Source organism: Muntiacus reevesi, chromosome 3, assembly GCF_963930625.1.
Source record: "Muntiacus reevesi chromosome 3, mMunRee1.1, whole genome shotgun sequence".
NCBI classification, from domain to species: domain Eukaryota; kingdom Metazoa; phylum Chordata; class Mammalia; order Artiodactyla; family Cervidae; genus Muntiacus; species Muntiacus reevesi.
In genome coordinates this window covers 94,860,864-95,149,221 of record NC_089251.1, presented here as the reverse complement: position 1 = coordinate 95,149,221, position 288,358 = coordinate 94,860,864, and the positions used below count along the sequence as shown (strand labels likewise).

Below are 288,358 nucleotides of genomic sequence, written 5' to 3'. Positions count from 1 at the left end.
ATGTGGCTTGGATGAGCCATCTCCAGCTCATGCCCGTCCTCTGGTAAAACATCCTAGGAAGAGCTGGAGCAGCGGGCTGGCTTTGATGATGTCCAGGGGAGCTGTGTTTCTTCTTCCCAGAGAATCCAGCTCTTGCCAGTGCTGGCACTTCTGTGGCAGACTCAACTTGTCACATCTTAGGACCAACATCAGAGCATCTATAAAACAAAGCCTCCCAGCTTTGAAAGGAAGAATGGACCTTAGGGGAACAATGCCACAGAAAATCCAGCAAGAGGCCTTTTAGTGCTCAGAGGGGCAGGAACATACCTGGCGGAGAGCCCCGAGAGCCAGTCCTCAGAACGGGCCAGCCTCCCTTGATGAGGATGGATATGAATGACAGAGGACCGTCTTCACTCCAAGGATCAGTCAGCTTAGCTACCAAAGAAAGCTGGTATTTCTTAAATGACAAAATCTGAGGTAATCTACTCTTGACTGTCTGAGCGTTTATCTAATGACAGATTATCTATATCAACCATGTGCTTGTATTCTGAAAACAGCCATAATTATCTATTCTCCTACTAATCTTTTCGTATTTTTATTGAGGTAAAATTTACATAACATACAATTAACCATGTTAAAGTGTACAGTTCAGTGGTATTTAGGATATTCCCAAAGTTGCACAACCATCAGCTCTGGCTGGTGTCAAGTTTTTCTAATTATCCCATTAAAGCACCCCATGCCCATTAAGGAGTCACCTCCCACCTCACCCTCTCCTCAAAGCCTCATTGTTGCTCAGTTGCTAAGTTTTTGTGTCTTACTCTTTGTGACACTATGAACTGCAGCACGCCAGACTCCCCCCTGTCCTTCACTATCTCCTGGAGTTTGCTCAGACTCAAGTCCATGGAGTCGGTGAGGCCACCTAACCATCTCATCCTCTGTCACCCCCTTCTTCTCCTGCCTTCAATCTTTCCCAGCATCAGGGTCTTTTCCCATGAGTCAGCTCTTTGCATCAGGTGGCCAAATCCTGATAATAAATTCAATTTCTTTGTTTGTTGGAAGCAACTGAGATTGGTTGTTGCTTCTGACCAAATATTCCTTCCTAGGCCCTCTTGGACTAATCACTTGTCTTCACAATGTTTTCATTTCTTCACCTACAAAGCAAGGAAATTTGCCCAGATACCACTGGACCTCTGATTTGCATCTCCCTGGAACCTGACTCCAAGGTGAAGCTGGGGTTTTGCTTACCCTTGGAGGCCACCGAGATCTTCTACTGTGTAAGTCAGCACTCTACAAGTTACACAAAGGCAGAATCTCACTTCCCCCAGGGGATGCCAGCCAGAGGGACTTTTCATTTTTACGTATATCTGTTAGGATTAGAATCACCAAGAGATAAAATATCTAGGTCGGCAGAAGTCTTTGCAAACAGAATATGGTTAGAATATTTTTTTCCAGATGGGAATTTGGGGTTTGACCCCATAAACATGGAAACATTCTGGTCTCTCTATCCATTCTCTGTGTTCAGTCAGTCCCATGAATTACCCATTCCATCCTGAGTTATATACTTTCTGATATTGTCAGGTATGGTTCTGTGATCATAAATCACATCTTCCTAATGAGATTAAATATTCTTTCAGTGTGTGTGCATGCTAAGTTGCTTGAGTGTTCATCTGCCAGGCTCCTCTGTCCACGGGGTTCTCCAGGCAAAAATATCTTAGTGGGTTGCCATGCCCTCCTGCAGGGGTTCTTCCTGACCCAGGGATCGAACCCATGTCTCTTATATCTCCTGCATTGGCAGGCTGGGTTTTTTTTACCCCTAGCACCACCTGGGAAGCCCATTCTTCTTGAGTAAAGTTCGGAAATGTATACTGCCTGTTCTGAACCTTTACTGTATCCATCCCATTTTGGGATGTGGTAGTTATTCTTGAAAAGCCCAGTGTTAAACTCATTCACCATCCAATCAGAGCAATGCTGTTCTTACTTCATCAGATGTTCTTACTTCATCAAGATGATTAAGGGACATGTATGCCATTTCGAGACTGAAGGGTCAATGGACTGAATAAATGAATGATGCCGATAAGGATCCACGGAATTCATGCTGAGCATCAGAAAAAGTGCATCCCCCACCCCACCCTGTGTACCCGCAGCTCAGCTCTCCACAAGCCAGGAGCAAGGAAACGGGTGGGCGACTCTTCTGTTCCCATTGGCAGAGGTTTGTCAAATGTGTCGCAGAAGGATACTTTGCACCTAGTAGATGCTGCTTTAATCCAGGTCATTGGAGAAATAGATGGAATTAAATGTGCAAGAATATATTGGGGGATGGGGAATGCCTGTGTGAGAGAACATAGACAAGAAGCTGAGGAAGGCTGGAGACTGATTCCAGTTTGACTCTGAGTGACGTAGAGTGGGAGGAAAAGTTGGGTGAGGGTCTCCTGGGTTGCCGTGCTGTGAGGCTGCTCCCAAGAAGCCAGAGGAGTCCTGTGGCTCCCAGGCACAGATCTACCTTCATACTGTGTGCAGCCCAAGCCCTGGTGGAGAGCAGCCCATGGGACGCACGGTCCCGATGCAAACACACAGGACGGATTTCAGTGGAGCAGCTGGGGTCCTTGATCATCACACCCCCATAGTCGGCAATCTGTAAGGCATGGCCATCACAGATGCTCGTATTTTTGCTTCATTGAATTGATGATTTTACCTGGAAGAGTCACATCCCTCTTCTTTTCTTACCATGTGCATCCTTTCCGTGACAGAAGATGCTACAGTTCTCGGAGTGTAAGTGGCCTCAGCCATTTACACGCTGGGCAAAAAAAGTCCCATGAGGAAGTTTACGGGATCCATGCTTTCTTCTTTTATTTTTTATTGAAATACAATTGAAGTACAATGTTTCAGATGTACAGCAAAGTGATTCAGTCCTATATATATATATATATATATATATATATGCACACACATATATATGTATACACTCTTTTTCAGGGTCTTTTCCATTATTGTTGTTTAGTTGCTAAGTTATGTCAAACCCTTTGCCCCCAAGGACTGTAGCCCGACAGGCTCCTCTGTCCGTGGAATTTTCCAGGCAAGAATACTGGAGTGGATTGCCATTTCCTTCTCCAGGGATCTTCCCGACTCAGGGATTGAGACTGGGTATTCTGTGCCTCCTGCATTGGCAAGCAGAATCTTTACCACTGAGCCGCCTGGGAAGCCCCATTATCAGTTATTATGATCTATTGAATCTAGTTTAGTTCCCTGGGCTATGCAGTAGGTCTTTGCTTTTTATCTAGTTTGTGTGTAGTAATGTGCATCTGCTGGCACACTTTTTTCAATTGCAGACAGTTCAGATCACCTGATAAACATCTTATTTCTCTGAAATAGCACAAGATGTGGTCTCCAAAAAATAAAGGGTGCAACAGGAGTGTACGTATGCGACAGACAGGCAGACAACACGTTTGTGACAGACAGACAGACGATAGACATTTGTCCTATTCAGAATTTGCTCCAACTAAGCTATGACTCAGAATGTTTCAGTGCTTACCCTCTTCTGACTAAAATGAAAAAGCAGAGATAATGCAGCCAGATCCACTTAATATCAAGTCATTAATTAAAAAATCTGTTTCATAGATCTTTTTCTTTTCAGATTCCAAGCAATTTGGCAAAATTGCAAACCAACTAGCCAAGTACTCACTGACATAAAAACACCCTCAAGGTTAGCATTACAAAGAAAAACATTGCTTTCTGGTACTACTAAAAATTACTTGCCATCAACCAAAGCAAAAAATCAATAATTATAATAGATTGGAACTTGCTATTTTTTTTCCCCTCCTCTATGGGTGTGTTGGTTACACACAACAGAACCACTTGAGCGGACCATAATAATGTCAGTTCTGTAGAATTAAAAGGCTAAGACCTTGCCCCTGCTTTGATGATGTCATTTTCTTCCAGTTTTATTTTTAGAAAACCCTGTTTACTTAACTCTGAAAAAAGAAATCACATTAAAATCATGGTTTCTAGTAGTTCTTAGCAGATTAAACCAGACTTTCAGAGGGTCTAGAAATAAAAGTTTAATGATATTTGCAAAAGACCAAAATTTGACTGGAAAGTTAGACTCATATTGTGTTCATGTATCATTGTCCTACATAGCCAGGGCAAGAAGAAGACATTTTGTTCATGGAAAAGCCATTTGGCTATTTTCCTTGGACCCTCATGCTCAAGTCTAATTTCATCAAAACCAAAGGCAACAGGCCCTGGAGAAGGGAATGGCAACCCACTCCAGTGTTCTTGCCTGGAGAATCCCGTGAACAGGGGAGCTTGGTGGGCTGCAGTCCGTGAGGTCGCAAAGAGTCGGACATGACTGAGCGACTAACACACGCAAAGGCAACCAGAGGGCTTCCCAGGTGACTCAGTGGTAAAGAGTCCACCTGTCAATGCATGAGGCGCGGGACCCTCGGGCTCAATCCTTGGGTCTGGAAGATCCCCTGGAGGAGGGCACGGCAACCCCCTCCCCAGAAGTATTCTTGCCTAGAGAACCCGCAAGGTCAGAGGAGCCTGGTGGGCTACAGTATTGGAGTTGCAAAGGGTCAGACAAGACAGCGACTAAGCAAGAAAAGGCAACAGGAAGCCAAAGGTAAATTTATGCAGATGGCTTGGATCGGTTTTAAAAATGACCTTTTGTTCAGACATCTCATTGAAAATGGGAATACCTCCTCTCAAGTTGTATGATGTACTTTGTTCTTGAACATTCTTTTCTTTTTAAAAATTTTTGATTTATCTATTTGGCTGCCCTAGGTCTTAAGTGCAGCATACAAACTTTTGGTTGCAGAATGTGGGATCTTGTTCCCAGACCAGGGATAGAACTCAGGACCCCTGCATTGGTAGCGAGGAGTCAAAACCACTGGATCACCAGGGAAGTTCTGTTCTTGAATACTCTTTCATTCAGCTATTCCTTCCAACATTTGTTGGCTAGCCTGTGCCTATCATTCTATTTGGGTCTAACAGAAGGATGTAAGGTATATGGAATGCATCTATACTATCAGAAAGTTTTTCAATTTAGTTGGAGAAAGAAGACATGTACATAAATTCCTACAACACATGACCACAGGCAATTAGTGAAGGAAATTTAAAGCTGAGAGTAGGAATTTTGACCCAATTCTTGGGTAATATTTGAAGTACAGATTTGGAAAGATGTGTCTGAGATTAAAGAAGACAAAGAACATAGCAGACAATGAGAAAACTATGGAGAAAGAAGAGAAAACATAAAGCACAGTCAGTTTTGTTGACGGTGAGGCCCATCTAGGGGAGCAGTGAGTCACTGAACTGGAAAGGCAGGCAGGGCCTGACTGTGGGGTGTTTTCAATTCCAGCTAAAGAGTTTAGCAATTAGTTGGAAGGCAACAGAGAACTCTTAATGGCTCTTAATTTTTTTAATTTTTATCTTTTATAGATATTTGAATCTATGAACCTTGTTGTTTTTAAGTTTTTATTTACTTATTTTTGGCTGTGCTGGGTCTTCGTTGCTGCATGCAGATTTTCTCGAGTTGCAGGGAGTGGGTCTACTCTTCTTGGCAGCGTGGGGGCTTCTCGTTTCAGTGGCTTCCCTTGTTGCAGATGGTGGGCTCTGGGGAGCGCAGGCTTCAGTAGTTGTGCCACATGGGCTTAGTTGCCCTGTGGCGTGTGGGATCTTCCTGGATCAGGGATTAAAGCCACGTCCCCTGCATTGGCAGATGGATTCTTAACCACTGGACCACCAGGGAAGTCCCACTAATGGCTTTTAAAAGAGGAGTGACATAAAGAAATGTTTAGAAAGATGTTAATCCAGGGGTGACATGCAGATTCCTGGAAGAGGCAAAAATAAGAGGCTGGGGACCAGGAGGTAACCCAAGAATCAGAGTGTGAAGAAGGGGGGTCGATTAAGATTGTGGTGATGGGGATGGAAAAGTAGGGTCAGAAGGAAGAGCCACTAGAGGAGGACAGACAGGGCACGGCCCCTCAAAAGGGATGAAGAGGCAAGAGAGGTGAACTCAAAGGTGACCCCAGTCTAAGCCTGGGTGATGGAAAATGGCTGTGCAGCCAACAAAGATAAAAACAGTGAAGACAGGGACATGCTGGTATGGACAGAAAGGACATATGAATGTGCTTCAATATGATTTCATTGCATCCCAGTAAACTCATCTTAAGTTGAAAGAATCGTTAAGTCAAAATTTATTTAATTCACCAACCTACCGGACATCATAGCTTAGCCTAGCCTACCTTAAACATTCTCAGAAGACATATTAGCCTAGATATAGGCGTAATCTTCTAACACAAAGCCTATTTATAATGAAGTGTTGAATAACTCATGCATTGATAACTGATTAACTACTATACCAAAAAATTAAAAGACGCTTACTCCTTGGAAGGAAAGTTATGACCATCCTAGACAGCATATTAAAAGCAGAAACATTACTTTGTCAACAAAAGTCTATCTAGTCAAGGCTATAGTTTTTCCAGTGCATGTATGGATGTGAGAGTTGGACTATAAAGAAAACTGAGTGTCAAAGAATTGATGCTTTTGAACTGTGGTGTTGTAGAAGACTCTTGAGAGTCCCTTGGACTGCAAGGAGATCCAACCAGTCCATCCTAAAGGAAATCAGCCTGAATATTCATTGGAAGGACTGATGCTGAAGCTGAAACTCCAACACTTTGGCCACCTGATGTGAAGAGCTGACTCATTGGAAAAGACCCTGATGCTGGGAGGGATTGAGGGCAGGAGGAGAAGGGGATGACAGAGGATGAGATGGTTGAATGGCATCACCGACTCAATGGACATGGGTTTGTGTGGATTCCAGGAGTTGGTGGTGGACAGGGAAGCCTGGCATGCTGCAGTTCATGGGGTCGCAAGAGTCGGACATGACTGAGCAACTGAGCTAACTAATACCAAAAATGAAAAATAGAATGGTTGTTTGGTAACTTCATGGCTGTAAGTGAATCAGTTATGTATCCTCATGATTGCATGTCTGAGTTGAAACTGCAGCCCACTGCCCAGCATCATGAGAAGGCACTTTTCTGCCTATCACTGGCCTAGGAAGAAGTCAAAATTCAAAGCATGGTTACTACTGAATGCATATAGCTTCTACACCATGGTAAAGTCAAAAACTTGTAAGTCTTAAGGCAGGGCCATCTATAGAGGAAAAGTGAAGATGTGAAGCTGAACCTTGATCACATGGAGTTTGAGGGGTGAACAGTAGTCCCTCGGTAGGAAATATGGGACTAAAATCCAGGAGAGAAGTTCCAGGCTTGTGATAGAAACTTAGGAGTGCAAAGAAGGAGGAAGAGGTTGAATCCATAGGTGTACGTCAGCCCATGGATGTAGGCAATGTGGGGAAGAGAGGACAGGTGTGCTGGAGAGTCGGGGTGGTGAGCGAGAACAGAAAAGAGAGTTCAGGGGAGAGCTCTGTGAAGTCTGGGCCCCCACGGCCGTGAAGGTGTAGCTTCCTCTGATATATGTAGGGACGAGCCTGTGTGCGGTGTGGCTGACCCTCCATCGTCCTGTGCTCCTCTGAGCCCCTCTCGGCACGCCTTGGGCTGCTCACACTGCTCCTCCTCACTTGCCCTCTGGCTCCTATTCTCCCTAAAAGAGGAACCTGGGTGGGGTGGGCTCCGTGCTAATATATCAGTGTGTCTCCTCCCTGGGCCGCCCCTTATTTATCCATAAACCTCTCAAGTAAGGCTCGGGGGCATGCTGAAAGCTTACTTAAACCTTTGGGAAATGGAACTCCCCTGGTGATCCAGTGGTGAAGACTTCGCCTTCCAATGTCGGGGGTGCAGGTTCGATCCAAGGTCGAGAAGCTAAGATCCCATGTGCCGTGGGGCCAAAAAATGAAACAGAGCAATTTTTTAACAATTCAATAAAGTCTTTAAAAATGATTCCCATCCAAAAACATCTTTAAAAAAAAAAAGCTTTGGGAATAACTACAGGAAGTGACAGTGTAGGAAAGAAGAAAAGGCAAGTTTGTGTGCTAAATAGACGACTGTAGCCCCAAATCCCAGAGAAAAGAAGTCACCCCTTTCCCAGGGCCCACTCACTTCCTAGTCTTGCTTTCATGACTTTAACCCCTCTGTCTCTCTCCTTAAAGAGAAGTCCATCTTGAGACTTCCCTGGAGGACCAGGGGTTGTCTCAGGTGAAGCTAATGGTAAAGAACCTGCTTGCCAATGCAGGAGACCCAAGATATGCAGGTTCGATCCCTGGGTCAGGAAGATCCCCTGGAGGTGGAAATGGTAACCCACTCCAGTATTCTTGCCTGAAAATCCCACAGATAGAGAAGCCTGGAGGGCTACAGTCCATGGGGTCGCTCAAAACTCGGTTAAAACTAAGTAACTGAAGACACACACACACCAGTAGTTGGGACTCCAAGCTTCCAATGCAGGGAGTGGAGATTCAGCCCTTGGTCGGGGAACTGGGGTCCTGCATGGCACGTGGTGTGATCAAGAAAAAGAAAAGCCCCCCATTTTCCTTGCAAATCTTCACTTCTCTACTCTGGGCCCAGTGGACTATCTAACCCTGCTCCGCACTGACACGCAGTCCAGGGCACAGAAAGCTTCCGGGACATCCGTCAGAAGGTGAGCTAATCAAGCTGGCAGGACAATGCAGGGGCTTCAGGAGACCAGTCCACAAAGGGCTTTCCTCCTCCAAGTTCAGTTTCTGTTCAGACATTTGAGGAGGAGGTGAGGAGCCCTCTGAATTGTTCTACAGATGATATGAAAACACAATCTCACACCCTCTTTTCAAGGACAAACAATAACTCCCAGAGACCTTGTAGTCTAAACACACATTAAGGAAGAGAAACATTTTCCTAAAGGTAGTATAACCCGTAAAAATTTCCCCAGTCTATCACTGAAATGGCCTTTGAAGCTGTTAGGCAGAATGATTTTTTCTCCTTTTTTCATTCTCCTGCTCTAGGATGTGCCTGGGGCCCACCTGTGAGACGCTTGACTTTCCAACAACAGAACCATTCATCTGCTCCAAAGGCCTTGCAGAAACTCTTAAATTGTGGTTGTCTCATAAGGAATGTGAGAAAGGCAGCCGGCTGCAGTGGCAGAGACATAATGGTGAGAAAGGTAAAATGATAAGGGAAATAGAATTGCACTTTAGGTCAAGGGAAAAAGAAATTTAAGGAAAAGTAGGCCACAGTTTCATGTGCTCCAAAGAAATCAACACAAAAGAAAATGATAAAAGTCATTTCCAAGCTAGATGTCATTGGTGACCGTCTATAAAGGAGTTTCCATAGAATGGGGTGAAGGTGGAATGGAAACCAGATATCTTCAGGAAAAAATATCCATGTCAAGAAAGGAAAAGAGGAGCCGACAGCCTGAGATGGTAGGAGATTTGGGGTGAGGTTTTATTTAGGTTGGAGTCCCTGGAGATGGCAACCCACTCCAGTATTCTTGCCTGGAGAATCCTACAGACAGAGGAATCTGGCAGACTACAGTCCATGGGGTCACAATTGGGCACGACTCAGTGCCTAAGACTTTTACTTTCACTTTTCACTGGGAGACGGCTAGTAGTAGATGGACAGGAGAGGTTGAAGACAGACTGTCCCCAGTTGATGAAGCTAAGGTGAGATGGGGTTGGAGGAAAAAGGCTAGAGAAAGATGAAGCCATACTAATAATAGTCAGGCCGTTTTATTTATCTTAAAGTATTTATGTATTTATTTGGCTGCGCTGGGTCTTAGTTGCAGCACAGAGGGTCTTTATAGTTGCAGCGTGAGACCTCTTAGTTGCCACATGTAGGATCTAGTTCTCTGGTAAGGGGTGGAACCTGGGCCCTGAGCACTGGGAGCTCGGAGTCTTAGCCATTGGACCACAAGGGAAGTCCCTCCAATCATCTTATTTTGAGAAAGGGAGAAAGGAGGCAATAACATCAGAAGATACAAAAACAAATAGAACAACCAAACAGTTATTTAAAAACCAACCTCTGAGGCAGAGAAAAGGGCGTTGAGATAGATATGCCTCCTCCAGGGGGCAAAAAGCTAGTGTTGAGACAGAAGAACAGACATTGTCTTGGAAGCTTGGAAGTTGTGATGAAGGACACAGTGGCTCCTGTGTGCAACCTGAGAGGCAGCAACAAAAACCGTAGAATTTAAAAATCCACTAGAGGAACTTCCCTGCCGGTCCACTTCTTAGTTCCTCACCTACCAATGTGGCAAGGGTCGAGGGGAGTGTGGGTTCAATTCCTGGTCGAGGCTCACATGCCATGAGGTCAAAAAAACAAAACATAAAACAGAAGTGATATTGTAACAAATTCAATAAAGACTTTAAAAATGGTCCACATCAAAAAAATCTTTAATTAAAAAACAAAAACCACTGGAATGTATGTATGTGTAACTGAGTCAGTTTGCTATACAGCAGAAATTAACACGACATTGTCAATCAACTATACTCCAATAAAGTGTAAAAACAAACAAATCTTGCAATGCATACAAACTAGAAAAACAAACAAAACAGAAGAAGTAACTATTGGGAGGGGGTAAAGATCTGTAAGAATTACTCAGCTAGATTCAGCAGATCTGGACAAGTAAGTCTGGCATTTAGTGTCCTTCCCCCTCAAGGGTGCTTGTTAATTCTTGCAGAGGCATCTTGAGCCACGTCTTGGACCTCACGGGGTTATAAGGCAACATGAACTTAATTAGTCAGATGCCCTGGGAGGGTGAAGACTGAAGGACCAAGGACCGCAGTGAGGGAAGCAGAGGGGGTGTGGTTCACGGATGGGAGAGTCTGCAAGAAGTCAGGGGTGTCACATGCCGGGAAGAGCACCAGTGCACACTCCAATACAGTGCAGTCTAGTTGGTTTTTGTTTTTGAAGTATTGGTGACTTACAATATTATGCCAATCTCTGCTGTACGGCAAAGTGACTCACTTTTACACATATATACATTCTTTTTTAAAAAATGTTATTCTCCATTATAGTTTGTCCCAGGGGTTGAGTATAGTTCCCTGTGCTATGCAGTAAGACCTCGTTGTTCATCCAATCTAAATAATAGTTTGCATCTACCGACCTCAAGCCCCCAGTCCATCTGTCTCCCTCCCACCCTCCCCACAAATCTGTTCTCTGTGTCCGTGACTCTGTTCCTGTTGCGCGGATAGGTTCATTCATGCCATCTCTTAGGTTCTGCCTGTAAGTGATATCATATGGTATTAAATGCAGTGTGCTGATAACACCATGTGCATGGAACAAGCACCGTTTAGCCTAGTGTTCACTCATTCATTCAGCAAGTGTTTACTGAGCATCAGGAATGGTTTCAGGTGCAGTACAGAGTACAAGAAAATGTAAGATAATTGTTCTCTTTCATTTTAGCCAAGATAAAACATGGCTTCCCAGCTAGTGGTAAAGAACCCGCCTGCCAATGAAGGAGATGGAAGAGATGCAGGCTTGATCCCTGGATGGGAAAGATCCCCTAGAGTACGAAATGGCAACCCACTCCAGTATTCTTACCTGGAGAATCCCGTGGACAGAGGAGCCTGGCGGGTTACAGTCCATGGGGTCGCAAAGAGTCAGACATAACTGAACGATTGAGCACATGACATATCTCACATTGAGAGGTAGGTACTCTTATCCCCTTCATGGTCTGAGTGATGTAACAGGCCCAGAGAGGCTAAGTAACTTGTTCATAGTCACACAGCTTGTAGGTGCTGGAGCCAGGGTTCCAGTCTGGCTCCAGTGGACACGCTGTTAACAACCGCGGCCATCTTTCTCTTCAAACCCTTTCTTCTTGCTGTGGCTTTGGATTGCTTCCTGCTGGCTTCTTCTCCGTGGAGACAAATCTATTCATCTCCCCAAACCCAGCTTGCAGGCCGCCTTCCTGCGGAGCCTTCCATGGCCTCCTCCTCAGGGCCAGTCTTGCCCTTGATGTTTCCTGGCTTTTGCTAACCCTAACAAGTCCCTGGAAGTCCCTGGAGGCAGAAACGTTGACTCATTTGTCTGTCTGTCTTCTCCAGGATCGGTCACACCTGAGATCATTAGGAACAGTGAACTGGATCCACAGAAGAAGGTAAATCCTGAAGAAATGTTGTCAATATTGACATTAAAGTTAGAAAGTTAGAGTCATGACATTAAAGTCATTAAAGTCAGAAAAAAGGGAGGCTTTGTAGTCTAAGTAGCTAGGGGGAGGTTTCTGAACCTTCAGGGATGAGCAAAAACATGCATGGCTGAGGATGATGGAGGGTGGCCAAGGTGGGAAAGGTGGGTGAACAGGCCTGGAAGCTGCAATGCACATGTGTCTCTAGCCTTCAAATCCTTCCTTCAAATCTAGCCTTCAAATCTCAGTCTTCAAGTCCTCCAGATAGGAGGCTGCAGGCCACGCAGTTGAGGTTCGGGAAGCAAGCATATCCAACTCCCAGTATGAATGCCTACCTACCCCAGTGGGGACTTCCCTGGTTATGATGTCATGCTCCCCATGGGACTTTGCCTAGCGTTATGTGGCAGCCTGGATCCATCTGGGGGAGAATGGATACATATATATGTATGGCTGAGTCCCTTTGATATTCACCTGAAACTATCACAGCATTGTTTACTAATTGGACATACCCCAATACAAAAAATAAAAAGTTAAAGAAAAAAAGACTTCATGCTTCCGGTATAGGGTGCATGGGCTTCATCCCGGATTGAGGAACTAAGACCCCACATGCTGCAGGGCAGGGCCTTAAAAAAATAAAAATACCTACCCTGGAAATTCTCAAAAGGTTCTGCTCCTTAAGTGAATCCAGAAAAACTGGAATACATATAAGTACAAGAGACCTGGCAACTGGGGGGAAGACAGATTCCAGTTTAATCAGATTTAGATTTTTTTTTTCCATACTTTTTAATTGGATAGTGTGGTATACAATTCTTACATTCTTAAAGAGATGGAAATACCAGACCACCTTACTTGTTTCCTGAGAAACCTGTATGCAGGTAAGAAGCAACAGTTAGACCTGGACATGGAACAAGAGACTAGTTCCAAATCAGGAAAGGAGTACATCAAGGCTATATATTGTTACCCTGCTTGTTTAACTTATATGCAGAGTACAAGATGAGAAATGCCAGGCTGGGTGAAGCATAAGCAGAAATCAAAATTGCCAGCAGAAATATCAATAACCTCAGATATGCAGATGACACCACCCTTATGACAGAGAATGAAGAAGAACTAAAGAGCCTCTTGACGAAAGTGAGAGAGGAGAGTGAAAAAGTTGGCTTAAACTCAACATTCAAAAAACAAAGATCATGGCATCTGGTCCCATCATTTCATGGCAAATAGATGGGGAAACAATGGAAACAGTGACTGACTTTAATCTCTTGGGCTCCAAAATCACTGCAGATGGTGACTGCAGCCATGAAATTAAAAGACACTTCCTCCTTGGAAGAAAAGCTATGACCAACCTGGACAGCATATTAAAAAGCAGAGACATTACTTTGCTGGCAAAGGTCTGTCTAGTCAAAGCTATGATTTTTCCAGTGGTCATGTATGGATGTGAGAGTTAGACTATAAAGAAAGCTGAGTGCCAAGGAATTGATGCTTTTGAACTGTGGTGTCGGAGAAGACTCCTGAGAGTCCTTTGGACGGCAAAGAGATCAAACCAGTCAATCGTAAAGTTAATCCATCTTGGATATTCATTGGAAGGACTGATGCTGAAGCTGAAGCTCCAATACTTTGGTCACCTGATGCGATCAGAGCCAACCTATTTGAAAAGACCCTGATGCTGGGAAAGATCCTAATGCTGGGAAAGATTGAAGGCAAGAGGAGAAGGGGACGTCAGAGAATGAGATAACATTGCTGACTCAATGGACGTGAGTTTAAGCAAACAGAGGAGATAGTGAAGGACAGGGAAGCCTGGCATGCTGCAGTCCATGGGCTTGCAAAGACTTACATGACTTAGCAACTAAACAGCAACAAGCAAAAGCTTTATTGGTTGCTTAAGACTGCGAAGTCACTAAGTCGTGGAGTCAGGGCCCAGCCTAGGACCTGTGTCCAACTCTGTCCCCCATGAGAACAAACACATTACAGCATAGTCCCATTCCACAGAATGTATAAATTTTTGCTGTATAATTTTTATAATTCCAATTTGGAGTTTTCTTATACCTTATAAATATTTTCTCATGATTCAAAAGGTTCTATTTTTAGGTAACCACACAGAGTTTAAGTTGAGTAACAGCTGACTCATTGAGATCACATTACATTTTGCAGACTCCTAATTAAATATTTATTTCAATTTCAACTTTCTTTTTCATATTTAGGAGCTAATACATTTTTTCCAGCTTTGGAATATTGCCACGGGTCCCGGAAAGCTCACAGGGTACTCAATCGAGCGTGCCTTATGGCAGAAGGAGCCCTGCTCTGGCTTCGGCAGTACTGAGCCTCCAGCACAGGGGTGGGATGTGAGCAGAGGCTTGAAGGCTGAAAAGCAGAAAGCAGGAAAAGGTGGCCGTCACAGCCTCGGCTGGCAGGCGCAGAAAGAACAGGCTCCAGTGACAAGCTGGCCTTCTAACAGTCACGTCTCTCTCTGTGGATCTTCTCTGGGACACTCCGATGCCTCTGTTCAGGATCAGGCTGTGCCCTTATGTTAACCAGGCTATTAATCCACAGAGTGAAACCACCATCCAGAAAAATTTCAAAGATGATCAGCGGGAGAGTTTATTCTATTACATATGTTAGTAGACCTCTCCCTACAACAAACCTCACGGGATTCAGGGACCCTGGTCCAGACTGACCTTACCCCAAAACCCCCAACCCCGGAGAGCGCTAGGATTGGAGACAAACTCAGAGCAGAAGGGAGCCCCTTCTTCTGTTGCCATGGAAACACGCAGACCACCACCCCCACCACCACCACAGACCCTGAGAATTCAAAAGCTGTTTCCATTGCACCTCCCTGGGCCCCGTCCTTGCTTTATAGGCAGTACATTCCCAATAATTCTGAGTAAGCTGAGATTTTGTGAGATCCATTTTAAAAGCACAGGCCAGGGAAACCTAACTATTTAAAGGGACACTGCTTCAAATTTGTTTAGGAAAGAAAAACAGAGAAATCTTTAATTGTGTAAACTGTCAGTGACTAGATTCACTCTTTGGATGTCCATATTTTTATGTTCTGCAGAGTTTTATGAAATCAGAACACATGACCACAGCACTTGCTGCAAAACCTACTGTGTCAGGCTTTGGGATTTAGAAAGAAGACCAGGTTGTTGTTTATGCCACATTTCTTCAGTAATTGACACAAATTTGGAAAGAGAGAGAAACCTGGGGATCTGGGCGAAGTGCTGTACTCTGTTCTCTCAGTTGCCATGGAGAATAACAGCTTTAAAGGCACCTTTGGATACAGTCAACCCTGAGTGAAACCTCTTTTGTTGAGTCAGAGAGAACATGAAGCGGATTGGTGGGGAGAGAGGTGTCTTTGGGCTCCAAACAACAAATGAGCCCAGGAAGACACTCCTCAACTTTGTGCTTGTGCAGAAGAGGAGCTCGTGGGGAAGACAAGGCAAGCTCCTGGGGTGGCATACTGGTCAGAACTCAGGGCCTCCCTCTCAGCCTTGGGATCCAGGCTCTGATCCCTGGCTACAGGCTTCCTTGCGAAAAGCTGGTTCTCTCCATGTTCACCAGCCTGCATTTACCAAAACTTTTGCTTCTTCTGCCCGTGGTCCTGGGAGTCCTGAGAACGAAGTCCACCCTGTCTTATTGCTTGCCAATATTAATAACTCTCTTTGCCCATCTTATACCCTCTCCCTCTCCATCAAATTTCCCCTCTGATCCCTCATCCCTGGGGGCCTCCTTTGTTCTGTTTACCATAAAGAAGGAGGGGATTGCTAATCTAATGACAACTATAATCATAATCATATATGTCAAAGGACTTCCCTGGCGGTCCAGTGGTTAAGACTCAGTGATTCCACTGCAGGGGAGCAGGTTCAATCCCTGGTCAGGAAACTCAGATCCCACATGCCATTCAATGTGGCCAAAAATTTTAAAATAAAGTATTATCGTTAAATAATAATAATAATATACATCAATTAAGCACCTATGAAGCACCTAAAGTGCGATTTTATCCATGGATTTAAACATTTTTTCCTCACTTTATCTTCCAACAGTCTTAAGATAGATCCTAGTTTGACCCCATTTTACAGAGGAGGAAATAGTCTTAGGGAGTATGACTGCCTTGGCTACACAGTTGGCAGCGGCAGAGTTGGGATTCGGCCCACACTGTCCAGCTCTGAAGTCTCTGCTCATGTAATCTCTCCATCAAATCATTCATTCACTGATGCACCAGATACTTACTGAGACCTCACTGGGGTCTCAGCTGGTCAGGGTTTATAGTGGTGATCAAGGCAGAGGAGGTTTCCACCCTCAATAGGATTCTTTGACTCCAGTAAGGGGAATTGGACAAGAAATGAGCAAATAAATTAGGAAATTTTGGAGTGATAGGAGCCACAGAGGAAATACATCAAGGAATGGGGGACAGAGCTGTCCCATTGAACTTACATGAGCTCTCCTGGGGGGCTTTCTCTTTAGTCACTAAGTTGTGTCCAATTCTTTGTGACCCCGTGGACTGTAGCTCACCAGGCTCTTCCGTCCATAGGATTTCCCAGGCAAGAATACTGAGGTGGATTGCCGTTTCCTTCTTCAGGGGACCTTCCCCACCCAGGAATCAAACCTGCGTCTCCTACATTGGCATGCAGGTTCTTTACCACTGAATCACCTGGGAAACCAGCTGAGAAGCCCCTTGGAAGGCTTGCTAAATTGACAACTGCTAGGCTGGCCTTTCAGAGTTCCTGGTCAAGGTTGGCGGTGAGGCTTGGTGATTTGCTTGTCTAACAAGCTCTTAGCTGAGGCTGATAGCGCTGGTCTGAAATCACACTTGAGAATCACTGGAATTGTGTATACTGGAGTTGGGGCGAGGGAAACCTCTCTAGGGATGCCTGCTTCTGACCTGAGACGTGATGGATGAAAATGAGTCAGACATCCTGAGATGTGAGGAAGAAGGATTCCAAGTGGAGGGTCCAGGATATGAAGAGTCCTCATGAACTCTGACATTGAAGGGACAAAACCAAGATGTGCAGGGAGTTTAATGAGTGAAAAGAGAGAGACAGACAAGGGCCAGCTTAAACCCGACAAGCTGAGCCCTTTCTTTTCTTTCTGCTCCACTGGGCTGTGTTATTTTAACAGAAAAACCAGACCCTTTTAACTGATGAAATAGTGGTAGTTAGGTAACTCAAAATATAAAGCTCCCATATAAGAGGCAATGTACACTGGCACTGTATATCTTTGCAATGTTGTTGTTCAGTCACTAAGTTGTGTCTGACTCGTTGCGACCCCATCGATTGTAGCACGACAGGCTTCCGTGTCCTTCACTATCTCCTAGATTGTGCTCAAACTCATGTCCTTTAAGTCGGTGATGCCATCCAACCATCTCATCCTCTGTCGTCCCCTTCTCCTCCTGCCCTCAATCTTTCCCAGCATCAGGGTCTTTTCCAATGAGTCGGCTCTTCACATCAGGGGACCAAAGTATTGGAACTTAAGCTTCATCATCAGTCCTTCCAATGAATATTCAGGGTTGATTTCCTTTATATTTTAAAAATCTGGCCATTTGTCAGATCTGCCAGTTGTTGCAATAACCTGCACCTTTTCTCTCCTCATTCTTTTTTTCTTTTGGCCGTGCCACACAACATGTGGGTACTTAGTTCCCTGACCAGGGATTGAACATATGTCCCCAGCATTTGAAGCAGAGTTTTAACCACTGGACCACCAGGGAAGTCCCTCATCGTTCTTCCACTTCAGTGCTTTCCTAATGCAAGTGTGCTTAGAACTGAACTCAGCTACCAGGAAAGGGGCATTTGTGAAGGAAAAGTGATCTGGGTGAAACTTATTCTTGCCAGAAACCCTTGTCCCCACCCTCCCCCCACCTACCCTGAGGTGCAGGAATGCCAAACTGGGAAAGCATGGGGTCCAGGCTTCCGCTGGGGTCTCTGCCAAGGTGAGCCTGACTGTTGGGATCATTGTCTGCTCCCCATCTCTCAGCAAACACACCTAGAGTGACTTCTGCAGCCAGGGTTTCATTAACTTCCTTTGCTTTGATCTGTTCTGATTGAGCCATGATGTTCTGCATGATTGATAAAGCCAGCCTGTTCATCTTTCCAAGAAATCGGGGCAATCCATCAAGCATCGGGGATTTCCCAACCATGGTGCAGTGGATGGTGGGAGCATCCGGAAACTAACCATTGGTGAGTGTAACGGGCTGAATCTTGTCCTCCCCAATTCGTATGTTGAAGTCCTAGCCCCTCAGGCTATGACTGCATTCAGGGACTTTCAGGTTATAGTGGGTAGGTGAAACTAAAGATCCTGCAGGTTACACCAAAGATGGACAATCCCACGTGCCACAACCAAGACCCAGCACAATCAAATAAATAAATACATATGTTTTTTTAAGTATATGTTTATGGGGGAAAAAAAAACATACACTTTTTTAAATGAACATGAGTTTGAGCAAACTCCAGGAGGGAGTGAAGGACAGGGAAGCCTGGCATGCTGCAGTCCATGGGGTCACAAAGCGACCAAACAATGTTTATGCAAATCATTTAAAAAACACGAAAGTTAATAGGGCTTCCCTGGTGGCTCAGATGCTAAAGAATCTGCCTGCAATATGGGAGACCTAGGTTCAATACCTGGGTTGGGAAGATCTCCTGGAGCAGGGAATAGCAACCCACTCCAGTATTCTTGCCTGGAAAACACCGTGGACAGAGGAGCCTGGTGGGCTACGGTCTATGGGGTGGCAAAGAGTCGGCCCGACTGAGTGAGTAACACACACACAGAGTTAATTTAAAAATTTTGTGGAGAAAGTCAGTGCTGATATTATAGCATATATTCTTGCTGCATTTACTTTAAATCTTTATTGAATTTGTTACAATGTTGCTTCTGTTTTATGTTTTGGATTTTTGGCTGTGTGGCTTTCGGGATCTTAGCTCCCCCCAGGGATCAAACTCGAACCCCATGCGCTGGAAGGCAAAGTCCCAACTGCTGGACCACCTGGACTGGGCCACCTGGGAAATCCCTCTTGCTGCAGTTTTTTCTAGTTTTATCTAATATACATCAAGAGTGTTTTCCCAAGTGAAAGTCACTCAGTCGTGTCTGACTCTTTGCGATCCCATGGACTAGTCCGTGGAATTCTCCAGGCTAGAATTCTGGAGTGAGTATAGCCTTTCCCTTCTCCAGGGGATCTTCCCAATCCAGGGATCAAACCCAGGTCTCCTGCATGGCAGGAGGATTCTTTACCAGCTGAGCCACAGCGGAAGCCCAAGAATACTGGAGTGGGTAGTCTATCCCTTCTCCAGTGGGTCTTCCCAACCTGGGAATCAAACCAGGGTCTCCTGCATTGCAGGTGGATTCTTCACCAACTGAGCTATCAGGGACCACGTCACTAAATATTCTTCTAAATTATGATTTTTCTAAATGGTTGCGTCTATCATCAGCCCTTAATAGTTGTACCATAGTATATGTTTCCAACTCTTCATAACTATAAATGTTACCTATTTGTTACTATTAACAATAAACTTGTGCACACACTTTTAAATAAATAAATAGATGAAGTCAGTGGAGTGGACCCTCATCTGATTAGAGTGGGGTCCTTGTAAGGAGAGGAGATTAGAACACAGACACCTACAGAGCAGCTTCCCAGGTGGCTCAGTGGTAAAGCACCTGCCTGCCAAGGCAGGAGACACAGGTGTGATCCCTGGGTCGGGAAAACCCCCTGGAGGAGGGCATGGCAACCCACTCCAGTATTTTTGCCTGCAGAATCCCATGGACAGCGGAGCCTGGTGGGGTACGGCCCATGAGCTTGCAGAGTCGGGCATGACTGAGCAACTGAGCACTCCCACACGCACTCACAGAGGTGAGGCCGCGTGAAAATGCCACAAGCGGAGGTCTAGCCACAAGTCCAGGAGGGGGGCCTCAGGAAAAGCCCACCCTCCTGCCATCTTGGTCTTGCCCTTCTGACCTCCAGGACAACGAGAAAAGGCATTTCTGCTGTTTGAACCCTGTGGTCTGTGGTCTTCTGTCATGGCAGTCGGAGCAAAGTAATATAGGGAGTACTTGTGTCTTAGATTTTTATAGAAGCTTTGTCATTGTTTTCATGCCATGCTGCAATATTTTTTTGCCTTTTACAAAATAAAAATTAAGAAAACCACACGGCTCCTCTGAGCATATCTTGAAGGTTTCAGTTCAGCAGGAAGTCTGTCAGCCAGAATGAGTGTGGAACTCCTCTCTCTGAGGCAATGGTGGGTGGGTTGGGGGGAGGGTGTCTCTTCTTTCTGCTGCAGACCAACCTCAAGCTCCAGTGATGCCCAACTTGTCATTCCCACAGAAGAAAACACTGAAGCAGCGAGGAAGGTGCAGCTGAGGGCTCACAGCAGATGGCATTGGGGTTTGTAGATTTTTTTTTTATGATTTTATTTGTTTATTTTTGGCTCTGCTGGGTGTTCCTTGCTGCGAGGGTTTTCCTCTAATTGCAGTGACTTCGGCCACTCTGTAGTTGCAGAGATCCGGCTTCTCATTATGGTGGCCTCTCCCGTGGAGCACAGGCTCTAGAGCGCTCTGGCTTCGGTAGTTGCCGCTCATGGGCTCCCTAGTTGCAACTCCCAGGCTCTAGAGCGCAGGCTCAGTAGTTGTGGCACAGCGGCTTAGTTGCCCCATGGCACGTGGGATCTTCCCAGGTCAGGGATCGAGCCCTTGTCTACTGCACTAACATTCGGATTCTTTACCACTGAGCCACCAGGGAAGCCCTGGGGATATTTTTTAAGTTATCATTTGCTGAGCCTCACTGGGTACCAGGTACTGGCTACGTGCTTGCATGTCTCGCGCTCATTTCGTCCTCACAGCCAATCTTTTATAAACTTTATTCAGATATAGTTGATACACAAAATTGCACACATGTAACACATACACCTTAATGAGTTTGCTTTTTTTCTTTTTTTTTTAAGCTGGACGTCATGAGGGATAATAGTTCCCTCCACCAGGGATTGAACCTGCGCCCCTGTAGTGAAAGCGTGGAGTCTTAACCACTGGACCCCTAGGCAAGTCCCCTAAAAACCAATTGTGCAGTAAGTTTTAGTGGCCCCTATTTTATGAATGAGGAAACTGGGATACAGAGAGGTTGAGTAACTTGCCAAAAATGACACAGCTAATAGAGGAGCTCAGATCCAATTTCATTTCATTTAAGCCCAAACCCTTACCCACTTTGGCCTTGGGGCTCAGGCAGCCCTGCTTCTTTCCAGAACCTCATACACCTCCCTCCACTCACCTACTCCCTCCCACCTGCTCGGGATCAAGGTTGACAGGGTCCAGATGGAGGCAGGCAGGTCTAATGAGATGTGAAGGGTATTGCTCACAGAGAGCCAAGAGTGACTGGGAGAGCATCCCAGACTCCTGCATCCCCGCTTGAGATGTCAGGAGCACACAGTACAGCCGTACATTAAAGGTGAGCACGGCCCCGGAGCCCGCGTCGTCAGGGAACCTGTCCAGCTCCCGTCCCTCCTGCCTCTGTGGTTGGTGTGTCCAGCGAACCAGGCCCCTCAAGCAGCCCCGTCATCCTTCTGGGTTTTCAGAACAAGTGACTTAGTTTTTCAATGCTTTCACTGTTTTTCTCCCTTTAAAAAAAAAACCAAAACTTGATTTCAAATGAAGGAATGAAATTGTGCCATATGATATGTGGGTGGACCTAGAGACTCTCATAGAGAGTGAAGTAAGTCAGAAAGAGAAATCAAATATTGTATTGTTGTTGTTCAGTTGCTAATTCCTGTCTGACTTTTTGCGACCCCATGGACTGCAGCATGTCAGTCTCCCCTGTCTTCCACTATCCTCTGGAGTTTGCTCAAACTCATGTCCATTGAGTTGGTGATGCCATCCAATCATCACATCCTCTGTCATTCCCTTCTCCTCCTGCCCTCAATATTTCCCAGCATCAGGGTCTTTTCGAATGAGTCAGTTCTTCCCATCAGGTGGCCAAAGTATTGGAGCTTCCTTCCAATGAATATTCAGGACTGATTTCCTTTAAGATTGACTGGTTTGATATCCCTGCAGTCCAAGGGACTCTCAAGAGTCTTCTCCAACACTACAGTTGGAAAGCATCAATCGTTTGGTGCTTGTGGAATCTAGAAAAAGGGTGCAGATGATTCTATCGGCAAGTGAGGCCCTCCAGGAGGCCCAACTGTTGACTTTCCTCACCTTTCCTTCCCACAGCTCCTCCCCTCTGGGCCTGATGCTGATAACCAGGTTGGTCCTGGCTCTGGAAGTCTCGCTGAGGCCGGGGGGCATCTGAGCTCGTGATCTTCCTTCTTTCTTCGTCAGGAAGTTCTCATGAACAATTCAGTGGCCACCTCATCAAGTCCTTACTTCTGAAAGGCAGCCCATGATTGACAGGAGAACCTGGCAGAGGCCAAGGCCACAGGCTTTTTATGATAAATGTGACGGCTCTGTCAGGGACATGTTCTGAGGGGTTAACATCTCATTACGAAGGGACTTGCCTGTCGGTCCAGTGGTTAAGACTTAATCTTCCAATGCAGGGGGTGCCAGTTTGATCCCTGATTGGGGAGGCAGGGTCCCACATGCCTTGAAGTCAAAAAAACAAAAGAGATAAAAATATTGCAGCACATTCATTAAAGACTTGAAAAATGGTCCACATTAAAAAAAAAATCACACCAAAGAAAGAGGCGGGCAGGTCGTAACTCAGGCCCATCTGCGCATGGACAGAGGAGCCTGGCAGGCTACAGCCCGTGGGGTCACAGAAGAGTCAGACGTGACTTAGCGACTAAGCAACAATGACTAGCTCAGAGACTTGAATGCAACATGAAGCGAAGTGAGTCTGGGTTCTAAAAAGAGCGGTTTGAAATCTTCCTCCTTCAGGGAAGGCTGAAACGGTGGGTTCTGAAGAGAAAGCATCCCAGCTCTGTGCTGGGGGAAATTATGCAAGCACATTATGAGAATGTGTCAGTTAAATGTTATTACATCGATGGCTGTTTAGTTGCTCAGTTTTGTCCGGCTCTTTGAACTCCATGCCCTGTAGCCCCTGCCAGGCTCCTCTGTCCATGGGCTTCTCCAGACAAGAATCCTGGAGTGTGCTGCTGTCCTCTTCTCCAGGGGATCGCATTGACGGGAACCCTGTCTCCTGCACTGGCAAGTGGGCTCTTTACCACCGACCCACCAGGGAGCCCCCGTCACACTGATACGAGATTTTAAAATGCAATTCAAGTTTCTTGCTGGTAACAACGGCAGTGACTCATCCTATATGTCTTGAATAAGAGTTCTATTTCAGGAGAACTTCATTTTAAAACCACAGATTTGAGAATCTGACTTCCATTCAGTCACCTAAACAGTAAACGCTGCCCAGAAAGAATGAAATTGCATTGCAGAGACCTATGTGATGCGGTTAGAGCTGATGAGGGGAGTATGTGGGTTTTAATGGCGCCTTCTGATTTCTTGTTTCCTCAAAGTTGCTCCCAATAAGCTATTCCTCAGGGGACCCATAAAGGTTCTTTTCTGTTTTGGGAAAAAAAAAAAAATTAACACGTCTTATAAAGAATTATTATGGAGAACTTCACGGGTGGTCCAGTGGTTAAGCCTCTGTGCTTCTACTGCAGGGGGCCACGGCCGGGAAGCTAAGATCCCACATGCCACCAGGCCAAAAACAGAATTATTGTGGTGCCAGCAATCAAGCAAACAGAATTGATTTTCATGATTTCCTAAAGTCAGTTCAGTCAGGTAAGAAGAATAAAACTATTACCTGAAGAATAAATCTGTCAGGTAACATTCACAAGATACCTAAGGTGTGATCTCTAACTGAGTCTAACATTTTAAAGATTAAAAAAAACCACGATAATTCATAGGTTCTTTCTCCAGCGATTCCTCTGCCTTAGAAGAAATAGTTGTGTATCTTCATAGGTTAAATAGATCTGAGCTTAGAGAAGGAACTTATGGTTACCAGCTGGGAAGAATAGGGGGAAGGGATATTTAGGGAGCATGGGGTGGACATGTACATACTGCTATGTTTAAAGTGGATCACCAACAAGGACCCACTGTACTGCACAGGGCACTCTGCTCCATGTTAGGTGGCAGCCTGGGTGGGAGGGGAGTTTGGGCAAGAATGGATACATGTGTATGTATGGCGGAGTACCTTCACTGTCCGCCTGAAACCATCACAACATTGTTAATCAGCTATGCTCCAATGTAAAATAAAGGTTTAATAAATAAATAGAGCTGAGAAACAGAGGCATCAGAACACACCTGGACAAGGCCAATGAGAAAAAGGCTCATACTCTTGGTGTCCAGCTGAGTGAATCCTCGCAAACCAAATGCAGCTGTTGAATCAGCATCAGATGAAAGAAGCAGAACTAGAAGTCCTCATTCTCCCTCCCCAGAGGAACCAGCATCCTACTTCAAACACCATTGAAGAATTTCGCCTGCATTTGTGCTTTTTGTCAATAGGACGCTGCAGCATATCCTCTTTTGTGCCTGCCTTCTTGCACACACGTCACGTCCGTGACGCTCACTCATGTGTTGTTAACTGAGAGGTGGTCGACTCTCTATGCCGGCGGGTGTTCCATTGTGTGAACGCACCACCGTCTATTTCTCCCTTCTACAGCTGATGGACGTTTGGGTTGCTTCCAACGCGGGGCTGTTACAGAGAGCCAGCGGCATGGCTTCTCACACTGGTTGCAGTGTGCTGGCCAGTGCCTGGTCCCCCTCCTCAAGTGAGAGCTTCGTGAAGCCGTTTGGAAGGGGACCGGCCCCCGAGCCCCCAGACGGCATCGTCAGACGCTGGCAGATGCAGGTCTTAGAAGAGAAAGGCCGCAGCACTCCACCTGTGAAAACTGCCTCTTGTTTTCATGAAAAAAAGTTTCTTAAAAAAAAAAAAGACCAGCAACTGAGAACAGAAGTCAGCATTGTTTGCATTATCCCAGAGTCTTGAGCAGCTGGCCATGGGGAATTTGGATGGGAGATAATAAGGTAACTTATCTTATTGAAACAGGATACAGCCTAACAGTTCTTGAACAAGGACCAGGGTTTACCCAGGGAAGTGGGGGATCATATAAGCTGGAAGAGGAAATGCTGCCAAGAAAGCCTAACTGAACCATCTCATCTCAGTGGGTGAAGGGTCTGAAATGAGGGCCAAAAGCCAAGATTCTTCATGCTGAAAGTCGTGAGTGAGTCTTCCCTGACGGAGCAGGTTCACATCACCACCCTGGACCACCTAGAGGATGCTGCCCGAACTTCCCATGAAGTTCTGCTTCTCACCTGCAGAGACGCGGTGATAAGTGTGCCTTCCAGGATGTTATGGTTGAAGAGATACCGGAATGGAAGTACAGGGAACACTGAATAGAGGCCGACCAAATGCTGTGTCTCCTGCGGCCGCCATGGGTCGTAATTTAGATGGGACAGAGGTTATAAATAAATAGGCTACAAAGGGTGAATTGGGGCTTCCCAGGTGGCACTAGGGGTAAAGAACCCACCTGCCAATGCAGAGGACATAAGAAACTCGGATTCAGTCGCTGGCTCTGGAAGATCCCCTGGAGGAGGGCATGGCAACCCACTCCAGTAGTCTTGCCTGGGGAATCCCATGGACAGAGGAGCCTGGCAGGCTGTCTTCCATAGGGTCGCAAAGAGTCTGACATAACTGAAGTGACTTAGCATGCTCAAAGTGGGAATTAGTGGAAAGTCAGAAGGTTGACCGCTTGTTCCTTTCAAACTGAACGGTTGAACAGTTTCAAGTTAAACAGTTCTGTGAAGGCCTACAAGACCTTCTAAAACTAACACTCAAAAAAGTTATCCTTTTTATTATACAGGACTGGAATGCAAAAGTAGGAAGTCAAGAAACACCCGGAGTAACAGGCAAATTTGACCTTGGAGTATGGAATGAAGCAGGGCAAAGGCTAGTAGAGTTTTGCCAAGAGAATGCACTGGTCATAGCAAACACCCTCTTCCAACAACACAAAAGAAGACTCTACACATGGACATGACCAGATGGTCAACACCAAAATGAGATCAATTATATTCTTTGTAGCCAAAGATGGAGAAGCTCTATACACTCAGCAAAAACAAGACTGGGAGCTGACTGTGGCTCAGATCATGAACTCCTTATTGCCAAATTCAGACTTAAATTGAAGGAAGTAGAGAAAACCACTAGAGCCTTCAGGTATGACCTAAATCAAATCCCTAATGTTTATACAGTAGAAGTGAGAAATAGATTTAAGGAACTAGATCTGATAGACAGAGTGCCTGATAAACTATGGACGGAGGTTCGTGACACTGTACAGGAGACAGGGATCAAGATCATCCCCAAGAAAAAGAAATGCAAAAAGGCAAAATGGCAGTCTGAGGAGGCCTTACAAATAACTGTGAAAAGAAGAGAAGTGAAAAGCAAAGGAGTAAAGGAAAGATATACCCATTTGAATGCAGAGTTCCAAAGAATAGCAAGGAGAGATAAGAAAGCCTTCCTCAGTGGTCAATGCAAAGAAATTGAGGAAAACAATAGAATGGGAAAAACTAGAGATCTATTCAAGAAAATTAGAGATATCAAGGGAACATTTCATGCAAAGATGGGCTCAATAAAGGACAGAAATGGTATGGATCTAACAGAAGCAGAAGATATTAAGAAGAGGTGGCAAGAATACACAGAAGAAATATACAGAAAAGATTTTCATGACCTAGATAACCACAATGGTGTGATCACTCACCTAGAGCCTGACATCCTGGAATGTGAAGTCAAGTGGGTCCTAGGAAGCATCACTACAAACAAAGCTAGTGGAGGTGATAGAATTCCAGTTGAGCTATTTCAAATCCTAAAAGATGATGCTGTAAAAGTGCTACACTCAATATGCCAGCAAATTTGGAAAACTCAGCAGTGGCCACAGGACTGGAAAAGGTCAGTTTTCATTCCAGTCCCTAAGAAAGGCAATCCCAAGGAATGCTCAAACTACCACACAATTGCACTCATCTCACACGCTAGTAAAGTAATACTCAGAATTCTCCAAGCCAGGTTTCAATAATACATGAACCACGAACTTCCAGATGTTCAAGCTGGATTTAGAAAAGGCAGAGGAACCAGAGATCAAATTGCCAACATCCACTAGATCATCGAAAAAGCAAGCGAGCTCCAGAAAAACATCTATTTCTGCTTTATTGACTATGCCAAAGCCTTTGACTATGTGGATCACAATAAACTGTGGAAAATTCTTCAAGAGATGGGAATACCAGACCACCTGACCTGCCTCTTGAGAAATCTGTATGCAGGTCAGGAAGCAACAGTTAGAACTGGACATGGAACAACAGACTGGTTCCAAATAGGAAAAGGAGTACATCAAGGCTGTATATTGTCACCGTGCTTATTTAACTTACATACAGAGTACATCATGAGAAATGCTGGGCTGGATGAAGCACAAGTTGGAATCAAGATTGCTGGGAGAGATATCAATAACCTCAGATATTTAGATGACACCACCCTTATGGCAGAAAGTGAAGAATTTTAAAGAGCCTCTTGAAAGTGAAAGAGGAGAGTGAAAAATTTGGCTCAAAGCTCAACATTCAGAAAACTAAGATCATGGCATCCAGTTCCATCACTTCATGGCAAATAGATGGGGAAACAGTGGAAACAGTGTCAGACTTTATTTTCCTGGGCTCCAAAATCACTGCAGATGGTGACTGCAGCCATGAAATAAAAAGACACTTACTCCTTGGAAGAAAAGTTATGACCAACCTAGACAGCATATTAAAAAGCAGAGACATTATTTTGCCAACAAAGGTCCGTCTAGTCAAGGCTATGGCTTTTCCAGTGGTCATGTATGGATGTGAGAGTTGGACTCTAAAGAAAGCTAAGTGCCGAAGTATTGATGCTTTTCAACTGTGGTGTTGGAGAAAACTCTTGAGAGTCCCTTGGACTGCAAGGGGATCCAACCACTCCATCCTAAAGGAAATAAGTCCTGGGTGTTCATTGGAAGGACTAATGCTGAAGCTCCAATACTTTGGCCACCTAATGCAAAGAACTGGCTCACTGGAAAAGACCCTGATGCTGGAAAGATTGAAGGCAGGAGGAGAAGGGGACGACAGAGGCTGAGAGAGTTGGATGGCATCACTGACATGAGTTTGAGTAGACTCTGGGAGTTGGTGATGGACAGGGAGTCTGGCATGCTGTGGTCCATGGGGTCACGAAGAGTCGGACACCAATGAGCGACTGAACTGAAGATTGATTGCTTTTCCATTCAAATATGCAAAAGCAAATATGTGAAAAGACTGCATTGGTGCCAGGCCAGAGTGGAAGGGTGGGAATCTGGGTGCCCCTAAGAGAGCAAATGGTAGCCAAGAAGTAGGATGGGGGGAGGGAGAAGGCTGTGCATGGAGCTTCCTGCCTGTCTGTTCCACTTGGTTTCACTCTCTGCCTAGCCGACTCTGGGTACCAAGAGAAAAGCCTCTATCATCATTTGCATCTTTGAGTAGTCTCACCTGTCTGAACAAACCCACCTACTAAGGCACTTGACCACCTGGTTAGGTTAACAGACTAAGTCCTAAGGTCTCGGGATTTAGGGCTTCCCAGGTGGTTCAGATAGTAAAGAAGACCTGGGTTCGATACCCAGGTTGGGAAGATCCCCTGGAGAAGGGAATGGCTACCTACTCCAGTGTTCTTGCCTGAAGAATCCCATGAGTAGGGGAGCCTGGCGGGCTGCAGCCCATGGGGGCCCAAAGAATCGAACACCACTGAGTAACTAACACTTTCTCAGGATTTTGGTGGCCCCTGCCCAGAGTTTCTCTGTCCAGGCCCTGAGGCGGTGGGTCCACAACAGCCCTTCATTTTTCTGCTGCAGTTGGTAACGACAAGTTTGGATTTCGTGCAAAAGATGGTGTTGTCTTTGGAAATAAATGGCAGGCAGCAGAGTGATCTTTGAGGTCCTGCTGCCTGAAGCATCTCTCCTGCAGCTCCAGCTGGGCCTGGAGATGCCCTGCTGGGGTTTGCGGCTGGGCAGTCATCCTGGCCCATGAGAGGCTATGGCAAACACAAAAAATGAGTGCTCTGGCATCAGGCAGGAAAGTCACTCAGCTGATTTCCCCATCCTGAGTGAGCCTGACAATGGAATTCCAGCCCCAGTCATAACAATCCTTCGAATTCACTCATGGATGTGATAATGCTTCCCCGTCCTCAAAGCTACTAGTTTCATCCCAACATGAAAGAGATATGGTGCATCTCTTTACACCCATTTTACAAATGTGTGCTAAGTCGCTTCAGTTGTGTCCGACTCTTTGTGACCCCCATAGACTGTAGCCCACCAGGCTGCTCTGTCCATGGGGTTCTCCAGGCAAGAATACTGGAGTGGATCGCCATGCCCTTCTCCGGGGGATCCTCCTGACACAGGGATTGAATCCATGTCTCTTATGTCTCCTGCACTGGCAGGCAGCTTCTTTACCACTAGGGCCACAAATAAACTCAGGCAAACCCAGAGACACTAGATGATTGGCTGGTGTAGGAAGAGCCATGGGTCATAGGTCCAGGATCCCTGGATGTGCTCCCCAGACCACACCTTCCAGAAGGACAGACATGAGCCTCTGACACAGGCAGGCATGACTGCCTCTCAGTCTACATATTTCCAGACCCTGGATTTAGGGGTCAGATGGCAGTGACTGATGCCCACGTGAGGAGGATTAGCTTGTTGCTTCCTGGGATTCCCTTGTGGGTCAGATGTAAAGAATCCACCTGCAATGCAGGAGACTCCAGTTCACTTGGGAAGATCCCTTGGAGAAGGGAAAGGCTACCCACTCTAGTATTCTGTCCTAAGAATTCCATGGACTCTATTAGTCCATGGGGTCACAAAGAGTCAGACAAGACTGAGCTACTTTCTCTTCACTTCATATCTGAGAAAGTGAGGTTCACACCCACCTGTGAAGGAAAAGCACGGGCAGACATCGGCCCAGAACTCCATGTCCTTACTGTTGCCACGAGATTTATGCCACACGTGGTGTAATGTGACCGGTTTCAAGTTGACTTTTAGAAACATGTGAATTAGAAAGAGTTTAACTTCACACAGCACAGGGGGGAAATGGAGTTTAAGTTAAGAGTTTAAATTTAACTCCATTTGTTTGGAGTTAGAAGTCCCTTTTTACTAGAAGATGGTCCAAAAATTCCTGTGTACCTTTTCTTGTTTATACCTCTGCCCACTGTGTTCTACTGTCAGTCCCAGTTCAGACAAATCTGCAAGCCTGTGATACCGGTTATTTGGAATAATTCATGATCATTATCGTTTTGAAGGAAAAGAGATGGTCAGTTCTCTTCTGGCTCAGGTCAGATCATAGACTTTATATCTAATTAAGAAAAGCCGATGAAGGAATTCTCTGATTGCATTGATCATGGTAGAAGCAAAAGTCAAACCAGTCCCTCCATGATCAGTATTTCTCAAGGTGTACACAATAAACTTGTTGGACTGAAAAAAAGACAGTGAAGTGAACAGATTTGAGGGGTGCTCGGGTGGTGGAACAAACAAGAGTCAGTGACAAACTGCTGGTGGGGGGAGAGGTGGAGATGGCCCTAGGTTTGGACCTGGTTCTGCATGATCACCATGGGGTCACCCTTGATTGGAGGGGAAAACCAGCGTGGTCTCAGCAGTCACTGCTCATTTATTTCATGACTAACCTGAAGAGCTGGAAGTGTGGAGGGCTCTATCAGAGGCAGAATCACCTGGGGCTGGAGGAACTGGTGTCAGGAATCAGTTCCCCTGAGGGATAAAGGATGTGCTTAAAAGTCCTCCTGGCTGCCACATTTACATAAGACTGGGGCTCCTCCCCAAGAAACCACCGGAGGGCTGGCCTTTGCACACCTCCCTGCCTCCTCTCCCATTCTCTCTCTGACCTCCAGCCTGGGGTCACCACCAACCTGCAATCTTTCAAATCTGTGGGTTTGAGGCAGCTGTGGAATTCTCTTCACGGTTCCCAAATATCACCTCCTAAAAGAGACTTTCCCCCACCTCCTTCTCAGGTCACCCTCTAGTTTCTCTGATAGGCTTTCTTCACAGTTCTTAACATTCTGAGAAACTCCCTGATTTATTTGTCAGCATGTCTGTTAACCACTTCCCCAACCATGTTTGTTTTGGGGGGTTTTTTGGTTGTTGTTTCTTTACTGGAGTATAGTTGATTCACAGTGTCATGTTAGTTTCAGATGTGTAGCAAAGGGACTCCGTTATAAATATACATATGTGTGGGCATGTGTGCGAAGGTGCTTCAGCCACGTCTGACTCTGTGACCCTATGGACTGTAGCCCCCCACCGCCCCCCAGACTCCTCTGTCCGTGGGATTCTCCAGACAGGAATACTGATTGGGTTGCCGTGACCTCCTCCAGGAGATCTTCCCAATCCAAGGATCGAACCAGCGTCTCTTACGTCTGCTGCATTGGCAGGCAGATTCCTTACCAATGGCACCACCTGGGAAGCTCCAGGTGTAGGTACAGATCTATTCTTTTTCAAATTCTTTCCGTTTATAACTTATTGTGAAATATTGAGTCTAGTTCCCTGTGCTATACAGCAGATCCTTGTCGGTTAACTGTTTTATATAAAACAGTGCTGCCCACCACGTTCCATGTCCTGAGCAAGACCGTGGGCCTGGGGCCACCCTGGGGGAGATGGAGTGAAGTGACCAGAGTCATTGGGGTGATGCGTGGGAGGCAGAGCTGACGGTGTCTGTGGATCAGCCTTCAAGGCCTGCGTGGTTGATGCTGCTCACCACTCCCCCAGGTTTCCCCAGTCTGAGATGGGCTTGTTGCTTACTGTGTCTGTGGCATTTGAGGCATCCAAGGGGCCCCGCTGGGTGTGCAGAGGGCCCCTGGGTCTGAGCTCGGCAGAGAGCTCTGGGCTGGAGTGTAACTATGAGAGTTGCAGCGGGTATGCGCACAGAGGGTGTGGATGACGGGCCGAGTGGAGGTAGAAGCGGGAGGCAGTGGGGGATCCTGGGCTTCAAAAGGAATCAAGAAATGGAGGAAGAAAACCAGGCGCAGTGGCCAAAGACGGAAGAGTGTGCTGGGGTGTGGGCGGACCCTCGGGGCTCTAGAGTGGGACCCCTCAGGAAGGCCGCTTCCCACACTGGGGCTTTCCAAGTGACGGGTAACATGGCCTCTATGAGTGCTGACATGCCAAGGCTCCACAAGGACCCTGTCTGTTACTTTCCCCCAGGCTTCAGAGCAGGAAATCGAGGCACACGGAGGGTGAAAAGCTCCCCTCCGTCACCAGCCAGTGAGTAGGGGTCTCAGGGTTCAGCCCGGAGTCCATGGTCTTTATCACCACATGTCCTAACATCCCATCCCCACCCCTACTTTTTGCAGGCTCCCCTTTTGACCATGCTGGTCCAATATCAGACTATTTGCAATTGCCAAACATCGCCTTTAGCAATCAAAACAGCTCTGACTGTAAACACAAGATATGAGCCAATCTCCTCTGAACACTTTGGTTAAACTTGTGATGCAATCTGGGTTCTTTTTTTTTTTTTTAATTGCTTTGTCACTGTCTGGGATCATTCTCAAACCCTGGGAGGCTTTGAAGAAGCTTCTGAAGTCAGGATCCCTGCCCAGGATCCCTGGGCCTTGTGGGTCCTCCTTTCCCATCTGGCTCGAGGTGGCAGGAACCCCTGAGTCAGATCCACAGGTACATTCAGGTGAAAGCAGCTGCCCACCCAGCCTGCGCTGGCCGGCCCTGCACACGGCCGCTGGGCTCCTTGACTTGCCTCTCGGGGCTGTCTCAGTAATGGACTGAACGCGAAGGTGCTAACGCAGGCGGCACTTCAGTGTGTTTGTATGACCTTGACACTCCTCTTCTCGACAAGCTGCGCTCCAGCATCCTTCAAAGCACTGCTTTCCTCTAACACTGATGATCCTCACGATTTCAAGAGAGCCTCTTTAAAAATTTGAAAACCTGCAATGTAAATGGAAAAAAAAAAAAATCCTGATGGGCATTTAGTCTTGTCTTTCACCAGACTCAATAGGAGTTTCCCTTTGGTTTCATCAAATACCAGAACAGCCAGCCCTCATGTATATTTTAGTCCCTTGGTATTCAAATAACACTGTGTGATTCGGTGAAAAACCGCGTGTTCCTTATCATGAAGTACAAGTGTGCTGAAAACATCAAATTGCGAACGTGCAGGCTCTTCTAATAGTCTGCTGGAACCTCCTTCACTTCAGAAATGACACAGTTTGGGATAGAACTTCCCTTTTAAAAACCACATAAACTCCCCACCCGTTCCCCTTCCAACACTTCAGTCAGATTACAGTATTTTTCTTTCCCACTTCAGTTCTTTACATCAAACATTACCCAGCTATACAAAGTACACAGGAATGCAGTCACACTGGAGGAGGGTCACTTTGGTTATTATTATTATTATTTTGCTGTTAAAGGTTATGTCCATTCACTATTTCTACCATTCGGCTCATGGTAATCAGGATCTGTCTGGAAAATGTGTTATAGCCTCATGACCAGTATGCAGAGAGAAACATGTTTGCCTTTTGCATTGATGGAATAATTACATGGATTATGTCATTAGGAAAAAAAAAAAAGGAACTCGGGACTGGTGGTCCAGTGGTTAAGACTCTGTGCTTCCAATGCAGAGGGTGTAGGTTTGATCTCTGATTGGGGAACTAAGATCCCTCTTGCTAGAGGCCAAGAAAAAAAAATATATTAAAAAAAGGCAACTCAATGTTATGACTGCATCTTTTGTAGAAATCTTTCCTTTCATCAAACTGATTAATCTCACTGACCAATTACTCTGACACGGATTGCTCATTCATTCTCAGAAACAAACTGTAGGCAAAACTTGCAAAACTTCCCTGAAGACTCACCTGGACTTGGTTTGGCTTGTTTTTTAAAAAAAGTAGTTAATATTTATTTGACCACACCTTGTGTCTTGTGTGATCTGAGTTCCCCAATGTGGTATTGAACCTCTGCATCTGAAGCACAGTCTTAACCACTGGATGGCCAGGGAAGTCCCCGGTCTGGCTTCTGACCCTTTCTCTGAATTTATGTTCATGATGGTGATTCTCAACCACAAGTCTGATTGGCGGGTACTTCTCTCATGCTGTCAGTCTCAACGGCTGTGGACGCCGAGGACCTGGGCAAAACATCTTCCTATACGGTCAACCATCTAAAGCAGAAACTTCTGTGGAGGGTCTCCTTTGATCTCCACCTACAGCCAGTCAATCAATCCACCTGCAGTCCTGTCCGTTCTGCCTCCTGGACCACTCATCTCCCCTGCTTCTCTCCATGGCCCCAGCCTGGCTCGGTCCCCATCACCCATGGCCTCAGCTGGTCTCCCAAGTGGCCTCCTTGCCTCTGTGTATGGGATCAACCTATAGAAGGGCTCCTTTAAAAATGTAGCACCCACTCCGGTATTCTTGCCCGAGAATCCCATGGACAGAGGAGCCTGGCGGGCTATAGTCCATGGGGTCTCAAGAGGCATGTAGTCAGATACGACTTAGCAACTTAACCACCTGTGGAGCAGCGCTCAAGGCCATCCATCACCTGTAGGGTACAGCACAGGTCCCCTTCATCGCCCTGAAGCCCCTCTGTGACATGACCTGGCCCTTCCTGCTTCCCAGGCTTGCCTCCTCCACTCCCACCATCTCACACAGCCTGAGCCCTACCCCTACCATGAGCTGGTTCCCTTTCCTGTGTCATGACTCTGGGCATCACTTTTGCCTCTCTTCCCTGGGTTCCTGGTTACAGCCTCTAGAAACTTGCTCATCTTTGCTCTGTACCCCACCCCACCCCCACTCCGCCTCCAGGTCTCCCCGAGTGCTTGCCTCCCAGGCTCGCCGGAAACCCTACACTTGATGGAATTTCTCTCTGGGTCTACCTCTTCTTCCAGACCAGCATCCTTGTGGATGAGAGCAAGCTGTGTTTATTGTTTTCCCCCTGTATCTCCAGCCCAGGACAGAGTCTGTCACAAAGCAGGGATTCGCTAAACTCTTCTTTCTTGATGATGGGGTTGGGGTTCAAGGTGGTTCTTAGGGTACTGTGCTTCCATCTTTATCCCCTAGAAAGCACCATTTAGGTTTCCACAAATTTTGGCTCAGATTTCATGCTTAAAAGGTTGTTAAGCTATTTTTAATGTTGTAGTGTAATAGGTTCAAATTTGTTACTGACAAACACGTGACACACTGCTGATTGATTGGCAAACTAAGAAGTGTGTTGCAAAGAAAAGTTATCTTTGTAAAGACTGATTAAAGATGTCTTTGGCTGGTTCCTTAAATCCCAAGGTTATAAGGCTGGTTATTTTTAAAAAACTGTTACAGTTTACTGCCATTTGTGTGAATTAGAAATTTCTTATTACAGTGTGACCAAAGCAAATGGCGGAAATAAACTAGACCCTGAGGCTGGTATCAGATTGCAATGGTTTCCCATAACCACAATTTCTATTTTTTCCCATTTATTAAAACAGGCTATAATCCTCACTGGCTGGCTTCATGATGTGTGAGTACCATAGGTCTGAATGGAAATGTGTACCAATGAAATGTCAGCCCCTTGATATTTTAGGACTTTCCCTAAAGCATTGTTTGAAAAATGGGCTTAGCTATTTCTTTAAAAGTTTGGAAAGTACTGGCCAAGGGAATAGGGTCCTGGGCTGAGGCTGCCGAGAGATTCAGCTCTCAATTCCCACCCCTCCCCGCACCCCCCCCCCCAAAAAAAAAAACAAACAAGGCGGCTGGCTGCCTGGGACTGGGCTGGAAGGGCAATGGAAGAGCAGCAGAAACTGGGAAGAACTTGTCAGAGTTTTGCTGAGAGGATCACAGAATAGTGTGGAGCAGCTCTGCATCCCTTTTAGGGGACTTCTAACTTCCTCCAGTATCTGTGACCTCCTCCAACATCCCCGACCTCCTCCAGCGTTCCTCACCCCCTCCAGCGTCCCTGACCTCCTCCAGCACCCCTCACCCCCTCCAACATCGCTAACCTCCAAGGTCGGTAGGTCAGCTCATTGCCTGCTTCACAGTGGCGTCCGCTCTGCCGGAAGACAAGTGATGGAAGGACAGATGCTCACCGCCCACGTGCTGCCTACTGGGAGGACAGTTCCTGTCCCTCCACATCTGCAAGTGTACTTCCAAAGGAACAGAGGTGAGAGGAAGCTGGGCCTCGGGCTCTTTATGGGAACCTGGGTGAGCTAAATGGAATTCAGTGACTGCCAGCATTTGGGGGCAGCGCACAGATCCGTTCCGCCTCCCACTGTTCCTCCTAGATGTCAAGCCAAGCTGCTGCTGTGGGTCAGCTGTCCGCAGGGCGTGATGCCCTTCCCCCTGGTTCTGGGAAATTTTCTTCTTTCTCATTTAACAAGTGGAGAGTGAGTCCTATCTCTGGAGTTTCTACAGCCATGCTTGTGGGTAGCCATTCCCTTCTCCAGGGGATCTTCCCGACCCAGGGATCAAATCCAGGTCTCCTGCATTGCGGATGGATTCTTTACCATCTGAGACACCAGGGAGGCCCTCATGCTTGCCCAGGACTCCCTAAATACCACCTGGAAAAAGTCCTTCACTCAGGTTCTGGACTCCCTTCAAGCTACCGTCCTGTCTCGTCCCTGCAATTCAGACTGAAACATCTTGAAATAAGGATTCTCCACCCCTAGAGCATCGTGTCACATTCCTCACACCCTAACTGCCCTAGGTTTTCCCCTGCTGCACCAATGACATCATTCTCAAAGGTCATCAGTGACTTCCTGGTGTTGAAAGCCAGCAGCTTTCCGTAAACCCTGCATCCCCGCTGATGGTTCACATCCCCTCTCCTCCTGCGGAGTCTCTGTTCTGTGACTTGACCTCCTGCTTCCCCCTCTGCCTCCCTGACCACTTCTAGCCAGTCTTCAAGGGCTTTTCTGCCTCTTCTCAAGGGAGATGGCTGTGTTTGTTAGGGCTGCTGGAATGAGGTACCACTCAGGGATTGAACCTGGCTCTCTTGTATTGCAGGCAAATTCTTTACCGCTGAGTAACCAGGAAAACATTTGCTTTTTATTGAGATATAGTTGATTTGCAATGTTTCAGGTGTACAACAAAGTGATTCTACACCTATATATCTGCTAATCCCAAACTCCTAATGCATCCCTCCCCCACCCTCTTTCCCCTCTGGTAACCATAAATTTATTTTCTATGTCTGTGAGTCTGTCTCTGTTTTGTAAATAAGTTCATTTGTATCATTTTTTAGGTCCCACGTGTAAGTAATACAGAATTTGTCTTTCTCTGTCTGGCTTAATATGATCATCTCTAGGCCCATCCATGTTGCTGCGGCTGCTGCTGAGTAGTATTTAAACCAAGCCCAGGGCCGGTCAGAGAAGGTCATAGGCCCTGAGGCAGGCCAGCCTCCCCACTCTGTACCCCCTCCCCAAGTCCCCCTGTGCCCCACCCCCATCGATATCCTGGGTTTCCACCAGGGCCTCCTGGCACCCCACCTCCTTCCCCTGCCCCCCTGCTGCCCATCTCCCGATGATTCCCTTCCTCACCGTCCACACAAGACATCCGCTGCTCAAAGCCTTTGGCATGTCCTCACTTCCTCCCACGCTGGGCTTGGCCTCTCAGGACAGCACTTAAGGCCCTGATTTCCTGACTTGACTCCTACTCAACCGGACACCGAGCTTGGGGTGAGTGCTCCGGTCTCTCCCCTTGACTGTCCTCCGAGAGGCTCGCCCTCCAAGCCCTGTCTCTCTGAAACCCTAGCCCCTCCTGTCTGTATCAGCAGGACCTCTCCAAACGCCAGGGCCTTCCTCTTCCAAGTGTTTCCTGGCCTCTGACCCGGGTCTGATGGCTGCTTTCCGGTCAGCCCCACACATCCGGCAAGGGCTGGTGTGCGGTCAGCCTGTAAGCCTCCCACCCCCCAGGGGCAGGCTCCATCTCTTTCCCCGGGGCTTAGCTGGGCTGGCAAGTGGTAGTTGGGGGCTCCACCCCACTGGTTTGGCTCAGCTGCCGGGCCTGTCCCGGGCCTTGTGGGGCTGGCCCTCCTGCATTTTGCTTGAACCTGAACTAGACAAAGAACCCTTAGAAAGAAAAGGATCTTTTTCATCTTCGTTTTCCTCAAGGCACTTGCCTTCAGCCCATATTGTTTCTGTGATGGAGCAGGAAGTTTTGAAACATTGGGTTAGCCCAGGAAGATGCAGTGACCAAATCTATTACCTTATGTTTCCCAAAACTCAACCAATTAAGGATTCTTTGGTGTGACAACAGTCCCTTTCAAAAGCAATGTCCTTTGGGGACCGTTTAGGGAATCATGCTTGACTTAACAAATGCCTGTCTGCCTTCCAAATGAGATCCCTGGGGGTGGGGGAGGGGGTCTCTGATGGGAGGGTGGCGGTCCAGGTTCCCCCACTGTTACACTTTGATTGAGTTGTGTGTTAACCGCTGTCTCCATTTCACACTAGGCCATCAAAACTGAAGGAGAAAGCCAGATCTCTTGGTCTCTCGATAGCTTTCTTCTAACTGGCGCTGGGGGAGTCAACTTCTTCCAGGACTTCGGTGGTGCCCAGACAGGAATGGTCCTGTCTCTCCTCTTAGTCCATTTCCTGCCCTAGGGCCAGTGATGCAGTGAGAACTGAGGGGAGCGCGAGGTCAGCAGAAAGTTAGGGGATGTTCAGTTATTATATATTGTAGGGACCTCCCTGGGTCCAGTGTCTAACACTCTGTGCTCCCAATGCAGGTCTGACCCTGGAGGAAACTAGATCCCATATGCTGCAGCTAAGACCCAGTGTAGCCAAATACATAAATAAATCAATTGTAAAATAATATTTAATAATATGGAAAATGTTCATCATATATTACTGAGCAAGGGAAAAAGTGGGTTACAGAGCAGTATGTATGATAGGATCGCATTCTTATATTTTTATATTTAAATAAATACATGTAAATTATATTTTACTCACAGACATTTCAGAAAATATTTATTGTAAAAATGAAGACAAATTTTCCAAAGATATTCAGCAAAATGCTTTCAGTTTCCGGATAGTAAATTTTGGATGAAATCGTCTTCCTCTTTTAAACACATACTTTAAAATTGTCTACACTCAGAGTGTATTGACATGTGTCCCTGGTGGCTCAGCCGTAAAGAATCCTCCTGCAGTGCAAGAGATGCAAGAGATGTGGATTCAATCCCTGGGTTGGGAAGATCCCCAGGAGGAGGAAATGGCAACCTCTACAGTATTCTTGCCTGGAGAATCCCATGGACAGAGGAGACTGGCGGGCTACAGTCCATGGGGTCACAAAGAGTCAGAGTTGGACTCAGCTGAGCGCACACACACACACACACACACACAATGTATTAGTCCTTTGGGACAGGCGTGTTTTGCATGGAGTTGCAGACTTGCAAGCCGGTCTGCATCCCACACTCGGGTTTCCTCCTCTGGCACTCTCCCCTCACCTTTCACCATCTCTCCCCGAGATGCCAGCTCCAGAAAAAGGAAGTAGGTGACATCAAAAGTCCTGCTCTGAGGTCGGCAGGCATGTGATTGCCTTGAGGGGCCGGAGCTTAGTCAGGAGTGCACTACTTCCCTCTCGGCGGGAATTCCAGGGCTGAGGTGGTGATGCGGTTTGACCTGTGAGGGTGTGACTGCACGGAGGAGGAGGGAATTGAGCTGAGCTGTCCTGAGTCCCCGCGGGGCCAACGCAGTTCTTTGTTGCTGGGGTTTTTGCCACACTTGGGGCTGGGTGACAGCCCAGGGCTCCCTGGCAGTTCCCTTCCTGGAACCATGTGAGGTGAGGACAGGGCTAGATGGCTCAGAGGGGACCCTCCACCCCGCCAACCCATGCCCCTCCCGGACCCTCCTGCTCCCCTACTCCAGAGTCCATCAGCTGCCCTGCTCTCAGTCTCTCCTCTGCCCACCAGGAGCTGGCACACGGCTCCTGGGGCAGGGCGGGGGGTGGCCTTCTAGATCTGCTGGCTTCACGTGCTGCCCTCTTTCCACCGTGCCCATCACACCTCCCCTGAGACCGTGTCCGTCACTCACTTGGCTCTGACTTGGTGAGCAAGGAGGAAATGGCAACCACTACAGTATTCTTGCCTGGAGAATCCCATGGACAGAGGAGACTGGCGGGCTACAGTCCATGGGGCCACAAAGAGTCAGAGTTGGACTGTCCATGGGCTTCTCCAGGCAAGACTAGTGGAGTGGGTAGCCATTCCCTTCTCCAGGGGATCCTCCCAACCCAGGAATCAAACCCAGGTCTCTTGCATTACAGGCAGATTCTTCACCATCTGAGCCAGAGATCCCTTCCTAACTCCAGCTCTCGCCCTCCCTGCCCTGGAAATCCAGCCCGAGAAAACAGAGAAGGGAGGTCATGTTGAAGAACACCCTATCCCCCCCACCTCCACATTCCCTAGCTTCAGACAAGGTGAAAAGTTTTAATGTAAGTGAAGAAACCCATACACCAAGAAGATATAAAAATCATGAAATCATACCTATTTAATAGTATAATCTTAAAATTACAAAGCTAAAATTGATGAATTTACATGGGGAACTTGAAAAATCTACACTCATAGCAGGAGATTTTAAAGCTTATCTCTCAGAAACTGACAGATAAAGCAGACCAAAACTTTTAGGAAATTAGGGCCCTTCAAATTGGGGGAAAAAAATTAAAATAAGTTGTGCTCAGTTGCACCAGACTCTTTGTGACCCCATAGATGTAACCCACCAGGCTCCATGTCCATGGAATTCTCTAGGCAAGAATACTAGAGTGGGTTGCTGTGCCCTCCTCCAGGGGATCTTCCCAACCCAGGGATTGAACCCACATTACTTAACGTCTCCTGTATTGGCAGCCAGATTCTTTACCTCTGGTGCCAAACTGACAAGCTAACTGTAGTGGATAAGATATAGATTCCTGTACCTGTCAAATAAATGTTTTTTCTCAAGCACAAATGAAACATTTTCACAACTCAATCACACTAGGCCACAAAGGAAGTTGTAACAAATTTTAATGATTCAATATCATAAAAGCCCATGTTCTCTGAAAGCAATGTGATGTTAGTGATTATTAGAAATCACCAAAGGGACTTCCTTTATGGTCCAGTGGCTAGGACTCTGGGCTCCCAAGGCACGGGGCCAGGTTCAATCCCTGGTCAGGAAACTACATCCCACATGCTGCGATTAAGAATTTGCATGCCACAACAAAGATCAAAGAATCTTCATGCCTTAGATCAAAGATCTGAAATCCAGTGCAGCCAAATACATAAATTCATTTTTTTTAATATTAAAAAAAATCACCAATAAAAAGATATCCAAACCACTTTTCCCATGTATATTGAAACCCAATGGCACACTTCTAAGAAGTTCATAATTTAAAGACAAAATTCAATGGAAATTATAAAACATTTAAAATGAATAGTTATGAAAATTCAACTATAATTCTTTTGGACTGAAGCTAAAGAAGCAGCTAAGGGAAAATTAGAGCCTTATATATGTATATTAGAAAACAAAAAAGACTAAATTAGTGCCTGGGAGTTAAACTAACAAAGCTAAGACAAAACAAAAGTGTATTTAAAATTTGTCTTAAGAAGTGTTACATTTCAATAGGATGACATATATATCTATATATCTATCTATATTTATATATACACATATATCTTTTTAAACATCGTGCAATGAATTTCTCAGGTACTCTTTTCTATTGCTGTAGCTATTATGCTTACTTTGACTTAGCGCATATTAGATGCTCAATAAATTCATGATGAATTAATGAAAGGGTGAAAGCCCCCTAAATTTCCCATTTTCTAGCAGCCACATTAAAAAACAGAAGAGCACAAACACAAGGCCTTCCCAGGTGGCGCTAGTGGTAAAGAACCCGCCGGCCAGTGCAGGAGACGTAAGACATGTGAGTTCAATCCCTGGGTCGGGAAGAGCCCCTGGAGGAGGGCATGACAACCCACTCCAGTATTCTTGCCTTGGAGAACCCCATGGACAGGGGAGCCTGGCGGGCTGCAGTCCATGAGGTCACAAAGCGTAGATTTGTAATGGACATGACTGACACACATGCACAGCACACCCACAAGAGCACAAAACAGGTAAAATTAATCTTAATATTATATTTTATTTAATTCCCTATTTCCAACATATGATCACTTCAACATATAATCCATATAAAAAACCATGAAGACATTTTACATTCTCTTTTTCATACTAAGCCTTCGAAAGCCAGCATGTATTTCATGCTTAAACCATATCTCAGTTCAGATGCTAAATTTTCATTAGAAACACTTGATTGGTTTTCAGATTTCACAAAATTAACCCTGGAAAAGTATTTCCACATACCCAAGTTGTTTGAAACTTATTTCAAGGGTTTTCAGTAACTGACTTGTCAGGTTTTTAATTTAAATGTTAAAATTAAATAAAACATTCAGCCCTTCCATCAACATTGGGCATATTTTACATGTCTAATAGCACAGGCCCCAGAGACTACAGTACAGAACCATGCAGGTCTGGTCCATATAGACATTCACACACCAAGGAATTTCCACCTTCCCTTGTCTGTTGGCCTCTGTTAGGATCTGGGACTTTTCACTCTGACTTCAGAATGAAGCAACTTTCCTGCTTAAGCCACTATGTAGAGATCAGGTAGCCTGGGATGTCAAAGCACCCCTCCCCCAACAGCTGGTGAAAAATTCTGTGTAGCAATAGTACTGATTAGTGCTATTTTCTTTCTTTGTCAAGGGTCAGCAAATTACACTTCCAAGAAATATTTTAAAACCTTAAGTAAGGGAAGCAGAAAGCAGTGAGAATTCGCTGGGTCACCTCTTTCCTGGGTCTCTACATTGGGCACTTCTGAGAATGGTGTAGAAGGAGGTCTCCTGCCCCGAACCCACCCAGAGCCCTGCATCCGCCTCCCTCCACTAGGCTCAGTCAGAAAGGAGGCCTTATTTCAGCTGAGAAACTGAATACCCCGATCAGGTCATTCTTTACACTTTGGCATAAGTTCAAGACTTGCAGAACCCTCCTCACCTCATAGCCTCTCAAGTCTGGTCCTCCCAGCTCATGGGAAGAGAAACAGGAAACAGTTCCAAGGCTCTACTCCTGGGAGGCCACTGCCCTGCAGTGAAACCTAGGGCCAGTCTTTTTGGCTGAGATCTTAAAACAGGAATCAGAGGGAATCAGGGTTTCCCTACTTATATCATGGACTTTTTTCAGGGGGCTTTCCTGGTGGCTCAGATCGTAAAGAATCTGCCTGCAATGCAGGAGACCTGGGTTCCATCTCTGCGTCAGAAAGATCCCCTGGAGGAGGAAATGGCACCCCACTCCAGTATTCTTGCCTGGAGAATCCCATGGAGAGGGGAGCCTGGCGGGCTATGGTCCACAGGGTCACAAAGAGTCAAACACGACTGATGTGAGTTAGCACTAGCACATTGATGTTCAGTTGCTAAGTCATGTCCAACTCTTTGCGACCCCACGTCCGACTCTTTGCGACTGCAGCACGCCCATGTCCAACTCTTTGCAACTGCAGCACACCAGGCTTCCATGTCCTTCACTATCTTCTGGAGTCCCCCCAAACCCATGTCCATGGAGTCGATGATGCCATCCAACCATCTTATCCTTTCTTGCCCGCTTCTCCTCCTGCCCTTAATCTTTCCCAACATCAGCGTCCTTTCCAGTGTCTCCTCTTCTCATCAGGTGGCCATAGTATTGGAGCTTCAGCTTATATATAATTTTTATTTATTTACCTTTGGCTGTCCTGGGTCTTCGTTGCTGCCTGGGCTTTTCTCTGGTTTCTGAGAGCAGGGGCTACTCCCTAGTTGCAGAGGGGGTGCTTCTCTTTGTGCTGACTTCTGCTGTGGGGCACGGGCTCTAGGGCACGTGGCCTTCAGTAGCTGCAGCTCCCGGGTTCTAGAGCGCAGGCTCAGTAGCAGTAGCAAATGGGCTTAGTTGCTCCGCTGCACGTGGGATCTTTCTGGACCAGGGATCAAACCTGTGTCCCCTGCATTGGCAGGTGGATTCTTTACCACTGAGCCACCAGGGAAGCCCCATCATGGGCTCTTGTGAGGGTCAAAGGAGAACACATATTCCATATAAGAATTCCGGGAAAAGTGTATTGTGTGGACCCAGAGTATCATTTTAAAATCACGTTGGCTGCAAGTCTTCCAACATACACCCAGGAAACACTTAAAAAGGTAAGTCAAACAGGTTTTCTTGGTTCTGGCTGGGGATATAAACCAGAAAAAAAAACATTTTCTGAAGGAAATTTGTCAGTATCTATCAAAATGTTAAATATTCATACCCTTGGAATCAATAAATTACATGTTTGAAGGTAACCAAAGAAATACTCCCTTGTGTTGAAAAAAAATGTACATGCAGAGATTTTACTGCAGTGTAGTGCAACAAAAATTGGTGCACCTAGTGCCATTATTTGTATTTATTTATTTATCTATTTTTTATTTATCTCAATGTTTTTATTTATTTATGTGTTTTTTTGTTTTGGCTGCAGGACCTGTGGGATCTTAGTTCCCCAACCAGGGATGAAGCCCTTGGCCCCTGCACTGGAAGTGCAGCATCTTAATCACTAGACCTCCAGAGAGGTCCCCAGCATGGCTTTTAAAAGCAAAAATTAAAACCTGCTTGAATTTCCAACCATAAAAAGAGTTAATAAAGAAAGTTGTGGAATGATGGAGAAAATGGTATATTCCAAATGAGACCATAACATTTTGATGGTTTCTAAGAGCGGATCGCAGATAGACTGAGTAAATATATTATTCATATTGCGCTAAGACCATGGACAACATCAGTAAGTAGCCCCTTAGGAGATGGACCTAGTGAGATCTTTTTACTTTTCATTTCTGTATTGTTTAAGGAGCTTTTCTGGCAGTCCAGTGGTTAAGACTGTGAGCTCCCAGTGCAAAAGGCAAGGGTTTGAGCCCTGGTCGAGGAACTAAGGTCCTGCAGGATCCACCCCCCCCCCAAAAAAAGAGGGGGAGAGGGACTAGAGAGTGTTACCTTAAAAAAAAAAAAATTCTCCACTTCTGTATTGTTTAAACTTTACATTTATCATATGCTACTTTATGATAAGCAAAAGAAATAATGATGTTCCCATTGTCATAAACAATGAAAGAAAAATTAGCCTAAAAGCTGTGCTAGGTAGTGAGGATTGGAAATGATTTTAAAATATGGCCCACCTCCTTGAGGGATTCAGAGGTTAGCTGGGCATTTTTAAAGAAGAGAGACTTCCTGACTTTCCCAAATCGTTATCTCAGTTTTCCAACTCACTTTGTAAATTTTATTTTTAAATGATTACATGAGACCTTCCTTCCACTATCTTTGAAGCTTTTCATTATTGCTTTTAAACTCTCAAGATACACTTTACTTCACTTTTTCCCTTGTTCATTCAGGAAATATTTACAATGCACCTCACGGTTCAGTACAGCCAAGGCACTATATTATATGCTATGTAAAAACCAAAGGATTTCTGCTTCTGATCTTGAGGAGTTTGCAATCTGATGGGAAACACAGAGATTTACATAAAGAACAATAGTGTGTTAGACAAGGACTTCCCTGGCGGTCCAGTGGTTAGACTTCGCCTTCCAGTGCAGGGGGCACAGGTTCAATTCCAGGTCAGGGAGCTGAGATCCTACATGTCTCTGGCCCAAAAACCCAAAATCATAAAGCAGAAGCACTGTTGTCACAAATCCAACAAAGACTTTAAAAGTGGTACACATCCCAGAAAACCTTTAAAAAAAATAATAATGCGAGACAGAAATGATGATAAGTGCCCAAAGAGATGAACTGAATTAAGAATCCCAGGGCTTCAGACAGCGTGTCCTGGGGACTGTAAGAGGTGAGAGGCTGGCCAAGGCTTTGTGAAAGGGCTGCTGACCCAGGGTGGGAAGGAAAGGTTTCTCAGTTTAGAGATGAATTGAGAAATGCACAGTAGTTACAGCAAGTCCTGAAGCTTACTGCTGTTGTTTCTATTTCCAATGACTAAACCTCACCCTCTGGCACACACCCCTTCCTTTATGTTGATGAAGCCTGAGCATAGGGACTGGCTGCCACCCACGGTCTGCCAGCAGGTGCCTGACCCGGGATGGGCCCGGGAGCCCGCCATGGCCGAGTGCTGGCATGGCTCTTCAGGGTCACCACCCCTCATCCCATCAAAGCAGCCCTTGGATAGACTTTTCTGGCAGTCAGAAACCTCTCAGCAAACCCAATCCTTTGAACTAAGTCAAAAGTCACATGTGTGTGAAACCCATGATCCAACTCCTGCACGTCTGAAGGCAGCTCAGGTTCACTGGGGCCCTGACACCAACCATGTGAGTGAAAACAGGCCCTTGAGCAAACGCCCGTCTGTGAAATAGCAACTCTAACCATTTCCTCCTAAATCCTTCTTTCAACACTCTAGAATGTCCCTCGATGAAGATGTTCATTTTCTCCTTTTTTATTTTGTTCTCACCACAGTTTAAGGAAAGCCTTCATGAAGGTCACCCCTTCCTTTCCCAATAACCAAGAGGAGCTGAGTCGCGTGGTTGGTGGTTTTGGTGGAGAACATTCTAGCAAACACTCTGGGAACCACTGAGATGGTGAGCGCAGACGTTCCTGGGCACGGTCACCAGGGTGGGTCTCTGTCACCCTGTTCTGTAGACATTTATTAAGCAGTAGCATATCCCGGGCACAGGAGATACCCTAAGGACACACCTGGTCTTTAACCTCTAGCAGCTGCAGGCTGGTGACAGTGATGTGGCAAATCAGATCAACAGCTCCGATTATTTGGGATCTCCTCTAGGTCAGGGGCTGTGTCAATGTGGTTTCAATCCTTCTCTCCAAGCCTGCAAGGTAGGTTTTGTGAGCCTCTTTCCACTGATGAGGCTTCCCAGGTGACCCAGTGCTAAAGAATCCACCTGCTAACATAGGAGACTTGGATTCAATCCCTGGGTTGGGAAGATCCCCTGGAGGAGGAAGTGGCAACCCACTCCAGTATTCTTGTGTGGGAAATCCCACGGACAGAGGAACCTAGCAGGCTGCAACCCGTGGGGTTGCAAAAGAGCTGGACACAACTTAGCAATGAAACAGTAGCAGCAACAAAATTCCACTGAGGAAGCAGCAGAGGACGTGCTCAGCGCCCGGGGGCGCTCGGTGGGGCTGGGGTGGGGTCCCTCCCACCCTCCCACCCTCCCACAGACAGAGGAGATCGCCTGGGCCCCACGGTCAGCATGCAAGGGCACAGAGGCAGGGGCTCGGGGGAGACAGACAGCCCTGTACGAGGCCGGCGGGCAGACGGGTGAGCAGTTCTGAGCGCAGAGAGATCTACACAGGGTCAGAGTCCCCAGTCCAGGAGCCTGCAGACAAACGGCTGTGCTTGTGATCAGGAATCATGCGAGGGCCCTGCTTCCAGAGGGGAGGTGTCTTTTTCTTTTAAGGAACTTATATTTAATTTATTCATTCATTCATTTATTTTCGGCTGCAATGGATCTTCATTGTTGCTCACAGGATTTCTCTCGTGGCATCTCAAGGGTTTCTCTTTGTGATGGCTTCTTTCGTTGCGGAGCATGGGTTCTAGGCACACGGACATCAGTAGTTGTGATTCCTGGGCTCTAGAGCTTGTGGCCCACGAGCTTAGTTGCTCCACAACATGTGGGAACCTCCTGGACCAGGGATTGAACCCTTATTGGGAGGCAGATTCTTTACTACTGAACCACTAGGGAAGTCCTCAGAAATGTCTTGAGCTCTGCCTTCTTCCAGCCAAGAGCTTTCTTGCCTCTGGCAGCCTGCCTCCCTGGATGAGCCACCCTGAAGTTGCAGGAGGACACATACAGGAAAGACTTGGAGGAGCACGGCCAATCTCCTTTCTGGGAAGGGCGGTGCTCCCCTGCGAGTGATTTGGCAGGATCCGGGCACATCAAGTAGAGATCAGGGCACATCATGTGTCTGTCACAGACTAGGTTCCCCAGTGGGAGGGGGTGGGCCCGTGGGTGGTCGAAGGTGGCACTGGTCCCCAGAGATTTGTTTGCCTTTTCTGCCATTTCCCAAAAGCTCTGCATGTAATGGGTTAACTCGATCTGTGACACTGGGTAAGACACACTTCCTGTGGAATCTTGTTCATTTGTTTGCATAATGGTCAGTGTTGGACTTGATGATTTCCAAGGTCCCTCCCTGCTCTCAATATTCACAAGCCGTCGTCAGCATTTTGAGAAGCAAGATGCATTCTCACAGTCGTCCCTGGTGGCTCAGACGGTGAACAACCTGCCTGCAATGTGGGAGACTCGAGTTCCATCTCTGGGTCAGGAGGATCCCCTGGAGAAGGGAATGACAACCCACTCCAGTATTCTTGCCTGGAAAATCCCATGGACAGAGGAGGCTGGTGGGCTACAGTCCACGGGGTTGCAAAGAGGTGGACACAACTGAGTGACTAACACTTTCACTTTTGTGCACGCTCACACCTCTTCAACCCTGTTAGATGAGTTATTTCTCATTGCAATAATCAAACTTTACTCATGAAAAGAAGTATCCTAAGTCCTAAGCTGCTTGTTACATATGGGATGAGGGAAAGATATCCTATGCCCTCTTGTATTGACAGAATATGGAAATGTGACTTTTACAGATTTTCAAAGTAGCTGGTGTCAGAGAATGCAGGTTTTAATCAGGTACTTCCCAGATGGCTCAGTTGTGAAGAATCTACCTGCCAATGCAGGAGACCTAAGAGACATGGATTTGATCCCTGGGTCAGGAAGATCCCCTGAAGAAGGAAATGGCAACCCACTCCAGTATTCTTGCCTGGAGAATCCCATGGACAGAGAGTCTGGTGGGCTTCAGTCCATGGCATCTCAAAGAGTTGGACACGACTGAGCATCACTGATTGGCTACTGAGGTTTAGGCTCTGCCTGAACCCCAGTTTCTACTTCCGTCAGTTCCACAGTGGTGGAACCCTTTTAGCACCAGGCACTGGTTTCATGGAAGACAATTTTTCCAAAGACCATCAGGGGTTTGGGGAGAGATGGTTTCAGGATGATTCAAATGCAGTACATTTACTGTGCACTTTATTTTTGTTTTTATTACATCAGCTTCACCTCAGATCATCAGGCATTAGATCCCTGAGTCACAGGAAAGCATCTTACTGTGTAGAGTTGTTGCAAGGATCAAATAAGATGATGGATACAGAAGAGTTATAGGTAAGATGGGAAACCAGACACGTGTACATTAGGAATGGAATTTCCAGTATTAAATTCTTGATGACCAAAGATTCAGCTGACCAGGCAAAAGACAAGAGGACGTGTATTATGTGTGAACACAGGCGATCATGGATCAGGACCCAGTACTGCGGGGGAAAAGTTGCTGAAAAAATGACAATCTGAAGAAGGTGAATTTATTTCAGTTGAGGAGAAGGGTGGGAACAGTGGTGAGCCTATGGATAATTTTAGAGGAAAGATAGAAATTTGTGAAGCGAGTTCTTCTTTATGTAAAGCTATCTCCTCCCACGGGAAACCAAGCACTGAGGTCAGAGAGTGCTGCAGTTCACGGGGCTTCTCAGATTGCCTGCCTTAGGATCATCTGTCCGCCCCAACCATGGCGTTGAAGGATGAGGGAAGAGACCGGGGAAGGTGAGGTGACTTCCCTGAGGTCACAGGAGTGGGAGCAAACTCAAGGGATCCAGGAAAGGGAGCATTAAAGAGAGAGAGGGACCAGCGACACTTGAGCTGGCATCTGGGGTTAGGCAGTGGGCAGATCTCTCCTCACTCCCAAGCTTGTACAGGATCCTGCCAGGAAAGGTTTCTGACCTCAAAGGTCAGAGTAAGGAGGTGGGCTCCTGTGGCCTGAGAAGTAGGCTAGGACTCACAGGACACAGATGCAGGCTTTAAGGGGCTTCCCTGGGGGCTTGGCAGTAAAGAATCCACCCCAGTACAGGAGACATAAGACATGTGGGTTCAATCCCTGGGTTGGGAAGGTCCCTTGGAGGAGGGTATGGAAACCCACTCCAGTATTCTTACCTGGAGAATCCCATGGACAGAGGAGCCTGGTGGGCAACAGTTCTTGGGGTTGAAGAGCTGGACATGACTAAAGTGACTGAGCATGCACCCATGTATATACCTTAAGCTGAATCGAACTAGGCTCCATGACAAAAGTGTAAATTTATGTATCACCCATTGCTATGCAATATCAGTAGATTCTTCAAAACTGTGAAGTAATTTTGCAACCTGCATGGCTTCCCTGTGCACAGGTTGTGTAAATGAGCCACTACCATTGGTCTGTCGTGGTTGTGTGTGTATACTCTGTCGTTTCAGTCGTGACTGACTCTCTGTGACCCTATGGACTGTAGCCCCCAGGCTCCTCCCTCCATGGCATTCTCCAGGCAAGAATACTGGAGTGGCTTGCCATGCCCTCCTCCCGGGGATTTTTTTGACCCAGGGATCAAACCCGTGTCTACTGTGTCTTCCTGCCTTTCTTTGGGATTGGAATTCCAGTTGAGCTATTTTAAATCCTAAAAGATGATGCTGTGAAAGTGCTGTACTCAATATGCCAGCAAATTTGAAAAACTCAGCAATGGCCACAGGACTGGAAAAGCTCAATTTTCATTCCAATCCCAAAGAAAGGCAATGCCAAGTAATGTTCAAATTATCACACAGTTGCACTCATCTCACATGCTAGCAAAGTGATGCTTATATTTTTTTTAGCCAGGCTTCAACAGTACATGAACAGTGAGCTTCCAGATGTTCAAGCTGGGTTTAGAAAAGGCAGAGGAACCAGAGATCAAATTGCCAACATCTGTTGGATCATCAAAAAAGCAAGAGAGTTCCAGAAAAACATCTACTTCTGCTTTATTGACTGTGCCAAAGTCTTTGACTGTATGGATCACAACCAACTGCAGAAAATTCTTAAAGTGATGGGACTACCAGACCACCTTACCTGCCTCCTGAGAAATCTGTGTGTAGATCAAGAAGCAACAGTTAGAACTAGACATAGAATAACAGACTGATTCCAAATTGGGAAGGGAGTACACAAGTCTGTATATTGTTACCCTGCTTATTTAACTTATATGCAGAGTACATCATGTGAAATGCCAAGTTGGATGAAGCACAAGCTGCAATCAAGATTGCCGGCAGAAATATCAGTAACCTCAGATATGCAGACATCACCACCCTTATGGCAGAAAGTGAAGAAGAACTAAAGAGCCTCTTGATGAAAGCGAAAGAGGAGAGTGAAAAAACTGGCTTAAAACTCAACATTCAGAAAACTAAGATCATGGCAACTGGTCCCATCACTTTGTGGCAAATAGATGGGGAAACAATGGAAACAGTGAGAGACTTTATTTTCTTGGGCTCTAAAATCACTGCAGATGGTGACTGCAGCCATGAAATTAAAAGACACTTGCTCCTTGAGACGGAGAAGGCAATGGCACCCCACTCCAGTGTTCTTGCCTGGAAAATCCCAGGGATGGTGGAGCCTGGTGGGCTGCTGTCTATGGGGTCACATAGAGTCGGACACAACTGAAGCAACTTAGCAGCAGCAGCAGCAGCTCCTTGACAACATATTAAAAAGCAGAGACATTACTTTGCTAACAAAGCTCCTTCTAGCCAAGGCTATGGTTTTTCTAGTAGTCATGTATGGATGTGAGAGTTGGACTGTAAAGCAAGCTGAGCGCCGAAGAATTGATGCTTTTGAACTTCAGTGTCGGAAGACTCTTGAGAGTCCTTTGGACTGCAAGGAGATCCAACCAGTTCATCCTAAAGGAAATCAGTCCTGAATATTCTTTGGAAGGACTGATGCTGAAGCTGAAGCTCCAATACTTTGGCCCCTGATGTGAAGAATTGACTCATTGGGAAAGACTCTGATGCTGGGAAAGATTGAGAGCAGGAGGAGAAGGGGATGACAGAGGATGAGATGGTTGGATGGCATCACTGACTCAATGGACATGAGTTTGAGTAAGCTCCGGGAGTTGGTGATGGAAGGAAGCCTGGAGTGCTGCGGTCCATTGGGTCTCAAAGAGTTGGACACGACTGAGTGGCTGAACTGAACTGAATCACTCTACTGTGTAGAAGAAATCAACACAACATTGTAAATCAACTATATTTCAAAAAATAAAATGAAAAAAAGAATCACCATTTCCACACTGTATCTAACTACTGTTTAGTTCAGGTCACCACTTCCTAAGTTTGGTGTTGAGAGCAAGTACCATGGTAGTAAGCAGTCCATTAACGTAAAATGTGTGTGTGACAGGAAAATAATATTTATTCTCAAGTAACGTTAGCTGAGTAATTCCAAAAGCACTTTCTGAGCACCAGCAGTTACTAAATCTTGTATACACTACCTGGGAAGGAGCGGTTTCTTCATAAGACCTATAGGTGACATGTAAGAAGACAACATCTTTTTATTAATATTTGACTAATACTTATAAAGGGCACCCTTGGTGACTCAGTGGTCAAGAATCTGCCTGCAGTGCAGGAGACCTGGGTCAGGAAGATCCCCTGGAGAAAGAAATGGCTACCCGTTCCAGTATTCTTGCCTAGAGAATCCCATGGACAGAGGAGCCTGGTGGAGTCACAGTCCATGTGGTCGCAAAGAGTCAGACACGACTGAGTGCACATTTGCTCACAGTGCTTATAAATGTCTTGGGACTCTTTTTAGAGATCATCTTTATTAGCTGAATCAGTGATTTCATCCAGCTGGACCATGGTAGAGGCATGATGAAAAGAACTCCTATGTTCATAACATAATTTAACAGTCTAGAAGGGAAATAAAGAATGAAATTCAAGCGATAAGTCTGGAGATGTGAATCAGTTTCTAAATCAAGATGAAGGTAAGTGTCACAGCCCAAGACAGAGCAGTCACTACAGCATCTGGAAGCTGCCATTGTGGGGATGGCCAGAAGCACTGGCCATAGGAGGCAGCTCCCTGGACCCCTTGAATCCCCAAGGCCACTCCTGTTATCCCATCCCAAATGTCAGGGGCCTTGGAAGCGAGTGGGCAGCAAGCCAAGCTAGAAACATTCTTGTGAGGGTAGTCCTGCGTCTTAGGAGTCCCTTGGCCTTATTTCAGGACATGCGTGTGTGCGTGCTCAGTCGTGTCCGACTCTGAGACCCCATGGACTGTAGCCCGCCACACTCCTCTGTCTTTGGGATTCTCCAGTCAAGGTTGCCATTTCCTTCTCCAGGGGATCTTCCCAGCCCAGGAGTTGAACCCATGTCTCCTGTGTCTCCTCCATTGCAGGCAGATTCTTTACCACTGAGTCATTGAGGAAGCCCCTATTATTCTCTAAGGAAAGGAAAAAGTTGGACCAAAGAGAAGTGTAGTTTATTTTAGTTAATTATAGTACACCACATGGACTTCCATGGTGGCTCAGATGGTAAAGAATCTGCCCACCATATGGGAGACCTAGGTTCGATCCCTGGGTTGGGAACATCCCCTGGAGGAAGGCATGGCAACCCACACCAGTATTCTTGCTTGGAGAATCCCCGTGGACAGAGGAGCCTGGCGGGCTACAGTCCTTGGGGTCACAAAGAGCCGGACACGATAATGACTAAGCCCAGCACACACAGCACACCACGTGGTTAAGTCTTGAGTAGTATTTCCATAACTGTGGTAATATAAATGCTGTGTACTGATTTTCTACTCATATACATGCATGTGTGCTTAGTCATGTCCCACCCTTTCCACCCTATGGACAGTAGCCCGCCAGGCTCCTCTGTCCATGGGATTCTCCAGGCAAGAACGCTGGAGTGGGTTGCCATTACCTTACTTCAAGGGAACTTCCCAACCCAAGGATGGAAACTATTTCTCCTGCATCTCCTGCATTGGCAGGCAGATTCTTTATCAACTGAGCCAGCTGGGAAGCCAATTTCTATTTAATAGAATATATTTATTTATATTGGGAAGGGAGTACAATATATGAGACCTAATTCTTTTCTTCCACAGAAGGGAGACAAAGGATAATATCAAAGCAGAACAAATCAAGAAATAGCAGCATAGGCAAGTGGTTTTTCAACATATGGAGGCAAAAATAAAAAAAACAACTAAAGTAGTTGGAACTAGAAACCTCTTGATGTGGGAATCAAGGGTGGGCAGGCTGACTTGGCAACTGCTGCTTTTGTTACAAGCTCATAAAACGATTTCACTTTTTTTTTTAGCCACGTGGCATATGATGTCTTAGTACCCCAACCAGGGATCAAACCCCTTGCTGTGGGACGGTGGCGTCTTAAGGGCTGGACCACTGAGGAAGTCCTTTACTTTCTAATGTACATGCATAACTTTAAAAATTGGAATTTTCTAAAGTAAAGGGAAAAGATAAGCTTCCAGACATCTGTAGGCATCTAGAGAGACACGAGTGCATTAAATGATGCAGGATCTCAAAACCCCTGTCCTGTAGGACTCAGCTGCCCACAAGTCCCCAGGGTGACATTCCAGCTGGCTCAGACCTGCCTCTGGCTCCTCCTTGCAAGTTGTTCTTTAGGTCACTAAAGGCTGACGGAGTTGTCTTTGGAGGTTTATACCCAGTGACCAAAATGCAAGCTCTAACAATAGTACTCTTTTTTTAGCATGAGAAAGAAACGCATAGATTGCCAGCGAATGAACTAAATGTTATATTTAGCTGGGAAGATAACATATCCCTAATGTCTGGATTTATCAAAACAAATTCCAGATGGCAGGCAAGCCATAGCTTGGGGCCATCTGCTAAGTTACAGCAGGGCTCATTTTTCTAAAGGTGAAAAGTAGCAAATGTCAAAACTTTTGATGCTGAAACTGTATCTATCTGTTTCTACTACTGGAGTAGTCATCCTGAGCTGTGCCTCCTATATGTGCTAATTTAAACATCTGTCACCATATGTTCTTTCTAATAACTGAATGAGGAACTATGTTTTTTTAAAAAAGAAAAACACTTAGTGGGAGAAAAGTCATATGACAAACTTATATGTGGTATCTTTTTTTTTTTAATGTAGTATCTAAAAAGAAATGATACAAATGAACTTATTTACAAAACAGAAGCAGACTGGCAGACTTAGAGAACAAACTGATGTCTCCTGTGGGGAAGGATGGAGGGGCAGGGCTAGTTAGGGAGTTTGGGATGGACATGCACACATGCTGTATTTAAAATGAACCACCATTTCTTAAAAAACTGGAAATAGAACTGCCATATGACCCAGCAATACCACTTCTGGGCATACACACTGAGGAATCCAGATCTGAAAGAGACACGTGCACCCCAATGTTCATCACAGCACTGTTTATAATAGCCAGGACATGGAAGCAACCTAGATGCCCATCAGCAGATGAATGGATAAGGAAGCTGTGGTACATATACACCATGGAATATTACTCAGCCGTTAAAAAGAATTCATTTGAATCAGTTCTAATGAGATGGATGAAACTGGAGCCCATTATACAGAGTGAAGTAAGCCAGAAAGATAAAGAACATTACAGCATACTAACACATATATACGGAATTTAGAAAGATGGTAACGATGGCCCTATATGCAGGGCAGAAGAAGAGACGCAGAAGTACAGAACAGACTTTTGAACTCTGTGGGAGAAGGTGAGGGTGGGATGTTTCGAAAGAACAGCATGTATATTATCTGTGGTGAAACAGACCACCAGCCCAGGTGGGATGCATGAGTCAAGTGCTTGGGCCTGGTGGGCTGGGAAGACCCAGAGGAATTGGGTGGAGGGGGAGGTGGGATGGGGGACCGGGAGGGGGAATACATGTAACTCTATGGCTGATTCATATCAATGTATGACAAAACCCACTGAAAAATAAAATAAAATAAAATAAAATGAACCACCAACAAGGATCTACTGTGAAGCACAGGGAACCTGCTCAGTCTTATATGGCAGTCTGGGTGTGAGCAGGTTAGGGGGAGGATGGATATGTGTGTGTGCATGGCTGAGTCCCTTTGCCGTCCACCCGAAACTATGACATCATTGTTAATCCTCTATACCTCAACACAAAATAAAGTTGCTTTTTTTCTTAAAGTAAAAAACCTCCGAGTGGATACAGTAAGTTTCAGTGTACACCTGCTAAACATATATTGCATGGTGACAGCTGTAGGCATTAACAAAACCGTTTAACAGGCTACCATGACACAAACTGGGAGTAGAAACCACTAAAAACCGGCATCATTTTTTTTTCAAAATGATTTAGGATGTAGCTGCCATTTTTGATTTAGTGCAACAGTGGTATTTTTAGTGCATATTCTGTTTGACAGGATGTTTCTTGCACATATTTTCTGCGCTCCCCACTCCCACTGTTCCCTCTGAAACTAATCATTACATGCCTGTGTTTATTCACCCCCACCCCACCCCCAGGCCCTGCTTGCACACAACTGCCAGCTTAATCTTCTTTAAACATGGCTCTGTTTATATAACTTCCCAGCTCAAAAAACAGTCAATAACTCTCCAATGTCTAGGAGATAATGTGCAGGCTTCTATTCACAGACACCCCTGCTTTTTCACCCACCCCTCACGGGAGTCCCCCATCTGCCCAGGCTGCAGCCAGGCTCTCCTCCCCCAAACTGGATGGAGCTCTGTCTCTAACCACAAGGCATTTGGCAGGGACCCTGATTCTTTCTGATGGGCTCAGCCACCTTCTCCCTGAGAAGTCTGGTGGGTGCTCTCTCTACCGTGGACTGAATCCAGCATGCCGTGCCCACCATGAAGGCAAGAATTCCTCCAACACAGAGACTTCTGTGGCTAAGCCCACCCCCAGCTCAGCTTCCAGGGGTGATGCTATTATCTCTAGATATTGTGTGATGGGAAACATTGGTCACCCCCTCAGGTAACCTCAGAAATGACCTCCCCACAATGTCTATGTCAGGACTTCCCTGGTGTCCGGTGGCTAAGACTCCACCCTCCCATTGCAGGCGGCCCAAGTTGGATCCCTGACCATGGGACTAGATCCCATATGCCACAAATAAGAGTTCACATGTTGCTACTAAAGATCCTGCACAGGGCAACAAAGATCAAAGATGCCACCACTAAGACCCAGTGCAGGCAAATAAATAAAATAAATATATGTATTTTTTTAAGGTCTATGTCATAATTCCTGAAACCTGTGAATGTTACCTTACAGAGGAAAAGAGCCTTTGCAGGTATGATTAAATGAAGGCTCTTAGGACGCGGAGATGATCCTGGGTTATCCCAGGTGAGCCCAATGTAATCACTGTGAGTCTTTATAGGAGGGAAGTTGAGAGGATCAGAGGTAGAGGACGTGATGAGATAACAGAAGCAGAGGTCAGAGAGAAAGAGAAATTTTGAAGATGCTCAACTGTTGGCCTTGATGATAGAAGGAAGGGACCATAAACCAAGGAATGGAGACAGCCTCTAGAAGCTGGAAAAGGTGAGGAATCCACTCTCCCCTCGATCCTCCAGCATGAGCCAGTCCTGTTGACACCTTAACTTCCTGCCTAGTGAGACTGACTTGAACTTCTGACCTCCAGAACTGTAAGACAATAAATAACTCTGTGTTGGTTTAGGCCATTGAATCTGCAGTCGTTTGTTCTGGCACCAACAGGAAATTAATACAACCTCTTCTGGCTCTCCTAGGTCCAGCCCTAACAATCCTGGCTTGAGTCCAACTCTCTGTGGACCCTTAGTGAGGTCCCAGCAGGCTTAGGCTGAGATTGGTTAAAACCTGCCTGGTCCAATACATTAACCACTAGTCTCCGGTGGTGATTTATATGTAGATTTCACTTGTTTAGTCTATAGGTCGTGTCTGACCCTTTTGCGACCTCATGGACTGTGGCTGGTCAGGCTGCCCCCAGTGTCCATGAGATTTCCCAGACAAGAATCTGGGGAAATGGATAGCCGTTTCCTTCTCCAGGGGATCTTCTCCACCCAGGGATTGAACCTAGGTCTCCTGCATTGGCAGGCAGATTCTTTACCGCTGAGTCACCAGGGAAGCCTCAAATTTCACTTCATTAAAATAAAACACTTAGTTCTTCTGGTATACTAGCTACATTTTAAAGTGTTTAATAGTCCCATGTGGTTAGTGACCACTGGATGGTGAAAATACAGAATAATTCCTTCACCAAAGCAAGTTCTACAAGAAAGTGCTGGTTATAAGGGAATACTGTGTGCCACTAGTTTTTATAAGCCCCCCAGTTTTTTAACCAATCTAGTTTGACTTTCCCCCCGTTGAGCTATAAGGTAAATGGTGGAAGTTTCCTGGGGGGCGCTCTCCAGGCTGGGGAAACAGGGTTTAGACGTTGGATGAACCAAGAGTCAGTCGTACAGAGTGAAGTAAGTCAGAGAAAAACAAATGCTGTGTATTAATGCATACATGTGGGACCTAGAAAAGTGGCAAAGATGAACCCATTCATGGGGCAGGAGTGGAGACACAGATGTAGAGATGGACCAGGGGACGCGGGGTGGGGAGGAGGAGTGGAATGAACGGGGAGATTGGGGTGGACACGTGTTCACCAGCAGGTGTAAAGCAGATATCTCGGGGGTCCCTGCTGTGTAGCACAGGGAGCTCAGCCCGGTGCTCTGTGATGACCTGGAGGGATGAGAGGGGATACATGTGTACACAGGGCTGATTCACGTGCTGTACGGCAGAAACAATTATTTTGATACGTCACATTAATCAGAGGCCTGTTCACCATGGCATATGGTTATCCTATGTTCGGGCTTTTGTTTGATAAGATTTCATATGAATTACCAATAGGATGACTTAGAAAAATAGGAATTGAGGGACACTTTCTGCACTTGTTGTTTAGTCATTGAGTCGTGTCCAACTCTTTGTGACCCCATGGACTGTAGCCCACCAGGCTCCTCTGTCCACGGGATTTCCAGGCAAGAATACTGGAGTGTGTTGCCATCTCCTTCTTCAGGGGATCTTTCTGATCCAGGGATTGAACCCAAGTCTCCTATACTGGCAGGCGGATTCTTTACCACGGAGCCACCAGGGAAGCCGCTATAAAGCAATTACACCCCTAATTTTAAAAAAGGAAGTGGGTGAAGTGAGTGCACCTGGGTGAGCGCACATCTTGAAATGCTTAGAGGCACCCCCCCACCCCCGCTGCTGGGGGAAGGTGCCTCCAAGGCATCCCCAAGTGCTGGGTGTGGGCCAGGGGCCTGCCACCTGCCTCCAGGGAGCTTGTCTGGTTTTTCAAATTGCTTAGGAAGTCTGTCCCTATTGTTAGAGGATAAAAACATTCTTCACTATTTCCTTCTAACAAGCTCAGAAGCTTTTATTTTAAAACTTTCTGTAACTAATCTGAAATTTGTTTTTGTATGTGATGTGAGACAGCGATCTTTAAGTTATTTTCCCCCATGGATAGCAACAGTCTTATCGTTCTTTCCCCACAGTTGAAACGCCACTTTGGTTGTGCAATAAATTCTCATGTATAAACAGATGTTTTTCTACTTATCTACCTCTGCGTGACTATCATCCCATTTTACTTGCAATAGCTTTGCAGTTTATTTTGTCATCTAACAGAGCAATTCCCTCTCATTGTCCTTGTTCTTCAATATTTTATTTTTCTTTTCATTTTCTCCTTCTGATGCACTTCAGCATCAGTTTGCCAAGTTTCACCTAAATATTCAGTGGATTTTTTTTTTTTTAGAATTATTTTGGATTTAGGTTCATGAGTTCACTGACATTTTAAAAATATCAAGTCTCTCAATTTAAGAACAAGAATTGCTGTTCATTTATTTAGGTGTTTATTTTTGTACTTCTTGAAGGTTTTATATGTGTCTTCATTGGAAGTCAACGTACAATGCAATAATAAACAATAATAAGGCATTTGTCATTGCTAATGTGAAAGGCTTTTTCCCCCCATGGGTTTTTTAATTGCTTAATTTTAGTACATAGGAAACAGCTGATTTTTGTGTATGGCTCTCTTAACTGAACCCTTTTTCTGTTTTAACAGTTTTTCTGTTGATTCTCAGATTTTCTAGATAGATTATCATCCCATCTGCAAACCAAGGCAGTTTTTCCTCTTTTGTCCCTAGAACCTTTATCTCTCACTTCTTTTCCTTGGCTTGACTCAATGGAATATCCAGCATGCAGTTGAATACTAGTGTTAATAGCTAATATTCCTGTATCTTCCTGGGTTTTTTTCCCCCCCTGCTTTTCTTAATTGGAATATTTCTGTTATCTCACCGTTAAGTATAATGTTGACTGAAGAAAATTTTTTTTCTTTTTCTAATTTGCTCAGAAAGAGGTGTTGAAATTTAACCAAAATATTATTTTACATTTGAGATGATTATGTGCTTTATTTTCTTCTTTAAATCGTAAATGTTGAATTATAATAACAGCTCTCTTAATATTGAGCTGGCCTTATAATCCTGGAATAAACCCCATTTGGCCAATCGCATTAGAATTAGCCTTTAAATAAACTGATAAATTCCGGAGGGGTTTGTCCTGTCCAGCTTATGTTACCTTGTACCATAATTTGGGAAACTTTCCAACTTTTTCTAGCCTCTAGAACCTTTATATGTTCTAAAAGTCTGGGAGAACTTTGTGATAATTGTCTAGGACAAGTAGCTTTTTAAAGATAAAAGTTTCTCAACTTTAACTTCTTCTGTAGTGATTGGTCTATTCTGTTTCCCTACCCCCACCTCCAGTGTTCATTGCACCATTGTTCCCAGTAGCCAAAATGTGGAAACAACTGGTGTCCATCAACAAAAGAATGCTCTATACAGACAATGGGACATTATTTGCCTATAAAAATGAATACATTTGTGATACATGCTGCAACCTGGATGAACCCTGAAAAAACACTAAGTGAAGTAACCAGTTACAAAATGATGGTGTGATTCTACTTATAGGAAATGTCCTTGCTTAATAGCTCAGTTGTATCTGTTTTGGGACCCCTCCCCTGTAACCCACCAGGCTCCTCTGTCCACCGGATTCCCCAGGCAAGAACACAGGTGTGGGGTGCCATTTCCTTCTCCAGGGGTTTTTCTCAAACCAGGGATCAAACCCGCGTCTCTTACATTGGCAGGCAGATTTTTTTACCAGTGAGCCACGAGGGAAGCATAGCAAATTTGTAGAGACAGAAAGTAGAGGAGAAGTTACTAGGGGCTGGGAGGTGAGGGAAATGGGAGAGATTGCTCTCCTGTTTATAGTTTCTGTTTGGGGTGACAGAAGAGATTGGAAACACAGAACAGTGATGGTTGTACAACAGTGTGAATGTAATTAACACACTGAATTGTACACTGCAAATGATTAAAATGATTAAAATTAAAATTTATTGCCTTATGGCTGGAGAATGTATGACTTGAATTTTTTGAACTGCATTGAGGTTTTCTGTGTAGGCTAATTCAGAGTGGCTTTTACGAATGTTTTAAAATCAACTGAAAAGAATATATGGGAATATATATGTATGCATGTGTTTATAAATATAAATACATGTGTATATGTGATTCAGTGGTTGAGCTATGCACCAGGTCACTTCAGCCCTGTCTGACTCTTTGAGACCCCTTGGACTGTAACCCGCCAGGCTCCTCTGTCCATAGGATTCTCCAGTCAAGAATACTAGAGTTGGTAGCCATTCCCTTCTCTAGGGGATCTTCCTGACCTAGGGATTGAACCCGCATCTCCTGTGTCTCCTGTATTGCAGGTGATTCTTTATTGCAGAGCCACTGGGGAAGCCCTGTGATTCAGTAGTTAGTTATATTATTAAATATCCCACTTCCATTCAGAATTAACTTTTTGTCTGTTTAGTCTTTTCATCTGGGGGGAAGGCATGTTAAAATATCCACCTAAGATTTTTGATTGTCATCTTTTGTGTATTTGCATACATGTTAAAGCTATGTTGTTAAGAGGACAATACTTCATGACAATATGTTTTCTTGGCAGATAATAGCTTTTACTAATACAAAATATCTTTTGTCTTTCTATCTAGTACATTAATTATTTTGTTTAATTTATGATAAATTTTATTTATTATGATAATTTTACAAATTAAAGGTTTGTGGCAAACGTGTCAAACAAGTCTACTGGTACCATTTTTCAACAGCATTATTTTTAAATTAAGGTACATTCATTTTTTTAACACATAATGAAATTGTATACTTTGACTACATTATAGTGTTATCATAACTCTTTTAATATGTTAGTCTTAAACTTTATTTTGTCTGATATTGATATTGCCATACTTACTCTCTTTAACTTATTTTTTAATTTTCATAGTTTATTTTATATGGGTGCATGGTTTTAAAAATAATTTTACAAAATTTGTAACCAAATAAACTTCTTGCCCCAACCCTCCCACTCTGATTTTTCTTTCCCTAGAGGCAACCACTTACTATCCTTTTCATAGTTTCCTCAGATAATTGCTTCCACATTTTTAAGTAATAACCTTCCTGCTGTTACCTCTCGATTTTTCAGTTTTAGATTTTATCCATTTCCTGTTGTGGAACATTATTAGTTAGCTCCCTTACATGATTCCATTCCCAAATCCTCCCCAAATTGTTACAATGTGGAGTTAGGTAAGTATTCAATATTCATTATTATGTTTATGAAAGCATGATTCATAGCCAAGTTCTTTAGTATATGATGATTATATATCTTTTTAGGTATAACTTTCTGTTTTCCCTGGAGTCATTATATTCCTCCCTTCGCTTCGTTGTTTAAGTATCACCATTTCATCCCCAGTTTTCCACCAGAAGTTAGACCTGTGTCCACGTGATACAGTCTTCTCTCTGCCCTCTGGTGACACTGGTGGATCTCAAGGCCTGTTGCACTGTTGCACTGCTGGGCTTCTGACTCTCTGAATCTGGGTGTTCCCTTGATCATCCTCCTGTGTTTTTATTCCCCAAGTGGCACTAGTGGTAAAGAATCCACCTGCCAATGCAGGAGATACGGGTTCGATTATCTGGGTCTGGAAGATCCCTTGGAGAAGGGCATGGCAACCCACTGCAATATTCTTGCCTGGAGAATCCCATGGACAGAGTAAGACGTGAGTGCGCGTCTGAGCACTGGCCCTTGGTGGACCCTATGCAAAGCTTCTCAGGACAGGGGACAGGAGGGTGAACAGTCTGAAACTGTCTTTATCTACTCTTACATTGGGTTGAACAACGTTTGGGGGTCAAGTCTAGGAACTCTAAGTTGCAAATCATTTTCCCTTGGGATTTAGAAGGCATTGCTGGTTTCTAGTCTTGCTGTTGACTTGTGTTGCCAAGCTGCTTCCTGCTCCTTTGTGGCCTGTTTTGCTTCCTGGGAGCTGTTAGGACTCTCCTACGTCCTGGGTTTGCTCTGAAATTTCACAAGGAGCTGCCTTGGTCTGGATCTCTGTTCATCCACAGTGCTGGGCACTAGTCAGTGCTTTTCTTCTAGAAACGTGGGTCTTCTATTTCTGAGATTTCTCTTGAGTTGATGATTTGACCACTTCTCATTGATTTTCTCTCTGTAACTCCAGTTTCTCAGGATAATGATCCTATTAGATAGATGCCCTGATTTTCTATAATTTCTCATCCATTTACACTCTTTTTCTTATGATCTTAATTTATTACTTTTGGGAAGACTTTCTCAAATTTAACTTTTTATCCTTTCATTGATGTTGTCATGCATACTATTGTTTTTAATTTCCAAGACAACTTTTGAATATTTCTTTGCAATCTACTGGTCTCTTTTTTCATGGATATAAGTTTCTACAAATTCCATTTCTCTGAAAATATTGCTTTGTTTGGCTTTCTAAACTTTTGCATTGTTTCTGTCTCCCTCAAATTTAATTTTTCTCTTTTGTTGGACTTTTGTTTTCTGCTTTTGTGGGGAAGCTTTCCTCAATTAACTGGTGATCCTTAGATGATCTTTCAACGTCAGAAGGAGTCACTTAAAAGGTTTTTGGAGGAATTTCCCTGGTGATACAGTGGCTAAGACTCCATCTCCCAATGCAGGGGGCCCAAGTTCGATCCCTGGTCAGGAAACTAGATCCCACATCCCACAATTAAGAGTTCACATGTCATGACTAAGACCTGGCACAGTCAAATAAATAAAAATAATTTTTTAAAAAATAAAAGCTTATTGGAAACTCTGAGTGGATGCAGCTTGTCTCCTAGTGGGCCTACCGTAAGGACATCTGACTGGGCAGTATAGCTAGAGAACCCCAACCAATAACATTTGAAGGTCTTTTCACTTAGGTGAAGTGAAGAACTGAACTTTTTACTTAAGTGAAGAAGAACTAAAGAGTCTCTTGATGAAAGTGAATGAGGAGAGTGAAAAAGTTGTCTTAAAGCTCAACATTCAGAAAACTAAGATCATGGCATCCAGTCCCATCACTTCATTGCAAGTAGATGGGGAAACAGTGGAAACAGTGGCTGACTTAATTTTTCTGGGCTCCAAAATCACTGCAGATGGTGACTGCAGCCATGAAATTAAAAGATGCTTACTTCTTGGAAAGTTATGACCAACCTAGACAACATATTAAAAAGCAGAGACATTGCTTTGCCAACAAAGGTCCATCTAGTCAAGGCTATGGTTTTTCCATTGGTCATGTATGGATGTGAGAGTTGGACTGTGAAGAAAGCTGAGCGCCGAAAAATTGATGCTTTTGAACTGTGGTGTTGGAGAAGACTCTTGAGAGTCCCTTGGACTGCAAGGAGATCCAACTAGTCCATCCTAAAGGAGATCAGTCCTGGGTGTTTATTGGAAGGACTGATGTTGAAGCTTAAACTCCAATACTTTGGCCACCTGATGTGAAGAGTTGACTCCTTTGAAAACACCCTGATGCTAGGAAAGATTGAAGGTAGGAGGAGAAGGGGACAACAGAGGATGAGATGGTTGGATGGCATCACCAACTCAATGGACATGGGTTTGGGTGGACTCCAGGAGTTGGTGATGGACAGGGAGGCCTGGTGTGCTGCAGTCCATGGGGTCACGAAGAGTTGGTCACGACTGAGCGACTGAACTGAACTCACTTAGGTGAATCAGGTTCCTGGGAGACAGCATCTCTAACGCCTGGGAGTAGAAGAGCAGACTAGCAGCATGCCTGAAGCCAAGTGGAGGCGGGAGACCAGGCGTTTTACGCTTATCCTGTGTGATGTTTCCTTCAACACTGTGGTGTGTTTAACACAGTGTGTTCCTCTCTCCTTCCTCACCTAAGTCCAGGGTCACTCTGGTTCATTATCTTTCCAGGGATCTGTGGAGGTGGGGAGGACAGTTGGAGCTCTAACTACATCACACGTGGACTTGAATCAATAGTCCCATCTTTAGCCTCACATATACCACCATGTTCATACTCACGCTATTGCCTCCTTATGAGACTTTCTGTTGGTTTGTGGCCCAAAACTGCCTACTTCTGGGTTTCCCAACTGCCAAATGAGCATAAGCTCTTTTTGTTTTTTCAACCATTTACCAATTAGATGTCTAACCACTTTCCTTTTTCCAAGACATCATTGTATCTGTTATGGGTCTATCCCTATATAAGAACATTCATCTCATGGCATCTTCAGATGGAAGTGGAAGCACCTTCAACCCATCATACTTAACTCAATGCTCCCTGTTTATTTTCATTAGTATTAGCTTGCTCTATCTTTGCTTGTTGCTATATTTTCAAACTTTAAACCCGTCATTCTGTTTCAGCTGTCTCCTATAGTAACAAGAGCTGATATTTCTTGACACTATCTGCTAGGCACTTTACATATACTGTACCTGTACATGCATGGTCTAATTTATGACTCATGATGACACTCTGAAGTAAGAACTGCATACTATTCTTATGCTCATGTTACATGTATCTAGTAAGCAGTGATGTACCCGAGATGAAAACCCACAGCCTGCACCATGGTACTAATCACTATAGTACCAGTAATGGCACCTGGATTTTTTTTTAACACACTAGAGTCCTTGTCCTTTAATAGGGGAATTTCAACTCATCGTGTTTATTGGGCTAATGTATGTATGAATGTATTCTTACTATCTGTGGTGAATTATGTCATTACTAGAAAATATTCTCTCTCTTCTCCAACTGAGGGATGGTTACAGTTCAGTGCTCATCAGATGTTGAGTGTAGATATGTCTTTGTTTTAGACTGCTGAATGTAGGTGGCTTCTCTTCTTTCCCCTCTGGCATAAACAGGCATATCTCAGATAAGGGTACTCCTTCATGGCAAGTCCCAGAGTGAGAAAACAAAGGAAAAGGCCCACAGCCTGAAGGAGAGCCATAGCAACCCATGGCCATCATACAATGTGAGCTGAAAATAAATGTTTACTGTCATAAGATACTAAACTTTTTGTATTGTTTGATATGGCAGCTCTTTTAGCTTCCTTTAAAAACTTGTTTTCTCTTGCTGAAGTATACTCTTAAATACTATCTAAAGGGCTGATGGGATATAAAGTTTCTTAATCTTTGAATGTCTAAAAATGTCTTTATTTTGCCCTTCCACTTGAATGTTAATTTGACTGGGTATAAAATTGGACATAAATCTCTCTTGGAATTTTGAAATTATTTTTTTCTTTCCCCCCCTTTTGTGTCTATTGTTTCAAATGCCAACCTGAGTATCATTCCTTTCTGGATAACCTGTTTTACTCTTCTGGAAGTTTTAGGAATTTCTCTTTATCTTTGGAGATTTAAAATTTTAAGATGACACTTCTGGATTTATTTTTTCCTTTTTGTCTCGCTCTGCACACAGTGAACTCTTAAATATGAACATTTATATCTTCCACCAGTTCTGGGAAATTTTCTCCAATTATTTATCTAATATTTTTTCCCTTCTTTTGTCTCATACTTTCAAATTCCTGTAGGGAAAAATGTTCAGTTCTCTCTCTCCCATGTCTTGTATTTTCTATCTCCTAATTGAAAATTATCATTATTTTATACTTTAACACTATATTAAGGGAGAATTTCTTGGGTTGATTGTACACTTTCAGTTGAATCCATGCTTCTATTTAGCCCAATTATATTTTTATTTCATGAATCTTTTAAGTGTTGGAGCCAGGATGCAAATCTAAGTCTGTGCTATTAGTTACTACATGACTAGTAAATGGTATAATGACTTTTTTATTTAGCTCAAAGAGAGTCTTTTTCCTATAAGAAAGAAATTTTAACCCACCAACATTTATTGAACAATTGATATATAATTGAATGTACATTAACAATCTTGATTTAAGAACATGAAATTTAACATGATTTAAGAAATGAAAACATTTCTCTGAGTATATAATTTATAAAGATTTTTTTCCCCTTCCTCTATTGAGGCTGTTTACTCAGGGTTTGTTTTTTTCAGTGGGATGACTTTGATGTATTTATTTCCTCGGGGTTGCTTTTTCACAAGTATTAGAGTGTTGATACTTGATTCCCTCTTCACCTGTCATTGAATGTCTTGATTAGGATAGCCTGCCGCCTTCTGATCATGAAGAAGGATTGGAATTTAGAATTCAGTGTGTGTGAGGGGCTGGTTTCTGGATCTCTGTCCCTTCTGTATTTTGCTAATTTTCTGACTCCTTAGCCCTATTACCTATGTTGTGGGTCTCTGGTGTCAGATTTCCACTTAGGAGAAGTACTTTTATACTCCGGAAACAAATACTGAATCAGAACCTTTCACATATTTCCTCCAATGTCCCTACAAGGCTCCGGAGGTGCGACCGAGTTCACCTGTATTGTCCTTTAATTCAGCCCAATATAATAAATATTTCTGTTTTGAAAACAGGTCTAAGGGTTTTAACCTGGGAACCCACGCTGCTGTCACCACTGGCTACGCACAGTGAAGGAAAGGTACGAGAAAGGACTTTTCCGATTAAATTTACGTAACTAATTGTCCTGCCAATTGATGGAGAGTCCAGGTCTGTTCATTGTAATCATTTACGCTGAGTGTGGAGACATTTTAGAATTACTTTTGTGGCCCTGAATTTTAAATAGGATTTTCCTGTTCTTGTTTTACCATCGTGCAGTCTTTAGTCACTCTTTGTCTTCTAGGAATTCCTAAAATTTCTGGACTGTGGACATTTCTTTTGTGTTTCTTGTGCTGTTGTTGTTCTGTTTTAGCTGTTTCTTTAATGGAGAGAGGGATAAAACAAGTCTTCCATTTTTCCATTAGTCACCTTGACTCAGTACTCTACTTCATTTGGAAAATGTTTTTTGTCTCTGAAACAAAGTAAGTAGGGGAAGCGAAAAGGGTATATTTGTGGGTAAACTGCCTCCTCACAGCCACTGCTGAGGGCTCATCTGAGGGCCCTTTCTCATCAGTCTCATAGCCCACACCCAGGGGAGCCTCTGATGCTTGGTCAAACCAGTTAACTAGCTTTTTGATCTCTTAGAGCACTCTCCCTTCTGCTTAGAACTTTTCACTCATCCTTCTCCCTCCACCGCCTCTCACTTCACTTGAATGGTCAGAGTTGTCAAATAGCCTACTTTCTCCTGTAGAGCAAATCATCCAAGACACTAACTTGTATTAAAATGTTAGGAATTTAATATATTTTCCCTATCAGTCATATGCATACTTTGAAAATGATGAAAGAAAGCAAGGTTCACAATAAGGGATTGCTGTGGGCTGAATGCTTGTGTCCCTGTGAAATTCACACGTTGAAATCCTAATTCCGACTTCCCTAGTAGTCTAGTGGTTAAGAATCTGCCTGCCAATGCAGAGGACACAGGTTCAACCCCTGATCTGGGGAGCGACTAAGGTCATGTGCAACAACTACTGAAACCCGTGCTCCCTAGGGCCTGTGCTCCACCAAGAGGAGCCAGTGCAGTGAGAAGCCCGCTCACCACAACCAGAGAGCAGCCCCACTGCTACTAAACCAGCATGCAGTAACCAAGACCCAGCACATCAAAAAACAAACTCCTGATGCTAATGTGACGCTATTAGGAGGTTGGGACCTTTGGAAGGCGACTAGGTAACAAGGACGGAGCCTCGGGGATGAGATTAGGGCTTCCCTGGTGGCTCAGATGGTAAAGAATACGCCTGCAATGCGGGAGACCCAGGTTTAGTCCCCGGGTTGGGAAGATCCCCTGGAGGAGGGCATGGCAGCCCACTCCAGTATTCTTGCCTGGAGAATTCCTATGGACAGAGGAGCTGGGCGGGCTACAGTCCATGAGATTGCAAAAAGTCGGACAGGACTGAGCGGCTAAGCACAGCACAGAAATGATACGAAAGCCCCTGCTTTCGCTCTCTGTGCTCTTTCTGCCTTGAGGACACACTCAGTCAGCAGTGTGCAACCTGGGAAGAGGCGCACATCAGAACCTTGATCTGCGTTCCAGCCTCCAACTCTGTAAGAAATGAATACCTGCTGGTTATAAGCTACCTGATCCATGGTATGTGGTTATAGCAGCCAAGCTGAGACAGGAGTAAATAGGTATTAGCAACAGTGGCACTTCAGGTATTTTGGAGGGAGAGCTCATCAGTACATAATTTTCAGGCCACTGTCACTTTTCCTGCCCTTAAAGGTAGCCCTGGGACTTCCCTGGTGGTCCAGTGGTTAAGACTCTGCACTTCAGTGCAAGGGCATAAGTTCTATCCCTAGTCGGGGAACTAAGATCCTGTATTCTGTACAGGTGCAACCAAAAAAATTAAAAAATAAAGGTAGCCCTGACTCCTACCTTCTAACGGAAGTCTGCAGGGTGGATTAAACTGCTGATGGTCATTTATTTTCTCTCTTTAGTTTTTTGGAGTTGAGGATAATCATGCTTAACTATTAACATTTTGGCAAAAAGTCAGGGGAGACCCCTGAATACTTGTTGGGGTGACCTGTCGGGTAGTTATAAATGGGCAACTTTGGGCAGGTGGAAGGCATGGTGGGTATGCTAGCGGAGGTTGGGGCGGGGTGTGGAATCTTTTTATTTCCATTTCTTTTGATTTTTCTCCAGAAGTGAAACAAAAGCCCCACTCTCTGCTTTGTGGTTTCTCATTGTAGGAATTTTCCTGTAAGGAGGTGATTCCACTCTGTACCCCTGTGGTTGGGAGGAGGAATTCATACTGAAGTGGTCCGTCTATCAGGTGCATCACCTCACTGGGCTATGCACATGAAACATGTTAGTTATTCCTGATAATTCTCCCTGGTTTTTGGATCCCCTCTGGGCTTCCCATGTGGCACTAGTGGTAAAGAACCTGCCTGCCAACGCAGGAGACATAAGAAACAGAGGTTCGATCCCTGGGTCAGGAAGATCTTCTGGAGGAGGACGTGGCAACTCACTCCAGTGTCCTTACCTGGAGAATCCCATGGACAGAGGAGCCTGGCAGGCTTCATGGGGTCACAAAGAGTTGGATACAACTTGAGGACTAAACAACAACAAAATACAACATAAACGGTTACAGCCTCTGTGTTAGCCATACTTTTTACTCGTGTCCCTCCCCTGCCCCCCAACAAAGTCAGCATCAGTGGTCAACACAGTCTTTTCCCCTCTTGGGTGCCACCTCAGTTATATCAGAGGCACCAAAACCCAGGCGTCAGCCAAGCGCCTGCAGAGCTGCAGTTAGAACTCATTTCTTTTATCAATTGTCTCTTGCACTTTAATACCCTATAAGTGAAGAAGGTGTTCAGTAAAGTTTAGATTGTGTGTGTGTGTTTCTGCGTGTGTGTGACATATCAAATACATCTGAAATGAGCAGGCAAATCGGGGAATACTTTCCAGGGTTATCTTTTTCTTCGTCTTTAATGAATTTAAGTGTGCATCATATAAACTGATCCCTGACATTCCAAAATGGTGCACAGAGTCACACTTAGGGTCCAGTCTGTTGGCCTTTGTTCAGATCAACAAACTGGGCATTGTCTTTGCATAGTCAGTCAGAGCTCTAAAGAGCTGTCAAGAATGTGTAACTAGACATGTAATCACCCAAAGTGCCCCCTGTTCAGATGGCCACGGTAACGGAGTGCATTCCCCTCGTTTCTCATGTTTGCCAGCCTGGCTGGCTTCTTAAGATTGAGAGCCCAGAGGACAAGAACAATCTGTATCTAGAACAGCATCTATTATGTGGCTGGAATTCAGCAAATGTTGAAAAATAATGATAATTACATGTAGAGCAGGTTCAAGAATTCCTTAATATAATGCCAAGTATTTCACTTGTCAGGCAACAGAATCTCTGACATCGAGGCTTTCTTCTTGATGAGAGGCAGTCGATGAGAGGCCAGAGCGTGACAAACCAGATGTGGTCCAGGCTCCTTTGCAGAGAGAGGTGTGCGCTGCTTCTCTAATTTTTATTTTTAATTAAAGTATAGTTGATTTGGGGCTTCCAAAGTGGCACCATCTGCCAATGCAGGAGAACCCACCTGCCAATGCAGGAAACATAAGAGACCCGGCTTCGATCCCTAAGTGGAGAAGATCCCTTGGAGAAGGGAATGACAACGCACTCCAGTATTCTTGCCTGGAGAATCCCACGGACAGAGGAGCCTGATGGGCTACAGTCCACGGGGTCGCAAACAGTTAGACACAACTAAAGCATCTTAGCACACACACAACCTGGTTAAAATGCATCACTTTCCCAAAGCTTACTGATCAGAAGCATGGGTTGTTCACATGAATCTGGGTTTTAGTCCTGGATTTGCTACTTTCTGAAGGCGCCATCGTGGCCATGTGACTTCATGTCTCCAGGTCTTGGTTTTCTCTTGTCTGTGAAGCTGTGAGAACGGGAGGGCTGGCTGGCTGCACAAGCTTGTGTGAGGCTTACGTGAAACGATCAGGAAGAGAGCCAGGCACAGGCAAGCTCCCAGCCAAGGGGAGCGGCCCGAGGGAGAATGGTGGTGCTCGGACAGCCAGCCTTGCCGGGGCAGCTCGTCAGCTTATCTGTGGCCCTTCTTACAGAGCCGAGAGGAGGGGCTAGGAGCTAAGAGTCTGAGGACTCAGGAAATCCCACGTCCTGGGCACAGAGTGGGGAGAAATGATAGCCTTTGTATCTCAGCAGACTTCGCTGCCCCGTGTGAACTGTTCTGACGCATCACGTTCAGGGCAGCCGGACACCGGCCGCTGGGAGAGCAAGTCCTAATTTCCTGGCATGCGTGGTGAAGCGGCCTTCTACTGGCCTGGCTTTGTGTTTAATTTCCTTAGCTTTCTGACACAAAGCATTGTCTGCAAGAAAATGGAACTAAAAAGGAATAACTGCACAGTGGGAGAAACGTGCTGATCTGAAGATGTCACCAAGAGTCTCAAAAATACTCATTGTGTAAATGTGTGCATGTAACAAATGAATATTTTTGCTTCTGAAGGTACACAGCAGCAATGGAATCGTCTTTAGAAAATATAGTCATGCTTGCTTTATCTGTGCCATGCTATACTCCCTTATTTATATTTTTATATCAAGCAGTTTCTGACAAACTTAGCAAAAGATAGCATTCTTTCAAAAAATTAAATAAACATGCTGAAATTTCAATTAAAAAAATGAAAATATCTTCTGCCATGCTAGGGGTAGAAGTCCCCCAAAATAGTTCAAAGCCAATAAGACACTATTTTAAAACATTTAGCTAATTCCTAAATATCCAAACCAAACCCCAAATTACTCAATGCTGAAGAAATATTTTTCTATCTTTACAACAAGCAAGATTGATTTCTACTTGGACCTATTTCTACTTTAGTTTTCTTCCTTCTTTTTTCTCTATCATCTGTTTTATATTTGAAAGAAGGTCTAAGAAATTTTGTTACAATCTAACTTAAAGGTAATTCTTTAGAGTGATTTGTAGACTGAAGTCATTGATTATAAAGTCAGTCTGTTTAAAAATTACTGTGTAGATGAAAGCAACTTGTTAGAGTTTCCTGTGATTTTCAATTTTGATAGATCTACACAGTGCTCTGAACTGAATATGAGCTTAAAAAATACATGTCAGAAACTGAGAGGGGGTGGCAAGAGAGAAGGTGAGGAAGTCTTAGCAAAACCTATCAAAGTGACCCTTCCTAAACTTCAGTTCAGTTCAGTCGCTCAGTCATGTCTGACTCTGTGACCCCATGAATTGCAGCACGCCAGGCTTCCCCGTCCATCACCAACTCCCGGAGTTTACTGAAACTCACCCATGTGCTAAAATGTGGAAACCACTACGTCACAATAAGAATGAATAATGGTCTTCAACTTCTATAAAAACATCAAAATTTTTAACATGGTTTGAAAGGATACATGCATCCCAGTGTTCATTGAAGCACTATTTACAATAGCCAAGACATGGAAGCAATCTAAATGTCCACTGACAGATAAATGGCTAAAGAAGATGTGGTACGTATATACAATGGAATGTTACTCGGCCATAAAAAAGAATGAGATAATGCTATTTGTAGCAATACAGATGAACTTAGAGACTGTCATACTGAGAAGAGTAAGTCAGACAGAGTCAGACCTAGAAAGAGAACTATCATATGTTACTGCTTATAGGCAGAACCCAAATGACACAAATGAGCTTACTTAGAGAATGAAGCAGACTCACAGACTTGGACAAGGAACTTATTGTTACCAGGGGAGGATGGGGGAAGGGATAGTTAGGGAGTTTGGGATGAACATGCACCCCTGTTATATTTAAAGTGGGTAACCAACAAGGACCCACCATATGGCACAGGGAACTCTGTTCAATGTCCTGTGGCAGCCTGCACGGGAGGGAGTTTGGGGGAGAATGGATACATGTATACATATGGCTGAGTCCCTTTGCTGTGCCCCTGAAACTATCACAAGGTTATTAATCAGCTGTACGCCAATATAAAATAAGAAGTTTTAAAAAGCAAAATTATTAAATCATTGTTATAGATTGGATTGTGTCCCCCCCCCCCCCCCCGCCACAAAAGGTATATTGAGTTCCTAACCCCCACTGTCTCAGAATCTGTCCTCATTTGGAAATGAAGTCTTTGCAGGTGTAATTACTGTAGTTAGGTATAGCCATCATATAATCCACTACGACTGGGTCCTCATGAGAAGATGGCCTGGTGAAGACTGACACCCAAGAAGGCCCTGGGCCTGGAACTAAGGCGCTGTCAGCTAGGTGTACTGAAGATGGGCAGCCACCCCTAATTAGCCAGAAGAGGCAAGGAAGGCTCAAGTCCCCTGCAGGTTTGGGAAGGATGTAGCCTGCCAACACCTGCTTTCAGACCTCTCACCACCAGAACCACGAGACAGTACATTTCTGTTGTCTTAAGCTACCCACACTGTGGTACTTTGTTCGGTCCATCCTAAGGAAACGAATGCAATTAGTTTTATTTATTGAAACAATAGTTTCTTTTATTTATTTAAATTATTTTATTAAAGAACATTGTGTGTGGGATGTCCCTGGTGGTGCAGCGGCTAAGACTCCATGCTCTTAACACAGGAGGCCTGGGTTCCATCCCTGGTCAGGGAACTGGATCCCACATGCTGCAGCTAAGACTCAGTTCAGCCAAATAAATATTTTCAAAACAGAGAAAAGTTTAACACAAAATTTAAAAAAAAATGTTTATATTCTTTATTTCACAAAATAAGACATGGTAATAGAAGAAATCTGTAGAATTATATGTCCTGAAAGAAGGAGAAAAAAAAATCACAATTTCCATCAGTCAAAAACTACTATAATTTGATATATTTCTTCTTTGCTTTCCTACACATAGTTTTAAATTTTCTGCAGCTATAACTATAACCTCATAACAGTTTTGTAAAATGATGTTTCCAATTAACATGACAATATACATCTCTACATTACTACAAACATTTTGTAAATACCCCTTCTTAAGTTTTTCAGTATAAACAATGCCCAGATTATTGTTGGATAACTCTGCTATTTTCATCTTTTCAGTCAGTCTTTTGGCGCTAAGGAATTAAAAATATTTTTTATTATCTCATCAATTCTCTGTAAAGTGTGTTGTGAGAGACAGGAGTTAGGTGATTTGGTAAAAAAAAAAACAAAAATAAAAACAAAAAGTAGGCCCTCGAATAGACCCTAGGTTTCAAGTGTATAGGAAAGTGATTCAGTTATATATGTACATATATATGCAAATATTCTTTTCCAGATTCTTTTCCCTTTAAATTATTACAGAACATTGAACAGAGTTTCCTGTGCTATAGAGTAGGTCCTTATTAGTTATTTGTTTTATATCTGGTATGTGGGCATGCATGCTCAGTTGCTCAGTTGTGTCTGACTCTTCAAGACCCTATGGACCATAGCCTGCCAGGTTCCTCTGTCCATGGGATTCTCCAGGCAAGAATGCTGGAGTGGGTTGCCATTTCCTCCTCCAAGGGATCTCCCTTACCCAGAGATTGAGCCCACCAGCGTCCTATGTCTCCTGTACTGGCAGGTGGGTTCTTTGCCACTGAGCCACCCTGGAAACCCCATAATAGGCTGTGGTCACACTCAAATAGTCGAGACACAGCTGATCCTCACATCTGTGTGTGAGACTTCATATGAGACTGAAGCTCATGCTAATGACTGAAACAGCAGTTAGTGAATATTTGGTCCCATGACACGAGGCTGCCCCCTGACAGCACAGAGGTAGTGGCACCAAATCCAGGGCCTGGGTTCCCAATTCCTCCTCCTGGATCTTCCTCCATCTCTGCTCAGGTCATAGCAACGATTTGAAAAGTGCCTCCAGTGCTTAGTTTTGAACTCAGCAGAAAGAGAGCTCATAGATGCGTGCCATGGGATCATGGAAATCTTGGTTCCAAGGGTACTTTAGCTTGTGATTTGCAAACTTTTCTTAGCGGTGGAAATCTTGTCTCAATAAACTATTACTCATATCCCAGAGGTATAAAAGCATCTGAAAGCAGAAACTTTGGTGGTGGAAGGAGGAAGGACCAGGCGGCCAGCTCAGCGGTTCCCTCACTAAGTCCCTCTGACCCTCCTTGGGAAACCCAGGGAGACCCTGGGAACCCAGTTTGTAGAACAGAGCACACACTCCAGGTCTGTATCCACTTTGCACAAATGGCCCCACAGAAAGGAACTTCCTTAAGGCCCAATGTGTGTAAGGAATTTTCAATTTTTCCGAGGCCCTGGTTCTCTCTTCTGAGTGACTGCCATGTTCCCATTTCCTGGAAATTTCAAGATGGGAGTTAACACATACACGTGGGTGTCTGTTGAGTCCATATTCACATGGCTCCCTTTTCAATTCCTCTTGCCAACTACTGACATCCCACCACCTCTGCATTTCTCCTCTGCTCAAGAGCTAAGCTGTGATTCTAAAGGCCATTATTGTGTAGCACTTCTCTACAAGTACTATTTTAACTCTGAATACATTTTTTACAAGCAAGGCAGCTAATAAAAATTATACATTCTAAAGCCATAAAAGATGCAATTTTGTGAGGATAAGTGGTCTTCCCTTTTTGTGACTCCGAGGTGCATTTACAGAAGTCAAGACCCTCCACTGATCCAGACACACTTTCTTGTCCAACTCTTCCTCTCTTCCCCTCTCCCACTCCTCAACATCCAACAACCTCAAGGACCATCTGTAGCCAAGAATTAGGGCAAGTCTGGGTGATCCAAAGTCAATTGGTCATGGTCAGCCTCTTGACCAGGCCCTAACTATATTTTTTAAACTAGCTGGCTATCGAATATGGGATACAGACAGGGAAAAGAAGATGAAGATGATAATTACGTTTATTTAAGAGAATGGGACAGGCATTACAATTTTGTAATTCATCAATGACATGTATGGTTCAGAGTTTATCATTGGTGTATCGCCACTTAATCTTTTATCATAGGGTATAGTTTAGGAGATTTTGAGACTGGAGTCAGTGTAATTAATTTAGAACTACAAATCAATAGGCCTGGCCAGCTTGCAGGATCACTAATGGAGCCTGTGGTTCATTCATTTTTAAAGGGGTAAACTTGATTATGACTGACTCCTCTGCAATGGCAGTGATGATGCAGGCTGATGTGTGTCAGATGCCAGAATCTGATACATCCTATTCAAACTCCAGATCCTTTCCTGGTTGTGACATACTCAATGACTGAGCATCAGAGAGGCCTACTGCTCAGGTCACTTTCTGAGATTTAGCTGCAGAGGCTTAGGACACAAATATGGACTCAAGGATGTAGAAGCCTATTGTCTCTTCAGCTACCAGGCCTGACTTACTTTTCCCTCGTCAAAGCTCCTGGTTCCTGTTGCCCAACCAACTTTTGAAACTCGAAATACGTGACAACTATTTAAGGTCCCCATCCAGCTTCTCCCAACCACTTCCAAAGGATCCTATCTTGATTGCTAAAGCTGTAAGTCTACCTTTGGGCTTCCTAGGTGGCTCAGTGGTGAAGAATGTCTGCCAATGCAGGAGTTTGATCTCTGAGTTGGGAAAATCCCCTGGAGAAGGAAATGGCAACCTACTCCAGTATTCTTGCCTGGAAATCCCATGGACAGAGGAGCCTGGTGGGCTACAGTCCACGGGGTGGCCAAGAGTTGGATGTGACTGAGCGACTGAGCACACATACATACACAAGACTGCCTGTGACCTTATTTTTGAGACCCCTGGGGGATTTTTGCAGGTTATGGCTGAACTTGATTTAAACTATCCTTACATATAAAATAGAAACTTGCAAAAAAAGATTGAGACTTCCCCAGTAGTCCAGGAGTTGATTCCATGCTTCCACTGTAGGGGGTACAGATTCCATCTCTGGTGGGGGAACTAAGATCCTGCATGCTGCATGGTGCAGCCAGAAAGAAAAAAAAGAGAAAAAATAAAAGGATAAATTAAGGGAAGTACTTCTCTTTACAGAAAATTTCAAATAGGTCTCAAAATAAGTTCTTCTGCATGCAAAGAGCCAACTCATTGGAAAAGGCCCTGATGCTGGGACAGATTGAAGGCAAAAGAAGAAGGGGGCAACAGAGGATAAGATTGTTGGATAGTATCACTGACTCAATGGACATGAGTCTGAGCAAACTCCAGGAGACAGAGGAGCCTGGCGTGCTGCAGTCTGTGGGGTTGCAAAGAGTCAGATATGACTTAGCAATTGAACCACAACAATGGTATTTAAAATACCATTTAATGTTTACAAAACCCTTTTCTGTGATCACGGGTACACATAAAGTAAGGTCAGTCGGCATTTTCTCATTTCCTGACCAGCTCAATGCATTCAGCCCAGCTGCCCAGTGATAACCTGTCTGTGAACACTCTCCTTGTTGATGCATCTCCATCCCAGGTTTCTCTTTCCCTTTTCATTCACTTATGTTTCCAGGCATTACCTCTGAAATAAACCACAAGCACCCAAAGTGTTGTCTCAGGATCTGCTTTTGGGAGACATCTGAGCTCACACCACTTCCTCATCATGGGAGTGGCAACTGTAGGGCCCTGGTAGTTGGGGTACGATGTCTGTCTCGCCTCTGGCCTGCTTCTTCTTTTGTTGCCCTTTGATCTGCTTCTGTACCCCACGCCTTCCATCCTGTTGTGCGCTAGAGGAGATGCTTCCTTTTAAATCAACTGATCAACTGGTTTAAAAAGATTCTCTGCCAATGCTCAAAGATAGCCTTTAAGGGTTGAGCTTGGCTGCTAAATCTACAGCATGCCATGGGTTCTAGAAACTTCCATTGGTCCCATCAACCCTCTTCTACTCAGATAGGAGGGGTGAACAGTTCCAGGGCTGACGCCAGGGTTCTAGAAATCCGAGTCTCTAAGTTCCCTAGAGGACCTTTCAATCATTTCCACACAATTCCATGTGACAGAAAACCGAGGGAGGTGGGAGGGAGGTTTAAGAGGGAGGGGATGTATTTTAGCTGATTCACATTGTTGTGCTGGAGAAGGCAATGGCATCCCACTCCAGTACTCTTGCCTGGAAAATCCCATGGACAGAGGAACCTAGTAGGCTGCAGTCCATGGGGTCACTAAGAGTCAGATGCGACTGAGCAACTTCACTTTCATGCATTGGAGAAGGAAATGGCAACCCACTCCAGTGTTCTTGCCTGGAGAATCCCAGGGACGGGGGAGCCTGGTGGGCTGCCATCTATGGGGTTGCACAGAGTCAGACAAAACTGAAGTGACTTAGCAGCAGCAGCAGCATTGTTGTGCAGCAGAAGCCAACACAATATTGTAAAGCAATTGTCCTCCAATTAAAAAAAAACAAAACTGAGCAGCAGGGAGGGTGAACATTTGCAACATTTTGTCCATCAGAGAGTCATAACTCAGATCTCTGACCCCCTACACCTCTGCTTTTCCTTTTCTGAGCTTCTGAACACATTCCACCATCATCTCCTTGTTCTATTCGTTCCCCTCACTGATCAATACTTCCAGGATTTATTTCCGGTTGCTTTAAGGCTTCAAAGACCCTGAACCCTTGAATTACATTTATGCAGTTCAGTTTCATGGCTCTGCAGCCCTCCCTTTCCCTGCCCCATTCTGAGGTTGAAAATCAATTGCTACCAATATTTTTGCAACTAAGAAAAACTAGGAAATAAGTGGATGTCCAAAGGACTGTCTGTAGACTGCTTCCATAATTAAGCTCCCCTTGGAATTTCTGTGACTGGAGGCAGATTATTGCTAGTCTGGTCCACTGTACCCTGAGAAGACACAAATGTGCATCCTGCTGAACTCAAGAGCATCTCACCTGCCACCTGAACTCCTCAAAGCCAATGCTCAGCTGTTTTTCCCTTGACTTGACTGATAATCTCAGGTTAGGCAAGGCCTTGGTTTTGTCCCCTGTTCCCACCTGGCTTTCTCAGAACTGAGTCCCCCTAGCTCAGAGTAGCCAGTTTCCTCATTCTTTCAACTTCTCATTCTTTGTCCAAGCAAGCTGTTTTTTCCTCCAACCTAAAATGCCAAATTAGTATTTATTTTCCACATTCTTATCTTGATCGTTTTTTGGGTGGGTTTATTTGTGTTCTCAAACAGATGCTGGAGGACAAAGCCCTGACTTTGATCTGCTTTCTGGCATCACATGTAGCTTGTTAGGGACCAAATATGTGTTCCCCACCCCCTTCCCATGCTGAAACCCTAGTTCCAGTGTAGCTGTATTAGGTGATGGGGCCTTCACAGAACTAATGAAGGGTAAATTCATAAGGTCATAAGGGTGAGGCCCTGATCTGATAGGATGGGTGTCTTTATAAGAAGAGGCACCAGAGAGCTTGTTTCTGTGACGGTAGCGCCAAGGAAAGCCCGTTTCCAGACAGAGAGAGAAGGCAGCCATCTACAGGCTAGGAAAAGAGCCCTCTCCCGGAATCAAATCAGCTGGAACCTTGATTGTGGACTTCCAGCCTCCAGAACTATAAGAAAAGAAATCCCTTTTACTTAAGACACCCAATGTATGGTATTCCATTATGGCGGTCTGAACTAATTAAAACACAACTGTTGATAGAGAATGTGGTCCCCAGCCTCAGAGCTGCTTCTGCATGAAAAACTAGCTAACTTAGTAGAGTCCCAAACCAAACCTTCCTCTGCTACCATCATTCAGGAACTCCCATCCTTGCCTCGCTGTATGTGACAGCCTCTTCCCAAGTGTGAACAAGGATCTGTGCTGTGCTCAGTTGCTTCAGCTTTTACAACCCTGTGGAAAGTAGCCCAACTGGTTCCTCTGTCCAAGGGATTCTCCAGGCAAGAATGCTGCAGTTGGGTTGCCATTTCCTCCTCCAGGGGATCTTCTCGACCCAGGAATCGAATCTGTCTCTCTTATGTCTCCCACATTGGCAGGTGGGTTCTTTACCACTAGCACCACTGGGAAGCCCTTCCCAAGTGTGAACCAGGTTCTGAACCACAAGCAAATCTTTTACCTCTTTGTTTACGTTGCCTCTGGTATTCCATTAGATGTCCAGTCTTCAGAATGTCTGGCCCGACACCTCTTGTATCTTCTTTTCCCAGGCCTTATTACCCTGCCCTGTGCTCTTGAGATGTCCTCTTAACAGTCCTCAATGCCATCATTATCTAGCATACAGAAGAGGAAATGGCAGAGGCTCAGAAGTAACACATGCCAGCTTGCATAACTGATAAATAATAGGACTAGGTTCAAACCCAGTTCAGTTTTGCCCCCAGTCCAGTATACTTGCTGCTAACTTGTTTAGCGCTCTTTCTATATCACTAGACTTTTTAATGTTCTGCCTTTAACTGGAGTGATTTATGAAACTGTCCTACACCCGTTAGCAGATGGTAAGCTCTTGGAAGGTAGCTTGTCTTGATCACCCTTATACCCTGGGTGCTGGCTAAGCCCTTGCCCTGGGGAGGGACTTAAGAAAAGGTAATGAATTGAAACTAAGAGACAGTCATCACAATGCTGATACAGGGAAGAGTAGCTTAGGAGATTTAGAAGAAGCTGGTAGAAAGAGGTTTCTGGATGGAACTGGAGATGATGAAGATAATTTGGCTGGGCAAAGAAGGGGGTGCTCTGGGGCCTCGGTGTCATGAAGTTGTAGCTGAGGCAGACGGTGAACTTGTGGGCTTGCCTGGTGGCTCAGGTGGTACAGAATCTGCCTGCCAATTCAGGAGACACAGGTTCCATCCCTGGGTCGGGAAGATCCCCCGGAGAAGGAAATGGCTACTCACTCTAGTACTCTGCCTGGAGAGTCCCATGGACAGAGGGGCCTGGCGGGCTGCAGTCCCTGGGGTCACAGAGTCGGACACAACTGAGTGGCCAACACACTAACAGTGAATCTGTGAAAGGAGGCTGACTTGGTGGACCCTGGAGTTTCTGCATTGGGTTCAGCTGTGGACACCTGTGAACACCGAGCAGGTCAATTAATTTCTTTAGATGTTGGTTTCCTAATGCAGGGATCCCCAACCTCCAGGATCTGATGTTGATGATCTGATGTGGAGCTGATGTAGTAATAATAGAAATAAAGTGCACAAGAAATGTAATGCATTTGAATTATCTCCCAATCATCTCCCCCATCCCCCGTCCATAAAAAAATTGCCTTCCACGAAGTCGGGTCCTGGTTCCCAAAAGGTTTGAGGCCGCTCTTCTAATGTGTAAAGTAAGAAAAGTAAGAGTACCTACCATTTTGGGTTAATGTGAAGAATAAGGAGGAGGATAGCATGTGTAAAGGATTTAGTACATTGTTTGGACCCAAAACATGTTATTTTTATTAATAATAAATAGTACTAAAATACTATTACGAATACTACAATCTGAAAGTTCACACTGACACCAGTCTAACTCTCTGAGTAAATTATTTACTTTATACTCATAGATAAGTCCACTGCTGTTGGTAGATTAAAAAACAAAATTATTTAAAAGCACTAAGAATTCCCTGGCAGTCCAGTGGTTAGGACAAGGTGCTTTCACTGGCATGGCCTGGGTTCAGTCTCTGGTTGGGGAACTAAGATCCCACAGGTCGTGCAGTGCAGTGCCATGCCCCCCTCCCTCCTTCAAAAAAGGCACCATTAAATTCATAGAAACATTTGCTTAGTATGATTTTCCTGATCAATGGATTCCAGGAGTCCCTGAATATATTTTAGCCTTATGAGAGACTCTCAGAGTTGGGAATCTAGGAGTTTTGGGAGACGGAGGAGTGGGAAACATTCATCTGGTACAAGACTAACTTGACTGAGGCACTTGGTTTGGGAACAGGCTGGTGGGAGTCCCTGCTCCACTTATGGGCTATGCCTTTAAAGACTTTAGGAAAATCCCTTCTCTTCAACACTTTGGCCACTGGATGTGGACAGCTGACTCTGATGATCTGCAGACCCTCATGCTGGGAAAGACTGAAGGCGGGAGGAGAAGGGGTGACAGAGGATGGGATGGTTGGATGACATCCCTACTCAATGGACATGAGCTTGAGCAAACTCCGGGAGACAATGAAGGAGAGGGAAGCCTGGAACGATGCAGTTCATGGGGTCACAAAGGGTCTCTCGGACCTGACTGAGAGGCTGACCATCAGCTTCGCTCTCAGCTGCCTCAGCCCTAAAATGAGCTTAACATCACCCTAGGGCCATAGGAGGGGTTCAGTAGACACTGTGCAAACTAAGAATTGGTAGATAAAGATGCCCGTGCAGCCCAAACTCAAACGGCCTTGGAGTTTCATCCTGTGAGGCCCCAGTTCTCAAACTTCCCATCACAGCACCTCAGCATCGCCGCCTGTGCAGAGAATGAGGCTTCTCAGGCCTACCCCACACCCCAGATCAAACTTTGCAGGAGGGGTCGGCAATCAGCGCTTTTGCAATCCCTCTCGGTGATCCTTGGACCTTCACGTTTGAGACACTCTGAGGGAATACGGAGCCATTAGGGTGTTTGGCCAGTGGACTGACAGTGATACAACGACTGTTTGCAGACCATTTATTCACGTTCAACAGGATGAAACTGTCTAACTGCGGACTGGCTTCCAAAGTCCCGGAAGTCCTGTCCATGGCTCCTCAGCGATATCTAGGCACAGAACTTGGGTCAAGACTCCTGGTCCACGCCTCGTCCAGAGTGAGGAACTCCGCACAGGCAGTGAAAGGAGCGGGTCGGGGTCAGTTTCCGCCCAAAGTCTCGGGACCCGTCGGCCCAGTGATGCTCGGCGAATCCCCAACTACAACCAGGTCACCGGTTCAGCCTGGAAAAGAAGAGAAAGGACCAGAGAAGCCGGCAGGGAAACCGGAAACGAGGGTCTCCAGGGGCCAGACACGGCGGTGGGGGATGCGATGGGAGGAGAGGGGGGCGCGGGCGCCGGGAGGACCCTCCCGCTCGGGGATCCCGGCGGGGCGGGGCGGGGCTCCGCGGGGGCGGGGGTCGGCCCGCCCCTCCGCCCGAGGCAGGGAGGTGGGGGTCCGGGCCGGCTTCCCTTTGTCCCGGGTGCGCCCCCCCCCGGCCCCGCGCGCGGTCGCCGCCCGGGCCCCACCCCGCTGGAGATTCGCGCGGCTGCCCGCGCCCCCCGCCCTGCCGCCTCCGGGCGCGAGCGCGCTTCCGCCCGCTTTTCCTGCCAGAGGAGGAAAGGGGGAGCTGTTCGCTCTCCTCCGAGTACGATTTCGGTGTCCCGTGTCTCCTCCTCCCGCGCCGCCGCCGCCCCCGCCCCCCGCTCATCTTTGTCTGGCGGCCTCGCGCTCCGGGCTCCACACTCGGCGGCGCCGCGGCCCCTGCTCCGGGCCGCTAGTGCAGGCGCGCGCGGGGCGCGGGGCCGGGGCCTGAGGCGCGGGCGACGCCCGGGGGCCTGCCGGCCGCCCCGGCCATGGAGTGAGCGCCGCCGCCGCCCGCCAGCGCTCGCCCCGCCCGCCGCCCCCGGCCTCGCCCGCGGGCCCGCGCCGCCCGCCGGGCCTCCGACGCCCAGAAACACGCCGGAGACCTACTGATCGTGGCCGATCCGCGGAGGCAGAAAGGGAAGATGGCGAACGACTCCCCTGCCAAAAGTCTGGTGGACATCGACCTGTCCTCCCTGCGGGTGAGTGGCGGCCCGGGAACACCCCGGCGCGGGGCGCGGGGCGCGCGGGGACCCGGGGCCGCGCCCTGGCCGCCCGGGCGCTCGGGCGCCGCCGCGGGAAGAACCGCGGGCACGGCGGCCCCTTTGTCTGCCCGCGTCGACGGGTGCGGGGGCCCCGGGGGCGCGACCCTTAGCCGGCGCCGCCGTCGCCCGGGACCCCCGGTCCTCGGATGGCGGCCCTCGGGCTCCGGCGACCCCACCGCGCGAAGCCCACCGCTGGGGTCGCCGCCCTTTCTCTCCGGCTGCCCTGCTTCTTTCTTCATTGTTGTGCAGCTTTCCGACGCTCACCCCTCCCCTCTTTCTCCTCCAGGATCCGGCGGGGATTTTCGAGCTGGTGGAAGTGGTGGGAAATGGCACCTACGGACAAGTCTATAAGGTCGGTACGGGCGCCTCCTTTGTTTCCTGGGGACGGGTTGAAACTTCTGGTCCGGGGGCGCCGGGGGATGGACACGCCGCCGCCCGGAGGCCACGCCGCGCGGCTGAAGTTGGGAGAAGGGGCTCTCCTCGCCGTCCCGCTGTTTTTTAGCAGAGTTTATATTCACACTGGCCTGAAAAGACCTCATTTCCTGGCTCTCAGATAAGGAAATAACGCTCCACTCTCGGGCATGCACTTCCATAAAATGGGAAAGCGTTTTTTTTTTTTGCATCAGACACCCTACATATGTCCCCCCCGCCGCGTTTTTCCCAGGTCTGGCCTTCGGAGTTGGTGTGTTCATTAAAATTCAGAATAGGCAGGCCTCGCCTGTGATTATCCCAAAGCACGGCCTTGGCCTCCTTGAGAATTGTCTTCGTGTTGCCTCGTTTGAATGCTCGCCTGGAGTCCAGGGAGCGGAGTTTGCTGATACCTGGTTTTGCATTATCACCCGCATACGTTGTACCGATGGGCGCATATTTGGGGGTTCAGGGGAGGGCTGTGTGTTTGGGTAGCAGGAGCAGGAAGAATTACAGGGTGAGGATTATACAGTCTGAATTCCAGGAATAACCTGTTTGACAGGTGTGTAATTGAACCAGAAATGAGACAGAGCCCAGGAGTGGCGAGGGTGCCCAGATTTCACACCTACCCCAGGTCTTTTTCTCTTTCTTTTAACACGTCCCCCCCCCCCCCCCCCCCTTGAAACTAACAAATTCGGAGATTCTGAGTCGGCCCGAGTAACAGACACCTGATGAGACTGAGCATGTTGCTGGTCTGATTCGGTGCAAATTGTATCGACTACAGAGAACTCTGGCTAATGGAGGCACTGGGCCTTGAATGTTTGCAACAGAATGTGAAATTCTCCGTGTTCTGATTTGTTTCTTATTACTGAAGGCTCTCTCCAAGTTATCTGCATCACATCAGGGGTGTTCATAGCTGTTCCCTGTTTTCTAGTTGGATTGGGATAGAAGAAGAAAAAAAATCTTATGAAGCAGGGCTTTGTGGTTCGCTGTGAAGAATTGTCATTGTCTGGTGAGAAGTGGAGGAGGGGGGGTTGGAAGCTGACTGTAGACATTTTCTTCGGCCAGATTAAGTGTGGATCCCATTGTCCCTTTCTCTGCTCTGTGAATAGGGTTTATCTATACACAGCTCCAACTTTTCCCTGATCCCAGCCGTGTACTGGCCTGTGGTCTGAACTGGATGGAGTCCGTCTTTTTAGGTGATCTCAAGTGAATCAGCATGTGTTCTGTTGGCTAACAGTTGGGGCCAGGGCCAGGTTTTTGAATTTGAAAGAGAGCCCTGTTAAGCTCGGCCTGCCGGGCTCAACTGAATTTGGAAGCTTTTGGAAAATTTTGGAAACGGTCATGTTGCAACTCCCTGAGTGGTCTGCTAACTGGTTCCAAGACCATTCTCCCCAGCCTCAGTGTTTGTTTAAGCACTGGTTGGTTTTTCCTAACCGAGTTTTTCTGGCCAGATCCGAGTGGTGACCATCCTCGTCCAAGTGAGTTAGCCAGGGCTTTTTTTGACGTGGTTACAGAGAAGTTGGATTGTTTGGGTCTTCAAGGGTCAGCATGAATGTGAAGGCTGGTGGAAGTAGACCAGAAGCTGTCGTTTTTGTTTTTAAACTGTAAGAGAAAAAGAGAGTGAACCCTGAATGTGTCTTCATGGGTTTAGGAGCCTGGGGGCTCTTAGTGGGAGCAGCTGGGGCAGGTTCACTCCCAAGGTTTCCCCTGCTCCTTCCCTCTGGTTCCATACTCTCTTCCCGAAAGCTTTTGGGATCGATTTGCTAAGCACCAGGTTTGGAAAGCCACTGGGATCGGGGCAGTAACAGGCTCTCTGGCTCTCTCCTTACAAAGTCAGTACAATTGAGAAGGAATTCTCAAATTATGCAAAGCCGAGGAAACTATAGGAAATCTGTGCAACAATGACCTGCAGTCTGAAGCAGAACAGGGGAGCTTTTGCTTGCCTGCAGTTGTTTTATTATTACGGAGAATTTGAAACAGACACTGGCGAGGGAGAGGAAGAGGACAGCACCGGCTTCACGGTGACCAGCACATGACTAATCTGGTTTTTTCTGCTGTCCTTCTCCCACCTCCATTATCTTCACATAAAACTCAGATGCCATTTCCCCATAAATACTTCAGTTGGTGTCTTTTATTTTTTTAGGTAGTCTCCATGCTGTTCTCACACCAAAAAAACTGAATTCCTTCCTAGCAAATGTTCAGTTTTTCTTTTTTAAATTGAAGTCTAGTTGATTCGCAGTGTTATGTTAATTTCAGGTGTACAGAAAAATGATTCCATTATATGTGTATGTATGTAAGTATTCTTTTCCAGATTCTTTTCCCTCGTAGATTATTACAGACTATTGAGTTACCTGTGCTATGTAGTAGGTCCTCATTAGCTGTCTGTTTTATGTATAGTAGTGAGTATATGTTATCCCCAAACTCCTAATTTATCCCCCGTCCCTGGTTTTGTAACCATAAGTTTGTTTCAGATGTTCCGTGCTAAATTTTCCTGATCGTCTTATTTATGTTTTCTTACTCTCCTGATAAAGTCTTTCGTATTTTTGAACTGACCCTGGGAAGTTGAGTCTCTGGTGAAAGAGCAGAAACCGCTAACATCTCCATTTTCCCCCTCCCTTTGTTGTTGTTTCTAGAAACATTTTCTTTCTTTTTTTTTTCCTAGAACCATTTTCATCATGCCTAGAAGTGTGTTTAGGGTTTCTGTTGGCATGATTTGCATACACTGGTTTTGTGATTAGATTATTGACACTCTAGCATTTGTTTGCTCTTCCTGAACATCCATCAGTGTGACTAGTGTCAGAGTTTGGAAATTAAAAGAACAGGTGTAGGGGAAACACCTGTAAGCTGAGCAACCTGTAGTCCTAGTTTATTTCATTGTTAGATTTTCTGTTTTTTATTTTTTTCTGTGAACTTCTTTAGTGATTAGTGGTTGCTTAGTTTTAGAAGAATGTGTTTACATGAAGTGAATGAGTTGAGAGAGGGAGTTTGCTGAGTTTTGATATGTTCTATGAAAATGGCTTTCTTGGGGAGAGTTTAGAATTTTCTCCATTCCTGACTAAAACGGTATAGTTGAACAGTACATAACTATTTTTAATAAAAGGATGTGAGACGTAGGCTGTATTCTATTTAGAGAAACTTAGTTTTTGCTTTAGGTTTTTGAGTGATCATAGGGAAGGATACTCATAAATTAAAAAGTGAAAAACATTGTGAATTTCTGTTTGCAGGGTTTTATTTGGAGTACCATACATTGATAAAAGAAGTGTCTGTAAAATGTTCCTGTGTGTGTCAAGTAGTGCATGTAGTAGGTGTAGTGAATTTTAATTATTGTCATCAAAAGGGGGCAATGATAACAGGAAGAATCCAAACCAGGACTGATAGATCGAAGTTCATTTTTGTATCATTGGAGTTTGTTATTTTTAAATTTGGCCGGTTTTGTTTCTTTTCTTGGGGTAGCTACTCTTATTTTGCTTTTTGTGAGCATTCAGTGGCCAGTGGTCCAAAATGTCTTGGATAAAGACAGGAAAATCCTGCACTGGATAGGCCTGGGAGTTGGGGGTGGGGTGAGGGGGTGGTTAGGGAGCTGAGAATCCAGCAGCCCCCTTTCCTGGAGTCAGGGCTTCCTCACTGGAGGGATGATGAGCATCTTGACTTTGACTCTGTCCTTCTGGGCTGGAGGCCTTGAAGGTTGAGGAGGAGGCAGTTCCTCCAGGCCTGAAGGTGATGAGTAGAGTTAACCTGAGAGTTGGCCACCTGTTAGGCGCTGTGCAAATGCCGTCCCCCTCTTTTTTTGAAAGTGGGGGTATGTGTGGCTGAAGGTGACCCTCTGGGAGTGGCAGGAGGGCTCGGGGGTGGTGGGCATCTGGAGGAGGGTTTATTCCTGTTGGTGTTGAGGATTCCCCTAGTTCCTTGACATCAAGGATCCATTGGAAGTTTGGGGGTCTCTGAGAGTAGGAGGCTTGCTCAGGTTTGAAGGAGGAGAAGGTGAGATGGTTGGCCTGGATCAGTGGTCCAGGAGAGAGGAGGGGAAGGCCAGGCCTGGGCAGGGCAGAGCAGCAGAGAGGAGTGTTGGAATGAGTACTTGGGCTTCTTTCCTTGATCAACTCACTCCCTGTCTGCAAGCTTTGGTGTGATCCTTTACATGGGTCCACTGTTTGCCGGCTGGATAAGAAGGAGCCTTGGGATTTGTGAAAGTGCTGAAATTGCTTTCGATTGCTCAGCAGTAAAAGTACCATGTAAATCGTGTAGCTTTAAAAAATCATCAGTGTAACATTTTGGAGCAGGCACTTAAACTTTTGTGGGGGGGCTGGTTTCTGCAAATGTTACCTTGTCAGGGTAGTGACTCTTGCTCTTAATTAGAGGTAAAGACATTCACTGGGTTTCAATGAACTTTGTAGAACTGCCTGTTTTCCTTAAGAGGAGGGTTGAAAAAAAAAAAAAAAAAAAAAAAAAAGAGGAGGGTTGATCGGCCTCTGAGTGGCATGTACAGACTTGTTCAGAGACACAGAGTTCCTTCCTGCTGGAAAGATTCCGGGCCTGAGTTTAAGGGAGGTGGAGAGGACACACAGAGGCAAGTGGCTCTCTTAAAAAAAATTATCAACCCAAACTTCCAAAAACTGTTTTGAAATGAAACTAAATCAGGAATGTCAAAAGCCTTGTAGAAAAGCCAACCATCAGATAACACCCTGCTGATGGTAGTTTTTTTTTAAACTCTTTATTGCTTGAAACTTTGTAATACAGTGTTTATTTCTGTAGCTTGCAGAGGTGTATTTTGCCTCCCCGTAACCCCTAATGGATCTCAGATATGTGTCTGTGTGTATTGACATTATCCAAAAATATTATCCGGGGGCCCTTTTGGTACAGAGTGTGTGTTCATAGATTTTTGTGGACTGACCCTGGAAAAGCAAAGATGATTTTTGGAAAAATAGATCCTACTTTGGAAGTAGGATCCTACTTTGGAACCCGTGAGCAGGTGTGCTAAACCACGGAATAATGTAAAGCGTTTATCCCCAGGGAACAAAAAAATACTATAAAATGCATTTTAACCTAAATGTGGGTGCTTTGACACATGCATTTCGTATATGGTCTTTTATTTTGTTTCTTTGTTAGTAAATATATACTTTTATCTTGTTATGAATAGCAGCTTGAGCCAAGACATAAATCCAGAATTGGTTAAGAAAAGGGCAAAAAATGCAAGTTTGCAAGCCGAAGGGTTGCCTGCCCTCAGAGCTGTCGGGCGTTCTCTGTCTCAGCTGCTCTGCCTTTAGGGTGCCTGTGCTTTTCAGCCTTAGTAACACTTTCAGTTGTCTGTTCTGATGACTTACATTGGCGGACAGCAGTGCATACAAATTATCTCACAAGCACACGGCTCACAGACCCAGGTGGCCTGGGTACCAAACGGGACTGTTGCCCAGAGAGCAGCACTGGAAGCTTCACTCTCTGTCTTATAAAGGAAAACGTACAAGAGTGCGGACCAAGAATTCATGGTGTTGGAGTCAAGAACTTAATCTGCAGTGGGTTCTCAAAATCGAACACTGCCTGTTTAGAACTTTTTGTGATGATTTTAAGGGTCGAAACACAATTTTAGGTCATCACCTTACTGTTTGAAAATCAGGGTTTTAAAAACTTTGTTTCTTCCACAAGTAGCTAGATATATAGCTAGTGGATCGCGGGTCATCTTAAAAGTACTTGCAAGTAATTGCTGTAGATATTTAGTATAAACAGATTTTTTGTGAATTCAGGTTGGTTTTAGTACCGCTCTGAATTGTCAGTGTTAACATATTAAAAAGCTGTGTTGAACGTTTAATTTGGGACCTGATTTTCATCGGGACATGATTATCAGGGGGGTAGAGATTCCCAAGTACTTTTAGAAGATTCTGTTTACAGTTATTAATATTTTGGTCTCATAATATGATAATGCAAGAATTGAATCAGGATACATTTGTTGGTCACAACTGAACAACAACATTTTTTGGACTTAGGGAGGGATGGTGAGGAAGAGAATGGAAACCAGGGCAATGTTAATATCACCGGTGACCAGCATGGCAGCTGAACGGTCGCAGGTTTTTATGATACTCTGTTAGGAGGCTGGCTCAGTGATAAACGTCAGCTGGCATCGTTCACAAGCAAAGGGAGCGATGTGTTGGCACGCGCTGAGTTGCGCGGCACTGTTTTCTGTAAGAATTTCAAAAGGAAGGACTAAATGATAAGTTTTAGAACTTCTCAAGTTTTAAAAACTGGATCTTAGAAACTGACATCTGTGTAGCATCATGAGGAACTTCGAGCTGATTTCGGGAGATGAGTTAACCACGCGGGGCTGGCGTCCTGCCTCTCAGGGCGCTCACTGCCCTGCAGCCCGAGCTGGGCCCTGCCCGCGTGGTCCGTGTCCATGCCGCGGTGCAGGCAGCGTGTTTAGCCTCCCGGAGCCAGGGAAGACGGGGTGGACACCGCGTGCCAGACATGTACCATCCTGAGCCGGCTCTGTCTCCCCAGGCCCTGCACCCAGGCACGGCCCATGCACCCAACCCCAGCTTTCCAGCCTCCATGGGGCTTCTCTGGGCCGTAAAATACAGTACCAACTAGACAAGGAAAGAGACAGAAAATCAGATACAGAAAATACCACCCTGAATCTTTTTTTTTTTAATTTAGTTTATTGGAGTATAGTTCATTCTACAATGTTGTGTTAATTTCTGCTGTATAGCAGAGTGATTCAGTTTTTTTAAATATATATATAAAATACACATTCTTTTTCATATTGTATGCACATTCTTTTCCATTATGGTTTATTATAGCATCTTTCATATAGTTCCCTGTGCTATATATGGTACTACTGTATAAGGTCCTACAAAGATAAACAGTATTGAAACTTAGAGTTGTCCTATTCCAAGATGCTTTTAGTTGATCCATCTGAAATGAACTGCTGTATTTTTAAATTATATGCTTACATGGGTTTTTCTTGGTTTATTAGTTTTGTACACTTCCTGACTTCTAGAGATGGTGGTTATGGTTTTTGAACTACTGTTGTGGTCTTTTGTGAAGAATTAGCTGGTATACCTGCCCGCCTCCCTTAGATGAGTATATCATAATTTGGGGTTAAGATGATAATTGCATTATACCGCTTATCTCTGAGCCAAGTAGTCTAATAGGATTCTGTTTTCTGTTTTAAACACTTGAAAAGTTACATCAAATGCCTAGCAGAGTTCAGCTTTTATCAAGTTTTTTTTTAAACACGACAGTGACTTATTGTTTCAGATAGCTTATTTTTTGTTGTTCAGTTGTTGCGTCCGGCTCTTTGCGACCCCACGGACTGCAGCATGCCAGGCTTTCCTGTCCTTCGCTATCTCATAGAGTTTGCTCACATTCATCTCTGTTGAGTCGGTGGTGCCATCCAACCATTTCTTCCTCTGACGCCCACTTCTCCTTTGGCCCTCAAGCTTTCCCAACATCAGGGTCTTTTCCAGTGAGTCAGCTCTTCACATCAGGTAGCCAAGGTATCGGAGTTTCAGCTTCTGTCCTTCCAGTGAATATTCAGGATTGATTTCCTTTAGGACTGACTGGTTTGATCTCCTTGCAGTCCAAGGGACTCTCAAGTCTTCTCCAGCACCACAGTTCGAAAACATCCACTTTTTGGCGCTCAGCCTTCTTTATGGTCCAATTCTCACATCTGTACATGACTACTGGAAAAACCATAGCTTTGATGATATGGACCTTTGTTGGCAAAGTGATGTCTCTGCTTTTTAATACGCGTCTAGATTTGTCATAGCTTTCCTTCCAAGGAGCCTATAGATTCAGTTTTTTCTCCCTGAAGGGGAGCTGGCCAGGTATACGTGCCCCAGCCTTGGTGTGTCTTAGCTCTGGTCCTGGACCATCTATTTCCTGGATACCTCAGTCTTTTTTTTTGTTTTTTTTTTTGGTTTACTGCCTTAACTTTCCTGAAGCACATCCTCCAGGCGCAAAAATTTTGTCTTTGGATTGCTGAAAATGTTTGCATTCTACCTTCGCATGGGATTTATATATTAGCTGGTGGAAAATATTGTTGGCTGGAAATTCATTTTTCTCTTGGAGTTTTGAAGACACTGCTCTTCTGTTTGAGTGTGACCTGTTCTAATTTCTTTGGGGAAGCTTTTAGCATATTCTCTTTATTCCTGATGTTCTTAGATTTTGTGATTGTCGTGTATTGTCATTCACTGTTTCAAGAGCTTGGTTAATTCTTTTCATTAGGAGCTGCCCTTTTCTTCTGGGAAATTTTTCTTTTTTCCCCCTTCAAATTCCCAGCCTTCTCTTTCTGAAAGTCCTATTAGTCACCTCTTTGATTTATTTTCTTATCTTTTCCTCTATTGTTATGTAGTTTTCAATCTTTTTTGTCCTACTATTATGAAATGCCTTTGACTTTCCATTTCAATGTTTCTATTGAATTTTAAGCCTTGTCATATTTTTAATTTATGAGAAGCCCTTTTTCACAGTTTTTTTTTCTTTTTTTTTTGGCAAACTGCATCTATTCTTTCTTGGATTTATTCTTATCTCTCTGAGGATATTGCATGTAGATATTTTTGGTTGGTTGGTTTTCTTGAGCTCCTGTATTATTTTCCCTTTTCCTCCAGATTTCATTTTTCTTGTTTGTTTTTTTGGGTCTCTATATGTTAGTGTGTGTGTATTCTTTTTCAGATTCTTTTCCCTGATTGGTTATTATAAAGTCTGAGTGTTGTTTCTTGCGCTGTACAGTAGGTGCCGGTTGGTTTTCTGTTTTACATGCAGTGATGTGTATATGTTCATCCCAACCTTGTAGCTTATCGCCGTTGTACCACACCAGCCTCCTGGAGACAGAGAAGTTTGTTCAGCAGGTTTGTTTCTTTAATCAGCTTTATTGAGGTGTATTTTACGCACTCTGGAGCTCACCTGCCTCAAGCCTGCCTTTCAGGCATCTTTGGTAAACGCGCTGAGTGGCATGACTGTTACCACAAGTCAGCGTTCAGCACGTCCCTCGCCCTAGCCAGGCCCCCCTGCCCTGTTCACTGTGAACCCCCTGTTCCATCCCAGGGCCCCAGACAACCGCCCACCTATTTTCTGTCTATAGTTTGCCTTTTTGGAACATCATGTATAAATAACACCATGGCGCCTGTGGCCGCTGGTGTGTGATTCCTGTCACTTTGCATAAAGTTTCAAGGCTTGTCCACGTTGCTGAGCGTGGTAGTCCGTCCCTTTGTGTGGCTGGATGGCATCTGGGGTGTGGACAGGCTGGGTTTTGTCCACCCGTTTGCCAGCTGATGGACGTCGCGCTTGTTCCTAGGTTTTGGCTGTTGGGACGAGCGCCTTCTGCAGGTGTCTGAGCCTGGTATCTGAGGCGCTTCCTGAAGAGCTGCACCTGGAACCTTATGTAGACGGAGAAAAGAGACGGGGCGCTGGCCTGCCCGGGTCTCCCCCTTCGTCGTCACCATAACTCATCATCTCCTTGTTCTGATGACCCAGCCCCTTCCCTTGAAACCATTACCTTTCCCGCCCTCAGTGTTAGTCATCGCTATAAGTTTAGATCATTCCTAAACATGAAAAGTTCCTTATCACGGTGAAGACAAACTGCTCACTAGCAGTGAGGTCAGTGGTATCGGGAACTAGGCCAAACCAGTTCTTCTTCTCAATTTGTTGGGGGATTCCCTTGTCCAGTGCCAGCCGTTTGCTATGGGATGCTGAAGACTGGAGTTTTCCTTTATCTCAGACAGAAACCATTGACTCACCAGGATTTTAAAAAACACAACAAAATCTATTATCCTTGGTCAGAAGGGTGTGTACGAAGTTAAAGAAATGATTTGTTGCTTTATATGGGGGAATACAGGACTTCCCAGGGGGCTCAGTGGTAAAGAATCTGCCTGCCAATGCAGAACATGCAGGAGTTAGGGGTTCGATCCCTGGGTTGGGAAGATCCCCTGGAGGAGGAAATTGCAACCCACTCCAGTATTTCCAGTATTCTTGCCTGGAAAACCCCATGGACAGAGGAGCCTGGTGGGCTCTGGTTCATGGGGTTGTGAAGACTTGGAGATGATTAAGCACGTGCGTGCACACAGCACACACGGGCGGGGGGGAATACAGTTATTCCTTTGATTTTCCTCAACTGTACCTTGTAGGGTATATTTTCATCTTTCATTCTAAAGAACTCTTATGATATCTTTTATTAGAGACTTGAATGCATTCGGGTCAAATCTAAATTTTAATACTGGGATACTTTTGGAAAATTCTTGTGCTTAGAGCTTTCATTCTTACCTGCTTGTGATACTGACAGTCCAGAGGGTTGCAAAGAGTGAGACATGACTTAGCACATACACATATGATCTAATAGAATGCTATTAATGGGGACTTCCCTGGTGGTCCACTGGTTAAGAATCCGTGTTTCCACTGTAGAGGCGAGGATTCGATCCCTGGTCAGGGAACTAGGATCCTGCATGCCGCGTGGTGTGGCCAAAAAAAGATAAGAGAATACTGTTGGCAGTCAGAACCTGTGGCGCACCAGTAACCCTGGGCCCCTCTGTAACTATGGGGTAGTTTGCTGACTATTCAGTTGGGAGATCTCAGCTCAGAGACTGGGTGTTATCCAGGTCAGTCTGTGCATCAAGGGGCACAGGAGTTATTGGGACCCTGAGTCAGGCAGTGAGGACAGCCTGCCTGGGGTTGAGGATGTGCATTCAGGTGGCACAGGCTTTTCTGGCTGTATTCTTCCCCTGCAGGGGCCCGCCTGCTGTTTTAGGGCCTTTCCTGTTTGAACTTGGCGAGTGAGGATACCTCAGTTTTCTCTCTGTGTGTCTCCTCCTAGTTCCCTGAACAGACTTGTAGATGTTCAGCTCTTTCTTCTTTCCTGTCTTGGGGGCTTAGCATCTGTCCGGCGTGTTGCTGTTTGTGAGAGATCTGAGCCCGCTTTGCTGGCAGCAGTCCTTTCACTCGTCTCTTAGTCTGTTGCTGGCTGTGGACATGGTGTGCCAGGCTTCATGCTGGGCTCCTTCTTGGTTTTGTTCAGTCGCTCAGTTGTGTCTGACTCTTTGCGACCCCATGGACTATAGCACTGCAGGCTTTCCTGTCCTCCTTTGTCCCCTGGAGTTTGCTCAAACTCTTGTCCGTTGAGTTGGTGATGACGTCCAACCTTCTCCTCTCATGTTGCACCCTTCTCTTCCAGCCTTCAATCTTTCCCAGTATCAGGGTCTTTTCTAATGAGTTGGCTCTTCACATCAGGTGACCAAAATACAGCATCTGTCCTTCCAATGAATATTCAGGGTTGATTTCCTTTAGGATTGACTAGTTTGATCTCCTTGCAGTCCAAGGGACTCTCAAGAGTCTTCTCCAACACCACAGTTCAAGAGCATCAGTTCTTTGGCGCTCAGCCTTCTTTTTGGTCCAAGTCTATATGGACCTTCTTGGTGGCAGTGAACAAGAAAAGTGGTCAGTGCGCCATCCGGCAGCAGGTAGCCCTGAGTTTGAGGCGGATGATGTGGCTGGTGGGAAAGAGCGGGAGGGCGGGGGCGGGAGGAGGTACGTGGGAGCCTATAAGTAGGCTAGATCTGATAGAATCGACATTGTGATACACAGTGAAGCTTTATGATTTAAATTCAGTCTCTGGCTGAGGCAGAGATGGGCGTGGAGCCTTGGAGCTGATGACTCATCGTCCTGGTTAATGGAATAGAGATAAGAGGGGTGTGATCCATTGATTATGGTAATTGCCAGCCCCTTTCAGTTTTCCCAGAGCCTGTGTCTCTTGAGGCCTTGCATCCTCTGTCTGCTGCTCTTAGGGTGTCTGGACTCTACTGAGTTTGCAGCTCTCCGTGGAGCCCTCCTCAGCACCCCCATGGAGAGTAGGGTGGGGAGGGCGTGCTTGTCAGACCTTGGGGTGTCCTGTGAGCAACCTGCGGTGCTCATATTTGGGATGAGCGACATCTGTCATTTTTTTCGCCTCGCTCCTCTCAGTTATTTTCACTTTTGTTTCCCTCATTACTGCTTGACACTTCTTAGCAGTACTGGCTCCATCACCCCTGCTCTTACACTTTGACACTTGCTTGCGGACGTCCTGGACTTTAAATAAAGATACTGTACTACTGTCCTCCGTACAGTGCTGGGCAGTAACGTACACAAGAGCACCGCCACTGGTCCAGGGTGCACGCATGTGATAATTTTCACCAGATGCGTGAACTGACTTACGTGATTGGACATGTGAACACATATTGGCATCTTTGAAAGTTCGCGACTAGAAGGTCTGTATTTAGGTGACTTCAACCTAGATAGCATATTAAAAAGCAGAGACATTACTTTGCCAACAAAGGTCCGTTTGGTCAAGGCTATGGTTTTTCCAGTGGTCATGTATGGATGTGAGAGTTGGACTGTGAAGAAAGCTGAGCGCTGAAAAATTGATGCTTTTGAACTGTGGTGTTGGAGAAGACTCTTGAGAATCCCTTGGACTGCAAGGAGATCCAGCCAGTCCATCGTAAAGGAGATCAGCCCTGGGTGTTTATTGGAAGGACTGATGTTGAAGCTGAAACTCCAATACTTTGGCCACCTCATGCGAAGAGTTGACTCGTTGGAAAAGACCCTGATGCTGGGAGGCATTGGGGGCAGGAGGAGAAAGGGACGACAGGATGAGATGACTGGATGGTATCACTGACTTGATGGGCATGAATTTGAGTAAACTCCGGGAGTTTGTGATGGACAGGGATGCCTGGCATGCTGCAATTCATGGGGTTGCAAAGAGTCGGACATGATTGAGTGACTGAACTGAACTGAACTGAACTGTATTCAGAGTTATGCAGTCGTAGCTGCGTTTTGGAACATATTCATTACTCCAAAGCAGAAATCCCAGATCCCAGTCCTCCTTTCTACCTTTCTCACCTCAGCCCCAGGCTACTACTAATCTACTTTTATTGTTGTTCAGTTGCCAAGTTATATCTGACTCTTTGCTACCCCACGGACTGCAGCATGCCAGGCTCCTCTGTCCTTCACTATCTTCTGGAGTTTGCTCAAGTTCATGACCATTGAGTCAGTGATGCCATCCAACCATGTCATCCTCTGCCTTCTCTCTCTATAGATTTACCAGTTCTACACATTTCATATAAATGAAATCACACAATATGTGTTTTGTGAACACTTAGCGTATGTTTGAGGTTCATCTGTGTTGTAGTAGGACTTCCCTGGTAGCTCAGCTGGTAAAGAATCTGCCTGCAATGCATGAGGCCCCGGTTCGATTCCTGGCTCGGGAAGATTCATTGTAGAAGAGACAGGCTACCCATGCTAGTATTCTTGGGCTTCCCTGGTGGCTCAGCTTTTAAAGAATCTGCCTGCAATGTGGGAGACCTGGGTTTGATTCCTTAGGTTGGAAAGATCCCCTGGAGAAGGGAAAGGCTACCCATCCAGTATTCTGGCCTGGAGAATTCCATGAACTATTTCATGGGGTTGCAAAGAATTAGACATGGCTGAGTGACTTTCTCTTTCACTGTATTGTAGTATGTATTGGTATGTCACATCTTTTTGTTGCAGAATAACACTCCATTGAATGGATATACTAGTTTTATTTATTATTCAGTTGAGGGTCTTGTGGACTGTTTCTACGTTTGGTCAGTTAGGAATACTGCTGCTGTGAACATTTGTGTACAAGTTTTTGTATAGACTGTTTTCATTTTCTTGGTTTTCTATCTAGGAGTAGAATTGCTTTTACTGTCACATGTTAACTCTAACCTTTAGAGAAACTGCTAGTTTTCCAAAGCAACTGGACCATTCAGCATTCCCACCAGCAGTGTATGAAGGTTCCAGCTTCTGCACCTCCTCACCATACTTCTCATCATCTATTTGGTTATAGCTATCCTAGTGATATCTCATTTTAGTGGTTTAGGTTGCTTTTCTCTGATAACTAATAATGTTGAGCATCTTTTCACATGCTCGTTGGTCATTTGAATATATTAGGAGAAATGGTATTCCTATCCTTTGCACATTTTAAAATTGTGTTTTTTGTCTTTTAAAGTTTTTCAGTTCTAAGAGTTCTTTATGTATTCTGGATACAAGTCTTTTGCCAGATGTATGACTTGCAAAGATTTTCTCCCATTCTGTGAGTTGACTTTTTGCTTTCCTGATGGTGTACTTTGAAGCACAGAAGTGTTTAATTTTGATAAAGTTCAGCTTACTGTTTCTTCTGCTTTGTGTGCTTGTGGTGTCATATCTAAGAACCTACTGCCTAAGCTAAGATTATTGAAGATTTCCTCCCATGTTTTTCTTTTAAATTTTATAGCTTTGACTTATATTTAGCTGCTTGATCTACTTTGAATTAATTTTGTGTAGATTCTGAAATAGGGGGTGCAGCTTCATTTGTTTGTGTGTGAATATCCGATGGCCCAGCACCCCTTGTTGAAAGGACTATTCCTTTCCCATTCAGTTGTTTTGATACACATGTCAAAAACCAATTGACCTTAAATGTGAGCATTTCTGAACTTTTCTTCCTTATTTAAATGTCTGAACTCTGAATTCCATTCCACTATATCCCCTGATCTCTGTATTTATCCTGTACCAGTACCACACGGTTTTGATTACTGTAGCTTTGTGGGAGGTTTGGAAGTTGGGAAGACTGAGGAGTCCTCCAAGTTTCTTCTTGAAAAGGACTACTTAATTTGCTAATTTTTCACTAATGACTAACTGTGGCACATACTTTCAAGATGCTTTTCTGGCACTTGATAAAAGTTCTGTCAGTTAGAACTTACTCCTCTCATGATGGAAGATCTATTGTCTTGCAGACTAATGTGTCTATTCATATGTGTGTGTGTGTATGTGTGTTCACCTCCTCAGTTGCGCCCAACTCTTTGTGACCCCATAGAATATAGCCCTCCAGGCTCCTCTGTCTATGGAATTCTCCAGGCCAGAATACTGGCGTGGGTTGCCATTTCCTGCTCCAGGGGACCTTCCTGATCCAGGGATCGAACGCATGTCTCTTGTGTCTGTTACATTTGCAGGCAGATTCTTTACCAATCAGATCACATAGACAGTTCCCACCCCATCCCCCTGTATTTGTGAGAGAACATCTAGAGATACTCTGGGTTCCTCCTGCAAATGCGTTAAGGAATGGTTTGCTAATGTCACTGATTCTTTCAAAATCTTTATAAATGAAGTACCATACAGTACTGCAGAGGAAAAAAAAATAAAAGATGCAAGGAAATGGACCCGAGCCAGGCTGTCTAGATGTGAAATCGCTCTCCCTAGATTATTTCATCATTTTTACAAAATTTTCACTGTAGAAAATTTCACTGTAGAAAGTCTATTCCAGATATGTACAAATATATACTCAGATAACATACCTATCATTATCAGAAGCATAGAGAACTGTGTTTCTTAAGGAAAATCAAAGACTCTGGCCCTGAAACACTAAGAAATAGTTTGCCTTGAACCTCAGGGGTTGATGAATCAAAAATTTGTTACAGCAGAATCTTTGGTATGCCTAAAATATGTCATCTAAGAGGAAAAAAATGTGCATTGCTAGCGCAGTATTTCAGTTTGAATGATAAATGAAGAAGTCCCTACCTCCCATCACCAGAAGTAACAAATACCCAAGGATCTTTCCATTGCAGTTATAGTCTGGAAACTCAGCTGGCCTTGGGGTGGAGCAGGTTGTTGAAAATCTTCAGGAGCCTTACTCATGCACTTACACATGAGTGCAGATAAATCTCAAATCCAACCCAGTGCGATGCTCTAAGCAACAGTAGTGACTTCAAGGCACTTTGGAAATCTGATGGTGCTGCGTAAATGCTACAAAATGGTCTTGTCAGATTTAGTTTAACACTTACTGTTCTTATACTCTGGAAACATAGTTTTTAACTTTTTAAACTGCTTGTTTATAAATAACTAGGAAAAGAGGAACTACCCAGAACACAGATTTCATCCGCGCACACCCGTGCAACCTGCTCAGATTAAACTACAGGGAAGGGAGCTTTTGCTAAAACGCATTTCCTCTACTTGTGAAGAAACCGTTGAGAAATGAACTTTAACTCTGAGAAGATTATGCCATCTTGTACAACATGTTTTGGGCTTCCCTAGTGGCTCAGTCAGTAAAGAGTCTGCCTGCAAGGCAGGGGACCCAGGTTCAATCCCTGGAGAAGGAAATGGCAACCCATTCCAGTATTCTTGCCTGGAGAATTCCAACACAGAGGAGCCTGGTGGGCTACAACCCATGGGGTCACTAAGAGTCAGACACAACTGAATGATAACACACACACACACATTGTGTTTATACTTAATGGATGTAATTATCTTACATTTCAAATGAGCCCCTCTTCCCCCCAAAAGAGTTTAAGAAATATATTCCTCAACTGTCTTCTGTAATTAATCAAAGAAATGTGCTTTCATCAGCAAATTGTGGGAAAACTATGAAGTTCCTATGAAGTTCATCACTGATATCAATCAACCCTGAATAAGCATGGAAATTAGGTATTTATGGCATTAGTGCCCTTATAAAGAAGAGACCAGGGCATTCCTGGTGGTCCAGTGGCTGAGACTCCACACTCCCAATTCAGAGGGTCTGGGTTTGATCCCTGGTCAGGGAACTAGATCCCACATTCCACAACTAAAGATACTGCATGCTGAAACTACAATTTGGTATAGCCACATAAATAAATAAAAATTTAAAAAACTTAATTGTACAAAAAATGTCTAATCAGCGATTAATTGCAGTGTCATCAGCTGAGAGTTAGGAGTTTTCATCTGTGTGTTTGAATGGATGATAATAGGAAAAGGGTAAGTCAAGTCATGGGGCTTCCCTGGTAGCTCAGAAGGTAAAGAATCTGCCTGCAATGCAGGGGACCTGGGTTTGATCCCTAAATTGGGAAGATGCCCTGGAGAAGTCAGTTATATGTCAGCTTTGGTTTTAGGTGGTCAGATGCCTGGATTCACATATGGCAACACGAGACCTGCTTTACTTAGCTCAGCAGGAAATGAGAGTGCGGCCTGGAGGAAACCACGCGTCTCTGGCATGTGCTTTGCAAGCTTCTCATTGGTGTTGAGGAGAGTGAGTGAAGTGTATTTCCTTCCCCAAAATGCTGATGATGAAGTGGAAATAAGATCTATATACAGGTGAACTAACCAGATTGGGTCTGATGTTTACATGTCAGAAGAGGGAATTTGAAGATGAGTTCCAGTTCTCAGGAAGCATAAAACAAATGATGGGATTTGAGGGTTGTGCCAGAGGTTAAGGTTCTGCTACATGTCGCTTAGTTTCTTTATGTGGACTGCTTTTTCATGTCAGTGGGTCACACATGTGGGACAGTGTCCAGGGGGTGTCATCTGCAGCGCGTGAGAGCTGAGGGTATTCCGCACACTGATTTTGGTGGGCTTAGGGAAGAATCAGGATGTGCTGAGCCCAGCGAGGACTCCTTAGACTTTGCTCCAGAGATGTGACTGTATAAATGAATGGGAATGTGCAGACGAACACTCACAAGAGAAAACAGGCTGGACATTGGAGACTGGACGAATCTGTGGGAGTTTTGGAACCAATATGATTTATTCGAGTTAGTAAAGAGAGGGGCCATCTTGGTGGTATGTTAAAAAGATAATTGCCCTCTTCAGTACTGACTCCATGAGATCTTTTGTATATGTATATATATTTCTTAATTTTATTACTTATTTCACATACGAATAATTTGTAATGTTGAATAATTTGCCTTCAATCACATAGCTAGTAGGCAGTGGAGAAACCGGGTGTTAAGACTTTTCAGTTGACTTAAGTTTAGCACTTACCCATTTTCCAGGCTCTTTCCCAGAGAATTGGCAGTTTGATTCGATAGGCAAGGTGTGACCAGGTGGGAGGGCGTGGGGCCCTGGAATCCCAGTGGGATGAGGGTCGGATGGGAGTTGGGGTGGGGTTGACACGCAGAGGAGGCAGAGGTTGCCAGCCCTGAAGACCCACACCCCCCAGTTTTCTGTGCCTCCTTCACTGTTGTTGTTCAGTCACTGAGTCGTGTCCTGCTCTCTGTGGCCCCATGGACCGCAGCACGCCATACTTCCTGTCCTTCAGTGTCTCCCTCGGTTTGCTCAAGCTCGTGTGCATTGAGTCGGTGATGCCATCCAACCGTCTCATCTTCTGTCACCCTCTTCTCCTCCTGCCTTCAATCTTTCCCAGCATCAGGGTTTTTTCAGTGAGTCTGCTCTTTGGGTGAGGTGGTCAAAGTATTGGAGCTTCAACATCAGTCCTTCCAGTGAATATTCAGGGTTGATTCCCTTTAGGATTGACTGGTTTGATTTCCTTTGGTGCTTTTCAATCTTTTTTTAAAAAAATAATTTAAATATTTTTTTAATTCAGCTGCACTGGCATTAGTTGTGGCATGTGGAATCTAGTTCCTTGACCGGGGAGCCAGTTCCCTGACCAGGTATTGAACCTGGCCCCTCTGCATTGGAAGCACAAAGTCTTAGCTACTGGACCACCAGGGGAGTCCTGGTGCTTCTTAACCTTTAATGTGCACTTGAATCAGCTGGGGAGCTTGTTAAAATGCAGGTTGTCATCCAGCTGTCTGGGATGGGGCCTGGGGGAGGGTCTGTGTGTCTGAAACGCTTTCTGGTGATGCTACAGTAGCTTTGCATTTGGCTTACTAAGGACCTAGAAAGAGGTTCCAGGGGGAAGTCTTGGGAGGCAGCTGACTTAGACCGACTTTACATCGGAACACAGCTGTTAGGGTGGCCTGGTCGTGTGGGGATTCTGTCTGATCTGTGTGGTGTCACGTGTCTTGTGTTGTGGCTTTGTGAAGGGACCTTGGGCTTTGAGCATCACAGAATGTGGAGGTAGAGAAGGCTGCAAGAGATTCTGCCTCCTGACCCCGTGGGTGACAGGTGAGTGCAGTGAGGGATCTTGGGGCCTGGTCAGGACTAGGGTCCCCGCTCCCCTCGGTGCTTCCTTTCGGTCTGTCTGGGTTGAAGGCAGTGCGGTGGGGTGCTGCCCCACCCATCCGGTTTGGTGATTTGGTGACATGATAAAAGTCAGAATAGGAAACCGAAGATGGTTCTCACTCCATTTCAGTTTGTAGCGAGCTTCAACAGTAAGTGTTTCAGAGGGTGAATGAATAGAGGAGAGAGCCAAGTTTCTGGGTGAGGTGATCATGGAGTGGCCAGCGGCTGGGATTGTGCCAGAGCCCTGGTGCTGGTTCCCGGTGAATGTAGACCCCGCGGTGGGGGCTGCAGAGCCTGCAAGAGTCTGCCAGATGGCAGCTGGGTTCTGAATTGGGCTGGGGCAGGTGTGAATATAATCAAGTGGAGAGCTGGGGAGAGACTTGCTTTCTGGTTGTTGATCACATACTCTTGCAGAACTGGGGAGCAGGCAGCAGACGGTGTCCTCGGCCTGTCTGTTGTTGGAATAGAGGGCGGGCCGCTGGAGTTGGGTGGGCAGAGTGTGGAGATGTAAAATGCTGTGCAGAGAGAAGCAGGCGAGAAGCGGGCGGAGCGGTGTGTGGCTTGGTGGTCTTTAGGTGTGGGTCTTCTGTGAGGCCCGTGGGTGAGGCCAGTGGTTTTTATGCTGATGTCTCAGAATCGTATTCACAGGATGGTCCTGGGTGGGCCAAAAAGTTCATTTGGCTTTTTCCATGAGATGCTGCAGAAAAACCCAAATGAACTTTTGGGCCAACGCAGTAGTTCTGGGAAGAACTTGAGGCAGCCTGTAGTTTCATCTCCCTCATTTGCCCAGAAAACCCCACCGAAGGACCCAGAGAGGTGGGGGGCACAGAGGCTCACAGACGGAGAGGCGGACAAGCTGAGGGGGAGGTGGCCAGAAAGGACATTGACCTTTTTTTTGCCTAAAATGACTTGTTGCCACTCTCACTTTCTCTCATCCTTACTGGGTTAAAAAAAAAAAAAAACACACTTTTGCTGAGTGCCTGTTACATGCAGGCACTGTCATAAACATGACTCTTGCTGTCATTTTCCTTTGACTTTTGGATGGTGCTTCCAGAAAATTCAGAGATGCAGGCTCATGAATTCAGTCATCTTTTGTGACTGTTTGCTTAATACAAGAATAGTTACTAGGTTTGTCTTAGGCTTTAATTTGGAAAGCAAGTGGAATTATTGCCGAATTTCTGGTTTTGGCAGAATTAATAGCAGATTTTGCAGTCTGTTGCATCAGGCTGGTCTTTGGAGACCATTTTATTACTCAGTTTTTCTGTGCAGCACATTAATAAAAGCCATGTTTAAAATTTCGTCCTTTAAAAGCTTGGTACTCTAGGTGGATTGCCTTTAGCACTAATCGTAGGAGCTTTCTTACCATGAATTGAGCAATCTCAGCATCTAAAAAGCACAGAAGTAACACTTTGATTCTACAGTTGTGTGCTCGGCACTGAGCCGTATCCGATTCTTTGTGACCCCCGTGGCCTGGGGCCCATCAGGCTGCTCTCTCCATGGGATTTCCCAGGCAAGAGTACTGGAGTGGATTACCGTTCTCTTCTCCTGGAGATCTTCCTGACCCAGGGATTGAACCTGCCATTCTTTACCGCTGAGCTCCTGGGGCTTTTCTTATGGTTCTCTTGTTGTTACTGAAGTTCGCTTATAACAACTCACTTCAGGGGAACACAGGGCTTCCCTGGTGGTTCATATGGTAAGGCATCTGCCTACAGTGCAGGAGACCAGGGTTTGATCCCTGGGTTGGGAAGATCCCCTGCAGGAGAAAATGGCAACTCACTCCAGCATTCTTGCCTGGAGAATCCCCATGGACAGGGGAGCCTGGTGGGCTACAGTCCATGGAGCCGCAAAGGGTCGGACACAACTGAGCCACTAATACTTTCAGAGGAACACAAGTTTAGTACATTGTGGAAATCTATTGATTAGCTATTTGAGAGAAAAAAGTAAAGCAAAGTCTGCTCTTTTTTTTCACCCCTTCAACCCATTATCCACCGCCCCCCCTGCCCCCCCATCCCCTAGAAGAGAAGTTCATGAATTACTATTAATTTTCTGACTAGCTTAGTTTTCAACTGTGTTATGTTGGAGTTTCTCCCTTTGGGAGTTTGCCGTTGATTTCTGTGGTTTATGTAGACCTTTCTCCTCATAGCTGTGACTTTATATGTATTAATACCAGTGCCTTTATTTGAGGGCATTTCCAGGGGGTGCCTGTTCTGCTTCTGGGGGAAGAGCTGTGGAGGCTCTGGAATAAAAGGGTTTCAGAACCAGCCATTTCCTGCCCACATTCTCTGTGATCCATGCAATCAACGAGATGGGCTTGACCTTGCCTGCACCCGGCATTCGTATAGTGGTGGACATGGACCCATCTTATCTGAGGATATTCCCCCATGTTTTTTGTGTATAATACAAATATCTTGTATAAACTAATAAACTAGTAGTTGTAAATACCTGTAGTAGACATCAAGTTACTGAAGATGTTTAGTTGTATATAGTAAGAAAAATAGGCTCTGGATAAGCAGACAGCATGGGTTAGGCAGATTATGATCTGCTTTTTGCACAACCTCTCAAGACTCCTAGAATCACCATTTCTGTTTCGAGGGGGCGATGCCTGCAGCAGTGAGCGCCTTGTGAAGCTGGTGTGCCTTCCGTGTGGACCCCTCACCTGGAGGGTGCAGCCTGCAGGCTTCGAACGTTCATGGCATTAACTACTTATTGCTGAGTTCTCTGTTGCCAGCCCTGTTCTGTTCTCTCAGCTTAGTTGAGAGAGGTTGAGAAGGAAGCCATAAGTTGCCGTGGTGTCAGATGGCCTTAGTGGTGGAAGGGCCCTGAGCTAGCCCATGCCTCTTCCCCCTCCTTCAGAAGGCCCTCCCCAGCAGAGCATCCCGTCTGGCCCCTGGGCCTTGCTCCTGGCCGACTCAGAGTCCGGAGCTCACGGTCACTTCGTGTACATCACTCATGGTTGGAGACGCAGGCCCATGTTTCCTTCTTGGCAGCCTCTGCCCTGGTGGGTGATGACTGACTGGCCAGGTGATGGAATCCTCATTCCTGTGTCCCAGGGGCTCCTTGACGTTAGACTGGGCATCTTCAGTCCTTCCAGCGCTCTTCATGTCTCTGTGCGTCCCTTGGGGGGGGTGATGGCTCCGAATGCGTTCCAGTGGATCACAGCCTCGGTGACGCCCGTGGTGCTCAGGAGTGGACCTGTGTCCATGGAAGCCCTGGATGGTCCTGCTGGACCCCCATAGCAGGCAGAGCCCTGAGGTCAGTGCACAACGGAGCTTCAAGGTCAGGGGTTTCCTTCAGTGCTGCAGTGTGATAGGACCAATTGTGTTGAGCTGGTCACGTCCTCTCTCTGGGCCTTGGAGTCCTTTTCTACAAAAGGAAGGGGTGGGCCAGTGTGGGCCTGTTCATTTCTGAAATTTGGAGTGCTTGTACAAGGCTGCCTTTTTTGTTGTTGTTAAGCTTTTTATTTTGTATTGGAGTAAAATCAGTCAACAATGTTGTGATAGTTTCAGGTGAGCAGTGAAGGGACTCAGCCATACATATACATGTATCCATTCTCCCCCAAGCTCTCCTCCCTTCTAGGCAAGGCAGCCTCTTTTGAAACCTCTACTACAGGTTCATTAGATGGGATTGAGACTTAGGGTACCCGGTTCCACTCACAGGTGGTTGGTCTCCAGATAGTGTTTTAAGTCTAAGTTGGTTTCTTGGTTTGGTATTTTTGCCACATTTTCTGCAATCCAAAGATTCTCTTTCTGGAGGGAATGAAAGACAAATCAGCTTTAGGTCTAGAACTTAAAGGATGATTCTGTCTCAGCTGTGGGACATTGACCCTAGGAAGTTACAAAACCCTCCCCCTCTGCCCCCAGACCTGTGGATGAGATGAGGCCCAGAAGTGGGTTTTTTTTTTTCTTAAATAAGGCTCAGTAAAGGACTGAACGTGGGCTTCCCAGGGGGGCACAGTGGTAAAGATTCCACCTGCCAGTGCAGAGACATTTGTTCGATCCCTGGGTTGGGAAGGTCCCCTGGAGGAGGAAGTGGCAGCCCACTCCAGTATTCCTGCCTGGAGAACCCCGTGGACAGAGGAGCCTGGCGGGCTGCAGTTGCTAGAGCCAAACACGACTCAGTGACTGAACACACACTCGCAAAGGACTGAACAGCCAGGTTTGGAGTAGCCGAGCTTCAGATGCACTCGCTGCTTCTAACTAGTGAAGTATTTGAGTGTGAATGAGACCTGCCTGGGACTGACTTCAGAACAGCCCAGGGCGAGGAGGAGGGGGTGGCTGGGAGTAAAGAAGCCGCCACCATGGCTGCATGCTGATGGTGATTAAAGCTGGGGGTCTCCTGGGGGTGGTTCTCCTTCCTGCTCTGTGTGTTTGTGGTATGTTTGAAGTTTCTCAGACTAAAAGGTAAACAGGAAAAAGTTCTACTTTTTGAAACCATTTACTCTCGCCTGTTGTGTTGATTCTACAGTCACGAAAGGTAAACGGTAAGCTAGGCCCCGGGCTCATTTCACCCCAGACTGAACTGGAGTCAGGTCTCCTGGGTCCAGCTTTCCTTCCCTCGGCCCCTGCTCGCACGCCCGGGATGTGTTACTCACTGCCAGGGTGGGTCAGCCCATCACCCTGTTGGCTTCAGGTCTCCAAGACAATGGGAAGAGAGACGCTTTCTCCCACGGACAGCGCCAGAACCAGCGTCGCAACACTGTTGGGTGTGAAGGAAAGCAGCTGGGGGCACGTGTGGCTGATGGCTTGGGGCGGAGCCAGGACTCCTGTGGTCACGTGGCGTTTACACTCGGGCTCAACATTTTTGCAAGACTCAGCACCTCTCTCTCAAGATTGTCCGCTCCTCAGAGCCTGTTTTTTGAAAAATCAGTTAATTACTGGCTGTACTGGGTCTTGGTTGCTGCTGTTGTGACGCAGGGACTGCTCTTGAGTTGCAGCGTGCAGGCCTCTCGTTGCGGTGGCTTCTCTGGTTGCAGAGGACCGGCTCTAGCGCACCTGCTGTGGCGCAGAGACTGACCCACGTGTTCTGCGGCACGTGGGATCCTCCCGGGCCAGGGAGCGAATGTCCTGTGCATCGGCAGGCGGGTTCTCATCCACTGCACCACCACGGGGGTCCAGAGCCCCTTTCTTGGTAGCTCCTCCTGTTTCTGGTGGAAGTCTGGGTAAAAGTGAGTGTCTCTGAGTTCCCTTGCATGTCCGATGACCCGCGCGGGGCTCCCTGCCCAGCCCTTCCTCAGCTTCGCAGCCCCGTCGGGTTTGGGTGCCACTGACGTGACTGACTTGGACTCTGACTGGGGTACCAGCCCTTTTGTCTCTCACACGTTGTGGGGAGAAGCCAAGCAGATGGATTTCTATGTTAGAGAGGTGCGAACTTAAGAGTTTTGAAGCAGCTGTATTATCTACAGGTGAGGATTCAGAACTCTAAGGGGGCTTTGGGGCTGGTATGTGTTTGTGGTGGTTTCCTTGTAGGAATTGTCATGAAAATTGCCTTTGAGTTAGAGCAGGTTCATCACTTGGCTGCCACAGGCCAGTAGGTCTTTGTTAGGTCGGCAGACAAGAGAACTGCCAGTTATCAGCTAATTTATGAGCCAGTCCTCTTTCGCATTTTAGTTGGGAATTTATTGTTGACTGGAAATCCATTAGGTTTAGCTAAATAGCAGCTGATGTTAGCTGACCATCTTGGAGTTAATCGTGGGTTTTACTGGCTGTGGGTGGAGTTTTCTGTTGTTTTCTGCTTTGCAGTTAGCCTGGCTGGACTTCCATACACCATCATCAAGGCTTCCTTAGGACATAAGTAACTTTATTTTGGAATTAAAGGGCCTTGGTGGACAGGATTATAGAACATATTCCTTAAATCAGGTGGGAAGGGCAGGACGTTCCTGTGATGTGTTTGACCTGATTCACTAGATAGAGGAAGAATTCAGTGCCTCTGGTTTAATAGCCTGCAGACAATGTATAGAAACAAACAGAACACTCAGCATCAGCTCATGTAGTTGCTGTTTTCAAAAAGGAAAATTTATTTCTATAAAACTCAGTGGAGTGTACTTTAAAGGTCCTGTGAGAATTTAGGAAAAAAAATATTATTTCAACAAATACTGTTATCTTAAAATACCCAGAAGTATAAAGAACCTTGAATAAGTCTGTGAGATTTGTCTTTCGATAGTTGCTAAACTACTCAAAGATAAAGCCAGTTTTATTTATTTTATCTGAAAAAAAAACAAAACCAAAAACAGTACTTTTTGTCAAACAAAGTGTAGTGTTAGTCGCTCAGTCGTGTCCAACTCTCTGTGACCCCATGGATTGTAGCCCACCAGCCTCTGTCCGTGGGATTCTCCAGGCAAGAATACTGGAGTGGGTTGCCATTTCCTTCTCCAAGTGATCTTCCCCACCCAGGAATCAAACCCGGGTCTTCTGCACTGCAGGCAGATTCTTTACCGTCTGAGCCACCAGGGACGCCCTTGTCAAACATAGCGTATTATCAAATAACTGGTCTGTGTTTTAGACTCCATACTTTCTTTTTTGTTAAGTACAGATGAGTTAAGAACGACAGAGAACTAAGACGACTTGTTTGTTGGTTTGGCAGTTAGCACTCGTGTTAAACATGGTAAAACAGAAAAGCAGCGGTGAGACTACAGAAGTACACTTAGGACTCCACATAGGAAACGCATGGAACCGGAGGGCTAGGAGATGATTAGTTCGGTTTGCTCTCGTGAAATAACTGAAACACCCTGGGGTGTTGACTTTAAGGCTACAGCCGAGGCCGTTGCCCCGTCTGGTCGTGGCCTGCGCGGCACGCGGGGACCGTCCCCACCAGCGTCCTCCTCAGCAGGTGTGAGTTGGGTGTGACTCAGCGGGCCCACTCCGCAGGTCTGGCACAGTCGGTCAGCAGTGGGTGTAGAGTCCCGTTTCCCACAGGCTGCCGAGGAAGTGGCTGGTCTGGGCACTGCACTTGGAGGAAGTGTCTGTATGTAATCGTCCGGGGAGCGTTCCTCCCAACATTTTATTAAGAAAAAAACCAAAACTTACGTGAAAGTTAATATCTATAAAATGAACACCTGTCCCTGTCTACTTCCTAGATTTTATAACTAACGTTTTATTATATTTGCTTCCTCACAGTTATCCCACCTGTCTGTCCATCGGTCTTTTTTTTTTTTTTTTTATTAATACTTGTATTTATTTATTTGGCTGTACCACCAGGTCTTAGTCGCAGCATGCGGGATCTTTTTTCTTTTTGATTGTGGCGTGTGGGATCTAGTTCTGTAACCAAGGATCTAACCTGTGTGTGTCCCCTGCATGGGAGCTCGGAGTCCTTGCCACTGGACCACCAGGGAAGTCCCCTTTTTTGTTTTTTTAAAGACATGATTTTTCTTAGAGCAGTTTCAGGTTCACTCTAAAGTTAGACGGTCCAGAGATTTCCCATAGAGCACCTGTCGCCCTCCCCTCCCCTTCCAGCTCATCCCCCGTATCAGCATCCTCTCCGAGGTGGTACCTTTGTTTCACTTGATGAACTTCCATGGGCACATCATTGTTACTCAGAGTCCAGAGTTTACCTTAGGCTTCACTCTTGGTGTTGTGCAGTCTCTGGGTTTCGAAAAATGTATAAGCTGTGCATCTACCATTAAGGTATCTAACTTAGTGGGGTTTTTTTATTTTAATTTTTAATTTTTTTAAAAAAAATTATTTGGCCCACACCGAGTGGAATATGGTATCTTAGTTCCCTCACCAGGAGTTGAACCCTCACCGTCTGCATTGGAGGCATGGAGTTTTAACCACTGGACCGCCAGGGAATTCCTGAGATTCCTTTTAAATGAAATAAGTTTTGGTTCTTGGTGGTGGATTTTGCCTTTCTTGCACCATCCAGAAATGAGTAGGAAAATGATGAAAAGTCCCGTATCTCGTGTGGTCTCACGAGGACAGTGATTCCTCCCCTTGGTGTTGAGTTGCTCTTCAGAGTTGGGGAAGGAAAGCTGGTTCTGCAAGTTTCTGTGCTAACACGTGTAGTCAGACCAGCCTTGGAGTAGGTGTGGATTTTAGTATATATTATCATTAATTTTAAAGTCGGTAGGAGGGAATTACCTGGCAGTCCAGTGGTTGGGACTCAGCGCTTTTCACTCCTGAGGGCTCAGATTCAATACCTAGTTGGGGAACTGAGGTCCAGAAAGCTGCCTGGTGCAGCCAAAAAAACAAGAAGGAGGAGATAAATAAGCAAGCAAATAAGCAGGAGATGATATGGGCTCAGAAAGTCTGCATGGCTAGCTGATGCGTGATGCGGTTCTGTGCTGAGATTGATAGAGACCACATGAGGGAATTGATTCATTATCCATTATTCAGGATGCAGGGAATCATACTATAGTTTCTTTAGTAATAGAGAAGATTGAAGTTTTGAAATTACTTTTGTTTGAAAATCTGTATGAACTCAAACACTATAAAAATAAAATGTTGACCTTGTACATGTTGTGTTTACCTCAACTCCCTTATTTTTTTATGATTGTGTTTACTATTAAGAAAGGAGAAAAGACAGAAGACTCGCAGGCTCAGTTTGAGGCACATGTTTATCTACATGATGCCCTTGTTTCTGTTGTTCAGTCGCCAAGTAGCGTCTGACTCTTTGTGCCCCTGTAAAGTGCAGCATGCCAGGCTTCCCTGTCCTTCACCGTCTCCTGGACTTGGCTCAAATTCATGTCCATTGAGTCGGTGATGCCATCCAACCATCCCATCCTCTCTCGTCCCCTTCTCCTCCTACTCTCACTTTCCCAGCATCAGGGTCTTTCCTGGTGAGTTGGCTCTTGTGCTGAGTGATAATTTAGTACAACCATCAGGTAGTGTACTTAAAACATTATAATTAGCCATGTGACACAGTCATGCAGAATTTATACACATGCACACACTGTGGTGTGTGCATTTCCATTTCCATTCTGTGGTGTCTGTACTCATGCTCCAGTTCAGCCATCACTGATTTGCCAGGTGCATAGGGTGTGGGGAGCTTGGGGAGACCTGGGTGTTGCTCTCAGGACCGCCTGTCCTTCCCACACTCCTGTGGCCCCGCCTGCAGAGGGTCACCTGATTGATCTGTCCCCTGCTTCCCTGCTGGCCTTCCTGGGCTGGGTTAGGGAGAGAGGTTTTGGGTCTGTGCACGGGTTACACTGTTCAGGGAACAGCATGGTCACGCTGTGTTTGGCCGGAGCTGAAATGAAGCCTGGGGTAGCATCCTCAGCATCCCAGACGCTCAGAGTGTTTCTGGTGAGACAGTTGAGCATCCGTGGCCCCTCGGGGAAGGGATAGGGGTCAGAAGTGCCAGGCCCAGTCAGCTTAGGTTTGGACTTGTGTTTGTGGCTGGGGTGACGTTCAGAGAAGGCACCAGGCTGAAATGCCACCTCCCCTCTCCCAGCCCAGAACCAGAGTGTCTTTGTCCAGCACCGAAGCCCTCTGTGTTCCCTTTATATACATACAGCAAAAGGCTCATCACACAAATACGTGGGGTAGCGGCCAGGTTTCAGTTGCTGTTTAAACAAGATAAAGGAGGCTGAATGCCGAACAATTGATGTGGTGCTGGAGAATACTCTTGAGAGTCCCTTGGATAGCACGGAGATCAAACCAGTCCATCCTAAAGGAAATCAGCCCTGAATATTCATTCATTGGAAGGACTAATGCTGAAGCTGAAACTCCCAATACCTTGACCACCTGATGTGAACAGCTGACTCATCAGAAAAGATTTTGGTGCTGAGAGATTGAGGGGTGGAGGAGAAGGGGACAACAGAGGATGAGATGGTTGCATGGCATCATGGTTGGATGGCATCACCGACTCAATGGACATGAATTTGAGCAAACTCCAGGAGATGGTGAAGGACAGGGAAGCCTGGCGTGCTGCAGTCCATGGGGTCGCAAAGAGTTGGACATGACTGAGCAACTGGACAACGCATAAACAAGATCCCATGAAGATGGCTTAGGAGGAGGACTTTGGCTGGAAGTTCTAGGTCAGAAATGGGGGTTGATGGGATTATAGGGGCATTCTTGCACAAATGGGATCTCCTGGGGCAATATTTAATTGGTCTGGCCCTGTTTATCTTTATCTCTGTGCTAGACCCGAGGTAGTTGGCAGAGGGGAAGGGTCTTTATCTCTCAGACAATGGCTGAGCAGGAGGCCTCTTGCATAGCCTGGCCAGGGCACCAGCCGGGCGCCACCTGCATTATTTCTGTGCTTGGGTTTCCTGCTGAGGTCAGATGAAAAATCTGTAGGTTTTGGAGTAAACACTTCCCAGAACACCCTACGTCACCCTTAGTCATTCCTTGGTGGGTGGGGCAGGGCCGAGGCAGAAAGGCAGGCAGGGTCAGTGGCCCTTAGGAGGCCCTGTGCGTTTCAGCCAGGGAATTCAGGGTTTGTCCTCAAGTTACGGGATGAAGGGTTTGAAGTGGGAGAAGTTTGTACTTGGCAAGAATGCGCCATCTGCAGAAGGCAGATGGCATGGGGTGGAGTGTGGCTGAAGACAGGGAGACCAGCGAGGATGCTATTGGAATGGGAACCAGAAATGGTATAGGTGCTTCTATTTACACCTGTTACACCTTCTGGACGCCTGCTCTTTGCAGGTGTTTGACTCCACCACAAGCACGTTGATATCAAATCCTTTCAAAGCTAAAAATCCTAGAGCTGCTGCTGTTCTTGTTTGTTTGCTAAGCTGTGTCTAACTCTTTGCAACCCCATCGACTGCAGCATTCCAGGCTTTCCTGTCCTTCACCGTCTCCCAGAGTTTGCTTAGATTCACGGCCATTGAGTCGGTGATTTTATCTAATCATCTCATCCTCTGTTGCTCCCTTCTCCTCCTACCCTAAATCTTTCCCAGCATCAGGGTCTTTTCCAGTGAGTCGGCTTTTCACATCAGGTGGCCAGAGTATTGGAGCTTCCGCATCAGTTTTTCCAGTGAGTATTCAGGGTTGATTTCCTTTAGGATGAACTGGTTTGATCTCCTTGCTGTCCAGGGGACTCTCAGGAGTCTCCTCCAGCACCACAGTTCCTTCCCACTGGTTCACACAGCCCGCAGCAGGCGCGTTCATTGGAACCAGCTTCTCTGAGAGCATCTGATCTGTTCTCTGCAGCTCAACTGGAGGAGTCTGTTCAGAACAAGACACGGATGGTCTCACCCTCTTTCAGTGGTTGCCCATCACTCACGGGATCCAGATGCTAATGTGACTCTCTGTCCAGGCTCCGCCAGATGCCACGGTCGCTCTTCACCGTTGTGCTCCCACCACACTGGTCTTCTTGTCCCGCTGCCGTCTGCCAGACACTCAGGACCCCCACCCGTCTTGCCCCGATGCCCCCGGCTGGGTCCTGGTCTGAGCACTTGCTGTCATGGCACTTGGCAGAGTTGGTTTTCACATTTGCTCGTGGAATCTTTGGTTTGCGTAAGAGAAGGATCACTTTCCCTGGACTGTCACATACCTGGTCCTTAAGTGTTTTGAATTCACCTCCAGCGTGTTAGAGTAACTCATGCTATTCATTGCAGACCCTCAGTCATTCAAAAGGCTGTGCTAAGTATGTGCACTTTGAGGGCTTCAGACTTGGTGCCGGCCACTTACAGTCCTGTGTCCCTGGTGGGCACTTAGCGCAGGTTTGCTGAAAGAACACTAGAGAAAGATAGCCACTAAAATAGGAGGAAGGTGAGTCCTGGCATCAAAAAGGTTAATCAGCCCCTCTCCCCCTCCGCTCCCCCCTCCCCCTTCTCTCCCTTCTCCCCCTCTCCACTTCCTCTCTTCCTCTCCTGACAGCTCATGTTTACTCTCACACTTCAGCGTGCCTGACTGCGCCATCCTGAGCTGTCCGCACACAGGAAGAGGGGTGCATTGGGCAATTTGGAGTTTTGATTGTGAGAAGTTAGTCATCATGACAAACCCATGAAACCCAGGTGATAAAGCCGCTAGTAGAGCTTAATCCTGTGAAATGACGTGTCACCCGGAAGAGATCCAGGGCCCGTCCTTGCAGTGGGGGTGTGCCGTTCATGGGTTGTGAATGCGTTGGGCCCCTGGGAGATGTGAAGTCAGGTCAGGGCTGTGATTTAGCGCCGCGTGGATAAGCCGCCGTCGTCCCCGGGGGGATGAGACGAGCCGGGTCCTCTTTTTAATGCTTGGCTTAATTTAATGCTTAAATTAAGTTGGCTCTGTGGTTCCAAAGAACTTAATGAATGTATGTTATTGGTCCAAATGACTTTAAGCTGTGGTAGTGGTTTTGTCGCTAAGTCATGTCCACCTCTTGTGACCCCCATGAACCTTAGCCTGCGAGGCTCCTCTGTCCATGGGATTTTCCAGGCAGGAGTACTGGAGTGGGTTGCCATTCGTTTCTCCAGGGAATCTTCCTGACCCAGGGGTCAAACCCGGGGCTCCTGCATGGCAGGTGGATTCTTTACCAACTGAGCCACCAGGGAAGACTTATTTACTGTGAGCTTTCTCCCCCTGTTACTAACATTGTGGGTATTTCCCTTTGCTAATACATCTCGTTCATGGATCTGAGTGTGAGGTTGGGGAATGTTCAGAGGCGATCTGGGTCAGGACCGGCCTGGAGCAGCCCGCGGGCGGACTGCGTGCTGCCCCTTAAAGCATGCGGGTGAGCACGCACATTCAAGACTGTGGGCGAGTCTTTTCCTTTCTCTGCCGCCCCTTGGGAATTGCTCCAGGCCGGAGGCTGTGTCTGAGACAGGTGACTCAGGTGAAAGAAAATTTGAAAAGGAAAAAGCCTGTCATTTTCTCCTTACTCACAATCATTCAGGCCTCAATTATGCCTTTTGTCCCTCCTCTTACCTCTCCTCTTGGTCCTTCATTTATCTTTTTTTTTTTTTTCTGTTTGTTTTGTATTGGGGTATATAGCCCATTAACAGTGTTGCGATGGTTCCAGGTGGGCAGTAAGGGACTCAGCCGTGCGTATACACGTATCTGTTCTCCGCCAGACTCCCCTCCCCTCCAGGCCGTCGCGTGACTTGCTCCTTCATTTAGATGTGGGTCTCCTCGAACCTTTTCTGCGCTTTTCCAGAGATGACCAGTAGTGAATGCAAATGGGAAAGGAATGCCACAGACGAGTGTTTGTTGATCCCTTGCTCCACTGTGTCAGCGTCACACAGCTCATAGGTGGTGGGGTGAGCTGACCTGGGCTGCGGTGGGTTCAGGGCTCTGCTGGACCACACGCCCGCTCATCGCCAGGGAAGATCCACTCACGGGCAAGTCTGCAACTGCCACTGCCTGCCCTGCTCATTTTTTCTGCTTCTTCTCTGAAGTCGCTAAGATATACCCCCCAGACAAAGATGGGACTTTTCAAACACCAAGGAATAACGGCATAAGCCTGGGTCCTGTCTTAATCTCCCGAATCACAGGAGTTAGAACATCACCTTCTGACCAGGAATTCACTTGGGCTCCTCACAAACACAGGCCAGCCGGAGGGATAAAGACATCCTCGACCCAGCATCCTGAGCGAGAAGTGCCTTTGGTCAGAATGGGCAGAGCAGTAACTTACACGCTGATTGAAAAAAAGGCAGTAGGATGTCTTTTTTTATACAGGGCAATTAAAGTCAGTTTCAGTTGAACAGAATTGATAGTAGTTGCCTCTGGGAGGTGATTTAGTGCTTTGAGATTCGTAGAGTGAAAGAAACAGGATAATGATCGGCAGAAGGTTTTTTCGGTTCAGTGATTTTTTTTTTTCCTAGACGTCGACTCTGTCTTCTCCCTGTACCCCCTTTGCTGATGCTGGAGTGCCCTGGGGACCTGGATCCGGCGCCTGGTGTCCATGTCTAACCACCTTCCTTTCCTGTCTCGGCCCCTGCGTCCCCCGTTGTCCTGCCCTTGGGCTGATGTAGGTTAGAGGACTGGTGGGGAGGAGAGGTGACCACCTGGACTGCCACCAGATGGGCTGTGGCCTTGGGAAAGAGACTGAACCCCAGGGCCCATCTTTCAGCTGTGAATCAGGGTTCATCGCAGTTGTACCTGTTGTGTGAGGTGGTGAGGATCGTCAGAGGTGAACGAAGCCAGACGCTGAAGTGGTCAGAACAGACTTTGATCTGAGATAATGGGTGTGACTACAAGGAAGAGAGTCCAGAATGACGGGACCTCAGTCTTTACAGAAGTGTCCGGGCATTTTAGAAGGAGGATGGGGGCCTCCCTGGCGCCTCGGTGGTTAAGAATCCACAGCCAGTGCGGAGGACGTGGGTTCGACCCCTGGCCTGGGAAGATCCCACGTGCCGTGGGGCAAGCAGCTGAGCCCCACAGCACGACTAGAGGGTGACCCTTGCTTGCCACAGCTGGAGGAGCCCACATGTAGCCGGGATAAAGAGGCTGATTTAAAGAAAAAGAAGGAGGGTGTCAGGCAGGGGTGAGCGGACCCACTCTGAAGTCCAGCAGGTGGGGGTGGGGCCGTGGAGCTCCTGAATGCTTTCTGAACTTGGCTCCATCCTCCCTCGGGGCCCAGGACAGGCCCACTCTCCAGGCCTTGGCTGAATGGTCAGTTCTCTTTGCAGCTGGAGTTTTCTCAGGCAGGTGCTTTTCGGCTGGGGAGGGTGGGACAGGGTCTTCCTAGGGATATGTCCTTGAGCTGTTAGAAGCAATGCTAGTGTTTATTCAAGGCTCCACGGGCCTAGCTGAGAAGAGGCTCAGAGCAGCCGAGGAGGGGGGTCTTTGTTAGCGTAGACAAGGTGGGATTGAGATGGGATGTGTCGCGTGTCGTGTGCTGGCCACTGGCCATCTTGGCTGGTAGGACATCTGCCTGACTGTGCTTTTCCTGTGGCTTCGTCCCAGGTGCAGATTCTGTGATGGTACCTGGCCCCGGAGGAGGCAGGACAGGAGGCTGCACTCATGGCCCCTGGACAGGCTTCCCCTAGCAACTCTGCATGCATGTGTGCTAAGTCGCTTCAGTCATATCCGACTCATGGACTGACTCATGTCCGAGTCATGTGACCTCGTTGACTGTACCCCACCAGGCTCCTCCATCCATGGGATTTCCCAGGCACGAATACAGGAGTGGGTTGCCATGCCCTCCTCCAGGGGATCTTCCTGACCCAGGGATTGAACCCATGTCTCTTACGTCTCTTGCATTGCAAACGAATTCTTTACCACTAGCGCCACCTGGGAAGCTCAAAAGTTGGCCCATTGCAGTGACTCTCAAATCAGCTGGCGATCAGCATGGTACTTCCTTCCATGCACAGAGCTGCTGTTCTGTAATTAAGCAGATACGTGAGGTCAGGATGCTGGGCCTCCAGTGAGGTGCATCAATTTCTGTGTGGCCCCGGGCCCCACTGCTTGAGCCCCAGCCCCAGCGCGTTCCCGTTGGCTCTGGGAGCTGCTCCTGCCTCAAGAGCTGCTGCCTCTGTCTCTTCAGTGGGCAGCATGGGTGACCCCAGAGAAAGCACGCCTGTGAAGACAGTTCGTATAGCATAGAAGTGAAAACGTCACCTTCTTCAGGGATCGGAGTCCTAATGTTTCTTCCCCTGAAATATCATTTGATTTTAAAGGGTGGTTTTTGGTTTTTTGCGCTTTACTTTTGTAATAATTCAGTACACTTTAATAAAGCAGAGGGTATGGCTCAGTGGGTAAAGAATCCACCTGCCAGTGCAGGAGACACAGGAGATAATGGGTTTGATCCCTGGGTCAGGAAGATCCCCTGGAGGAGGAAATGGCAACCCACTCCAGTATTCTTGCCTGGGAAATCCCATGGACAGAGGAGCCTGGCGGGCTCCAGTCCATGGGGTTGTAAGAACTGGCCACGACTTAACGACAAAGCGCGCACACACTTATGTAATAGTGGGTGCATTCTGCCTCTGGTTCTGAGTTGTTGTAATTTTAAGTTCCCTGGAGGGTTCTTGCTGCTTTCTCAGTCTGAACACTCTGTGCCTTATTAAATTTGGGTTTATTATATAGATTTACCTTTCATAAACTCTGTGGACTCAAGGTTAAAAAAATAAATAAACCTGACCCTGAAAACTTGTTTCCTTTACAACATGCCAGGTAGGAGAATTTGTCTGTAAGTTATTTAAACTCCAGAAATGCATTCAGAATTCACGCAGTTAAGAATTGCTGATCACTTCCAGCTTTATTGGAGGGGTCAGCTGTGGACGTGTTGGGGAACAAGGCTGGGCCCTATCAGAGTGGTTTCTGCCTCCTAACCTATAAGTGAAGAGGCCCCGTGAACCTCTGTTGGCAGAGTCCTTCTCCCTCCGTGTGCCTGGGCCTCTGGCCTATCCTGTGTTCTCTGGGGACCCCAGGACACCCACCAGCCTGACTGCAGAGCCTTCAACACGATATCGCTCACGTCTTTGGCTTCCCGTGATCTGTGTCGTCACCTTGAGGTGTCGTCCCTCGGCCCTTCAGTTGAAAGGCTGCTGCATTGTCCTGAGCCTCCAGTGTCTTTTCTGAATTGGATCCCCACACGGTTAAGGTCATTCGCCTTCTCCAGCCAGTAAAGGGTGTCACCAGGACTTGAAGGGTGCTCTTTGACCCCAATGCCTGTGGAAGATTCTCTTTTCCAGCTCTCTGCAAAGATGGGAGGGAGTGTCAGCCTCAAATGGGAAAATAAATATTTGCAGATAGAGATTAGTTTTCCCACTTTGCAGTGTCAGCATCAGCAAAGCCCTGTCCCTTATTTGCTTTGAAAAGAGCCTTATTTTTAGAGGAAGGAGAAGGAAACGTGTCTGTTGAGAAAATCTTGTTGTCGTGTGGAAGTGGAAACAGTTCTGCCCTCAGCCCTGCGTTCCTTTCCTGTGGCTGATAATAATAGCGGTGACTGCAGTCAGCATGTGTTTGTGAGCCAAACGTTACGCTGAGGGTTTTGCCCTGTGAATACCCTTTTAGCGGTTATTCCCATAGTGCAGATGAGAAGACTGAGGCCAGTGGAGGTTACTGCTATCAACTGAGGCCGTAAAGCGTTTAAGGAAAAAACGAAGGGTCTGAGACTCGAGGATGCTCGTGGACTCTCAACGCTGTTCTAGTGTAAGCTTGGCAGTTTTGACTCTTTCATTTTATACAGGGCAAGGTGGCTGTTTTCCCCATCAGCACGGATTCTGATGTCCCTGAGCTTTCTGTGAGGAGGTGACGAGGTCTGAGTTGGCCCCTGGCCTTTGCCCTGCACCCCCGTGCGCCTCATAGCCGGGCATGGCCCTGGTGGTTCTGATGTCACCTGAGAATGGGCGCAGGTGGCATTTTCTGATCATCCGCTCTTTGCTGATCTCATTGCTTCTAAGAGCAAAGTTGCTGCTGTGTTCAGTCACTGAGTCATGTCCAACTCTTTGCCACCCCACGGACTGCAGCACGCTAGGCTTCCCTGTCCTCCACTATCTCCTGGAGTTTGCTCAAAGTCATGTCCATTGAGTCAGTGATGCCATCCAAGAACAAAGTTGGGTGTCTTGAAACTGCAGTGAGCATGTGATTCTGAACCCTTGAAACCTCAGTTATTTGAAAAAGGCAGGAAATGAGTTATTCTGAGTTGTCAGTTTCTCGGAGATGGGCAGAAATTTATTTAGTAACTTTTGGTGAGAAAAGTTCTAGGTTCTCTAGGAAACTTTTAACTTCACTCTGTTGCTAGTGTAACACTACTTTTTAAATAGTCTAGTCATTCATCAAATGAGTAGCTAGTATAGCAGATTGAAATAGTGTGAGACCAAGGTTTTTTTTTCCACGAATCAAGTTGGGACTTGATTAGTGGAAAAAAAATATTTGAGGGTGTGTTCCTTTAGTTTATTTGCGTCTTTTTTGAATTTGAAATGTAGCATATGCAGCCTGTACAGATATGTGGTTTCAGATTACGTGTCACCAGGTTATTTTCTGTAGTAAGATTTCATGTTATAAAATAGATTGAGTCAGAGGAGTAGCCAAAGATGGAAAAAAGTGAAAATATACCCTCTTCTCCCCAGTAGTACTGCTTCCCTCCTCCCTCCCACCTAAAGTGCTGTTGAGCAGAGTGAGGGTGTCTTGTTGCTCTCACACATGCCCATTCATTCCAGGTAAAAAGAAAAGGAATGGGCGACGGAGGATGAGATGGTTGGATGGCATCAGACTTAATGAACGTGAGTTTGAGTAAACTCCGGGAGATAGTGAAGGGCAGGAAGATTGGCATACTGCAGTCCTGGGGTTCACAAAGACCCCGCTGAGTGATTGAACAACAAGAGCAAGGAGAACCCACAGCTGACTGTGAATCCTGAGTTTCTGCCGCCTTACGTGGTTACCGTTGTGTACCTAACTCTCTGATGTGCCTAAGCTTGGCATGCCACACACACACACACATGCACGCACTCACTCAGTCACTCACTTGCAGGGGCTTTTTTCCAGCTGTGGTCTGAAGTGCATTCCAGATATCAGGGCAGGGTGTGTGTAGACCTGAGCACTTGTGTGTGGGAGTGGTTAGATTGGTCCTTCTGGTTGTGAACTAGGTTGATTTCTGGAACCTTTAACTCGGCAAGCAGAGCCCTAGCTAGGGTGTGAGCGCACCCTCTGCCCACCTGTGTCGCCTGCTTTTTTTCCCTCCTAACCGGGTGTATTCCTCAGATTCTTATTGCGATGACACCCACCCCCACTGTCCTCCTGCTGTTTCTACTGCCTGGCGTGTACAGTCAGGCCGGATTGCTTGAAATCCAGTTTTCATGTGTCCTTGTTTTTCTGCTTCTTGTTCAATAAAATTGTATGCTGATATTTTTATTGTTGGTACGGTGAATGAGTACGGTGTTCATTGTTTCAGAGCAATTGTAAGAAACTTGTTTCATCTTTTCTAAGTTTCAGAAGTGGCTTTATTTGTGGCTTGATTTGTTGATCTGGGACTTCCCTGGTGTCTTAGTGGTAAAGAATCTAACTGCCATGCAGGAGACCTGGGTTTGATCCCTGGGTCGAGAAGATCCCCTGAAGAAGGGAATGGCAACCCACTCCAGTACTCTTGCCTTGAGAATCCCATGGATGGAGGAGCCTGGTGGGCTGTGGTCCATGGGGTGGCAGAGAGTCAGACACAACCAAGTGTCAAACACACTTTCACTTTTGTTAATCTGCCGCCATAATGTATATTATACTCAGGAGAATTGACTGCTTCTCATGGACAAGGAGCTGATTTGTACATCCTATCCCAGGATTTAATTTGATGGGGTAACTTTCCTTACTGCAAGATGAGAGCTTACTGTAAAAATGCTGTTTGGGGAATCTTTTACTTTTCAGACTATGCCTTTAACTATAAATATTTATTTAAGGAAATTTAAACTTTTAAAATGAGGGCTTTCCTGGTGGCTCAGTGGTAAAGAATCCACCTGCCAGTGAGGGAGACCCGGGTTTGATCCCAGGTTGGGAAGATCCCCTGGAGAAGGAAATGGCAACCCACTCCAGTGTTCTTGCCTAAGAAATTCCATGGACAGAGGAGCCTGGTGGACTGTAGCTCATGGGGTCGCAAAGAGTCGGACACAACCAAGCGACTAACACTTTATCTTGTTTTTAATTTTTTTTCTTTCTCCAGTTCTTTATTAGACACTCGAGACTTCTAGCATGGAATGTGTTGTTGCTAAAACATTGAAGAACCCAGGTTTTACTCAAAGGTTTTTGTTAGCAGCAGCTCCCTTTGTATCTAAACATTATGTCCTTCTGTCCCACCCTTTCTCGCCAGCACATTTTAATGTTGGCATTCAAATGAGAGTTTAGGATGAGCCCAAGAGAGAAATCTGAAGACTTGTCCAGGGGCTGCTTTCACACACACACTCTTGGTGAGAATCAGTGTCTGCTTCTGCTGAGTTTGAGAAGGGAGAGTGAGGGGTTAGGTGCCCGTGGCAGAAGGAGGCATTTCAAGCATGGCCTGATTAAAGACTTCTTTAAAGGAACAGTTTCCCACCTTCTAATTAGAGACAGTCTGCAGAGCGGGGACCACAGACAAACAGCTCAGTTGGGACAGGATCTTGGATGCTGTATCTTCCAGCAGCCTCACCTGTCTTCCTTTCAGGAGATTTTTTTCCCCCATCTAAGCCTTGATGAAGAACTAGAAAAGTTGACTGAGGAAGTGAACAAACTGACCAACAAAGAAAAAGTCCCTGAATGTCATCGCATTCCTCGATGTGCACATTTGGAACATGATGTGGGCTTGGTCGGTCTTTGCAGCAGCCTTTGGAGATGACTGGAAACACCAGGGAGAGTCTTGCTTGGCTGGCAGCGCGTGGGCCTGTGGTGCTGTTGGGAGATGCTTTACAGGCACCCGGAGCCCCGAGAGACACCGAAACTGTTCAAGCTTGGGGTGAAGTTAGTGCCTTTGGGGAAAAGGAGGGACTTTTGGTGTCTTTTCAGTACATTGGGGAAAGCTGTGACAAACCTAGACAGCGAATTAAAAAGCAGAGACATCACTTTGCTGACCAAGGTCTGTATAATCAAAGCCATGGTTTTTCCAGTAGTCATGTATGGATGTGAGAGCTGGACCATAAAGAAGCCTCAGTGCCAAAGAATTGATGCTTTTAAACTGTGGTACTGGAGAAGACTCTTGAAAGTCCCTTGGACAGCAAGGAGATCAAACCAGTCAATTCTAAAGGAAATCAGCCCTGAATATTCATTGGAAGGACTGATGCTGAAGCTCCAATACTCTGGCCACCTGATGCAAAGAGCCGACTCATTGGAAAAGACCCTGATGCTGGGAAAGATTGAGGGCGGGAGGAGAAGGGGACTTCAGTGGATGAGATGTTTGGATGGCATCACCGACTCAATGGGCATGAGTTTGAGGAAACTCCAGGAGATAGTGAAAGACAGGGAAGCCTGGCCTGGGGCTGTCCATGGGGTCTCAGAGAGTTGGACACAATTGAACAACAGCAAAATGTTGGATATGTTACATGTTTTCTAGATCATCTAGTTCAAAGGAGCAGCTACAACCTGAGTCTTGAGTGGAAAGCAGAGCATCTTAGTGTTCTGGGGGGGTTTCTAGCGAAAGTTGGTGGTATTGCATGTAAATAATGTGTAAATAATGGATCCTGCTGTTTGACTTCTGAATAAGAATCTGGAGTCCACTGAGTGAAGTTGTTCAAAACTGGGCAGCCAACAGAGGCGGTTCCCACATTTGTACAACCACCTAAAATAGCTTGTAGTCACAGGAATGCGCCCGTGTGTGCGTGGCAGTAACACACGCTCAGGTGTTTTCCTTGCGAGAGCGCACAAACGGTAATAACAAAATCCAGTTGCCGCTTTTCTGCTTTGGGATTGAAGTAGTTATTCATGACAGTAAATAACTCATCTGAGAAGATGAGACATTTAGGGAAGACCTTCCTGGGTCCACTGACTTTATGTTCGTCACTTAAGAAATTATTTATTTATTTAGGCTGTGCGTGGGTCTTGGTTGCGGTGCGTGGGATCTAGTTTCCTGAGCAGGGGTCAAACCTGGGCCGCCTGCACTGAGAGCATGAAATCTTAGCCAGTGGACCAGCAGGGAAGTTCCTATGTTTACCATTTCTTGATGCTGAGGTTGGGAGACTGCTTTTAGGAACCAGTCATGAGGGGACCTGTCCAGGGTCTGCAGGGGCGACTTCAAAAAGAGGAAGGGAGGCACTGCTGGCGCCCAGTCCTCTTATTCTCTGAGTCCCATCCGCAGGGCCCCCAGGGCCTGCTCCCGGGACTGAGTGGCCTCTCACTGTGTGTCTGCCGCGCCCGCTGCCCTGCTGTTGGTTGGGAAGTGTAACAGGGTTTCAGTCACAGCTTTCCTGCAGGGCAGTCAGTTGTGTGTGTGTGTGTGTGTGTGTGTTAAGTAGCGTCCGACTCATGACCCGTAGACTAGCCCACATGGCTCCTCTGTCCATGCGATTGCCCAGGCAAGAATACTGGAGTGAGTTGCCATTTCCTTCTGCAGGGGACCTTCCTGACCCAGGGATTGAACCCACATCTCCTGCATTGCAGATGGATTCTTTAGCACTGAGCCACCAAGTAAGCCCTCCGTCTTCCACAGGAACCCATAGTCGCATTCTCATTAGATGACGGAGCATGAAGATCACAGAAATAGGAAAGGAGAAGACAAACTTCAGAAACCGAAAAATTGTAGTAGAACATGTTAGGAAGAATCTCAGCTTTGTAGGAGTGTTCCCCCTGTTTGTTTTCGTAAATAGATTGAGAGACAGAATACTTGGTCAGGAGACTGGTTCTCTCTGTCTTCCCGGGCTGCATCCCATTCTTGCCTGGGGGACCAAGAGACAACATGGTTTATAGCCAGAGTCTGCCTGTCGTCTGCAGAACGGGGCTCAGGTGAGACTCGATGGGCCAATTCCTGATGTCCTTGTGCTCACTCAGCAGAAACTTAGAGGGTCCCTGCTGAGTGAGGCACTGCCTCTCCAGGTGTTCGGATCTCAGGGGACAAAGGGAGCAGGTGGTGGGAAACAGTCAGGGATGCTGTGTGGGTGTGAGGGGGCTGCAGAGGTTTTGGAACTGTCCCCAGGACTGGCGTGTGAGAAGACAGGTGACTCGTCCTTGGTGCGGGAGGGGCCTGACCACAGGCGGTTGCAGGTGGACGAGAAGCTGAGGCTGGCCTTGAGGGGCATCGGTTCCCTTGGGACGTGTACGATCCTGGTTGGGTGCCCAGGTTGCGTTGTCTGAAGTTCCATGTAAATTGCCCGCCTCAGAGGCGTTGGCGGGGCTGTCGGCCCTGCTCACCCTGTTACTTCTACCCAGGTCACTTGGGAAGATTCCTCTTTTCCTGAGAGGCAGGCCTGCTAGTTTGTAGCCGATGGAGGCTGTGTTTCTTTCTTTGGGTTTGTTTGCAGTGAAAGTGGTGCTACCTCTACATCTTCGTGGGTGAAAGGGCCAGGTCTGCAGGCCTGGTGGGCACCGTGGCCTGTGGGTAGGCCCCACAGCAAGGCAGGGCTGGGCTGGGTGTCTGCAGGCCAGGGCTCGCCTGCGGAGTCTTGGGGTAGGCAGCTACCTCTGAAGTTTCTGTACTGCATGCCGTGAAGATGAGGCACTTGCCCTGTGGCCTCTCCGGAGGAGGACGTTTGTGAGCAGCATCTTCGGTGTCCGGCGGTCTGGATGGCGGTCTGGGCTTTCTTTTGATTGTTCCCAAAGCCCAGCCACGCGTGGCCGGCCCCGGGCCTTGAGAGGTCAGCAGTGCCATGTCTGGGGTGTGTCCATGGGACTGATTTTAGGTTTTTAAATAGCACAGGCTCAAAGCACATTTCTGGGAACAGCCCAGGGTTTGGCTGGGCTGGGGGCGGATACCGTTTGTCAGGCTCGAGTGGCCTGTCGTCAGGACTTCTGGAGGCACTGTCCTCCCTGGGGACCAGCTCCCTGGCCTGGTGCTTCCACGAGGGACGCTCTGCGGAGCACCCGTCCTTCCCTCTTGGGTCCTTACTTGGACAGCGAGGGAGAGACAGGCCCAGAGGAGGAGGCATCTCTTTCTTTCCAGAGTCTTTTTTCTTTCTTTTTTAAAAAGATTCTTTCTTACATGGGGCTTCCCTGGTGACTCAGATGGTAAAGAATCCACCTGCAGTGCTCAGAACTCAGGTTCGACCCCTGGGCCGAGAAGGTCCGCTGAAGGAAGGGAATGGCAGCCCACTCCAGTACTCTTGCCTGGAGAACCGCATGGACAGAGGAGCCTGGTGGGCTGCAGTCCGTGGGGTCGCAGAGAGTCGGACACGATTGAGTGGCTTTCTTACACAGCTTCCCCAGAGTGGGGCTGGAGGGACTTGAGTGCAATTTGGACAATAAGGGGGTGAATTTGGGCAATAGGGGGTGAATGGTGGAGAGGGTAGGGTGGCTGGGATACTTATGTGGAACTGATTCAACAAGTACCTTCAAGCTGCCTTTCGTCACTGAGCTGTTGAATCTTGAGCCCCTCAGAGGTGAGTATCACGCCCACTTACACACTTTCCACACACACCAGACTCCACCTCCGTGTTGTCCTGGAGGAGCCGATGGAGGGCAGGCGTCAGCTGTCCTCACCAGGCTGGTGGCTCACCATCTCCTCCCAGGACACGTGACCCAGGGTCTGGCCAGGCAGCCTGCTACTATCCTCACGGAAAACAGCTCTTCCCAGGCTCTGTGGGGTTTGGTTCTCTGTTTTCTGCTATCTTTTCTTCTGAACCTCCCTCCCTTCCAGGGTTTTTGTTCAGTTGCTCAGTTGTGTCTGACTCTTTGCAACCCCACGGACTGCTGCATGCCAGGCTTACCCGTCCTTCACCACCTCCTGGAGTTTGCTCAAATTCATGTCCATTGAATTGGTGATGCCATCCAACCATCTCATCCTTCAGAGTTGTAAAGTGGGTTAAGATTAATTTTCCCTTGGACTTTAAAGTTTTATGACATGCCCAAAGATAAACACCGTCAACCCTGAGGTACTGAGACTGGTCTGTGAATGAAAGATAAGTTGACTGTCAGTAGTAATAAAACAAACAGAAGTACCACATGACCACATAGGTTTAAAGTTCTCAGGCTGTGTTCACAGTACACCAGCCAGGCTTTTATTGAACAGTTGGCTTCTCAGAGCTTCCTGTTCTTATCTCACTGGCTGACAGGCTCATCTCATTTATCTCATTTGTCCAACTGTGTGCTGTTTCATTCCTGGCTCAGGGCAGAGTGCCACGCCCTACAGCAGCCTGCATTTTCTCAGGTCCCTTTCTTCTTCATGGAACACCCCGCCCAGGTTCTGATTATCGGGGCTGACAAGTTCACGCCTTGTGCCAGAGGCACTGGCATTAGGAAGTTACACTGAGGAGGAGGAAGGAGAGAAAGTGATGCTCCAGGGGTACTGAGCCAGATGCTGCGCTGGGGCTGTCACCCGTGGGGATTTGCGCGCATCATGTGATCTGGGTCCCCATGTAGCCCAAGAGAAGACAGGAGGCTTTCAGCAAGGTTAATAAGTTAGCTGTGTGTGGTCATGGACTTGAAGGTTCAGAGTTGGAATGCAAGTTCATCCCCTAAACCGCACCGAGAGTTGTGTATGGTCATCACTGTCCCGCATCCGACTGTGAAACCATGTCAGTTCCAGAACTCTTTTCTGTGGGTGCCAGGACCCCGCTCCGGGTACATCATCAGCTTCGCCCAGAGACTCTGCCCGTTGCTGAGTGAATGGTGACAGTGACCCGCGTTTGCTGCATGTTTTGTGCCTGCCAGGAGTCGCTTAGCTGCAGCAGTGGCGTGTCCTTGTACACAGCATTTCATCCAGTCCCTCCAGTTAATGCCAGGAGGCGAGCACTCTTATTATTTCCATTTTTTATGTAGATGATGAAACTGAGGCTTTGAGATGCTTTTTCAGTTTGCCCGAGCTTCTGTAGAGCTGGTCAGTGGCGGAGCTCCGATTGCCTTGTTAAACTCACCCGCCTTCCCAAATCTGCCTCTGATGAAAACAGTCTCTTCAGCACACACTCCCACCAACACCCCCAGGCTCTTTCAAAGCAAGTCTTTGTTGGAAATAAGAGTTTTTGAAATGTGCCTTTGGCATTTTGCTCAGAAGCATTCTCACTGTGCTGCTCACAGGAGGCCGTGGAAACACTTTCTCCAGGGACTTGGCAGAGCAGGGTCTGTATCCATCTTCTTTATGGAGGTTCTGGACCCTGAGATGTCAAGTCCCTGACATCCTGGGGTTTATGCAGCAGGGTGTGGGTTTTAACAAGTAGGTAGACCACTTCGAGCATTTTATTTTAGACTTCTTTTTATCATTTTTTCTTGGCTGCGCTGTGCGGCATGCAGGATCCTAGTTCCCTGAGCAGGGATCAGACCTGTGCCCCATGCAATGGAAGGTGGATTCTTAACCACTGGGCTACCAGGGAAGTCCCCACTTTTAGTATTTCTGTGTGTTATTCCTTCCAGATAGTTTTGTCTGTAAGGATCCACTTGAGGTTTGTTTAACCCAAACGTGTGACTGTAAGATACCCAGTGGAAACATTTCCAAGGTCTGGTTTAGAAGGCAGTACATTTATTTGAAGCAATACTCATAATAGGAATTGCCAGCACACTAAGGGATTTGGGTGATTGCTATGGATTTAATCAGCCATGCATCTTTCTAAGACAGGTGCATAACTAGTTAAATGCAGTTTAAAGAGTTAAGGGCCATTCGCACCAAGATATTTAGCTCTTTAAACCACAGAAGGCTGAGGCAACGGTGTCTTGCGGGAGTGGGCCTTATTGTTGGTTCCCGTCCTGGGGAAGCGAGGAGGAGGGACAGTCGACCAGCCTGCGGTGTGTGGCACTCTGTTTTCTTTCTGTTAATGGGAAAGGTTCAGTTAGAGAGTTAATTGCTTTTGTTTTCCCGGTGTTGGATGAGCATCCGATGCTGTCTGCATCTTCTGTTTGAGTGGACGTGGGGTTGCTCTCAGGGGTGGAGAGAACCCACAAGTCATCTCTCGGCTTCAGGCACCGGCTGCCCGACTCGGTGGGAAGTCATTGTCATGCATCATGCCTGCTCCATTGCTTCAGCCATGACCCACTCTTTGCGACCCCATGGACTATAGCCCGCCAGGTTGCTCTGTCCGTGGGATTCTCCAGACAAGAGTACTGGAGTGGGTAGCCATTTCCTCCTCCAGGAGATCCGCCGGACCCAGGAGATGTCTCTTATATCTCCTGTGCTGGCAGGCAGGTTCCTCACCTCTAGCGCCACCTGTTCTGTCCAAGTCACGGTATACTGGAGGCTCTCAGTAGGGGAAAGCATGATCTGTTTCCACTAAGCAGAGTGGATTCAGCAAAGCCATGGAGTGTGTGGTGGCCTGTTGGCTGGTGTCCCCTCAGTCCTCGCCAGCTGACTTTGGTTGATGACGATTTGTGCGGGAATGGAGGGGGTTGTGAACATGGTTTGGGGTGGGGGGCATGTTACAGGACAGTGTCATGGCCACAGAAACCCGGTGGCTTGCTTGCCACCTCCAGACAGCTCATGTGGTGTGGCCACATTGCGTTTGTCTTCACTGATTGATGCCTTGCTCCAAGAGTTTAAGGTGACTGTCCTCTGTCCAGTGAACCTGCTCAGATGAGACATTCATGCCAGGGGGGTGGCTGTTCCCTTAGGAATATGGTGTTTGCTCAGAAAACCCAGTGCAGTGTGTACGTTACTGGCTAGATTTAGGAATCACTCGTGAGTAAACATTACTTTGGCCACCTGATTCGAAGAGCCAACTCAATGGAAAAGACCCCAATGCTGGGAAAGATTGAAGGCAAGAGGAGAAAGGGGTGGCAGAGGATAAGATGATTAGATAGCATCACTGACTCATTGGACATGAGTTTGAGCAACTCCGGGAGGTAGTGGAGGGTAGGGGAGCCTGGCGATCTGCAGTCTGTGGGGTTAGAGAGTTGGACACGACTTAGCGGCTGAACGACAGCAAGTAACACTAATCACCAATGAGTGAGTTTTGTCAAATGCTTTTTAAAAATTTAACTTGCTGTGTTGATGTCTTTTATTTAGGGCAGAGTGAGATTCTCAGTTCTCAGCTAGCACCCTTAAAGGTTCCCTTGTGGACTTCGCAGTAAAGGCCCTTTGTGTGTCAGGCAGACTGAGTTCACATGACCGGCGCTGGGGATAAATAGCCCTCAGAGACCCGAGTGGGGAGGCTGGCCTGGCCTCTGCTCCTTTCATGCTTGTTTTTACTCCCAGCCCCCACCCGGCCACCGTTCTTGTCCGGGAGCGCGGTCCAGGGAACAGAAACTCCAGAACACGACTCTTTGCGCCTCATCCCTGTGTCTGCAAACTGTGATTTTTTGCCAATTGTTGTGCATGAATCCTTTCTCCCCTGGCTCCTCCTCCTCTGCCTTTTTATGTTTCCTTGTTAAACAGAGGCGCCCGTCAGTGGGAAGCACCCTGCAGGGGTGCAGAGTCCTGTGGAGTGGTCTTCCTCTTTGAAGGGGCAGGCCCACTGGGGCCTTGGTTTGGGTCCAGGGGCTGCTGGAGGGGGTGGCTTGCTGTCTGCCTGCTCTTTCCCTGGGCGATGTTACCAAGTGCACATCTATCTGTAGTGACTTCCCCCATCTCTGAGCACGTCTGGGCAGCTTTATTCATAGCATGCTGCTCACATTTTGTTGTTGTTGAGTCGCTGAGTCGTCTCCGACTCTTTGTGACCCCATGGACTGCAGCACGCCAGGCTCCCCGTCTTCCACGATTTCCTGGAGTTTGTTCAAACTCATGGTCCATTGAGATGGTGCCGTCCAACCATCTCATCCTCTGTCGCCCCTTTCTCCTCTAGGCTCATGTTACAGGTGGCCTTTTTTCTCTTGGCCCTTCTTCTGGTGTTAATCTGAGTGGTAGGTTTGCAAAGTCTTTTGCTCCAGAACCAGAAATTTCAACCTAGGGAGTTTCCCCATCACCCTTCTGCTTTTTCTTTTCAGCAGTTTTAGTATGCTTTCTTCTAATTAAGAAGTAAAGCACTCATTTCTAATTCAGATCTTGTTATGGACCTGTTTGCAAGTTTTTGAGGGAGATTCTTTAAAATTATCATGAGAACATTAAATGTATTGTGAAAGGACTTAAAACTTAATTGTGTATCTTAAATCAGCCGGTTAATGTCTGAGCCTTGTCATCAACCTCTGAGAAGAATCTGACTGCAGCACACTCTCACTGAGGCCTCTTCTTTAGTAGGAAAGAGGGATTAAAATTTGTTGTTCAGTGCGACCCCACAGACTGCAGCATGCCAGGCTTCCCTGTCCTTCACTGTCTCCCAGAATTTGCTTAAATTCATGTCTGTTGAGTCGGGGATGCTGTCCAACCATCTCACCTTCCGCTGCCCCTTTTCTCCTCCTGCCTTCAATCTTTCCCAGCATCAGGGTCTTTTCTAGTGACTCAGCTCTTTGCATCAGGTGGCCAAAGTTCTGGAGCTTTAGCTTCACCATCAGTTCTTCCACTGAATATTCAGGATTGATCTCCTTTAGGATTGGCTGGTTTGATCTCCTTGCAGTCCAAGGGACTCTCAAGAGTCGTCTCCAGCACCAGAGTTTGAAAGCATCAGTTCTTCTATGCTCAGCCTTCCTAATGGCCCAACTCTCACGTCCGTACATGACTATGGAATTATACAACTCAGCATTTTCTGTTGGAGGGGGTATGTTTGCCCTTAATGCACACTTTGGTGCGTTGAGCTGTAGACGCAGCCCTGGGCCCCTTTCTGGTCGATGGACTGGCGTGGACCTGGGTGTGTCCCTGCTTTGCTGCAGTCCCCATGCTCCATGGGGGGCAGGTCGCTGAGGGCCTCTGACTTCACTGATGGACCCGCACACAGTGAGGCTGGCTGGAATGGGCTGAGCTGGGCTTTGTACCCAGGCTTTCTGGGCACAGGAGAGAAATTTCCTGGGCTCTGTTCCTCTCTGCGAGACTGTTCAGTCTTGTTTCTGGTTGAGATGGTGTTAGGAGAAGTCGTTCCATTGTGTTGATAAGGTTTCTTTCAAGTAAGGTCACTGCAGTGGATAATTTTGAGTAGAAAGGTCTGGTCATTTTCAGTTAAAGGCAGAGTCGTGTGCATCACCTCCACCTGTTTCTGGGTCAGCTGTGTGTCAGAAGGGCCGTGAAGACACCTTGATGTGATGAACTCACAAGATTCCAGTGCTGCTGCTTAGACTTCCTGTAAGATTTCAGCATGAGCTCCTTAAAGCTAAGAGGGAGTCGCTGATGCCCTCTAAACTCTTGTTGTTTTGCTGCTGGCAACACCAGCACCTGCCTCCTGGCAGCTGAGAGAGACTGTTGAAACAGTGGTGAGAATCAGGGGTAAAGAGGTGGGTGGTGGTGGGCTGAGGTCCACCCGTGTCTGCTGGGCCCCTCCCCTGTCCCCAAGTGTGTCTGACCACTCTCTCACAAACTATCCTACTCTGTTCTGGAAGATGTTCATGCCAGTATTTACTCGCTGGGTGGTTTTGGGGGAAGGTCCTGAGTGCTGTTGCTATTTATTCTTGCTTTTTACTTCACGCAGAGTGTGAGGGGTTTGTTGGACTTTTTAAAAGTATCTCTGTGTCCCTTTGGGGGACACATGACTAAACAACAACAGACTTCATCTTTTTAGATCATCTTCTGATGGTAACCTCAGAATATTTTGTACAGGATATAAAACAGAGGGAACCTTTTTTCACATGGAAAACTTAGTGTGTAAAGAACCTTGGGACTTTGCTTTATATAGTGATGTTGTATACAGAAAGTATACATCTTATACAGAAAGTCATTGGAATAATTACAGTTTGACAAATACTTTTTGAAATAATGATAATATTCACCCCAAAACGAAAAGTTTAAAGGCTTTTTTTTAAATGGTTTTATTGAAAATGTTTAAAATATGTTTTATACATTTTTTTTTTTTTTGGGTAATGTATGTCAGAAGATTTGAGATCCACCAAATAAATAGCAAAGGAGGTTTTGTATTCATTTCCTTTTCTGGTGTAAGGTTAAATTGTATAGATTATTAATGCACGTCCACTGAATATAACTCTGGTTTTGTGATATAAATGCTTAGATTTTATGGGTGACATTCCGTTAGTGGTTGCACTAAATAACTAAATTGCCATTGTGATGATTGACATTTGTCTGTAAGCACCGAGATTTTAATGAATATAAGCTTTGTCCTTAGTGTATGTGTTTTTATCTGTCAGTATGGGAAACTCTTTGCATCATTAGTGAAAAAAATACAGTGATATAACCTTAATCAATCATGAAGGAAATGGCAACCCGCTCTAGTATTCTTGCCTGGGAAATTTCATGGACAGAGGAGCCTGGTGGGCTGCAGTTCATGGGGTCGCAAAAAGAGTTGGACGTGACTCAGTGACTAAACAGCAAACTTTTTTTTTTTTTTTTTACCTCATCTTCTGTTGGGAACCTCAGAATACTTTGTACAAGATGTAAAAAATGCTGTATATAGTGTCTGTTTCTCTTTCTTTCCATAAAATTTGAGAACCGCTTCCTGGTAATTAATAATCATAAGTAGATCAGATCTGTAGAAAAGTGATTGGTAGCTTGCATGTGGTGAAAATCAAGACTTGAACCCAGTCCAGAGGCTTCTGTTCAGTAAACAGACGTAGCGATAGGTCATTTAATACAAACTCCATGGAAAAACAGAACTTTGAAAATAGTTTTTCTAGTGGTGAATATAGTCATGGAGCCCTCAATTCTCGGACGGTGATAAATCAGAGCCATCCGTGTGTCGGAACTGTTGTAACAATAGCCGTCTTACATACTTTATTTGAAAAGGGGTCTGGGGACTCTCTGGACATTGTCAGGGTTGTCGTGTTCTGTGTTTATTTTATGGCTCAGTTCAGGTAGGTATGAAGGGCGGCAGGGTTCGCTGTTGACCCCAGTTCTCCCAGGACGTGAGTTTCCAGCCGCTCTGCCGTGATCACCTTCACACTGCTTGATGCCACAGTTTTATTGCGAGTGCTTATCCTCTTAAAAGGTGCTCCAGTGGGCTTCTCAGGTCGCCCAATGCAGGAGACACAAGAGATGCAGGTTTGATCCCTGGGTCGGAAGCTCCCCTGGAGGACAGCATGGTAGCCCACTCCAGTGTCCTTGCCTGGAGAATCCCCATGGACGGAGGAACTGGTGGGCTGCAGTCCAGGGGGAAGCGGCTTAGCATGCTTGCACGTGACCCAAAAAGAGGAAAGAAGACACTGGAAACCTGGCAGAGGTTAGAGGTGATCACACCCCTGGGGTGACGTGTTCTCTGGGGTTAAATTGATCCCGTGGAAGCTGGAAACTGAAAAGGGGTTATTGTAATTTTAACTTCAGATATTTGAGAGTTCTGGTTTTTAGTTTTCAGTGGCCTGCAGAGGCTCATTAGCTCAGGCTAGACTTTGCTCTGTTTGAATGCAGTTTGCTTCTTTGGGTTTCCGTGGGCATTTTTCTCCTAGAAAGAGGTCTTACCCATTTCCCTTTTCCATGCGGAGCCTTGCATGACACCATCTCCTTGGCATTTCCTCCCAGTTTGCTGTCTGGAATTCTTCAACCTTAGTGGACTGGGTTGGTTTGTGAAGGGGAGATGTAATAATACAAGTGAAAATCAACTGAGCTTTTTATTTCATTCCCTTTTTTTTTTTTTAAATTTAGACTATTTCACTTAAGTCTTTAAAACATTTCTGGGTTTTCATGCCCTCTAGGTTCTTTAAGAGCTGGCTCCCAGACACAGAGATGCCTGTATACAAACTATTAATAGATAAGATGCTCTGCTTTAAAAAAAAAAAGAAAAAAATAAGTGGTGGCAAGGCAGGCGTCAAATACTGTTAGAATAATACAGATTTTGTTTTTTAAGCTCAAAATGGAGTCTTTCACCTTGTTGGCACTTAGATAAATAAAGACTAGATTGACTCCAAAGAACCACCTTTCAATCTTAGGAATTGTCTGAACTCCAGGAAACAAGTGAAGCAGTAGTGACTGGATTTTTAAAGGGAGGCGTTTGTATTTTGTGAACTTGCTGTAGGCGATCAGGTGCTGTTGTGGCAACATGGGTGTCTTTTCACTTGTAAATTAAGATTCGGGTGGGGGTGGGGGTTTGCTGTCATTAGACTTCTTTCCTTATACTTTTCTGTGATTTCATAGATCATGGAGATGGTGATGCTCTATCTTCTCCAGTGATCCACCTGAGATTTCGCTCGGGCCCAGACATACAGCAAGTTTGCTGCGGCATCTTTGTGTAGCTGTCAGTGGGGTGCCGGGGTACAGGTGTGAGAGGGGGTCAGCCCTTCCCCCAGACGGTCTCACTTTACAGGCAGCTAGTTAGATTCCAGTGAAGAGTGGGCACTCGGAGAAGAAAGGGGCGCTGAATCTCCTCTTTAGCGACCACTTCCCAGCTGCAGCACCTGTGTGGAGGTGAAGGAAGTGAGAGCACCTGTGTGGAGGTGAGGGGGGGTGAGCACCTGTGCAGAGGTGAAGGGGTCAGCATCTGTATGGAGGTGAAGGTAGGTGGCTCCAGCCAGCTGACTCCCAGTGGGTCTGTTAGCGTGGGCGAGAATTAACCCCTCTCCATCTGCTTATTTGTCTGGAAAAATAGACCCAGGGGTCCCTGCCAAGCAGAATTGTTTGCAGGACTAGAAAGTGTGTGGAAAGTGAGCTGACCTTTCGTTCAGTATTAGGTGAGTGGTGTCACGATTCAGGTCACGACCTTTGGCATCAGGAATTGTGACACCCAGATTTCCAGGTGCTTTGTTTTGAAAGCCTAGAAGACGTCCTCCCGGAGAGAAGATGGAATCTGGGAACTGCCTCTTCCCAATGAAAGACTGGGTGTGCCCTGGCCTTGCTGGGGTGGTGGGTTCATGGCCAGCTCCGGCAGCTCAGGGGTGCTGTCCCCTGCTCCCCGGGGCAGAGGGCCCCCATCCCCCCAGTGACTCGGGTTCCTGGGGGTGTGGAGGACCAGGGATGCTGTCAGAGGAGGGCCGTCTGAATAGACCCTCTGTCTGCTGGGCCCTCACAGTCCCATTCAGGCCTGAGCACAGAAGTACTTTTGATCCCGACTGCTGAGTTGTCAGCGCTTGTGGAGGTGAAATGGCCAGAGTGGCGCAGAGGCGGTCAGGAGGGGCTCGGCCGTCCAACTGGGGGCTCTTTTAACAAAAGCCTGGCAGGGGATGGGGTTTCCTCATTCCAGATCGCTGTGCAGAACCCCCAAGCATGTGGCGGACAAAGCAGCTCTGTTGCCGCCGAGACGCCCGTGACCGGACAGCCGCCCCACCCGCGCGGGTGGGAGTGGGACTGCGCCCAGACGGGACGCCGAGAGCGGAGGCCTGCTTTCTGCGGGCTTCTGGTGTTTCTGATGCTTCCAGTGTTGACTCCAGGCACTAAATAAGCAGCTCTTCCTTCTGTTCAGGACCATTCCTTATACTTTTCTGTATGTTTAGAGATTTCACAAAGAAAACTTGAGTAGTACTTCCCTTTTTGAGGCAGTTAATCTACGGGCTGTCTTTTATTTTTTCGATTTCTTTTTACTTGAAGGATACTTGCTTTCTGATATCGTTTTGGTTACAGATTGTATTTTAAAATGTAGACTTATACTTTTAAAGGTGTTTTCTTTGCCACAGTGACTTTTGGCCTTTTTAAAGCTACTTGTTTAAAGTTTCACAGTAAAAGAGAGCACCCCCCTCCTCCAAGGGATGGGAGGTGGGGGATGCTCTTGGCGGCACCCCTGGCTCTCTCGACTGGGGCCAAGGGGCCCTTCTTATCCTCTACTGCTGCTGAGAAAACTTTCTCCCTTTAGTCCGTAAATTAAACTGTTGCGAGCCCGTGTGCAGTGAAAGTCTTTGAGATGAGATTACAGAAAAGTGAGGTTACTGGGCTGACTGGCCCTCCTCTTTCTGAGCAGATGGGGGCTGGGAGGCTGGTGGTGTCTCACGAGTGGCTCAGGAGGGAAGTCGTGGGGCTTGTGATTCGGTTTTTGTGTTGGGGATCATATTCATGTCTTAGAGGGGTGCCGTGGGAACTCTCAGTTTTGTGAGGTTACCTTGGCATCATCGACTCCATGGATGTGAGTTTGAGCAAACTCCGGGAGATAAAGAGGAGGACAGGGGAGCCTGGCATGCTGCAGTTCCTGGGATCTGAGTCAGGCGTGAATAGGCGACTGAACAGCAGCGGCCAGGTGTCTTTCAAGTGACCTCTCAGCAGTAAAAACAAACAGCCAATTTGAATCCATTGGCAAGTTCTGAAGGAGATTCTTTTTAAGCCTCCAGTTTCCAGCCACAATCAGATTTACAGCTTTATTGTTTGAGTTAGATTTTTTTTTTTTCCATTTTCAAGTTTTCTTAAACTTTTCGTGTTGTTTCCTAATTTGTTTCCGGCTTCCCTTTGTGTTTCCCGTGCTTGGAAATCTTGCAAGCTCTGTCTAGTTGCAGAGGTTGAGGTGACTTCTTTGCACGGGAGAGACTTGTTGATGACAGAAGGGGATGACTGGATGGGACGGTAGGCAGGGGATCCCACCTGGAGCGGAGAATCTTGGAGACGTGTTGGGGCTCTTTCAGGAAAAGAAAACAACAGCAAATGTGAACCCCCACTGGAAGTAGGGAGAGGCGCTCTGGGTTTGCTTAGAATTAAATTTTTTTTTTTTACATTGTAAAGAGTGTCTCTCTTCTCCCACATGTAAGGCTTTTCAGAAGCTCTTCTTGAACTTGGAGTTCAGGAATTTTCTCCTCCTGTCGTGTCTTTGGCTTTCAGTTCAGTTCAGTTGCTCATGTCCAACTCTTTTCGACACCCTGGATTGCAGCACGCCAGGCTTCCCTGTCCATCACCGACTCCTGGAGCTTGTTCAAACTCATGTCCACCGAGTCGGGAATGCCATCCAACCATCTGATCTTCTGTCGTCTCCTTCCCCTCCTGCCTTCAATCTTTCCCACCCTCGGTCTTTTCTAGTGAGTCAGCTCTTCGCATCAGGTGGCCAAAGTATTGGAGTTTCAGCTTTAGCATCAGTCTTTCCTATGAATATTTGGGGTTGATGTCCTTTAGGACTGACTGGTTTGATCTTGCAGTCCAAGGGACTCTTAAGAGCCTTCTCCAACACCACAGTTCAAAAGCATCAATTCTTTGGCACTCAGCTTTCTTTATAGTCTAACTCTCTCATCCATACATGACTGCTGGAAAAACTATAGCTTTGACTAGATGGACCTTTGTCAGCAAAGTAATGTCTCTGCTTTTTAATATGCTGTCTAGGTTGCTCATAGCTTTTCTTCCAAGGAGCAAGCGTCTTTTAATTTCATGGCTGCAGTCACCATCTGCAGTGATTTTGGAGCCCAAGAAAATAAAGTCTCTCACTGTTTCCATTGTTTTTCCATCTATTTGTCATGAAATGATGGGACCAGATGCCATGATCTTAGTTTTCTGAATGTTGAGCTTTAAGCCAACTTTTTCACTCTCCTCTTTCACTTTCATCAAGAGGCTCTTCAGTTCTCTTCTCTCATAAGGGTGGTGTCATCTGCATATCTGAGGTTATTGATATTTCTCCCGGCAATCTTGATTCCAGCTTGTGCTTCCTCCAGCCCAGATTTTCTCATGATGTACTCTGCAGTCTTTGGCTTTGGTTGTGCTGAAGTGTATTGTCTCCAGGTTGACCTTGTCCTTGAACTCTCAGACCCCTGGAGAGAACACCAAATACTGAGCACTTGGTGTGAACACATGTCTCACCTTTGGAGATGCTTCTGCTTGTTTTTATCCAAAGCAGAGTCCTTCCCGGGCAGAGTTCTTGGGTCTCCTCAACTGAGCTGTCCCTTCTAAGTGTTATTTTCTGTCCTGGGGTGCGTGGCAGGTTGTCCCAGCCTCTCACGAGGCAGGAAATTTGCTCTAATAATTGCTGTGACAACTTGGTTTACTAATAACCAGCTTACAACAGAGCTGTAATATTCTGTTGCTTGTGCTTAGACCTGTTATTTTTTCCCCCTTTTATTTACTTTCCCACAAATAAAACAGACTTCTAGATTTGGTGGCTGACGATAAAGCGGTACTATTGTTCCAATAAAGGATTGGCTTTCAGACATTTTTGGAGTTGCTCATTGAAACACAGCTTTTCTTTCCTTTTTTTTCTTTCTTAATTGTTACTTACTTGTATGCTTCCTCTTTGCACGTGGTTCATTACTGCAGTTACTGAAAGTGGCCTCTCCAAGTATATGATTTTCTCCTATCATGATTATAGTAATATTTTAATATCATAATGATTTGGGGGCGCTAAAGTAACTTTGTGTTTGCATCCCCACATCCAGTTGGGTGGTACACTTTGTCCTTTTCAGTACGATTTCCACCTGTTTCCTCTGAAACTGACCAGTGGGCATGGGAGATAGAGAACATTACAGTAAGTCCCCTACATACGAGCCTTCAAGTTTCACACCTGCAATGATGCGCCTCTGCGTTCCGTCGGCGTCAGGTGTGAGTGAAGCTGCAGCTCGCCCTCCGGCTCCTGTTGCTGATGATCCTTCAGCTCTTCCGTCTCCCCCCTCCTCTCCTTCCTCCAGGAAGTAACTTCTTTGTTCCCTCAAAGCCAGCTCCTGTACTGCAGCAGTTGGACTGTTATTACTCTCCTTCTCAAGGTACGGGGCTGTAAGATTAGAAATTTTTTGTTTGCTTTTAACGTGTTACTTATGTGAAAACTATTGTAACCCTACTACAGCACAGTACTGTGTAGCTGACTGTGTCAGCTGGGTACCTAGGCTAACTTTGTTGGACTTTCGAATGCATTCTCTGAACAGAACGCATTCACACATGGGGGGCTTACTGTATTTAATGTAGGCTGCTTTCCTTTAAGCATTGAAACTGCTTTTGCCAAAGGATAAAGTGTTGGATTAGAAAAAACAAAGCAAGCTTTTCAATGAGCCAAAAACGCTTGCATTCTGACCCGCAGTGCTCAGCGGGCAGATTCGACTTAGCCATGGTGTGCTTTTGGCTACGGGCTTCCCAGAGACCCAGTTTCGATCCCTGGGTCAGGAAGATCCCCTGGAGGAGGGCATGGCACCCCACTCTAGTATTCTTCCCTGGAGAATCCCTCGTACAGAGGGTCCTGGCGGGCTACAGTCCATGGGGTCCTACAGAGTCAGACATGACTGAAGCGACTTAGCACTCACGCACGCTTTTGGTTAGAGGCCCACATTTTAGACATTTCCCGATTTCCCGTAACATTAGTGTCTGCACAGACACCACTGCCTGCTTTTGTGTGCGTGTGCCTAAAGAGAAGGCAGTGACACCTCTGTCCCCTGTCCGCAGACCTCGTGTGTGTCTCTGGAGGAGGAGGGTGGGGAGCAGGTGGAGGAGGTGTTCACAGCTGGTGGCGGGCAGTCTAAACTTGGGGTTTTAAGAGCTGCTGGGCTTCCCTGGTGGCTCAGACGGTAAAGAATCTACCTGCAGTGCAGGAGACCTGGGTTTGATCCCTGGGTTGGGGAGATCCCCTGGAGGAGGGCATGGCACCCCACTCCAGTATTCTTGCCTGGAGAACCCCATGGATGGAGGAGCCTGGCAGGCTCCAGTCCACGGGATCGCAGAGTCAGACAGGACTGAGCGACGAAGCCCAGCGCAGCCCAGCCCAGCGTGTGACACAGGACACCCTCTCCTGGCCTGTCGGTGTTCCTGCTGCTCCTCTCCAGGAGCACAGAGGCCTTTTGTTCGCTCCTGGTGAGAAATGCCAGTTCTCCGGAGGAGCCTGGGGCCCGTGCCCAGCTGCTGTCAGCCTGTCCAGACCCTTTCTGTTTAAAGCTGCGGTGGCGTTTGGTTAGAAAGCTAAAAGAAGAAGCTGGGGTTTTATGTCTTATGTGCTACTTTGGTAATTTTAGATGAAAGAGAATGTCTTTGCTTTTTGCTTTTGCCAGAATCTTGTGCCTATGTCTGCTGCACGGCTTCTTGAAAATAATTGTAATTGATTGAATCTTAAGTGGTGTTATGTGACCTGGCTTTTTTTCTTTTTCTTAAAAAAAATTTTTTTTTTAATTTGAGTAAAGTTGATTGGGGCTTCCCAAGTGGCTCACAGCTTATTAAAGAGTAGAGACATCACTTGGCCGACAAAGGTCCATATGGTGAAAGCTATAGTTTTTCCAGTAGTCATGTACAAATGTGAGAGTTGGACCGTAAAGAAGGCTGAGCGCTGAAGAAGTGATGCTTTTCAACTGTGGTGCTGCAGAAGACTCTTGAGAGGCCTTGAACACTAAGGAGATCAGACCAGTCAATCTTAAAGGACATCAACCCTGAATATTCATTGGAAGGACTGATGCTGAAGCTCAATCTCCAGTACTTTGGCCACGTGATGCAAAGAGCCGACTCACTGGGAAAAGACCCTGATGCTGGGAAAGGTGGAGAGCAGGAAGAGAAGGGGGTGACAGAGGGCATCACCGACTCAGTGGGTACGAGTTTGAGCAAGCTCTGGGAGATGGTGAAGGACAGGGAACCCCAGCATGCTGCAGCCCATGGGGTCTCAAAGAGTCGGACACAACTGAGCCACTGAACAACAGCAATAGTATCTGAAGTTGGAGTTCACACATGTGAAAAAAGGATACCCCCAATGGTTTCTCTGATTTGGTGGACTTTAGTGAATATTGCAAAAGATTCTTCTAAGTCCCAGTTCGGGGAGCAGACCTACTAATTGAGAAGAGGCACGCCTGTAGAAGTACTAGTCTCTGGACGAGCTGTGTCCCTTGTGAATTGCTGGGACTCCCTTTCCAGAGATCCTGGTATTCCGTCCAGGAAAGGATGAGAAAGAGAAGTTGCTGCAGGGTTTTCTCCGCTGTCTCCCTTCCTGGAGGTATCGCACAAGATGGAAAAAGTGGGGCAGAGAGCAAAAGCCAGGGAGCCACGGCCGCTGGCACTGGCGTTTCGGTGTTTCAGCGCTTTCACTCCGATTGAGGAACCGTGTGTGCGTTGCTGCGCTGCGGCACGTGCTGGGCTTGCCGCGAGCCTCCTGGGAGGTGGACGGGGCGGCTTCATCTGGTCGGCGCCGTTCAGCCTGCTGCCTTGGGTTTTCACAAAGCGGGTGCCCCGCACGTGGGGGGAGGGTGGCGCTTTTTTGTACATGCTGTGTGATCTCTGGGCCCTCGGGTTCCCCCGGCAGCCAGCGCTTCCTTCTCGGATGGTAGCGCTCGGGACTGGAGTTCAGTCCTGCCACGGCGTCCAGGTTTTACCCTGAAATGGAACTCTGGTGTGGGGATGTCCTGAGAGCAGGAAGACGAGCGCAGGCCCGGCCGGGAGGGCGCGCGGGCAGTGACTGGTAGCAGAGCAGCAGCCTCAGTGGCCCTGCCTGCCCGCCTGCCCGCGGGGCCCCTGAGCAAACAGGAGAGAGGCCCCAGGTCCGGAGGTGTCCTGGGTTTTAAATCATCCCTACTTCCCTTTAGTATTTAAATGTTATTTCGGAAATTGTCATGCAGTTGACTTCTGTTTTCTTTTGGCATGTGTGGCTGTGAGTGAATTCATGTAACCACAGCCGGGACGTGGGATGAGTCACCTTGACCCCTCGTGCGGTTCCTTTGGGTTCAGAATTGGGGGTTTAGAGGTCACCCTCCCCCAGCAGTCTCACCCTCGAGCTTCCCCCGTGTCCAGGGCTCCTGGGGGTACAGGCCAGGAGGGGACGTGCCGTGCCTGGGGGCCTCTGCCCTTTAGCCAGCCTGGGGCGTGGCTGTCCACCTGCTCCGGGAGAGGACAGCCCCGCCTGGCCTCCCCAGAGCCCCGCACCTCGCAGTGGGTCGGCTCGTGGTCACGTTGGCCTCTGTCTCCCCCACATTGTATTTCCCGGGAAGGGCTTGTATCTCCCAGTTTATCTGTGGAAAGTCTATTGAGGTGGGTCCAGCGTGGTGGACTTGCTGGGCAGCTCTCGAGGGACTTGAAAGATGAACATCTACTGGAAGGTGGCTTGTGAAGGTCGTGGCTGCACAGCAGGGGAGTGACCCATCACACACCATCCACCACTCGTGACTCCTCCCTGGCCCCTGGAAATCTTTGGCTGGGGCCTGTGGGTGCTGACCCTGGCCAAGGAGCGGGTGTGGGGTGGGGTGTGACCCTCCTGGCCTCTGACTTAGAGCCTCACAGTTAGTGATCCAGTGTCTGGGGTGGCTCTTTTTCCCCCCTTAAAGCAGAACATCTTACAGCACGCTTGGCGGAGAAGTGTGCAGACCATGTGGGGAAGTGGGTATAGGCTGCCTGGGGGAGGGGGTGCAGACCATCTAGGGGAGGGTGTACAGACTGTCTGGGGAAGGGTGTGCAGACCATCTAGGGGAGGGTGTACAGACTGCCTGCTGGCCCCAGAGGGTACAGACGGTCTTGGGGAGGGTGTACGGGTCGTCTGGGACCAGGGGTACAGACCGTCTGCTGGGTCCTGGGTCACATCTGCTGCCCTGGTAGCCTCTTGGCAGCTCCCCGATCCTCCTCCTCTCCCTCGGTCCTGTTCAGATGATGAATTAGCATGGTGGTCCTGGTTGGGGGGCGGTGAATGGGGGGTGGGCGCTGCCAGGGAGATCATGGCCTGGTGTTCCTGCTGGACCGTGTATGGTATTCGATGCTGGGATTTCGCCCCAGCTGTCACACTGTCCCTTGTGACCGGGAGGTGACAACCACCCATTCATTAGCTATAGTGTAAGGCTGAATTTACTGTATAGCCTGTGATCTAGGGTGGGGGTGTTTTGGGGGTCTTGTCATTTTTTTATTGGCAAAGAGGGTTTTGCTGGTGCCTGCTGGGGGATTTTAAGGACCTCCCAGATGGCGCTCGTGGTAAAGAACCCACCTACCTAAGAAGGAGACATAAGAGATGCAGGTTTGAGAAGGTTGGAAAGATCTCTTAGAGGAGGCCATGGCACCCCTCTCCGGTATTCTTGCCTGGCGAATTCTGTGGACAGAGCAGCCTGGTGGGCTGCCGTCCCTGGGGTCACAAAGAGTCGGACACGACTGAAGCAGCCTAGCGTGCTGGGCCCTTTCTGCTGTGACTCATCATGAGGCCGTGCTTATGGTTATTCTGAATTATTTAGGGGAGATCACAAGGTACGGATGCCCAGGCCCCACTCCTTAGAGATTTTGATCCAGCAGATGTGGGTGAGGCCCAAGCACATATAATTACAAACAAAGCAAAAGACACCCAGCGGCAACAGCAGACGCTGTCCCGGTGACTGGTCATCAGCCTCCAGTCTGCTGCTGTAGCCTCTGAATTGAGGACCCTGGGTCCAGACCAGTGAGTGCAAGTGTGAAGTTCCGGGTGGTGGGGCTGTGTGGGTAGATGGAGCTCCCCTGCCCGCCCCAGGGGGCCGCCTCCACTCAGCCTGCCTCTTCTCCACGTTGTCTCCCGGGGCCCCAGGGCCCAGCTTTAACAAATCTGTTTTTCAAGAGAAACTAAAAGTCTGGGTTTTAGAAATGTGCAGACTCTTCATTTTTAGAATGTTCTATTGAAAAAGACAAAAGCAACCATTTCCAACTTCGTCCCACCCCCACACCCCAAAACCACTAAAGGAAAGTGATGTCTAGTTGAGGCAGTGAATTATCAGGGAGAACCTGATGTGAGCGTCTGGAGAGTGGTTTCTGGCTGTAGAGCTCAGAAGAGCTTTGCCTTAAGATACCCGGATAATCTGAAATGGTAGAAGTGCAACCATAAGACAGCACACAAGTTATTTTTAATACGATTGTTCGTTGGCTTTCGCCACTATCCAGTGATTGAATTTTGGGTTTGAGCAAGCTCGGGGAGATGGTGGAGGGCAGGAAAACAGGTGTGCTGCAGTCCGGGGGTTGCAAAGAGTCAGACACAACTGAGCGAGTGAATAAATACAGCTCAAGTAGCCACGTTGGCGGCTGTTGTTCAGTTGCTCGGTTGCTCTCACTCTTTGTGACCCATGGACTGAAGCACGCCAGGCCTCCCTGTCCTTCACCATCTCCCGGAGTTTACTCAAAACTCATGTCCATTGAGTTGGTGAGGCTGTCCAAGCATCTCATCCTCTGTCACCCCCTTATCCTCCTGCCCTCAGCCTTGCCCAGCATCAGGGCCTTTTCCAGTGAGTTGGCTCTTCACATCAGCTGGCCACAGTGCTGGAGCTTCAGCTTTAGCATCAGTCCTTTCAGTGAATATTCAGGGTTGATTTTCTGTAGGACTGAATAGTTTGATCTCCTTGCTGTCCAAGAGACTCTTGAGTTTTTTCCAGCACCGCAGTTCGAAAGCATCAATTCTTTGGTGCACAGCCATCTTAAATACTTGGTATGTGGCTAATAAAGTATTAGTATGCAACGATGTGGACCATAAATTTAGGGATTTATTTTTCAGTCAGAAACATCTTTTCTCCTTGACTGTTGTCTTTAGAGAAAGAAAGGAGACTTTGCTTTCAGTGCTGGGGTGAGAGATCACAGCCAGGCTCTGCCCGTGGAGGCCCCAGACCTTAACCCTGCCGCCGAGTTTTGCCGAAGAGAAGCGGTGTAGGCAGGTGGTCAGTGGGGAAATCTTGTAGCTGCTTTTGGCTGTAGCCTGTGGACCTGCCTCTTGCCACCTCCTCTCTAACTCACGCTCAGCTTTGCAGGAGGCAGTGGGCAGTGCTGGGTCTGGCTTGCCGTGCCCAGAGAGGCCCCTGCCCTCCTGTGTGCTGGGCAGGCCCGTTTCACAGACACCCTGCAGTGGGATGTCCTTGGAGCTGTTGACAAGAGGGCATAGAGCGTGTCACCGCTGTGGAAGCCGCCTAGGACCTTCCCGTCACCTGCAAGCCGCCGAGGATGTTGCTCTGGCCGAGGAGGGGCTGGCAGCTAGCCCGCGCGCCTGCGCGGTGGTTTCTCTGTGTAAGTTAGTTGTGGGTCCCAAGATCCTGCAGGGCAGGTTGTTGATCACTCCTGCTCCAGCTCTGCCCAAATGACAGGGTGCCGGGGAGGCCTCCCTGGCCTCCCAGGATAAACAGCAGGCACCCCACCCTAGCACACCCTCTCCTCACTCGGCTGGATTTCTCTCTAGAACATTTTTTGGGTAAACCATCAGTGCATTTTCTCATGTATGGCTGTGTCCCCTCTTGGAATGAGAGCAGAGCCTCACTGCTTCATCCATGGGGCACCTCTGGTGGATAGACCAGACTGGTGAACCACAGTACCAGCCCGGGGAGCCGCTCAGAGCCGTCGACATCTCATGGTGAGATGGCTGTGCTTCTTGGAAGTTAAGGGGCTCATTCAGGGTCATCAGCCTGTTTAGTGGCTGAGTGAACAGTTGACTCAGGTGATCAAAATTTCCTTCTGCGTTGAAGGTCATGGGTTTATCCTGTTGAGTTGCTGAGCTGTGTCCGACTTTCTGCGAAACCATGGACTGCTGGGTGCCAGACTCCTCTGTCCTCTACTCTCTCCCAGAGTTTACTCACATTACGGTCCCTTGATTCGGTGATGCAGTCTACCCATCACATCCTCTTCTGCCCCCTTCTCCTCCTGCCTTCAATCTTTCCCAGCATCAGGGTCTTTTCCAATGAGTTGGCTCTTCACATCTGGTGGCCAAAATATTGGAGCTTCAGCATCAGCCTTTCCAGTGATTATTCAGAGTTGATTTCCTTTGGGATTGACCCATTTGATATCCTTGCAGTCCAAAGGACTGATTTATCTTAGGGAAGCAAAATTTGGTGTCTTTGTGACTTGGAGAGTTTTAGTTCAGTTCCACGGGTTAATTTTGGATGCTTGTGGCTGTAGGTTGAAGAGAGGAACTGCCATCGATTAGCTAGTCCTTTCACAGGTTTGCCTCCTCAGTGGGTCAATGAAAGGGCAGGTGGGCTGGAGCCCTGTGTCCCGGGGAGGAAGCAGAGGTCCTTGAGTTGATGGCATGGATGCGTCATTTCCGGTGAGGGATCCTGTCAAGTGGAACCTCAAAGGGAAACTTTCTGAAGGTGGGTTTTCTCTTTTACCTGCTTTTAAAGGAGGAATGGGGGAACTATGGATAATGAATCAAGTATCTAATGCATATTCAGCAGAGGCAAGTTAGGAGATTTGTATGTAGAACAAATCTGTTACCACCTTTTAGGAGGAAGAGTGGAGTTATGAATAATCTTGTGAATTCTTAGCACAGGCGAATTGAGTTGTATGCAGACTTGGAAAACCAGAAGGAAAGCAAACAGTGCCCCTAGAGACCACATGCCAGGGCCATAGACGCAGCAGCGGAAGTGGTCCGGGTTCAGAAACCAGGATATTCTTGTATTTAGAAGTCATTCAGTAAGACACAAAGCTGATTTTATATAAATACTGGAAATACCTCCAGGCTCAAGGGCTGTGTTATTTTGGAGTCAGCGTCTTGAAGGGCTGAGAAAAAGCAAGGAACAATTTGAAAACCTTAATTGAAGGTTGGGTTGGTGATGACTGGGAAGGTCCGTGGGCAGAGCCAGGAGCCCAGAATGGAGCAGAGTCCCTTGCATCACTTAACCTCTTGCCTTTTGACTTGTGTCTGAAACTTCTAACCTTTTACTCTAAGCCAATGACACGAGCTCAGTTTGAGTGCTTTCTAAAAGTATTATTTCAATGTTGAAATTACTCTGTGTGGGTATAATTCGAAACATTGAGTGTATTGTGAAGTCACAGGGGAGAAATGTAGGAAAACATCTTGAAGGGCTGGGGGTTGTGGTGGGGGAAGGAAGAAGAGGACACAGAATCCCATCTCCACTTTTGTTCTGAGCGGTCAGCTGCTGTGCTGAGCAGTGCATGCATGCTAAGTCCTTCAGTCGTGTGTGACTCTGTGTGACCCCATGGACTGCAGCCCACCAGGCTCCTCTGTCCATGGGATTCTCCAGGCAAGAATACTGGAGTGGGTTGCCATTTCCTCCTCCAGGGGATCTTCCTGATCGAGAGATTGAACGCTCATCTCTTATGTCTCCTGCATTGGCAGATGGGTTCTTCACCAAAAAAAGAGACGATATTCCCTAATTTGAAATAGGGGACTATGGGTTACCCTACATTTTGGCTGAGGGAAGGTTGAAGAGAGAGCTGTTCACACTAAGAATTATAGATAAACATTGATCATTACTCTTGCAGCAATTGAAGTAAAAGCACTTGACTTGAAATAAGAAAACATATCAGTATCTGATTAGATGTATATATTTGGTATACATATATATCAAGTGCTGTTCATTTGACATCATTTTGCTGATAAAGGTCCATCTAGTCAAAGTTATGGTTTTTCCAGTAGTCAGGTACGGATATGAAAGTTGGACCATGAAGAAAGCTTAGTGCCGAAGGACTCTGGAGAGTCCCCTGGACTGCAGGGAGATCAAATCAGTCAATCCTAAAGGAAATCAACCCTGAATATTCACTGGGAGGACTGATGCTGAAGCTCCAGTACTTTGGCCACCTGATTCGAAGAGCTGACTCATTGGAAGAGACCCTGATGCTGGGAAAGATTGAAGGAAAGAGGAGAAGGAGACGACAGAGGATAAGATTGTTGGATGGCATCACTGAATCAATGGACGACATGAGTTTGAGAAAACTCTGGGAGATAGTGAAGAACAGGAAAGCCTGGCATGCTGCAGTCCACGGGGTCACAAAGAGTCAGACATGACTTAACAACTGAACAGCAACAAACATCTTCATATGTGAAATAAAGCAACTAATGAAAAAATAGTTTTTTCTTTTCTCCTTTAAAAATATTAACAGACATTTTAATAATAAAAATATTGATAGTATAGAAAAGTAGAGAAAGAGGAACTTATTATTTCTAGCAGCTTCAGACAATCAGCAAATAGGTAAATAATGTATTTTATATGCAGCTGTTCCCATGAGAGCCTGTCAGTAAGGGAGTACGTGTTTTATGGGTCGTGCGTGTCTCCTTTGCTGTCTTTTCTTTTATCCACTGGAGAATCACGTCACCTTCAGGAGGACGGTATTTGAATTTATCCTGTCCGAGTCCTGTGATGGATGTTAGGTGTAGTGTTTCCAGAATTCTGACTGCTCACCTGTGGAATATGGCGCCTTGTCTGTTAGTGACTGAGGTAGAAGGTAACTTCATACAGAGATTGGCCCCTCGTAAAGGCTTTGGAGTTTTGTGTGTGTGTTTATCCTGTGCTGTTAAATCCTTTGTTATTTTAAAGTTGTTCAGGCTGAAGTCAGTTGGGTATTTATTTCTGGCGAGCTGAGGAAAAGACAACTCAGCCCGAGTGTGTAGTAAGTGTTGGGACTTCCCAGGTGGCTCAGTGGTGAAGAATCTGCCTTCCGATGCAGCAGACGAGCCTTCGATCCCTGGGTCGGGAAGATCCTCTGGAGAAGGAATGGCAAAACCCACTGCAGGATTCTTGCAGGAAAGTTGCATGGGCAGAGCCTGGCGGGGCTGCAGTCCGTGGGTCGCAGAGTCGGACATGGCTGAGCAGGTCAGCATGTGAACTCTTAGCTGTGCACTGGCGTGTGGAATCTTGTTCCCTAACCGGGGATGGAGCCCAGCCCTCTGTGCCGGGAGCATGGCGTCTTAGCCACTGTGCCGCCGGGGAGGTCCCAGGCACCAGACATGTTTATAGAGCAGCTGCCCTCTCTTCCCACCTGACCCACTGCCTGGACACAGACACGCAGGCACATAGGTGCAGACTCACACACGCATGCACTCACGCACACAGACACACACGCACACACACATTATACACATGTGTGTGCACACACACACATCGCTCCTCACCTCCCAGGACACTCGTCTCCTCCCTCCGGCCCTTTCACTCCATGCACACCCAACCTGTCTCCACTTGGCAACTGAAGGAGGTGTTTGCTCCAGCGATAGCTCACGTTAACTGGAACTTAGCTTGCTGTCTGGCCAGCCCCCACCCCGTATCTGTTCTAGAACTCAGCTGAAAGTGACCGAGCAGGCCTGCAAGAGCCCAGATGACTGGGCCTTTTCTTTGCTGAAGTATTCCTGCCTGACGTAATATTCCCTGTGGCTGTCACTTAATTGCAAGGACAAGATAGTAATTGATGTTCATAATGATTTCCCTGAGCCATTAAGGAAAGCATCTTTAATGTACTCAAGATTTCAGGCTTTGGGAGGATTTCCAGATCAGTCTCTTTAAAAAAAAAAGTTGTGGTGCATAAATTATTTCCCTACCTGCCAGCTCAGCGGTGCAACGAGCCTCTCATTCATTGCCCTCTCATTCGTCGCGGGTGGGCGCTGGGTGTCACTGTGCTGTCGGTTTTGGCTGTTTTACTTTTTGTAGGAGTCAGAAGTCTGCACATTCTCTACTATTGAGGCATAAATTTCTTTAAAGAGAGCACTGTTCTCCTTGTGGCACCTCCAACCTAAGTTGTTCAGTCACTAAGTCATGTCTGACTCTTTGCAACCCCATGGACTGCAGCACGCCAGGCTCCTCTGTCCTCCACTTTCTCCCGGAGCTTGCTCAGATTCATGTCCTTTGAGTCGGTGCTGCTATCTAACCGTCTCATCCTCTGTCAGCCCCTTCTCCTCCTGCCCTCAACCTTTCCCAGCATCAGGGTTTTTTTTCCAGTGAGTAGCTATTTGCATCAGGTGGTCAGAGTATTGGAGCTTCAGCATCAGTCTCCATCCTTCCAGTGAGTATTCAGGGTTGATTTCCGTTAGGATTCCTGTAGAATTTAGAATCCCTATGGAGGTCTTTTAATTTTCAAGGAATAGAAGCTCGGTTTTCTTATTAAATTACGATTCTTGGCCACATGACACTTATATTTCCCTATGTTTTCTCAGTCTTCCTGCTCATCTACAGCCCTGAGCGTGGAACAGAGGGAGAAGTAGGTGGACAGATCTTGATTACAGTAGATGGCAGTTACACGGTCGCAGTGCCTGCCTCACTGGATCTGGGCTCTGGAGGACTGTGATGAGAAGGTGTGTGCAGTGGGTCTTGTCGCCCTTGCCTGCCCTGGTGTCAGGAGGTCTTCAGGCGTCTGAGCGCCTTCCCGAAGGGCCCTGAGCTGACTCTCTCCCAAGTTAATTACCTGCTGCCTTACCTCAGGTGGCATATTTGGATAATATGCCCTCTTCCTCTGTTGCTGTTTTTCTTTTTTTTTTGCAGATACTTCCTGGAAAAGAGCACTCATAAGTGGGGTGTGGTTTGGGGGTTTCCAGTGCAGAACCAACCAGGCTGGTCTTGGCTTGGGTGTGGATGGACGTTTAGCCTTAGAAAGTGCTCAGTGCATCACTGGGCACTGAGCTCTTGCCGTCCATCACGTGGTCAGCTAGATTTCATGTTTGCCCTTTAAAGTAAGGGCTTGTGAGGAGGAATTATCCTTAGAATTAAAATATTTTTTTAAAGACTTTTTTTTTTAAGAGCAGTTTTATTAGTTTCACAGCAAAATTGAGAGGACGGTACGAGTATACCTGTTTTCACACATACATATCCCTTCCCCATTATTGGCACTCCCCTCCTGCCGGTGTATAGCTGTTAAAACTGATGAACCTCCGTTGACACATCATAATCACTCGCTTTATGCTACGGGTTACTCCCGGTGTTGTACAATCTGAGTTTGGACAGATATGTGGTGACATGAATCTGTCATTATAGTATCATGCAGAGGGTTTTCACTGTGCTCTGAAGTTCTCTGTGCTCTGCCGGGTCCATCTCCCTTTTGCAGCTGGAATTCTTAGGAGTGTGACATCTGGGTAGAGGACTGATACACAAGGCTGAGCCCCTGGATGGTCCTTGTTTGCATTGTGGGTTGACTTTGTCATCTGTTCGCCAACCGTTTTGATGAACTAGGCTTGCCTGTCCTTTGAGCTTCTGTACCTTTCAGAACATAGTTCTGTTTCAGTGATAAACATAATTGACATTTGTTAGAGCTCGTTTGTTATAAATCTGACCTTCCCATATCAAGACCCCAACTAAGACAATGAGTGTGTATCTTTATGGTAATAAATACCAGAAAGGATATGAGAACTTGAATTTGGGCTTTTTCATGCAAGTATGGAGAAGCGATTTTCAAAATTCAGAATGCATAAGAATCACTAGTCATGGATTCCTGCACCTCTCTGAGAATTCTTGTGTTTGGGTCTGAATCTTTGTGTTCTCTCCTCTCGCTTGGCCTGGTGACGCTTGCCCACGTGTTCCTTTCCGGGATTTGGTGAGGGTGGTGGTCTGCAGCTCACATCTCAAGGGGACCCCTCCTGCCCCCTGAAATCTTCAGGCTCACCAGGCAGTCCTCGCGGTCTGCACAGGGTCTCCACCACTGGCCCCACAGTGTGTCCCATCTGACTCCGCCTTTAAAGGTACTTCGTGGCACCCAGGGTGACCCGGAGCACTTGGCTTCACCCTGTCCTGTTTGCTGAGTTTCTGCTGCAGACTGCGGTGTCTTTCTCTTCTTTCTGTCACTATGTAATGCTCCTTCTTGTGGACTGTTTTGCAGCCCTCTCGGTACCCCGCCCCCCCTCCCTGCCCAGGGGTAGTGGGCTACCCCCTCAGCCTGCAGCTCACATCCTGGCCACTTGTTAAGAGCACGCCGCCACCCTCTGCTTGCTTAGGTTGGTGTTGATGGACTTTTCATGCTCTGTCGCTCAGTCGTGTCCGACTCTTTTGTCAGCCTGTAGCCTGCCAGGCTCTTCTGTCCATGGGATTCTCTAGGCAAGAAGACTGGAGTGGGTTGCCAGTTCCTCCTCCAGGGGATCTTCCCAGCCCAGGGATCGAACCCAGGTCTCCTGCATTGCAGGAAGATTCTTTACAGTCTGAGCACCAGGGAAGCCCGATAATGGGCTTTGCTCTTAAGCAATTTCAGGCAGTTAATCTGTAAAGTTGTCTCAAATTAAACTCAACAGAAAGCAAAAGCATTCTGATCTCCAGTATTTATTGAAAGAAAATTTGTGAGATAAAAGAAGGAACCAACAAGAACACATTTTAGTTTCCCAAGTCTATGGGTGAGGGGCTTGAACTTTGCTCACACTCGCCTTCACATTCCAGAGAGTGTTCTTCTGGGGTGTTCTTTCATCGACTTTCCCTGATTTCTCATGGGAGAGAAGAGGCCAGGGATTGAAAGCCAGCTTTTATTTTTGGCTTCTGCATTCCCGGTTACGTGGCAGCAACTCCACTGCAGGAAGGTGTTGCCCGATGGCTCGGTGGGTGAAGAATCGACCTACGGGGCTGGAGACCTGAGTTCGGTCCCCGGGTCAGGAAGATCCTTGGAGAAGGAAGGGAATGGAGACCCACTCCAGTATTCTTGTCTGGAGAATCCCAAGGATGGAGGAGCCTGGTGGGCTACAGTTCATGGGGTCACACAGAGTCGGACACGGCTGACCAGCTGAGCACATCACTGCAGGAGGAGCATCGGGCTTGTGTGTCCAGTTTGGGGGCCGCCCTGGTGAGGAGGAGCTGATCTTGGCGTCCCTCACGGGGAAAGACCTGGAGAGTTACCTGTCCTCTTAAGCTCTCCTCTTCTTGGATTCTCAGCAATTATAACTTGGCTTCGGGATCGTGTGGCCACGGTCACGGTCACCTGGCTGCTGAATCTCTGCTGGTAAATTCGTCTTCTGTCACTGGTGGTGGGGGACAGGGTCCAGCTGTACTCGATCACCAGGGCTGCCCTTGACCCTGTGCTGAGTGCTGCTTTTGCCCCTCCATCGTTTTTTCCCGTGACACCCCCATGACACGGGCAGCGCTGTCCCTGCTGACAGAGCAGGCCGTTTGTGTGGGTATGGCCGTGGTTCCCATGCTGGGCGCCCTGTCCTGCAGCCAGAGAGGGTCATTGGCCCTGCGTATCTGCGTGTCACAGCTGTGGGCCCCACGCTCCGGAGGGGCTGAGCTTCCAAAGCCCGGAACCCTCGGGTGAGAGTCAAAGGCGGATACGTCAGCAGACGCAGAATGGTGTATGGACAGGTGGTCAACCTTGGCCACTACGCCCAGTTCCCTGACACACTGTCAGGGTCCGCCCTCTACCTCCAAGCGGGGGACAGCCCCTTAGGTCACGTCGTGTGCAGTGTGGGGCTGGGATTGTGGGTCACCCGCTGTGTTCCCCTAGTGGCTCAGATGGTAAAGAATCTGCCTGCATTGCAAGAGACCCAGGTTTAGTCCCTGGGTCAGGAGGATCCTTGAAGAAGTAAATGACCACCCACTCCAGTGTTCTTGCCTGGGAAATCCCATGGACGGAGGAGCCTGGCGGGCTACAGTCCATGGGGTCACAAAGAGGCAGACAGGACTGAGCGACTACCACAAACAGCTGTGGCAGCCTGTCCCTTGTGCTGTGCTGGATGCAGGAGGATGTGATGGGAGCATGAAGCTGGTGACTCAGAGGGCACTCGGGGACTGGCAGTGGGGTTGGGTGACATGGCTGGAAGCAGGGCTCCTGGGACTGGCCCACGAGGAGTGTTCTTCCCTCCCCGCCCCATGCCACCGCAGAGGTGGGGCTTCTACAGACGTCTGACAGTGGCCCAGGTAGGGGTGAGGTGCGGGGTCTGCAGGTGGGGGACGTTGGAAGGAGGCTCCGGGCCTGTGGGCTCTGTGTGTCTGGCTTTCCTGCATCCAGGCTGTCCGCAGCCCTGCTCAGCGAGGGACTGCTGTGACCGCAGGGAGCTGAGACTCCTTGGTAATTCACTGTCATTTTCATGGAGTTGTTTTGTCCAAGTTGGAATTTGAGTCCCTGCCCAAGCTTTCCAGAATAAATGGAGAGCTTCCCCTCTCGGGTTTCAAGTTCTAAAGTTCATAACTCTTTCCATCACGAGGCCACAGTGAGGCAGCCTCTTGGAAAGTCTGGGGACATGCCTTCTGCTTCACGTTTGCTGCAGAAGGACCGTTTTCTGCAAAGCCCTCGAGGAGAGGGTGCTCACAGTGTCAGGGCAGAGCATTGTTGCTGGCCGGGGAGATGCCCGCAGGGCAGTGCAGAGAGGGACGCGGGGTAGAACCAATGGCGAGGAAGCTCCTGCGGCAGAGGGGATGGCAGAGCAGTGCCCAGCTTGTCTGAGATGCTCGTGATACACATGAGTAACAGATGTTTCTGTCCTGGGCCGGGAGTTGTGACTCAGCTGTAAGGCAGTGCTCCCTCTGCACCCCATCTCTGCATGCACTCCTGCCCCCAACCTTGTTCTGAGTAACCATGCTGCCGCCTCCCTGCGTTGGGCCCACAGGAGAGTGTCTAGGAAGACGCTCAGTGAACTCTTGGAAAATCAAGTGCTATTGGGGGTGCGTCAGCAGAAGATGACTATTACCCGTTTTTGATGGTAAATAATATAATATCTGGGCTTCTCAGATGGCAGTGTGACATCCAGACTTTTTTTTTTTTTTTGGTTGTTTCCTTCATGTGGAATGTTGAGAAAAAAAGATTGATCACCCTGAAGTATGGAAGAAAAGGTTTTAGATGTTCTGATTGAAAGGCAATGATATGTAAATGAAACCCAGGAAAGAAGGAGGGAATTGATTTTTTATCAAAACTTGTTTGTTATGCTGCTTGATTGGTTCTTTCAGTGTGGTTCACGAAGTCTTACAAACCAATAGAACGGTATGGTTCTGTTGGGAGAGCCTGGGACTCTTGTCAGCATCACTTTTGGGGGTAAAAACTCAGAAGAGGTGATTTGTCGAAACTTCAGCTGTTCTGTTCTCATCATGGTGCAGAGCATTTGTGCCAATTATCTTTCTTTTGTTTCTGTTTTTCAGGGTCGACATGTTAAAACAGGTCAGCTGGCAGCCATCAAAGTTATGGATGTTACCGAGGTAAGGTTGGGCCACAGATGTTTTCAAAGAAATCCTTAGATAAAAAACAAGGATCCCTCCCGTCTCCCTTCAGCCTCCCCCTATTGAAGAGGAGTTGTTCTGTTTGGAGAATCGATCTTGAGCAAATTACCCTCATGTGACACTGTGGCTTCAGAAGGCTCAGCAGACAAGCTGGCTTAAGTTGTTGCAGATGGGTCCCAAGTAACTAAGAATCAGTAGCGTTTTCTTAAGGGAAGAAAAAAAAAAGGCACATCGGAATGATGTCATCCTTGGCAGCATAATGGACCATAATTGGAAACATCTTCTCTAATGGAAAAGATTTGAGAAGTCATCACGGAGGTCATATGAGTAGGGAGGTTGAGGGGGCGGGTGGGGAAGAGGTTCTCTGGGGTATTGGGCCACATTTGGGCCATTTCTTTTATTTTTGACATGGGGGAAAGAAAACAGATCCAGCCAAGTTCCCAGAGGTTTGCAAACAGAAACATCTGCTAGAATGCTGAGCAGATTGTTGGCAAAATTTAGTAGCAAAAAATAGTTCTCAAAATGGCCACATGAGGATTTTACTGTGTAGCTTTGGATGGGAATGAGGAGAAATGAACTCCGATGAAAGGTAAGTGTGTATATACCCATGTGTGATCGTGTGCACACAGGCATGAGTCCACATTCAATTTAAAAAAGTAACCACGGGGTATAATGAACCAAATCCATCTTCTTTTAAATTTTCATCTGAATCTTTATCCTCTCGTGATTGCTTTTAACTTGCTTAATTATGAATAGGGGCTTCTCAGGTGGCTCAGATGGTGAAGACTCTGCCTGCAGTGCAGATGCAGGAGACCCGGGTTCGTTCCCGAGGTTGGGAAGGAGAAGGGAATAGCAACCCACTCCAGTATTCTTGCCTGGAGAATTCCACAGACAGAGAAACCTGGTGGTCTACAGTCCCTGGGGTCTCAAAAGAGTCAAACATGACTGAGCGATGTTCAGAGAGAGAGAGAAAATGATGAGTGAAATTTACATCATAGAGATTCTAGAATGAGCTAACCAGAAACCATTTGGGGTGTCTGAATCAAGCTGTAATCTCCCCAAGTGTGGGACCCATTGAGGGAGAAGATGGCCGAACTGGTCCCAGGTGTGCAGGTGATCACCTGGAGGGTCTCCTCCTCTGCCTTCTTCTCCCCTCAGTCTCTGGGAACGCTCATTGCCAGCATGTGGATTGCTTGAGTGAGACTTAAAAGTGTCATCTCTGGGCCACCAGGCAGCTGGGAGGACCTTATATAGTATGTGAAGGTGTGACATTTGATGCAGTGACTGCTGTCTTCTCGCTCTATGTTTTCATCCTTTTACCTGCACCTTGCAGCACTTGGGATCTTAGTTTCCCAACCATGGATCGAACCCATGACCCCTGCACTGCAAGTGCGGAGTCTTAACTTCTGAACAGCCCAGGAAATACCACTGTCATTTTTTTTTTTAATAATAAAAAAGTACCATTGTTTGGCTGGCCAGAGGATTCTTGTAACCTCCTAGGTGATTTCTGTTGTGTTCTAGTGATCCCATTGGATTCTTTTCCAGTTAAATGCTAATGTTAAGATCACAGAGTGGTGAACGCTGCAGATGCCGACTTGCTGTGATTGAAATGGCGCAACCGGTTACTGATGAGGTGCTCCCTGAATGGACCAGCGGGGCCCCTTCCCGCCAGGCTGCTCACGCTGCCTGGTGGTGGATCTCCAGCCTCTGACATTTACTAGTACCCTTCCTGCCTTGGTTATGGGCAGACTCGGTACCGTTTTAAGCATCGTCTCTGGAAGTTCTTTGTGGCATCTGCCAACCCCCCTGAGAGTGGAGGCTCTTCTCTGGCTCCAGCCCCCGCTGCCTGGCTGCCATCTCCGGGAGCGCTGTAGTGAACTTGCCTGCTCTGTGGACATCCTCTTCATCCCTGCAGTGCACACTGCACATTGTTTCTCTGCAATGAACGGTCGTTGTTGGGTGGTTGGTTTATTTTAAAGTGTAAAATACAGGAAAGTAAAAGGTACAGTAAACCCCCCTGCTTCCCCCATTTAGCAGTCGTCAACGTTGGTGCCCTTGTGCATCTCCTCACCAGCATGTCTCTGAGCATGGCTCTAAAACACGGACCCATGTGTGTACCAGACACTTGCCGTGAGTTGCATGCGAAAGGTAGGGCCTTCCCAGGTGGTACTAATGGTAAGGAACCCTCCTGCCAGTGCAGGAGATGCCAGAGATGTGGGTTCAGTCCCTGAGCCAGGAAGATCCCCTGGAGGAGGGCGTGGCAACCCACTCCAGCATTCTTGCCTGGGAAATCCCATGGGCAAAGGAGACTGGAGGGCTACAGTCCATAGGGTTGCAGAGTCAGACACGACAAGCCACTTAGCACAGCGCAGCACATAGGTATTTCCTTGCCTGAAAAAAGCAGGCAGCACCGGACAAATGCATTTTCAAGACTCCTTTAATAATAATTATGCAAAACCCATGTGTTCAGGTGAAATGAAAACCAGATGGCGAGTCTTCAGAGCAGATGAAAACCCAACCAACCGTTTACCGTGTTGGCCTCTCAGTAATGTTTCTCGTGTGATGTGTTCATGCAGTGACCGCTCTTCAGAGTGACCTCTGACCTAAGAGCAAATACCATGGTGGGTGGAGAGCTGGTGCAGTCGGCGCCCTGGGGAGCATGGCCCCAGACCTTCCCTTCCAGGGGCCTGCCTCTCTGCCCTTCTTGCCAGGCTTTGGGAGCAGGAGGGAGAATTGGCAGCTGGTGTTTCTGCTTGCAGAAACTGTGGGGGAGGGTTCCTGGTCGGGAGCAGGGTGCTTCCTGATTTCTGAGTCCACTCAGTCTCATCTCGGGAGCAAAAAGGTGTGGATGCTGATCCTTAGGAAGAACCTCAGGCTGGTCCCGCCTGTCGAGCCTGTTCTTGAGTGACATTGAGAGGCAGTTGTTAGGCTCTCTGAAGGCCAGAGGAGCAGCAGGTGTGGGGAGGGGGTGGCGGGGGTGGTTCTGTCCGCAGCTGTCAGCTGTCCTCAGCCCTGAATGAACCACTCCAGGCTCGCTGCCCGAGTCCGCTTCACCTGCTTCACTTGATTGTGTGGTCCCGGAAAACAAAGCAGACAGAGAATTCCCATTTTGCCCTGGTGCTTTCTGGGAGACCGAGGGGTCTGGGAGGGAGCCCTTTGTTTGCTGGAGATATACACATGTCTTTATGTTTCTTCTTGAGCTTCAACTCTTTTTTTTTTTTAAGAATCGCTTTTCTTTAGGATTTGGAAGAATTCTTTTTAAAGAAAGAGTGTCTTGTATCTGATTGGTGGTGGAGAGGTTTTGAAGGGCGTGTTCAAACAGGACAAAGCCAGGCTGTGAGATCTACAATGCATAACTTTTGTGATAATTAGAGATTCACAAGAATTTGCAGAAAAATGTTCAAGCAGGTCCCACGTATCTTGCACCCAGTTTTCCCCAAGGGTCACATCTTGCATAACTGTGGTACAGTGTCGCAACTAAACACCTGCACAGAGCTGACCTGGACCCCAGTGTTAGATTATAGCATGTGTGTCTGCCTGCGTGGTGTAGATCCAAGGTGAGCCATGGGGCTCGGCGCACTGATCCCGTCCACAGAGCTTATTCGGAATTCCGCATTGTGACAGGTGTGTATGTGTGTGTGTGTTGTAATACATTTTGAGGGTTACTTGAATAGGTTGTTCGAATTCTTGATAGCCCCTTCATTTCAATCCTTGTGTCTTTATATATGTGTGTGTGTGTGTGTGAATTTTTTATGCCTTTTATTTAGTGGGAAATCATTGCCCTTTAAAACGCTACGTGCCAAGTCACGTGTGGAATCTTAGCTCGCTGTGCTGTGTGTTCAGTCACTTCAGGTGTGTGTGACTCTGTGAGCCCACGGACTGTAGCCCGCCAGGCTGCTCTGTCCATGGGATTCTCCGGGCAAGAATACTGGAGTAGGTTGCCATGCCCTCCAGGGGATCGTCCTGACCCAGGGGTTGAACCTGCATCTCCTATATTGGCAGGAGAGTCCTTTACCACTAGCACCACCTGGGAAACCCCCTTAAAACCCTCCTATTTAAGCACAAGTGATTATGTTTACAAAGTATTGACAGTTTTAGTTGTCTTCTTCCGTATTTTAAAATACATCGGCTCTCCGGTTACAATCCTGACCTAAGGCAGCAAGGAAAGCCTGAGCCTCGGGAGGCTCACCGCAGCCTCCACCCCCACCCCGCACCCCCATCCTCCAGTCACCGCCTGCCTCAGTCCTATGTCTTCAGGCCACACTTGCATCCTTCCTGTTACGCACAAGAGCCTGATAGTTTGTCTCTTGCAGTTGAGGTACCTCTCGTTTTTATTTAACACTCTGGAAGGTAAACAAACAAAAGAATGATCTAGATCAATAATTCTCAACCTGGGGTCCATAAACTCTTTAGGATTTGTTTCTAGGATGTGAGATTTGTGTTTTTATTTAAATAATATGCAACCAACTCTTTATTATGAAAATGTTCATAATTATAGCACTGTTCAGAAAGTGAACTCTCTCTACCCTTCGCTGAAATCAGCAACTTTTGGCCTTTCATTTGTGTATGTGGTATGTCTGTATTGTGATAGCAAGACGCAATGCTTGTAAATACTTGAGCACACTTCTCTTAAAATACAGCTATAATCAAAATACCACTTGAGAGGATGAATCATTTCAGATTGTCACCTAACGTGGTCTATTTCAAATATACTCAGTTATGCCAAGGACGTTTTTATAACCATTTTTTTCCTGTCATGGTCCGATGGAGGTTTGTGCATTAGATTTGGATATCTTATCACTCTTTTTAAAATATCTTTTTAAAAAATGAAGTATAGGTAACTCACAGTGCTGTGTTAATTTCAGGGGTACAGTAGAGTGGCTCTTTGCCACATTCTCTTCCATTATAGGTTATTGCAGAATACTGAGTGTAGTTCCCTGCGCTATACAGTAAGTCTTTGTTGCTCAGCTGTTTTATGTGTTGTAGTATGTTTAGGTCGCTCCCCACCATTTACTTTATCATCCCCCTCAATCCTCTTTGGTAACTAGAAGTTTCTTTTCTGTGTCCATGAGTCTATTTTGTAAATAAGTTCATTTGTATCATTTTTTAAAAAAGATTTCACCTATGAGTCATATCATATGCTACTTGTCTTTCTCTGTCTGACTTACTTCACTTAGTATGATAATCTCTAGGTCCATCCAGGTTGCTGGAAATGGCATTATTTCATTCTTTTTTATGGTCAAGTAATATTCCATTCAGAAATCAACATTCAGAAAACTAAGATCATGGCATCCAGTCCCATCACTTCATGGGAAATAGACGGGGAAACAGTGGAAACAGTGTCAGACTTTATTTTTTGGGGCTCCATAATCACTGCAGATGGTGATTGCAGCCATGAAATTCAAAGACGCTTACTCTCCTTGGAAGGAAAGTTATGACCGACCCAGACAGCATATTAAAAAGCAGAGACATCACTTTGTCAACAAAGGTCTGTCTAGTCAAGGCTATGGTTTTTCCAGTAATCATATATGGATGTGAGAGTTGGACTGTGAAGAAAGCTGAGTGCTGAAAAATTGATGCTTTGGAACTGTGGTGTTGGAGAAGACTCTTGAGAGTCCCTTGAACTGCAAGGAGATCCAACCAGTCCATCCTAGGGGCGATCAGTCCTGGGTGTTCATTGGAAGGACTGATGCTGAAGCTGAAACTCCAGTACTTTGGTCACCTCATGCAAAGAGTTGACTCATTGGAAAAGACCCTGATGCTGGGAAAGATTGAGGGCAGGAGGAGAAGGGCACGACAGAGGATGAGATGGCTGGATGGCATCACCAACTCGATGGACATGGGTTTGAGTAAACTCTGGGAGTTGGTGATAGACAGGGAGGCCTGGTGTGCTGCAATTCATGGGGTCGCAAAGAGTCGGGCACAACTGAGCAACTGAACTGAATATTTTAGTGTGTGTGTGTGTGTGTGTGTGTGTGTGTATGTATATCCATTGATAGACGAATGGATAAAGAAGATATGGTGTATGCACACACACACACACACTGGTTAGCTTATCTCTTAAGTTACTTTTAATCTAGGTCAGTCCTTCCTAACTTTTTTTTTTTTTTTAAGAGAAATTGACTTTTGGAAGAGCTCAGCCAATTGTTTGGTAAACTAGTCCCCATTCTGGATTTGTCTCATAGTTTCCTCATGTTGTGCTTTAACTTGTTCCTCCTCCTGTATTTCCTGTATACTGGAAATTAGATCGAGGCTTAATTAGATGCACAGTAAGTGTTTTTTGGCAAGAACACCCTGGTGGTGTTGGAGCTTCCGGTTGCATGACCTCAGGGGGCACGTCCATCCTGGTTGTCCCAGTGTTAGTGAAGCCGTTTTGCTGGAAGACGTGACTGCACAGGTCCCCATGCTGTCGGCTGCGGCCCATGGAAGCAATCCACATGTAGACACTGGGTTAATCCTTATGACTGCCAAGTGCTGATTTTCAGATTCTATCTTCCAGGCTTCTTAGTGTGCATCAGTCTGTAAAGAAGAGTTTCCTTTCTTACCTACCCCACCCTTTCTTGTCTTCTTTCTTCTAGATATTGCTATGGACATAGGCAGTTTTATTAATATTTCTTCCATGTGTATCCATCAGTTGCAGCTGCCATTATTATTATCTCATGAAAGCATGCCACATCTAGCCAGGGGAGCTCTTTAAAGACTGCCTTCTGCAGCCCGTTGACACGGCCCCATTAGTTTCTGAATATTTCCTTGTCTTTTGGGACAAGTAGGTGTTTGAGGCTCATCTTCCAGAATGTGAGTCCCTTCCTCTGAGGAGCCTTAGTTTCTTTCACTGGGAAATGCACTCAGAAACCGGTATCTGGACGCTCAGTGAGCTCACTGCTGCAAAGGTTTTCTGCTTCCCTGTGTGTGTCACAATGTGTGACTCAGTCGTGTCGGACTCCTTGCGACCTCATGGACTGTAGCCCGCCCGGCTCTTCTGTCCATGGAATTCTCCAGGCTAGAGTACTGGAGTGGGTTACCATTCCCTTCTCCGAGGAATTTTCTTGACCCAGGGATCTAACATGGTTCTCCTGCATTGTAGGCGGATTCCTTACTGTCTGAGCCACCAGGAAAGCCCTTTTTGCTTCTAGACCCTGTCAGTAGATGGAGCTTGGGAATATATTTTTCAGAATCATTTTTTCCTTAATTTCTAAAATCTTGTGTATTTTATATATATATATTTTTGCCTAGACTGAAAACTGTTAGTTCGTAATAAAATATTACATTTACTTATTTAATTTATCCTCCAGTAAACATAGATGTGCTGGAGAAGAGAATGGCAACCTACTTCAATATTCTTGCCTAGAGAATTCCATGGACAGAGGAGCCTGGTATCCTGTCTGTGGGGTCACAAAGAGTTGGACATGCCTGAGCGACTTTCACTTTCAGTAAATGTAAAATCATTTCAGAATTACAACACCGATGTTACCACTTATCAGTGAACACAGTAGAGTTTTATTTGTTTGAAGCTGTTTTTGTCCTTAGACTTTTATCTGTCAAGGATTTGCAGAGTGCTATATTCAGAAGTTACTAGGAATACTCATCTCCTTGTGGGGTATATCAATCGGGTGTGTAGCTGCTAGCTTCAGTTTCTATTTTAATTCATTCATAGTGTTTCCTTTTTCTCCTGATTTAATTTTCAAATGTGTGAATCATTTACATGGTTTGCAAGTCAAAACTATATAAAAAGGCGTGTATTTCAAAAAGCAGTTTTAGAAAGCTTAGGCCAGCTTGTGTGGATGGTGAACCACTTTAAACCCAAATACTGCGGTGCAATTCAGTGCCTTTACATGTGTGTAATAATTGTTTTGGGCACATGAGGTCTACCGTCTTGTGATGATGCGGAGACAACAGAGGTGAACAGTATGTAGTGCTTTATGTCGGAGAGGGGTGAAATGGTGCTCTGTCTAGGGGTTGGGGGGTGTCTCCCTGCTGCTCATCACCTCACCCAGTTCAGTCTTCTGGCAGAGTGGTCCCGTGGTCCTTCCTTCACCATGCCTTCCTGGCATCAGATGGGGTTGTAGTGGTGAATTATCTCCCAGCAGCACACCTGGAAATTTGTCAGAAATGCAGGGTCTCAGGTTCTACCCCAGACTCTTGCATTGGAAGTGCTGGCTTGGGGCCCAGCAGTCAGGGTTTTAACAAGCCCTCCAGGGGATTCGAGGCATCCTCAAGTTCAAAAACCCTTAGGAGAGAAGACACCCCCTCAGGCCTGCAAGTGAAGGAGTCCAGCTCGGAGACACTGACCTTTATGCTCAGGAGCACATGGCTAGTTAGGTGGCAGGGACTAGAGCCCAGATCTCTTGTTTCTCAACTTATGGAAACTTTGAAAGAATTAACAGTTTCAGATGCTGGCTTCTCAGTAGGCTGTTGGGAGAGCTGATATGATCCTGACCTTAAAGGATGGGTGGATAGAGTGTGTAGATTCAGCCAGAACAGACTTTTTTTTAGTCCTGACGACCTGAGTGTTGGTCATGAGACATATTCCTTGGAGATTGGGAGGATACTGGGCCCAGTGGTCACTGGGGTTCAGGGTACTGGTTGGCAGGATTTAGGGTGTGCCCTCCCCACTTTTGGCCCCATGCTCCTACAGTGAGCATGGGAGAGTTAAAGCTGTGTAAAGCCCAGCCACTAACCCAGCTGCCTCAGAAGAGGCGGCCTGATGGTCAGCCACGTAGGTCGAATCTGGGGAACAGGACCGTGAGCATCGTCTTGAGCCAGCTCCATGGAGGAGACAGCAGATTCTTGCTCCTGGGGCGGTCACACTCTGGCAGGAGGGAGCACACGCGCTCATTCCAGAGACCAGGCAAGGCCCTGTGAGGCCTCCCAGCGTTACCAGTTTTCAGCTGGAGGTGAGCACGGTGTGATGAACGAGTGAGAACAGAAGGGAGGCGGGGAGAGAGTGCTGTGGACTGTGACTTGTTCCATTCTGCTGTTGTCTGGAAGACACTTAGATACTGCGGCCTTGCAGCCCGGTCCTACTTCCTTCTTCCCGCCCACCTGCGCCTCCCGCAGGCCATCCCCGTTGTCAGGGAAGCGGGCAGTGCATCAGTCAGCACTCAGCTTCACACCGCTGTGTGCACACTCCTCCAAATATCCTTCTGTTTTTTACTTGCCTTCACAAACCACCTTCTTTCTCTCAGCTTGTTGTTCATTCGCTGAGTCGTGTCCGAGTCTTTGGGACCTTATGGGCTGCAGCACGCCAGGCTTCCCTGGCCCTTCACCATCTCTTGGAGTTTGCTCAGACTCATGTCCGTTGAGTTGATGATGCCATCCAACCATCTCATCCTCTGTCGCCCTCTTCTCCTCTTGCTGTCAGTCTTTCCAGCTTCAGGGTTTTTCCAGTAAGTCATCTCTTCTCATCAGGTGGCCAAAGTATTGTAGCTTCAGCATCAGTCCTCCCAGTGAATATTCAGGATTGATTTCCTTTAGGATGGACTGGTTTGATCTCCTTGCAGTCCATGGGACTCTCCAGAGTCTTCTCTAACACCACAGGTTCAAAAGCATCATCCTTCAGCGTTGAGCCTTCTTTGTGGTCCAGCTCTCACATCCATACATGACTACTGGAAAAATCATAGCTTTGACTGTACAGACCTTTGTTGGCAAAGTGATATCTCTGTTTTTTAATACCCTGTCTAGGGTTGTCACAGCTCCTGAGAGAGAAACTGATGTGCCAAGTTTGTGGGATGCTGAATTTCCTTATCTGGCATTTTCTTATGCTCGGTAACTTCTAACTTAATTTAAATGATTTTGATATTAGATTTCAGCTTCCTAATTTGGATTGTCTTCATTCTTCAGCCTTCTGTAGATGAAGGTCACAAGTTGTACCTCTTCATTGTTGTTATTATTTTAATAATGGTATAAGGCAAGTCCTTGAAGAAAACCTCTGAAAGTTAATTAGAGATTGATTAAGCTTTGGTTTATTTTAATTAAAAAATATGACAGTAATTTTGAGAACCACTAGTCCCACTGTGTTCCCAAAAGATCATGCCCTCATTTTCACAATCACCTCCCTAAGAAGACTCATAAGATTTTCTTTCTAATCACACTGATGGGAACTATAGTCTGCACACATCTGCTCATGTACTGTGTGTGTATCCTTGTGCTTTATACATAAAAGTGGTAGGTGTCTCCCCTCACCTCTTGGAACCACTTTTCATCCCCTTGGAGGGTGATTGGAATGCTCAGATGCTCAGCTGTGTCTGACTGTTTGCGACCCCATGGACTGAAGTCTCCTATATCTGGGATTCTCCAGGCAAGAATCCTGGAGTGGCCTGCCATTTCCTTCTCCAAGGAATCTTCCCAACCCAGGAATCAAACCCACATCTCTTGTGACTCCCGCATTGGCCAGCGTATTCTTTATGACTACGCCACCTGGGAAGCCTTGGAGGGTGATGTCACCTGCATTGTGGACACCTGGTGTAGAGTAAGCACCAGAGGGTGCTTTGTACTATTTCTGACATATATATATATATATATATATTTTTAAAGTTCTACTAGAATTAAAAAGACACTAGAATTCATCTTCAGTGATAAAGTGTAGAGTGGATAAAGTGAGCTGATGTTTGTTAAGGACTTATACCAGGCACTGGGTGGGCCAGGCTCAGCTGGGACATGGATGCACTCCTCCCCTGTATCTAATGGAGGAACAAAGGCTGGGACCACAAGAACAGACAGTCTCTGAGTGAGTGTAGTTGATTTGTAGTGTTGTGTTAATTTCTGGTTTATAGCCAGGTGACTTAGTTATACATACATATATTCATCCTATACATTAATAATTTGCATCTGCTAATCCCAGATGCAAATAGTCCGTCCCTCCCCTAGACTTACTCTTTTTCCTTCTGAATGCCACTATCCTCCTTTCCCTGAAAATAAATATGAAGTTAACTTAGGGTTAAGGCCAAACTACTCAACAAATAGGTCCCTGAGGATGTGTTTTAAGGACTTCACAGGTGGCTCAGTGTTAAAGAACCTGCCTGCCAATGCAAGAGATGCAGATTCAGTCCCTGGGTCAGGAAGATCCCCTGAAGAAGGAAATGGCAACCCGCTCCAGTATTCTTGCTGGAGAATCCCATGGACAGAGGAGACTGGGGCGGGCCTACACTCGCAAAAGAGTTGGACACGACTGAGCAACTAAACAACAACAAAAAACAGCAAATGTGTTTTAAAGGTAACAGAGTCGGACACGACTGAGCGACTTCACTACTACTGCTGGTGAGGATGTAAAAAAAGGTGAGATTTTTGTAAAGGATTAGTTTATTTTTGCGGAGATAGAATTTGTTTTTATCTGTGATTGATTTACTCAGTGTAAAGAATGTAACTAAGGATTAACAAAATATGTAAATTCTTGTGTGCTGTTCCTGTCTGTTTCATCAGTAAGTGAGCAGAGGAAGATTAAGACTAGATGAACTGTATGCTTCAGATCTTTTATGCTTGTCACGTCGACTTTATACACGGGTGACAACACGTGATGATTAGAGCCGTGATTGACTTGCTCGGAGTCCACAGCTCCTTGCCAGAATAGCACCCTGATCTTTCCATTGTGCTCTGATAGCCCCTAGTTCACTCTGAGAGTGCAGCTCTGTGTCCTGTACTTGGGGTCTGCCTAGCACCAGGTAACCAGAGGCGATGCCCAGTAGGTTTCGTAGGCATTCAGATCTTTGAGTTGGACAGGGTCTTCTCTTTTTGGTGGGCACTTAGAGAAACACATAACAGATGCATAGTATTAGTTCTTGAGTACTGAAGAATTGATGCTTTTGAACTGTGGTGCTGGAAAAGAGTCTTGAGCGTCCCTTGGACAGCAAGGAGATAAAACCAGTCCAAACTAAAGGAAATCAGCCCTGAATATTCATTGGAAGGACTGATGGTAAATGTCTAATACTTTGGCCACCTGATGCAAAGAGCCAACTCACTGGAAAAGACCGTGATGCTGAGAAAGATTGAGGGCAAGAGGAGAAGGGGGCGGCAGAGGATGAGACGGTTAGATATCATCACTGACTCAGTGGACATGGGTTTGAGCAAACTCTGGGAGATAGTGAAGGACAGGGAAGCCTGATGTGCTGCAGTCCATGGGGTCACAAAGAGTCGGACTTGACAAAGTGACTGAACAGCAACAACAATTGATTTCATTGTCCAAGAAAATTCTAGTACTGTTTTGTTGTAGTAGAATATTCTTGGGGGTATGGCCACATTTTACAGTTCTCATATTTTTGTAATAAAAAATATTAAAAGTAACCATAGGTATTATACATTAATCATAAATATATAATAGTAAGACCTGCCCTTCACACTTGAATTTCATCCCTCTAGGAAAGAAAATAAAGGAGTCTCTTAAAATTATTAGTGGTTAGAAAGAGTGAGTACATTTCTGGCTTTTGTTTTTAGAATGGTCACCAAACTAATAAAATTGATTTATTTACTTTTTCCTTTTTCCTGTGAACAGAAATGTTAGGCCCATAAATATTTTTCAAAGTGAACTTATACTTTATGAGCCTCATCGAAAGTCAGCCGCGTTTATTTAATAGTCATGTCCTGGCTTTTACTCTAAGACAGCGTTAATGTCCTTTGGCAGACTAGAGCCTAGAGTTAAATTTAATAAAGCTCCAGTTTCCTCATCTGTAAAATGGAATAATTCCTACTTCACAGGCTTTCGTGACATAATAGATGCACAGTGGCCAGCATGTAATTTTTACATGTAAATGGCGGTTTCTTTGCTCCCTTCTCCTCATTGAAGTTAATAAAATGACATCACTCATTGACTCACCCACCTGCCCTCCTGAGCAGCTGCTGCCTGACCTCTGCAGGTGGCCTGCGTCCTCAGCATCCTCCTCCATCTGCCTCCTGCCTCAGGAGGCGGCTTTGTCCCCTGGTGTAGTCACATGGTCTGGGCCTTGGCGACCGCTTCGGTCCCGCCCGTGAGTTCTCTCCTCGTACTGTTTTAGTGGCTACCTGGGGAGCAGTTTCCTTATGTTCCTTCCATGCTCACTGTTACTCCGTCCTGAGCTATAAACGCTGTGGGAAGCTGACTGTTAGAGGGTTCTCCTCGCCTTTCCAGTCCTAGGATGGAGTCCTTCACATGGGTGGTGTTCAGCTTCTATTTTCTGCCATGTCCTGGCAGCTTTAAAGGCGAATTTCCAAACGTGTTTTGAGTGTTGGCAAATATACATGTATTCCCTTTTATGACAATGGAGACAGCGCTTATTTTCATACGTATTATTTCTATCGCTGCATGGGTTAGAAAAAAAAAATCGGAACAGGAAACCATTATCATCCATTCTTACTGGAAGTAAGAGAAAGTGCTCTTGATTTTGGTCAGGTGCAGTGGGACTGGGAAGGGAATGTGTCAACCATGGTTTTGGGGCTTTTGTTCTTGGATGTTTTAATGCTGTTCATGAAGTTGCACTAATTCATTCATTTAAACAATTACTAAACACTTAGTCTTTTAATGCAGGCTCTTCTCAGAGGTAGAGTGGAATAGAAAGATTAATTATGCTCCAGAAGGAGCTATTCTTGAGCTCTTGGTAAAATAAAACTTGCCGTGAAAGGGAGCTCTTTGTAATTGTTGATGAACCATCTCCAGGCGGATACGGCTACCTTGTCACTTCGTGAATCGAAAGCGTTTTTCTCAGGGAAAATAAATAGCTCAATTGAAAGAAAAAAACACCCAGCAATTTTTCAATCACGTAAATTGCTATTTTTTTTAAATATGGGCACTGTTCTGTAAAAATCTTATCCTCCCTCCCCACCAGCTTTTCTTTTTTAAATTTACTTGAGGACTATAAGTGCAAAATTCTACTTCTCGTCTCGACACTTCCCTTCTTGCCTCCGTTCCTAGCAAACTTACTTAAAAAGATGTTCATCGCCTTGGAACTCTGCTCAATGTTAGGTGGTAGCCTGGATGGGAGGGGAGTTTGGGGAGAGAGTGGAGACGTGTATTAATGCATGGATGGGGAGTCCTATTGATGTCCGCCTGAAGCTGTCACTACATTGTTAATCAGCTCTGTTGCTGCTCAGTCGCTAAGTCCTGTCTGACTTTCTACGACTCCATGGACGGCAGCACGCCAGGCTTCCTTGTCCTTTACTGTCTCCCGAAACTTGCTCAGATAAATTCATGTGCATTGAGTCCGTGATGCCATCCAACCATCTCATCCTCTGCCGCCCTCTTCTCCTTTTGCCTTCATATCTTTTCCAGCATCAGTCTTCTCCTGTTTGCATCAGGTGGCTAAAGTATTGATCAAAGTCATTGGTTATACTGCGATATAAAATAAAAAGTTACATAAAAAAAAAAATACACCTGTGTGCATTGGAGAGGCCTTCAGGACCATCCTCAGGTTTAATGGCTTTCTAGGAGGACTCAGGAGTCAGCCTATACCTGGCCTCAGCTGCGATTTACAACCAGGGAAGGATGTGAAGCAGAGTCAGCAGAGCGCAGAGGCGTGTGGGGTGAAATCCAAAGGAATCCAGGCTCAGACTTGCAGGAGTCCTGGCCCCCTGAAGTCGTCATAAAAGACAAACCTAACTCCTCCAGCAGTGAGAAGTCCTACCATGCGGGCAGCAGTGTCCACCAGGGAAGCTCCGTGGACACTCGGTGCCTGGGGTTTTATTTGGAGCTGGTCGCATAAGCACTGTCTGCCTGGCATGTCCCCCAAATTTCAGTCTCCCCGCTGGGAGGTAGGTGTTCAGCATAAACCCCGTTGTTTGTTCAGACAGCCAAGGAACCGGCAGCTGCTCATCTCCATCTGAGGGGCGCTGGGTGCCCTCCCCAGTCCAGGCCGCAGGTGCCAGCTCAGGGCTGCTGGGCTCACAGCCCTCTGCAGGGCAGCTGCCCCCGGGTCCGCGCTCTATCCTCGGACACCATGGTTGTCCTCCAAGGTCACCGTGGTGTCTGGGGCCTCTAGACGCTGGGTGATCTCTCCCGGCCCGGGATCCCTGTGCTGTTTCTTCTCTGCTCTTGTTTCTCTTACGTCCAGACCTTCTCGCGCCTGGTTTTTTTTCTCTTTAATGTGCCGTGCTGTGGCCACAAAGCGGAGAGGCTTGGGAGCGGCCACTTCTCAAGGACACAGCTGTGTCCACTTGCCTCCGTGTGTGTAGTGTGACATGCATGCAGAAAAGTGCGCAAATGGCAAACCCAGGACATTTCCAAAAGCCGAACTCACCGCACCCACGAGTCAGCAGCTAAGTTAAAAAGCAGAGCATTGGTAGCCGCTCAGGAGTGTGCCTGGCAGTCCCTCCAGTTACCAGCCGCTTCCCCTGGGAGGAACCACTTGCCCGACTTCTAACACGATTGATCGTTTTTGCTTGTGTCTGGTCGATGTGAGAAGAGTCACAGGGTCCCATTGTGTCTGCTGCTCTGACAGCACCTTACGTTTGCGGGAGCCGTTTGCGCCTCTGCACGTGGTGGTGACTTACTGTCCCTGCTCTCATCGTGTTCTCTGATGTCCCACTCGCTTCTGAGAAAGCAGTCTCACCCACGGGTGTCACGCTGGCCCTGCAGCCTCGGGGTGTCTTGTGTGCATGTAGCAGTTGCTGAACTGAAGTTGCTGCAGACACAGAAGGAAGTCTACCTGGTGGAGGAACTTCCCCTTGAACGGAGAAGAGATGCTCAGGTGCCTGTTCTAGGGAAAACAGACCTTGGCTTTTTAATTTCTTATGTTTGGAACATGGTTAAGGATTTCTTTTCTGATTTAATCTTATCTGTTTCACTGCAAGAGTCGAGAGAAAAATCAGGAATATCGCTCACTTCAGATGACTAGACACTCAGTGTTCTGTGGGAACGTCTCTCAAAAATCCCATCTTCCTTGGCGTCGAGTGTCCCTGTAGCCACTGGTCTTCACCAGGGACTTCTTACCCGGCGCTCTTGGGGTGCCTCGACGTCACACCGCTGTTGACCGTTTGTTCTTTTAGAGCCGCTGGTCACTTTTCTGCTGACTCTGAGCTCGGGTTCTGGGCCAGCCTGGGTTCTTGCCTGTCACTCTGCTGTCCTCCCCTCCTAAGACACCCTGGGGACCCTCTCAACCCGCCTCGTCCTTGGCTGATTGATAATAGGGCTGCTTCAGAGTAACACACACCACCAGAGCCTACCTGTAAGCTGTCCCTAGTGTGTGTTTGCACTCTATAGTGATGTGATGTAATCAGAACACTCAGTAGCCTTTACCATTTTCTTTATTCCTTCTGTATTTTTCATGATCATAATCAGTGATGAATCGGATGTAATGACCCTCAAAAACAAGATAAAATAGTCTACACTATCAGGGGCCCCACTTCCTGTAATGAAAATGAGCACAGTTGAGTCTCATTAAGTTGGATCAGTTCAGATTGGGTGAATTTAAGTGAGCAGTGGTGAAGAGCCTGCCTGCCAGCACAGGAGACTCAGGTTCCATCCCTGGGTCAGGAGGAAATGGCACCCACCCCAGTATTCTTACCTGGGAAGTCCCATGGTCAGAGGAGCCTGGCGGGCTACCGTCCATGGGGTCACAGAAGAGCTGGGATGCAACTCAGCAACTAAACAACAAAGTGGTCACTTCTATCCATGTATTGTGTTTGGACAGCGTATCCTTTAGATTGTGAGTGACTGCAGAACAGGCCACTTTAAGGGACTTCACGATACCATGTGACGAGAAGCACTTCTTTTATTTGTTTTTAATAAGATCTTGAAAAGTGGGCAGTAATCAGCTCTGTACATTCTGATGACTTAATATATTTTCCTTGACAGATGCTCCTTAAACTACAAGGCATTTGCCATCATCTTTATTATCATAACTCACCTGAGTATAAGGAACAGGGAAGTCAGGGGAAGGAAGCAGCGTATGACTTTAAAAAGCCTGATTGAAACGTGTGCACTGTGGGAAACCACTGGTAGACCCCGTGTATCTTTGCTGGCACTTGACTCAAACCTTCCACGCATCGCATTGTCACCGTGGTTCAGTCCCACTGTTTGTTACCGTACCATTTCCAGCATCTGTTGCTTTGCTTGCGTGGGAGGGAGATACTGGCTGCCAGGCAGTCTCGGAGTGGAGCTGTGACATCATGTCTGATCGATGGACACAGCTGTGGGATTTCCATGTGTGCTTGGCAGCACCCACACAGACACATCTGGTCTGAGCATGCAGTTACCTTCTCCTGCGATGCTGTGAAAATTATTCTGCGTACGATGGAGTAATGCCAAGGGTATTATTGGTACTTACCTGATGTAGAAGACAGGAGTGATTCAAGAGCCCAAGATGGTTTTCTGTGCAGACTTGAAGATTCTAGTGAAATCAGACTACCGTCGTCTTACTGAGCTTTTGCCTATAAATCACTTAGTCCAGTGCTGATGGAGACTTGTGAGCCTTTACTTGTTCTAAGTTTAAGAAATGGACATTTTGGTAAAACACGTGGTAGAAGCAGCAGTGCAGACGGTGGCCAGAGTGAATTTCGCTTGGTTCCAGTCTCAGAAGGTTTGCTGTGTCTGAGATGCATTTCTTAGCAGCTCCTGTACATTTTTAGGGTGAATGCTTAGGGAAGACGTCTGAGGATCACTGGGTTTTTCCCTTTATATAGTTGTAGAGGGTGTATATGTGAATTCAGCTTCCCTGGTGACGTGGTGGTAAAGAATCCACCTGCTGGTGCAGGAGATACAAGAGATTCTGCTTTGATCCCTGGGTCAGGAAGATCCTCTGGAGGAGGAAATGTATTTTTCCTCCAGTATTCTTGCCCGGAGAATCCCATGGATAGGAGAGCCTGGCGGGTACAGTCCGTGGGGTCACAGAGAGTCAGACGCAACTGAGACAACTTTGCACGTAGCACGTGTTCACTTGGTCTTTTTCTTTGGGGGCTTTTATCTTGGAACCAATGGATCTTGTGAGATGGACGCTGATTCATTTTAAAGGACGTGTCCTTCCTTCCTCTGACTAGATTCCATACCTTCCTTCTGCCCAAGAATCTTCCCTGCAGAGTTGTGTTCGCCTCTGGTTGAATTGCCAGTGAATTTAAGTTGTAGGACTTTTCAGTGTCTGAGTCAGAAAAATTAACTTTGATTCATTCACCTTGCTGTGATACTGAATAATACTCTCAGATATCACTGGGATTTGCAAGTGAAAGGTGATCTTTTTTCATTTCTCTACCAGTTAACAGTCTAACTAAAACAAACTTGTAAGCTATTTTTTTAATGGACATTTGCATTTTAAGTATGTGTGTGTTCACCTCAGTGGTGAAGTCTGCTAGAGATATTTGCATATGTCATTTTATTATGATTCTCTGCATCTAGTAGAGAGAGAGTGAATAATGAGTCGCCCTTCCTGTTTTTGTTCTTCAGCTGTTACTGAGCAGGCTTCTTTCTGTAAGGTGTGTGCTGGGAGAACATTCCCAGTCCTCTTGGATCCTCCTGGTCAGCTGAGGTCCACTCTGTTCCGTCACAGTTCCTGCCATCAGTGGAAGGAGACGGAATTCAGGTTACAAGAGTTTAAACAGCATTTTGCTGCATGTGTGCTCCGTGTCCGAGCATTTCAAGGAGTCACTAAAAAACCCCGTTAGTCCCGTGCACTGCTCCATGCTCAGGCGGTGGAGCGGGCAGGACTTGTCAGGTGACTCCCAAACCCCTGGCTGCTTTTAAAGATGACCGTGATGCTCAGATGTCCTCCAGTAGCCAAGGAAGGCAGTGGAAAACTCCTCCCCAGTCGTAGCCCAGCCAGAGACAAAGGCCTTTTCTGTGGGAGCTTGCTCCCAGTGGGAGAGTCCAAAACTCTACTTGGCACCAGCTGCCTGCGATCACAAGGGAAGGGGGGTGGGTCTGGCAGCTGCTCGGTCCCCGGAGGAGAGCAGGAGGGGGCCTCCCCTTTCTTCTCCGCTTGTCCCCTCTCCTCTCTCAAGTGACACTTCATTTTTTTTTTCTTCATCTGTACATTACTGTGGTCCCCTGGAGACGAGTTAGGACTCCGCTGGGTTACTTGGAGCTTCGCTGGTTCCCCTTTCTTTGCAAATGTGAGGTTCGTCATTGGTTTAGAAATTGTTAGCCTGCTCAGAGTTTGTTTTCTATGTATCTTCTCTGGCAAAGTGAGGTGTGTGTGTTTGTGGTGGTGATATGTGTAAATATATACTGGGGCAAGCCCACCAAACCTGTATTAACTAATGACCGATGGGTGATCTCAACTCTCTTGTTGGTTCATTATTACCCTAGACTCATACATTTAAAACACCGTATTAAAAGCGTTGGCTTCCCAGATGGTGCAGTGGTAAAGAATCCATCTGCAAATGCAGGAGACACAAGAGGTGTGGGTTCGATGCTTGCACTGGGAGGATCCCCTGGAGGAGGAAATGGCAACCCACCCCAGTATTCTTGCTGAAGATCCCACGGGCAGAGGAGCCTGCTGGGCTACAGTCTGTGGGGTCACAAAGACTCGGACATGACTGAGCACGTGTGGACACACACACGCACGCACGTTGGTTGTGATGAGGGTCCCAGGTGTACCTGGCTCAAAGCTGTTGACCGACACTGCATTTCTGATGCTTGGACAGTCCCTGACAATTAGTGGTGCTGAATGCCTTTTTATTTTATAAACTGTGCAGTAACCTTCTATTTTAAAACCAGAGAAGCCAGAGAAGGGATGATTCAAAGAATATACAGTCCTTATCCTAAAATGGTGGTTTGAGAGGACAGTATGCCTTCCTCTAAACACCCGTTTCATCTGGCTTCCATGATTTGACTACTGAAGATCCAGAAATACTCTGGAAAGTGACATTGATCTGATTACTGTATGTCAGAAAACATTTGATCGGGTGGAGAGCGATCGGGATGGGGAATACATGTAAATCCATGGCTGATTCATGTCAATGTATGACAGAAACCACTACAATATTGTAAAGTAATTAGCCTCCGACTAATAAAAATAAATGGGGGGAAAAAAAAGAAAACATTTGGATGTTTCATATTAGAAAAGCTTTTCCCAAACTGCACTGAAGCTGTTCTTACGTCATATTTCATCATTTCTAACTTGCAGCCCCATTTCAGACCTGTGACCATATGTCTTACAGTTGGTCGTGAATCATAGTTTCATTATGAAATGTGATGGAGCGGCTGCCTAGCTGCGTCTTAGGTGCGGGGGGCTGCATTGTGTGTGAGGGTGCGCCAGCAGTGTGACCTGTCTCTATGTTGAGTGCTGTTCACACCCACAGACAGTGCTCAACTCACGTCTGAAAGGATTTCTATGCAGGTAAGATGTGTCAGGGTTTTAACTTGGTGGTCTCGGGAAACCTCAGGTGCCTTCGGAGGGTCTTGGTGGTTCTTGAAGACACAGCTTTGTGCAGTCACTAGAAAGAAGTGTCAAAACCAGTCACATTATGTTGTTTAGTCACTCAATCATGTCTGACTCTTTGTGATTGTAACCCACCAGGCTTCTCCTCTGTTGCAGTACTGGAGTGGGTTGCCATTCCCTTCTGCAGGGGATCTTCCCAACCCAGGGATTGAACCTGGGTCTCCTGCGTTGCAGGCAAGTTCTTTACTGTCTGAGCCGCCAGGGAAGCCTTGCTTGGTCCATGACATGTTTAAATCCTGCACTTGGTGTGATTTACGCATACATGAGGTTTCAGTGAGAATTGCCATACAGCCCCGTGTCTAGACTGCACTCGGCCTTCTGACTCTGCTCCTCATTCACGGCGTCATCTGTCAGAGTCACGTGACAGCTGTGCCCATCAGCAGCGTGCTGTGGCATCCTCATGGTTGCATCTCTGGACCGAGCTGCAAGCCGCCACTGTGAGAGCGGCTGGCAGATGATGATTGTATGTTCCGGTGTGTATCTGGTTTGTAAGCAGTAATGAACAATGGCAAGTTCTGTTTTTAAAAAGACACTTTCCTTTTCATTTGGTCTCATGGTTAATACCTTAATTGTTCCCCCTTCATGGATCACAGCCTTATCACTGGGAGGGGGCCGGCATAACTCAGGGAAGCGTTGAGCTATCCTCTGCAGGGCCTCCCAAGACGCACGGGTTGCAGTGAAGAGTTCTAATGATCTTGCGTCTTCTATCTTAAAGAACAGTGCTAGAGAACCAAACTTAGGTTCGTTCTGTGTGTGGAAGGTTCTGGGGATGCTTGGCCGCACCAGTAGGTTTCATGCGCGTGTGTGTGCAGATGAGCATACACGCACCGCATGGCTCATAGTCTTCGTGGGAGGGAAGGACAGCACTAAAGTGGAAGGAGGTCTTAGAGAACCGGTCATCCTTTCTTGTTGAAAATACATGAAACAGAGGGAGTTCTAGAGGCCTGGTCATGTGAAGCTTTTCTCAAAGATCCTTGTCTTCCCTCAAACATCTCTTTTCTGACCAAGGCTCATTTCCGCTCATCCTCTCATTTTCTCATTTTGATTTTGCTCCCCTCTCATCCTGTTGGTTGCCTGTGATCTTGCCTTCAGATGACTTCCTGAAGGTGACTGGTGCCACCCTGCCTCTGTGTCCAGGCTCGACAGGGGACAGGCCGCCTCGAGGATGCCGTTTTCCTGGGCAAGGGGGTGTGCGTGTGTGGAGGAAGCGGAGACCTTGTTACACTCACAAGAGTAACTTGCCTTTATTTCTCCAGACCGTGTCACCGCCTGCGCTCTGATCGTCTCTCACAGGCTCTTCCTTCCTCCCTCTGCTCATCTGAGCTCAGTAAAGTGAGAGGCCAGGGCGTGAGCCCCGTCCCGGACAACCTGCCAGCACCCAGTGCTGTTTGTCTCCGGGCCCCCCGCCCAGGACGGAAAGGCTCCTGGGCTCAGCCCCTGCCAGTGGCCCCGACCCTGGGGGATGCTGCTGTGAGAGGCTGTCAGAGGTGAACCTCTTCCGCCTTAAATGCTGCGGACGGTTTATGCTCACAAATGTTCTCTAGAAACAGCCCTTCCTGGTAATCGGTTGAAATGGTATTGGCCAGTTGGTCCCCCCTTTCCCCCTATTTTTACAGGTGAGCAAGTTGAGGCTCAGAGAAGCGGATTGAGCTGCCTGGGGGCACGTGGTCAGCGAGAGAGCCTGGTCCGCACATGCCCTCTGCTGCCTCTTCATCTTTACCTTGTGTTCTTGCTGTCCTCTTTGCTGAGCTAGTGGTCACATTGCAGAGGGTGGGCCCCCAGTTTTTGGCAAAGGCCACAGTAACTGTCTCCCTTGCTGGAGGGGCCAGGACCCTCTGATGGCCTGCGTGTGGAGGAAGTCCAGTCATGCGTGTCATTCAGACACTGTATGTTTTATTTTTTTCTTAAGGATGAAGAGGAGGAAATCAAACTGGAGATAAATATGCTGAAGAAATATTCTCATCATAGAAATATTGCAACGTATTACGGTGCTTTCATTAAAAAGAGTCCCCCAGGACACGATGACCAGCTTTGGGTAAGCAAGCGTCTCCTGCGTGTTTTATGGGGTTTCCTTTTTGGTTGTACTAGAAGGGCATTAAGAACCTTCTAGAGGAAGGCGAGAGAAAAGCAAAGAAAAGGGCGAAAGTCTGGTATCTTCCCTGGACTTCTCAGTGGAAGGTATGCTGAACGTTTATTTTGGTGTTGGTTTCACATTGCAGGGAAAAGAGTTTGTGTTTTGGAAATAAGGTGGCATAGTAAGAAACAAGGAAAACAAGCAAAATAGCAAGGAAATTAGGAGCTTGAACTTAAAAGCAATATGAAAAAGCAATATGATAAAAGCTTTATGGAAATTAGTATAGTATCTCAGCAGCATGCATTTTCTTTACTTCTGTGGGATTGAGAGACAAACTGCAAAACAACAAACTTAGTTCTGTAATTTACTAAGAGCAATGGGTTTCAGGTAAATTTGTGGAATTTATACATGTTCAACCTTACCTCTTACTGAACATGTTTCAAGATGATGACACTGAGATAGTGCTGGCTCTGTAGCGATCACGTTAGTTCTGCCAAAAGTACTGGACTTACAGAGCAGGAAGATAGATGAATACTCTTCTGATTTTTTTTTTTTTTCAAATCATTGTAGAATATTTGCAAAGTTAGGAAAGTAAAAGGGAAAAAAATTACCTTTATTTCTATTGCCCATATGTAAACATAGTTAAAATTTTAGAATAGTTCAGTTCATTTTCTAAGTACTTTAAAAATATTCTTTGTTTATATTGTTCAAACATTTAAGTATTGTAGAGTGTCTTGTGAAAAGTTCTGTGCTGCTTAAAAATTGTCCTCCTCTTTTGTGCTAACCCTGGTTAACATAAAATAGTTGGGGAATCACAGCGTTGTGGAAAGTAGAACATTTGGGATGCTGGGAAGTGAGGAGGCTTGTTGGGGAGCATCTGGGTCGGTTTCTGATGACTGGGCGCTGGTTAAGGACAGACGGCCCGCCTGCGCCTGTGCTCTGGTGACAGGCGCTGCAGGGCCGGGCTGTGCTGTGGAGTGAGGACCCCAGTGCCCTGGACCCGTGTCCATGCCCAAGAGGTGGGGTGGGGGAATACGCTCTCAGGAATTCACTGCCTCCACAGTGATCATGCGCCCAGACCTTTAGGAAAAGGGCGGGAGTTAGACTGCCCCCCGGCCTGCCCGGGGAGGCTGCTGCCATCTGCGATGCTCTGACCTCCGGCGGGGTGTGCCGTGTCTTGTCTCCCTCCAGCTCGTTATGGAGTTCTGTGGGGCCGGATCCATCACAGACCTCGTGAAGAACACCAAGGGCAACACGCTGAAGGAAGACTGGATAGCCTACATCTCCAGGGAGATCCTGCGGGTGAGCCATCCTCCGCCTGGCTTTCTTTGCATTTGCTGCTCGTGGTGGTCGTTCAGTTGCTCAGTCGTGTCTGACTCTTGGCAACCCCGTGGACCACAGCACGCCAGGCTTCCCTGTCCTTCGCCAGCTCCCAGAGCTTGCTCAAGCTTGTGTCCGTCGAGTTGGCGATGCCGTCCAACCATCTCACCCCCTGTCACTCCCGCTTCTCCTGCTGCCCTCAGTCTTTCCCATCATCAGTTGCCACTGTACAGATTATTCTTTTCACGACAACCAAGGATTCTGCATAGCCAGTTGGCTTCGACAGTTGAAGCCACATCACGATGTTGGCTCTGGCCTGTATCTAAAGAAATTAGACTTAAAATAGTTGTGTGTGGTTTTTTTTTTAATGTAATTTATTTTCCTGAATTCATCCTGCAGTTATTGAAAAGAAAATCAGTGTGCAGAGGAGGAGAAATAATCTCTTAACTCTTGTTGTTTATGGAAATCCTGTGTCTGAGCTTATAAATGAATATTAATGGTGCTAAATGCTGGCTTTCAGAGTCATCTTCTGGGCTTTGGCATTAACAGAGTCTGCTACAGTATTTACGAGGGAAAGTTCTTGTGTTTAATGTTATTTACAGCCAGTTGGAAAGCTGGTTTATGGTCTTTGAGCAAGTTTCGGAGCTACCAAGTGATTTTAGCAGCTTCTGAATGATTCTTTTCAGTAGTGGAGCCGTTGTGACAGCGCAGTGTGTTTGAAACTAATGTATTTCAAAACTGCTTGTGAGTTGCCCACGGGCGGCTTCTCTTTGGTCAGCTGTCACGGTGTTCTCTCTACTTTACCTGTAAATCATACACTTAAGCGACTTGGTTGAATTTCATTTACGGACCACATTTGAAAAGTAAAGACTATGGAATTGAATTGGAATCTAATTGTAAAAGAACCTGTTATTTTTTATGTGTAGGTAAATTTATGATTAAGCTTCACAGAGGACTGCAGGTTTTTAAAAATGCTGTCTAGAATTCATGGAGACAGTTTGAATTTCTTTTTGTTTAGTTTACAGAGCCCTTGAAAATAGATAATTCTTCTTAAGACAACTAGTTGGATAGGGAGAGATGGGAGACCTGTCTTTGAATCATCACATTCCCATTTCATTGTAAAAGCATGGGGATTCTTTTGTGGTTATTATAGGAGCCTTAACATGTGAGCCTAAACCTCCGCCTCCCGCTGCTATGAGGGATTTCAGTGAGTGGGCACCTGCAGTGTCCTGATAGCAAAGTTGTTGTTTATTCACTCAGTTCTGTCTGACTCTTTGTGACTCCGTGGATTGTAGCCCGACAGGCTTCTCTGTCCATGGGATTCTCCAGGAAAGTATACTGGAGCGGGTTACCATTTCCTTCTCCAGGGGATCTTCCTAACCCAGGGATCAAATCCGCCTCTCCTGCTTTGGCAGTTGGATTCTTCACCACTGAGCCACCTGCGAAGCCCCATGATAACAACAAAACCCCACTAAAATATTAAACAGGAAAAATCAAGTAGACGGCGCATTCTCATCTGCCCTTTCTCAATTGTGGCGTCTTGGACTGGGCAGATCGCTTGTGCCTTGGGAGGCAGCTGCATGTTGAGTTCTCTGGCAGAAGTCGGGACAAGTAGAGTTGTGAGAATGCTGCCTTTTTGTCTTTCTGACCATATTTGGATGCAAACTGCGTTTTTGTTCTCCCACCACCTCTCATCAGAGGCATGCTCTGGGCTTCATTCCAGATACGAGGTCATCAGAAAGTGCTGTGTGCCCACTAGGGCTTACTTTCTTGGGAGAAAAAGAAAGATGTTTGATTGGCACATGAAGCTCTGTGGATGGCAGGACCGTTGTACCCGTGGGGTAGAGGTGGGGTCAGTCAGTAGTTCACAGCATGTGGCTCTTTGGCGGGAAAACCAGGCTGGGTTCAAGGGCCAGCCCTTGAAGCCCACTGTCACCCTTGCTTTTCCCCTGGAATGCATGCGGTTCACATCTCCCCCCAGGCTCACCCACTGCACAATGGGCGTGCAGCGTGGGAAGAGGACCGTCCTGTGCACAAATAGCACACATTGCAGTAGAGACACTGCAGATGGTTGTTGAACACGTGCCTTCAGGGAAACGCTAGAAAGTGGTAGCGCTGCCCTCACCCTGGCCCGGACCCCTTGGGACTGGGGGTGCTTCTCTCTGTATGGTGTCACTGGTGATACCTTGCTGGACGCGCACTGCAGTTGAATTGTGTGCACACTTTATTTTTCAGTATTTGTTTGCTTGCTTGCTCCGGGTCTTAGGTATGGCACACAGACTTAACTGCCCCGCAGCATGTGGGGATGTTAGCTCCCCAAACAGGGATAGAACCTGCACCCCCTGCATTGGAAGGCAGATTCTTAACCGCTGGACAACCAGGGAAGTACCAGAGAACGGGTTTTGTTTTGTTTTTTCTCTCTTTCTTTTAATCTTTTGGCCACACTAAGTGATATGTGGGATCTTGGTTCCCTGATCAGGGATCCATTCCGTGTCCCCTGCATTGAAAGGTGAATTCTTAACCACTCAACCATGCAATATTATAAGGGGTGCATTCTGGGCTGGTCACTGACAGCATCAGAGAACTAAATCTCTCTGTCTTGCCTGCAGGGCCTGGCCCATCTCCACATCCATCACGTGATCCACCGCGACATCAAGGGCCAGAACGTGCTGCTGACCGAGAACGCAGAGGTGAAGCTAGGTAAGTGTGATCTGATGCCTGCCAGGGTAGAGTCCTCTGTTGGCGTCACCCCCGTTACCCGTTCCGTCCTGTTGGAGAAGTGGGAGCCAGGCTTAGCTCTTAGAACGGCTCCAGGCCCGCTTTGTCCGTGCCCCAGACTCCGCCAGCAGTCCCTCTCGTGGTCCCTGTGGGAAACTCAGGGACGCGGTGGGTACAGGCCCCTGGGGACGCCCCCAGGCTGGTTGAGCATCTTGGCGCTGTGGTGACTTGGCTCTGGCGGGGGTGCTCCTTACCCGCGTTGCCGGAGGGTCGCACATCCACACTGTGCCTGTGTGTGGTTTTACTGTGAAGACCCTGCTCCTCTGTGTGTGCATCCTGTTCTTGACTGGTTTGCTCACTGTGGTCCACTGTCCTTCCTTCCTCTGGCTGCAGTGGACTTCGGGGTGAGCGCCCAGCTGGACAGGACCGTGGGGAGGAGGAACACGTTCATAGGCACCCCATACTGGATGGCCCCCGAGGTCATCGCCTGTGACGAGAACCCGGACGCCACCTACGATTACAGGGTAAGGTGCCAGCAGCCTGGCCTCATGGGCTCGCCGGTCCTGGGCGTGGGGTCTGACCCCACTTTCCCCTCCCTGCCCCGGCGAGGACCGCGTGGACTCCTGCTGTAGGGCACATCTGATCTGCCGGGACAGTATTTTGAGGCTTTTTGTGTGTGTGGTCCGTTCTGCATCAGCTCTGTTCTAAGTCAGGTGCTGCTTTCAAGACGGGAGGGGCCCGTCGGTCTCCGAAATGTTTTGGCCCCAGTCAATTTAGCACTTCTGCTGTTTACTGTTCTTTTTAATTTGAAGAGTGTCAGATATTTATTATTTCAGAAATATTGTCAGATTACATAGCAAGCACTTTGTGTGAAATTTCAGAGTCTTGCTAAAGAGCTGTACACCTTTGATTTGGTCACAAATGTGTTTAAAACTCTTGAGAGTGACCTCTAGAGACGTGTATCAATAATGCACTTCTTGATCCTGATGAAAAGTCTTGTTTGATCATCAGACTCTGGCTGAGAGTTGGATCATAGGTACGGCAAGTGGTTCTAATTAACAATCATTATTATCATTATTGCATAACTTTTCACAAAGCTGTGCAATACAAGGCAGATTGTATAGCTTTTCCATCACCGTCTTCATGAGTTGACTGAACTTTACAAGTTGATCATTTATTTACTTGGAAGGTGTTCTTCCAGATGTGTTTGTGCTTGTGATTTCTTGGCAAACTTCTTTTTGATTCGTACCCCCAAAGAATGCATTTACGTGATTTGTGTGAATGACCAGTGGTGGTGAGTTCCTGGCCTCACGGTGAGGATGGTGCGCTAACGTCTTCTTTGTCCTGCAGAGTGACCTCTGGTCCTGCGGCATCACTGCCATTGAGATGGCTGAAGGCGCTCCTCGTAAGTAGCCTGCCTTCCTTGTTAGCCCGGTTCTATGCAATGTAAACCTGGTCTCATGGCTCCAGAAACAGTGGCTTCATGAATGGAGCTGTTCCTGGTGGAGCGTTCAGGTGAAGGAATCATAAATACAGTGGAGTTTTAGATGTGAAAGGAGTTCTTGGCACATGTCAGTCCTTCTGAAGGTCTCCCTGAGGTTCATGGGCCACGTTACCTTTTAAGTTGTAATTAGATGTGTGACCTGAATTTATTCTAACATCAGATAATGACAGTCCACTCCAGTATTTTTGCCTGGAGAATCCCATGGACAGAGGAGCCTGGCGGACTCAGTCCATGGGGTTGCAAAAGTTGGACAGGACTGAGCATGCACACACACACAGTAATAGGCAATAATTTTTCTTTTTATAGTTTGAACTTAGTATTCAGTGAAACTGGTCCTAATACAGGAAATTTCCGTTTTACTTATGTTTTAACTTTAAAAATAGAGGCACAACCTTTTATCCATGGAATATTTTTTTTTTTTTTTAGTATTACCTGTGAAATTTTGCTTCCACTTTGGATTAAGTCAGTGACAACTTCATGAAATTGGTTTTTAATTAGGAACAGAGTAGAATTGCAGAAAGCAAAGGAAAAAAAAGAAACCTATTATTTTTTGCTGGTCCCCCTTGAATATATAACATTTGGTACTTAGTTGCTGCTGACTAAATATTTGTTGAATGAATGATACAAGGTTGCCCCCAGCTAGGGATTTAGTTGCACTGCAGAAGTGGCCATCTATCTTGCTCACCCTGTGCTCCATCGTGTCCCCTGAGGACCTGAGACGGGGCAGGACTGCCCGACGCTTTGTCTGGTTCCCTTTCGCCCGGGAACAGCATCCTCTCTTTTAGCCCTATCTCCCAGCTGTCTTGTAAGGTGCTTGTGAAGGTGAATAAACACACGGAAATACCTGTGTCCACGTGCACCTCTCAAGCCTTCACTGGGCCAGTGATCAGAGGATAAATAGTCATCAAACAAAATTAAACAATCCCACTCACTCCCCGATTTCAGGAACACTCACTCTAACAGTAAGCAGTGAACACGCTTGCTAATGCTCCTGAGTTCCAGGCATCGTGTGAAGAAAGGCTTCACAGCTATGTCTCATTTAATCCTCACGACAGTCCTATGAAAATAAAGATATTTTTGTTGTCATCCGATAGATGCCTTAAGCTGTTAACTCCTTTCGGACTTTGAATCAGCATTTATCTTTGATTTATGGGTGCTTTCCAGTGTGTTTGAAATGGTCCAGTCTTCTCGCCCTCGTCGTGTTTTGCTGTGCTTCAGTGGGGGGTTCAGGGTATGTTCTCAGCTGCATAACTAGATGTGCAGGCTGCTTGACATGAAGCATGCCGATCAGACAATGGGCAGAGTGTGTGATGTCACGAGTGGGTCCCGGAAACGGAGACCGAGTGAGCTGAATGCATAACTGACACGCCCTCTCCTCCCCACAGCTCTCTGTGACATGCATCCCATGAGAGCCCTGTTTCTCATCCCCCGAAATCCTCCTCCCCGGCTGAAGTCCAAAAAATGGTAAGATACACGTGCTTTGTTGTCATTCTCTTCCTTTTTTTAAAAAAAAGAAAAGTGTTCCTTTTTAGTTTGACTTCAGGACAAAATCTTGGCCATTCTGACTCCCAAAGAAATCAAGAGTCAGTGTCCCAAAACACAAGTTACAAAGTGTATTGCTTTAGTTTTTAATGTTCTTTTTCCTCTTAATCCATTGTCCTTGAATGATAAAATAGCGCCAAGTGATTCTATGAAACACCACCACAATATTTTTAAAAGGTTCTATTTTAATATTTAAATATACTTCTCAGTGTAGTGGACTACCCTGGTGGCTGAGACAGAAAGAATCTTCCTGCCATGCAGGAGACCCTGGTTTGATCCCTGGGTCAGGAAGATCCCCTGGAGAAGGGAATGGCAACCCACTCCAGTGTTCTTGCCTGGAGAATCCCATGGACAGAGGAGCCTGTCAGGCTATAGTCCATAGGGTCGCAGAGTCAGACATGACCGAGCAACTAACCCACACTCAGTGTAATAGATTTCTATACGGCTGTACATGAAGAAGCAAAGTTGTGTTGACTTATACTTTCTAGTTGAAGGGATATTTTAATAAAACTCATGGAAGGGTTCACTGTTGTCATGGCAGGACTTTGAATTCTGAGGGGCCCTTGCTGCCCCAGCAGAATGCGTTGGAGGAGGGGTCCTCTCCCTGGGCTGCCCCTTCCTTCCCCCTCCCAATTAATTCTGATAAACAGATTAACTCTGATAAATAGCGTCGATCCCGGGGAGGGAGATGGTGCTAACCTCCAGACACAGAAGAGTTCAGAAGTGCAATGGGGCGGGCAGATGCTGCTTTGGTGTGGTTTTGAAGTCTCGGAGGAAGAACACAGTGCTGTGTTCTTTCGGCCTGAGAATTTTGCCCCCTCGCTCCCTCTGAGGGTTGTTCTGAACCTCCCCTGTGGGCACCTGTCTGTGCCCGGGCTCCCATGCGTGCGGGCCTCCCTCCCTCCCTGCTCTTCTGTTTCCTGGGCTTGGCTGTCGGTCTTACCTGCTGTGTGTGTTTCTTTTCCTTCCTGAAGCTGTTCTCACCCGTTTTCCAGGTGGTGGTGTCTCCTCTTAGGTTCTTGCTTCTAATTCTGAAATACACCAAAGATCCCCGTTTTGGCCTCCTCCTGCTAACTGTTGGGGTGGAGGGTGCTTCAGACGGTAAAGAATCTGTCTCCCATGCAGGAGACCTGAGTTCAATCCCTGGGTCAGGAAGATCCCCTGGAGAAGAAAATGGCAACCCACTCCAGTATTCTGGAGAATTCCCTGGACGGAGGAGCCTGGCGGGCTGTAGTCCATGACGTCGAAAGGAATCGTCTATGGCTGAGCGACTGACACTTTCACTTTACCAGCTCTTAGGTCTGCTCTACTCGGGGGCGCGTCCTCTGATGTCCTAGAGCAGCGGTCCCCAACCTTTTGGGCACCAGGGACCAGCTTCATGGAAGACAGTTTTTCCACTGACTGGGGTGGGGGGAAGGTTTTGGGGTGATTCAAGAGCATTACATTCAGGGTTTGAGCTCCTCTGAGAATCTCACGCTGTGGCTGATATGCCAGAAAACAAAGCTCAGGTGATAGAGAGAGCGATGAGGAGTGGCAGCAAATACAGGGGAGGCTTCACTCCCTCGCCCGCTGCTCACCTCTTGCTGTGTGGGCTGGTACGGACCTGGGGGTTGGGGTCCCCTGTTCCAGAGGCCGCTAGTCCACTGGTGTAGACACGCCATATGTATTTTCACTTTTGTTTCTCTCCTGTTCCCTCTGTCTTCCCGTCTTCCCCCTTTCATCTGCTGGCGAGGTTTCCTCTTCCTTCATCCTTTCTTTCACCACATTCAGCTCCAGGGAACCGAGGTTGTCTGGTTCCACTTACCAGTTCTTGGAGAGGTTCTTTAAGGCAATGATTGAGCCCCAGTTGGTCTCCTGTATTATTAAAACATGACAACCGTGTGCGCCCACCGGTGGCCAGCCCTGGGAAACCCCGTGTGAACAGTAGGTGTCACTAGGGAGTCAGCTGTGGGGCTGGGTGACACTTTATCCGCCTCATGCAAACTGAGCAACGCTCATTTTCTTTGCTTATTCTCAGATTTTATTGAAGGGAGCTTATGCTCCATCTTCAGGGTATTTTCACAGTTTGTCAGTCAGTCGCTTATGCCGCCCGTGACTTGCGGGCGTGGATCAACTGCTGTGTATACAGCACAGTGAAATAGAGACACGTGTAGATAACAGTGGAGTCTCCCTGTGTTCTTTCACCAAACTGCCTCTAGCTAAGCTGGAGTTCACATCACTGCCTCAGCTTACCCGGGTGTTCCGAAGGGTCGAGAGGGTCACAAATGTGAAGGCCCTCTTGCTTTACGGATGCTGTCTTTCTGTCCACAGGTCGTGAGTTTCCACAACCACTTTGGCAGAAGTGGCCTTTGAAAAATGATCAGCAAACTCTCAGCAGAAGCTGACAGTTGTGTTTAAAGACTGTATCGTAGATGATCATTTCTCTGGTGTTAATCTGTACATGGCCCGTGAGAAGCCCTTTGGAATTCTTTATCTTAAGGTTTCATCCTCAAACTCTCCAGTGTGAAGGTCTCAGGAGTGACTCAGGCATTTGTATTTTTAATAAACTCCCCAAATGGTCCTCCTGGGCCCCGGGATTTGGGAATCCGTGTGCCTTAGCATTCCTCTACCGCTGTGTAGAATCCTGTGCATCCCTCCTTAACCGCAGAACAAGGCCACAGCTTCTTCAAGTGGCTGAGGGCCCTTCTCTGCACTGACCCTGACCTAGTTCTTTTAACTCTTTTCCCACTTTTCATTGCAACATCAGAAAGCAATTCACTGTCCCCCTTGGACTCTGATGCCTCGTCACTCTGGAACGGTGGCTTTTCTTGGGAAGATTAAATATCCTCCTTTTTCTTGATGTAGAACCCACTGCACTGCCTCAGTTCTTTTTTCTTCCTCACAATTTGATTAAACATCCGCTACTGAATATACATACGCTGTTTCCTATGTGTATGTCTTACAGCATAAACAAATGTAAATTGTTCTCACATAAATATTTGTTGGATTGAACAAAAATAGTAAGTTCTGAGTACAAATAGAAGAGAGAAGAACTGATTCTCTCTCCTCCAGTTTTTTTTAATATTTAATTTTATATTGAAGTGTGGTTGATTTACAATTATCGCATTAGTTTCAAGCGTGCAGCAAAGCGATTCAGTTACTCATATACACATACCTGTTCCTTTGCAAATTCTCTTCCCATTTAGGTTATTACAGAGTATTACGCAAAGTTTCCCTGTGCTATACAGTAGGTCCTTGGCATTATCTGTTTTATTTGTTTATTTTTTAAACTCTTTATTTTATATTGGAGTGTAGCCAGTTAATAATGTGATAGTTTCAGGTGGACAGAAAGAACTGTTAAAGCATGAAGTAAATGGAAAGGACTAAACTCATTCTCTCAATCACATTTTTAAAGACTGAATAACTCATTCATTCAACAAAAATTGACTGCATACCTATTGCAGTTGACATGCTCCGAGCTGGGCCTTGCTGACCAACGGGAAAGCAGGAACCAGTCCTGACCTGTACGGTTATAAGCCAGGAGGAGAGACAGACATAAACGTGAAGTGTGCGGTGTGTTACATGCAGAGAGCCCGAAAGGAAGGGCTCCTGGCTTAGGGCGTGTGGCGCAGTGTTGCCAGGAGAGGTTTATGGACGGGAAGCTGAGCCGAGTCTCCAATAACAGGGTGGCTGAGAGTGTCTCTGCTGAGGCCACGGAGGGGTCACCATGAGCCAGAAATGGAGAAATGAGCAAAAATAAAGTGTCTGGTGGGGTAGGTGTTGGCAACAGGTTCAGTGCCCCCCTCAGCACTGTTATTTCTGCCCTTGTCTGTTAAGTGTAGGGCTTCCCTGCTGGCTCGGTGGTAAAGAGTCCGCCTGCCAGTGCACTAGAAATGGTTTTATTCCTGGGTTGGGAAGCCCCTGGAGGAGGGAATGGCAGCCCGGTCCAGTGTACTTGCCTGGGAAACCCCATGGCCAGAGGAGCCTGGTGGGCTACAGTCCATGGGGTCGCAAGAACCAGACATGACTTAGTGGCTAAACAGTGACATAAAGGGTGGAGAGCTGACACGTATCTCAGCCTAAAACTGATGGAAATGTTACCCGAACAAGGTCCAGATCCTCAAACCACTTACCCGGGTCCCTCTCTCGTCCCGTGTCTGTCCTTGTCTGTAAGGATCCACCATCTCTCCTCTGTCACCTTCACGTTCGCAAAGGCCTTCCTTCATTTGCTTTCTTCCTCCCCCGGAATCTACGATCAGCAGGCAGCATTAACTCCACTGCCCCCGCGGCCCCCAATGTGCACTGTGACTCCTGAACTGTGGCCCCCAGGGTCCCTGCTTCGTTCCTGTTTTACCCCCGTGCATTTGCAGCGCTGCTCACAGTGAATCCTGAAGCCTCGCCTCATGTACCAGCTTGTAAATTACTGGTATTTTGGAGCTTTGCTCTTCATGGTAGAAATCTGATGATCTTTTTTAACTTTCTCTTCTAGGTCCAAGAAATTTTTTAGTTTTATAGAAGGATGCCTGGTGAAGAATTACATGCAGCGGCCCTCCACCGAGCAGCTTCTGAAGCATCCTTTCATTAGGGATCAGCCGAACGAAAGGCAGGTTAGAATCCAGCTTAAGGATCATATAGACCGGACCAGGAAGAAGAGAGGAGAGAAAGGTATGAAGTCTGGCTTTATTCTCATCTTAAATGTTCTTTTAGGGTTTTGCCCACCAGAGTAGGTTGTCCCTTTCCTACTCGAGTTTGGGCTCGTCTGGCCGGGGCTTGAGTGTCTCGACCAACTTGGTCTGGGGGCCAGCCTGGCTCCGGCAGTGGCGACCCCGGGCAGCGGGGCCCTGCAGCCGGTCAGTCCGTGATGCCGTCTTGCTCCACCTCGGGTCACAGCTTGCTGGCTGCGCTTCTTACCGCGCTGGGGGTCTCATTCTCCATGTGGGCCATGCCGTGCTCAGCGTGCCGGCTGCACGTGTCACCATGGGCCTGTTACAGACTTCTCTCCTGCCCAAGGGTTTCCAGTGCTTTAAGCTGCTGTGGGGCTGTGACAGGCCTATGCTCTTGTCTCCTTTTGCTGTTCTATTTCATCAGATTTTCCCTGGCTCCACCTTTATACTTATTAGCTTTTTTATTTCAGTTGAAGTATAGTCGATTTGCACTGTTGCGTTCTTTTCTAATGTAAAGTGATTCAGTCATGTGTATATATATATTCTTTTTCATATGCGTTTCCATTATGGTTTGCTGCAGGATATTGAATATAGTGCCCTGTGCTGTTTGGTAGGACCTTGTTTATATATAGTAGTGTGTATCTGGTGACTTCCCAGGTGGTGCTAGTGGTAAAGAGCCTGCCAGCCAGTGCAGGTAGACGTAAGAGACTCAGATTCGATCCCTGGGTTGGGAAGATCCCCTGGGGGAGGGCATGGCAACGCACTCCAGTATTCTTGCCTGGAGAGTCCCATGGACAGAGGAGGCTGGTGGGCTGTGGTCTATACGGTTGTAAACAGTCAGAGATGACCGAAGTGAGTTAGCACACAGCGTCTTGTGGTATCTGCTAATCCTAAACTCTGAATTCATCCTGTCCATCTCTTTCCCCTTGGTAACCATCAGTTTTCCGCGTCTGTGATTCTATTTCTGTTTTGCATGTAAATCAGTTGATTTGTATCATTTTTTTAGATTTCACAAATACGTGATATATGGTATTTGTCTTCCTCTGCCTGATTTACTTCACCTTTATAATTTTGGAGAACATGTGATTTTGGTTTTCTGCTTGAGTACCTACTTTTTTCTCCATCCCGCAGACTTTTGTCTGTTGTTCTCTAAGATGATCCCTAAGTGCTAAAAATAACTGAATATATTCTCTTATTGCTTTGGTTTAGGAAGTTAAATCTCTCTTTGTTTTGACATTAGAGTGAGCTTTGTGAATTTGCTGATGCTCATGGCCCATTTTTCTTTCGTGTCGTGGGCTCTGTAGCCCCTCTCCCAACCCTGCACCCCCTGAGCTGAGCATCCCACACGGGATTGTCACGAGTATAAGGGAATCAGCTCCTCTGCTGGCCCAGGGCCTGAGCACCCATCCCAGTGGGACTCCCCATCAAGCTCTTCCTCCCCGCAAGTTGCCCGCACGTGTTACTGTTTTCTCCCAGAATATGTGGTTTGTGCTCAGTGGTGATGCTTCCCTACGTGCGGCGTCACCATGTGAACCGACCCGCTCTTCCTGCCCTGTCCTTTCCAGATGAGACCGAATACGAGTACAGCGGGAGTGAGGAGGAGGAGGAGGAGGCGCCTGAGCAGGAGGGGGAGCCCAGGTAAGGACGGCACGCGCCCTGCCGGGGTCGGGGCTGCAGGAGACGCCCTTGTCGTGGGAGGGCGTCTATCTCCCATCCTTACTATCTCCCATCCTTCCCTTCTTTCAAAGGCTCTTGTAAAGCACTCTCCCCGCTCTGGAGCTGCCTGCTGATTCTTTACTGAGACTGTGTCGCTTCCTCTCCCCACGGTTTGGAAATGGGCAGGCTGTCTTTGGCCCTGGGGCAGGGGAGCTTACCCACGGCAGTTCTTGCTCCAGGAGGTGTGGATGGAAAACATCTTGTAGCTTGTGACCCAGTCCCGCACAAACTGAATTGCCCCACTCACGGGCCACTTAGGGCCTCCGCTAAAAACACTATAGTCTTCCCCAAAACACGCCTGTTGGCTGGTTGGTTTTCCCCTTCCCACCCATGTGGTCACCAGCATTCACTGCCTTTATGAGGATGCGTTCTGGGCTGATCCATTTTGTAGTCTGTTTTGGCCCTCTCTGGGTCCCCAAGACACAGGGAAGCAGAAGGTTGAAGATTTGGTAGCAGGAACCTCATAGTGACTCGTTAATCAAGGAAGAGAGGATTTAAAAGCTTTAATAATGGTCTTGTCTGCCTGGTGTCCAATGTAGCCGACTAGCTGGTCACAAGGAGGGCCGGGAGTGTGGTTGAGAGACCCTGTGTGCAGAGAATGGATGTTTGAAGAGAGCATATCAAGACAAAAGAGAATTTATTGGGAAAAAAAACTCCATCACATCTTTTTGTAATTACATGAAAGATTTGAATCCATTTGAGACAAATTTTGAGAGCAGTGTGAACTGATTGCATGAGCAGTATGGTTGTTTGGGGTTAGGGATGTGATATAATGGAATAGTATGGTTGTTTGTGATGTAATGGAAGAGGCAATTGAGGAAGGTTTCTTTGCCATGTGATTCTGGGGGGTTTGAGAGTGGAGAAGTGACTCTCCCCCAGGAGACCAGCTGGGAGGGATGTGCTTCAGTTTACATGTGTGGTGGTGCATCCTTGTGACCCTTGGGCTCAGCTGCCGGGAGTAGAGAGAGCGAGAGGGTTACGCGGCAGGGAACGGGACCAGACAGGAGGGCGAGGATCGGTACGTGCTGACGGCGACTCCGCTGTGACTCCCTGCCTGGCCCGAAATGTGCTGATGCTGTTCCCGATGGGAAGTTAGGGGGTCACAGAGGGTCTAACAACGGGTGGAAGATGGTGGCTTCAGCTTTCCGCTGCACAGTTTGGGTGGACGTGAGAATCCTACCTAGAGACGTCCTGTCAAATCAGACACCCAGGACAGAGTTTTATGGTATTTATGACCATATGAAAGAAAGATGAAAGGTGATGCTATTGAACTGTGTGTGCTAAGTTGCTCAGTCGTGTCCGACTCTGTGACCCCATGGACTGTAGCCTGCCAGCCTCCTCTGTCCATGTGATTTTCCAGACAAGAATACTGGAGTGGGTGGCCTTTCCCTTCTCCAGAGCCTACCTAGAGATGTCCTATCAAATTAAACACTCAGGACTGAGTTTTAAGGCATTGATGATGCAGATGAAAGAAGAGGTGATGCTATTGAACTGTAGGTTTTGGTTATCCCCGTGGGTTTGTCTGCCGGGTCTTGGGGCGGGAGGAGCCCAGAAGATGTAGATGTGGATGTAGACTGGCTCGCGCCCCTGAAAGCCACTCAACCTGCTTCCTCCCACAGCTCCATCGTCAATGTGCCGGGGGAGTCGACGCTGCGCCGGGACTTCCTGCGGCTCCAGCAGGAGAACAAGGAGCGCTCCGAGGCCCTGAGGAGGCAGCAGCTCCTGCAGGAGCAGCAGCTCCGGGAGCAGGAGGAGTACAAACGGCAGCTGCTGGCGGAGAGGCAGAAGCGGATCGAGCAGCAGAAGGAGCAGAGGCGGCGGCTGGAAGAGGTAGAAGAGGACAGTGTTCGAGGCGGGTCCCACTGTCTAGTCCCAGGGGCATCCAGGTGCTCCGAGGGCCGTTCTCCGTGGTCCTCTCCCCGGCTTGGCCACGCCAGACAGTCCGGTTCCCTCCGGCAGGACGGCACATGCCCAGAGGCCCCAGGAATGTTCTTCCCTTGTGTGATCTTTAGGGACCCGCCCCGCCCCGTTACTCATGCTCTTCATGCAGGTCGTGGGTGGCGTCACCCTGGGTCTGCGGAGGCTGTGTCCACTGCGGGCTGAGTTGGCTGGCTCAGCCTTGACCTCGTTTCGCTTTCACTCTTGGCCTCGGGGTCCAAGCTGGTGTGTCTTAAATATTTTCCTAAAACTTTTAGACCTTTCCACAGGGAAAACATTTTTTTTTTTCTACAAATGCCTTCACTTCATGTTCATTTAAGAGGGAAGGATAAAGAAAAGAATTACATCGGGCATAATACAAATGCTGTTTTGTAATCTGGCGGTTGTGGGGGATTAGTTCTTTGTAGGGGACACTTTTTGTACCACCAGCTCCTTTAACTCACTGAGACTGTCAACACTGGTAATGTGATTACTAGGGCTTCTTCCTTTTTAATTCTCAGAGACACTGTTCCCTATATTTCACTTGAGGCTCAAAAGACCCTTTTTCTTTTTTAATCTAATTTTAATTTGTTTTAATTTTTTGTTTTCTTTCCCTGACTGCCATTTGCTGTATACTTTACAGCTTCAGATTTCTCACTTACAGTAGTTTATTTCCATTTACTTCATCTTATTGTTTCACCTTTATCCTTGATGCCAGGAAAAAGAACCCCAAAGAACAATCAACCTATTGATACTGTACAGTGGAGTTTAATTTAAATAACAGCACATGGTGGTTTTTTTTCCCCAAGATTTTTTTTGTGTGTGTGGATCATTTAAAAAAATTTTTTTTGTTGAATTTGTAATGGTATTGCTTCTGTTACATGTTTTGGTTTTTTTTTGCCAAGAGGTACTTGGGGTCTTTGTACCCCGACCAGGGATCGAACTTATACCCCTGCATTGGAAGGTGAAGTCTTAACCACTGGGTTGGCAGGGAAGTCCCACCACACATGCTTTTTCCCAAGCTACTTAAGGGTACATTTTGTGGAGAAAACCTCTGCTTTGTTCTGTGTGTTATCTGGTAACTCAGTGGTGAAGAATCCACCTACCAGGGCAGGAGATGTAAGAGATGTGGGTTTGATCCCTGGGTCAGGAAGATCCCCTGGAGGAGGAAATGGCAATCCGCTCCAGTGTTCTTGCCTGAGAAATCCCATGGACAGAGGAGCCTGGCTGTCTACAGTCCATGGGGTTGCACGGGAGTCGGACATGACTCAGCGACTGAACCTGCATGCACACAACTTCTGTTAAAGTCAGTAAGCCAGTGCAGTATCTGTGAATGAACCCCACTATTATCAGCACTGACCTAGTTAGAAAAGTTAGACTTTTGAGATGAAAGCACTGCTTTTAAATGCCGATCTGGAAAAAGAACTTCAAGATAATTAAAGCATAGTTGGAAAAGTACATATTTACTCAGGCATGCTTGGAAAAATTTAAGTAAGAAGGAAATCTCTTTATAATTTGAGAGCTTTGGAAATGACTTTACAGCAGCATGCAGGTTTTCAGTTTGTTAGGTTTTGTTTTTAAAGAAAGAATGATTTAAGAAAGTAAGAATGACATCAGCTTGAAAATACTTCAAAGGATTTTTATTATGTTTATCATTCTTAATGGGGTAACCTGAGCAGGCATGTTTCTTAGATTCTTGGGTTTTGTTGCTTGAAGTCGCAGGCAGAACGTTAATCCAGTGTGGATTGATGTTGCTGAGTTGGTGGCTGATGGTGTGTGTGTTTAATTTTGGCCATTTTCTTTTAAAGTTCTATTGTGAAAGGCCAGCTTTTCATCTTAGTGATCTCTTAAGGTATTTATTTACTAAGGGCCTTCTTTAACCCCCCAGCACACACACACCCCAATTAAAGGTCTGTTCTGACTGTAGTGGTTTGTATGGTTGGAGTTTAAATTTTGGCTCTTGATCCAGTTTGCAGCTTCAAGTGCTAGCACATAATGTGGAAGAGGAGTTGGTAACTGCATTGTTCTTTGCCTCGGCCATCAGCCTCCCAGTCAGGACTTGTTTAGTGAATTAGTCAGGGAAATGTACCACATGCCACATTATCCTGTGGATTTTTAAGATGTGTGTAGCTTATCTTACCTATAAGACTTGGACGAGAGGGGCTGTGTCTGATTCATTTTGTGTTCCCACGATGCTTCATGAGTATTTCTCAAACGGAGGAATCAGCATTTGTAGCTTGGTTATAAGTGTCCTGGGAACTCGCACCCATTCTTCAATGAACTTTTGGGCTTGAGATCTCTTGAGTTCCAGAGCCACTTTGTTGTTATTTAGACGCTCAGTTGTGTCCAACTCTTTGCAACCCCATGGACTCTAGCCCACCAGGCTCCTCTGTCTGTGGAATTCTCCAGGCAGGAAGACTGGAGCGGCTTGCCATCTCCTTCTGCAGGGGATCTTCCCTACCCAGGGATCCAACCTGCGTCTCCTGCATTGGCAGGCAGATTCTTTGCCTAGCCACCTCAGAGGACCTGGCAGAACATCCTTAGCCACAAAGGATGTGTTACTTTCTCTCTGAAACTTTCCCTTGTCTTCTCTGGAGACAGAAACTTGTACCCTGAGGCTGGTGTGAGGTGGACCCTTGACTCAGCGGCCGTGCGGTGGGCAGGGTGTGCAGGCACCCAGCGCTGCTTCTGCTGCAGCCTGTCTGACTGACCTGGAGGGGAATTGTTGCATATCCTCATGCCTTCCTCTGCTGTGGTTCTTGAGCTACGCTAGAGACTCGTTGCTGTTGAGTCACTAAGTTGTATCTGACTCTTGGGGACCCCATAGACTGCAGCACTGCCAGTGCTGGAGACTGTTTCAGTGTAAATTAACTTTAGTGAAATAAAACGAAAAGCTCAGTTCCCCCCAGTTTAGGTGCTGGGTAGCAGCCTGGGGCCGGTGGCCGCTGTGCTGAGATAGGGTACCTCCCCATCCCAGGGGTGCTGCTAGCCAGCATTCTGCACGTTTGTGGGAGGACTTGATTTGTATCCACGCGGTGGCCCTGCTTCACTGACAGAGGTGCGTCTGGGCCTGATGAGAAGTGGCCAGACGTGCGCCCAGGTCACACTGGTACTCAAAGGAAAGGCCGGAGAGCAAGTCTGCCGCCTCAGTAGCACCTGTAAATAGGATGCAGGGTGCTGTCTGGTTAACGGCGGGAGTCAAGAGTGGTCCTTGACCGGGAGCCCACCACCCTGTCAGCCCTGGACAAGTGACTTATGTTTCCTCCTCAGTGGAGTAGGAGTGAGGGGCTTCCTAGGTTTGTCTGAGAATTGCAATAGGTAAGGGGACGCGGAAGGAAGGCTGTCAGATACTTAGCACCGTGCCGACACAGAGTGAGCTTCAGCTACGCTGGTGTTTATCTTCACGAATAATAATCATGACGTCTCTTAATTTTCTTGGTGTCGCTTCCTCTTTCCCTGGTGTATGCTTCTTTTTTTCCCTCTTTGAAGTATTTCTCTCCACTTTTTTTCTCCCCCCTATTTCTGTTCTCCTGTATTCATTTCTCTACTTTTCCTTCTGACTTGAGAGCCTTGAGTAACCCTGTCAGTGATACTCAGAGGTACTGAGTTCGTCTTTCCCTCGTTGCTGTGGTTCAGTGAAGAACAAGGAATAGCTGATATCAAAATGAAACCCAGCTCTGACCTGTACTTATGAGGATGCTGGTGTGTGGGCAGAGGACAGCATGGAAATAGTCGACTGGTGGAGGTGGGGTCCCCCAGCTCCGCTCTCGCATCTCCCTGTAAGCGGACAGCACGCCGTCCTGGGCACTGTGGCCGGGCAGTCTGCTGACAATACACCGTCTTGACTTTCGCAGCAACAAAGGAGAGAGCGGGAAGCCAGAAGGCAGCAGGAACGTGAGCAGCGGAGGCGGGAACAGGAGGAGAAGAGGCGGCTGGAGGAGCTGGAGAGACGGCGGAAGGAAGAGGAGGAGCGGAGGCGGGCGGAGGAGGAGAAGAGGAGAGTGGAGAGGGAGCAGGTCAGTCCTCGGGGGTGTTCTGGCCGGAACTTTGGGGCTTTGTCACTTGGCGGAGTTGGGGGATTGCAGGCAGAAAGCACACATAACATACGCATGTGCACACGCGCACATGCACACACACAGAAGTTTAGGACTTTAGAGGTTGGAAGCATTCACTCTAGTAAATTGATTCTCTTGTCTTTACCAAGAGATACATAAATCATTACACTCAGACACATCTCTCAAAACCAGAAGGGTAGTCTCCACTATTATGATGCCTGAAAGATTTCTAAATGTGTCCTCTCAGGTTTGGCTTAAATGCTTTGAACCTCAAATATCTGGATAATAAAAAAGGAAATTTAAAGCCAACCATGAGACATTTCCTATGAGAAATGTTTGAAGCATCCAATGACTGATTATTTTAAGATATATTTGCAGATATTAATAATTCAGTGTGTACATAACGTAACGTTAGAATAACTGATAACATTAGCCAAACAAATCCCATCATATTTTAGTGATATTTATAGCATGTTAATGTCAGATTATGTTGTCTTCAGGAATCTGATTCCTGAACCACCTCTGCAAACAGAAATTGTGCGTTTTGTCATCTGTGTCATCTGTGTGAATCCCATCATGCCTCCCTGGCTTGCGTGCCTTTGAGTGGATCAGTCTTTGTTACGAGCTTTGAATAAAGGAAAACAGATATGAATGGGGACCAATTTAAATGATACCTGAAATTCATGCTTAAAATGCTTATAAACAATGGTATTAGCATCCAAATTTGATTATTCTGCTACTATCCTTGAGACTCATCCTTTGTCTTGGGTTTTCCTAGTGTTGGATCTACATAACATTTTGTTGTTGTTGGAGTTTAAGTTATTCTATTTCTTTCTTTACTGACTTTGTTGGCTAGTTAACTGTGGTGTGTTTAGGTTCCATTTGCTGATTTATACTTGGGGACTGCAAAGAGGAGTAAATACACGCTTGAAAAAATTAAGTCACCGAGGAATAATTGTTGAAACTTGATTGGGAGAAGAGGGTGTGACTCTAATACTAACCTTCAGTGTTCTAGTAGAGTCGTTGACTTTCATGTATAGCAGGTGTTCCTCATCTCCTCTTTTATAAAAATAGCATCAAAGGTCAGTTTTATTCCAAAATATTCCCTGTGTCGGCCGTGCTGTAGGAACACATCATTTCTGTGTGAACGTGGGTGTCTGTATACATGTGTCTTTGTCCAACTGTCCCTGTGATGTGAAGGCAGAAAACCAGCGATGTCCTGACCTGAACCTGCAGCTGTGATTCAGTTGTTTGGTTTGGGGAAGTGGGGAGCCGGGAGTCAGGCTCCTGTCAGTCACTGGGGGCGGGGGGTGCGGTTGGGCACACCCCCCAGGGCAGGTCTTGGCCATCCCGGGGGCGTGGGTCAGGGGAGCGTCTGTGTCCCGGACTGGAGCCTGGATTAGAATCCAGGGGCCTTGGCCAGTGGCCTGTGGATACACTTTACCCAGATTGAATTTTGGGGGACTAAATTTGCTTTGTAAAGAAAAACTTTCTGAGGGAAATTTATGCCATGGTTTCTGCTCTCTAGCATTCTCTCCACCTGTTCAGCCCAGCTGGATGGCTGCTTTTTGGGCGTACATTCAGCGGTAGACATTGCAAAGAAATAATCTGAATAATCTGAATTTCAAAATAAAATCTTCTCCCCGACCCCTCACTCTGCTCCTTTACTAGAGAAGGGAGCTTTTCCCCTGTTGAAAGGGAGCCTTTTATTTGTAAAATCTTGGTGATCTTCGAAGTAATTTCATGTCTGTTTCATATATGAGCCTCATAAAAAGTCCTGAGAGTTGGGAGAGAATATTCTTGATGCTGATTTCCCCAAAGAGAGGACTGAGGAAGTGGGTGGCCAAGGCCTTGTGGGAAACTCGTCTGATTATTGGAGAACCGAGGTCTCCTGGTTTCCCTCCCATCCAGTACGCAGCCAGCTCCACAGCTGGGGTTTTCCCTTTTACATCATGTATTTTGGATGTGTTTACCTGGTTATTTTTGTTTGTTTTGTTATAGAGGTTTAGCATTCTCTTCCCATTGAAAAGAAGTCACACTGCCCCATAGACACACACAGACACACATACACATCTGCTTACTCCACAGACAGACAGACACACACACACATCCGCTTACCCCACAGACACACACACGTCCGCTTACCTCACAGACACACACACACGTCTGCTTACCCCACAGACACACACACCCGTCCGCTTACCCCACAGACAGACACACACGTCCGCTTACCCCACAGACACACACACAGACACATACGGACACACAGACACACACATAGACACACACACAGACACAGACAGACACACACTCACGTCCGCTTACCCCACAGACACACACACAGACACATACGGACACACAGACAAACACATAGACACACACACAGACACAGACAGACACTCACGTCTGCTTACCCCACAGACACACACACAGACACAGACACACACACACACACACACGTCCGCTTACCCCACACACACACAGACACACACTCATGTCCGCTTACCCCACAGACACACACACAGACACACACTCAAGTGCGCTTACCCCACAGACACACAGACACACACACACACAGAGACACACAGACACACACACAGACAGACAGACACAGACACACACACACACACCCATCGCTGTTCGTCTGGGAGAAGCCTCCTGTGTCTGGTGTCCCATGCCAGGACTTTGGGAATGTACTCGTTGTCCTTGTGTGTTAAAGAAAAAAACAAAGCTTGGTTATTTAATATTAAACAGTCTTTGGTTTGGGGTTTTAAAAGTTGGCAATGCATGCTTGTTATAAATAGTAATTAATTATCAGACATACATTAACGTGAACACTCTGGCCTCCTCATTAGACCCTTGGTTGCTCTGGGCTTACCTTCTGAAGAGGAGCAGCCTGGTCCTTGCAGAGCTTCTGTTTGTGTGCAGCAGCCGCGTGCAAACAGAAAAACTCACCCGTGCCTTTGTGGTTGTCATTGGCGTGCATGTCATTATTTGTTAGACTCTCCAGGTCTCAGAGGCCAATTCGAAGTTCCTGGGAGGGGGGATATCCTTGACAGTGGGCTTTTTCAGCCATTTGTGGCAAAGTGAGTCACCCCCAGATGGTGGGGGCAGACAGCTGTGGGCACCGCATGCAGGAAGTCTTGACACGTCCCTCGGGGATCCACTGATTGCACATGCTCTCTGTGCGACAGGAGTACATCCGACGGCAGCTGGAAGAGGAGCAGCGTCACCTGGAACTGCTTCAGCAGCAGCTGCTCCAGGAGCAGGCCATGCTATTGGTAACGCCCCGCGCGCGGCCCCGACCCGTGGCTAGGGCACCCCGAGCTGGGCAGGGCCCTGCCGACCCCCGGGGCCCCTGTGGCCAGAGCCACAGGGCTGGCCGCCTCTCACGGACACGTCCTCTGGGCTCCCACTGCTGTTGGGCGCACCAGAGGCGGCGTTTCATCCCCTCTCCCCCCTTGCTGAGCTCCCTGTTCTCATTCAGTAGACAGACAAGGTTTTGCGCAGTGCACGTGGCATTTGATGAACAAGCTAGGATGCTGACAGCGGAAGGTTCAAGGCACATGCCTTAGGGACTTTTACCTAGACTCTTCCAAGTGTCTTTTGAAACCTGCATTTCCGAGGGAGGGGCTTCTCTCTACCTGTCCGGTGACCTTATGGTTAGTGGCCCGCGGTCAGATTTTCCCGCAGGTTTCCCGCCATTCTGCATCCTGGCTGTTTTGCTTTGTCACGAAGCCAGCATCAGCGCACTCTGTCCTGGGGAGAAGAGCCAGGGCAAGGCAGGCCCCGCGGGGCCCTGGACTGAGTGTCCCCTCTCCCCCCAAGGAGTGCCGCTGGCGGGAGCTGGAGGAGCACCGGCAGGCGGAGCGGCTCCAGAGGCAGCTGCAGCAAGAACAAGCCTATCTCCTGTCTCTACAGCACGACCCCCGGAGGCCGCCCCCGCCGCCAGACAGGAGCAAGGCCGGCCTGCACGAGCCCAAGGCCCAGCACGAGCCCGCCGACCGGGCCCGCGAGGTACGGCGCCCCTCGTCCTCTGCCCTCCAGGGAGTGGTGGGTGGCCAGGGGCCGGGAGGGGCCCCTTCTCTGCTTGGTGTTGTCTCAAGAGGACCCAAGCGCCTCTTTGACGGTTCCCAGTCACCTGAACACTGGCCTAGACGGGAAGACGGGAGGGCGTGTGGCCGCATCCTTCCGTCCCTGTCATGGGGGGAGGGTGGCCTGCTCAGCTGTTTTCCCAGAGCTGCCGTTTGGATGAGGTGTCCCTGGGCCCGACTCACTGGATTTTTGGTGATAAGGGTTTATTTTCTGAATTGGGGCGTGTGGGCTCCCAGGGCCTCTGGCAGGGATGTTGGCAGAGCAAGATGGTTGCTAGGATTTGAGCAGGATGGACTGGGCGGCCCGTAGGGCATGGATGCTGGCCCGTCGGGGGCTTCCAGCCAGGCCCTCACATGGTACCTTCTAGAAGCAGATGTCCTGCTTGCTTGGCAGTGCCTGATTTTTGGTGGAATGAAACGTGCTAGATTCCTGGTGATTTTCAGTGGGTTTAGTTGGTCACAAGAGATTAATTTCTTTTCTTGGCTTATCTTCACATGCACTCCTAGCATCCAGCTGGTGGGGGGAGGTCTTAAAGGCTGCCTCTCTCAATTTTGATCTTTGTGACGATGTCTTGATCCTGCCTAAGATCGCTGTCTTGTGCTGTCTGCCTCCGTCTCTTTTCTCGTGGTTGAAGAAAACAGAAGGCTTCTCCTTAGGGTCCTTCCACTTTCAGGCCGTCTCCAGTGTCTCTGCTTTTTTTTTTTCTCTCCTACTAACCCTGAGTTCTGTCTCCTGATTCTCTGACGCAGGTGGAAGATAGATTTAGGAAAACTAACCACAGCTCCCCCGAAGCCCAGTCTAAGCAGACGGGCCGAGTATTGGAACCTCCAGTGCCTTCCAGATCAGAGTCTTTTTCCAGTGGCGACTCCGAGTCTGTGCACCCTGCCCTGCAGAGACCCGCCGAGCCACAGGTAGAGTGGCCCGTGGGCTGTGTGGGTCAAGGAGACGCTCACAGAGGCTCGGCGAGCCACCAGCCTGCTCGGACAGCTCAGTTTGGTTTGTTCAGAAAGGGAAGCTGTCAGCAGAGTGAGTTTAGACTAAAGAGGACCTGGCCTCAGCAGGCAGGGAAAACCAGGGTTCTCTTCCACACGATTGTTGTTGTGCCTACTAAGAACATCTAGATTCGGTGATTTCTTCTAACTTTTCGTCTTCACTGACTCAGATGTTCGTAAAGCAGTGCCTCCTTACCGAATACAAAGACTTTTCTGTTCAGGATATAGAAAGTTACTGTTGTAAGTATGCAAAGGGAGACCTTATCTCAACCTGGGGAGTTCTGTGAGTGGGAGGCCCTGAAATTCTTTTATTTTTTAAAATGTTTATATAAACATACATAGTTTTGGAGCGGGAAAGGGGAAGGAGACTTTCATCAGATTCTCAAAAGGTTCAACATCCAAAAAAGTTTACGACCCAAGTGGGTTGGGTATGGGCTTCCCTGAGGTAGGTCAAGGTAGAGGTCACTGGGTGGGCCCTGGCATTCGGCCCCGCCCAGCTTTGGGTGGAGGGGACCTCCATGCCGTCTGGAGGATAAAGCAGACAGCAGAGATGACCCGGGTCAGAGCTCTCAGAGTTCCTTAGGATGCGGGTCCCCACTCTTGCTGAAGGTGGCTGACCTTCAGGCGTCTCGCTCCCGGCAGCGTGCAGTCCAGGGTACTGGGCGCCGAGTCCGTGAGGCCGCGTTTACCTGTCCACTGCTGTTTGCCTGGGATGGGGACAGTAGCGGTCGTGGTGGTGTTCAGACCAACCCAGATGAGGACTGGAGCGTACTTTACAGTAATATCCTTGACTTGGAGCGGTTTTACAGTGAAAAGCAGACCTGGGGTGAAGCTCAGTGGGGTCGCTGTTGGGAGGGTGGTGTTGATGAGGCGAGCAGCCTGATTCACAGGAGGACTGACCCAGAAGCCAGCAGGCAGCTCCAGAGAGTGAGGAGTGGAAACAGAGAGGATGTAGAGGAAAGCAGGATGGATGACGGGGGAAAGGAGGATGGGGAGAACAGGTTTGCTGAAGGTTAAACGTCCCCTAAATGGAAACTCCTTATGTGGCCACTACCAGTGTAGAGAAAAGGAATTCCTGCGTTATGTAGACTACTTTTTATACTGATGACTAATTAACATAGTGCCTGGAAATAGGCTCTATTTTCCCTTTTCTGTCTAAAGTGGCTTTTAGCCAAAAACCTGCACTTATGAAAACATGATTTGGGAAAAACCTTTTTTCATGTAGGACTTCATTTTAAAACCTACTTTTTACTACACTTGCAGATGATGCTTTTAGTTACATGCTTTCCCCCTGAAAATCAAATATTTTGGAAGTCTGGGATTATACTAATAACGGAACTTGCGTGACTCTCATCTAGAAACCACGAACTTGGAACTATTTCTGGATCTTACACCTGGCAGCGTTGAATCAATCCCGATTGAATATTTCCAGTTCTCATCAAATATGATGATGTAATAGCTACAATTATGCAAATTTTAATACTGGACCGTTATTTTAAAACAAAAAGTGTAGTCTTAAGAAAATACAGATTGTTTCAGAAATAACTTTTCCAGTTTAAAATTGACCAGGTGGTTTCAGTTGCCAAGGCACTGTCTTATATCTTCCAGTGTCAAGTAGACAGAATACCCCCTCAGTAGTCCACTTAGGGAATTCCACTGCTGATCATTTCTAAAGAAATTGAAGTCCTCTCTTTTTTTTTTTTTCTGACTAGTACAAAGACATGTAAAGTTCTCAGGGGATTGGAGTGTTTTAAGTTGTGGGACGCAAAAGAAGGAACATGGTTGGTGTATTTGACAAGCTGGCTGTTTTTAAGCTAAACTCCGCAATCTATCGGGACACCTGGGGCTGGTCTTTGCACAGTAGATGTGTGACTGTGGTGACTTGGGAGGATGGGCGGTCCATGGGAGGATGGGCAGCCAGGTGTGCACGTGTGGCGACGTCCATCCTGTGGTCTCCCCACTCTGCCTGTCCAGCTGCTTTGACGCAGAAATGCATGCCGCACGTTGTCCATCAGACAAGAACGCTTTTTAAATTTTTTGATCTTCACATTTACCGCTCTCTGTAACGTTTGTCTGGGTACTAAGAGTTTTCCGTATAAATGTACATTTGTGCTTTTCTGCATTCTGTGCTGCCCAGACCACCTTGCGCGTGACCCTCCCCCCGCAAAGCATAGCTGTTGTCCGCTTGGCTGACCTAGTCCCAAGCCGCCCCGTGTGGGTCCCCCACCGCCCCGGCGCTCTCTCTGGATTTGATATTTACCAGAAAAGCGTTTTCTGCAGAACGCATTGAATGTGTTGTGTTTTGTTTTCTCGGAAGGTACAGTGGTCCCACCTGGCATCTCTCAAGAACAATGTTTCCCCTGTCTCGAGATCCCATTCCTTCAGTGACCCTTCTCCTCCCAAATTTGCACACCACCATCTTCGCTCTCAGGACCCCTGCCCACCTTCCCGCAGTGAGGTGCTCAGTCAGAGTTCTGACTCTAAGGCGGAGGTGCCCGACCCAGCCCAGAAGGCTTGGTCTAGATCAGACAGTGACGAGGTGCCTCCAAGGGTAAGGAGCAGAAAGACAGACATGTGCTGCTTTTTCCTTTTCCTTATTTATCTATTTATTTTTTAATTACTGATTTCAGTGAAGGGTGTGGTGACGTCACCAGAATTAATGGGTGATGAAATGGCAGAACTTCTCGCAGTGGGGAGAAAATTCCATAGTGAGGCCGTCACATTCAGCCCTCAGCCAGTTAGCTCTTCACTTGTGTCTCTAACTCTGTGCTGAAACATACGATACCAAAATAATTTGATAAGAGTACATCTACAAAGAGTATGCATCTAGAACAGACAGAATCAAAATAGATTTTACCAGTTGTCAAGTTTATACAGAAGCTATAAATGACTCTGCACTGCTAAGTAATATCAAAATTTTCAGAAAAGATCTCATAAGGGAAAAAACGAATATAAATGTTTCCCAAAACAGACTTTTTTTTTTTAATTGAGGGATTTTGGTTTTTTTTTTTTTTCCTTTCAATTTTAACATTTCTGAAATTTTGGGTTTGGTCATTAATGTTGAAATTCAACAAAAAGTCACATTTTAATTTTTTTTTTTCCCTCCACTCGGAACTTGCTTCCTCTGAGTATTTTCTTGCTTCCAACATCCTTTGTTTCTTGCCCATCCATTTGTAAGCCATTGTTTGGTTTCTTTGAGCTTATTTCCCTGATTCTCACATTATCTCAGCAAAATGCTTTTGTATGTCCCCTGCCACCACGCTTCAGCGCCAACATCATTCACATGTGACGGGAGCATAGCAAGGGGGGCCTGGTGCCTCTGACCACGTTTTCCCTTTCTGTTGTGTCACGGGAAGGCAGGAAGCATCAGCGGGTGGGGGTAGGTGTGTGATAGAAGGGTGGCGAACTAGGATGACCTTACAGGTGGTTGGTAGGAAAGGCTTTGTTCTTCTCGTGTTTTCAGTAGTTTAATCGCTGTATTTGATACCCAAAGGTCCCTGTGAGAACAACGTCACGGTCCCCCGTCCTGTCCCGCCGGGATTCCCCACTGCAGGGCAGTGGGCAGCAGAATAACCAGGCCGGTCAGAGAAACTCCACCAGGTAAGTGACGAGCGAAGCTTAGGACAGGCTGCCACACGGTGTCCTGCAGTCTTTTTTTTTAAATTTATTTTTAATTGGAGGATGATTGTTTTATAATGTTGTGTTGGTTTCTGCCATACAAAAATGTGAATCAGCTTTAAGTATACAGGTGTCCCCTCCCTCTTGAGCCTTGCATAACGTTTTTTGTGCTCTTAAACATAGAAGTTCTGGGGCCAAAAGGTGATCCTTTTATAAAGAAAATGCCAAAAAATCCATTCACGTGAATAAGGTCAAATTGATCCGTGGGGGAAAGAGATGAAATCTGACCATGTATTGTGGCAGTTTTAAGATGAAGAATCCCTGCCTCTGGGAGTTTTAAGTGGGAATACCCCAGGGAAGAGGGTTTCCAAGGGCACTGTGACCCGAGTGGGTTTGTGATCCAAAGGATGTTGGGGGGCCCTGGGAGTGGCATAGAGATTACACACAGGCCACGAGAGAAAAGCAGTGGTCAACTTTGAGTTGGTGGTAAACTTGTGGATTAACCACAAAATGTTTTCAGCTTCTAGAGCTGTTCTGTAGAGTAGCTGTTAGCCACGTGGGTGTCGGCAGTAGTTTAGTCGTTCAGTCGTGTCCGACTCTTTTTAACTCCATGGCCTGTAGCCCGCCAGGCTCCTCTGTCCATGGGATTTTCCCAGGCAAGAACACTGGAGAGGGTTGCCTTTGCCACATGAGGCTACTTAAGTTTGAACTTTATTAAGATTACATAAACTTAAAACTTAATTTCCTGAGCTGCACTGGTCACATTTGAAGGGCTGCATAACCTCATGTAGTTGGTGGCGACCGTGTTCTCCAGCTCAGCAACTCACAAGAGGCCGTGTGAAGGGTTTGGTACCCTGATCATCAATGAGCCTCCAGACTTGGTGTCATGGGATAACCCGAGGCAGTGGAATGGGTGACATGAAGCCCAGGAGCTTCATGGAGAACTTTCTCAGCTGTCAGCGGTCAGGGTGGGCTGCAGGGTCCTCCTGTGCCTGAGTCCATGTGTTAGTTCTTCACCTAGAGAACCGGTGCCATGGTGTGTCCGCGGCAGGAATGTGCCACAGCCCACGTGCTGTCACATCTCCAGCCCAGATCACGGGAAAAGGACCGTCAGTTCTTGACAGCAGCGGGTACTAGAAATAGCATGATTTTGTGGGTAATCACATGGGTGGAATTTTTCATAATAAGAAACTGAGTTTGTAGCTGAGACAAAAATAGTGACATTTCTAGATGGAACAATAGCATTTCCTCTTCACACCCAAAGAGGATTCGGGGTCCACTAATGGTTGGATGGGCTTTCCTGGTGGCTAAGTGATGAAGAATCAGCCTGCCAGTGCAGGAGATAGGGGTTCGATCCCTGGGTCGCGAAGATCCCCTGGAGGAGATAATGGCAACGCACTCCAGTAGTTTTGCCTGGGAAATCTCATGGGCAGAGGAGCCTGGCAGGCTGCAATCCAGGGGGTCACAGAAAGAGTCAGATGTGACTTAACAACTGAACAATGGTAGAATGAATGGCTTTCACGATTTCGGTGTGTTCAGCTGAGGAAAAATCAGTGACTAACACTTGTGAATTTCATGTTACGTCCGTTTGTGGGCTGATGTTCTCATTACTGCTGTGATGACACGGTGCTCGTATTTATGGTCTGACACTGCGTCTCGGGACAGAGCTTAAGTGGTTCTCTCGTCTTCTTCTCCAACAGTAGCATCGAGCCGAGGCTGCTCTGGGAGAGAGTGGAGAAGCTGGCGCCCAGGCCAGGCAGTGGCAGCTCCTCGGGGTCCAGCAACTCAGGGTCCCAGCCCGGCTCCCACCCGGGTTCTCAGAGTGGCTCCGGGGAGCGCTTCAGAGTGAGATGTAGGCTGCTTTCCTTTCTTCTCCCTTGCCACGCCCACCACGTGGGGTGACCCTTGAACACCCCGGGTTTAGGGACATCTCCCCACCCCCCACCCAGCAGCTGAAAATCCTCTTCCATAGTCAGCCCTCCATCCCCGTGGTTCCTCTGCATCTGTAGTTACACCCCACGGATCCAACCATCAGGGGGTCCGCAGTACTGAATTATTGACTTGTTGGAAAAACTCCACGCACAAGTGGACCTTCAGAATTCCACCCCATATTGTTTAAGAGTTGACTGTGTTTGGAAATCCTTGTCAGTCATGGAAAGGACCTGGAGTTTTTCACAGCTGCATATTACTATACAGTGTTTCAGTGTAGGTTTGCTAGTGACACAAATAGTCATCATAATTTTATCAGTAAAGAGGTAAGTTTTGAGAGTTTACACTTGTTGAACACCTTCTCACTTAATCCTTATAGCAACCCCCAGGAGATGGATATATGTTGTGTTTCCATTGTATATGTTCAAATAACTGTACTTTAGTGAGTTTCCCTGACTCGTCCAAGGTGTTTAGCTAAACGTCCAAACTGAGCTTTGAACCCACTCTTCTCAGCGTAAATTCCATCAATGTTGTCATTGATATTGGTTATCCTCACCTACTCTTAATAATAGGTTAGTGGAAATTCCCTCTACTGTATCACTGATGTAATGTAACAAGTTGTGAACATATATTATTGCAGTGTGACAGTCAAGGGTTCTCAGGAAGGGTCAGAAACCTGGGGTTCAGACCTGTGTGTGGAGGGAGCCCTTGCCGTGAGCATGGCTGACAAGCAGGCAGGACCAACAGGAGGTGATCCTGGTGGGCTGGGCAGCCTCGTGGGCCACACTCGGATGTTCACGTGTCTCTGTCTTTCTCATCTCTGAACCTCACAGCATCATCCAAATCTGAAGGCTCGCCATCTCAGCGCCTTGAAAATGCAGCAAAAAAGCCTGAAGATAAAAAGGAAGTGTTTAGACCTCTCAAGCCTGCTGTAAGAATCACACAAAATCCATTTTACTCATTTCAAGCTTGAGCGAGAGCTTTCTTTTAAAGCCGTGTCATTGCAAAGCCTGCAGGCCTCCCTGCGGGGCCTTGCAGATTTGAGGGGTTATGAGGAAAGCTGTAAACCTCAGACACACTTGTACTCTGCGGCCCTCTGCCCGCCCAGTCATTTAAAACGATACAAAAAAAAAGCTTATCTCTTTGCTTGGCATCAACCTTTACATGTTCTTGGTGAGTGGGCATCTAAAACACTGACTTTAAGAAGAGATGTTTTTCCCTCACCTTTTTCAGCTTCCCCGGGGAGAAGAACCCTTTAAATTCTGCCCTTGGCCCATGGGGCTGTTCCGGCTCTTTGGTCCTCGACGCGGCGGCTGCCCTGTCACTGGGCACGCTGGGGGTCTGAGCCTTCCGGGGTTTTGTCTTTTGCTCGCACTGATTTCTGTGCCCCTCCCCTTCTCTCCTCTCTGCTCCCTGCTGTGCATCCCTTCTCCCGATGGCTTCTCTGGCTCAATGGACCTCCGCCGGCTGCAGGGCGAAGTGGTAAGCCCCGTCTAAATAGCTCAGCCTGTGCTCCATCTGCACGCCTCTTCCTTCTTCAGCTTGCTCTTTTCTCAAACTGAAAAACCCTAACCTTCTGCTTCATCTTTCTTAACACCCCAAATTCTCCTTATGTGCTTATTATTTATTATTAAATACAGCTTAAAAGGAAAAATCACTGTAAGAAAAACTGCAGCTGTACTCAAAGTCGCAGGCAGGCCAGGCCAGTCCTCGCTTGCTTGTCTCAGAGGCTCAGGTGCAAAGGAGGGAAGCGGGTTCTTACCTGGAAGAATTTCAAGTGGACAGGTACATATTTCAAGCTTCCATTATGAAGATGTAGAATAGAGATAACAATCAAGCTCGAAAGTTGTATTTGGATAATTGATCATTGACTGACTCTAAAAAAAATCTTCATATAGAAGAGTAAAGGAAGCTGATGCGCTTGTAAGTAACCTCAGGCAGCTTTCCTTCCTGCACGCACGGTCCTGTCGGTGGTGGGGAAGCCTGCCAGCCACACACGCCGGGCACTTTCTCACCTAACATGTCGGGAACTTTGTCCACAAATGTGGCAAGTCTGTGAAGCCAGACGTGAGGCATACACTGTACTCACTTCACCGTCTTTCACTTTTCTGCAAGTTGGACATTTTTCAAAATAAAAGTTGGAGTTAAAAAACCTCCCTAAATAAACAGTTTAAATCACCCCTCTTTAACTAGAATCTTGCTGCTTTTTGGAACATCTCCTTAAAAGAAGACTTTGCCATAGGGCCAAATATCTTGATAAGAACCAAGATCTGTCTGCACACGTTGTCGGTTTAGAATTATCTGTCCATCAGAGAGGAAGAAGCAATGGGTGTAGTCATGCCAGAGTGCAGCATACATTTTTTTTTTGGAATGTTTTATTTTGGTAAGATATATATATAAATATATATATATACACATATATATATGTATACATATATATATATATATAAAATGTAGAATTTGAAACAAAAAAAAAAAGAATTTGATAGTTAGAAATGTATTCTCAGCTCATCATAAACAGGCGATTGTTTTTTATGGCCGTCAGGTTTAAACTGGGTACAGCATCTTTGACTTCTAAAAAACTCTTTCCTATTTCCTCCAGCTTTTTGACTTTTCTTGCTCTTTTCTATCAAAAGCGTTAAGAGCTCCACTTGGTGGTACCAGTGGACTCCGCTGGGCGGATGGTTAGGGCGAGGCGCTGGTCGTGGCCGGGCCTCTCCCGTCTCCCTGACTCTCTCTCTGCCCTGCGCAGGACCTGACGGCGCTGGCCAAAGAGCTCCGGGCCGTGGAGGACGTGCGGCCGCCGCACAAGGTGACGGACTACTCCTCCTCCAGCGAGGAGTCGGGGACGACGGACGAGGAGGACGACGACGTGGAGCAGGAAGGGGCCGAGGAGCCCACGTCTGGCCCGGAGGACACCAGAGCCGCGTCAGTCCCGCTGAGCGTTAGGGAGGATGAGTGTCCCCGCGGGCTTCCCAGGTGGCTCAGTGGTAAACGGCCCGCCTGCCAGTGCAGGAGATGCGGCTTCGATCCCTGGGTCGGAAAGATGCCTGGAGAAGGAAATGGCAACCCCCTCCAGTGTTCTTGCCTGGAGGATCCCATGGACAGAGGGGCCTGGCAGGCTGCAGTCCATGGGGTTGCAGAGTCAGACACCGCTGAGCGTGCACTCACGAGTGTGCCGCGCTGGGCCTTCTTTCCAGCTGGGACCCGGTTTGTAAACCTGTCCTCTGGTCCTGTGAAATGGAACGTTTTGCTGGTGGCGTGAGCCCGTCTGCCCCTTCTTTGGGCTGGTGCGTGTGTGCGTGTCAGGGCCTCTCTCCAGGACTCCTTGTCTCTCACTTTCTCTCTTTAGTTTAAGTCTGTGACACTTGGGAAATTTCAGTTCATTTTCCTTGGGGAAACTTTATACTTGTAGCCTTAGGTCCCTGAAAAGGTAAAAATGTAAATAGTGTATCTTTGGCTTGTGGGTCATGGCCCTTCACGTCTGGATTGTGTCTCAACAGATCATCTCTGAACTTGAGCAACGGTGAAACGGAGTCTGTGAAAACCATGGTTGTCCATGACGACGTGGAGAGTGAACCAGCCCTGACCCCGTCCAAAGAGGGCACGCTGATCGTCCGCCAGGTACCCGTGCTCCGCGCGGTTAGAGGCCGTGCTGCTCCTGTGGTCATTAACCCACGTGCTCATCCACTCACTCATGCTGTTTCTCCATTGTCATCTGTTCTCACGCTCACCAGGCCCGGAGGGCAGCGGGGCCGGGCAGTGGGAGGCAGGCGTGTGCCGCATGCCCCCGGGGCGACCGGCAGCGTCCCCCCCCCCCCCGCCGTCCTGCCCTCCTTGCATGTTGTGTGGCAGCCCCCCTCCCAGCCCCACGCGAGCCCCGCAGCCTGTGTCTGAAGCAGGGCAGCCGGGAGGTGTGCACGGAGGTCTCGGCTCCAAGAGGCCGTGGGGCTGAGGCTGGAGCGGCCGAGGCAGGCAGGAGCTGCTGGGAGCCAAGAGGCTCCTGGAGCCAAAGGGGTTAGGGGGGCGGCCTCTGCTCTGTGCTCGGATGTTAGTCTCCTCCTTCATGGAATATTTAACGTGTGCTTCCCCAGATGTATGTGCTCCTTTTGGGCTGCCGAGTTTTACAACCGCCTGTTCATTTCACAGCTTAGAGGGAAGGAAAGTGATTCTCTTCTCGTTTCAGCAGAGCAGGGCCCCTGTCTAGAACTGCAGGCCTCTCCCTGAGTGTGTTTCATGCTCTGGCACTACATTTGGATGGAAGGTGGGAAGTGGCCCAGGAAAGATGAGGGTTCAGAGAAGTGACAGTGCGCTTTCTAGGGCTTTAGAGAGATTTAAAAAGAGAGGAGACAAAGCCAGTAGTTCTGGTGATAGCGGCTCCCGTGGCAGATAAACCAGCGTGCCTTGGGTTCTGCCGTGGCTTCCGCTGGCTCAGCCGAGGCACCTGGCGAGGAGGGGTGAGCAGGCCCAGCTGGTGCCCTCCAGTCTTGCCTGGATGACCCGGCAGAGCTTGCGGAGCCGCGCAGCACCGCAGCAGGCAGGGTCAGTAGGGTCTTCGGCAATGTCAGCGGTGCTGAGCGAGACCAGTGTGCCTTTTTCTCTGCAGAGTGCAGTTGACCAAAAGCGCGCCAGCCATCATGAGAGCAATGGCTTTGCGGGTCGCATTCACCTCTTGCCAGATCTCTTACAGCAAAGCCATTCCTCCTCCACTTCCTCCACCTCCTCTTCCCCATCCTCCAGCCAGCCGACACCCACCATGTCCCCACAGACACCCCAGGACAAGCTCACTACTAATGAGGTATGTCTCACACCACAGCTGGCTGCTCTCCCAGGGTTAGACCAGCACCGCTTAGGAGCTAGTTTGCAAAGACCTTCCCACGCCCTGCCCTCACCTGCCCTGCCCGCCCCCCTTCTTCTGTCACCTCCCCTTCTCTCCCACCCCCACCCGCAGTAACATGTTTCAGGTCTGTATACAGACCCCTTAACCCTAGAGCGATTGCCCTCCAGACTTGCCAGTTCACTGTTTACTTTTCCCTAGATAAGTAGTTGCATGGCTTTTCTGATTCAGTTCATTTTTCAAAAAAAGTCTAAATAAAATGATTGTTGTGTTTTCAGATCCTTTATGTATTTGGCATGAAATTCTGGTAGTCTCTTGTGGAATCTGCCCTTTTCATTCTTTTTATCCAGTAAATAAAACACAGAAACACTTGGTTGAGCAGATTTGGCCTTATCAGGACAAGTGTGTAGCTTTGTGCAGGAAAGGGCTGGATTTTTTTTTCTTTGGAGAGGTATTATTGGTTGGTTACTCTTTATTTATTTTTGCCAACCTTGTTGAAAAGATTTCTCTCCTTGAAATTTATAATCACTGATAGTTTAAGAAGCCAGATACTTTTGGGGGGAAACCTAGAAACTTAAGATGTTAAACAAGACGGGCAGAGAACTGAGCGTGCTTTTAATTTCAGCTTTTTGGATGGGAAGTCCTGTGTGCTTGTTGGAAGGCATGGCTGTGGCGTCAGTCTGGGTGCTGGTTGGGTGATTCTCTCTCTTGGGGAGACAGTCACGGCCCCAAGTGCAGTGACAGTTCACCATGGGCCCCACCCTTAGTCACACAACTGACCGTCTTCGTGGGAGGTTTGGCTTAAATGCCTTTGTTGAATATCGCAGTAGCATGTGGCTTCAGCCGATCTTGTCAATGTAAGCGTTGAGCTGTCGGCCTGCCCACCTGCTCCTATTTTCGTTCTCTTATTAGAATAATCCTCTCCCTTTGAGGAGCCAGGGGAAATCAGTGGCTTCTAAGGCAGGCTCAGCATCAGACTGATTGCCACTGGGTGGATGGGCCCCAGCTGTAGACCCGGGGATGGGGGGAAGTGCTCGGGGCAAAGCCTGCCAGGAGACAGGTGTGCCAGGTGGGAAGCGGGGAGCTGAGGAGGGGCTTGAGGGGGTTGGCTGCAAGACTTGTAATTTCAGCTGCCCAGGGGAGTGAAACGGTTACAGGACAAAAGCAGTGGTCAGACATGTCTTTCCCTCCACTTATATATCCCACCTACAATTACATTCCTTCTTATGTTTAAACTTGGCTCCATTTTGCTCTAATGTAGTATGTACAATAACCCTTAACTCACTAAACTGGCAAGTTTATATTTCTGTTTGTTTTTAATTGTCATTACATTTCCACTTAACAATTTGTTTCACTTTCTTTGTGTTTTTCTTTTTTTTTTTGGTCTTAAGCTACATTATTAACCAAAACACTCCTATTCCTAAAAGAGCAAAAGAATATGCCTTTGCACCTTTCACTAATGAGCCCCGCTATTTGATACGGAGTTGATGATACACCTAAAACAATGGTGGCCGAAGCTTCTGTAGTTTCTGGCAAGAGGCTCACTTTAAAATAAGCGATATAAGGCTTAAGATTTGCTGGTATTCCAACATACATTCATTGGACTTTTGGGGGGTAGGAGAACAAACTGAAAAACTGATGAACTGAGATCAAGACATTTCAAACTTCCTTTAGTAGTTTTCATTATGATTGTTTATTAAAAACCCGAGGAGCTCGTGAAGTATAGATGTTGCTGGTAGCTTGCACGTTCTGTCTTACCAGAACAATGTTTCTGGAAAGAGAGGTCGCTCTGTTTGGCTCCTGGTTAAATAGCCTGTATTGGGGATTGCGGGGTTCACACACAGAGGTGCCTGCAGAGCATTTGGCGGGGGAAGAAGCAGGGGGATCAGTCTTCTGTATTGGGAAGCAGAGCAGTGAAGCAGTGGGTTGAAGTATTTTGTGTTTGTTCTTTTACTGTCATTGTATTAATACGACTGAAATTTACATTGCAGACTCAGTCCGCTAGTAACACACTCCAGAAACACAAATCCTCCTCCTCCTTTACACCTTTTATAGACCCCAGATTACTACAGATTTCTCCATCTAGCGGGACAACAGTGACTTCTGTGGGTAAGTAACACAGCGGCAAGCAAGCAGCCACCGGCAGGGTACTTCTCACTCTGTTTGGTGTGGTGGGCACGCGTAGTGGTGGTCAGCAGGCTCAGACCTCAGACCAGATGCACACCCCACTGGCACTGTCTTTTGCAATGAGCACCATAGTCAGTCTCTGTTTTTCACGTCCATTTTTTACGAGTGTCTCTTCCTCGGCAAAGAGTGGGTCGCCATATGAATCTTTCCTGGACGCATAGTGGGGAAGGGAACAGGACCAGCCCCCACGGAGACAGAAGTAATTCCAGTGTCATATGTTTCAGTGGGGTTTTCCTGTGATGGGATGAGACCCGAGGCCATGAGGCAAGACCCTACGCGGAAGGGCTCAGTGGTCAATGTCAATCCCACCAACACTCGGCCCCAGAGCGACACCCCAGAGATCCGCAAATACAAGAAGAGGTTTAACTCCGAGATCCTGTGTGCTGCCTTGTGGGGTAGGTATCTGGGCCCCTCCAGCCCTTCTGTTCTTATTGTCAAGGGTGGACCGGGCATTGGGAGAAGAACAGCTTTGGGATGTCTGGGGGGCTTGGGGAGCGTTGTTTGTGGGTGAGGTGGAAGACTCTTGACATCCCTTGCGCACACTGTCCCATGGAATCCTGCATGCACACAGACCTGCCCTTGTTTCAGCCATCATGTACTGGACAGAGTGACTCATCTCCATCACTTCGTATAAAAAAGAAGGAAAAAGATGAGAAAGGCATTTGATTTGGCCTATGTTTATAGGGAGAATGAAGAAATTTGTCAAATTGCTTTTCTTTAAATGTTTCAGTTTAACAGTGTTTACTGACTCTTTGTGACTTAAGGCGACATCTAAGTGAAGTTTTGGGGGGGTTTGTTTTTGTTGTTTTTGATATGGACCTTTCTTTAAAATTTATTCTTTAATTGGAGGAAAATTGCTTTATAATATTGTGTTGCTTTCTGCCATACAACAGCATGAATCAGTCATAATTATACATGTGTCCCCTCTCTCTTGAACCTCCCTCCCCCCCCCCATACCCCACTACTCCCACCCAATCCCAGCTCTCTAGGTCATCACAGAGCACCAGGTTTGAGCTCCCTGTGCTTTCCAGCAGCTTCTCACCAGCCATCTATTTTACACACACCTGGTGAAAGTGTTAGTCGCTCAGTCATGTCCGACTGTTTGTGACCCCATGGACTGTAGCCCCCAAGGCCCCTTTGTCCATGGGATTTCCCAGGCAAGAACACTGGAGTGGGTTGCCATTTCCTTCTCCAGGGGATCTTCCGAACCCAGGGATCAAACCCATGTCTCCTGCGGCTCCCGCGTTGTAGACAGATTCTTTACCCCTGAGCCACCAGGGGAAGCCAGAGCAGGTGTGGGGAAACAAGGCGGGAGACGAGACACGGCTGGAGAGCAGGAGCTGGGGTGTGCCTGATACGTACTGCTCCTAAGAAAAGAGGAACCGAGGACCAAATGCAGCTGTTTGTTTCTTAAACATGATGGAGGGTGGTCTTTAAGACACCTGAAGCTGAGTGATAGATGCCGGTTGATCACAAACTGTTAGGGACTAAGGGGGCTGTGTATGGCTCGTTCTAGAAGATCTCTCGTGCAAAGACAGATGTTGAAGGAAGCAGGCGGGGATCATGGCGTTGGACAAAGGTTTGTCTGTCTGGTTATCTGATAGGATAGATAAGACAGAGAGTCTGTGGTACCCAGGAGATGGTGGGCTTGGATGTTCTGGGGCTACTGAGGAAAACCCATAAGCTGAAGGATCAGAAATGAGGCAAACTCATTGCCCCCTTAGATCCTTTTTATATTAATGTGTAAATGAATATTCCATCCTCTCCCCTCCATGGTGATTTGTTGCAGTTTGGGTACTTTAATCTCTGAGCATCCTTAGCTTTGGAGAAAAAAATGGCAACCCACTCCAGTATTATTGCCTAGAGAATTTCATGGACAGAGGAGCCTGGCGGACTATTAGTCCATGGGGTCCCAAAGAGTCAGACATGAATGAGTGACTGAGTGCGCACATCCTAAGCATCTCTGTTTGTGGGTGACTTGAGGAAACCACTCTTATCCTGAGAGGTGGTGCTGTTTGCTCCATACAAGGCCATCTGCCACGCACAGTGTAAAATTGTGGTCTTTCTGTGTCCTTGACATAGGAGTGAACTTGTTGGTGGGTACCGAGAGTGGCCTGATGCTGCTGGACAGAAGTGGCCAAGGGAAGGTGTATCCTCTGATCAACAGAAGGCGATTTCAGCAGATGGACGTCCTGGAAGGCTTGAACGTCTTAGTGACGATATCTGGTAAGTGTGGGTTTGGGAGAGCAGACCACCAGGACTGTTCAAAAGTGCGGTGCTTCCCCACATGGAACTTGAGTGAGCTCGTTTTCCGAAGCGATAGCTCAAAGATAGAACCATAGCGTGATTTTACAATAATGTGATATTCAGACGGGACCCACTTGTGTGAACTTGGAACGGGGTGGGGCTCCTCTGAGCTGTCCTGGAGCAGAGCACCTGCACTTCCTACTCCCCCACCCCCCCCATGCACGCCCACTCCCTCCATCCCCATCTCGCCGCCACCCCCTGCAGCCTGTCCTGTTCAGGGTGTGGGTTTGTGTCCACTTCTTCCTACAGGACTCTGATGCAAAAAGAACTATTCTTTGCCATTGCTGGTAAAAGCATGGTTGTTTTTTTTTCCATGTCTGTCAGCACTTGTCAATTTCTTTTTAGGAGGAGCATTTTTCTTGGTATAAATTATATATGTTGATTGTAGAAAGTAAAAAGCACTGTAGAAGAGCAAATAGGAGGAATAAATTGTAAAATCAGTTCATCCAAAGAAACTGTTAACTTCACTTTTTAACTTACAGTCTTGTAAGCATATACACACTCGGGGGAGAGAAGGTCTCTATAAAAATAGTTATGCAACATATTGAGGGAATAATCTGATACCTGTATACTGACGAGATGGTTTTACCAGATGTTAGAATACACTGCTGTCCATATAGTTGGTGTCTCCTCACCCTTGGTAACCACTGTCCTGAAGTTAAGGTGTGTCCCTCCGGTTCTTGTTTGTCCGAACCTGTAGGTGGTTTTTCCATATTCCTTCAGGATAGCCATTCTGTACTGCTATAAAATGTTTCTCTGCATGGATGCACTAAAGTTTATTTACCTCTGTTGTAACTTTTCCATTTATTCCTTTTTTCCCCTCTCCTGTAAACATTTTCATAAGTATCTTTGTAACTCACTTAACCATTCAGCATGTGAATCCTTGTTGCCTGGATCATAACTTCCTAATTTGCATTTTTGCTGGGGTTAAAGAGCATGCAGAAGTGTAAGACCTGTCTCCTCATTACCCACAGTGATTTAGATTTAATTATCGGCTAACTCACACTTGCTGTATTTATTTATATGTAACAAATTTCTTGCAGTAGTTTTTAGTTTTCAAATAGGTTTTTGGTTTTAAGTAAGATGTCTGTTGAAATGCAAAAATTTCACCATCCATCTCCTACTTAAATGAGGAAACAACTATTTAAGACTTGAGTGCTGATGGAAAATAGGTTTTCGAATTGGAGGAAAAATAAATCTGCAGCTGAAAATGGGTGAAACTTCATATTGTGATCCAGTGAGCAAGGTGATTTGTGTGAATCAGTAATCAACTGATACCATTTTTGGGGTCCACTTTTTTTGTATTTTTTTTATAGCTTTCAATGGTTTTCAGAATCATAAAAGCAATAACACGTCAGTTGTGGGAAACTTCAAAAACAGGAAAAAAAAGCTTAGGAAAAAGAAAATAAAATGTAACCCTATCTGAGAGAGAGAGCTCTTATTAACTTTTTAACATATCCCCTCCTCATTTCTATAAGTGTATCTCACCGTGTGGGAATAAAACACTGTACATAAAACAGTGTTGTCTTCGTTTCACTTAATGTATTGAGTATCTTCCCACATTCAGAAATTCTTCACAACTTAAGATTGTGTTGAAGTATAAGACATAATACAGAAAGTGCACAGATTATAAATAATTACAGGTCCACGAAGAGTCACAGTTAGCCATCGTGTGACCCCCAGCGTGGTGACCTCCTCCACCCGCCCACTGCTCTCCTGCATTGCCTCCATCACTGCCCATCCCCACCACACACACACACCCACCCACCTGAGGAAGCTCTGTCCTGGCTTTGAACACCTTAGAATATACTAGATATGGTTTGATGTCTGTTTTTTTGCCTTCATTGAACTGAACTCAATTAAATGGCACAAATACTTCTTTTGTGTCTCAGTTTTTTCTAGAGCAGTTTTATGTTTACAGAGAAAGTAAACAGTCTTATATTGGCCCCCTCTTCTCTGACATTTGTTACAGTGGATGGACCAGTATTAATGTGTTATTGTTAGCTGAAATCCACAGTTGGGTTCTCTCTGTGTGTGTCCTCTTGGTTGAACATATGCATAATTTTATCTACCTTTACAGTGTCATACAGACGAGTTGCATCACCCTCAAAATCCTCTGTGCTCCATCCCTTCCTCAAAGCCCATGGCAGCACCTGACCTTTTTCTGCTCTCTATTGCCTTTTCCAGAATGTCCTAAGTAGGCTCATACAGTGTGGAGCCTTTTCAGAAAATTGAGAGCAAGTACCTTTTTATGAGTCAGTGTGATGCTTCTCTTGTCTGTTCTGGGTGCTTTCTCAATATTTCTCTAGGTTTGTTGTTGTTCAGTCGCTAAGTCATGTCCGACTCTTTGCCACCCCATGGACTGCAGCACACCAGGCTTTCCTGTCCTTCACTCTCTCCCGGAGTTTGCTCAAAATGAAACTACTTAGCATGCATGCACACATGTCCATTGAGTCGGTGATGATATCTAACCATCTCATCCTCTGCTGCCCCCTTCTTTTGCTTTCAATCTTTCCTAGCATCAGGGTCTTTTCTAGTAAGTGAACTCTCTGCATCAGGTGGCCAAAGTATTGGAGGTTCAGCATCAGCCCTTCCAGTGAACATTCAGGGTTCATTTCCTTTAGGAGTGGCTTGTTTGATCGTCTTACTTGCTAGGTTATCTCTCGTCTAATTGATGTATAGGAGTTCTCCACACGTTCTGGGTAGGAGTCTTCTCTTAGCTCTGTGTGTTGTGTCCATTAGTTTATGGCTTGCCATTTGCTGGACTGAAGTCGCCAAGTTGGGTGATCTGTGAAACCCTTTTGTGCTCTTAAATGGGAAACAGTGGTTACTCCAGAAGGTTTTAAGAATCAGATGACCTCATAGCTTGAATTGAGTTTCTAGTGAAACTGATACAAAACAATTCCCTTGGGGTGGGGGGAGAGGATGGTATTTATTGTTTACTACAGTTTATTTTGTTTTAACAAAATATTACTGTTTTATTTATTACTGTTGTTTTAACAAAATATTACTGTTTTAACAATAGATTACTGTTGTTAACAAAGATACCTAATTTGGAATATGCATGTAAAGTACTTATTATTTGTTTTGCTAGGCAAAAAGGATAAGTTACGTGTCTACTATTTGTCCTGGTTAAGAAATAAAATACTTCACAACGACCCAGAGGTTGAGAAGAAGCAGGGTTGGACAACAGTCGGGGACCTGGAAGGCTGTGTGCATTATAAAGTTGGTAAGTTCCTCCATAGTTGCAAGAGTTCTGCTTTTCAGAGGTTCAATTTATCTTTTGTTTGAATTTATGTGGTTTTGAAGCTTTTAGTGAGAAATGTGTCTCTGATACTCCTAGCTCATTTGAAGCACCTTCTAATCCTGAGGGCTGCAGGGCTCCGTTTGAATCATAATGGGCTTCCTTTCGCCGACCCCAACTTCCATCCCCCTGACCTTGGACAGTCCACATTCTTCTCTGAAAGATGGGGTTCAGAGGAACCTCGTTAAGGAAGCATTGCCTGAAGAACACCAGGCCCCTTGGATTCTTCCGTGGCCCTGCAAGCTGGTTCTCACTCAGAGCACTGTGGGTCCTTGGCAGTCACTGATGGAATGTTTGAGAGTTTGCCTCAAGAGCTTTGGCCTGTTGATTTGAATAAAATGCGCTGTGCACAGCTACTGTGCTCATCACTGAGGAAGGAATCTTGCTGGCTGGGCAGCATTTTGTGGCAACCTCTTTGTTCTTTTTCTCTGTAACATTCATGCCCTGCTTCTCATAAGATTTCACAAGAGCAAAACCAAAATACATTTTTTGTGTTTGTTGGGGAAAAAAAAATCAAAATACTGGCTCTAACATTGGAAATTAAGGAGAAATGATGGTGTTTAGCCCAATTACAGTTTTATGGGTGAGATGATGTGTTCTAATTGCATTTGAAGTGGGAAGCTGAGAAGATGAGCAACTGGTTTCTCTATATAGACTGAGAATATGAGGGGCCTGTTGGATGCTGACTTCTGCTTGTGTATTTCCTGTTCTTCTGTGTTTATGAAACTACATGCTGTGGTCAGTGCTTCTGCTCCGAGGGATATTCCAGTCCTTGGCGCTGTCGTCTTCTTGATGTAATCTGTTCGCAGCCCTCAGCTCACTGGTTGCTAATGAGTGTGCATGCCACCCCAATATTAGAGTGATTCCAGGTGGTCCTGCAGGGCGCTCTCCTCTCGGTGTAGGTTTGGGGCTGAGGATTTTCTGTGTTGTGGTCTTCTGTAACCTTTTTCCTCGTTGAGGATGGTAGCTGAATGTAATAAACTGGCTCATAACAGCTGAAATGTCCCTGAAGAGATGACCCGACGCGGGAGCGAGGGAAGACGTATTAGACTGAGCTGGACTTTCCCCAGGACGGAGTGCCCGCCCTCACTCAGGCCCGCCGTTCACACAGAGTGAATCACGAGCATTCATTTGTCACGTTTAGCCTTCTGTTGTTGTTCAGTCGCTCAGTCGTGTCCAGCTACTTGCGACCCCATGGACTGCAGCCTGCCAGGCTTCCCTGTCCTTCACCATCTCCCGGAATTTGCTCAGACTCATGTCCATTGTGTTGGTGATGCCATCCAACCTCTGCTGCCCCCTTCTCCTGCCCTCCATCTTTCGCAGCATCAGGGTCTTTTCCAGTGAGTCGGCTCTTCGCATCAGGTGCTCAGAGTATTACTCAGTTGACCCAGACCCGTGCTGTGTAGTATGGTTGCCATCAAGAACAGGGAGGGTGGGAGCGGGTATTGAAATTTATTTGTAAATTAATTAGCGTGAAGTAAAGGTTAAAGGTTCAATCCTCAGTGACACGAGTACATTCCAGGTCTCCAGTAGCCCCATGGCACATAAAACCTTTCCACCGTCACGGAAAACTATCCCATCAGCACTGGATAGCCTCTTAGAATTGTTTGTATTGTCATAGTCCTGTGATTCATTTGAATAGTGACAACAGGTGGAATTTAGCAAGGGGAGTTACCAGGTCAACAAGCTGAGTCTCATGGTCAAAGTCAGGATCAAGGACTGCTGTGGTTTACAGAGGCTGTGCAGACACTGGGGTCTACACCAGCCAATAAGTATCGTGTGGCAGGGCCAGGGCCGTCTGGGTATCCTCTTAGCAGACATGACGGCTGTCAGAGAACTGAGACAGCTGTGTAAAGAAGGCCTTCCCGTATATGTATAAAGTTACAGAGAGATTTTTCTTTACTTTTGGTACAGGATGTAGAATCCTATATAGAATCCTGTCAATTACTACTGTCTCTATAGCTGGACATGCTGTAAAGTGATACTTGGTCTTATACGCAGAAACAGATAGAATTCAAATGCAGTTGGGTATTTTGTCATAGTTCTTCCATCTGTAAGCTCCACGTGGGACTCGGGAAAGCCCACGTGGAAGATTTGACCTCTTGCTGGTATTCAGGAGCCTCTTGGCTGATGAATCACATCATTATCCTTTGGAACTAATGCTGAGTCCTCCAGACAGCAGGGTGGAAAGGTTGACACTGTCCTTGATTATCAAATACTAAGAACGGTAGCAGCAGCACTGAAATTGCTCGTTGGTAGTAATCAGGGTATGGAGCGGAGTCCAGCGCAGCACTGAGGAGGATGGGGACAGCCTGCACGTATATTCGAGAATCTGGAAAGTGAACCAGTGCCTGACCTCTCAGCATTGATCTCTCATTGGTTTGGATGGATCGACAGAGAAGGGCATGTTTTCGGAAGACTGCTGAAGGAGCTGAGAGTTCCACCACGATACTGACCTGTGCTCTTCTTACTGTTTCAGTAAAATACGAAAGGATCAAATTTCTGGTCATTGCTTTGAAGAGCTCTGTGGAAGTCTACGCGTGGGCACCCAAGCCATATCACAAATTCATGGCCTTTAAGGTAATAACGTCAAGTGCGCTTAAAAATAGTATCAGCCATGCACACTGTGACCAAGAGCCAGGGAATAAGTCGGCTGATCATTCATTTAAAACTGTGCTGTTAGAAGGGGACAGCAAGTATGGAATCAAAATTGAAATATATGTGTATGTCTATGATACCATGGGCTTCCTTGGTAGCTCAGCTGGAACAGCATCCTCCTACAGTGCAGGAGACCCTGGTTCAATTCCTGGGTTGGGAAGATCCCCTGGAGAAGGGATAGGCTACCCACTTCAGTATTCATGGGCTTCCCTGATGGCTCAGATGGTATAAAGAATCCGCCTGCAAGGCAGGAGCCCTGGGTTCGATCCCTGGGTTGGGAAGATCCCCTGGAGAAGGGAATGGCTACCCACTCCAGTATTCTGGCCTGAAGAATACTGGACTATAGTCCATGGGGTCACAAAGAGTTGGACATGGCTGAGTGACTTTCACTTTCAATTTTTTATCAGCAGTAGGCAGCTTCCAGGTATATCTGTTCAACAGGACTAATTAAGAGTGAAGTTAAAAAATTCTTAATGACCTGGTGATGTATATTATACATTAAATAGAATAAGTATTTTAAAACATGTATAGTATACTATTTTTTGTTTCAAGAAAAATACTGACAGTTATTTTGTGGGTGTTTTTTAATATTTTTTTGTAAGTCTAGGCTGCACTAGATACAATTTTTAGTTAAAAATGATATTATTATGACACTAGATATTATAAATTACTTAATAAACATCACTTCTGATGTTTATTAGACACAAAACTTTAAGCATCACCCTGGGCCTATTTAGTGCAGGGTGAGAAATTAAGAATTTTTTTTTTAAATAAAAAACAATTGTTTACTTATTTTTTAAAATAGTTTTGACATGTTAAGGGTAGGCCTCCATTATCTGGAAAATTGACATATTTAGATGGCTTATTATTTGATTCTCCAGTAAAGCAAGATAAATGGGGTTATCATATTTGCTTTAAAATAAAGCCACATATTATTGACTAAAAGCAATTGGTTGTAAAGTTACAATTATCTTTTGAGATCTGATCTTAATCACCTCCAGGGACCAAGTACTGTCCTCATTGTTTTATAAATAAATAGTTTATTCGGATCTGTCTCATGAGCTATAGGTGTTGACGTTACAGGCCACCCAGGCTGTTCCAGTACTTGGTAGCCTCTCATTACCACTATTAAACGAGTTGGAAAGTTAAAGTGGAAGTTTGAGTGGCTCTGTAGAGACTGTGATGACCACACTGATAAATTCTCCATGTGTCTCTTGCAGCACTCCTCTCTCTCTCCATCATCTGCATTAGAGTAGTTGATGCTAGCAGATAAAAGCAAAATAAAGACTCACCATGTGGAGTATTTTTGCTTTTGGTTTTTGCCAGGTTGCTTCAGTCATTGAGTAACTGAGCGCCTGGGTCTGGCTTCTCCAGGTGGAACCGTCAGACGTAAGTTCTGCTCATCTCACTGCTGCTTCTCGCCTGCTTCTTTGCAGTCGTTTGGCGAGCTGGTGCACAAGCCATTGCTGGTGGATCTCACTGTTGAGGAAGGCCAGAGGCTGAAAGTGATCTATGGATCCTGTGCTGGATTCCATGCCGTTGATGTGGACTCAGGATCGGTCTATGACATTTACCTACCAACACACGTAAGAAAGAACCCACACTCTATGGTTGGTTGACTGGCTTCACTGTGTTTTGACTTTTCTCTCTGCTCTGCTCAGGGCACTAACATGGGCAGGGGCCCCTCGCTCCCCTTTGCGGTGGGGGTGAGTATTTCAGTGACCTGCCCTCTTCAGCAGCTCTCTGCTCCTGTCTCTGAAGCCCTCCCCAGACGCGCCTAGCCCTGCTTTCACTAACACGGGATGGGAGGAGGTGGCTGCTGGCAGGTCAGGACAGCCATGGGGCGGGACTGTAAGAGGAATGTAATGTATTCCATGGAGCCCATGGTCCAAGTATATTCCGGGGGCCTCAGGAAATGTGAAATGAGCAGCATGTAGGGCGTATCAGAGGTAGACTTGGGGATACATATGACATCACGTGGGTTCTCCACTATGTTGTCCAGTTGCTGTTTATCACCAGGACCTGAGCCAGTGCCTCTACACAAGACACTCTTAGTAAGCCCGGGTGCAGGGGTAGCGGCGGCCACCGACGGGCTTCCCTGTGCTCTGTCCCCTGCTCCAGATCCAGTGCAGCATCAAACCCCACGCGATCATCATCCTCCCCAACACGGACGGCATGGAGCTCCTGGTGTGCTATGAGGATGAAGGGGTTTATGTGAACACCTACGGGAGGATCACCAAGGATGTGGTTCTGCAGTGGGGCGAGATGCCAACGTCTGTAGGTACGTGTCTCCGAGCGGAAGAGGTCGTGTTTGTTAAAGTAGAGCCTTTCCTGAAAATGTGTGTGTTTCAGATATTGGTGTTACGTGGTGTTCAGACCGTTTGGCCATTTAACAGAGCGGTTGGCGGTAGGTGGTGGGAAAGGTAGATTGTAGACTGTGATGCGTCATAGTCTTAGGTTAGGACAAAATCTTAAGCAGTTTTTTTTTTTATCAATTTATTTATTTTGTTAGTCAGTCGCTAAGTTGTGTCCAGCTCTTGGCGGCCACATGGACTGCAGCACGCCAGGCTTCCCTGTCCTTTACGTTCTCCTGGAGCTTGCTCAAACTCACGTCCATTGAGTCAGTGATGCCATCAAATCATCTCACCCTCTGTTGCCCCCCTTCTCCTCCGGCCCTCAATGTTTCCCAGTATCAGGGTCTTTTCTAAAGAGTTGGCTTTTCCCATCTTTTTTAAAAATAAATTCATTTATTATCTCTGGCTGTGCTGGGTCTCTGCTGCTGCACGGGTTTTTCTCTAGCTGTGGCGACTAGGAGCTGCTCTCTCCTCATGGTGTGCAGGCTTCTCCTTGTGGTGGCTTCCCCTGACGTGGAGCACGGCCTCTAGGGTGTGTGGGCTCAACAGTTGTGGCTCACAGGCTTAGCTGCTCCACGGCATGTGGGATCTTCCCAGATCAGGGATCGAACCCATGTCTCCTGCATTGGCAGGCAGATTCTTAATCACTGAGCCACCAGAGAAGCCCCAAGTAATTATTTCTTAAAGCTCTGCCTTCACAGTCCTTCATTTAATCTAAGGCAGCCAGGGACAGTAAGACAGATGTAGTTGTGACTAACGGGCGGAAGGTGAGGGGAACAGGAAGGTAAGTGATGCTGTGGCCATCTCATGGCCCAGCTGCAGTCTACCCACAGCCTCTGACCTTCTCTGTCCTAAAGACTGACGTCTGGAACCCTGTTGGCTCCAAGTTTATTTCTCCAAACTACTTTGGTTTTATAGCAGCCAAGTCGCTGGCTCTGTCCACTTGCCTTCTCTCCTCCCTGGTAATTGGCTTGAGGAAAATATAAGCTAAACTGTGGACAGGGACTGGGGGTGCTGCTCCAGCATGTCCTCCTCAGAGGCATCAGCAGACTCAACTGATAATTCAGAACATCACCTTCCAGGAGGAGCCACAAGGTTGCACGTGTAGAGTTCCTTACATCAGTGGGCCCCATCCTTCTTGGCAGCAGGGACCAGTTTCATGGAAGATGTGGGAGAGGAGGAATGTTTTGGGGATGAGTCAAGCACATTATATTTATTGTGTACTTTATTTCTGTTATTACATCAGCTCCACCTCAGATCATCAGGCATTAGATTCTGGAGGTTGGGGACCCCTGTATTACAAAATCCTCCAAATGCCAGCTGTTTATAGGGGTGGGGTGTGTGTGTGTGTGTGTGTGTGTGTGTTAGATTCTGGAGGTTGGGGACCCCTGTATTACAAAATCCTCCAAATGCCAGCTGTTTATAGGGGTGTGTGTGTGTGTGTGTGTGTGTGTGTTAGATTCTGGAGGTTGGGGACCCCTGTATTACAAAATCCTCCAAATGCCAGCTGTTTATAGGGGGGTGTGTGTGTGTGTGTGTGTGTGTGTGTGTGTGTGTGTGTGTTAGATTCTGGAGGTTGGGGACCCCTGTATTACAAAATCCTCCAAATGCCAGCTGTTTATAGGGGTGGGGGGTGTGTGTGTGTGTGTTAGATTCTGGAGGTTGGGGACCCCTGTATTACAAAATCCTCCAAATGCCAGCTGTTTATAGGGGTGGGGGTGTGTGTGTGTGTGTGTGTGTGTTAGATTCTGGAGGTTGGGGACCCCTGTATTACAAAATCCTCCAAATGCCAGCTGTTTAGACGAGTGGTGTGTGTGTGTGTGTGTGTGTGTGTGTGTGTGTGTGTGTGTGTGTGTGTGTGTGAAACCTGAGCAGCTTCTTTCCATGGCTATTTGCTCATCTTTAACAATATGTGTTTTCCTCTCTCAAAAAGCATATATTCGATCCAATCAGACGATGGGCTGGGGAGAAAAGGCCATAGAGATCCGATCTGTGGAAACTGGTCACTTGGATGGCGTGTTTATGCACAAAAGGGCTCAAAGGCTGAAATTCTTGTGTGAACGCAATGACAAGGTAACAGTCTCCTTAGGGATTCTTTTTAGATGTTATCTTTCAGCAGTGGTTTATTTTCCATGGAGTTCAGTGAAGCCTTTCCTTGGGATTTTGATAGATTCTGAAATGACTTTATCAAGAACTTTTCAGTAGTGACTTTTTAGAGCCGTTAATGGAGGTCAGGATATATTTTATTTTGTTTTTGTCGAGGGGGTGGACATGTTTATCTCTGCAGAAATCATTCTGTGTTGGGTTTTTGTTGTCTTTTGAGTTTTTTTTTTCCCCCATTAGGTGGCCTGCCTGGGCTATGTTTAGTTTAGGGACAGAAAAGGTTAAAGCTCCCAGTTTAGATGGATGGAACTCTTTTGTGATTAGAAAGAACCCTCATGCACATTTAAATAATAGGGGAAATTTTCCTTCCCCTGATAAATGCTTGAAATACACCACTTGTTAGTCCTTCTTTCGAGTACTGACATAACTGCATTGTTTTCCTGGCATAAGTGCCTAAAAGGAGAAATTATTTTATGCAAAAGCAGGCATGCTGCCTACAGGTGAGACCTGTGAGACCCCAGAGCGTCAAAGCCCAAGTTAAAACCTTTGCTTTTCCAAACTGGCCACATCGTTTTCTTATCCAGGAATCCTTTCCTCCCCAAACCAGCCTTGGAGTGGAGCAGACAACTGGCCAAGGGTGCTGACCCCTCTGGCCTTTTCTAAGCTTAGATTTCTCTCTCTTCTGTCACTTTGATGAAAATATGTCTGACTACCTGAGGCAGCCCACGACAGCCTTAGAAACATTTCCACCTCTTGCTTCACATTAAAATACATTAAGCCTCCAGTCACCAGACCTCAGGCTGACTTCTCAGATGAAGAGGAGCTGTCGTTTCTACTTGGCAGGTGGGCCTCCCGCCCAGCTAGGTGCTCTACTCAGGTCCACATCCCCCCAGCCCACTTCCTGCTGCAGTCCAGTCTTCTGGCTCATTCGCCGGTGCACTTGACCTACATAATATCTCCCAAATCTTTAACCTTGGAAACCCATGCAACTGCAGAGCTAACCCAGGATTTTGCCAGCTTCGGGGCTTACATTTTCCTAAGTATGTTCAGTGGAGCCATAACCATGGTATTCTTTGAACTTCAGGCATTAAAATTAAAAAAAAAAAATCATTCATGATGTCGTACCCATCAGGGTTTATTAATAAAAAGCACAAAACTAAATTATATATATTTGTGACAGTAGAGTCCTGTGAAATAACCAAGACATTTCAGTTTCACTTTTTAAAAGAGAAAAACAAGGCGGCTGAGTTGCCTGCCCACTGATCACTGAGTTTGCCCAACACGTTGATGTTTTGGAAGGTGTTAGCGGTGGAGGTGAGCACAGAGGATCCAGTTTGGGGAACATCCCCTTGTTTTCTCTCTGTTCTCACATAGGGCATGGGGTGCAGAGAGTCACCCCTTGGCTAAGGAGTCTTCCTAACTTAAGGAAATGTTAGTCGCTCAGCCTCCTCGGGCTTTTTGTGATTCCCTGGGCTGTAGACCCACCAGGCTTCTGTGTCCATGGAATTCCACAGGCAAGAATACTGGAGTGGTTTGCCATTCCTGCTCCAGGGGATCTTCCTGACCCAGGTCTCCCCTGGCAGGTTCTTTACCTCTGAGCCCCCGGGGAAGCCCTGCTAGTGGAGACGAAAAGTGGCTCCTTACTGGTGAATGGACATCACCCCAGACTTCCTTTGGGAGGGCGCCTCCGGGCTCCCGCTCACCCCTCTCCCTCTCTCCCCCTGCAGGTGTTCTTTGCCTCAGTCCGGTCTGGGGGCAGCAGCCAGGTTTACTTCATGACGCTCGGCAGGACCTCTCTTCTGAGCTGGTAGGAGCGGCGGGCTAGGCTGCCGGCCCCGGAGGTGTCGACCATGAGAACCCGGAGATCCTGGCAACTGGAGCGCGGAGCTGCCCGGGCCGCGTGGGCGGGGGTCTCCTCCCCGCCCCCACCCGCTCTTACCAGTTCATCCCCATTCTCTTCTTGTCCTGTTCGAAATAAATCGAGGCTGCATCGCAGCTGGTGCTGTCGAGACTGCCATCAGGTGCTATCCGTGCTGGGATGGAGCGGCGGGCAGAACGCATGTGCATTCCCTCCAGCTCCAGTGTTCGTGTCTGCGGCTCCATCCCGGGGCGTCTGCGGGTGGAGACCGGACGCCGGCGGGGGGGTTGGCAGGTGTAAACGTGCGCTCGAGGAGCAGGTCGCTGAAGCCAAGAGCAGATTTAATATAGTAACATTAACAACGTATTTAATTGACATTTCTTCTTTTTTTTTTTTTGTAATGTGACCATATGTGGACAAAGAAGAAGGTGCAGGTTTAAGAAGTTAATATTTATAAAATGTGAAAGACACAGTTACTAGGATAACTTTTTTGTGGGTGGGACTTGGGAGGCGGGTGGGTGGGTTTAGGGACCCATTTGGTTTCTTGGGTTTTGTTTTTTTTTTTTTTTGGCCAAGAACTCAGTCGTTTTTCTGTGTACCAAGTTTTGCCTAAAATCACGTGCAGATGATTCTTTTAAAAAAAAGGAAAAAGAAAGGGTGTGCATTTGTATCCTGCCCAGAACCTTGTTGTGTGACAGTATTAGCGCTGCCTCGGTCAAAGGTTTAATTTTTGTTTAAACCTGGAAGTGCAACAGCAGTTTCACCATGATCAGCACTTGCAGAGGGGAAAAAAAAATCTTTTTCAACCACGTGTTTATTTTTTCGCCTACCTCATTGTTTTTAATGCATTAAGAGGTGGTTTAGTTTCTATGTCTTTGGAGGAAAACATTAATGTTTAATCTTAATACCAAAACGATCCGATTGAAGTTTGACTGTTATTTTGTCATGTCTCAGTAGGCACAAGAGAAATTGTCCCCGAAGGTGGGAAACAGCCATGAGGCTTGTCCGCTGATGGGTACGTCTGCTTTCTGAGCTGAGAAAGCAGATCACACCATTTTCCACCAGATTCATCAGTGGTGGTGGTGTACACACAGGCAGTCATTACCCACAGCACATGGGGCCTCGCTGTTCTCAGCTCGGAGTTTGCAGACAGGTGGTCATATGGGGGACAACCCCACAAACTGTTGACAGTGTTGCCGGAACCTTTCCTTGGGGCCGGGGGTGTTTCCCTTTTTCTAAAAATGCAATGCACTAAACCTATTTTAAGAATGTAGTTAATACTGCTCATTCATAAGATAGCATCTTCCTGCGTTTCGGGTGTGATATCAGAGCCCTGGCTTCTCGAGTGCTCTCCCTTGCTCTCTCTCTCTCTGCGCGCTCTCTCTGTTTTTTAAACCAGTTTTACTTTATGAATATGTTCATGACATTTGTAATAAATGTCTTGGGTAATAATTGGTTTCATGGCTTCTGGTCACTGGCTTCCTCTGAGGATGTTGGTTATATTGATTACTTGTTAAAGGGTGACTCACCCGTCTGCCCGTCCTCTGGCAGAGTTCTGATGGGAATCTCACTCACCAAACAAAAGCTCCGTGTGGCCTAGGCTTTTTCCTCCTCTGTGGTGAATTTGCTTTTATGACATCAAAGCAGAGGCTTTCCGCCCGAAGAAATTAACAATCACTTGCACCTGTTTGCTGAATCTGCCCCCCCCACCCCCCACCCCCAAAGCCGAATCCCGTTTGGCATCCACTTTGACCCATTGTTCTCTTCCTCCTGGGTCAGCATTTTTGCCAGAGGCTCCCGCTTTGAATTTCAAAAATGTAGTGAAGAGTACACACACTCACAAATGCAGAAACAACAGCTGAGCGCGTACACCCACCACAGCAGCGCCCGCTGAGAAAACCTGCCTCTCTGTCGGAAGGACCCAGGCTGGGCAAACAGGCTTCGCATGCGTGTTGACTTCAGCGTAGTGCTGACGTCTAAGGCAGAAAGAACCAGTTCTGTTCTGGTCACTTGTGCTTAAAGGAGAGAAGATCCGGGCGCTAATCCCGCCCTTGGCAGGAGTTCTGAGACTGGCCAGACTAGTCACTGTGGGGCTGCAGTCCCTGCCGCGCCACTGCTGGTGATTCCCTTCTCGGGTTGGCTCTTGACCGGAGACGAAATGTGCCCTAGCAAACACGTGCGTCAGGATGAGAACGGACTGCGTAGTGGGGTCAGCTGTAGCCCCTCCCGTGACTTCAGCGAAAGGTCAGGTTGGGCAGGTGTCTTTCAAAAAAATACTAAACTTCTGATACCAACATGAAAGATACAAACAGGTTGAGGATGATGTGCTTCGAGCTCAGGTCAGCGTGGGCCTGTCCTTACCTGGGCAGCAGCTGGTGGTGGTGGAGTTGAACGTGATTGAATCCGTCAACTGGGCTTGACTGACCAAGGTCAACCAGCCACTGGTCCCCTGGTTGGGTGCCTCGGGTCGCCTTCGTTGTCTGGGGTGTCCCTCCCTCCTTGGCCTTCCCGCCGTGCAGACCCACTTAGGTTGCTACAGTTTCAAGCAGGCGCCGGGTTAGCTTTCTTCATGGAAAATGGCAGGCTCTCTCCATTTCATTCCTAACAGGGTAGTGACTTCACTCAAGTGCCAAGATGGCAAAATTAGCAGGAGAATTTAGTATTGTGCCGATACCACTAAATATGGAACCTAGAAAACCATGACAACTCTTCCAAACAAAATACCAGTATGGCTCTAGGTTTAGTTGAAGCTTTAATAAGTGATACTTTTCTGTATTTAAAACGGAGTCTCTATATCGAGTGCAGTTTTTTGGGTTTTTTTTTTTTTTTTTTTTTTTTTACTTTTTCTCATGCACATGTTGTGTTGAAGAAAATGTTTACAAAAAATAGTTTTGTTACACTAATGGGCATCACATATTTATGGTCTATTTTTAAGTGATTTTTTTATGGGTTATTTAGGCTTTCGTTTTAGTTGTAGCCCACTTAAATGATGGTTCATAATCCCTAATTTTGCCAATTATAAATTTGCTAAACGGTAATGCAAATGACAAGCTGCATTAAGTTTACTAATCAGAACTGCGAAGCAGACTGGTGGCAAGTACACACACAGCCTTCTTTTTTTCAGTGCTAACTTGTCTTCTGTGTATTATGAAAATGACTGTTGTCCCTCTTCTCCCCCTTTTTTTGTCCTTAAATAAAGTAAAAGTGACACCTGTTTCATGTGGAATGCGTTTCAAATATATTCTGTCCCTGCAGAATGTTCACTTTCTGTAAGGATCCTCCTTCCCTGGTGCTACCCCAAGGCCCGAGTGAGCAGCTCCCAGATTTTGCCATCTCCCTGAAAGGGGTGGCCCAGGGGATTCCCAGGCACAAGTTACAAAAGTGGCAAACATTTGTTCGGAGATCTTAGAATGAGGGCCTTCTCTAGTGGTCCAGTAGTTAAGAATCCACCTCCCTTGAAGGGGACATGGGTTTGATTCCTGCTCCAGAAAGATTCCACTTGCCCTGGAGCAACTAAGCCCGTGTGCCTCAACTGCAGAGCTGGAGCAACCCACTCAAAAGAAGCATTGTGCCACATGGGCAACCAAGAACCGACACAGCCAAGTAACTAAATATTTTATTTAAAATCTTAAAATGAAATTGATAGTAAGCTCTTGATGGCCATGTTCCTGAAGCCAAAAGCAAAAGTAAAGCTTCTTAGGAAGAAACCGGGTTTTGTTTTTCCAAGCCTGAATTGGATCAAGAAGTAAAATGCATGCTCTCTGTTCTGTAGCTAATTGGATGTTGGAAGGAACACTTTCTCAAATTGGTGCATAAACAAGAACTGAAGCCCGATCATTAGAGCTCCTCCAGTGCAAAGTCATCATGGCCCTGCCATGGATGTGCTCTGTCAACACCCGTACACCCCCGCCCCCTAGCTTGGCAGGAACATTCCTCACTGGGTACATCCCAGGTCAGCCGTGGGTGTCAGCACTTTGCCGGAGCCCCCAAGTTGGGGAGGACTAGTCATGCAATTTCATCATCAATTGCATGTGTTGGTCAACTAGCTCCTCTCTGCTTCATGCTAGAAACACGCTCCTGCCTTAAGGTGAAAATAAACTTGGAAATACCTAGGCCACCTACTCTAAGGTGAAAGTAAAATACCTAGGCCACCAAATGAGCGAGTTCCCTTCCACCTCGTCTGTTGTAGCTGGTATGGGTGATGAGGAATGAACCTCCGGTGGTCTGTCATTCTGGACCCTTGTTCCAGCTTCCCTCCATTGGTGGGGATTTCACAGGAGGTCAGGAGGGTAAAGTCATCCCCTCTAAGGATGACTTGGTGACACTGCTGCTCTCTTTGCCATCTAGGACTTAAACAGTGCCCATGCTTCACTTTAGCAGAAGTAGGTGCTGCGTTTTGCAAAGTAAAATGGCTAAGGAATTAAGTCATTTTCTCAGGAGAGCAGTAACAGGTGTTAGGGTAGGAGATGCTCATATCGTGTCGTATGTGCGTTTCAGAATCTGCCTGGCACCCTTCCACCTCTGCCTCTGTCTGACCTAACTTCCTTGTGCTTGAAGTTCACCTCATTTCTCCTCTCTGATTTCCTGATGATGGCCCGATGTTACCTTGTTCGTTCTGTTTGTATCTGTATACAGACCCAGCATATGACAGTATTCTGGCAAATCCCGCGGACAGAGGAGCTGGGGGTGGGGCTGCAGTCCATGGGGCCGCAGAGATTCGGACGTGACCGAGTCAACTGAGCATGCATTTGAACTGCAATTGGTTCTCACTGGCTTGCTACTCTAATTTCCTTGTTGTTTGCTTTAGTAGCTTGAAATAAACCCCCTGATGTTCATCTGAAGAGGAAGCCAGGCCCCTGTGCAGCATGGGGCTTGTGAGGAAGTGCCCTGGGGCAGCTAGGCCCCAGGAGGACTGTGAGGCCCACCTACTCCAGGCAGGGACCACCCAGTCCTGGAGCAGACAGCCAGCCCCATTGGCTGCAACTTGGCTTCTTGTGAAGACAGCACGGAGGATCTTGATGCCTAAGTCTTACCTCCTAGTTTCCTTGGTTACAGGAAATTTGAATTCGATGGTCCGGCACAAAATTTACTGTTTTTATTGTGGTCTGAATTTGCAGTTCTGGCAGCTTCTCCCCCCAGAAGTTCCTGCTGCAGGGAGATGACGTGGCTGGAGCATCAGCCAAGCAGCGCTGCTCGTTCCTCATTTGGAAACCAGAATTAAACAGCTTTTCTACAATAAACTATATTAAATACTGCCTTTGATTCTTTTATTGACAACTTTATTGAGGTGATCCATACCACACAATTCACCATTTAAAGTGTGCATGTAACTCCGTCAGAGATGCACATACATCACCACAATCCATCTTTAAACATGGTTATCACCGCAAGAAGACAGCCTGTACCCCTTTGCCGCCATCCCTTGGTCCGCTCCCCTCCCATGCCCCTAAACGCCATGCAGTCTGCCATCCGCCCTCTCTTGATGTGGACGTGTCTCTTGGATGTTCCATGTCAGTCATTTGTCACTGGTTCCTTTCGTTTCTCAGGATGTCTGGAGCTTCACCCTCGTGTAGCGCATGCTGTTTCTTTCTCTGTCTGTGTTCTTCCTTTCTCTTGGCATCCTCAGTTCATCATAGTTGCTCTTGTTGCCTTCTTTCAGTCTTAGAATCGATGGACCACCATACTGAGAGCAGAGAAATTCATTTACTTTTCACCGCCCCCCCCCCCCCCCCCCACCTCACACATACACCAAGACTGAAATTGTGGGTTTCACCCAGCACTTCTCAGTTCCGAGTCACTTCTTAAGTTCTCCATTCCACCTTTGTGTCCAGACTCTGATTCCTGCCACTGTGCGGTTCACACAAGCGCGCAGCCATGCAGAAGTGGAGAAACAGTAGTGACTGTAACTGCGTCACGGCGCGTTCGTGCGTGGCCCGGTGACTAACACGAGCAGAGCAGACTCTTCCATTCCTTTTGGCTCCCCCCGTCCTGTGGCTGGAATGCAGGGTGCGGCAGGTAACTGCCGCTAAGAGTTCAGGTTGTAACCTCCCTTTTGTTGAAGTACAACCCTCTTGTTAAACTGATGCTTTGATGGGCTTCCCAGGTGGGTCAGTGGTCAACATTTCACCTGCCGGTACAGGAGACCCCTGTGTGAGTTCAGTCCCCGGGTTGGGAAGATCCCCTGGAGGAGGAAATGGCAACCTGCTCCAGCATCTTTGCCTGGGAAATCCTATGGACAGAGGAGTCCATGGAGTCACAAAGAGTCGGACACGACAACAAATGCTTTGATACCATTCAGGAAAATCAGGTGCAGTCATTCTAGCGCAGCATTTATGTTGAAGCCATTGTGGTTGTGAACCGGGTGTAGCCTAAGTGAATGCTCCTGGAATCTGCTGGAAGTAAGGGCTTGTTGTGTAGGACCAAACTCTTGTCTTAGAAGATATTTCCCCAAGATCAGTTCATCAAGTTCGGCTGAGAGTGTCTTTGTAACCTCCATAAAACTGAACATGAAGTATCTGCACCAGAATAACTTGTTTTATACACACAAGAGTTTATCCATTCAGCCAGTGCTTCTGAAGCACCTTGTTTGGAGCTGCTGTGTTGCATGCTGAGCTTATTGTATAACGTGAAGGAAGAGGATCCAGTTGTGGCTCAGACTCCAAAAGGAAGTTTATTATAAGGAATTGAAAAGAGATGCTGGCCACCCTGCAGCCGTGGAGCACCCCAAGGCACCCTGAGGACAGGGTGGGGCTCAGGAGAGAAGGACACACAAGGTTGCAGGTGTAGACACCTAAGTCCTGTAGCAAGTTCCTAGCATGTGTCACATCACCTGGAGGGCTTGTTAGAACCCATTGCAAATTCCAAGCCCAGCGTTTTGGGTTCAGGAGCTCTGAGGTGGGGCCAGAGAGTTTCAGGGGTTTCTGATACTGGTCTGGGACTATGCATAAGAACCCCCCTTGAAAAGAATTCATTTGAATCAGTTTTAATGAGATGGATGAAACTGGAGCCCTTTATACAGAGTGAAGTAAGCCAGAAAGATAAAGACAATACAGCATACTAACACATATATATGGAATTTAGAAAGATGGTAACGATAACCCTATATGCAAAACAGAAAAAGAGACACATGTATAGAACAGACTTTTGGACTCTGTGGGAGAAGGCGAGGGTGGGATGTTTCGAGAGAACAGCATCGAAACATGTATATTATCTAGGGTGAAACAGATCACCAGCCCAGGTTGGATGCATGAGACAAGTGCTTGGGCCTGGTGCACTGGGAAGACCCAGAGGGATCGGGTAGAGAAGGAGGTGGGAGGGGGGATCGGGATGGTGAATACATGTAAATTCATGATTGATTCATGTCAATGTATGACAAAAACCACTACAATATTGTAAAGTAATTAGCCTCCAACTAATAAAAATAAATGGAAAAAAAAAAAAAAAGAACCCCCCCTTATATAGAAGTAAAAACAGGAAAAATAAGGACAGTGGAAAATGCCTAAGATTAGCAGTTACTTGAGCCAAGTTCCACAATCAGAAGTATAGAGAGCACCCAGAGGGGAGATGGGCTATCACTTGCCCGCATTTTTCTTAATCCCTCCTTAGAAAGTTCTTAATGAGAGGGAATCAAGAGGCTGACACCCTGGTGGTTTACTTGGCGTATGCACATTTATTGATACAATGGATGTTTTGCTCTTGAAACAAATCCCACAAGGGCTTGTATTGGTCTTCTCACCCCGAGGCAGCCAGGGGTCTGCCTCTCACTTCCCTCCAGGATCAGTGATGGGTTTGCACTTGAGGCTAGATGGAGTCGTGTGTGTACTGGGGACTATGGATCTTCAGTTTTGTTCCATTAGTCTGATTATGCACAAATGCTACACTCTTAATGTTAGGGACTTTATAATTTTTTTAAATGCCTCTTGATTTATGAACTGTAAATGTTTATTTGTTGTTAAGTTGCTAAGTAGTGTTGGACTCTTATGACTGTAGCCTGTCAGACTTGTGAGATTTCCCAGGCAAGAATACTGGAGTGGGTTGCCAGTCCCTTCTCCAGGGGATCTTCCCAACCCAGGGATTGAACCTGTGTCAGGAGCATTGGCAGGCGGATTCTTTACCACTGAGCCACCTGGGAAGCCCTGTAAATGTTTAGCTCCTTATTAAGAAAAACAAGACTTTGCCTAATTTACTCCCCCTTTCTTACTCCTTTCTCCAGCTTTTCACAATTACACATTTTTATTCTTCTGTTATATTTTTAATTCTAAAATGTATTTCTAAAGGCACATTTAATTCTAAAATATTTTTTAATTTAAATTCTAAAAAGAGAATTAATTGTAGATTCTAGCCTCTAGGGTGCATGTGCTTCAGTAGTTGCAGCTCCCCGGCTCTAGAGCGCAGGCTCAGTAGTGGTGCATGGGCATAGTTGCTCCTCGACCCCGTGGGATCTTTGCAGGTCGGAGATTAAACCTGTGTCTCCTGCATGGCAGTGGATTCTTTGCCACTAAGCCACCAGGGAAGCCCATTTTGGTATTTTCTACCTCTCAAATTTTGCTTTACAACTTTTTTTTAAAGAGTTTCATTCTTAATAACGTTTTTCTATGGGTTGATCATGAAATTTGAAAATGGAGGTATAGTGTTTACATTAGTTCAACTCTAAGTACTGTTCTCTACCTAATTGAGCAGTTGCTAGAACTACTTTTCACTCCTTACAGTCAAATGTTATGACCTCTCCTCCACTGAAGGGAAGATATTTCTTATATCTGACTCAAACTGATGATCTTTTTCCATATTCTGTTAATTGATCCAACTGTGGTTATTATTTTAGCCATGGTTTTCCCACATGGATTTCCCCCCCTAGAATTCCAAAATACTTTTAAAGAAAGCTATATTCATCTTAACTTTCAAATCATCCAGACTTTCATTGATAATCACCTACAGAATACAATCCACTGTTCCAAGTAAGAGACATCCCACTTCCTGGTCTAGCCTGGGCCTGTTGCTGTCTAGGACAGCTGGCCATTTCTTATTCTGAGACTTCCCTTTACTGATCACGGCCCCTCCCCCTACCTGGGTTCTACTGCTTTCTGGATTTCATTTCCTTCTCTTTCTTGTTTTCCTTCCTTATTTTCTTGATATCCTTGAGTAACTTTCTCAGAAAGGGTATATGGGAGGGACAGTAGGTCTTTGTCTTTCTGAAAATGTCTGTGATCATTCCATCTCTATTATTTGATTGATAGTTTTCTTGGGAATAAAATGCTACGTTAACATAAACTCCCCTCAGAATTGTGAAGGTATTTTTCCATTATCTTACAATATTTGATTGTTGGAGGTGTGAGTACTTGTTTTCAGTATGATTCTCACTCTTTGATGCTTGAAAATTTCTCCTTCTGGAAGCATCTAGAATTTTTCTTTTTGGTATTCTGAATACTCATGAGTCTTCTTTCCTTTTTGGATTTTTTCCCAATTACTCCTTTAGTGGTGACTTTTGGTCTGAAGTCTGGTGACTTGATTTGACACTGGGCCTTTTTTTTTTTCCAGTTTTCCCCCCCACTTTCACTAGCTCTGACATCAAAGGGACGCCTATGAGCTGGATGTTCTGCTTGTTGGATTGACTCACTTTTTCCCTTTTTATTAAAGATTTTAGCATTGTCCTTCAGCTTATTAATTTTTCTTGACCTTAGCTTTCAGCCTGTGTACTGATTTTTTTTTTTTTTTTAATTTTAGAAATCATGTTGTTATTTTAAAGTGAAGGTAAAGGCATAAAGTAATGGCAGAAAAGCATATTCTAGACTACTGAGAACAACTACAAATGGCATAAAAGAATACAAATCAAATGAGTTCAAAACCACTGGAGAGCTATTAATGCAGGCAGGACGTAAGGGACCATAATGCTATAGATTGAGTTGCATACAGGTGAGCCCAATATTCACTCCTTCTACCCTTGAGGGATTTGCTAATTAAAAAGTGACATGGATCCAAGATTGAGGAGAAGGCGACAGAGGAGAAGAGGGCGACAGAGGATGAGATGGTTGGATGGAATCACTGACTCAATGGACATGAGTTTGAACAAATTCCAGGAGATAGTGAAGGACAGGGAAGCCTGGAGTGCCACCGTCTGTGGGGTCACAAAGAGTCAGACACAACTTGGCAACTGAACAACAACAACGTGTCCAAGAGCAGAAAATAGCAGCTAAGAGACTGGGAAATGGAGTCAAACTTTTGGCAATCTCCTAGTAACTGAAGAGACCAAAATATAAACGTCAGGGCTATGGAAACAGCCAAGACTTCACAATCTAAAATCCCAGAGGAGGAAAAAAACAGCTACATCGAGCTGAGCTCAACATTTTGTTCCACTTTTCCCTTCAGACTTTTGCTGATTCAGAAGCAGCATGGGTGCAAGAAACTAAGAAGCTGAGAACCTGAGCAGAGCTTTTGGCAGTTGCATGAGTCTGGGGAGTCAAAAATTTCAGTTAATTGCCCAGTAAGCAGGAAAACCTTGGTGAATACCTCAGGCTTCCTGCTGGTGCTGTGGGAGGGCTACGCTTACTTTGAGAGCAAACCAGACTGGATAAGGTGGTGTGCCTGTACTCTCACTGCCTGCTAGAAAGTATGTTATTTGTGGAGGAAGGTAGCACTAGTGAACCTACGTATGTCTACTTATACACTATGTCCAGCATGCTGTGAAAAGTTATCAGACAATCCAAGAAATAGCAAAAAGTTTACCAAACTAGGGGAAAAAATGTATTTGAGAACCTACAGGTGCTGCAGATATTGGAGTTACATTGGATCATGTGTTTAATAGATGAAGAAAGTGAAAATTTCTGCAGAGAACTGGAAACAATGAATCAAAATTTCAATAACAGAAACCACTGTCAAAATCCCCATGGACATGAAAATGGGAATGTGAAAAAATGTTTGCAAATCATTTATCTGATAATGATAGCTGATAGCAGAGAATATTATTACCTGATATACTTTATGCATCCAGAATATGTAAAGAACTTATTTAACTCCACAGCTTTTTAAAGAAAACCTCAGTTAAAAAGTGAGCAAAATCTTGAATAGATATTTCTCCAAAGAATATACACAAGTGGCCAATAAGTGAATAAAATGATGGTCAACATCACTATTCATCAAATTGCAAGTCAAACCACAAAATGCCACTTCACACCTATTAGGATGGCTATTATTTAAAAACAACAACCAAACAATCCTGAAAAATAACAAGGGTTGGCAAAGATGTAGAGAAACTGGAATCCTTGTGCGCTGTTGGTGGGAATGTAGAATGATGCAGATGCTGTAGAAAACAGTATGAGAGTTCCTCCCCCAAATTAAAATGAGTTACCATATGATCCAGAGTACATCATGCGAAATGCTGGGCTGGATGAGCACAGGCTACAATCAAGATTGCCAGGAGAAATATCAATAACCTCAGATATGCAGGTGACACCATCCTTATGGCAGAAAGTGAAGAAGAACTAAAGAGCCTCTTGAAAGTGAAAGAGGAGAGTGAAAAAGTTGCCTTAAAACTCAACATTCAGAAAACTAAGATCATGGCATCTGGTCTCATCACTTCATGGGAAATAAATGGCGAAACCATGAAAACAGTGAGAGACTTTCTTTTCTTGGGACTCCAAAGTCACTGCAGATGGTGGTTGCAGCCATGAAATTCAAAGATGCTTGCTCCTTGAAAGGAAAGCTATGACCAACCTAGATAGCATATTAAAAAGCAGAGACATTACTTTGCCAACAAAGTTCCATCTAGTCAAAGCTATGGTTTTTCCAGTAGTCATGTATGGATGTGAGAGTTGGACTATAAAAAAAGCTGAGCGCCAAAGAATTGATGCTTTTGAACTGTGGTGTTGGAGAAGACTCCCGAGAGTCCCTTGGACTGCAAGGAGAGCCAACCAATCCATCCTAAAGGAGATCAGTCCTGGGTGTTCATTGGAAGGACTGATGCTAAAGCTGAAACTCCAATACTTTGACCACCTGATGCGAAGAGCTGACTGATTGGAAAAGACCCTGATACTGGGAAAGATTGAAGGCATGAGGAGAAGAGGACGACAGAGGATGAGATGGCTGGATGGCATCACCGACTCAATGGACATGAGTTTGAGTAAGCTCCAGGAGTTGGTGAGGGACAGGGAGGCCTGGTGTGCTGCAGTCCATGGGGTCACAAAGAGTTGGACATGACTGAGCAATTGAACTGAACTGAACTGAACCATATGATCCAGCAGTTCCACTCCTGTGTATACACCCCCCAAAAATAAAAAGCAAGGTCTTGAAGAGATATTTGTATACCTATGTTTATAGTGATATAATTCCCAACAGCTAAAAGGTGGAAGCAACCCAGTGTCCATTGGTGGATGAATTGATAAGGAAATGTGGTCTCTAATATGCTGGAAAATTATTCAGCCTTAAAAAGGAAATTGTGACACATGTTATGACCCAGATGAACTTTTAAGGACATTAAGCTAAGTGAAATATCCCCAAAAGATATGTATTACATGATTCACTTATGTGTGGTATGTAGCTGAGTCAGGTTCAAAGAGGCAGAAAGCAGAATGGTGGTTTCCAGGAGCTGGAGCCGGGGGCGGAGGTAGAATAGGAAGTTATTGTGTCATACACACAGAACTTCAGTTTTGCAAGATGAAAAGAGTTCTGGAGATTGACTGCACACCAGTGTGTATGTACTTAATCCTATTGATCTGTACACTTAAAATGGTTAAGATGGTCAATTTTGTCATATTTTTTAAAAAACAAAGTAATTGCAAAATATTCAAAGGCGAAATAACTCCACAAATGAGTTTAACAGTAGGTTAGAGACAGCAAAATACAAGATTCATGATCTGGAAAATAGATCAATAGGAAATATCCAGAAAGAATCACAGAGAGAAAAAGTGTGGGAAGTACAGAAAAGAGTGTGAGAGACAGATGAAATGCAGTGTAAAAATCTAAACAGGTAGAGATTAGAGTCCCAGAAGAAGAGGAAAGTAAAATGAAGCAACATTTCAAGAGATGACAGGTAACAATATTGCCAAATTTGTAAAAAGACATTAAGTGACTAATTGAAGATGCTCCATATCCCCAAGCAGGGAGGAAAGCACACCTAATACATCATTATAAACCTGCTAAAAACCAGATAAAGAGGAAATCTTAAAAGCAGCCAGAAGTCAAATTACAGCCCATGCTCATTATTTTCAGTATGCATATTTGTGAAATTGCCTAATTGCTAAAATTCATTTGTAACCTCAAAAATAAACTCTCATGGTGTTTTCAGAGACATGCACATTGGAGCAAAAAACCTGAGCCACCCCAACACCCCTGAACCTCTTATGACCAGTCTTTTTTACTGTCACCATAGTTTTGCCCTTTCCAGAATCTCATGGAATTGGAATCATAGGGCACATACCCTTGTAAGACTGGCTTCTTTCACTTAGCAGTTTAAGATTCTCCCATATCTGTCTTTGGCTTGATGACTCATTTTCTTTCTTTCTTTCTCTTTTTTTTATTTATTTTTTTGGTGGGAAAATTTTTCATTGTATGAATTTACCACGGTTTCTTTATCCAGTCACCTATTGAGGGGCATTTGGATTGCTTCCAGTTATTGGTACTTATGAATTAAATCTGCTGTAATGCAGGAGACCCGGAGAAGGAAATGGCAACCCCTACTAGTTGTACAAAATTCAACTCAACATGTACCATGAACTTCCATATGAAACATAAGAAATAACACTTTTGTAAGAAAACAAAGAAGACAACGTTTGAGACTTAGGTCTAGATAAAGAGTTCTTAGATATAACATCCAGCATGTTTTGGAAAAAAAGAATTCATTGATTAAACGTCTTTAATATTAAAAACTTCTGCTCTGCAAAAGACCCTCTTCAGAGGATGAAAATATAAGCTTCAGAATAAGAGATTGCAAATCTTATAGACAAAGGACTCATATCTAGAATGCATAAAGGATTCTCAGCAATAAAAACACATACCATTCAATTAGAAAATGGACAAAAGACATGATGAAACATTTCACCGAAGAGAAGAGATAGCAAATAAGTACTTGAAGTTATTTTCAGCATCAATAGCCACTAGGAGGCACAACACCAAAATGAAAGATCAGTGTAAATGAACCTAGTATAGCTAAAATACAAAATAATGAAAACACCGGAAGCTGGTGAGTATGTGGATAAACAGTTTCTTGTAGGTGACTGGTAGGAATGTAAAAAGATCACAACCACTTAGGAAAAGGGTTTGGCCACTTTGTTAAAAAAAAAAAAAAAAAAAACCCCAATATGACCTAACAGTTGCACTTATTTATTCAGGGGAAATAAAAACACGTGCACAAAGAAACCTGGACATAACATAGCTTTTTGTTTTATTTTGTTGAAAAATATTTATTGAAATATAGTTGATTTACAATGTTGTGTTAGTTTCAGGTATATAGCAAAGTGATTCAAATATTTATACTTTTCTAGATTGTTTCCCATTATGTGTTATTACAAGATACCAAGTGTTGTTCCCTGTGCTTTCCAGTAGGTTCTTGTTCTTTAACTATTTTGCATATAGTAATGTCTATATTTTAATCTTAAATTTTAATCTCAAGCTCCTAATTTATCCTTCCTCTATTCCCTTTCCCCTTTCCTGACTGTAAGTTTGTTTTCTGAGTCTATTTCTGTTTTGTAAATAATTTCATTTGTTTCATACTTTTAGATATTTGTCTTTGTCTGACCTACTTCACTTAGTATGATATTCTCTCAGCCCGTCCATAGTGGTGCAGATGATACTATTTCATTCCTCTTTATGGCTGAGCAGTGTGCTGCTGTGCATATACACCACACCTTCTTTATCCATTCATCTGTTGGTAGACATTTAGGTCACCTCCCTGTCTTGTCTTTTGTAAATAGTGTTGCTGTGAGCACTGGGATGCATGTGTCTTTTTGAATTATGGTTTTCTCTGGGTAAAAAAAAGTAAATCTAATCTTTCTGGTGACTTAGAAGGTAAAGTGTCTGCCTACAATGTGGGAGACCCGGGTTCAATCCCTGGGTCGGGAAGATCTGGAGAAGGAAATGGCAACCCACTCCAGTATTCTTGCCTGGGATATCCCATGGTCGGAGGAGCTCGGTAGGTTACAGTGCATGGAGTTGCAAAGAGTTGGACATGACTGAGCGACTTCACTTTGACTTTCTTTTCTCTGGATATATGCCCAGGAGTGGGATTGCAAGATCATATGGTGACTCTATTTTTAGTTTTTTAAGGAACCTGCATACAGTTCTCCATTGTGACTGCTGCACAGATTTACATTCCCACCAAAAGTGTAGGAGGGTTTGTTTTTTTTCACACCCTCTCCAGCATTTATTTGTAGACTTTTTGATGATGGCCATTCTGGCTGGTGTGAAGTGGTACCTCATTGCAGTTTTGATTTGCGTTTCTCTAGTAATTGGTGATGTTGAGCATTTTTTCATGTGCCTCTTGTGCATCTGTGTTTCTTCTCTGGAGAGGTGTCTAATTTAGGTCTTCTGGCCAGTTTTTGACTGGGTTGTTTGCTTTTTTGATAGTGAGTTGTCTGTGTATTTTGAAAATTAATCTCTTATTGGTTCCAAATATTTTCTCCCTTTCGATAGGCTGTCTTTTCAGTTTGTTTATGGTTTTGCTGTGGAAAAGCTTGTAAGTTTAATTAGGTCCTATTTGTTTATTTTTGTTTTTATTTCCATTAATCTAGGAGATGGATCCAAAAAAAATTTGCTGTTATTTATGTCAAAGAGTATTCTGTTTATGTTTTCCTCTGGGAATTTTATAATAATCTGGTCTTACATTTAGGTCGTTAGTCTATTTGAGTTTATTTTTCCATGTGGTATTAGAGGATGTTCTAGTTTCATTTTTTACTTACAGCTGTCCGGTTTTCCCAGGGCCATTTTTTGAAGAGACTGTCTTTCCCTAGTGTATGTTCTTGCCTCCTTTATCATAGATTAATTGACCATAAATGTGTACTTTCATTTCTGGGCTTTCTAACGTGTTCCATTGATCGATATTTCTAACATGTTCCATTGATCTAAACTTTGTTTATAATAGATAAAAATAGGAAACAGTCCATATGTCCTTCAGTGAGTGAATGGTTGAACTCTGATACATCCCTACCATGGAATACTTCTCAGCAATGAAAAGGAAGAAACTATTGATTCGGGCAACAACTTGTATGGATCTCAGAGGCATTTCCCTGAACGAAAAGAAGGTAATCTCAAACTCAAAGTATTACACACTTCAGTATTTATTTAATATGATAAAATTTAGAAATAGAGAGCAGAACAGTAGTTGCTGGTGTTTAAGGATGTGAGAGGTGGGTGCGCATGATGATAGAGGACCTGCTTGAGGGACATCTTTGTGGTGATAATTCAGTTCTTGTATCTTGATTGTGGTGGTGATTACGTGAATCTGCACATGTGATAAAACACATAGAACTTTCAACACACACATAAATAAGTGCATGGGAATCTGTGAAATCTAAGTAGATTCTGTGGATTTCCCAGGTTTGATATTGCGTTATAATTAGGTAAGGTGCTATCATTGGAAAAGACTAACCTGGAACCTGTACTATTTTTGCAGCTTCTTATGAAAGTACTATACTTATAGTGCCATCTTGCTTAAAAACAAAAAGGTTTTAAAGATCAATTATGCTTCTATTCAGCAGCAGAAATTCTAAACTGAGAGAAAACTTGAATATAGTGTTTTGAATAGCTTAAAAAATTAAACTCCTAACTTCATTAGAGTGCTAATAGTTCCAGTGGAAAAAATGCAAGTCCTCTACACAGAAAACTTTTTGAAGAATTTTAGAAAACTACATAAATGAAGTAATATGCCGTGTTTGTTGGTCAAAGAATGAAAAAGATGTCCATTCATCCTAAATTATATGGATTTAATACGGTCAAAATCAAAATCCCAGTTTTTTCTCTTTTTGATGTGTGCTTGTGGAAGTAACTAACTGACTCTAAAATGCATATTGAAATGCAAATGGTCGGTGTATCCAAGATGGCGATGGAAGGAGAAAACCTATAATATTTCCACTTTTCTCCCACTTATTACAGTGACAATGTGATATTGATACAAGAATAAACAATTAGACCTATAAAGTAAAAGTTCAGAAATAAACTCACATATATGCACCCTGAAATTTATGACAATACAGAATATTTGCAAAGGAAAGTCCTTTTCAAATAGAATTGGATCACTTTTGCATTTCACACATGAAAAAATACATATTCACCCACACCCCAAACAGTACACAAGATCAATTCTAGATGATTGTTGTTCTACATGCGAAAGGTAAAAATTTCTACAGCAAAATACAAAGAGCAGTGTATATTGTTTTCTTGAGCTCTTTATGGATTTTATTCTTTTCTCATAGCACCTTCTTGTTTTGTGGATATAACGTCTTCTCCATGGTGATAGAAATTAGAATTTTTAACTTCTTAATTTTCCAAATTCAGTTTTTTTGCTTGTTTGCTTTTTCACATTCCTGGTGTCCACGTACGTCTGATGATTCTAAGTTTTCCTCGGACTAGATTGCTTATAGGTGACTGATGTAAGTTTTCTCTGCTGTTGTGCAAGTAGGTTTGTTTCCTCATTAGGTATGAATGAGAAAGCTGATGGGGAGCTCAGGGTACATGGCTGAATGGACAGCCCTTTGGCTGGGAATCTCCAAAATTTCAGATTTCCTAAACCACTAGCCCATCTGCACCCAGCCAGGTCCATTTCTCTAAAGGAAATATCTTTGACTTCTTTGCTTGGTGAGAAACACTGGACTGCCAGTCTCTGGAACCTCACCATTTTTGGGCCTGAATTTCTCCAGGAAGAATCTCTTCCCTGGCTCCCTTTAGCCCTTTTTTTTTTCTTTTCTTTTTTTAAAATACAGCCTTCCCTCTGACTTCCTCATTATAACTTCACCATCATGCCTTCATCCACTTTCCTTCTCTCTAGCAATATGTTAAAACATTTCATCCACTGAAGACCCCTTCCATTTATTTAATTATCATTGTTCTTTAGTGGTAACAAGTGGAGAAAAACATGTTTTCAGTCTGCCCACTTAAAATAGAACCTTCTAACTTACCCTTCCTTTAACTAGCCTGACCTAGTGTTTGCCAACTTGACCTGGACGTAGTATCTTGTTGTTGTTGTTGTTGTTTAGTCACTCTTGTCGTGTCCAACTCTTTGCAACCCCATGGACTGCAGACCGCTAGGCTCCTCTGTCCATGGAATTCTCTAGGCAAGAATACTGGAGTGGGTCACCATTTCCTTCTCTAGTGGATCTTCCCAACCCAGGGATTGAACCCACATCTCTTGCCTTGGCACGAGGGTCCTTTACCACTGAGCCACAGGGGAAGCCCCATATAGTACCTCCAGTTCAGTTCAGTCGCTCAGTCGTGTCCAAGTCTTGGCAGCCCCATGGACTGCAGCACACCAGGCTTCCCTGTCCATCACCAGCTCCCAGAGCTTGCTCAAACTCCTGTCCATCAAGTCGGTAGAATCTTAATAACATGCAAATAGAACATATATTTAGAAACAGTGTTATATATAGATGTGAGGGGATCATGCGAAGGATGATTCAAGAAAACCAGGTCAGCATCTCCCCTTTTAGACTTTCTGATTGTTCTACATATTTCAGTAGCATACCTTAGGCCTGCTGTTGTTCTCAGGGTCTGGGATGTGAAATCCTGATACATGAATACTTTCCCCAGGTGGGACAGTGAATCTAAAACGGGTTCAAGAAAAATTCATGTTCTGCTCACTGCTACTCAAGTCCCTTTGAGGCAGGAAGCCTGGTTAGGCTTCAGAACTTTCACAAAGGATCACCAAGTCACTTAGCTGCTTGTTGCTTCTCTCCTTCTGACTCTGCCTTCGGCCGTGTGGACAAGCAGAACCCTGAGTTGTCTCGGAGAATCTAATCTCCACCTGTCAGTTTGGCCACTCTGATGGAAATCCGGGCAGAGGAAGATATCTTTTAAAAGAACATGTAGAGTAGGATTGCTATATATACTCTACCGTGTGTAGAATAGACAGCTAGTGGGAACCTGCTCTATAGCACAGAGATCTCAGTCGGTGCTCTGTGATGACCTAGAGGCTTGGGATGCAGGGGCAGGAGAGAGGTTCAAGAGGGAAGGGATATATATAGCTGAAAGCAGTTTTCCTCCAATTAGAAAAGATAAACTACACATTTGAGATGGACTTCCCAGACGGCGCTAGTGGTAGAGAATCCTCCTGCCAGTGCAGGAGATATAAGAGACTTGCGTTCGATTCCTGAGCTGGGAAGATCCCCTGGAGTAGGAAGTGGCAACCCACTCCAGAGTTTTTGCCTGAAAACGTCCATGGACAGAGGAGCCTGGTGGGCTACAGTCTCTGGGATTTCAGAAGAGCCAGACACAACTGAGCACGTGCACACACATGTTTGAGAGAAATATGAATGGACTTGTGTTATCTTGGACATGCTGGACATGTCTCAGCATGTTTGTGAGACAATTAATGAAAATACTGAATTAAAAAAAAAAAAAAGCAAGAACATCTAAAGTGAGTTTCCCAAAGGCTGGTCTATGGGACACCTGTTCTGCCCGATGCTAGTAGGTCTTCATGGACCAAGGTTCCATGATTAACGAAATGCACACTGCAGAGTCTGAAAGGAGAGTCCCCATAGGAACCAGCCTGTTTTAACTTGGTTTAAACTGGCTATTCCCCACAGTATTAACTCTGGACCTTTCCTGGGGGTTTTACCAGAAGCACATACAGGAAATCACTTCTCCATTTGTTACACAATGCTGCTGGAAAAAAGAATCATCTCCTGTGATATTTACTGTCCAAAAAACACTCCACAAAACCAGCATCTTTCTGAATTTTGCAGATGAGTGGGTGGGAGTGGGTGTTTTTTTCTTTCTGATGAGCAGAGCTGTGTAACTTCTGTTCCCCTTTTTTGCTTAAGGAAGCTCTGAGTCAGACTTAATATTTAGTGTTTGTGAAGATATCAGGCTCTGTGATTAGCATACTTCCTTCCTCTTTCCATGTTCTTATTGTTTTGATTTTATTTAACCCTGTTACTACGTCCTTTGGGGGAGCCCTCTCAAACACATTTTAGGAACAATTAAGGTCACGTGACCAAACTATGACATTTTGTTAATATGTGATCATGGAATATCTGTGATCATATATCCACTCAGCAAGACAATCATCATCTAATCACACATAATGACCAGTTATTCAGACTTCAGCTTTATATGGGTTTCCATTGGGAGAAAATCATTGGCTGTAAAAAATAATCACTACCATGTTCTTGTGCCCTGGTGAAGTATTTGATGGCAAAAAGGAAAAGCCTAGGGAAGAGATAGTTTTACATTTCCATTTCACAGGGGAACATGGACTACGTTTAACTAAAGGAATTGTTTAGACTGGTTTTGTTTTATTTTATTTTTTTAAAGTAGAGTTGATTTACAGTTTGTGTTCATTTCTGCTTTACACCAAAGTGAATTGTTTATATATGCAAAAGAATATGAATAAGACTGTGTGTATAGATATACACAATAAGAGTGTGTGTATAGATACACACAACAAGAATGTGTGTATCGATACACACATTCTTATTCTTTTACATTATGGTTTATCACAGGATATTGAATGTAGTTCCCTATGCTACACAGTAGGACCTTATTGTTTATCCATCCTACATATTAATATAATTGTTTATATCTGCTAATCCCAAACTCTCAATCCTTCTCTCTCCCACCCCTATCTCACTTGGCAAACACATAGACTTGTTTTATTCAAAATACAAATTCATCCTCTGTCGGGTGGGGGGCTGTTTCTCTAGGCTTCCCTTGCACGTATTACCACACGTGGCATGCATGTCGAGGTGCTCTTAGGAAATATCTTCAGTTAGCTCTAAAGTGACAGTGCATAATCCTGCAGGTGGGGGAGGGTTAGCAAGGAAGGAAGAAGAAAATTCAGAAGTGAGGCCTTCAGTAGCAAACATGGACAGATTAACTGGCCATCAGTGCATGGATTTATTTCTGGGCTTTCTGTCCTATTCCACTGATCTATGGATCTGTCTTTGTGCTGCTACCATATGTTTTGATGACTGTAGCTTTGTTGTATAAAGTCAAGGACAGTGATTCCTCCAGCTCTGTACTTCTTTTTCAAGATTGTTTTGGCTATTTGGGGATCTTTGTGTTTCCATGCAAATTAAAATTTTTTTGTTCTATTTCTGTGAAAAATGTCATTGGTCATTTGACAGGGATTGCATTGAATCTGTAGATTCCCTTGGGTAGTTTAGTCATCTTAATTAACAGTATTGATTCTTCTAATTCAGGAACACGGTATATCTTTCTGTCTGCGTGTGTCTTCTTCAGTATCTCTTATCAGGGTCTTACAGTGTTCAGAGTCTTTTTGCCTCCTTTGGTAGGTTTATTCCTAGGTACTTTATTAGTCTGCTCCATAGAATTCATATGGAGTTAAACCATTTTATGCAGGACATTAAATCATGGGATATAGGAGGGATAAGCCTAAACATTGTGTAATATGATACTGGTGGATCGTTTATGGTGGAAATAGATTAAATCATGACTATTAACTGAGAATTGGGGCTCCATTATGAAACCACCTAGTCCCAGGTACTCTTTTCAATAGTGAATTTTTGATTGCCTTTTCAGATTCATCTGTAACAACTGATTTATTCAAGGCCTCCTTTTCTTGGTTTAATTCTGGTTGTTTTTGCATTTTGCAAGGAAACCATCTGCGTCCACGTATGTCGCCAGCAGCCTGCAGCAGTGTTGTTTTGCAGTGGATTCACTGGTCCCCAGATCTATGATTATCAGATATTCTCATTCTCCTCATGCATACTTTTGCTGTGTTTCTTTTTGTCTTTATCAGTCTCACAAGAAGATCATCGATATTATTGGTCTTTTCAGTGAAATGCTTTTGGATTTGTATATTTTTATTATATAGATTTTAGCCCTTACCATTATTAATTTCCTCTTCCAACTCTTTGTGGTTTGATATTTTTGTTCCATTACTAATTTCTTTTTTTTTTTTTTTAATATTTGTTTATTTATTTGGCTGCATAAAGACTCTAGTTGTAGCAGGGCTACAGAGCACACAGGCTTAGTTGCTCTGCAGCATGTCAGATCTTGGTTCCTCAACCAAGGGTTGAACCCTGTCACAGGTTCAGTCCCACATCTTCTGCATTGCAAGGTGGACTCTCAATCACTGGACCATCAGGGAAGTCCCACTGATTTCTTAAAATGGGTTGAATTGTGTCCCCACAGAAAGAACTACTGAAGTCCTAACCACCTGCGCTTCAGAAGGAGACCTTATATAGAAATAGAGTCGTTGCAGATGTAACTAGTTAGGGCCACACGGGACTTATGGGCCTAATCCAGTATGACTGGTGTCCTTGCGCAAAGATGGGCAGGTGAAGATGCAAAGGGTGAACACCGTGGAAAACGGAGGCAGAGAGTGGCCTATGTATGCTGCCACAAGCCAAGGAACATCTCTATCCACCAGAAGCTGAAAAAGGTAAGAAGATCTTTCCCCAGAGACTTTGGAGGAAGCCTGGCCTGGCTAACACCTTGGTTTCAGATTCTAGCCGCCAGAACTGTGAAGCAATAACTCTCTGTTGTTCTAAGCCACGCAAGGGAAATTAGAAAAAGAGAAGAATGGAAGTTAAAAGTCAGCATATCTAAATTTATGGGATACAGTGAAGGCAGAGCTCAGAGAGAAATATATAGCTGTAAACACCTACATACAAAAATAAGATTCTAACTCAATTACCTATTGCAGACAAAGTATAGAAAATCCTAAAAAAATCCACAAAAAATTTTGCAGCTAATAAACTGGTGCAGCAAAGTATCAGGATATAAAATTAAACTAAAATCAATTATGTTTCTCTAGATAGAAATGAATGATGCAAATGAGACATTAAGAAAACAATTTCATTTATAATAGCATCAAAAAGGACAAAATACTTAGGAATAAATTTGACTAAGGAGGTGTAAAGCTTGTACACTGAAAATGACAGGACATTGCTGAAAGGTTAATGGGCGCTTAAACAAATGGAAAAAATCCTGTATTCATGGCTTGGAAGACTTAATACTGTTAAGTGGTGATGCTACCCAAAGTGACCTAAGGATTCAGTACAGTTCCTACCAGAATCCTCAGTTCAGTTCAGTTCAGTCGCTCAGTTGTGTCTGACTCTTTGCGACCCCGTGAATTGCAGCACGCCAGGCCTCCTTGTCCATCACAAACTCTGGAGTTTACTCAAACTCATGCCCATCGTGTTGGTGATGTCATCCAGCCATCTCATCCTCTGTCGTCCCCTTCTCCTCCTGACCCCAATCCCTCCCAGCATCAGAGTCTTTTCCAACAAGTCAACTCTTTGTATGAGGTGGCCAAAGTATTGGAGTTTCAGCTTCAACATCAGTCCTTCCAATGAACACCCAGGACGGATCTCCTTCGGGATGGACTGGTTGGATCTCCTTGCACTCCAAGGGGCTCTCAAGAGTCTTCTCCAACATCACAGCTCAAAAGCATCAATTTTTCGGCACTCAGCTTTCTTCACAGTCCAACTCTCACATCCATACATGACCACTGGAAAAAACATAGCTTTGACCAGATGGACCTTTGTTGGCAAAGTAATGTCTCTGTTTTTTAATATGCTATCTAGGTTGGTCATAACTTTCCTTTCTAGGAGTAAGTGTCTTTTAATTTCATGGCTGCAGTCACCATCTGCAGTGATTTTGGAGCCCCCCAAAATAAAGTCTGACACTGTTTCCACTGTCTCCCCATCTATTTCCCATGAGGTGATGGGACCAGATGCCATGATCTTTGTTTCCTGAGTGTTAAGCTTTAAGCCAACTTTCTCACTCTCCTCTTTCACTTTCATCAAGAGGCTTTTTAGTTCCTCTTCACTCTCTGCCATAAGGGTGGTGTCATCTGCATATCTGAGGTTATTGATATTTCTCCCAGCAATCTTGATTCCAGCTTGTGCTTCTTCCAGCCCAGTGTTTCTCATGATGTACTGTGCATATAAGTTAAATAAGCAGGGTGACAATATACAGCCTTGATGACTCCTTTCTCTATTTGCAACCAGTCTGTTGTTCCATGTCCAGTTCTAACTGTTGCTTCCTGACCTGCATACAGGTTTCTCAAGAGGCAGGGCAGGTAGTCTGGTATTCCCATCTTCTTCAGAATTTTCCACAGTTTATTGTGATCCACACAGTCAAAGGCTTTGGCATAGTCAATAAAGCAGAAATTGATGTTTTTCTGGAACTTTCTTGCTTTTTCGTTGATCCAGCGGGTGTTGGCAATTTGATCTCTGGTTCCTCTGCCTTTTCTAAAAGCAGCTTGAACATCTGGAAGTTCTCGGTTCACATATTGCTGAAGCCTGGCTTGGAGAATTTTGAGCATTACTTTACTAGCGTGTGAGATGAGTGCAATTGTGTGGTAGTTTGAGCATTCTTTGGGACTGCCTTTCTTAGGGTTTGGAATGAAAACTGACCTTTTCCAGTCCTGTGGCCACTGCTGAGTTTTCCAAATTTGCTGGCATATTGAGTGCAGCACTTTCACAGCATCATCTTTTAGGATTTGAAGTAGCTCAGCTGGCATTCCATCACCTCCATTAGCTTTGTTTGTAGTGGTGCTTCCTAAGGCCCACTTGCCTTCACATTCCAGGATGTCTGGCTCTAGGTGAGTGATCACACCATCATGATTATCTGGGTCGTGAAGATCTTTTTTTTACAGTTCTTCTGTGTATTCTTGTCACCTCTTCTTAATATCTTCTGCTTCTGTTAGGTCCACACCATTTCTGTCCTTTATGGAGCCCATCTTTGCATGAAATGTCCCTTGGTGTCTCTAATTTTCTTGAAGAGATCTCTAGTATTTCCCATTCTGTTGTCTTCCTCTATTTCTTTGCATTGATCACTGAGGAAGGGTTTCTTATCTCTCCTGACTTTTCTTTGGAACTCTGCATTCAAATGGTCCTAGTGGCCTCTCTTTTCTTCTTCAGAAATGGAAAAACTGATCCCACAGTTCACGTGGAAAGCATGCGTGCATGCTAAGTCGCTTCAGTCATGTCTGACTCTTTGTGACCCTGTGGACCATAGTTCACCAGGCTCCTCTGTCCATGGGATTCTCCAGGCAAGAATCCTGGAGTGGGTTGTCATGCCCTCCTCCAGGGGATCGTCCTGACTCAGGGATCGAACCTGCATCCCTTATGTTTTCTGCATTGGCAGGTGGATTCTTTACCACTGAGCCCCCTGGAAAGCAGTGATAGCCAAAACAGTTTTGAAAAGGTGAACAAACTTGGTAAAATGGATTGAAGACTTAAATTTAAGAGCTAAACCCACAGGACTCTTATAAAAAAAATATGAAGTTAAATCTTCATGACCTTGGGTTTGTTTGGCCAAAAATTCACAGATAGGACACCAAAAGCACAAGCAGCAAAAGAAAAAATTGATGAGTTGGGCTGTATCAAAATGAAAAACTTCTGCATATCAAGAAAGTGAAAATACAACCTGCCCGAAGGAAGAAAATATTTCAGGTTATAGAACTGATAGTGGTCTAGAATATAGAACTCTTAAAATTTAACAACAAAAAGGAAAAAAAAATTAAAACGAGCAAAGGACTTGAATAAATATTTCTCCAAAGAGAATATACAAATATCCAAAAGTGCATGAAAAGATGTTCAACATCATTAGTCATTAGGGAAATTCCATTAAAACCACAATGCGGTACTTCATTCTTTGAGGCTAATTCTGCTAGAAACAAGTTCTCTTTCTGTCCCTTAGTCTGAGGATATCTTTATTCCTCTTTCATTCTTGAAAAACAGTTTTGCTGGATGTAGTTCTTGGTTGACAGTTCTTTTCCTTCAGGACTTGCTTGCAAAATGTGCCGGTTCTTCTGCTCCCATGGTTTCAGATGGAAACTCTGCTGTGATGCCAATCATTGTTTCCTTCCAGCGTGCTCTATTTCTGTGGTTGCTTTAAAATTTTTGTCTATGTTTTCAGTTTTTAGAAGTTTAATTATACTATATCTTGGCATGGATTTCTTTAGGGTTATCCTATTTTGTATTCAGCCGGCTTTTTACATCTCTAAGATATTTGTCTTTCACCATATCTGGGCATTTTCAGCTTCCCTGGTGGCTTGGTGGTAAAGAACCTGTCCAGCCACTATTTTTTTTTAATACTTTTTAAATCCGCCATTTTTCAAAGGTGTTTCTCTGATTTACTGATTTATTTTGGTCGTGCCGCAAGGCCTGCAGAACCTGACTTCCCTGTGTTTGCATGTGTGCTCAGTCATGTCCAGCTCTTTGCAACTCCATGAACTGTAGCCCACCAGGCCCCTCTGTCCATGGAACTTCCCAGGCAGGAATGCTGGAGTGAATTGCCACCTCCTTCTCTCAGGGATCTTTCTGACCCAGGGATGGAACTCATGACTCCTGTATTGGCAGGAGGATTCTTTACCACTCAGCCATCTGGCAAGCCTGACCAGGGATCAAACCTGCAACCCCTGCAGTGGAAGAGTAGAGTCTTAACCTCTCTGTGGTTAAGGACAGACAAGTCCTTAAAATTCCACATTTTCGCTCCTTTCCTTCTAGGATTCTGATAACGTAAATGTTAGATCATTTGCTGTTGTTCCACAGATTCCTGAGGCTTTGTTCATTTTTTTCCCAGTCTATTTTCTCTGTTGTTCAGACTGAATGAATTCTTTTGATCTGTCCTCCAGTTCGCTAATTCTGTCTTTTGTCACTGCACTCTACTGTGGAGTCATTTCAGAGAGATTTTCCTTTCAGTTATTTCATTTTTCATTTAGATCATTTCCACTTCATTATTCTTATAACTTCTACTTTGCTGAGATTTTACATTTATTCATTTGTTTCAAATGAATCTGTAGTTACTTACTGAGGCAATTTTAGGATGGCGGCTTTCCACCTCTGTTAGTTGAGTTCAGCATCTCATCTATGAGCCTTGATATTGATCCTGATTTCCCGTTTCATTTAGGTTATGGCTTACCTGGGTTTTGGTATGATGTTGTTGTTGTTCAGTCGCTAAATAATGTCCAACTTTTTACAATCCCGTGGACTGCAGCACACCAGGCTTCCCTGTCCTTCGCCATCTCCTGGAGTTTGCTCAAACTCATGTCCATCGAGTCAGTGATGCCATCCAACCATCTTATTCTCTGTCATCCCCTTCTCCTTCTGCCTTCAATCTTTCCCAACATCAGGGTCTTTTCCAATGAGTTGGCTCTTCGCATCCAAAGTATTAGAGCCTCAGCTTCAGCATCAGTCCTTCCAATGAATATTCAGGGTTGATTTTCTTTATAATAGACTGGTTTGATCTCCTTGCTGTCCAAGGGATTCTCAGGAGTCTTTTTCACTTCTGTCTTGGACATTTGCCTGTGATGTTAGGAGAGTCTTCCCTTGTGGCTCAGCTGGTAAAGAATCCGCCCGCAATGTGGGAGACCTGGGTTCAATCTCTGGGTTGGAAGATTCCCAGAAGGGAAAGGCTACCCACTCCAATATTTTGACCTGGAGAATTCCATGGACTGTATAGCCCACGGGGTTGCAAAGAGTCAGAAACAACTGAGCAACTTTCGCTTAGGAGAGTCTTGATCCTACTTACATTTTTATTCTAATCGGTCATCATGCTTTGGTTTAATGCTTACATTCTGGTCTTATTTTATGGACTGTAATTCCAATGATGACTGAGTCGCTGAGCCTCTAAATGCTGTTCCGGTCTGTTTTGTTTTTCTGGCTCCACTTGAGCTCCTGTTTAAGTCCCTGCTGGTGCTGCCATGGGGGGTAGAAGTTGCTTCCCTGGGCCTCCTGGTGGTGTTAGGTGGGGTGGGCCATGCTGTACCTGATAGACCTGGTGCCAAGGGGCTCCGCACTCACTCTGCCGGTGCTGCTTTGGAGGGAGGCCTCTCTTGGGCCACCTTCTACCACTGGGTGGAGGACAAGAGCCACGGAGTTAAGACGCTGTCAGCCCCTAAGTGGAAGTTTGGAAGACTCTCGACTGTGGGCTTTCCTGGTGGCTCAGCTGGTAGAGAATCTTCCTGCAATGTGGGAGATCCAAGTTTGATCCCTCGGGGGTCGGAAAGATCCCCTGGAGAAGGGAATGACCACCCACTCCAGTGTTCTTGCCTGGAGAACCCCATGGACAGAGGAGACTGGTGGGCTACAGTCCATGGGGTGCAAGGACTCACACACCACTGAGCGTGTGCGCACAGGACAGGGTCTGCTGGTGCCCCTGGTGTGCATAGATGGGCTCCCCCGCTTCCTGGGGAGGCGGTAGGCCCTCTGCCGGGGCTGCATTGTTGCCTTTCCTGCTGCAGGCAGGTCAGGGCTGCTGCTACTGCCTGTGGTGTTCCCACCCACACCTCTGTGGGGCTGCTCCTTTCCTGGGCCTTTGGCAGAGAGCATGGTGTTTTCATATGTTTATTCTTTTTTTCTTGTCTTTGCTGTTTGGCAGTTCTGAGTTGCAGGGCTCTCCAGTGCCCAGTGGGAAGATATATAGAAAAGTTAAAAAGGGAGATCTCAGGAAGCTCCCCATGGTGGTATTCCTAACGCCCCAAGACGTCCATCCAGTCTGCCTTCTTTCCATGTTTCATAATCCTTCGATGATTGCCAGTTGATTTGTGTCCAGAGAATTTAGCTGTATTTAGACAGAGTGGTAGTAGCAGTAATGCTTAATTGCTCAGTCGCGTCCTACTCTCTGTGACACCATGGACTGTAGCCTGCCAGGCATGTTTGTCTGTGGGATTCTTCAGGCAGGAATACTGGGGTGGGTAGCCATTCCTTTCTCCAGGGAATTTTCCCAATCCAGGGATCAAACCCAAGTCTCCTACACTGCAGGTGGATTCTTTACTGTCAGAGCCACCGGGGAAGTCCTGTGTTTAGATGGAAGGAACAGGGGAAAGTGGGTCTGTGCCATCTTGCCCCCCAAATGCAAGATAATAGGGTTCTTATTAAGTTCTCCTATTTATGTTATTAAAGGCTTGCTTCTATATTTAATCACACAACTTACTATTAACTTGTCACCCAAGTTGGGATCACTAGCACCAATTATTTGGTTTGTTAATTAGAACCTTAGCATTTCAGAGTCATCTGGACCGTACACATGGCTAGTTCATAGTGCTTAAAAAAAGTCTTGTTTTATTTACTTTTTACTGGGATATAGTGGATGTATATTATGTAAGTTTGAGGTGTGCGCCATAGTGAGTCATGTATTTGAAGGTTACATTCTGTTTATAGTTATTGTGAACTATTGGCTGTATTCCCTGTTGTATAATATATCCTTGTAGCTAATTTATGCATAGTATTGGGTTGGCCAAAACGTTCTTTTGGATTTTTCCATTCTATCTTACGGAAAAACCCGAATGAACTTTTTCACCAACCCAATAGTTTGTACCTCTTAATTCCTACCCCTGTCTTTCCTCTCCCTCGCTTCTTTCTCCCCATTAGTGCAAAGGTCTATGCACACTCCTTTGTGGGCAAAGTAATGTTTCTGCTTTTTAATATGCTGTCTAGGTTTGTCATAGCTTTTCTTCCAAGGAGCAAGCGTCCTTTAATTTCATGGCTGCAGTCACCAGCTGCAGTGATTTTGGAGCCCAAGGAAATAAAGTCTGTCACTGCTTCTTTTGTTTCTCCATTTACTTGCCATGAAGTGATGGGACTGGATACCAGGATCTTTGTTTTTTGAATGTTGAGTTATAAGCCCGCTTTTTCGCTCTCCTCTTTCATCAAGAGGTTCTTTAGTTCCTCTTCGCTTTCTGCAGAGCTTATCTGAGATTGTTGATATTTCTCCCAGCAATCTTGATTCCAGCTTGTACTTCATCCAGCCTGGCATGTCTCATGATGTACTCTGCACATAAGTTAAATAATCAGGGTGACAATCTATAGCCTTGATGTACTCCTTTCCCAGTTTTGAACCAATCTATTCCATGTCCAGTTCAAGTGAACCATTTTCACTTGAAACTTCTTGTCCTGCATACAGGTTTCTCAGGTAAGATGGTCTGGTATTCTCATCTCTTTAAGAATTTTCCACAGTTTGTTGTGATCCACACAGTCAAAGTGTTTAGCATAGTCAGTGAAGCAGAAGTCGATGTTTTTCTGGAATCCCCTTGCTTTTTCTGTGATCTGGCAGATGTTTGCAATTTGATCTCTGGTTCCTCTGCCTTTTCTGTTACTGTAGTTTGTGATAGAGTCCATATTCTGGAGTTCTTCTAGCCTCCTAGGCAACTGGATTTTGCCTTCAGATTCTGAAAGATCCTGACATTAGCAGAGGGCTTAACGCTTGTAGGGGCTTCATTATTTAATCTGAACAAGAGAAAGCATCTTGAAAATTGCTCTGCTGGGCAATATTCCTGCTGGGACCCATCCCAGGCTTCTAGGAACATGAGTGATGGGCCTGACAGTATCACTGCTCTCTCCATTGTCTGGGAGATATTTCAGGTGACCTATGCAGGGAGGGAAATTGACAAGTAAGGGGATACCTGCCCTCCCAGGAAGACAAGGGGTTCAGATGAAATGAGCTCCTCCCCATAAACGCTGGTGGCTCAGCAGTAAAGAATCTGCCTGCAATGCAGGAGACTTGAAGGAGATGCAGGTTTGATCCCTGGGTCAGGAAGATCCCCTGGAGTTGGAAATGGCAACCCGCTCCAGTATTCTTGTCTGGAAAATCCTCGTGGACAGAGGAACCTGGTGGGCTACAGTCCATGGGGTCTCGGAGAGTTGAATACGACTGAGCAAGTGAAGAACAAACCTTCCAGAGAAGGGGGTGGGTCCTTGTGAACCCAGGAAATAGAGTTTTGGGGAGAAATATTTTTCCCACCTTTTCTTCAGGAAGGAAAGTCACATCTTGAAATATCCCCACTTCTCAGAACTAGTAGATCATGCTCACCGAGAAATACTTTTTTTACCATATGAATTATATTGCTTACAGGTTATCAGAATTTTCCCACCAGCAGGCAGCTCCTGGTCAGAAGGGATTCCCTGAGTAAGGGACCAGCCTGCCGTGTCTGGGAGGTGATTCTCAGTGAGGCAGGAACTTAGACTCCCTGGTGCAAAACTCTCAGGGCTTATGAAAGCAGCTTTCCAAGGGCAATGCCAGAGAGCCTGGGGGTACTCAGCGGGCACAATGACCTTACCTTGGAGGTGGTTCTCCCGGAGCCGGGCCCTTGGAGTGAGCAAAAGCCCCCAGCTTTCCACTGAGCCAGTTGCAGGAGAGGCTCGGTGGTGAGCGGAGGTGGGTAGTGTCATTCATGGAGCCCCCCTCCGTTTTTGACCAGTGTCACTGGTGGGAATTGTTTGCTGGACGGTTAAGAAGACAGGACTGTGTGCATGCGCGTGGGCTGTAGGAGACGGATTGTCCTTTCTCTGTGGACCCTTGCCTGGATCTCTCAGCCTGGAGCCAAAACTCAGTGAGTAGGAGGAAAATGCAGACACTCAATGGGTCACTCCCTCCCACAATCCCCAGAAGCCAGATGTTAATGTGCCTGGGGGCCGTTCTGATTAGGACCCACTGCAGGGGCTGGTGGGAAGAAATGGTCGCTTTCTCTGGACATTGGCCAGAAGGCAGCACTGCCTCTCTGGGGGGATGGAGCATCATGCACTTGGGAAGCCAGTGGAAGCCGGGCTTTCTCAACCCTCGGGTGGCTTCAAACAGCATGCCTGCCTGAGTTCGGTGCGGTTGTTGGGTAATTGTGGTGTGCAGTCACACGGCCAGGCTCCCTCTGAGCGTGTGGGGCGGCACGGGGATAGAGGGGCATCTTTCCAGCCTGTGAATGGGAAGAGAGGATGGAGGCAGTGGGGGCTGGACACTTGTCCTTTCTGTAGCTCACTTCATCCCCCCAACTCTGCATGGATGGCGTGGTTTTAGAAGAGTTTAACACCCTTGTAGAGAAGGGAGCCTTCCTATGCTGTTGGTAGGAATGTAAGTTGGTACAGCCACTGTGGAGAACAGTAGGGAGGTTCCTTAAAAAACTAAAAATAGAGCTAGCTTATGACCCTGTAATCCCACTCCTGGGCATATATCTGGAGAAAAACGTGATCTATTGTTCATTGAAGCACTGTTTACAATAGCCAAGACATGGAACCAGCCTAAATGTCCATTGACAGAGGAATGGATAAAGATGTGGCATAAATTTACAATGGAATATCACTCAGCCATTAAAGAGAGTGAAATAATGCCATTGCAGCAACATGGATGGCCTGGAGAGTGTCCCACTGAGTGAAGTACGTCAGGCAGAGAGGGAGAAAGATCGGATGACATCCCTTATATGTGGAATCTAAAATGAAATGATACAAATGAATTTGCAAAATAGAAAGAGACTCACAGACTTAGAGAATGAGCTAATGGTTTCTGGGGGGTGGGGTGGGAAGGGTGGGGAGATAGGGAGTTTGGGATGGACATGTGCACACTGCTATATATAAAATAGATAGCCAAGAAGGACCTACTGTATAGCATGGGGACTCTGCTCAATGTGACCTGGCAGCCTGGAGGGGAGGGGAGTTTGGAGGAGAATGGATACATGTGTATGTGTGGCTGAGGCCCTTTGCTGTTCACCGAAACTAACACAGCACTGTTAATCAGCGTCGTGTGAGTGTGTGTGTGTGTGTGTGTGTGTGTGTGTGTGCGCGCATGCACTTGCTTCAGTTGTGTCTGCCTCTTTGCAACCCCATCGACTGTAGCCCACCAGGCTCCTCTGTCCATGGGATTCTCCAGGCAAGGATCCTGGAGTGGGCTGCCATGCCCTCCTTCAGGGGATCTTCCTGACCCAGGAATCGAACCCACTTCTCCTGTGTCCCCTGCTTTGCAGATGGATTCTTTACTGATCAACCATTAGGGAAGCCCATTAGTTGGTGATATCCCAATACAAAATAAGAAAGTTAAAAAATTTTTTTTAATTAAAAAAAAAAAAAGAGTCACACCCTTCCTTCATCCTCATCTTCCTGATTTCGGTATCCGAGCAGTTGCCATCTGCAGAGTGGACCCAGTTGGCTAGAATGATAAATTAAAACTAAGAAGATGACTGCCAGGTTTTATGACCTCTGATGATTTACTCACCCAGACCTTTTCTAGGCCAGGTGACCTTTTTAACCAGGAAGGAGCTCAGGTTTGGAAGGAAAGGGGAATTTGAAAGATGATCGCATTCCCTTCCCACAGACTGCTGCAGGCTCTTCCTTCTTCTCCTGAGTAGAGCTGGGAGGTAGGCCTGGGCTTGGTTCTCTCCCATTGGGCAGGATGAGAGTCGGGCGAGGAGAGAGTTCTTGAGTGGAGATGCTGAGTCCTCCCGAGGGGCAGTGAGGGCTGGTGAATGGGAGTCTCTGGGGATGGCCTGCCCTGGTGTCCCCCCTGAAACAGGTTAGGCATCTGAGTCCCATCTGCCCCTGAGGCTTGTACAGTATGAGGCTTTGTAGCAGAAAAATCCTAGTTCTAAATGTTACTCTCACTGTGGTCTGGGGACTGTGCTAAGCACTTATGTTAGCTCAGTGAGTTGTCACCATAACTGTATGAAGTTGGGCCTGTTATGATTCTGTTTTACAAAGGAGGGCAGTGGGGAACAGAGAGGGTCAGTAATTTACCCAAGGTCACACAGCCAGCACACGGCAGAGTGGGAACCCCAAATCAGTGAGTTTGGCTTCTAAGCACTATGCCATGTTGGTCTTCTGAGTTCCTTTGTGATTTACAGTTTATTACCACCAGCCACTGGTTGAAAGAAGATAAATTTAAACTTCTTCCTTACTCCATACGCAGAGAGAAACTCCAGATAATTTAAATGCTTAATGTAAAAATAAGTTAACCAAAAGTCATGAAAGAGAATGTAAGTAACTGTTTTACCCTTAGGATGGGGGAGAGTTTTTAAGTCAAGACAATAAATCTGAAAGGCATATTAGGAAAGATAGATATGTTTGATTATATAAAATTTTCCTAGTGACTAGTTATACTATAAGTTAATTCAACTTATAGTAATGATAAAATTGTGTGCATGTGTTGGGGGTGGTGGTGTGTGGACATTTTCAATATACATTGAAAGATTGCTATAGAAAAGCTTTTAAATTTAAGAAAAAATGAGCAAATATGTAGGAAAATGGGCAAGATATATTAATGAGCAGTTCATAGGCTCATAAACATATAGAAAATAGTAGAACTTCATTAGTAACTAGCTAAATGCAAATTAGAATAATGTGATTATCAAAAATTAACAAGAGTGACACCATTATTGACAAGAACTAGGGGAAAGATCTCAGGTACTAGTGGTGGAAAAATGAATTGCATAGCCTTTTAAAAAAGCAATCTAGCAATAACTACTAAAATAAAAAGTAGGACATATACCTCTTCCCAGTGACCTTACTCTTGGGACTCTATCCTATGGAAGTAAAACCACCAACATGTTAGGATTCATGTATGTCAATTGGGCTGAAAACTAGATTCAAGATCAATTATCATCAGTTAGAGGATGCTTGAATAAACTTTGTTTAGATGAAGGAATGTTATGCAGCAACTGAAAACATGAGTTAGATCCATACTAGTGACTAGGAAAGATTGTCTCATGATGTTTTTTTTTTTTACATTTTTCTATGGAAAAAATTGCACCCTTCTGTAAAGTTACAAAAGCAACGCAAAGAATTTCTGTATTCCCCTTCACTCAGATTCTCCAGTTGATAACTTTTTACTGCATTTACTTTCTCTCTTTCTATGAGTGGATATATAGATATATAGAAATCTGTATAGATAAATAGATTTCATGATTTTTTTCTCTTTTTCCTAAATATTTCAGTATGTGTTTCTTTAAAAAAAATGAGGGTATTCTTTTACATAATCCCAGTGCAAGTTGCAAAGTCGGGAAAGGAACATTGGCATAATACTATTGCTTCTTCTGCAGCCTTTGGACCACTGATATCCTTTATCACAACAACGATAAAAAATGCAATGTTTAGGATACAACCCAGGATCCACCCAATTCAGGATCCACATTGCATGTATTTGTCTTTTCTCTTTCATCTTCAACCTGGGACTCTTCCTCAGCCCTTCACTGTTTCTCTTGACCTTGACATTTTTGAAGAGTATAGGCCAGTAGAATGTCCTCCATTTGAGTCATCTGATATTTTCTCATGATTAGATGTGGGTCATGCATCTTTGGCAGGAATGTCATAACTGGATGTTAACCTTTCTGAGTGCCATAACACATTAATTTCCTATTTTACAGTACATTTGCAAAGTTGTACGACTATTATCATTATCTCATTTGAAAACCTTTTAGTTAAATATTTCCTAATAAGAAATCCCATACTCTTTAGCCTTCACCCCCAAATCACCCATGCTCCACTAAATCCACTTTCTGTCACTATAGATTTGCTTATTCTGAACATTTCATGGAAACAGGATCATGCATGTGGTCCTTTATGTGTCTGACTTCTTTTCACTTAGCATAATACTTTTAAGAATCGCCCACATTATCACATATGTCGGTACTTGCTTCCTCTCTTTGTTGAATAATGTTTTGTTGTATGGATTTGTCACATCATATCTATCCATTCAGCTACTGATGGACTTTTGTGGTGTTTCCCCTTTCTGGCTCATGTCAATAATGCTGCTGTGAAAACTTGTACAAGTTTTTGTTTAGACATGTTTTCATTTATCGTGGGTATATACCTAAAGAATGCGCCTGCCAGAGCAGGAGATGAGGGTTCAGTCCCTGGGTTGGGAAGATCCCCTGGAGGAGGAAATGGTAACCCATTCTAGTGTTCTTGCCTGGAAAATTCCATGGACAGAAGAGCCTAGTGGGCTGCAGTCCATGGAGTTGCAAAGAATCAGACATGACTTAGCAAAAGATTCTTACTTTCACTTTCATATACTTAAGAGTGGAGTTGTTGGATGATATGATAATTCTGTTTTAAGCAATTGTGTTTGTCAGGGTACTCTGAAGAAATAGAACCAATAGGATGTGCATATACAGAGAAAGATTTATTGTAAGGGATTGGCTCGTGTGCGACCTCATGGACTGTAGCCTTGCAGGCTCCTCTGCCCTTGGGGTTTTCCAGGCAAGAATGCTGGAGTGGGTAGCCATTTCCTTCTCCAGGGGATCTTCCTGACCCAGGGATCGAATTCAGGTCTCCCACATTGCAAGCAGATTCTTTGCCATCTGAGGCACCAGGGAAGCCCTGTGACCATGGAAACTGGTAAATCCCAACCTGCAGTGTGGGCTAGTAATGGAAGGTTGGAGACCCAGGAGAGCCAGTGATGCAGACAGAATCTGGAGGCAGCAGCTGGAGGAGTCTCTCCTGCTTGGGGAGGCTGGTCTTTTTTTTTTTTTTCCTGTGAGATTGCTTGTCTCTCCTGGTTCTTCTCTTTCATGTTGGCACTTTCCTGAAATGTTTGATGATTAATCAGTAACCATTTCTGTTTCAGAAGGAGGTGTGAGATGTGATCAGGAGTCTCCTGTCTTGTGTGGACCTCGGGGCTGAGGTTTCGTTAAGTGACCAGATGGACTTTCCATCAGAAGATCCTCAAAACTGGAGATGCTTTCTCTGGGAATTTGAGATGTGTTGAATTTCTTACAAACCCTCTGACTCCTGGTGGTGGAGGTGGTATAGACTTGGCTAAGGGAATTCTGGAGATAGAATTTTGTCTTGATCAGATTAAAATTTACTTCTCTTGTCTTTGGCCCTGAATTTTTACTGCAGTTAGTATCCCAGAGGGGCTTCCCCAGTGGCTCAGAATCTGCCTGCAATGGAGGAGTTGTGGGTTTGATCCCTGGGTCGGGAAGATCCCCTGGAGAAGGAAATGACAACCCACTCCAGTATTCTTGTCTGAGAATTCCCATGGACAGAGGAGCCTTGTGGGCAACAGCCCATGGGGTTCCAAAGAGTCGGACACGACTGAGCAACTAAACGAGAAGGATCCGAGTCTGGTGCCTCCATGGTTCAGTCTGCTCAGTGAATATGCCTCTTTCTGCTGTGGGCGGGGCTGGGGTGGAGAAGGGAGTGTGGAGTCATGAAGTCCCCTTACTGTTGGGGATGGAGGAGGTGCCTGCCATTCTTGGTTGGTGGTGCTCAGTTCAGCCCTTACATGTCCTGCCATGGGCTTCTCTCCAGTGGTTTTTGTCTGTCTTCTCTCCTCAATGAGTATCATTCAACCAAAGTCTTTATTGGGATTATTCCAGGTGTTACATATTAGGTCAAGTGTTGGGAGAGACCAAAAAGAAAAGGTAAAGTGCCTGTTTTCAAGGAGGTCAGCATCGTAGAAGAGGGACTGCATGCGGATAGCTACAAAGGCAGATGTGTGTCCCACCTGCTAAGAGGGAGGAAGCAAAATGAAGCTGGAGGAGTCACAGGAGAGAGCACTGCCAGGATGCCCCTGGGCGGGTTTCCTGGAGGACGTAAGGTCTGGCTGAGCTTTGAAGGGTGAGTTGGATTTCAATAGGCAGAGATGGGCATGGGGCATAAGGTGAGGAGTGAAGTCAGAAGAAGGCCTGTTGGTCTCTTTCCATGTTTTTCCACCCGGTCAGCAGCTCCTTTCTTCGTGGCCGTGGTGTCAGCTCGGTCATTGGCACATGTGGGGTGTGCACAGTAGAGGGACCGGGGCAGGCACTAGGAGCAGCTCCATCTTTGACTTCCAGAGCATCTCTGTAGGACTGGCCCACCAGGGCCCCTGCTGCCTCTGCCATGGTCAGGCAGGTATGAAATCTGGAGACCAGCCCTTCAACGCTTGAGTTAATGGCTTGTCACACAGTTTGATCTGGGAATTGGGAAGCTGTCCCTGTAGCCACTGCAACTAGCTCTCACTTGTGAGTGGTCCCTGGAGTGCTTTTATAAAAACTCAGTGTCTCTTTGGTCTTGCTTGCCAGAAACAATACTGGATGATGGCTGTTGTCGTTGTTCACTCAGTCATGTCTCTTTTTGACCCCATGGACTGCAGTTTGCCAGGCTTCCCTGTCCTTCACTATCTCCTGAAGCTTGCTCAAACTCATGTCCATCAAGTCAGTGATGCCATCCAACCATCTCATCTTCTGCTGTCCCCTTCTTCTCCTGGCTTCAGCCTTTCCCAGCATCAGGGTCTTTTCCAGTGAGTTGGCTCTTCACATCAGGTGGCCAAAGTGAGCTTCAACTTCAGCATCAGTCCTTCCAATGAATATTCAGGGTTGATTTCCTTTAGGATTGACTGGTTTGATCTCTTTGCTGTCCAAGAGACTCTCAAGAGTCTTTTCTAGCCCCATAATTCAAAAGCATTAATTCTTTAGCACTCAGCCTTCTTTATGGTCCAACTCTCATATCCATACATGATCACCGGAAAAACCATAGCTTTGACTATATGGACCTTTGTTGGCAAAGTGATGTCTCTGCTTTTTAAAACACTGTCTAGTTTTCTCATAGCCATAGGACAATGACTATAGCACTCTTATTCCTTCAGAAACATGAAGAAATGAATCTAACTGATGGGACCTAGTTTGCATGTAAAAAAGGCTTTTATTTTATTTTTTGGATATGATGCATGGCATGTGGGACCTTAGTTCCCTGACCAGGGATCAAACCCATGCCCCCTGAATTGGAGGTGTGGAGTCTTAACCACTTGACCTCAGGGAGGTCCCACAAAGGCTTTTAGAGCTGCAGTTCATGAAGGCAGGGCTGGGTGCAAACACTACCATCTTAAAAATAATGTGATTGGCTCTGGGCCTCTGCGAGTCCATTAACATTGTTTCTTGCAATATCTGCTTCAGCTTATAAAGAATAGTTTTGCTGATAACTGGAGACTTCCCAGTGGCTCAGCAGTAAAAACTCCACCTGCAGTGCGGGAGACCCAGGAGCCTCAGGTTCAATCCCAGGGTCGGGAAGATCCCCTGGAGTAGGAATGGCCACCCACTCCAGTATTCTTGCTTGGGAAATCCCATGGACAGAGGAGCCTACATGGCTACTACGTGGCTGCAGCCCATGGGGTTGCAAGAAGTCAGACACGAATACTTGTGTCCAGAGTTATTTATTGAGTCCTGCAGAGCAAGAGCTAGGGTTCGAGGCTTCTGATTCTCTGTATTTCCTCCACAACCCCAGGACTAGCAGCATCTTGCTTCTAACTAATGAGGTTGTAAGGAAGATGCCTTTTTTGTTGTTGTTAAAAAAAAAACAATTTGTAAGAGCGGATGCTGAGATCTCCAGCTTTGTATGCCTCAAGGTAATGTGGAGCCACCTGGACACTCCCAGAGATGCTATCACCTTCATGGCAGGGGGCAGGACTTGCTGGCTGTGCCTTTTGTGTGTGTGAAGGTGAGAACCCAGGGAGGCAGAGTGACTTGCTCAAGGACAGATAGTAGAACGGGACACCTCCTGATGATGGTGACGGTGTCTGCTCACCATCCTGGGAACACACAGCTTCCTGAAAAATGGCTGGTAGTTTCCTTGGAAGCCAGCTCCCAGCCCAATCCTGGCCAAGGCCCTTTGTGTCAGTGTCAGGCTGGCACAAAGTCTAAGAAATGACCTCAGAGTTGACCTCAGAGTCTAAGGAATCTGAGGCCTCTGGGCCAAGGCTCATGTAATAGCTTGGCCTAAAGCAACATTTTCAGGACCTGTCCTGCAGCCTCTTCCCTGGAGCTGGGGACACGTGGTGGCCACCTGGGCTCTGGCTCTTGAATTTCACAATGTTTCTGTTTTGTGTCGAGTAATCTGCAGGCTGTTTCTCAACCGGGCAGAGAAGTTCTGGGCTTCACTTCTTTGGAAGCATGATGCTGTTAGGCAACCCCTGTGTCGAAACATAGCACAACCTCTAAAGGAAACCCTGTGGTTTTTGACTTTTGTCCCAAATCTCAGCCCTTCATGTGTGGTCAGCGAAGACCAGCCTGACCCCGAAGGCCCAGAGACATCAAGAGAACTGATAAGCTGGGCCACTTCCTGGTGGGGGCTCAGTCAAGTCACTGCACACCCTCTGGGTCTCAGTCTCCCCATCTTTAAAATGGGGCTCAAAGCACAGGTTTCCCAGGTGGTGCTAGTGGTAAAGAACCCCCCTGTCTATGCAGGAGACGTGAGACTTGGGTTTGATCCCTGGGTCGGTAAAATCACCTGGAGGAGGACATAGCAACCCACTCCAGTACTCTTGCCTGGAGAATCCTATGGACAGAGGAGCCTGGCGGGCTACAGTCCATTGGGTCGCAAAGAGCTGGACACGGCTGAGCACCCATGCACACAGCACATAGCCTGATGAATGCCAGAAGACGAGCTGATTCATGTCTTTGGAGCACCTAACTCTGCCGACTCCCTTTCCAGCTTGCCCTCCGCAAGCAGCTGAGTCCCCAGGTCCGACCTCGTGAGGGGTGGAGGTCACTCATGTCAGCCAGGGGGGCTGGTGCTGGGTGGTGGGAGACAGGATGCAGCACACAGACCAGGAAGGGCCGCGCTGCTCCCTTCTGATTCTGTAGGAGGGAATGCTCTGTAGGGGAACAGCTCTGTAGGAGGGCACGCACCTGGGCAGTGCGATGCCAGCAGCTGGAGCAGAGAGGCAGAGGCGGGTTTGCTTCCTGCCGGGTGGCTTGGCCAGACCCCTGGTGCCAGCCAGAATCCCTGGGGAAGCAGGTCTGTCCCAGGTGTTTCTTGGACAGGAAGGTTGCTGTCCAAGGGATGAGCAGGGGTCAGGGGATGGGGACTCGAGCAGCCAGAGACCTGCAGCAGTGGGAGCTGCCCTTCCCTGCGGGGAGCAGGCGCGGGGATGCCCACCTATCTCCTCTCGCTTGCTGGGCTCCCTGAGGGCTGCACTGCAGTGGGTGGGCTCAACGTCACAGACTCAGCAGATAAGAATCTGAGCAAACCCCAGGAGGTAGTGGTAAACAGAGGAGCCGGTGTGCTGCGATCCTATGGGGCTGCCAAGACTTAGCACACAACTTAGCGACTGAACGAGTGCCTTCCACGGGTATGACTTTGGTTTCATTTATTTGTTTGTGTGTTTTCAGGTTTATTTTTAAAAAATCATTTTCAAAGAACATTCACAGACTCCATGCAGTCTGATCCCCACCTCAGCCTGGTGAGTCAGCTGATGAGGAACGTAGGTATTGCTGTGTTTTCTTTGAGGGAGGAGACTCAGAGAGGCTGTGATTTCCTCAAGGAACATGTGCTGGGGAGTGGCAGGGCTGTGCCTGAAATAGGAGACTGCTCACTCCTGTTCCCAGAAAAGGCCAGGGGAGCCAGAGCCCAGCGGGGAGCACTGGCAGGATTGGGGGTCTCCAGATCCTGGCTTGGGAGCTCAGAGGCTGGTGGCATTGGGTTGGCCAGAAAGTTCGTTTGGGGTTTTCCATAGGATGCTACGGGAATATCTGGATGAGCTTTTTGGCCAACCCAATATTTGTGTATATGGTCTGGCGGGTGTCTGTCTATTCAGTCTCTCAGCCTTTCCTCCTCCAGGAGATCTGAGCCCATTAAGAAGATTCGCCTGGGTTGATCCAGATGCGGGAGGGATGAGTATACCAGGGTGGAGCTTGGTGAGATGTGGTTGAAGTAAAACGAGTTGTGTTTCAGTAGGAAACTTGTTGTTTTTGTTCAGTTGCGTCCATCCTTCCATCCTGGGGTACCAGTTCTAAACCCCATCAGTGCCCTAGAGTCCCCCAGATGCTCAGTTGTGTCCAACTCTGCGACCCCATGGACTGCAGCACACCAGGCCTCCCTGTCCTTCACCATCTCCTGGAGTTTGCTCAAACTCATGTCCATCGAGTCAGTGATGCCATCCAACCGTCTTATCCTCTGTCTCCCCCTTCTCTTCCTGCCCTCAATCTTTCCCAGCATCAGGGTCTGTTCCAGTGAGTTGGCTCTTCACATCAGGTGGCCAAATTACTGGAGTTTCAGCTTTGGCATCAGTCTTTCCAGTGAATATTCAAGGTTGATATCCTTTAGGTTTGACTGGTTTGATCTGCTTGCAGTCCTCGGGACTCTCAAGAGTCTTCTCCAGCACCACAGTTTGGAAGCATTAATTCTTCAGCATTCAGCTTTCTTTATGGTTCAGCTCTCACATCTGTACATGTCTACTGGAAAAACCATAGCTTTGACTATACGAACCTTTGTCAGTAAAGTAATGTCTATTCTTTCTAATATACTGCCTAGGTGTGTTATAGCTTTTCCTACAAGGAGCAAGTGTCTTTTAATTTCACAGCTACAGTCGCCTGGAAATTAATTCCTGTCTTGTAGAGATCGAACTAACTTCCCCCTATCCTCTTGGGGGAAAAAAAGCAATTTTGTTTCCATTTACAGTTCATCCCAACATTGCCTTTTCCACACAAATCTATGATGTTTTGACTTTTCCCTAGATCCTGTTATAAAATCTGCATGCCTCCCTCATATCTTTTAAATACATATTTATTTGTATATTTATATGAGAGTCATGGTTTTACCTTTTTCTTTTAAGGCTGTATGTGTGTGTGTGGGCTTCTCTGGTGGCTCAGCTGGTAAAGAATTCACCTGCAATGCAGGAAACCCTGGTTCGATTCCTGGCTCAGGAAGATCCCCTGGAGAAGGGAATGGATACCCACTCCAGATGGATGGCCCCAGGTGTCCCTGAATACCAAGTATGAAGCAACTTGACCTTGACAGTGATGAAGGGCTCTGGGGCCTGGACTTGTCTATCCAGAGAGAGAAAGCTTTTCATGGGGCCTTGGGGCAGAGTGAAGATGTTAGCAATGAAGTCCTTCCTGTGGATTCTTGTTTGATCCTGGACTCACTGAGATTGAATTTCTCAGCAGCTCTGACTAAGGTATGTGCATCTGTGGTTGGGAGGGTGCAGACTCAGGCCAGGTGTCATTCGGTGTGGATAAGTTGAGAAGTGTGAAGTTTCCTGCATCTAAGATTGATGGGACAAGTGTCCTGGATGCTGGATCTTGGAGGCTGGTCTGGACTTGGACCCGGGTGTCTGCCCCACAAACTCACTGCAAGTCCAATTGGTTTGGAGAGGTGGTATGCAGATGACTGGTGTGGAGGTTCCTTAAAACTAAAAACAGAGCTATCATATGACCCTGCAATCCCGCCCCTGGGCTTATATCTACAGAGAAATATAGTCCAGAGGATATATGCACCCCAGTGTTCATTGCAGTGCTATTTACAATAGCCAGGACATGGGAGCAACCTAAATGTCCATCATTAGAGGAATGGATGAAGATGTGGTACATGTATACAATGAAATATTATTTAGCCACAAAAAAGGATGAAATAGTGCCATTTGCAGCAACATGGATGGACTTGGAGATTATCACACTATGTGAAGTAAGTCACATAGAGAAAGATAAGTATATGATATCTGTATATGCAGAATAAAAAGTGATACAAATGAACTTATTTACCAAACAGAAACAGACTCACAAGCTTAAAGAGAAAGAACTTACGGTTACCAGGGGAGGGACGGTTATCCAGTTGGACATGTACACACTGCTATATTTAAAATGGGACCTACTGTATAGCACAGGGAACTCTGCTCAGTGTTATGTAACAGCCTAAATGGGAAAAGAATTTGATAAAGAATACATGTTGTTGTTTAGTTGCTTCAGTCTTGTCCGACTCTTTTTCAGCAGCATGGACTATAGCTCTCTAGGCTCCTCTGTCCATGGGATTCTCCAGGCAAGAATATTGGAGTGAGCTACCATTTCCTTCTCCAGAGGATCTTCCTGCCCCAGGAATCAAGCCTCCATCTCTTGTGTCTCCTGCATTAGCAAATGGATTCTTCACCACTGAGCCCCCAGGGAAGCCCACAGAATAGATACACGTATATATTTAACTGAATCACTTTGCTGTGCCCCTGAAACTAACACAACATTAATCAACTCTGCGCCAATCTAAAATAAAAAGTAAAAAAAAAAAACCCAAAAGGTATAAAGGATAAACAATGAAAAGTACAAAAGAGAAAGGAGGGAGGCGATTGGAAGGTGAGTGTGAGGATGGCATTTCAGATTCTGAATGACTAAAAGCTGTAGTCACGACCATCACGACACAGTAACTTTCCGGAATAAGACAGAACCCACCTCTGCACACCTGAATCCCTTCCCGGAGAAAGAAGGGTGTGCAGGGCTCTGTCGTGAGTGAGGATGCGGTCATCCTTCCTGCCCACGCCTGGGCCTGACTCCTGAGACCCGGGCCGACGCGATGGGCAGGGAGTGGGTTGGCTGGGCTGACAGTGATGAGAACAGTGAGCCACAAGGAAGTGAGGGCGTTTTGAGGGGAGGACCTGCCACCTCGGGGAGGCCTGGAGCCTTGGCTCCAAGGCTCAGCAGAGATGCCGGGGTAGCAGCCACTCTCGGAGGCTGAGAGGTGCTGCTGCTAAGGAGAAGCCCCGAGCTCCTGGGGCTCACACTGCATATGCAGTGTCTTTGGCTGGATAACCCAGCTGTGGGCACCTTTCAGGGACCTGGTCGTTCTAGCTCCTTAAAAATCTTCCAACTCTGGGTCGAAGTTTGGAATTTGAGATCACCTTTGTTCTTGGAAATGGAGAGACTGAACGCATACGTGAACAACGTCCAGAATATGTATTATAAATATAAAATACAAGTTAATATTTTATATAAATATAAAAACAAAACTGACCCACTGTCTGCAGCAACCAGAAGCCAGCCTGTTATCTCTAAGTCAGCCTTGTCAGAAGTCAGAGTACTGCTGTAGCAGCCAGCCGGCAGCCAAACTCTGACCCCTGTAACGATTGGTCCCAAGCGGCCAGGGCTTGATTAATAAGTGACAACTGAACCCACTGCAGTATTCTTGCCTGGAGAATCCCATGGACAGAGGAGTGTGACGGGCTACTGTCCACAGGGTTGCAAAGAGTCAGACACCTCTGAGGGTCTGAGCAGCCCTGATTTCTGTCCCTGATTCCCATTCGGACCAGGGAAAGCCAAACACACATGCCTGACCAGCCACAAAGGATGCCTGGCTTCTAGTGAGGGGGCAGCAGCCTCCAGCCAGGGCATCCCTGGAGCTCCCCTTGCCCCATCACAGAGCTTTCCCACTCCTCCAGGCCTGCCTTTGTGTCCATGCCAGAACTAAGCGTGGGAGACTGACTCCCCTGCTGTAGCCAGCTGTGAGTAAAGAGTCCTGGCTTGTTCTCATCTGAGTGGTCTTTGTTTATGGAAACAAAAGCTTGGATCTGACCAACAGCCAGACCTAAAACAGAGTGGGCAGGGCCAGCTCAGAGGACTCCTGACTCTGAACTTCTCCCAATTCCTGGAGTTGGGATTAGATTGGGGGTGGGGGGTGGGGACGCAACCCAAGGCTTGAAGGATAGTTTTAGTGGGTACTTCCAGAGCCCCGATGGCAGGGAGACAGGAGGAAGTTTCAGGAGGGTGGGGGTCCCGGAATTCCCTGGCAGGTCAGTGGTTAAGATTCTGTGCTTCCACTGCAGGGGGCATGGGTTCAGTCCCTGGTGGGGGCCCCATGTGCTCCACCACATGCTATGGAGCAGTCAAAAAAGAAAAAGAAAAATGAGTGGGAGTCCTGACTGTCACTCTCGGTTCCTGGGAATTTCAGAGACCTGGAAGCTCTTGAAAGCCATTTGCTCAAGCAAGCGGCCTCTGGAGGCTGGCACGGGCCTTCCTGGCTGCCCACAGCGGGGTGGCCCCGGGTACGTGCACAAAATCGAGGACTGCAGGAGGAGGGCCAGGCCCACCAGCAGGTTAGAAAAACCAGCCAGGTGTGGATAGAATTACAGGTGTTAAGTTTTAACTTCAAAAAATGATCTGACATAAATTTTCATTTAGAAAAAAAAGTTGCAAGAATAGTAAAAAGAATGTCCACATGATTCATCCAGATTCTCCAAATCATTTCATTGTGTTTATTTCATCCTTTGCCATTTTTTCCCCTATGAGTGTGTGTATTTGCTTGCGCATGTATGTGTTAGTTTTTCCTGAACCATTTATGAGTATGTTGTGTGATGCAGTGCTGACAAAGTCTGGGACGAGGTGACCAGATTATTTTATAACCAGGTAACTTGTCCTTGGGTCATACAGATGTAGTTCCTATGGGTAATGGACCTGACAGCACTCTAATGAGCATCACTGTGTCTCCCTTATGAATTCTTCCTGCAACATTGCTTGTAAAGCCAAGAAGAAAACAGCCTAAGTGTCTGCCTCCAATAGGACTGAATCAGTATGGTACATCTATTTAAGAGAACGCTACCAGTTGTGAAAAAGAATGAGCCAGATTGATGTGTACTGATGTGAAATAATATTTTTGTCAAAATTGTGGACAATTCTTGTTGTTTAGTTGCTGTCTTATTTGACTCTTTGTGACCTCATGGACTGCAACATACCAGGCTTCCCTGTCCTTCACTATCTCCCAGAGTTTGCTCAGATTCATGTCCATTGATTTGCTGATGCTATTATATGCTAATATAAGAGTATATACATATTATATATATATATATAATATATTCTCAGATTTAAAAAGTTATGGTACCAAATACTGAGTAAGTTGTAGGCATGTCTTTTTATTCTTAAATACTTTAGGGTATATTTCCTGAAAGCAAGGAATCCTTTTATATAACCAGAGCACAGTGATCAAAACCAGGTCCTTCACATGATGCGTGCGTGTGTGCTAAGTCGCTTCAGTCATGTCCAACTCTTTGTGACCCCATGGGCTGTAGTCTTCCAGGCTCCTCTGTCCTTGGGATTATCCAGGCAAGAAAACTCGGGTGGGTTGCCGTTTCCTTCCCCAGGGGATCATCTTGACCCAGGAATCGAACCTGTATCTCTTATGTCTCCTACATTGCAGGTGGGTTCTGTGCCACTGAGCTACCTGGAAAGCCTTCGTGTGATATCTGATCCAGTTATAGACCCCATGCCCATCCTCCCAGTGTCCCAGTGGCCCCCGAGAGGGCAGTCATTCACAGCATCTGGCCGTCCTCTCGTATCTCCTTCTGTGGAACCAGGTCTCCGTCTTTCTTTTTGTCTCACGTGGTTTACCCTTTAGGAGAGTGTGGCTGAGGGCATCTGTGGAAGGTTCCTGCTCTCTGTCTGGTGTCTGCCTGGGGTTAGATTCAGGTTTGTGCCTTTGGTGGGAACCCCTGGGGTTAGGCCGACCTCCTCTCATGCCTCAGGTCCCTGACTTTGAAACCACATGGACGTCTGGGGGTCTGGGTGAGGTTCTGAGACAAACCTGTGCTCTGGGCCTGCGTGCATTCTGGTCAGCAGAGCTCAGGCCAAAGTTCAGTTGGCCTTCTAGCAAAAAGGCCAAATCCCATCTCTGTCGCAATCAACAAACAACAGAATGTCAAGATCGATTTTTTTGAGGAAAACAGTGACCTCTTGATGTGTGTCAGAATGGATTTTTTGAGTGATAACAGTGACCTCTTGATAACAATTGACTGAGTCCTGGGCTCTCGTTGCTGAGATGAAAGGCCCACGTTGTAGAGAACATTCTCCACTCCTGATAAACAGGATATCGGACTCCCCTCGGAGATGATGCCTGTTCACCTGAGTCCATCCCAGATCACAGGTGGGTTCCAGCCACCCAGTCCTGGCTTGGCCTTGACTTGAATGGATGTTCCCTGCCAGGCGTGGTCTGCAGCACCCTGGGACTTTCTTGAGCCTACTGAACAGGATGTATGAACACCTTTTGTTCTTGCTGGCTAATGAATGAGTTTAGTTCAACAACGTCTGTGTGTGTATGAGGCCGAGTTGGTCCTAGACTTGCTTTCACCGTAACCTGGTAGCTGGCTGTGGTGGGGGCTGCCTGCGTCACGGTCTTTGGAGTTGTCCCGGCTAATGTCACCTTCCAAGAAGTTCCTTCAGTCCTACCACCAAGTGGGCTTCGTAAACATCAGCTCTGTCTCCTTTCATGGGAACCAGGGTGCGTGGTGGAGCTGATCATGAGTCATCGGGACCAGGGGTCTGTGGACCTGTCCCCCGAGGCCGGGCTAGGCACCAGGGTCACTCTGGCAGGTGCTCAGGGATGTGGCTGGGCCAATGGGGCCCATTTCACCCCTCCCAGCCCCCACCTTGCCTTGCACAAAGGTCACTGCTTTGCACGCACTTGCCCCGTTTTTCCTGGCTCTGGCCTATCTCCACTACCACCCACAGCCCGAACGCCTGTGCACAGCCAGGGAGCAGCGCCTGCAGGTCCCAGCCTGACCTGGCAGGGGGGCCTGGGAGGAGCCAGGTCAGAGGCCTGGCAGGGCTGACTCGACATTGAGCCAGGTGCCCGACTCCCTAAGTCCCTTCCAGCTGCAGGAGGCAGGTCCCAGCCCTGGGGGTGTGGCCAGGAGCTGGGGGCGGGCAGGCACTCTCTCAGCCCCAAGAACACAGTGCTGTTTCCAGGGCGCTCTCACCCTGCGCCGGGGGTCTCTCGGTCCCTTGAATCCCTGCATTCTAGGTGGGTCCTCGCACCTGGGATGCTCATGAGTTGGGCTCAGTCTCGATGTGCTTGTTGGCGTTTGCTGGTGCTTTGCTTGGGCTTGATACTTTGCTATAAGCTGACTTAACCCTGCAACAACCCAGGAGAGATACTGTTGTTGTCCTGAGGTACAGAGGGGAAAGCAGACCCAGAGAGGTTAGGAATCATGCCCAGCCACTAACCAGCAGAAAGTTGTGGTCACTTTTGCCTGTAACCCCTTAGCAAATGCATGCATGCTCAGTTGTGTCTGACTCTTTGTGACCCCGTGGACTGTAACCTGCCAGGCTCCTCTGTCCCTGGGATTTCCCAGGCAAGAATACTGGAGTGGGTTGCCATTTCCTTCGCCAGGGGATCTTCCTGACCCAGGGATCAAACCCACGTCTCCTGGGTCTTCTGCATTGCAGGCAGATTTCTTTAACTGCTGAGCCGTCAGGAAAGAGTTCAGTTCTTTGAACTCTTAGTAAATGTGCGTTAGGTAAGGTTAGTGACTGATACTACTTGAGCATCCGTGCCTTCATCTCTGGGCGACTGCAGAGGTTCAGGGTACAGACTCTTCTCCAGGGGCATGGAGGGGGCTGGGCTTTCGTCGGGCACCCACCGCTGTGCTATGCTGAGGTGGGACCCGGCTCCAGCCCTGGGGGTGAGTGGGCTTGAGGAGGGTGGGTGTGGAGAGGGTATCTCACCCACCTGACCTAGGATGGCATGGTGCCTTTGGCCTCATTCCACTTTGGCAGGAGCAGCAAAGCTGTTGGCTTCTTGATGGAATGTGATAGGCTTAACTGGCAGAGTGAGATACAAGTTAGAAAAAGGAGATGGTAAACAAACCCCTCCCGTGTCTGCAGGGATGTCACATTCTGGAGTGAACAGTTCTGTTGCTACACGCCGGGAAGTGAGGGGGTGGTTTCAGTCTTGTTGGAGGTGTTTGCTGTCTTTTTTGGTGTATGTTAATCTTCTGAGGCTGTGGATGGCCATCGGATCCACGGGACTGATCTCTTCTCAGCAGTAGTTCTCGGCTGCCACCTCCACCCCCAGGCATGAGGGCTAGACTGTGTCCTGTGATATGTTGGCAGCTCCCCCTGCAGCCCCTGGGTGGTGGGGCCAGGAATGTGGACTCCCGAGACACAGGGCCCAAGGTGGAGGCTCATGTCCATCCCCAGTACTCTCCCGGGTGGTTTAGAGCTTTAGCAATGAACGTCTCCATTCTGGTGCCTGGAGGTCACCGATCAAAGTGTTCGCAGGCTGAAGTTCCCTCTGGTGACCCCACGGGAGGGTCTTTCTCTGCCTCTTCTGGCCTCCAGCGTCACCAACCCTCATCCTTGGCCTCCCGTGGTTGGAAACTGTGTCCTTCCACTCACACGGCCGTCTCCTACTTTTGTCTTCACATTGTCTTCCTTCAGGTGGGTCCATCTCTGTGTCCACACTTCTTTTTATAAGGATACCAATTACATTAGATTAGGGCCCACCCTAATGACTCCACTTGGAGGAGGAAATGGCACACCACTCTAATATTCTTGCCTGGGGAATCCCATGGACAGAGGAGCCTGGTGGACTACAGTCCATGGAATCACAGAGTCAGACACGCAATATCCTTACTTTAACTTGGTTGCCTCATTGAAGACCCAATTTCTGGCTAAGGTCACATTCTGAGTTACTCTGGGGGGGTGGGATTCCAATATATCTTTTTGGAAGAAGAGAATTCGACCCATAACTTGAGCTACTTTGGACAAGTTACTTGATATCTGCATACTTCATTTTCTTTATCTTCAGAACAGATAATATTGGGTTGACCAAGAAATTTGTTCAGATTTTTTCCATACCATCTTACAGGAAATCCTGAAGGAACTCTGTGGCCAACCCAATACATCATAATACTAATGTCACCAGGCTATTGGGATGATTAACTAAGTGAGTATGTAAATAACATGCTTGGAACAGAGTTAGGAGCTTAGAAGGTGCCCTGGGAGAGAGTGACTCCTGTCATGATCCCTCCTCAGAGTCACAGACCTGTAGGAGGTGTGGACGCTTTCTGAGGGTGTGAAGTTGAATTAGGACCCAGAGATGGCTCTGAAGGAGGCTGGCATGGAGTTCAGTGTCACTGTGTGTGGCTGACTGCACCCAGAGAGCCCCGAGCCTGGTCTGGAATTAACTCTCTCATTCTGCTTTTTCAAAGAATTGTTTTCAAAGCTGGTGAGGCTTGGATACTCCTCGCAGAGCCAGGGAGAGCTTCAGTCCTCAGTCTTCAACCTGGTGAAATCCCACCAGCAGGGCTTTATCTTCTACAAAGGGAGGGGGTTCCCTGGGCGGGGGGAACTGAGCTTCTTCCTACTCTGACAGCCTGTGGGTCTGTGAATCTCCAAGTACAAGAACAAAACCCAAGGTCTTCTGACCAAAGAAGCCCCAAGAACAGTTTGCTTAGTTACACTAGAACTTGGCTCGAGGTGGCCCCAAACTTGGACAGCTCCTGGAGGTTTGTTAGAACGGATCCGCTGCCTCCTTCTGTCTTTCAGGGTCTGGAGGAGCCAGAACTTGGGGCTGGGTGGGGAACCCCTGGGGTGCTACAATTGCCAGAGGATTAATAGCAGATTGGCTGAGTCCCACAGAACCTGGCGGTTTCTTCCCCATCCCTTAACCAGGGCTATCATGGACTCTGGAGGTGGGATTCCTTGGCATCCCTTCCTGGGTCCACTCCTCTGGGTTCAAGCCTAGGAGGGCAGGTCTGCCCATGTGTGATCCTAAGACATTGTCTTCCTGGTCCCTGTGGGGTGAGGGGTGCTTCCTTGGAGTATTAGGGAAGGGAGTCTTACTCTTCCATCCAGCTTCTGGAAAGATAGGCATGAACCTGTGATTCAGGGAGGGGACCATTTCCTGCCTGATGATTCTCAGTCCTTGGTTTGAGAAGCACATCAGCTCCAAGCAGAGGGGAAAGGGGTGTACTGAAGGCTATTGGAAGCCTGTGAAGTTCACTCTGGAAATAGATCCAGGCACACAGAGTGTTCGAAGAAAGAATTACGATTTGCCATCAGGGCGTCATCATTTTATGGCACGTGGCTGTTTTTCCTACATATATAACACGTACTTTCTATAATTTTGTTTATTCTTTACTTAGCAACCTTTTTTGGTACATGTGGAATCAGAATACATTTCACCCGAGTCCTGTTTCAAGTGCTAGTACTATTGATGCCCTACTTTTACTGGGTTAATGTAGCCAGATCAAGCCTGAGACACCCCAAGGTGAGATGCTGCAGACTCTGTGGGTGAGAATGCATGAATCCCAGTTGCCAGACTGAATCCAGCGAGAACTGATGTTTGAGTGACTCTCTCTAAAGGAGGGAATTGTCCTGCTCAGAGGACCTTAGTGCCACTTATTTACCCAGCATCTCGCTTGTTATAAAGGGGAACCATTAACATGTTTTTTTTTTACAAAAAATTTGTTTAAAAAATTTTTATTTTTCCAGTTACATTAGCATCTCAAGTACCTGCCAATTTTTCCAGGAAATGGAGCTTTTAACAATTCTTTTTAAGAAAATTTTTATTATAATTGCTCTACAATGTTGTGTTTCTCTGTACAGCAGAGTGAATCAGCCATACGCATACATGGACCCCTTCTCTTTTAGATTTCCTTCCCATTTAGAGCACCACAGAGCATTGAGCAGACTTCCCTGTGCTATATAGTAGGTTCTGTTAGCCATCTATTTTTCACACAGTATCAATAGTATGTATATGGCAGCCCCATTCTCTCACTCATTTGTTCACTCCTTTATTATTGTCATTTTCCTCTGCTAGAATGTGAGTTCTTGGGGCTGAAAATAATGCCTGACTTGGGGCAGGTGCTCAAAAACATATTAGAAAAGCAAATATGAATGAATGAGCTGCCACCTCCGACCTTGGTCTTTTCTGAGCTTAGTGGCTGTGAGCTGGGGTCTGCTCCCCCAGTTGGCCGTTAGATCTGGAAGCTCAGCTGTCTGCCAGACCCCTCTGATCAAGCCTTGCAACCCGGCCTCACCTGTGTCTTTCTTAGGACCTGTGCTCCGTGAATCACGCTTGGAGTTTTCTTACTTGTTGGCATTTGCCCCCTGCAGGAGCCAAAGACATGGCCCTGGTGGATGTGAGCGGTCCAAGTCCTCAGGCAGCGGCTCTCAGCCCTGGCAGGTGGTACAGAGGCCAGGCGGGAACTTGAAGGTATTGCCTGGTCCAGCTCTACCTGTCCTGTCCAGGTCTCATTGGTGAGAAAGTGTCCTGGCGTTGATATTCGTCAGACACCGCTTACGGGCAGCAGAGATGAGAACCCCTGGAATAGCTTGTCTCAAATTTTGTCCACATCAGAATCATCTGGGGGTTGGGGGGTGTTTCCCAAACCCCAATTGTTCAGTCCCTCATCTAGTTTCTTTTTAAAAAAATAATTTTATTTGTCTGTGTTTTGGCTGCACTGGATCTGTGTTGCTGCAGGGGCTTTTCTCCAGTTGCAGTGAGCGGGGGCTACTCTCTAGTTGTGGTGCACGGGCTTCTCAATGCAACGGCTTCTCGTTGCAGAGCAGGTGGTCTGGGCACGTGGGCTTCAGTAGTTGTGACACTGTGGCTGCAGTTCCTGGGCTCTAGAGCACAAGTGCAATAGCTGTGGCTCCAAAGCTTAGTTGCTCTGCGGCATGTGGGATTTTCCCATATCAGGGATTGAACCCATGTCTCCTGTGTCTCCTACATTGGCAGGCAGATTCTTTACCACTGAGCCACCTGGGAAGCGCCCCCCCTCTAGTTTCTGATTGAGTGCTCTGAGGTGAGAGCTCAGAATTTGCATTTCCTGGATATTAGGGTATTATTTATTGTTTTGACCTCGCCATATGGCATGCGGGATCTTAGCTCGCTAAGCAGGGATTGAACCTGTGCTCCCTGCAGTGGAAGCGCGGAATCCTAACCACTGGACGACCAGGGAAGTCCCCAGAATCTGCATTTCTAACAAGCTCCCAGGATGCTCTGATGTTGTCCAGGCCACACTTTGAGAACTGCTGCCCCAGGGCTCGGCCACGGCCTTCTGATTCTCGCTGAGCCAGCGCCCTCGGTTTTTTAGCTTTGCCCCTTGGTCTCCCTTCCTCCAGCTGGGGCACTTGCTATGCCCTCTATACTGGTCTGCCCTTCACTGAGCTCTGGGTTAGCCCTGACAAGATAGAGAAAAAAGTGTTTTTAATCTGCTTTTCTCAACCCAAAGGAGATGGGAATGCTTCAAAAGGCGTTCTATCTGGGGGAGAAATGGGTTCCCGGAAGAACTGATGCTTTCAAACTGTGGTGCTGGAGAAGACTCTTGAGAGCCGCTTGGACTGCAAGAAGATCAAACCAGTCAATCCTAGAGGAAATCAACCCTGAATATTGATTGGAAGGACAGATGCTGAAGCTTCAAGGCTTTGGCCACCTGACATGAAGAGCTGACTCACTGGAAAAGACCTGATGCTAGGAAAGATTGAGGGCAGGAGGAGAAGGGGACGACAGAGGATGAGATGACTGGATAGCCTCGTTGCCTCAATGGACATGAGTTTGAGCACACTCCAGGAGATGGTGATGGACAGGGAAGCCTGGCATGCTGCAGCCCAGGGGGCTGCAGAGAGTCAGACACGACTTGGTGACTGAACAACAGCAACAACAACAACAGGGGGAACTGAATGCATGGAAGTGAACACATTTGGGGGTGGCTGTGGTGTGGGCTCTGGGCTGGTTGGTTTGTATTTGAGAGGCACACTTGTGGGTTTGTGGTTGGAACCTCTAGGAACTGGCTAGTCCATGGAAGGGTCAGAGAGGCCCCAGATGTCAAAGCTAAAACACAGACCTGGTTAATGTAAGACTTGGTTAATCCAGGATGGTTCGCAGAGAAATGGGCGGCAGGAGTGGGGTGGAGTGGTGTTGGCTCTGAGCTTCAGATCCATTTTATAAAGTCTCTATCCTAAAAGCTCCATCCAGTCTATAAATTATGTGCCGGGGTATCACTGCCTCTTGTCCTCCAAGCTCAGCCAGTCTCTCCCATGCCAGGCTAGGGGTGTCCCCTTCCTTTTCCTCTTTAGGTGAGGAAGGGGGTCCCTTGCTCAGGGTTCATGGACTGAGACCAGCTGCCGCCGTGCGAGGTCACAAACCCCCTGCAAGCCCTCAGGGAACAAGTGTAACAGCGTGGGGTGTGCTGGGGCAGAGGGGTGACTGGAGCCACGTGGAAGGCACCTCCTGACGGGACACCGAGGGAGCAGCACTCCGTGTGACTCTTCACCAGAGCCCTCATTCCAGCTGCCAAAGCCTGCGGAGCCCGCCCGTGGCAGCCTGCCCTTGGGGGCGGAGTGTTCCGAAGACGACAAATCAGGGTGGGCTCAGCCCCAAGTCTGCATGCCTGTTGGGAGGGCTGGCAGGTGCTGTGCCCAGGTGGGGATTCTTACGCAAGGTGACACATGGATGAGCCGGCCATGGGTGCACCCGGGGCCCGGCAGGGTGACTCAGGCCCCGCCATCGCCGCTTCCCAGAAACGTGGCACTCGGGTGTCAACTGAGCAAAGGTTCTGCGTGTCACTGTGATTGTTAGAAAGCAAAGGAGGGTCCCATGACGCAGTGGGGGCGGGGGCGGGGTGGGGGGCGGACTGTGGAGGCTGCAGGGGTATCAGGGCTGAAGGGGGTGGGTGGTGTGGGATGGGGAGGCAAGAGCTGGAAACTTCCCTTTCCATTTGGGCCAGACTGGAAGGCAATGAGGACTGCCGGCGGCATGTCTTCCTCCCACCCTAGGTGAGTGGACGCTCGGCTGGTTTTCAGCGGTGGAAGCCCATACGGTGAATAATCCTTGTGTCACTCATTATAGAAATCAAATCTCTGTGATGAGGAGATCTTCCTCTTTCTGTCTGTAAGGCAATGAATGGGGTGTTTCTTCACCCCTGCCACTGAGCAGAGAGTGGGGCTTGTCCTCCACGAGTGATCTGGCAGTGCCTTGGGGGTTCTGGGGGTCTTCTCCTGGACCACCCACATCCCCATTGCTGGCCCGAAGGTGGAGGGTAAGGTTAAGAGAAGCGGGGGTACAGTTAGGGGACAGCAGGCCTTGAATCAGAGCAGGAGGGGCCTGCTGGAGCCTCCAGAGCTCGCACAGGGGGAGGGCTTGGTTTGTGGATGAAGGACGGGGTGTCTGGGCTGGGCGCCCTGGGGAGGAAGCATCAGCGTGGCATGGGGTCGTGTCCAGCTGGCCTCTGTCCTTGCTCCAGACCCCGCGGGCAGGTTGGAGGGGAAAGTGGGCAGTGGCCCTGAGTGTCGTCATCCCGTTGAGGGTCTCCCTCTGAAACCAGGGCGAGGAGGAGGAAGCCAAGGCCAAGCTGGAAAGAACAGACCTTTCTACAGTGAAGACTGATTTCTTCTGAACTGAATACAAAACCGAATCTCTCCTGTAACTCCCAAGTGCTCTGTGTGTTGTCTCTAAGCCACACCATCTAGACAACCTTGGCCCGTAGGTGTGATGGGAACTGCGTTGTTCCAGCCCACACTTGTGCAGACCAGCGTCCTACACCATGTAGCATCGTCAGGCACAGACTCTGAGATCGGAAAGTCACCTTCGAGCTTGCTGACGGTGAGCCGTGGTCCCCAAAGCACGCCAACATCCTCATCCCTGGGACCTATGATTTTGATACCTTCTATAGCAAAAGGGATTTTACAGGTGTCATTAGGTTGTGGATTTTCAGGATTATTTCAGTGGGCCCCCAATGCAGTCAGGGCTTCCCAGGTGGCTCAGTGGTAGAGATCCCACCTGCCAGTGTAGGACATGCAGGAGACTTGGGTTCCATCCCTGGGTCGGGAAGATCCCCTGGAGAAGGGAATGGCAATGCCCTCCAGTATTCTTGCCTGGGAAATCCCATGGACAGAGGAGCCTGGTGGGCTACAGTCCGCGGGGTCACCAAAAGTTGGACACGACTGAGCCACTGAGCATGCACACACAAATAGAGCCAAGAGAGTCCTCAAAAGAGAGAAGGAAGAGGGTCAAGGAAAAAGGCCACCTGCTGATGGGAGCAGGGTGGGAAGGGTGATGTGCTGGGGAGAAGTGAGGACCACTCCAGAGGATGGAGAAGATGAGAGAAGGATCGTCCCCTGGGGCCTTCAGTAGGACCGCAGCACTGCTGACACCTTGACTGCAACCACCTGGGGCCCACTGTGGACTTCTGACCTCCAGAATGGTTAGAAGATCAAATGGTTTTATTTTAGCCATTGGTGGTGATAACTCGATATAGCAGCCAAAGGAAACTAATACAGCACTCACTGAACTCAGCCCTCTCTTTTTATAGCGGAGTAGGCAGAAGCCTGTGTGCCAGTATATATTTTCATTTTTAGTTTGCTAACTTGTAAAGTATTTATGGGAAGGGAATGACTTTTCTCCTGCCTCTGTGAATAAGACATAGAGTGTTTTCCTGTTATCGTCCTGCTGACCGGAGCAGAGAATTTTCGGTTTTACGGGGTCTGATTACTAAATCCATCCTGTGGATTTGATGACCATATTTTCTTGATCAAAATGAAAGAACTCTGATCTGATAGGAATGAGTGAGTCTCCCCTGGTGGCACAGTGGGTAAGAAGCTGCCTGCCAATGCAGGGGAAATGGGTTCGATCCCTGGTCCGGGAAGATTCCACATGCCGCGGAGCAACTGAACCTGTGGGCCACAACTATTGAACTTGTCCTCTAGATCCTGGGAGCTGCAACTGCTGAAGCCTGTGCACCCTGGGGCCTGTGCTTTGCAACAAGAGGAGCCACCGCAATGAGAAGCCCGTGCACCGCAACTGGAGAGTAGCCGCCGCTCCCTGCAACTAGAGAAAGCCCTCGTAAAGCACCGAAGACCCAGCGCAGCCAAAAATAAAATAAATAAATAAATAAAATTATACAAAAGAGAATGAGTGGATCTATGGGGATACTATGGCAGAGGCTGTCCCATTAAACTGGGGACCAGTGGCCCATGTCGTAACACCCAGCCCAGTGGCCAACCCACAGTATCCTTGCCTCCAGCTCCCCTCTCATCACCCCCAACCTCTGCCTCCACATCATTGCAAGGAAGGAAGAAAAGGGGTGGAAATCTTGCTGCCGGGTTTGCAGAGGACGCTGCTGATTTCTGAACCAGGATGGACTTTGAAAAGTCCTCCTGAGTCTTAAAAGATGAAGACTCATTGCTTCAACCCTTGCAATAAACATCCTGGGTGACCTTCACCTCAAACCTCAGAGGTTTCGAGATGGCACAGAACATGCTGTGCCGTGTTTATTTCCCATCACTTGGTGGAGAAACTCTGCACGGGAAGGAGGATGCAGAAATGAAGCCCTGGTACCTCAGGGTGGGTTCCAGGCCTCCGCAATAATGTGAATCTTGCAATAAAGTGAGTCACGTGGATTTTTTTTTGCTTCACAGTGTATATAAAAGTGTAATACACTACTGTAATCTATTAAGCACGCAATAACATTATGTCTAGAAAAAGCACATACCTTGACTGAAAAGTACTTTCTTGCTAAAAAATGCTAACCATCATCTGAGCCTTCGGCGTGTCATCACCGTTTTGCAATAGTCCTGTCAAAGATCACCATCACAACTATAATAGTAGTAATGAAAAATGTGAAATACTTGGAGAATGGCCAAAATGTGAAACAGACACAAGTGAGCAAATGCTATTGGAAAAGTGGCACCCCTAGATGTGTGCAAACCCAGGTTGCTGCAAACCTTCAATGTGTAATAAATGCAGTATCTGCTAAATAAAACAAAGTCCAGTAAAATGAGGTC

General features: G+C 46.6%; 1 protein-coding gene across 34 annotated transcripts; it reads left to right on the top strand.

The window, feature by feature from the left end:
* The first annotated feature begins 83,623 nt into the window (after window positions 1–83,623).
* Window positions 83,624–230,404, top strand: MAP4K4 (mitogen-activated protein kinase kinase kinase kinase 4). 34 transcript variants are annotated; one of them, XM_065929669.1, is made up of 32 exons: window positions 83,626–83,956; window positions 84,306–84,371; window positions 156,115–156,171; window positions 178,432–178,557; window positions 179,788–179,898; window positions 182,526–182,616; window positions 183,028–183,158; window positions 183,985–184,039; window positions 185,524–185,602; window positions 190,149–190,324; window positions 191,889–191,961; window positions 193,659–193,869; window positions 197,811–197,972; window positions 201,206–201,292; window positions 201,933–202,028; window positions 202,856–203,017; window positions 205,416–205,649; window positions 206,592–206,698; window positions 208,420–208,568; window positions 209,479–209,576; window positions 211,398–211,573; window positions 212,149–212,269; window positions 213,252–213,443; window positions 215,474–215,591; window positions 215,894–216,064; window positions 217,752–217,895; window positions 221,071–221,205; window positions 223,760–223,860; window positions 225,375–225,524; window positions 226,060–226,219; window positions 228,226–228,365; window positions 230,123–230,404. In XM_065929669.1, the coding sequence occupies exons 1-32, from the start codon at window positions 83,900–83,902 to the stop codon at window positions 230,204–230,206; spliced, it is 4,020 nt and encodes a 1,339-aa protein (XP_065785741.1). In that variant the 5' UTR covers window positions 83,626–83,899; the 3' UTR covers window positions 230,207–230,404. The 34 variants fall into 34 exon arrangements, with proteins under 34 accessions (XP_065785753.1, XP_065785746.1, XP_065785770.1 ...); XM_065929668.1 differs by having other exon boundaries at window positions 208,417–208,568; XM_065929667.1 differs by having other exon boundaries at window positions 201,840–202,028; window positions 205,422–205,649; window positions 208,417–208,568.
* The last annotated feature ends 57,954 nt before the right edge of the window (window positions 230,405–288,358 follow it).

Bases quoted from the DNA above. Each gene is read 5' to 3' on its own strand.
- MAP4K4 (XM_065929665.1), top strand. From the start codon at position 83,900: ATGGCGAACGACTCCCCTGCCAAAAGTCTGGTGGACATCGACCTGTCC. The intron at 203,018-205,415 runs GTAGAGTGGCCC...TTTTCTCGGAAG, and splicing joins AGAGACCCGCCGAGCCACAG to GTACAGTGGTCCCACCTGGC. The intron at 226,220-228,225 runs GTACGTGTCTCC...TCTCTCAAAAAG, and splicing joins CGAGATGCCAACGTCTGTAG to CATATATTCGATCCAATCAG.